At 36.3% G+C, this 255,042-nt stretch overlaps 1 protein-coding gene across 1 annotated transcript; it reads left to right on the top strand.

Moving 5' to 3' along the window:
- The first annotated feature begins 15,798 nt into the window (after positions 1–15,798).
- On the top strand, positions 15,799–171,888 carry dally (division abnormally delayed protein). Its single transcript, XM_090413514.1, has 7 exons — positions 15,799–16,131; positions 16,303–16,461; positions 82,651–83,345; positions 122,539–122,798; positions 166,327–166,450; positions 167,170–167,317; positions 168,068–171,888. The coding sequence occupies exons 1-7, from the start codon at positions 15,927–15,929 to the stop codon at positions 168,241–168,243; spliced, it is 1,767 nt and encodes a 588-aa protein (XP_090269640.1). The 5' UTR covers positions 15,799–15,926; the 3' UTR covers positions 168,244–171,888.
- Positions 171,889–255,042: the final 83,154 nt, after the last annotated feature.

Genomic DNA, 255,042 nt, shown 5'->3' with positions numbered 1-255,042 from the left:
TCTCCTTTAACGCTGACGTTCAGTTTTTGCATTTCTACAATACTTCCATGATTACTGTTCATCCGAATTGGTATCGGCGATGTCTTTTACTCTCAAATCTGTCACGACATGACCAACAGTATTCAATATTCCTTCACAATTCAAACTCCAAACAAGTATTATTATTATTATTATTATTATTATTATTATTATTATTATTATTATTATTATTATTAAGAGAGACCTCCAGGGACTCAGGGACTCATCGAGGGAAGCCACATACTACACGTACCAGCTACCATACTTCTTGAATTCATTCCCACTGTTTGCACTCACAACATCCAATGGTCATCCATTTCAATCACGCACCACCCTCTGAGAGAAAACTCTAGCCCTCACTCCCTTCTAGCGGCATTCATTCTCAGCTTCCAATGATGCCCTCTCGTCCTTTCCCCACCCTCCACAAAATGAAAAATTCCATGAATTGAAATCCTGCGTGACCCTTTCAGAAGTTTGTAATTCTCAATCATATCTCCTCTCTTTCTCTTGTTTGCAATGTGTGCAGTTTACAAATTCCCAAGCTGTCTTCATAATCCAGGAGACCAGACCTGCGCCCATTAATAGCCCAAGTGAGGTCTTTTGAAGGCCTTGTAAAGAGGCAAAATGGCTTTCTTATTCTAACACATCGAAGTTCGTCAAGCTCACAGAACAAATATTTCTTCCTGTTTATTCATTCCATCTTTCTAGTCTTTTTCTCTCTTTTGTATTTGCTAACGAGTGCAGTCTACAGATCTTCCAGTTTGGATTTCATGTTGGCTTTATTCAGTTTCGTCTTCCTTCACTAACTGTCTTATAAAGGTACTATAGGTTGGATTATTATGAATGAGAGGCTGTTTGCGGACTTCCTTGTATTCCTCGAAATGTTTCTCAACTTTGAAAGAACTGATAGAAATTTTTATTAATTTATTTATTTTGCTTCGGTTGATTCTATTCTGCACCTACTTTAATCCTGAAAAGTCTGCAAGAACAGATTTTTCAGTTTTTTATTTTATTTTTAATTTGAATATTTAATTCACTCTTGGAGATGCTTATTGCGAAGTATGTATTGTGATCGAATAACGAATAAAATATACGTTGTAATACATATGTATATAAGATATTAATTCAGAATAACACTGGCTACCGATGATTCCATTCCACCTGCACCTAGCGGAGGATCTGTGTACTAAATGCGTTATGTGTCATATGCCAGTCAGACTACAAATTTTTGGATGACCACATTATATGAATAAATTCCTTAATTAAATTAAATTCTTTAATTACAGGTAAATCGCTAGGATTAATAAATAAAAATAGCATCTGTGATAGATTACTCCCATGATAGTAATGAAAATATGTAGTTAAAAAAGTCCGACTAAAAATAATAATAATAATAATAACATTAAGTCCAATGCCCGGGGATTTGGTGAGCTTCAGTGACCAGGAATAATATTTGCATATTATTATTATTATCTCTATATAATTAAAAACCTTCGTCCGTTGAAGACTATGATGTCACGTTACTATGGCAACGATTGTTTCTGCGCGCGCATAGTAATCAGTGAACATTTAGATTGTTGTTCGAAAGATCCCATTATTATATTACATTATTTTGTTTATTTCAATTGTTTCCTACCAGAATAAAGCATGATAATTTCAAATAAAAGGAAATATTAACTTTCGAAAGCCTTGTCCTTTTGGTATGTATAAATTCCTTTTGTCTTTTAGTGCATACGTAAGCTTCAACTATGGTTAATTATAATTAATGTTTATTAAATATCTATTAATAAATTAAACATTTTAAACATACTGAAAGAATCCCACAGATATGTATACGTATATATGGATAAAATGTAATAATTTTATACTGAAATCGGTTGTTTTTTATACCGAAGATCTTTTTACTTTGGATCTCGAATATTAAATTTATTCATCAAGAAGAAACTCGCGCATTTAACTGATATTTTATGGCAACAAGAGTATTGTTTTAAAAAATGAAAAGACACATGAAAGAATCCCTCATTGTCTCAAATCCTCCATTTGTCGTTAAATTAATAAAATGAACGTTTTTTTTTCCCGTATCATTTTACTGAAGGAATCTTTATAAACTTATTGAAATTTCCCTTCACCATTGTCCGCTCTAGAATATTATTACTCCACAAATAAATTAAATTAATTTTAAAAAAAAAAAACTGAAGCGTGTTTTTTTTTTTTTTTTTTTTTTTTTTTTTTTTTTTTTTTTTTCAAGCTAGGGGTACTCTGTTGCTTTGGCAACCATTAATAAAATTTCTACCAAGTTTCATTCTTCTACCCTGTGTTTCTCACATACACAAACACCGATGAGCTAAAAAAAAAAAAAAACTGGAAGCGTGTGTGGGAATGGGGGGGAAAGCACATTACTGTAATTGTATTAAGTCTTTTTTTCCCCTTCCCTCATTACTAAGTTGATAACAATAGCTTTCTTTACTGCTTTCTTTTGGTAGGAGCGGTGGTACAGTTTTTAAAGGCCTTGAATGGCGTAAAACAGAAACCACATCACACTAGTTCCTGCTTGGCTGCGTTTTATATTCCAAGTATTTATCCATTTCCGGTTTTTATATTTCCAATTATTTTTAACTTTGTTGAATTTTAATTCAAAGCATTTATGTATGTGTGGAATTTTACTTTTTTTTTTTAATTATGAAATTCCATATGATTTTTTTTTTTTTTTTTTTTTTTTTGTCTTATGCGGACATGGATTATATTAATAAGCATTGTCTTTGACCTCATTTATTTTGATTGATTTTGCAAATATTAATATTCAACACGTATCGTAAAACAACAACAACCAATAAAACCTGTTAATTTTATATACTATGATCTCTTAATTCTTTCGAGTTACTTATTATTCTAATAAAAATAAATTATAATTATTATATATTATTTGTTAATTTTTACATATTGTTATTGTTTCCTGTAATATACGTGCATACCAGCTACATGAAATCGGGAGAAAATTAATGTAATATTATTACATATTAATAATAATTAATAATAATATTAATGTAATATAATTAATGGATAGCCTCCACTTCCCCCACGAGCTCCGAAAACCACGCACTGTCAAAACGGCTCACACCCCGAACTCCCACTCTTGATCATATCCTTCCCCTTCCTCAAAAACTTCTATATTCACCTCCTCTCAAAGTATTCTCTGCCCACCTTTAATAATATATAAAAAAACGGGTTTTTCATAAAGTTCACATACCCCCTTGCTTCACCAATAATTCTCCGACATCTCTCTACCTATTTTCCAACCCCCCCCCCCCCTTCCTTCCTTTAACAGCAGACGAATGTATATCGCCATACGCCGGGATGCCGCTGAATAAGAGGACAGCCAGCAACATCCTAAAAAAGTATGTCCGAATTATTCCTCCTATGTATTCTTCATATATCTGTCTATATAAAACATCAATAATGCCCTAAAATTTGAGTAAAAAGCCAATAACATTATCAAAGGGGCACTCCTAAACAAAAATAGGCTAAATAGCCATAAAAATAATAATGTAATATTAATATGCATATACAGTCACGAGCCAAAACCTCATGACCCCTTATCTGGTAACACGTTGACCTTCTTTGGCCGAGAAAACCGCTTGGACTCGTCTTGGTATTGACTCCGCTAGACTAAGGAAGGTGTCCTGAGGTCTTCTGGATCAACTAGACAGAACAGCGTACCGGAGGTCAGCGATGGCGCGAGGCACTGACGTCGACCAGTGATTGCTGCGTTCCACAAGATCTCTGAAATGTTCGATAGGATCGAAATTAGGAGAATCGGGCGACCAGTGGGGGAGCACTTGGAATGCTTGGACATACTCTTAGAACCGTGCTTGCATAGTGCGAGCCTTCTGACACGAGACATTTTCTTCTTGGAAGAGTTTAGATTCATCGGGCCACATTGTCACTATGTACGGCAATATCTGGTCCTAATTAATCCCCCCCCCCACTACATATACACACTTCAGGTAACAGTCAGCGGTTAAGGTGTTGTTCAGTGGGGGAAGAGAGGATGTCCATGAGAACAATCCCCATACCAGGACATCTCTAATACCGGCTCGTGTTTCCGGCGAACCGTGAGAGTCGTTGGCCGGAAACAGGCTTCATTGTCATAATATTCTACGAGTCATAATCATAATATTCGATTATGACTATTAATATTAATATTACTATTCAGTTCTTAAAAGAACTGGGAGATGGACTGAGTCCTTGACTCTTTATCCCGTCATCTGAATGAAGAAAATCTGCGTGGATGGGGTGTTATTGAGCTAAAGGCTCTAATCATGACTGGGTAATGGCAATAGCCGAACCTCAGTTAAAACTTCATTGGCTACAGCATTGCCATCCTTTACCCTGGAAATCCTAAAAAGGACTCTTCTCCTTTCCCAAGTCATATTACTATTCATTAATAGTCATAATCATAATATATTCATAATATTCTTGTAGCTTATGAGTGTATATTAAGTTTCTGAATTTATTAAATTGATCTCTTTTTTTTTTTAAAAAAAAATAATTAATGTCTAGTCTATCATTTTACTTACACTAAAATTGATATATAATAAAATTAATACATAGAAAGTGATAGAGAATAATCTACAGTATTTACTAAAATACAGAGCCAAAAAGCTTCAGTTCGGCGATGCAAAATTATATAAATCGAGTGGATATTAAAGTCAGCATTATTTCAAAGCGGAATGTAGGAACTATGAAAGTTTCGTAAATGCCGGCGAGTGTATTCCCGTGAGCTCTCTGGTCAAATTTCGCACGAACCTTTCATAGTTTTTACATTCGGCTTTGAAATAATGCTGACTTTAATATCCACTCGATTTATATAATCTACAGTATTGTATTATAAAGATGTCGATTGTAAGCTGGAAGAACTTGCTCTAAGCACCAAAGATATGTAATATTTGATCTTCGGCACACGCAAGTGCCTATTAAATGAAATTGTGAAAGTAGGGAAGAGTTTTTACAGTCATCCATGTCTCGGTGAGATCCTCAAAGCCCGTAACGAAGGAGCGACCTTACCCAAAATCGATCACCCCGGCTAATAGTGACCCTATGACATGCATCATAACACATTTTGACTTTTACATTTATTAACGAAAGATGTTTTAAACCTTTTCTATCATTTCGGCAGATTGACCCATAGATATTCATCGCCCAAATAAAACAAAGGCGTGTTGTATCTGCTAGTTTAAATAATTTTACTGTCAATTACCATTTGCTCATTAACCTAACATTGGCATCTCAATGAGTAAGTTTGGAACGCCTGTTTTGAGAAACTTCCTTCTGGAAAACATCAAGACGATGCCATATCAGTCTTACAAGTCTTTGATTATTCAAATATTCGACATTTTAATTTTTATCCACCGATGTTCTTTGTATCCTCATACTTGGTCCTAAAATGCATTTTATTATTTGTAAAAATTATCTAATGCAGAAGCAAGGGATTCATGAAGTGTTACCGAGATTAAGGGAACGAGAGAAATGTCCCTAAAATAGGAAAAGGGGGGGGGGGGGGAGAAAACTCCTCAAAATAATGTTTAGCAAGCCACTATTCTGTATGATCTCTGGTTTGAGAATATTTTTAATGGTTTACCACGGAGAAAAAGAATAACAAAAAATGCTCTGCAGGTAGGGAGGTCAGCTGTAAATATTAGTCACGTAATTGAGAGTCTGCGACACGAAATATTTAAGCATTCAGGCCATCGATATAATCAGAATGCAAAATGTGAACTAATTGTATCACCGACTCGTTCGTTGAGGAAGGTGGGGGTTAGGGGAACTTGGACGGCGCGGCTCGTATAATGAAGCTGATGGGGCTGCTAATTAATCAAAGTTTCCGAAATGGCAAGGGGGGGGGGTAAAGCGAAGGGGTCGACAAAGAGGCGTCTTGGCTCTCTGATGTTGAAACACAGGGAAATAGATCTATGAAAACAACTTTTTTTTTCTTTTTCTATTCTCCCCTTAATTTAATTAGATGGGGCTTCGATGGGGCGTAATTTATAGGTGGGTTGAAACCAGTTTGGTGTGTGTTCTGTCTGGGTGTCACTTCTCTCGCGTGAAAAACATATATTAACCTGTTTCCTGTCTAGAACACAGTGGTGTGTGTGTGTGTGTGTGTGTGTGAAATAGGTGTTCACAGAAAGGTGGAATTACACACGGGTGTTAATCAAGCGGAAGCGAATAGTACATGTGTTGTCACTAGGGGTCGTTGAAGCAGTTTATGAATGCTAATCATATTTTGAGTTAGTACAATATGTAGGCTGTCGGCACAAGTATTCCAGCTATGCTGTTGCTTCTCAATGTGCGGGGACCTAAAGAGAAATTCGGGCAATGAATAAATGTGATAGACTTTACTGCGATGAAAAATGACAATTTTTTTTTTCCAGACGGAAGTGACGTCATGCACACTACTTTTATATGAGTTAATATAAGTAAATAATATAAGTTATGAATCAACGTTTTTTTTTTTTTTTTTTTTTTTTTTTTAAATTTCAGTTTCAAAATGTTTTTGAGGTTGGCCACTTATTGTACATTCACTTTGGTGGATGAGCTAAAAGGTTGGATAATCCAAGAATCCTACTCTAAATGTCAAATATTACGCTTTTTCAGACCTTCACTAAGCAGGATTGTAGTTTCATATCGAGCGGTGAAAATCATCTGCCATAAAGACATTCACAAACATTCGTGCCTAGGAGGGATTCCGCTCTGCAGAGTGTAGGAGGGAAAGCAGAGACGCTGTTCCGTAGCCTAAATAGGCCAGAAAATGACCATTTTTGAAAATTATTTTCGAAGTATTTAAGTTTTAAAATGATTTTAAAATAGTTGAAATTGTTTCCTAATTTTTTTTAAAAAAAACAAGCCGTATTTCATATTATAAAAATTACTAAAAAAAGAACCGCCGGAGCCTCCGTAGATCAGTCAGTTTACACGAAGCCCATTGGTCGGAAAGACCTGGGTTCGATTTCCGTCCATGGCGTGAGGATCCTTTATCTGGTCTGTTTCGACTAAAGGTGAGTTAGCCGGTCTTATACAGAGGTGAAGGAAACTCGGGTTTTTCGTCCCCTAGAACAGGCAAACCGGCCGCTGAATACACGCATAGGGCTAACCACCTTATCCTCGATACGGTAGCGGTTAAATGTAGAAAAATCCTCGACACCGTAAGACAAAAGAGGAGGGAAAGAATAAGAAGAAGAAGAAGAAAAAAGAACCCCCAGAAACTTCCCGTCTATTGGCGCACATTGTGCATATCCTAGGATTTAGCGTCTAATAGAAGATGGATGAGTATACGTTGTTCAAGAGAACTCATGAAAACCCAAAACATTACGTAACTGGAAGTTTATGATCCAAATTTATTATTGTTGGAATTTTAATTAATAAATTAACTAAAATAATATATATATATATATATATATATATATATATATATATTATTTATATATATATATATATATATATAAAGCTATTTCTCTGGTACGAGATATCAAAGCATGAAAAAAAAATTTTTATCCAACACAACAGTAGCTCGATATCACTAACTTTGATTTTAATAAACCTCCTTCACAGTTAATCTATGAGACTGCCATAAATGAACGAGACTGATTTTAGTGAAAACAAAAAAGAAACGCGTTCTTTCCAAAGCATCGTGCCGAAGATGAGCGACAAGTGTTTAGAACAAAGAATCGACGATGAACCATGCACAAGGTTTTTCCCGCCACAAAAGTGCACAAACCGGTCTAAGAACGCGTAGTTAACACGCATATACATTTCCTGGGTGGAGTGCAGTGGATGAAGTGCCCTCCCGCGATGAGTCCCGAGACTCCATGGAGGTAGCAAGTAATAACAGTAAAGTGTGAGGTGTTCGAGCAAGACACGTGGGACGTTTTGAACAATGGCACCATCGTTAATTGAAGTATGTAACTTCCCAAGGTAGCTATTTAAAAAGGGCAAAATTAATTAGAATGTGCCAGTGAAAGTCTATTTGTTATGTGTGTGTTGTCTCCGGTTAGCTGGGTAGCTGCGATTTCTGTCCCTCCCACGAAAAGATTTTTGCGGTCAAAATATTTGAATAGCTCATCTTTTTCCTGGAAAGTATCTCAGTTACTGGTAGACTAAATAGTGGATTCAAATGTTCATTTTTTTTTTCTGTGTTGTTAGTAAATCATTAAAGTTTTTTTTTTATTAACAAGCTTTACATGCATCCCATAAGACATTGAGAAATTTGGGTCTTTCAGAGCAATATTTTGGCCAACCTGTGCTCTCTATTTCGTCTACACCCTTCGTATGGAGACATAGTTTATGCTGTTGGTTGTCTCTGCTTTACAATCACACTTTGTGTTCCTCTTTCTTTGACCGTAGATGATTATTACCGATGAAATGGAAGTTTAGAGAGCCATGAAGAACTAGCTTTATGCATGGAGATTACAAGCAATTTCTCATCAAGAACTCTTATTAATCTTTATGTTACATTTTTTTTTAAATGTTTTCGGTGTTTTCTGATAGCTCGAATCGAGAAATTCGTTTAAGTACTCCTAACTGAGATTACTCGATGGTTGATCTGGACTTTTCCCCCCATACCCCGACACTCGTTAAAAAAAAAAAAAAAAAAAAAAAAAAAAAGTACCGGTAGGTTTGTGTGGTATCTTATCTAGAGGCCGTCTGAACAACTATTTTAAAGCTAGAAATGAGAAAACTGAAGTTTTTATTGCCTTGCTGAAAGAATAAAGAAAGAAAATAAAAAGAGTAAACCCATTATAACACAAGTCCAAGAGAGCCCTAAACTACCGTGGAGAATCACAAATCGTCTAGGACTAAGACGATAGTATATTATACCTGTTCAGCGTGTGTTCTCCAGATGCTTTTCGAAATGGACAAAATTCTACTTCCATATGAGAATCGGTAACTCCCCTTTAGTTTCTCCCTATCCCCAACATTTCCTGACATCCTGGAAAGCATCCGAAACTAAGGGCTCTTCCCAACTGCAGTAGGACCGCTGTGCATACGTACGTCCTTGGCCCAAATGGATCCGATGTACGTAATCAAAATAATTCTTGGTTGTATTTTGAATTTTCAAGTCGAAGGCCTTTTGCTTTATTTTTTTTTTTTTTTTGGAAGATGGACGCTCCATTCGTCTATTGAAGAATTTCGTTTCCAAAATTTCGTTTCTGAATATGAATTGGTGACACCTCTGTGATTGAGTAGTTTCGCCTTGTTTTACTTCATTGAAAAAAAAAAAGTTTAACTCCGTACGCAATGAGATTTGTTCCCTACCTTTGCAGGCAACGATATATTATTGGCTCGGTAGACGGGCTAACCTATCCTTTTTTGAATAAGAGAGAAAAATAAACAAACTCCAGTCAGAATTTTTTGCTCTTAGAAATTAGAGAATGTTTACACCATAACGAAGGTGTAATACCAAAAATCTCTCTTAGCGGGAAATTAATAAAATAATTTTCTAATCTCCTCGGCCTAGTGATTGGTGGATAGCAATGCTACTTTACTAGGGACTTATTACAGAACAACGTGGTTTCCCGTTCTTGCCCAATAAATATTTTCTTGTCTGTAGATGTGTGTTAACAGGACCTGTTTTACGGGATTAAAAACCGGAGTTTCCGGAAGAAAATCTTTCTCCACCATATGAGAGGAGCTCCTGAAAAACATTGAACGCATATTAGACGGGATTTGAATCCAGATCTTTCCAACCAAAGATTTGGTTGGAACCAAAGATCTTTTCAACCAAGGCTTTCATAATCCATTGTGCCAAGAAGGCTCTAGTATTCCAATAGCAATCAAAATAATATTCTTATAATATTAAAATATTATTACATCGGGCTTCGCCTTATAGACAGGACTAGTAAGAAAAAATTTAAAAGTATGGAAAAAACTATTTGCAGTAAAAGTCTGGAAAAATATATTTACTAAAGTATATTTTATTTTCTATTTAGTAAAATATATTTACTTTACTAAATTAAAGATAAGTCAAAAGGCTAGAATAATTTTATTTTGCAGAAAGTGTCAAGAAAAATCTTTTGTAACGAAAGTCTAGAAAATTAGAATTTTTCTGCAAATATGGAACATAAAAGATTTGCAGTTAGTCTGAAAAAATCAATTCAACACGTCTGGAAACTCTTTTTACAGGAAAAGCCATTTTGCAGCGAGTCTGGAAATGGTTTGCACCAAAAGGCTGTAAAAGGAGGATTTTGTAGCAAAAGTTATGGAACTGAGACGAGGTTACTGACTGATGTATCTATCAATCTATCTGATGATCAGATAATTGTAGCGAGCTCTTCCTGTGTTATCAACATACGTCCCCAATGAAAAGGGTAATTTCGGGATATCTATCGGACGAGATCCAGCCCACGTTGACAAAGTCGCCACCCACAATTGGCATTAGAACAATAAAACGAATCTTTGCCATCGCGCTAATCCTCTCTTTTGCTAATGTCATCCATACGCATGCACTTGAAGTAGCGCAGAAGCACTTTGTGTCGTCTTTTAGCATGCGCTGGTGCGTACATCGAAGCACTTTATTAATGGTTAAACTGAAACATTTGTCGACACTTTTACTTCCGGCCAGCCTTTTGTCATCAATTATGTCCATCCGCTGTTGGCTAGGGTCGCCCGCAGCGAGCAAACTGAGCGCGGCCTTATCTCAGGAACCACCATTAGAGTTAAAGAATGCCCTGATGGGTGGAATGCGGGAGGCAATACGGGGTTCCTTCGTTTGGCGGGAAGGTAATTTTTTTTTTTTTTTTTTTTTTTTTAATAGAAGAAAAGTTGAATAGCTTTAACTGCTTCAAGTAAGAAAATGGAATTTGAGAACTTCCCCCTCTCCACCCCCACCCCCACCAAATCATTATTTTTGCCTACGAAGGTGTGTAGACCTTCATTATACAAAATCCTATATTAATGTTTAACAAGAAATATATATATTTTTAAATTTATTCTGATTAAATAAAAAAAAAATAAACTGATAGGATATGATAATGACTGGATTTTATTGCAATAGGACTTGAAGGGGCACAAAGGGGCAAAACATAAACAAAATTATATGTCTACAGCACAAATACCAACAAACGACTATTCTGTTGTTGATGTGTAATAAATGACGTCACTATACAAGAATGCTACTGCAAAAAAAAGTGCTTTTTTAATGATTGTTGACAATCATTTTCTTGTTTAAAATCTAAATAATCTTATTTTGCAATCCAGAATCAAAAATCTAAACGATATTAATGTAACCTGAGAATCTGATTTTAAGATTAACTCAAATACACCTTTGATATCTCAACAAACTTTTTTATTTTTTTTTTTTTTTATTATTTTTTGGTTGGTCTAGCTTCATCACGTATTTGCTAGGGCGTTAATCTAAAAGGTTGAGGATCACTTTAGATCACGAACTCGCTATTACCAAATGCCGTATCTTGCATCACGTTTATCCGATGGGTTTTTATGTTCTCTTTATTGCCATCTGTTCCTTCATCATTCTACTTCTTAATCTTTTCTTGTTGTCATCTTTATTTATCCACAACATATTGCTTATCAGTTCAACGCCCTCTGCCGGGCACTGTTTTCATTTTGTTCTGCTTTTATGGAGGGCATTGTATCGCAATGTCTGGTTTCCAACATCTCCCCTCCCCCCCCCACCAGTTTTTCTCTTTTTCGCTTTGCTTCTAAGATGGCGTAGATCTCAACACCAGCATCCCGTCAATGAAGAGATCTCCCCGCACTCTCCAACAGAGCAGTGTTGATAGAAATTCGCGAACTTGGCAGGCATGTTGGTGGTAATGTAAAAGCTCTCATGTGTTAGGGCAGATGTAGCGATGTTTATGTATACCAGGGCAGCTACTGTTGTAGTAATCAATCATAGTGGATCAGTGCATTTCGCTATTTTACCCTTCGACTGGTGCGCGCGCGCGCGCGCGCACACACACACAGTAGTAGACATGATCCTATACGTACTGGGAGGAGATGCAACAAAAAAGAACAGCCGAAAAAGATGGATCACGCCTCAAAACTTTGTAAACTTAGCAGACATGTACAATCAAAGGAAGCAGGAAAATGGGGGGGGGGGAAGTAGACGTATTACGGGTGTAAATGTGGAAAAGTATTTCTCTTTTCGTTTTTTTTTTTTCCTGCTTGCACTTTATGTTGTTTTTATTTCAGTATTAACTCATGGGTATAAAGATGGGCTGTTTCTATTTGAATTCGAATAAACGAGTGCGTGAATCTAGATGCCGTAACAAGCTCATAAACTCCAGTTGAAATCGATGGTTTTAATGTATATGGATTTGGTGTCATCGAATTAGAACCATGCACATTGCTAATAGACGTCATTTTGTTTTTTGACATTTCCTAGGATTTTTTTTTAATTCGACTTTCAACACACTGTTGAGAGCCTCCATAGCTCAGTGAGTATAGACGAAACCCTTTGGTCGGAAAGACCTGGATTCGATTCTCGTCAGTGACATGAGGAACTAGTCTGGTCTCTGGTCTCTTTCGACTAAAGGTGAGTTAGCCGGTCTCATACGGGGGGGGGAGGGGTAGAGGGTTTTATCACCCGGAAACTCGGGTTTTTCGTCCTCCAGAACAGGCAAATCGACCCCGTGAACACACATGGATTACAGTGATGAATACGTCTCAGCCATATGCCGATCTTAGATGGGAGATGAAACTCATCTCCCATCTAAGTTTGAGTCATTTTTTTTTTTTAATTTTATTTCTGAGAAACGACTGTGTGTCGGCTACAGAGATCTTAAGGGATATAAAATAATAGTTAAAAATTTAACAAAAATTATTAATAAAATTGATAAAAAATATTTACTATCAAATATACACTATAATCCGACATCAGAGGACGCCCTATCATGTCCATGAAATCTCTTCTAACACGAGATCTCTGTTGGCCTTTTATGCCTGGATCTTTTCTTACTTTAAGTGCAATTTTCTTGAGGTAACTTGAACTTCTATCGAGTTTCATTTCAACAATGTCATGGCCTTCCATCTTCCACTTACATACGATGAATATCGGACAGTTTGGATTTGAGTCTCTGAAATTCATCAATAGTGAACGAAGAACATTAAATTAAGATTATGTATTGATATGGAGTTTATTTACACACACACAGAGAGAGAGAGAGAGAGAGAGATAAACAAGATGATGTAACAGTGAACATGAAAGCTATACATTGTACTGAATTGAGTCCGTTAGCCTATCTCTGTTCATTTAGAATTCTGCCTGCATTTCATGGTTGAAAGCAAGTAATACCAGATCCTATGCATTCACTGAATCATCCATCTTCCTGTTTCAATACTCTCAACAATCCCATGAAATGCAAACGCATGAGGCGTTGGTGAATTCTGTTAGTTTTATGCTCAGCATACCGCGAACAATGCGTTCCAACATAGCCATCAGACCTCTCATTACGCCGATGGCCCTTTATTTAGAAGAGGTGCTTTATATACGTAAACAAACACCAATAACACACCAAGAACACGCTACAGTTTAATAGCGAACTCTAGTTTTAGCGAACAATAGCGTATTTGATTTACAAAAAAAAAAAAGCGAACGAAAAAAAATCATTTGAAAAAAAAAAAGCAGTTATCCACGTATAGTTCTTCCATTGTGCACGAGGTGGCGCTACTTACTACTTTAGCTAGTCAGTATACTTTTAACTGTTATCGATCAGCTTTACTCAACAAATGCAAAATTTTTGCTATATACCTATAAAACATGCTGACAACAAAAATGAATAAAAAAATTCTTTTTTGAAATTTCTCGTTGGTAGAAAAATTGATAGGCATGTACCAAATAATTAATGACACTTTTTTTTTATTATCTAAAGAACGCCAGTTAGCGAATCGTTTTCTGTTAATATTAATAAATCATGTTTTTCTTCGAACTCGATAAGTAACTTAATAAAAATTGCACGTATTAATTAAATTTAGTTGATTGAGACAGCAGTGACACTTCTCTGCAAAAAAAAAAAAAAAAAAAGGTGGAACGCCCCCTAGTGGCACTGCAATGTTTTTATTGAATATTTATCTAACACGATACGCTATCGTGGTGAATGGAGTGTTCTTTCTTATTAGCATAAGTTGTTATATTATTGACGTAGTAAAAATGAGCGATTTTTTTTTTTCTTGGAAAATTCATTCAGATGAAGAAGTTATAATGAAATTACAAAATTATATTTTTTGGATTACATTTTTAATGATTGAAATAATTAGATTTATACGAAAGTAAACAAACATAATATACTTACGGATTTTTATTAAATTAGAAGGCAAAATGTACAATGTTTTAGTATTATTATCAAACGTGGTCTCTCTTGCTTTCCTAGAGAATAGCTACATGGAAGGAGGGAATCTAAATAGCCAAGAATAGCGCTGCATAATTCATTGACGAGCCTTTATTATTGCTATGGTAATGTTCGTATTATTAAACAATGAACTACTTTGTATTATTTATGCAACAAAAGCCGTTAATATAACAAAAGCAACTGGATTGGTTGGTCTTTCTTTGTCACTTTCATTTACCATAACCTGAACTTCATTTAGTAGATTACGATTTTTTTTTAATTAATTGAAATTTACATCGTTTTATACTATTGCCTTTGGATGTATATCAAGTATCTTTTGACTTTAACTTCGGCATAACCTGACCTGAAAGAATCAATGAGTGGATTCTAAACCTTTGTATTAATAAATCAACAGATGTCACAAACATAAGCGGAAATCAGTTGAATTTCTGTTTTGTTACATTTAGTCAAGTCTTTCATGGAAATGAAAGACTTGACTAAACGTGGAAATGCAGCAATATCCTACGTCTTTGAACTATATTTTCTAGAGGAATATCTTTCTTTATATAATGGATTTAGACTTAGCTATTCCAGATGTTCATATAGATAGGATTTTCAAACTTTAGGGGGGGGAGGAGGACAAATCTTTTGTGTTGGTGAAGAGGGGAGGGGTAGGAAAAAGAGTGAACCGAATGAAGTACGACTTAAGTATGTGATGTCTTTGAAAGTTTTTGAAATTTCAAGGTATTTTTTTTTTATATATAATCATCCCCAAATCACGATTCAAATACGTTCTCGCCGGAGATATAAAGTTGTCTTAAAATTTTAATAACATATTTAATTTATTTCTAAAGTTTTATTTATCCGGTTAAATAAAATATGTTTATAGAAATTCAAATGTTAAAAATTTCAATTATAATTTAAGTCTAAATTCAGATATACAGGTTTAATTATAATTACTTTTATAAGTATTAAAGGAGTTGGATGGTAAAAAAATTAAAATAACTACAGATGTTTTTCATGTAATTTCATTTTCATTTCTTAGCTATTAAAAAGGAAAAAAAATCGATTCAAAGCAGATTGAAGTGGCTCGAAATATTTTAGTAAACGTACGAAATCCCGAGTTACATCACAGTTCATCCGGTTTTGTTCTATGCTTATGAACAGACTGACAGTGCGATCTTATTAAAAATAAGGAAGAACGAATGGCCTAACCTTTACTAACAAAATAATTCCAATGACGACAACCGTCATTTTAATTATCGTCCAAACTTCATCCCCAACTCCTATTAGCACTAAACTATTTCCGTTATCCATGTATCCAGCATCACCTTTTCTCTACCACCTCACGGGCTACGTCACACATCAGCTAACCAGTAGCAGAGCGCCTGCTTTGTTACGTGCCTCAATGGCATACAGCGTTGGAGAAGTAAGCGACTGTGGATCTTTCACCTCCCATGGAAGCAGACGAACAGGGTCTTGTACCTCTGTTCCGACTGTTCGATGTAGTTCCTAGCTAGCAAAGCAAGGATACGCGTATCTTATTCCCCGTGTGTGTCGCGAATCATGGCCTGTCAGACATTGGTGTTGTGTTTTTTAGTGAGTCTTTTATTTTCTTCTCTCGTTCTGGGCAATGTCGGTAACACAACCGAGCCTACTGGCGAGGATGATGCGGTAGCGGACGCCTCTTCGTCTTGCACGGAGACCCGACAAGTATTCGTAATGAAGCAGATTGGAAGCTCCCAGCTTGTGCCAGAAACACAGATCAAAGGTAGGTTCGAAGAGCAATGCAAGCTACGAAAGGGGCGCCAAGATTCTTTTTTATTTGCATGCTCAGGGGGGAACGCGCGCGGGGGGGGGAGGGGTATTACGTTTATATATGCGTGTGCGTTTTTGTGGGGTTTTGCCACTGTCTTATTCTACCCTTTATTATTTGACTTAGGTGATGATTTAGAACTGTGTCCTTCTGCTAAAACGTGTTGCAGTCAGACAATGGAAGAAAGATACAGAGAAGCTGTCAAAAAGGATTTTAGGAATATGTTGCAGGCGTCTGGTTCGTATCTAAAGACTTTAATTACGACAAGTGCTACTAAGTTTCGAGGTAAGCATTCGAAAACCATCCACAGAACCATTTATTTAAGCGATCACACACTTGTTTGAGCGTTTTTAAGGATGCAAGTGGTCTTAATCGAATAACCGTTTATTATATTTCTTTTAAAGTTTCCAGTATATATATATATACATATCGCTATAAATTCTGCGCCAAAAACAGACGCAAAAATCTGTTCGGTAGCTAGTTGCTAAGAGAAAGAAAAACAAATAAAAAAGCTGTCACTATTACCGGTAGCCTTGATACTGTTTTTAGTTTTGTTGTACACCATACTTTGTGCAGTCTAGAGAACGCCCTCTAGTGGCCGATTTTTATTGTTGCTAAAAAAAATGCAAAATTATTTTTATTATCGTTTGGAGTCATATAAAGGCATCTTTTTTTATCAACCCGTGTTATAATAAATTTCTTACTTTGAACGATGAATAATGAACATCATAAGAATTTAAAAGAATTCTTTAAAAAATCATAATATGTGAACGAGATTCGATATATATTTGTGATTCGGGATGCGATATCTATCGAGTTTTCTTCATTTCAAAGTTTCGATTGAGTTATATTTTAAGAATTTTTAATGAATTTATTTACAAAAATAAACCTGATTTATTAATTCGAGTGCTTATGAATTTCCTAACACCGTGTAGGATTATTCAGCTAGTAAACTTATCGCATGAACTTTGTCTGTTTACATTAAATCATCGTGTGTTTATTTTTTGATTAAAGTAGAATCAGCCGATGTTTACATTGCTTTTAAACTTGTATGCAAGGAATGCACGGGGATTTATTATTTAGCTTCCTTATTTACCGCTTTTCTAGAAATTCTTGGGTGGGAAATTGAGGGTGGGGAGTAAAGGGAGGGATGAAGTCGCGAACAAATTGAAACCGAGTTGTCCGAGAGCTGAAATGCTATCCGCTTCTCCGTGGTATTCAGCTCGGACCTTGCTAACTTTCCCCTTCCCCGTCGTCCCCGATGCTTCACGAATCGTCATTTCTAGAATTTCAGTCGCGTCCTAAAGAAGGTCACTAGCGAAACTGCATAAACTCGCTTCCACCGACGACACAGGTCGAGACGTCAAAGGGTGTAGGGGGGGTTGGTCGGCGGGTAGGAACGTGTCAGCATTATAGAACTCTCTTTTAAGCCTGCGTTACTGGCGGGAATCGAGGCGCACCTGAAAGCAATCTCCCACTGCGCTTGTTAGGGTTAATGCTCTTGGGGGGGAAGGGGAGAGAGAGCAAGTCGATGTGCCGGGTTTGGTATACGCATGTCGGTAACCCCCGCCGAAGAATGGTCAGTTTGGAAGAAATGCTCACCTGGAGGGGAACGGTAGCAGTTTTTGATGGTGAAGGGATCATAACGAGGTCACAGGTGTGCTGGGAGTGAGTTAAGCGAAGGGGGAGATGTGTTGTCAATGGTTTGTGCGCAGTGGACATTCCCCCGAATATCCATTGGAAGTCCAACAATTGGAATTCCGATTTACACTTTCAGCGCCGATGATTAAGATGTCCAGTTTCAATGGTTTATCCTTAAGTAACTCAAGGTCATAACTGACTAGACGATGTTGGTGGTTGGCGTTGGAATGTTGTCTGCCGCCATGAACTCAATGGTTTTGCTGTTTTTCGTTTTTGGCTGGAAAAGCGTCCGACTTTAAACCCATCAGTGTAAGAGGAATTTCTTAAGCTCTCTCCTCCGTTGCCTGTAGCATAGTTGGTAGCCACTAAGCCCTCTGGTTGGACACGGTGGGTTCATTTTCGTCGGAGCACCACAGGAACCCTTCAACGAAAAGTGCGTTAGAACTCCGATACAAGGACGTTTCATTCTCCGAAACACATCACATATTTTATCATGCCTTCAGTTACTTTCTTGTAATCTAAAAAAACAAACAAACAAACAAGACGAACCTTCACGCAACAGTGAGCTAATTCGATGATCTTTCTACTGCCCTTTCTCTGTTCAGTATAGCTCGAGTGATAATTCCATATATTGCAAACAACATTGGAACTACGTATTATTTTATAAAATGCAAATTTGGAGTCTCCTCCTATATGCTTTTATCTCAAGAACATCGGCTTTGAATATGCGTGTGATGAGCTATAATTGTACTTTATTGGTTAGGTAGGCCCGCGTACATCATTGGTTAACATCAAGCTAAAGACGAATGAACAGATACTACACTTTGAGGTGCGCATCGGTTGCTAACAGCATGTGTAGTATCTGTTCATACTACCAACTCTAGTTTTTTTTTCCCTGACGATTGCCATTTTATTTTATTTATTTTTGATTGAGTTCTATGGAAAAGAAGGACACTCACATTACTTCTTGTAATTAAACATCAATTTGTTCAAAAAACAAAACAAAAAAACTTTCGTATCCGTCCATCTCAATCACATGCCGATTACTATGCAAACTTAACGAGATATTCTGGATAAGAAATATCGTTATTCTCATTGAGTCGTAATTCGACAAATTCCTTAAATGCATCACTTTTCGATTGAACTGAACCCAATTGCCGCGAATAGTGTAATAAAAAAAAAGTCGCAATAGATAATTTAATCATTTACAGTATCAGGTGTCATTATCTCCTCGTGCTTAAAAGTCGTCCTAAAGATAGCTTAACGAGAGACTAATTTAGTTCGCGATATGTATCTTAATCTGCGAGCAATTAATCTTAACCAATTTTCCGTTTGTTACCGGCAAAATTCGGTTGGCGCCCTTATTAATGATCATAATAAACCCTTTCTTTATTAACCTCCCCGATAAAGTTTTTATTTCGTACGTAGGCGGAATTATGTGGGCGTCTGAAAGTGTGTGGGTTTCGATAGCGATCTGTTTTAAGATTACTTTTCTCATTCCACTACTATTTTAACAGCTACGCAGCTTAACCACAGATTATTAGCGCTAGCACACGACGGACCAAATACATCGAAAACGTTCCATTATCTGCTTTTATTGTATGTTTCGTTTGCCTTTTTCAATGCAGCGTGGAAGTACAGGTAACGGTGCGCTTGCGCAGTCCACGAGCTGTATATTTCGTTACCTGAGAATTAAGCAGCGCATTGCGCGCGATTGCAGGTTTCTATTGTTGTCTGAGATTTACAACACGCGATATATCGGCAGACGAAATTGCGCTTTTGGGCAGTGGTGGCACGAGCACATGCTAGAGCGTGCGCATTATTAGGAAGAAATGTACGATGAAATATTTCATTTCCTTATTTGACAGAAGGCTGTTTTTGATTGGAGGATATTCCACATGTGAAATTATCATTTATTTTCCAATAGCCACAAAAGGAGATTTCTTTGTTTATTTTTACAGCACAGTTCATCTTTTCTTTTTTAAAAAAATGGAATATTTTTCTTTTGTGTTTAATGACAGACTTATGCATCACATTTTTGAGGTGAATACTCTTAGAGCATCAATAAATAAAACAGAGTCCAGTTAGCAGAGGCTCAGTAAATACTTTTTAAACTGCTGGATGCATATACACGTACCGAGATACTAATATAGGACATTATTAAATACAGGAAACGGATGGATGACCTTCGTTTTGACGGTGAGTTCAGGAAGGGAGTGTATGGAGGTGGACGAGAGACATTTGTCACGAGTTGTTCGTAGATATTACGGACATCATGGTGTGCATAGGTTATTCATCTACTGTTTGAACTAGCCAGGTTTAATTTTATCTATATCTTGTTACTATATTCGGGAAAGGAGAGTTTGAATGGCAATTATTCTAAATAGTAATACAGATGCACCTTTCTACGGCGATGGCAAAAAATAAATACAAAATATTTTGGAGGGTAGAAAAGGGTAAGTTCCCTTATCAGTCTGACACGACCTTGAATCATTTGTTTCTCAAGGTCAATTCAGCGTTGCACATCGAATGCCACGCCTGAGTGTATCTGTCTGGGGGGGGGGGTAGTGGTGTTACATGGACCGCTGGCTTAGCTTCCATTCCCGTGTTTCGTCTGGGTGGTTCACAATTATTATTTTTTTCTCTCTTTTGCTTTATAGTCCTTGTTGAATCAGGAAGTGGGATGTATTCAGCAGATTACATGTGGTACTTAGGATTGTTATCCCCCCCCTCTTAGAAAAATATATTTATTTGCCGCAAAATTGTACATGAAAAGGGCTATTAACCACTATTAGAGTTTACGGCAAGCGCCAACAATCATATTATTGTCGAAGTCTGTAAATATAATTACGTCCCGACTCTAAGCAGGAGGCTCTAGATGTACATTGAAGATATAAAGACCCAAACATTGACCGGGTCCTGTGTGTTTAAAACGAGTTCTTTTTATTTTTTTTTTTTATATCATCATAGATAGCGAATCTGTCGTCGATATTAATTTTCCTTAACACATCCATTTAGTGTCATTTGATATCGCGGTAATCAACCGAAGCCGCTACAGTAGCTCCTCCCCTCCCCCCTCTACTCTTAGCACGCGCAATGTACACTGAGAGATTGATGATATCTTATCAGCTACTTCTTTGATCGGAAGGGTAGTGTTCCAGTAAACAGGCTTTGAGGTTGGTTTTATCACTGCCGCAAGGCAGTCCCTCCCGTTTCTGAACTTAAGCCACAAGGAGATGTCTTAAGTATTTCACTTAAGGGATAGTGGGGGGGGAGTGTTTGTTTGCGCCGACCATTACGACACTTATTGAAATCTATCCGCTTTTTAAATGAAGAGTTGTAAAAGTGACGGCAAAGCGCCATCTGTCCGCAAATATCAGAACTAGAGTACTGGAGAAGCTCGTATATATATACCTTTGATGGGATTGCTCTTTTGCGGGGAAACCTTCGTAGCCCAGTCGGTTTTGATGATGCCCTTTGCTTGGAAAGGCCCAGGGTCGAATCCCGTCTAGGATGCGAAACCTCCCCCCAAATAAAGACATAAGTTATAGTTCCCTTGTTTATACCTAAATGGAAATCACTAATCACTACTAACCGACTAGTCATATGTCCATTGCTAAACATATTTTTTCGACATCGGGCGCTAGAAACATCCCTGCCCGACGACACCCAATTAGTTCGAAACAGCCCTAAGACCATGAGCGTCCGCACAAGTTGGCAAACGGGACACTTACCCTCCCTCAAATCTTCTTGTGAAAAATAACTCCAAAAAAAAAAAAAAAAATTATTGATGTAATAATTTGTCTCCAAGCTCCCTCTCCCTTGGAAAATTTTCTACGGATGCCCATGCCGAAGACGTATAGTCTTAAGTAACACTACTAGTTCTTTGAAAGTTCATCTTTAAGTAGTGCCAAGGTAAGTCGTGTCGACCGTTATAACGTCAACTATTGTTTGTCTGTTAAATTTATCCTACCGCACAGTAAAGAATATTTAATTCTTCTGTTAACACAGTTGTGTTACAATAAAATATTTATAAGCCAGCTTTATAATGAAACTAACCAGGCTGCTATTAGTATATTAAGATGTTTTAATCGCGAGATCGAAATGAATTTTATGCAAATTAGCAATCCTTTGAAAAAACGTTTTTTTTTTTTTTTTGAAAAAACTTTCCATTAAGAAAAATTAATATATTGAATGTATAAAAAATAGCCATCTTTTAGATGCACATTAATGGTGTGATGGAAGTATCGATCGTCCCCTCTAAGCCACGCAAATAATTCAGTCTTTGGGATAAGTGCAGGTCACGTGACTTAATAGAATAACAACAGTTCAATGATTTTTTTACAATATGCCACGTTTTGGGCATGGCGCAAAAATGGATGGGGAAAAGAGAAGTGAGAGGTTGCAGTTGGGTCGGATAAGACGCCAGGGATTGTGGCTGTCGCCAAGAAAGATGTCCCGTTGATTTGATAGCTAGCCAAAGAGAACCACGTCCGTCGCGACTTGGCTCTGTTTACCTAAGTTGTTATCGCATTGGCCAGTGGAATGACCCTCTACCATGCGAAAGGCCTTATCTATCGCTGACAGGGTTTTGTTTGATGGACGGGGGAGGGGAATGAGAGGGTGGCAAAAGGTTGCCACTTACTTTTGACGAGCGCCGGGCGAACTCTTGTTGACGTGGCTTCTGTCCCAATTGTTTGCCGAGTTGTTGTTTGTCATAAAGTCCAGCTTGCCTTGTTTTTATGACTACTCCCCTTTTAAAATAGCATCTTGAGACACTAAGCTGGGCTCGTTTACCTGCAGGCGATTCGCTTTAGCAGGCTAAATGGTGCGAAATGTCTAATGGCATCTTAGGATTGAAGTCATCATTAATATCCAATTTGTAGAAAGAAAAAAAATCTCCCCCCCCCCCTAACTGCAGACAGTTAAACGCATCCGGGTGCGGGTCATCGCTAATGTTCTGCTGCAATAGGCGTTCCTGTCCCTTACCTCTTTCGAAGTGTTGTTTGGTCACAAGAGTTCTCTGGCCATCCAGAGTAGGCCTAATTTCATATCACCGTCAAAATCTGCTAAAGAAATTAATAAAATTATACGAAGAAGAAAATGAAGGGGAGAAAAGAAACTCCTATTTTGTTTGAAGTATTGTAAGCCTTTAATTATATATATTTTTTGATTGTTTTCAGTAATTTTTTTTTTGAGAAGAGGGTGAAATTTTAATAATTTTCCATTAAATACTTGATAATAAATAATATTTAAATAGGATTTACTAAAATAAAGAGCCAAAAGACTTCGTTTATTTTTATATAATTTTAATAGGAAATAGTTTTTCGGCGTCTCCCTGGCGAACAAACATTTATTCATAATTTTTCTTTTTATCTAAAGCAAAGCCACTAATGCTATTCGTTTATTTTATTTATATGAATATTTTTACCTACTTTAAAAACGATTCTAAATTTAATTTTGCAAATAATTACATTTCGCGCGTGTTTATTACAAAAATGCACACTTCGATATGCTTTTATTTTTTTATTTTTGGTAATTCCATCTACAAAAGGTTATGCAACCATACATTAGTATTGGGAGTGAGAATCCTATTTCTACTAGAGAACAAGGTGGTTTCCGTTGCCTTTGAACTCCCTCCCCCCCCCCCCCACTTTCGTATGAGACATGCCTTAACGTTGACTGAAAAAAACCATGGAAGTTCTACGCGTGTAAAGACGGGATTTGAACCTGTGTGTTTCCAACCAGTGACCTACGGAGGCTCTCGGTAATATTAATAAAAACATTAACAAGAATTAAATTAAATGTCCTGCTATGGTGAAAGGTTAATTGTCGAACGTATTGAAGTTCAAGACTATGATAAAATCACAACTTAAAAAGCAAACGATAGCTAACGGAAGTGGAGAGATATTTTTCCAAATTTGGCAGCAGTGTTAAAAATATTTTTAACTCGCTTATTACAAGTTAAAGGTCGAGAGGAACTTCTGAATTACTTATTATTTTAATAACCGACTAAATTTTTCTGAGTCCTTTTAATTGAAAGTGACCACAGTTTCATACGATGAAGTAATACGAAAATTCGCTAATCTTAAGCGCAAAAAAAAAAACGTATTATATAATAGTTCGTAAATAAACATGACTTTATTGTTTATTTTTCTGTTACTCCCACCCACGAAATATCCTCTAGTACACGCGAGTTGCATAGTTTGAAGATAAACAACCATCCACCGTCACACGTAATGTACATCCTGAAAGCAAGCTCACAACTCATTCGCAGAAGTCAAACGACTACCACACATGATGGTAGCGTATACCTAAGAAGTTTTTTTTTTTTTTTTTTTTGCGCCAAATCAAACCATTTGTTGCAATGTGGGTAACGTAAGCAAAGAGATCCTCCGTTGATTGATGTTTTTTAAATTCAGGAACATTTAGCAAAATTGTATATGCAAGAATTAGAAGAAAATAAGACTCCTCCAGGAAATTGGCTTTTCCGTAGGTAACGATGCATTGTAACCAAGTTAGCTCCCTGTACAAGTTGGCTATCAACCAGATAGTGTGTTGAGGAAAACCCATTCTTTTCATTACACCCACAGTTTCACTCAACACACTATCTGGTTGATAGCCAATTTGTACAGGGAGCAAGAAGCCACTGTAAGAACAGGTGTTGGATTAACTGATTGGCTTCAAGTTAGAAAAGGAGTTAGGCAAGGATGTTTACTTTCTTTTCACTTATTTAGTATATATACGGCGGACATCATGCGTGAAGGAGTTCTTCCATGTCATTACAGTACTCCTTTGTAATGACATGGAAGAACTAAGACAAATTCTTGACATAATTAAAAAGATCAGTAATAACAGGGGACTTCAACTAGATCCTAGCAAGACAAAGATTATGGTTCTCAAAGGAAATACAAACAGGGAAGCGCTTGAGAAACAAGTGTATCTTAACGGAGAAAGAATTGAGGAGGTCAGCAAGTTTGAGTACCTGGGATCCATTATTAATGTGAAGAATTGCTGTTCAGAAGACTTCAGAAGAAGGTTAAGAATGGCTAAAACAACAGTCAGAGACATGTCTAATATCCGGAAGGATGGATCTATCTTTATGGGAACAAAGTTGAGGATTTTGGATGCAGTTGTTTTTCCAACAGCGACTTATGGATGCGAGACTTGGAACCTAAAGAAGTCAGATAAGAAAAGGATACCTGCTTTTGAGATGTGGTGTGCTACAGAAGGCTGTTGAGGATATCATATACTGAAAGGCGTACAAATGAATGGGTGTTAGAAAAGATCAGCAGAATTCTAAAGCTCCTTAAGGATATTGACAAAAGAAAGTTAAAATATTTTGGACACATTGACAGGATGGAAGGAGGACTTCTCAGAAAAGTAATAGAAGGTAAAGTTCCTGGAAAAAGAGGAAGAGGTAGCCATCAATGAGATGGATGGATGGTGTGTGTGGAGCAACTAATCTTCAGAGAGTTGAAGTCTCCAGAAAAGCAAATAACAGGACTACATGGCGAGGCCTGGTATGGCACATCACTGAGCATCGGAGTGACCCTACGACATCTGTGGATGTCCAGTGAACATCTAGATAGATAGATAGATAACTTTTTTTCAAAATCAGTTTTGGATGTGCTAATTTGGACTTTGGTATGAACACAAAAGGAAGGTGAAGATTCAAAGAGATTTGGAGAATGGTTAGGGTTCTATGTATTCTATGGTTCCAGTATTGTGGGAGACACAGGACCAGTTCACTTAAGATTATTGAAGATAGCAAATATCTCACGTATCCTTACTTGCTTGCACTGTACAGTTGGAAAAGGAAAGCCATTTGGGGTTGCTATTAAAATCTACAAGGAATGATGGCCTCACCTTAAGGAAATTAAGGAAAGGTGAATTGAAGAAAATCAGCAAAGGAAAGGAAAACCTTTAGAACAATGCCATTGGGAGAGGGGTAGAGGCCCCGGAAATTTGATAGAATGTGGTTGAGAGGTTTTTAGCCAAAAAAAAAAAAAAAAAAGATCAAAAAGAGGAGATTTTCTAAGTTGGAAACACTGACATGGTAGATCAGACGAAATGCATTCGCAAATCCATCTTTTGGTAGAAAAGGGTCGATGAATATTTATAGTTCGGAAAAATAGTGTGAGTACTACAAGGTGGAAATGGACATCATTGAGGTTAGCACTAACACGACGTCTATTTATGAATACACTCCGAGAAGTTCTCCATATCAGTATGTTTAGTCCAAATTGGAAGGGACATGGGATATACAGTAACGGATTCTTTGCTAAGACATATACATGGAGAATTTCGTGGCTCAAAATTGTAACAGTAAATTTTTCGCTATCTGACCTGACCTTGGAAGCCTTCGAAGCTGTTACTGTTTTGTTCTGTCCAGTATACTATCTAATGATCGAGGACAGAAAAAAAAAGTTGAGAATTTTCATTATGTCTGACGTAATTCTGTCAGACACTGCATGCTTGAAAAAAATGGGGCGGGGGACGTAACCGCTCTTGAGATCCAAGTATGGATTTTGGCTACTTCAAGTGGTTTCTATTCCTGGACTATTAATTTGCGATTTAAAAAAAAAAAATCTGCTTACCGTATGTATAGAGATAACAATGTTTTCATAGATTTGATATGGTAAAGAAGCTGCAGTTCCCCTCACCCTTCGTTAATACTAACACCCCTTCCATCACCTCCTTCGCTGATTTACAGCATTTCCAACACATCTCTTTAAACGCCAATTCTTCATCGCGACAAACTCTGCAGACGTAGCCAAAGCAAGCCGTGTTTTCTTTAGCGGTTATTTCAACTCAAGTTTTGAAAGCAAGGGTGTCTAACATTAGCACGAGTTTGCGTGTACATTAAGAGAGGGGAAAAAAAAAAAAATCTGCGGATGGCAAGAAGACGCGGGTCATTGAGACGCTAATAACCTCCATCTGGCTTTAGCAGATCCGCATCGCTTAGTGAAACACATGCAGATGCAGAGCCAGCGGTTGCATCCACTGAAATTTATTGCTTACTTCTGTTTTTAGTTAAGAAACAGGTCTTAAAAAAAAAAAAAGCTTAATTTTCACCCAACTTATTAGGCCAGGAGGATCATGGTTATGTTTGTTAAACCATTGCTTCTAAGTTTGTTTGACGTTTTGAGCGCGTTTTAAATCTGAATCTTGCGATTGTTGTCAACCCTCGTGTAACCTCCCCCCCCCCGAGGGATAAAGTCACGTGATCTGAGACAAAGTAGGCAGTCGCTCTAGCCAACGACTCCTCAGCAACGCCAATTTCCGTTTTTATTGCGTATTTATATTGTGACAGACGAGACAGTTTTCCGATGTCACTAAAGGCTCCCCCCCCCTTCCCTACCCAACCCCCCTCTATTTATTACCCAACAAGCTGTAAAAAAGTGGTCGAAATTTCCTTGAGAACTGATTTCTTTCATTGGTGATCGGAGCCAAAGAGACCCATCTTTATGAACTTTTTTTTTTGGCGAATTCTTATAACCTTCTAAAGAGGATCAGAGTAGGAGAGTAAAGAAAAAAAAATAATAAAAGTATCCCTAAGTAATATAGCCTGGGATAGGCACTTCCTTGAGGTGACCCCTCCGGGTGACAAATGACGGGAGATTACTGGCGCCAAAACCAAGAACCAATCGCTAGAGACGGAAATCGAACAAATTTTTGTCCATTCGTTTCTTCTGGTAATAGAGTTGGCCTGATTTCCACTATTTTATGCAATGAAGAAAGAGAAATCGGTTCACCTTCAAGGTCAGGCATCGCATTGACCCAAGGCCACTCAAGAAATGCGTAGTTAGCCCTAATAACAGAAGTCTGATGAAACGAGGGGGTATACATATAAGAAAGATTTTTGAGTGTTTTTAAAAGAATAATTAACAAAATCGGAAACATCTAAGACAGGGTAGATCTTACGCATGAGCTCGCCGGTCTGTTTTCAAAGTTTCTATTCATTAATTTATAATGTAATCTAATTTTCGAAATTAGGCTATTAACGCTCTTTTTCAATAATTATAATTATACACCAACCAAGAGTTTACTTATCAAAAATATCTATAACTTCCTGATATACGATTGCTATAGTATTAGACCGAGTTTTTGCCTGGTCTGTGGTTAAGTAGTTCATACCAAGCAGGGGTGGTTCGTGCATAGGCACTGCTGAACTGCAGCATCCCCAATGTTTCTCGATATATAAATACATCTATTCATTTATTTATATTTGCTTGTAATATTTAATTTTATCATCAACGATCCTATACAATTCTCTTATTTTGTATAAAAAATAATAAAAGTCCATCTTGTAGTACTTAGGAGGACGAAGGACGCTAGCAGCACTGTGTTTACCACAGTTTCATATTCCTACGCGCGCAAGCATATGCACGTCATAATGAGATGCGAGCTATTAGCGTAATGCGGCACTGTCCTTCGCGCAGTTCCACTGTTGTTTGTATGCAGTTTGCGCCACTAGTAGGGTTCGTAGTGCTTATCGTGCTTACTCCGTCTCTTTAAATATTTGGACATTACAATTAAAGACATAACATTTGTTATAGTTTTTATTTTAGAACATTATTGGGGTTATGATAATGGGTTTTATTTTTAAGTAATTTTGAATTATATTAAACTGCATAATTTTATCGATAATAAACTATTTTTTCATGAAACAAAACAAGAGGAATATATGTTATTTTTTATTTTTAATATGTTTAAGTAATTTTGAATTATACCAAACTGTATAATTTTATCGATAATAAACAATATTTTTTCGTGTTTAATTTTTTAAAAAACTTTTTATCATAATTTTGATATTTCATCCAAACACGTATTCACTGTACTTACACTGTGTATGTATATTTCAAAAGTTGCAGCGCCGCTACTGATACCAAGGCAATTCTGATGACGAGAGTTACTATTCTCAGTGGCGCACCCAGGAGCCCCCCCCCCCCCAAAGAAAAAGGAAAAACACTTAAAATTTTCCAAAAATCTTTTCCTAATTAAAATTCATTTTTTTAAAATTTATGTCGCGAAGTGTCTTCTATTTCTATACTGCTTATGAATTAGCGATCATTGCAGATGCTCAGTCATAGTTCGTATGCGTTGCATAGTGTGTATGTATGTATGTCTCGGGCCCACCCAAGATTAAACCCTGAGTGCGCTACTGACTATTCTCATGAGCTTTCTGGTCTGTTTTTGAAACTTTCTGTATATGCGGTTATGAAGTGAAGAGAGATTTATAATTTCTCCTGTTGCTCTGAAATAATGATCTAGGATTTATAAAATAGGTCTAAGACATGGGGATGGGGAAAGTTTCATGGAAGAAGATCTGAGACTGTCTTCAAAATAGCTGAAACGATAAAAAAAAAAGGCCTAAAACAGTTATAAAGATCTAGTCTAAACAGGAATGAAATATACTTTTGATGCCTAACTTAGAATTAAACGAAAATCTGTTTTATTTATTTACTTCTTTTTAATAATCTCATAAACTGTATCGCAATACGAAGTTGCGAATATGACAAGTTGTAAATACGCCTCCTGCGTTTTTTTTTTTTTTTTGTTTCATTTTAATTGACAGCTATCATTGGAAAATAATCACTTTACGTTTCAGGCGTGTCAGACTGTCACGTAAGAGGGGGTGGTGTAGGATTTCAGCCGTGACGTTTCCGGCCTATTGAAACTTGTGTCCAACACCTTCCTTCGCGTTGTTATTGCATCGAGTCCGTCCACTTTGTGATACTCGCAGATAAGAAACAAAAGCACTTGTTTTCCGGAGCTTGATGGGGGAAGTCTTTTGTTTACAAATTGCTTAATTAATTTCAGGGACATTTTCACCCCTCTTATCCCCCACGGTTACATGCTGTTATTGAATTTTCCGAGAGGATTATTGATGTGCAGAGTAAAAATCAATAGCCTTGTATTTGCCTTTCACTATTATCGGCAAAGGCTCCTTGCAGCATCGAGAGGGGGGGGGGGACATTATTGGCGCATGCTAGAAAGGAAGGAACAAGTCTCATACAATATCTTTTCTCTCTTTCACCCAACACTTGATGGTCATGTATATATCCTTGGCATTAAACATTTCCATCTATTTCTCGCTTGCCGTGTGTGTGTGTGTGGGGGGGGGGCACATATGTACTTCCCTCAGCTCTTCGCTTTTTTCTCTTTCTGTGGTTTCCAGGGTTATTTTCTGTATCCTCCTCGTCCCCCCCCCCTTCCAATGTAATCCTTCGATGCAGTTGTCTAGGCAACCACTAGACTGTAAGTAAGCCTTCATAACCGAGCCACTACTGTCAAAGACACCAAAGCGGGTCTGTGTAATCCTAAAGGCAGTTTTCTATACGATAGGGTGGGATGGAGTGGTGGGGGATAACTTAAGGGAAGGGAAACGTGGGAGACTAGAACTCCTAGAAAGAGCCAAGAAGGGGAGGCAACTCTAGGGATTTCCTGTACTACCAAATTAAAGCAATTATGGGATTTGGGAACGGGAATGGAGGTCTTTAAGAATTGTTTTAATTATTTGCTGGACAACCCCCGCAGACTTTGGAAAGGATGAAAGTGTCTTATGGCTACACACACACACACACACACACACACACACACACACACACACACAATCCAATCTCCACAAGGTTAATGGAGGTTATAGTCAGAATATTCTCTTTCATATTTCTGGATCTCCGAAATTAACACCATTTCTGAGGTCAATACTCTCGTGGATATGGCGTCGTTAATAGAAAGAATTTGGAAACGAATTCTGATCGTTGTTGATGGCAGGTGTTAAGCGACGGAAGCAATTTTCGCCAATCGAGCGAGGCGGTTTACGTTTAATTTACTTTGATTTACGTAGGAACGCACCACCCCCATCCCTTTCTGACTATATTCTACAAGAGTTTAATTAAATAAATCTATTTGGGTATACAGACATGTTGGTTCAAGAGTGAACTGGTTTTACACCTTGGTTAAAGAATTAGGATTCCGACCAAGGTCTAAGACCATAATTGAAAAGCGCCTCGGGGTTATGTATTGAATTCTTTACTGTAGATTTAAGCATGCGTATTCAAATATCGTTTAGAAGGTATACACTGCTCAAACCAATTAGGGGATAATTATAAATTTCTGCAGATAATTATAACTGTTGGGTACTTTATACGTGAATAAATATTTCTTACTTATGGATATGGTATAATTGATGAGATATTCTTTAAATAATCGATATTTACTACAAATTGTGTTACACTTGTAAATTATATCAAAAATATCTGCTAATTGTTTTGAGCAATATAGTTTGGAAGTGGGATGGAGAGAGTAAAGCAGGAATAGTCCAACTTGCTCAAGAAGTCAAAGAATTTTGGAAGGCCTACAAAATTTTGAATTCTCAAATGTTTTTTTTTGTTTTTTTCTTCTTCTTCTCCATCTATCTCTTAGAATGGGTAGTCCTCCGATTAGGAATAGCAACAAAATAATGCAGGTGGTACGTCACTTCTCTGCTGCATCCCCTATGGGCAAATATTTATGACTAGATTCCATGAAAATTAACTCTGAAACAATTGGAAAATAGAATATAGTTTCGTGTATAAATTAACTGCATTTTGTTCAGTAACGTTACACGCACGCACATTAAAGTTGATGTCATACATCATAGTAGTCTACTGTGATAAAGGTTAACTTATAATAATTTCATATTATAATAACTTCTCGGTAGGTGAAGGATGACGATTTTATCCCGATCATTGGCGCCATAATTTACTAAAATATAATTTTTTTTTTGAAACAATATGAAAAAAAAAAAATTTTTTTTTTCATATTGTTTTTGAAGAATTTTTATTTTTAAGTTCTTCAATGGCTTCTTTGTTCCAGCGTCTACTCACACAGAGTATGCAGAAAATTATTCTGCAATCTTTTAATCAGGATTTACGAAATACTGTAGAATAAACAGACGCCTCATCATGTTAATCTCCGAACTTGGAAATAATCTTGATCTCAACAGCTGCTCCGAAATATATTCTTAACCTCGACGATAATATTAAACTGGCGAAATAGAAGTACATTTTAAATTAATACTAATAAGTATTCGATAGTTATTATTTATTATTTGCTGCATCCCTCTAAAGATGTTTTATGCCTGTAGAAACGTGTGTTCATGGAGCCGGGCATTTTTTTAAATGAAAAACTGAGACCGGTTAACTCACCTGCAGTTGAAAAGCCCAAATAAAGGTTCCTCGCTCATAGACAGGATTCACACTGAAGTCTTTCCAATTCAAAGGCTTCGTTGAAACCTACTGAGCTACGGAGGCGCTTAGAACCTGTTGTAAAGGTTACAATATTTCTCAATGATAAATCATGTTTAAAAAATGCACAATAAATGTCGTTTGTCATTAAGAGGGACAAGTCACTTGTTAAATCTCAAAGCAATACATATAACGTACGATACTTGCTATGAACACCAAACAGCACGTAGTTCATGTTGGCATTAACATTCTAGTCGCGTTTACAGACTAAAATAGAAATCTTCTATTAGAATACATAGTAAAATATTAAGTACTAAACTGAACACAAGGTTTCTATTTTAGTAAGGATATCCTGTACTGAACTTATCGATTGATCAATGGTTTTAATAAAGGATATCCTCAGCTTTTTTTTTGCGGGCATGGTGAATTTATTTATTTATTTATTTTTTTGAAATTACATGAACTGTTTTAAAAACTTAAAGCATATCCATGTGTGGACTGACAAGCATATTCATAAGGCGATCTCCGATGCTTACAGCCTGTTAAAGAAACACGGAAAATAAACAGTCGCAAAGAAAAACATGTAGCATTAATGGGTGCAGACATTAGCACATTGTTATAACAGCTGAGCCTAGAGTATGCCATGTTTTTTTTTTTTTTTTTTTTTTTATGCCGTAAATGTATGCCATAAAACTAAGTTTACTATTCAAACACTCCAGATTAAATTTTAATAATAATCCGGAATGGCAAATTTCAATAGATTTCACTCGGCCAGAGCAAAGTTATTGAAGTATACAATTTTTACATGTTTGTCCCTTTTTTGCCCCTACACATGGATGTGTCGAAACAAAAACTGGGAATACTTTTGACACATTTTTTTTTTTTTTTTTTTTTTTTTTGCTAAGATTGTAAATGGCAAATTCCAAAAGTTAAACATGTCCAGCTGAGATTCTGGGAATGTCAGGTACTAGTTAATAGTTCTTCACATGTGACGTCACTGACCTCCGTATGGTCACTTCCGTACATCATTGGGTTTTGGGAGTGAAGTCTTCTGCTCGAAGTAGTGCCCTTTCTACAAGAAGTTGGTAGGATAATCGCAAACAACCATGCACCTAGCGGGATTCGAACCCGCAGCCTGTTGGAAAGTGGATACGCTAGCCAGCCGTCTAGGCACTGACCAATGTAATAGGACGAAGATGTAAACAAATCTAATAGATTGGTTCGAGACAGATCCTACATTGTTAAAGAAAAGGGGAGAAACTAGATAAATACTAAAATAAAGTTTTAAATGGTCGGTTCCAGACTCTCTATGCGAGTTTCTATTTCTTCGACTTAAAACCCTCAAAATTTAAGCCCTACATCTTCAAACTCCGTATATCCTTACCGAGATTAACAATTACACTAATGAAAAATCAATGTGGGCACGGTAATTATTGCTTCTTGGAGCAGTGGTCATTAGGGGTTTCCGTACCCCATCCCTAGGAATAAGTACGAATCCATTCCTAATGATCGCGATGCCACGAATAACTGCTTTTTAATAGGAGTGGTTACCATACCAACAGCACGCCTGATGTGCTGTTATAAAGAGAACACAAACTTGCATGTGGCGGGGAAAATATTTGCATTTTTAACGGAGGAAAGTGCGATTACAGTAACCCTCATTACTGTGTTTTTGGATGCTAGTGAGGTGGGAATTGTGTTAGGCCTAGCGCCTGCTTCTAGGCTGTAATTAATTGTTTCTAGTCTCGTATACACCTGCCCACAACATATTGCCGGAGCTAATTAACATAAATTTTTAATTAGTATGCCAACTGTTCGGTGTTGGTTTTACACCTTTTTCTTCTGTATTAAGGGGGATTATAGGTTGAGAAACATGCGATCTTTTGCTGGTAACGAAAGTTGATATACTGTCTCCATTGTACGATAGGAATGAAACGAGCTCCCTCTAGTGGAAGAACGGTAAATAAAAACTCACCTCGACAGAAAGTTTCAATGCTAATTATTTTTCTTTCACGTGATTATTTCATTTGCGTCCTTCGATTATATTAAAGAGATGCCAAAGTTTGACATAAAATTTATTATTTTAAAAATGAAATAAAATGTGAATATACAATCAAATTTAGAACTGATATCGCAGCGCCATCTGCATTTGAAACACTATTTCAAAACTAGAAAAATATATTTGACATTATAGAAGCGCCATCTATATGTGAAAAATATTAAGTAAAATTTGGATGCAGTCAAATTTAGAGAAATTGTTTGATTTTGTAGCACACTATCTGAATTTGAAACGACCACTTCAAAACAAGAAAGATATATTATTAAAATAGGAGTGGAATAAATAGATCAATTTTTCTGCGAAAAATACATTAAGCTTTTATTTATTTATTGGCACGCCTTTCTGAAGGCTTCATTTGTAGTAAAGGCTCATCAAACCTTTCACCAAGACAATAATGCAGAGATTCCGACCGTTCTTTTTATTACAAATAATGTACTCTGCTTGCAATAAAATGCAAATGACCAGTGCATTTTGTTGCAGGCGGCACTTGCGATCGATAGTAATACAGTGATCCCAGTGCCGTTTAGTCTAGCATCATATAATCTATGCCAGAGACATGAAACACAGATCCCAGCTACAATATCAAACAAAAGGTGTTGATGTTTAATTTATTATTACATCATATACGAAATATAGATAACCTCTTCATTATTTATATATTTATCTTCTCTTTACAAAGTCGATCATAACGTTACTCCAAAAATTTATCAAATCCCATTATATGGTTAACAATCAGGACAGTGAATATTGTACTGGAGATCATTGTTGTTATAACAATCAGGACAGTATGAATATGAATATTGTACAAGAGATCATTGTTGCTATGTTATGCAAGACGCAAGACGTTGCTGACTATAAGGGCGAAGCAAAATGCTTTTTTATTCCCTGCTATCTGATAAGGATTACTGTGTGAGGAAAAGTTTATGAGCTAAGAGCTCTGCCTGAGTGGGTGCGATTCAGAGATCTTCATTTGGAAGTAGGATGGCCTTCGGTCTCCTATATTTTGAGAAGTCTGTTTCATCATAATTTGCTGCTTGTTGCACTAATTCATTTGGATGTGAAGAGGACACTGAGAAGAACTTCACTGCTGAAGACTGCAGGAAAGAATAGATGTAGGGGATATTTGTATCCCGGTGAAGTTGGACATTTCTGACGTACCATGGTGCGTTTAATATCATGCGGAGACATTTGTTTTGCACTTTCTGTAGTTTGAGGATATTTGTACTTGAGGTGTGACTCCAGGCTGGGGATGCGTAAGTGATAATGGGTCGAATCAACAGTTGATAAAGGAGCAGTTTTATTTTGGTATCCAGCTTGCTATTCCTATTGATAAGAGGGTAAAGCTGTGCAATGACTCTTGATGCTTTTGAACATGAGGCTTTTATATGTGAACTGAAAGTTAGTTTTCTGTCCAGCAGTACACCCAGATATTTGGCTTCTGCTTTCCAGGGAATCTTGGAATTAAATAGGAAGATATCATCTTTGGGGAATATTGAGTTTTTAGTGAAGAGCATGGCAATACTCTTCTGAGGGTTTACTTGCAGTCTCCATTCCGAGAACCAGTGCTCTAATCTCTGCAGATTTTCTTCCAGTTTCTTGGTGACAAGGTGAGGTTTAATAGATCTGGCTGGTATAGCTGTGTCGTCTGCGTATAGGGCAATGATGGATGACATTGGATTGTGCGGAATGTCCGCCATGTAAATCGTGAAAAGTATCGGTGCCAGAAGGGACCCTTGAGGAACTCCTGCCAAGATGCGTCGTTGGGTAGATAATATATCATTTAGTTTGACTTGCATTCGTCTGTCACTAAGAAATGACTTTATAATTTGAACTAGATCTGATGGAATGCCAGCTAAAATCAACTTGTATAGTAGTCCAAAGTGCCATAACTTGTCAAACGCCTTCTCTAAATCAAGAAAAACTGCCCCGGTGTATTGATGCCAATTATAACTTGTGATAATGAATTCTATTAGTCTGTGAATTTGTTGGGTGGTACTGTGAAATTGGCGAAAACCAAACTGTTCTGAAGGAAGGATGTTTAATTTTTTTACTGAAAGTTGAATTCTGGAAAGGATAGCTTTTTCTGCTAGTTGCTATGTTATGTTCTCATCATAAGATAATTAGTATTTTATTATCTGAAATATTTAAAGGTGTCTTCTATATTTTTAGAATTTTAGAAAAATGCTAAATTAATTAAAAAACTTTTTCAAGGAATTTAAGTTTATTTATAAGTTGTATTTTTATTTCTAAGAGAATTTATAAAAAATCCATTAAAAAAATTCTAATCAGCTGTCATATTGAGCTCATTGTGGTTCCATGTTATGGAGTCATATGGGCCATACAATTCATTTTGATTACAATTGCTCCCACGAGATTAGAAACCTGTAGAGTATTTGCATCATAGGCTGGTAACAGGTTTCACAGTCCGGGAATATTGCAGTAGAGGCAAATGGTTTTCATTATCCCTATCATATTAATATGATGGTATGACAAGGTGGGTTATATAGATATTTGGTTCCTTCCATTTTCAGAAACGGGGGGGAGGTTCTTTTTTCTTATTATTCCATCTGTTCTTTAGCCCAAATTCTGAGTGACAAGAAAATGGAAGTTAAATTGTGCATTATAAAGGACCCATCGCTTTGCGAATATTCGGAGCTTTTTATAGAAAAATTCTGCCGCTACACTGAGAATGATTGAGAGCAAAATTTTGTTCGAGGCGATGGGTAGACCTGGACCGAAGATATGGGAAAACACAGAAGAACGCGCGATGGTTGCCAGTGTCGGTAGAGATCATGATTTATTTCCCGTTCGCTCTAGTTTGTCAGGCGGTGCCATTTTTTCTAATAGGATCGGAAGAGGGAATAAGTTGCATTTTTTAAAATTTTATTTTATTCTTTGGCTGCGGATGGATATGCAATACCCGCTGACCATAGTGATTGCTGAAGAAAGAATATATTGTGACGTCGGTTTTTTAAAGTCATCCTTTTCACTGAAGCATTTCTCGAGTCGAACACAAATTTCTATGAATAATGGCTTTGTACGGAAACCGAAAATGACCATATTCAACTTTTTTTTTTTTTTTTTTTTTTTCCCGAACTGTTTGGTTTTCATTAGAGACCCAGTAGGTGCATAATCAAATACTAAACCAAATCAAGGCAACTCCGATGCAGAAAATTACATTCTTATAAACCCTCTAATTTTCAAAACTTAAGCCTCTTTTCACATTGGCTATAAAATGTGGATGGATCCATAATATCTTATGTATGTCAAATCATTGGCTCTGTACTTTGTTGTTTAAAAAATTACCGATTTTTGTGGTTTTTAAAAATGCCTTTATTTTTCAGATTAATTCCCGGTTTAGATATTATCATTTTTTATAACTTATGATTAGTGAACCCATTTTAAAGACGCCACAAGAAAGTACCTGTTTAAGATACTTTTCGAATTAATTTTGAATAAATTATTGATCTCTGCATTGCATAGTACAGTTTCCGTAGTACATCAACAATCCTACACGCGCACTACTGTTCTCTCGCACGAATGTCAATTTCAGTGCAAGCGCGTGCGTTAACAATTAATAACACGCGCGTGTCTTGACATGTAGTATCAAAAATAGTTTTAAATACCAGGTAGCGCTAGTGTAACTTTTATTTTTATTTTATTTTACTCTTGTAGTTCGTATTCTTAGGCCCTGCAAACAGGAGGCTTGCACGTAAGCCCTTATGACTTGTATTGCGCACAGATGATCATAAGAATTACTTATTCAGTAGTCTAAATTTGGAACACGCGCGCTTCTTTAGCACCTTCTGCTGTTTCATGGTTGCCATTTCTTTGATGTGACGAATCGGTTCCATTTCGGAAAAAATCCAGGAGAGAATTAAACGCCATGGCTTTGCTCGGATTTTTACAGCCACTGCATGGATGCATTTTTGCTATTCATTTTTGGAAAATCACTGCTACTTCTGTCCTTACCGAGAACAAAAAGTACTTCGTTTCGAATTCATGAATAACAATGAGCACAATGGTACTTTTCTTGAATGTAAAGCCCCCCTAACTTTTCCCCCGCACATTTTAGTCGTTAATGGGGGCGCATGCATACTCAACGCTGCCCGAAAAGCGTTTTTGTTTGGAGACAGTTTGGCGATTAGTTTTGTGAAGAATTCGAATTTTAGCTTCCCGAATATCATTTGCTAGTAACGTACCCCTACCGGCAATTGTGCGAACTACGCGTTAAACGAATATTGAATAAATAGGAATGGAAAATGGGCCTTGCAAAATTTCATTGCTACAATAGTGCCCTCTTGCGATGATTACAGGAACTAATTTTGAAACTTTGTGTGTGTGTGCGCGTGCAGTGGCGCACTCAGGATTTAATCTTGGGGGGGGGGGCGAGTTGAGTAGACGATTTACGAATACACACTACGCATTGCATACGACCTATGACTGAGCATCTGCAGTGATCGCCAATACATAATAAGTAGTATAGAAATAGAAGACACAAATAAAAAAATGAACTAAGATTTTTGGAAATTTTTCTAGTGTTTATTTCCTTTTTCTTTTGGGGCGTCAGGGCCCTTTGGCTCCTCCCTGGGTGCGCCACTGTGTGTGTATGTGTGATTTATAAATATAAAGCATTTAAAGTATTTATGTTTTGAACTTAAGAATATTTTCTCAAAACTTTTATAAATTTATGTGTCATTTGCCGTACCGTAAGATAACCCAAAAAGTTTACGCATGAAGTTCCTTCAACCGACAGTTTCGTGGTGTAGTCGGTAGCAATGGTGCCTTTCGGATAGACTTGAGGTTGGTTCCTTTCATTATGCAAAGGAACATATATTAGGGTTTCGGCTGAAATTAAATTAGCTCATATCATATAAAGGGAAGGAGTTTTGCTCCATCGATCGGCGTTTTTGATTCCCCCTTAAAAAAAAAAAAAAAAAAAAAAGGGCCATCCGAGAACACAGCAACTCTCAAACATAATTTTACTTCAGTTTTAATTGTTTCAGTGCAATTTAAACGATTAAGACATAAGAGTACTTAAGACATCTTGTGATGAAGTTGGCGGCTCTTAGTATACAAGTAGCGAAATACGAAGCAAGTAGTAAAATATGAATGAAAGCGAAATTTTAATTTTTCTTTTCAAGGTTAATTTAAGTCGTATAAAATGTCTTTTTATGATGAAATGATTTTTAGTGCGATTTCTGCCTTTTTTTTATTTATTTAATTTTTCTGGTCTTATTGGCTGTCTCTGGCGGAAACTGAGTACAGCCGCAATTTTAAAATCTCTGCATACTTAAGCGTTACTTCAAAAAATTAAAAAAAATTTTTTTTAAAATTATATTTGAAGTGAAAAATCTAGAATCCCCTCCTCCCCCCCCATTTACGGTATTGTCCTTAAAACTTGTTCTGTACTGCGGATATACTTGCTCATGTATCGAGGGAACAATAGCGCCACCTTTATTACACTGCGGCAAACATTTGCTAGTACTAACGAAATACTTTAATACCAAGATTTACAAGTATGGAAGTCCTGGGCAGGAAAGCCCAGTCGAAAGGACGAGGTGGTTTGTCTTAGGTTGAAGATCTGGTTTCAAATTCCTTCCAAAAGTAAAGAAATCTTCCACCGAACGTGATTTAGCTACTGTCATTCGGAGGTGGACAGACTTTTCCTCCCACAAACTAACCGTAGAACCCACACGGCTAACAGATATAATACATTGATCTCAGCCATAGTTTGACATAATTTAAAAAACAGCGTCATTCGGGCTGTAGACTTTTTTTTTAACCTTTAACATATACATTAATTATCACAAAGGGTGTTTGTATAAGCAGATGTCCATCTTATATCTCGGTTTCTGGGCAAAGATTGGCTAAAAACACTGTTGGCCTTCAGTGTTTGGTCAAATGGAACGAAAGTGGATTGAAATTTTACAGCTGTGTTTATCTCAAACTGAAGCAGCCTTTTAGAACAGATTTCAAGTATCGAAGTCCTCCCCCAGGATCCCTTTTTGAAGTTATTTAAAAAACCACAAATTACCAAACAACTTTTTCTTTTCCACGGCTTCATTGTGCATTCTTTTTCAGATCCGATCTCGCACGAACTGCATAAAAACTAACCGAATAAAATGATTATCTGAGCCGTCACGTGTCCGAAAATATATTCGGATCACTCACCAGATTCCTTTTAACAGGCACTCGAGCAGCCCTTCTTGTCTGGATAAATACGAAGTCTCTTTCTTTCTCTATACTGGCGTCACCTGTGAATGTTTTTTTTTTTCTTTTTTCTTTCTTGAGGACGTTTGCTTTCACTTCTCGACTTTGAGACGTTGAGGTCACCGCTAACCTGTTCTCCCGTATACGACGGACTTGAAAGAAAAAAATAATAAAATAAAATGAAGCACAAACGTGGGAGTTTTGGTATGCGCACAGCAGACACAGGAGGTGTTTCTGGCGTTCACGTTTCTTGTGTAACCTCCCCCCCTCTTCTTCATCCCTCCCCCCCTTTTCCACTCGCAATGGTTCTGTTGTTACCGCTTCGCTGGCTCGCAGAATACACACTCAAAAGTAGTGTTGGAGCATTGTTTTCCTTGCCAATTTTAAAGGCCGGGAAGGTTAGATATTGGTAGTTTTGCTGGTTCTGTTTTGAGTCTTGTAAGTAGTCGCTGTTTTTAACTGGAGCAATCCAGTCACGACACACACAGTTGCGGCCAGCATTGTATATGTATGTGACCAGTCTATTAATGGCTCTTGGAAATTCTCCAGGTAAACTGCCTTATAGTATATAACTTCCAATTGGCTTGAGGTCATTCATAGAACATCGCTTAAATGGATACAGAGCTCAGCGATTTTACAAGTAAGATTCGATAGGGAGAGTCTTTTGTGTGCTTTTTTTACGCCTTTTTGAAGTCTTTATTAATATTATTGATTTTCTTTTCTTTTTTTTTTAATGCTGATCCTGTATCATAATGTAATTGTGAGTTTTTTTTTTTTTTAAATCTTTCACTAATTAAAAAGATAAAAGGAACACTTATTGGCGACATTTTCTTTGTTGTTGTCATGGAAGCATGACATCATCATATAGTCGACAATGCAAACGAAACTAGTTTATTATTTAGAGAATTAAGGTAACTTTACTTTAATAATAATAATCATCTATTATTGTCGGGTAAATACGCGAAATGTTGCAAAATCTATAGCACATCGGAGCCGTACGAGAAACTAAGAATTTGGTGACTTATTTCTTGCACATCTGAAGACTTGTAGTTTTTTTTGAAATAGAGGTCTGTTCCAAAGAACAGGTAAATGGAATGAAAGGGAAAAAAATGGTTCGATAAGTTTGGAGATGGGCAGTACATAAATGTTGACTGAGCTGCTCTTGTTATTGCAATCTCGGAAGCAACAAATAGAGCCTCCGTAGCCCAGTCAGTATAGACGAAGTCCTTTGGTTGGAAAGACCTGGGTTCGATTCCCGTCAGTGATGTGAGGAACCTTTATCTGGTCTCTTTCGACGAAAGGTGAGTTAGCCGGTTTCCTACGGAGGTAGGTGTTCCCCTCCCCCCCTCTCCGAAGCTGGGGTTTTTCGTCCCCCCAGTAATTTGGATAATTGGGGTGAAGGAATGAGTTGGGAGATGGCAGACTTCCCTTTTTTTTCAAATAGATTGGATATATGCATATATTTGGACAAGTGTCAGCTATCATAAGCACAACGTACATTTATAGGGCTATCATCGGTGGTGGAAGACTTTTTAATGTCCATGTTATTAAGGATTCTTCTGATTTATTGTCTGGAACCCACACGGTACATCCTTGGTCATTTATGCAGCCGAAGAATAATTCCAAGAGGTCAGCTTTAACTTTAGGTACCATCTGGATTAGTGCGGTGGAAACAAAGGTGAGCAGAAGTTGCGTCCTATGGCCTTTGCAAGGGACCAAAAGGCATGGTTTCCGTTTGGACAGGAGGCGAGTTTCCTGCTATCGGTCCTACAAGGTCATGTTTGGCTTTTCTGATGGACGGAGGCATGGCATTTGTTGCTTCTGAGTTGCGTCCCCCAGAGCAGGCAAACCGCCCCCGTGAACACACATGGATTACAATCATGAATACGTACCAGCCATATGCCGGTCCTGAGCCTGGATAAAATGGGGGGGTTGCAATGGTGAACTATCCTGTAAAAATCTCACCAGGAATACTTTGTGGGCAATGCCTAGAAAAGTCATCTACGGTCGGAAACAACTGAAAGGGAAAATCAGATCAGAAGCAACAAATGCCATGCCTCCGTCCATCAGAAAAGCCAAACATGACCTTGTAGGACCGATAGCAGGAAACTCGCCTCCTGTCCAAACGGAAACCATGTCTTTTGGTCCCTTGCAAAGGCCATAGGACGCAACTTCTGCTCACCTTTGTTTCCACCTCACTAATCCAGATGGTACCTAAAGTTAAAGCTGACCTCTTGGAATTATTCTTCGGCTGCATAAATGACCAAGGATGTACCGTGTGGGTTTCAGACAATAAATCAGAAGAATCCTTAATAACATGGACATTAAAAAGTCTTCACACCACCGATGATAGCCCTATAAATGCAACATACGTTGTGCTTATATCGTCTCTACAGTCTTATGATAGCTGACACTTGTCCAAATATATGCATATATCCAATCTATTTGAAAAAAAGGGAAGTCTGCCGTCTCCCAACCCATTCCTTCACCCCAATTATCCAAATTACTGGAGAAAGTCATCTTCCCCGCCACCTAGAGGCCCCCCAGTTAATCAGCGACTATCCGTATGGATTCTGCCACTCTAGGTCAACAGCGGATCTCATAGCTTGTCATCCATCATTGGACACTTGCCATAGAAAGGTTTAGAGACACGTGTGCTGCCGCACATGACATTTCCTGAATTTCGCGTTTGGCGCATCGAGACTTGTTCGGTTAAATTGCCAGCCTTCACTCCGTCTGCCACTCTTTTGTAATTGGATAGCAAGCGCTTCTGTGATCGCTCACTGCGTCATAGCGGAAGCGTCTTTCTTAGAGCTTTTCTACCTGTGCAGAAGTGATCTGTTCCGTCATCTAATCTGCTATATACATAAATGATCTGCTCTCAATCACCACTAATCCAACCCGCAGCTTTCATCAGTAATACACTAATCACCAGACCGAATCAGATCTCTCTTCTTGGACGAACATTTAACTCCAGCCTCTCCTGGCATAAACATATCACATCGATAGCTTCCTCAGCCTCATTCTTTTTCTATTCACGATGACGCTACTTTTCACCCACCCATCTATTAACTCTACAAATCCCAATTCGCCTATCTTTAGAATATGCTCCAATGTTTGGGGTAGTGCACCCAAAGCCTCCCAAAAAATTCTTGATACTCGATACATCCATTATCATTATCATTGACCGTGTCGGGAAAGCGACGGATGGATTGATGGATGATCACTCCCTTACAGAGATCCACTTCAACTTCTGTCCGTTTCAGTTCTGTGTCTTTTCTACATTTACTTCCACGGTCACTGCTCCAACAACCATCATTTCCTCATTTTCCTGTTAAACCACGACCACTGTGTGTGTGTGTGTGTGTGTGTGTGCGCGTGCGCTTTGATATTTCAGTCATTTTAATACGAGCATATTCATTGGAGAGTTTGAAGGTTCTGTGGACAGTTTCTTCATACATATTTTAATCCAAGTCCAACACGAAAGATTTCAATAGTAAATTATTATTATTATTATTATTATTATTATTATTATTGAGCCTCCTTAGTTCAGTCGGTATAGACGAAGCCATTTGGTCGGAAAGACCCGGATTCGATTCTCGTCAGTGACATGAGGAACCTTTATACGGTCTCTTTCGACTAAAGATGAGTTAGCCGGTCTCATACGGAGGTAGAGAGTTTTTTACCTGGAAACTCTGGTTTTTCGTCCCCCAGAACAGGCAAACCGGCCTCGTGAACACACACACGGATTTTCAGTCATAAAACACGTACTTAATCCCTCAGTAGGAGGGCTCAACCAGTCCTAAGGGAGGAACGGGGGGAAACCCCATACGAATAAATAAATTATTATCGTTATTATTCATTAAACTTGTTTGAATTTAAATAGCATAATGTTTCCTTCTGGTTCGGGTTTGGGAAAAGATTCTATAAACCGTAAAATTGTCTCATAATTTCGGAACCAGTACTAAGTAGTAAATAAAAAGCCTATTTCATTTTAATGTCCATAATTTGGGAGGCAAAAAATTCATTTCTTTACCAGTTTATACATTTTGACAAGGATATTGACGATACGTAAGGATTTGGAAGAAAGGTATGCTTAAAAAACTAAAAATAATTATGCCATGTGATTTTTATGTCCACATCGCAGATTATAAACACTTTACTTTCATCAAAGTCACATCTTCCTCATCATTTTTCATGTGGTGAATCAACGACCCCCCCCCCTCCCGCAATAAGTCTTCACCAGAGTGGCCGGAGTGCGCCAGATGTACCCTAAGTGGCACTCGTATCTGCTTCTATGTTAGAGAGAGAGAGAGAGAGAGAGAGAGTCTATTATGGAAATAGGTCGGAACGCATAATGAGAAACAGAGCACACAATTTTCACATTATTCTACATATTAGATATCTAGAAAATAGCGAAAATTACTTTCCATAGATTAATATTAATACAAATGAACAATTTGTTTTAATTCACATATAATCATCTCCGTTATCATTACTAAGAGAAGCATGTTAAAATTAAAATCGTTCACTATCATGCATTGCATACTAATAAATTGTTTAGTCTATTTGAGCACCCAGCACGACCTTGCAAAGGTTATTTTTTAAGCCTAAAATTCATAAAAATTGGCACAACTACAAGTTACTTTTGTCGTTTGCCTTCGTATTCAATGTGGTTTTCAAGGTAAAAAAAAAAAAGTATTTATACAGCTGAAACAGCTGGACAATTGAAATTGCAGACGCGTGATTAGAACAATTGAAATGGTTTGCACCTCGAGAGTTTGTGCGCGTGTCCAACAATGAAGGATTTGAAATAAACATTTATCCATTGAAGTGGAAAGGCAGCTAAACCTTAATTTATTATTAAGTTTGCGAATTTACAAAGCAGTTTAATAATGTATGGAAGTAATTAGTACCAGCTATTTTCATGTGGATAATTAAATCAGAATTAATAGCATTGCCAGCGTGCTTGCAATATTAGCTATAAAATAATAAAAATGCTCGTAGCTTCCTGTAGTGATGGCCACACTTAAAACTAATCGAGAGTCGGAGCGTCTGCAGCTGTTAGCTCATTTTTCCAACCACATACGTACACAGTACGATAATTATTTGATTATAATTCTGATGCGCTATCATTTAGATTATTTGTTATTTTCGGAATGTTCAACTTCGATCACACGCCCCTAGTGAGCAATGATGGAAGTACAGTATTCCGAAGTACATTTTTCTCATTGAGCTAGCGATCAACCAACACGCAGCTTTGCATTTATTATTATTACATTTTTTTTTTCATATAAAGCGCCCTCTTACGTACAAAATAAGTATGAAAGCAATTCTTTCCTTTTCGACCAAATATCAGCTTCCGATATTGGTCGGCAGTTGACGACACCCAGATTCCAAGAAATCAGCAGACGTCTTTTGTTACGGTCACCATCCTTTATGAACGGAAATATCTAGCGTCCGCATTTTATCTTTTTTTTTTTTTTTTTTTTTTTTTTTTTTTTTTTTTTTTTTAAGCATTCATTTTCCCGATTTCCTGTTCTGTTCTTTGCTAGCAACCATTCATTGTTTTGTCTAGTAGCAAAGACTCTCTGATGAAAACAGGATGCAGTTTCAACCGGAAACCACGTGACGTCAGTAGTACAAAGATGGCTTCATTTATCATTTAAGGTATCTCTTGCGTTACAGTTTCACTGTGACACCAACGCCGTCTGATGGCACCTGTTTTCTTTTAGAAATGTAATTTATGATATTACGATGTTTTTTTTTAGGGTTGATTTCAGATCTAGGGATGCAGGAGGAGCAGTGAAGAGGGAATAACATTATCAACTCTGGGTGATGATAATGTTTTGTTTTTCACATGCACAAGGTGGGATTACACATTCACATAAAAATGTGAATGTGTATTTGAAGAGAAAATCATTAAGAACGGCCTGGCAACTTCCATATAAAACATTCAACCGCAATGATAGTCACCATTTTTTGAAGTTGTCTTATGATTTCCATAGTTCTATTTTTAACTATCGTTGTCTTTTGAGCATTCATTTATGTGAAAAAAAAAATCTCGTGAATAGGTTGTATATTTTTGACCAAATCCATTAAAATAATAGTTGTTTTGACGCTATCAAGTTTAACTTCCTAAGCCCATTGCATACTTCCTTTATGAGCGTCCATTTTGTCTCCTGCATTTTGTATACGCGAAGATGTATCGTTCAATCAACACTGTGTAACTTGAGAAGGTTTTTGTGCTGCATTTTTAGACCTCTGCTCTGTTGCTGGAGGTTTTTTTGTTAAGGACTTAGGGATTCCTTGTGGGAGAGTGCTTTTTTTTGTGCGTGTGTGACATGGGAAGGGGGAAACACAATAACAGACTATTGAGGAGAAAGTGGAACATTTATTACTGTGGGAGGAACACCACACACACACACTTCAGAACAAGAAATGCCTTGAATTGAAATTTCAATTCAAGATATTGAAATACTTGAGATTTCTTCAAACATTTCAGTATCTTTTGCATAACGTTAACCATCCCAAGTTTTAGGTTGATGCAAGCTATAAAAAAAATTAGTTGCAAATCTGAAATGCTGAAAAAAACAGCCAGGAAACATCAGTGACGATTGTTGCCCAATACAGAATTTTGTTCAGACTGATTTTTAGTCTGTAGTGTCAAAATCCTGATTTGTAGAATTATTGAAATCTCGTGAATAATCCTGCAGGTTATAAAGAAGCCTAAATTATTTACAATAAGCGCATCATAGTTTCAAATAGCCGCCGTTCCACAGCACTAAATTGTTTCACAGCATTAAAAATAATTATTTTATGATAATATCCAAACAAGAAACATTATTCAGTGCTTCTCAAACTTATGAATGTAAAAGTCCCTTTCGAAAAATTTTTCACTGCTCCCATCGGGGAAAAAAAAAAAAAATCATGATACAGATTTGTTGTTTTTATATTCAATACATACACAGCGAATATTGCAAAAATCAAATGCATTATAAAAAATGACTACTTTTCGAGTAATTGATAAGAGAAACTTATATAAAAAACTAAATGGTGTCTTCTCTACTACAAGAATTACAAAGAAATATTTTCTATATAACAGATTCTTTATATTATTTTATTTTATTTTTATAATTACTTTTTTTTCTCTTTACAAAAATTCTAAAATAATGTAATTTCAGGTGAAACAAAAAAGGATATATACATAGCTCTGGAACTTTTGATATACTTATTGTAGTGTTGTCAAAATAGCAGATGAGACACGGGTGCCAAGTATTTGAGAAATATAACCATTAATGAAACGATCTTAGACTTAAAAATGATTATATATTTTATTCTTTTATTATTAATATTTTATTTTATTTACAAAGCCAAAGGAATTGCAGTTATGTTGTGATTTGAAAAGCGTTAAAAAGGATAGAAATAAATATACAGTTGAAAGTTAACCCTAACTTTCTGAAAAATTAATCCATATTATTCATTACTGTTGCGGTAAGAAGACTGATCCAAATATTTTATAGCGATTGCTAACATTTAAGTTTTGAACCCTTGGATTACCTTTGATTTTATTAAGCTGACCCCAAATTATTTTATTTTGTCGTATTTCACTGTCATTACCAAGCATTTCATTTGTCAAAATATCAAGCGCTCTTCTATTAACCTTATACATTTCCATTACAATAACTGTGGTTCCTAAAGGGAGTATATCCAGGGATTTTTCGGGACTAATCATAAACGCTTTTCAAGTGGAGTGTACACAGATGCTCGTGGGTGGACCGCATTTGAAGTGAACGACAAACAATGAACTTGAAGAACTCCAATAAAGACAGAACGAAATGGACCATGATTTTTATCACGGCCAAGAGGCTTTAAGTGTGCAAGAGTAGGGCGATGACAATCGAGACGGAAAGGAGATTTACGTCCACCGCTTTAGTCAATGGTGTTATCTTCTTGCTAATGGCCGTTTGTTAGCGACCGGAAAGGACAATGTGAAAAGCGCCACCTAGTGACTTATTTTATCAATTAAATCGTTAATACCAGGAAATTTAAATTATTATTTTTCTATTTAAGTTATTTTTTACGCCATGGTTTCATAAGTTACTAATATTTACATTACATTGAAATTAAATGCATCACTGGAGATTCAATTAATTTGACAAGGCAGTGCACATTTCTTTTTACGATTCTAAAGTCAGGAATTGTTTGCCCAAATCTCTTTTAGTACACCACTGTAGCAATCATTGGCTTCCTTTGCACAACCCCACAATCTTATTTCCGTTCCCATTTCTCTTGGGGGGTGGACATAGAACTTCCGATCTTTCTGTCGACTACATCCTTGCAGCTCTTTACTGTGAGGGATATCTAATGAGATTTGTTCACGCTCTTTCCATCTCTTATTGGGTTTCTAGAAGAAAAATCTCAGACACCATCCTTTTTTTGACTTTAGCTCACTACTACAGAGAAATACTTAAGGTTGCAAATCAGATTTTTTTTTTTTTTTTTCGTTGAAGAGCATGCACTCACGTGTTTTTTGAAGAGCCACAAAGAGTTTCTTAGCACGATCTGAGTTCCAGTTTGGTGCTTCGTAGTGTGCATAAGCTTAATAGATCAGGGGAGAGATGTGTGGGGATTGAAACTGAAACCCGTTTCCTTTGATTTACATATAATACGACACGGAAAGCATTTATTAGTTATATTCATTGAAAAGTTATCACAAAAATGCATTTATTCATAGTAAACTTTTGTAATAATTCAAGAAAAAAATGTCTGGAAATATCCTGCTTCAAATTTATGGAATTTCGGCGCGAAAAAAAAAATTATGGCGCCAAAGCATTTAAAGATCTTGGGCGGGAAGCAAAATTGTGTCACGAAATTCTGAGCACCATTTTGGCGGGAAGTAACACTCGCGAAATTTTGAGCATCTTGGCGGGAAAACAAATTATGGCGCTACATTTTCGACCAAAGCGAACATTTTGGCATGAGATTAAAAAAAAAATGACACGAGCTTGTTGGCATCGCAACATTGTCAAATCACGACGTCGCTAGCTCATGCATTAAATTCTCAAATCCAGTGGCCATCTATTGTTGTACTTTCTGTTTTTTTTTTTTCTCTTGTGTTTCCCCGTCTGGAATGTCTTTAAAACGTTCATAACATTTTTCTTTGCCTTTTAAAGGGAACAATAGCTCTTTCGTTAACGTCTTAAGATCGGATTTCCATTGTCGCCAGTCGTCCCTCCTCGAGCTACTCTTCCCCACCTCCGTGAACCCATATAGTTCTGACCCATCATTGTGCTTCTCCCTTGTCGGGCGCTTAAGGTGTAAAGAACAAACGGGAGTGAGTACGGCGGAATCGATAAATCATTGCACGAGACTCGCTGGGGGGATCCAGGAATGAGATTCAGCCATGTTTGAAGACACAACTTTAAGCATCACGTGATATCTGTCAACGCATTTTTTTTTCCTTCTCTTTCCGATTTTGTCACATATTCCGAGAGAACATCAAATACATCGCAAAGGGAAAAATTGTTTCTGTACAATTCCACGTACACACAAAGAGGGCGCTGCTGGCACTGACCATAAAAGAGCGTCTTCGTCTTCCCCCTCTCTCTCTTCAGTGTTTGTCTTTCTGCTAATAACACGTGCACTAATTATAACCATTGCAGAGAAAACTCGCAACAGAATCCCCCTATAATGAGCATATTACGCATGTTCTGTAGTGGCACAAGGTAGCTTTATTTTACACAACAGCAAAGCTCCGTTTAAGCTATTACAAACATTGATTCTATTATCTTCGGATACCGTAAACGATACTTAACATAATCTTCACAATTGACTGCTTTCAGTTGGGAATAAATTGTTTGGATAGGCAGCTAACCATTGAAATGGCTGCCAGCTTTTCACGCTAAATATGCAATTAAAGAATTAAATATTAATATTCGAGCATTTATTATAGATATTATAGAAATAAAACAGTTAATATCCCTAATAATAAACTTAAAACTCAAGCTACAATGCCTTAATTATGAAATATCGTGCCTTTTCTTAATATATATTATTATATGATACTTTTATAGGTGTATATTACACTTTAGTATAAACCATTTTCAATAATTATACTTAAATACTAAATTTTAATTTATAATGCAAATATTAGTTACGTTATTATTTCTAAGAAAAATTTTATATGTTTTTTTTGTTATTATAACGTAATCCGACTCGAAAATGTGTGAGGATGCTAATGTAAGAGTTATAGAGAGAAAGCAGTTAGTTATTCACACATGTGACGTCATTCTGATGCCGTCTGGTCACTCCCGTACCTCATTAGGTTTGCCTTCTGATACAAGAAGTGGTAGGTTCGCAGATGCCTTTTCCACGCACAGTTAGCTGGACAATCACAAACATCCATGCCCCTGGCGGGATTCAAATCCACAGCCATGGCCGGCAGAGTGGACAAGTAAGTAAATAAATAAATAAATAAACTTCTTGTTTCCCAGTGAGAGTATGCGGAGCTCTTTTAACCCTAAGTTTTGGGGTTAAAGGAGCTTCTATCTTTAACCGGCAACGATATCTGACCTCGTTTCTACTGATGATTTTCAAGGTATCGAGGGGAGAGAGAACGCTGACGCCATCTCGTGTTACTAAACCCTAAGAAGTATATTATTTCTGACATAGTTTTGATTCTGCAGTCAGTTTTTCGGAGGGATTAGAAATTCTGGTTTCATGTGGGGGAGGAGGAAACCATATTTGTTCATGCAAACTTGGGGGGGGGGAGAACGAGGAACTTATGCTATTCTAGGGCTTAAAGAAGTTCCTAATACATTCGAAGGAGTTGGCGTAACTCCAACCTTTGACTCCTAAGCATACATGCTGCCATGTTCGTCGAAAGTCGCTCATCAACAGAAAACAGGTTGTGAAACCATATATTTATAGTCGTTGTTTAGAATGCAGCAATGGAACAACAAGAACGTTACTGGCTTGCTGGGTGAAGCATAAAATACTTTGTTTTCCCCTTAATCTGTGTCGAGAGGCTTGATGGGGGTGGGGGTTGTGAGCCTTATGCTCGCACTTTATGAACTATTGGATTAGCTCTGTTCTGTTGAGAGCAGGATTGCCTTGGGTCTTTTATGTTTGTGATAAGCTTCCAGTTACAGTGTCGTGTTCACTGTAACTGGAAGCTTATCCGATGAGTGGGTTGGGATGAGAGTGTGCCTTTCTGAAGAACTTTTCCGCATGGTCGTGAAGAAGAGAATGGATGTCTGGAGTTCCGGTTTCTCTGTGCATCTGCGTGTTTTTGATGAACCATGGGGCATCCAGGATCATCCGCAGGCACTTGTTTTGTATTCTCTGTAGTTTCAAGATGTTGGATTTGGATGTGTGACTCCATGCCGGGGATGCATATGTGATTACTGGTCGTATTACCATCTGATATAGTAGCAGCTTGTTGCGTGTATCCAATTTGCTGTTGCGGTTGATCAGGGGGACAGTTGGGCTATGACTCTGGATGTTTTTGTGCCTATGAGCTTGATGTGGCGGTTGAAATTTAGTTTTTTTTTTGTCTAGCTGTACTCCAAGGTATCTGGTTTCTGTCTGCCATGGTATCTTTTTTCTGAGGAGTTGAATGTCATCTTGGATAAAGGCTTTGCATCTGGTGAATAGTATAGCTGAGCTTTTGTGGGGGTTTACTTGTATCCTCCAGTCCGAGAACCACTTCTCTAGCTTTGTGATGGTGTTCTGGAGACCATTGATCGCCAGGTGTGGGCGGAGAGATCTTGTCATTATGACTGTGTCATCCGCGTATAGGGCTGTGATGGTAGTCCTCGGGTTTTGTTGGATGTCGGCCACGTAGATTGTGAAAAGTAGGGGAGACAGCAGGGATCCCTGTGGTACTCCTGCCAGGATTTTGCGCCTAGTTGAGATGGTGCCATTTATTTTTATCTGCATGGATCTGTCAGTGAGGTATGATTTTATTTGCCGGATGAGGTTTGTTGGTATGTTAGCCTGAATGAGTTTGTAGAGTAGGCATTGTTGCCATACCTTGTCAACATTCAGAAAGACTGCAGCTGTGTGCAGGTTCCAGTTGTATCCCAGTGTGATGTGTTCCACTAGTCGGTATATTTGTTGCGTCGTGCTGTGTACACGGCGGAAGCCAAATTGTTCGTTTGGTATGATTCCTAATTTGTCTGATTTTTCTTGTAGTCTTGAGAGGATGATTTTTTCAGCAATCTTTCCTAGGTTGAATAGCAGGCTGATGGGACGGTAGCTTTGCGGAAGTTGTGGATTGTTTCGTGGCTTTTTTATTGGTACGATGTCGGCAGCTTTCCATGCAGTGGGGAAGTGTTGTATCCTCAATATTGCGTTGGTTATGTTAACCAGGTGCACAATAACCTTTCGAGGAAGCATTTTGATGATTCAGTTTGTAATACCATCTGGACCTGGAGCTTTTTTGTTGTTTAGATGTTTTATGATGTTGGTTATTTCCATTGGAGTAGTGGGAGTGATGCTGTCCGGCTTGTCCGTGGTCAGTCTTAAGGTACGCTCGACCTGCTGGTAGATTTTATAAATGTGGGTGATGTTTATGTTGTCATATGATGGGCTGCATTCTTTTTCTAGGTTTTCTGCTATTGCTTCTGCTTTTTCTGTATCAGTATGTGCAGTTTGCATGGGAGTAGTGGGTTGCGTTTGGTGCGCAGGTTCTTCAGAAATTTCCATATTGTGTGATCTTCTGGGTTGAGTGATGACAGTTTATTTTCCCAGTCCTGATTCTTGTAAACGGCTTTGAAGTGCTTTTCGACTTGGTTGTTCAGAATTTTCTTGTCCTGTGGGGCTCTTGTATTGTGGTATCTTTTCTTGGCTTTGTTTTTTGTTTTCATGAGGTCCATGATGTTTTCTGGGAGCCGTCTGGTCGGGTGGTTGGTTGTGGTGACTGCATCTAGTGCTTTTTTTGGTTTGGTTTGTTAGATTGTTTACTGCTTCATCTATTTCTTCTTTTTTTGTGGATGATGGGTGCAGGGCCAATGTATTCTGGTAGGATTTTGGCTAGCTTGTCCCATGATATGAAGGTGTGCAGGGGGAGCCAGTTGGTCTTTCGTGCCAAGTCTGGGTTCTGGTCAGATGATAATTCATTGATCGTCTCTAGTTGGTATTAGTAACTGATGTTTCTAAGGATAGCTATGTCGAGTACATCTGATCTGCCATGAGGGCTGTAATGAGTGTGCTCGATGGGTTCTGCTACCACAACTGAGTTGAGTGTTGTGTAGTGTGCAGCCACTTCTGTTGGTGGTGGTGCTGAACCAGGCCGCGTGCTTGGAATTTAAGTCTCCTGCTATGATGTGTGGTCTGTGGTGCCAAGGATGGCATCCAGGTCTGCTGTCAGTAGAGGGTTGCTTGGTGAGTTGTAGGCAGCATATATCTTGAGGCTTCCTGCATTGTTTGTGTGGACTTGGATTCCTGTAATCTCCAGGTTGGTGGTCTGTGGGTTGGATATGGCGTTGTGGTGGAGGTACGGTTTGATATAGATGGCAGTGCCTCCCCCTCTGATGCTGGGTCTGTCCGTTTGGTACATTGTGTATCCTCTCACTTTTGGGTTGTTAGCAGGTCTCAGGTGGGTCTCGTTGATCAGCATTATGTCAGGGTTGTGTCTGAGTGCAAATTCTTGTAGTTCTAGTGTCTTGCTGGTGAGGCCGTTGGCGTTCCAGGCAGCTATCAGGAGGAGTTGGGTTTTACTTTAGTTTTATTCATTGTTGAGTGCTGTCAGGATGGAATGGGTGCATTGAAGGAATTTCTTCGTGGAGGATGGCGTAGGATTTGTTTTGCTGAATTCCTGAAGCATGGTAGCTAGTGAGGCAGTTAGAACTGATGTAAGGTTGGAGCTTGTAAATTCGTTGGAGGAAGTATTCTTGGATCGTGCAGCCTCGGCATATATTTTGGTCCTGGTTTCAGGTTGATTTATTTCTGAGTTGTCAAGGTGGAGGTTATTTGAACTGGATGGTGATCTGCACAGTTGCCCGGAATGTCACTGCTGGGTGGTGGATGAGCGGTTTTGGGAGACCCGTGGTTCTGTGGGTGTACTATGCATCCTTTATAGTTGGCGGGGTGAGGACCTCCGCAGTTTGCACACTTAGCTGCCGTAGATCTTGGCTTGGTGCATATGATGGTCTGGTGGCCTTCGCCACATTTTAAGCACCTGAAGTTGGCCCGGCATAGTTTTTGGGCATGCCCGAACCGCTGACATCTGTGGCACTGTCCTGTTGACGCTCTCTTTCTTAGAGGTTCGGTAGTAATTCTGAGGCTGCAGACAGCAGTCAATTCATATATTTGCTTCTGGGCGTTATCAATCTCCACGAGTACTAAAGGCATTGGTCTTTTATCAGACCTGAGCATCTCCTGCTGACTTTGATTGGGGTCAGGCTTTGGTTGCAGAGATTTCGTCTGGGATGATTCCTTCTGTGACACCGCGTATCACCACCTTTAGGGCCTTTTCGCTTGGTAAAGCAAATGTATGGTAAGGAAGAGTTTTGTTATCCAATAGGCTTGTCATCTGCCTGTAGTCAGTGACAGTAGCTGGCTGGATTTTGACTCCCTCATCTGAGTTTTTTGCCCAGGAGTATGTGATGTTTTGCTCCCTGAGGGCTGATATGACAGAAGTCCATTTCTCCTTGTCCCGGAGTATAACTGGCAGGACCTTCTCCGAATTTTTCGGAGCGTCCTGTGTGGGTCAGTCATCCTCCATAAGATCGTCTGTTGTTCTTCTTCGTTTGTTTGAATGCTCTTCTTGTGAGTTGTTATGACGGGGGAGGGGTTTAGATGGAGGAACATTAATAAATTCCCCTTAGGATACTTCGTCCACTCCTTCTGGATCATTTGTTTGCGCGTAAAGGTTGAAATAACCCAGCCAGTCAGTCTCAAACTTTGCCATTAATAAACTTTAACACTTCTAATGACTCCTCCTTGTTTAGAGTCCTGATGTGTTCCTTGACGCCTTCCATACCAATCGGGAGTCTCCTCGAAAAAATCCTGCAACAAAATAGGGCAGTCAGCCTACGATTATATTCCCGCAGGCCTAAGGACCTGCCAGCACTAGCACAAGTCAACTAGCAAAGATTAAGAAACGTTGTTGTGTTATAGTGATGTGGGAGGAGAACAGGAAAGGGCCTGGGAAAATTGCATCAAAAGTCGAAGTCTTACCTTGTATTCCACTATCAATGAAGATTCACAAAATCTAAAACTTTGCTAATCACCACTGAAACCAAAAGAAGCACGTCCAATCGCCATACCGTCAATATCTCGTTACCATATTCACCAGTTCGCAGCAATGGAAAGTCATGTAGGCCTTTCATATAACGATTTGATGTAGAATAGTTAAAGGTGTATTTTTCATTTTTAAAATTTTAGAAAATATTTTCAAGTAATTAAAAATATTATAGTTACATTTTAAGTAAAATATAAGTTTCGTTATTATCTCTGAGGTTAATTATGTTGCTGTAGTCGTGCACGTTGTGAATAACTACTCCTAATGAAATCTGACTAGACAGATCTGTTTATTATATTATTGGTATCACCTTTCTCTCATCTTTCTACTTCGTTAGAATTACATATTATTAAACAGCACCTTTCTTGTTAAAATACAGTTAGTCTACTTTATTAAAACACAGTAAACATTATTAAATATTTCTCTGTTACTTTATTAGCCAAATTCTACCTTATTAAAGTTCTGTAATTATGCGAAATTGTGACGTCGTGTAATAAGGGCGAGCAAAGTTGATTACTGCGCAGATGGCGCATTTCTCTCGTTATTGTAATCGACATGTTAAAGGCAAGAATTAAAAATCGGCAACAATCAAAGCTTAGCTTAGCTTTATTGTTGCGCAGGTGGCACTTTCTCTTGTGATTAGTGTAATCTACATGTTCTTGCTTGGGTTTTTAAACTTGACAATACACGTGCTTTTAATTGCATGCAGGCTTGTTGGGAAAGGTAGTACGGTGTAGTTGCTCGAAGCGTCCGTGTTAGATCGCACGTGTGACTGTAATAATAACTCCAGACTTCTAGTTAAAAGCTGGGTGCCATCAGTGGAAGAGCGATGCTGGTTAAGACGACACTGTTTAACATAACCTTTGTCCTCTCTGTACGAAATGATACGTAAATAATAATAAAAAAAGTGGGCTTAGCCGGTTTTGGACTGGTTCATTTGTTAGATCCGCCATTTTACCTGTCCACTGAGTTCATTAAACTGGACTGAAAAACATGAAGGCTTCTGTTCGTAATATATTTTTTTAATTAATTAGTGATGTTGCGTACTGCATTATTATTATTTTTTTCGGAACAATTAAGCAGGCTATTGATCGCTCCTCTTTCCCGTGTTCATTAAGCAAGAATGGGAAGGAAGGCGTTGATTCATGATTTTCATCCGTAATGCAGTGACCATTGAAAAAAAAAAAAAAAAAAACTAGGCGCGCACAACACTTGCAAATCACCCGCTGTATTTTGTATGGTCACAGGGTTCACGCAGAAGCAAAGAACCCGGAACTTCCAGTACAAAGAAAAAAAGTCAAAGGCTTCTATTTAAACGTGGACATTAGAACGATCCCATTCTGGTCAATTGAGAGCAATTGTTCCCACAGAAAGAGATAAAGAGAAATATAAATTGTCTATTAATGAAATCCAAATATTCTGTCCATGAATGCAATTTAAATTTTTTTTTCTTTATTTTTCTTTCTCATTCCCGATAAGATTGTGTGTGTGTTGTGTTGATATAAATTGAAATAATATCACCACAAATTAAATCGCCGGAAAATTTGATCACTGACTTCCTGAGTCCTAACATTACGACGTCCAGTGTCTCCATAGTTTTGAAGGTCGTTTGAGGGTAGCTTTTTTTGCGTGTTTTTCTTATTAATTCTTTGAGACTAGGGAGTGTTCTTATTAAGTAGAAAACTGAAAATAAACTGTTTATTTGATTCTATAAAAAGCTAATTTAGTTTCTATTATTACTTTTAAAAATATAATAATACGTTCGACTTCTTGGAACGGCATTATTGTTGGTTGAATTATACTAATGATATGTATAATAATATGTATTTTATGTGTGTCACGCAATAAGCTGGCTGAGAAAAAGAGTGAGAGGGCGTTAGGATCGATGGTGATGTCATTCACTTTAACTGTGATTTGAATATTTTTTTATTACTATTTATACTGAGTTCTAGCTTCATTAAAAAAAAAGTGTGAATTTGCATTTTTTTTTTTATTGCCCTTTTCAACAATTGTCTTGTTACATTTCTAACAATGCCAGATTATTAAAAATGACATGACTATGTTAGTAATAGTAAAATAATTTTATTATAAATTCGCGATAGTTGAATATGACCCAACACGACAACTCATAGGCTGTCACATTGTTATGGCAACAATGGTCTTGTGTTACATTTCTAACAATGCCAGATTATTAAAAACGACACGACCAGTAATAGTAAAATAATTTTATTATGAATTCGCGATAGTTGAATACGGTCAACAATGGTCTTGTACAGTGCCGCGCCGTGGGTAGGAGGCGCCCTTATGCAAAACTTTTTCAGTGCCCCCATAAAATAAGTTTCCATGGAAAATAGTTTTGCGAAAAATTTTACTTAATAAGGAATTTTTATAAGAAAAACAAAATTTTAAAATAAATTATATATATATATATATATATATATATATGTGTGTGTGTGTGTGTAATTAATTTTTTAACTTGGGGATACTGTATATTAGGTAATTTTATAAGCTTGGTTATTTAACTCCTATTCCCAAGTATGCAAACAATTTGCAATACATTATGGGTGGGGTCACTACTCAGACCGGTTTCAACCTTTTTTGAGGTCTCCTCATTGAGTAGCGAGACCCTATATATATATATATATATATGAGTCCCGCTACTCAATAAAAACTACTTAATAAAAATCTCGCTACTCTATATATATACATACATATACACCAAGGTTTTAGTAATTCAGAGCCTTATCAACTTTACCTATACAAGTTGCAACAGGGTGTTTTTATTTTTAATAAGAATCTCTGGAGAAGATATAGATGTAATCAATTTTTTAAATTAGGGATACTGTATATTAGAGTTATCAAGTAATTTTATAAGCTTAGTTATTTAATTCCTAATCCCAAGTATGCAAACAATTAAGTTTGCGCCTAAAACATAGTTCAAGTCTAAAGATGGTACAACACCAGAGATTCTTATTAAAAACAAAAACACCTTGCAACAACTTCTATAGGTAAAGTTGATAAGGCTCTGTATTACTAAAACCTTGGTATTTAGGGTCTAGCTACTCACTGAGGAGACCTCAAAAAAGGTTCAAACCGGTCTGGGTAGTGACCCCACCCATAATGCATTGCAGTATACATCTTCTAGTGAGATGTGCTTTACATTATGGGAAAATACTAAGAATAGTGATCAGATCTTTATCCACCTTTACAATGAGTTGCCCTGGTGTTGTATCATCTTTAGACTTGAGCTTTGTTTCAGGTGCAAACTTAATTGTTTGCATACTTGGGATTAGGAGTTAAATAACCAAGCTTATAAAATTACTTGGTTATCCTAATATAATATAATATATATATATACACAAAAATTACTTTTATTTTAATATAAAAAGAAATATTACATAACAAAGATAATTTGGAGATATGCTTTTAACTATATAACAATTAGGATAAATGTAGTTTTATTTTATATTTATCCGTCTTGCTTTAGCCGCCACAAAATTTTTAATAATATCTTTAATGTCTAATGAATCCATAATATTATTTTCAATTGATATAATTGATAAATCCGTTAGACGCTCTCCAGACAATATTAATCAGAAATAATTTTTTATTAGTTTCAGTTTTTAAGAACTTCTTTCCCCTGATGCTACGGATATTGGTAATGTTAACTAAATACGCATTATAATCGCAGTGTTCGGAAACGTGTCGGTTAATTTATCTTCGTATATTTAATTTAAAACATCCTGAGGAGCCGACTCTTTTAAATAAAGCATTGCACAGTTTTATTTCCTCAAATAAAGTCATGCCATCAATATCGCGATTGTCGGAATCTTGATTGTCGCAAATCTTTCCAATGTTTCATTAAATCTTCATCGCTCCAATCTTTTAATTTGCTAATGTCTCTTATAACTTTAAAGTCATCGCTATGTTGTTTTAAGAGTATGAATCTTTCCGTGACTGAAGTTATTTTCGTGTCTAAAATCGCGAAGAAAAAATTTATTTAAAAATTTTGTTTAGGATCATGCGTTGTCTCATCTGATGCTTCGTAACCCAACATTTTTGTTTTTATTATTTTTCGAATGTCTTGAAATATAGGATCAATATTAAGATTATTTGCTACTTATTTTGCAGTTCCAATAATATTTTAAAAAAAAATGGTCTGTTCGGCGAGTATTTAATTCTTGTATAACATAATCGAGATTTTTCTGTAATTTTCGTATATCAAATGTCGGATTCTGCATTATTTTGCTTGCAACATTTACGAGACTTAAGATTTCGTACCAAACATGAACAGAGCAAATAAATTTAAACGAATAAATCTTTGAAATTCAGTTGTCTGTCTGTCTGAACTCTAGAATGGATATCTTTAGTTTCATCTTCCGTAATATCAAAAGGAGCCTGGTAAATTTCCTTGATATTATTTTTAAGTGGCTTTATTGCTTCTACTCTACTTTCCCACCTAGTAGCAGAAAGTGGTTTTAACTTTAAAACACGATTATGTTTTTTTTTTTTTTAATATAGCCCAACGCTTCACAGATATTGAAAAATAATTATATAATTCCTGTATTACCCCCCAAAAATTTACATTTTCACAGGATATCTTACCTGCATCATTAACTACCAAATTTAATGAATGAGCAGTACACGGAATAAAAAAAGCCTTTGAAAAAAACCCTAAAATTTGCAGAGCAATGTCACTGTTTCAGCCACAATTCACACATCCACAACGGGCAAAGCACAGCGTAAGAATGAATTCACGGTCTGTCTTAAACTAATAATTTTCACCAAAAATATAGTAAACAATCTCGATTGTTTTTACAATATTTAAACAATTTTCGCTGAGTCGATGCTTACTCTGTGAAATAAAATCTGTGGTATTATTGATAACATTTCGCTTCAAACAAATGATAAAAAACTGGTGATGTATTAAGTTAAAAATGTTGTTAGATTATTTAGAATTCATAATAATTTGACTGATTTTAAATTTCATTTTTATTGCATTAACTGTAATTTGTAATTGTGTAATTTATATATAGTACGATATAATTCAAGAATAAGAAAATTTATATATTTTTTTTTATTATTTCCATTGGCGAAATGGCGCCCCTCATCTTCACGCGCCCTTGTGCGGGGCACAATCTGAAAAACCGCACGGCGCGGCCATAGTCTTGTATTACACATTGTTAGAAATAACACAAGACCAACAGAAAAATTCTCTGATTATTATTTTTATTATAGAATTTGCGGTGACCGAATATGTCGCATACTATTATGAAAAATATTATGGCAACAATGCCCTTGAATTACATTTTTAGTTCGGATTGTTAGAAATGTAACGCAAGCCTAGTGGAAAATTCTGATGATTATTTTATATATGCGAGTTCGCGTGGGTCGTATTCGGCCCACGCGAACTCAAATGGGGTTAAGAGGTACCGTCGATGTTAAATGATAGAGAGAACTACGGACTTCATATGAAAGTAAAAGGTCAACGTAATTAACTTCGCGGCGACGACAAACGCTTCGACTTCTGTACAGGAGAATCAATCGATCCTTTACCCCCCCCTCTCCCCCTTGTTAGAATTGATAATCCTGCAGAAATCTTCCCCCCTCCTGCTCCCCCATCTCTCCTCCAGTCCACTGACTACTTGGGTAATTAGCAGGATTTGTAGTTCAGGTGTCGGTAATATATGTGCTAAAGGGGGTGGTGAGGGAAAAACAGGAGGATGAGCTGACGAAGAAGAAAGACTAACAGTAAAAAAAAATTAATTCAGTTACCGCCAACGAGTGAAATTTAATACAGTGAGGCGTCTTCTTTTGAAGCATCTTACTCTTCCGGTTCTTGTCTTTTTCATAGAAATTTTAACACGCCTTAAGTCACGGCGCGTGCCTTTAAGGAATCTCCATCCCATGCCCTTTCTTTCTTCTCCCCCCATTTTCCCATTAATAAAAAGAAAAATCTCTTAACGCAGTCTCCAGGATTTAATTGTAAAAATAATTTAAATATCAATTAAGTTTTTCGTTTTTTTTTTTGTACTTACTAGAAGCAGATTAAAAAAAAAAATTGACCCCCTTCCGGGGGGTCGGAGATCTCCGTTACCACTGAAATATTCCCAGATGCCTACCTCACTTGCATTAAATCAAACGTAATTAGACTAGCCTCGCTGGCATTTTGCAGGCTGCCTTTAGAGTTGCGCCTGCGAAGACTCTGTCCTAATTAGCATATTGTAATAAGTCGTTAGTTGGAGTGAGGCAGCAAGACGGTAAACGCAGGGGTTGCTCCGAGTGATAATCTCCTCCTGAATGTAGCCGGCGCCTTGCTTTTATGTTTATTGTCACCTTTGTTCCCTTATTCTTGTTCAGACATTGTATTTTTGCATATTTTTTTCTTCTTTATTTTTCGTTCTAAATAGCATCATAACAGTTTCTTGTGGGTTGTGTTGAATCACCCGTTTGCATTAACTTGTTCTCTGTGCCCAAATAATCTACACTAGTGGAATGACGTCAGAAATGCGCTTTGGACAATACAGGCTAGCTTGGGGAAGACAGTGGCGTGTTGGGGAGTCTCCAAATTGCTTGTTTTTAATCTGGATTTGTGATTAGTCTCGGGCATTCCAAGTAAAATTCATTCTTTTCTCGACTCACCCACTTTTTTTTTCTTTTCAATTAAATTTAATTTTTGCGAGCACTCTTTAAGCCCAAAGTTTCATCTTCTGTTAAATGCCTGACCTGAGAATGGCATTCTCTTACAACAATATATAAGAATACCAGAGCAACCCGACCTTGTCTCCTAATGCTCACCAAACCCAAGTAATTGGACTTTTTGTGGTACTGAAATAAGAAAGGGTATAATTGTTCATCGTTCGATCCCTAGATGGCGCAGCGATTTTTTTTGTTCTGAACCAGTTTTTATTACTATACGGAAATAGAAAAATAACTTTGCTCTATGAACCATAAACGATACTAAGGATAGGGCTTATTCGGAGGAAATTTCTATTATTATTATTATTATTATTATTATTATTATTACAGGCTTAAGTAGAAAAACGATAGTTTTTCTTTTTGTTCTACAAATGGTTTTAGTCCTTTAGAAAATATTTTTGTGTTGCAATTTTTTCCATTGTAATCGTTAGCGACAACGTCGACGCGAAAATGAGTTTAAGACGCCACAGTATTTTCTATAATTTTATTCATTTCATTCACATGCGAGAATTATTGAAGTACTTACCGCCATCCATCTTACATCAAATCGACTACCGAACACACGCCTCGCACGCACGTGTTATAAGTCTAAGCTGAACACTAAACATGTAGCAGACGAACTTCATTACCGTTTCCTCTGTCTTTGGGTTCGAGATTATTCGATATTATTATATAGGACTGGAGATTATTCTAAAATATTTCTTCCAGAAATTGTAAGAAGTTGTCCAAAATGCAATCTGTTCAAGATCTAAGGCGAGTACTATAGCGAAAACCTTTCTCTTTAATTTCATACTCATACTCATATTATTACAATAGAAAACAGATATTTGATTGGAAGAGTTTTTGTTACAATTCAATAAAAAAAAAAACCCTGCCAGTCGAATCTTTTCTATCACAATAAAAGAGACCTGTTGTCAAACAAAACTCGCAAGGCTTCTATGAATCAAGTAGAGAACTATCGGATTGGTTTCTATTTATGCCCACTTGCTATTTATGTCGACTCGGTAGATAAGAGAAAGTGGACATAAATAGAAAACTATACGATAGTTCTCTACTTGATTCATAGAGGGCGCGCGAGTATTGTTCGACAACAGTTCTCTTTTATTGCGATAAAAAAGAGATATTTGACTGGCAGGATTTTTTAAAGTTTATTTTATATGCACATGTACTATAAAAGAAGTGGATATAGTTTACAAATGTATTTTGAGTCAGTTGTAAGATTTCCACGTCTGCAGTCACTAACATGGCCAGCTGTAGTAGAAGGGGGAAAAAAAAGTCAATTTCGAAGAGAGAGAGATTGTAAGGGCAGGTGAAGGCAAACAGTGTTGATGGAAAGAGAGTAGTTGGTGCTGCCAGTACACTCTGGTCATGAATATCACATCGAAGTGCTACAGTTGATGTGGGAACTTCAATCTACGTGTTTCTCACCCCCCCCCGTCTTTCGTGCATCTTCGTGTGATTAGAAATCGATACCATGCTTCGTTTCTGACGAGGCTATTTTGCCTAGCAAGCGACTATTCAATTTGCAAGAGGATGCCAAAGGCATTCGGTTTTTTTCGTTCGTTTTTTTTTTTTTCTCCTTTTAAACTTCTGCCGTCTCTCTCTAGGTTCCCATCAATTGCTATGATTCTGCCGTAACCTAATTTTCTACCTTTTAGCGAACGAGGTTGAACTTAAAAAAAAAAAAAAAAAAAAAATTAAATTAAGATCTATTTAGGATATTCACCTTTATTTCAGAGTGTAGTACTTGAAAGAGATTAGTTCATGCGATATAATAAATTACCTACTCAAATGTGGTTAAAAGAAAAAAAAGTCCAAAGATTTTCATCAATTGCCAACCAGGCGGCGCTGCGTTAAACAATGATAATATCTAAGAGTTGAACGGGCTAATTTCCATTATTTTTAAACTGATTTTCGAAGCGCCTCCTGGCAAATATTTGTAACCGTTGACTACTTTAATAATTATCAAAAAATGTTTAAATTAAAATTATTTTTCAAAGCGCCACCTGGTGACCATTCGTAACTTTCGCCTATTCTAATAATTATCAATTTTTTTCAATTAAATTTTTTTCGAAGCGCTACCTGGCGGACACCAATTGTAACCATTGACTACTTTAATAATTATCAGAATTTTATATATATATATATATATACACACACAGATTATTTAATAATTAAACTATAACGTAATTACTTTAATTATTAAAAATAAATATTGCTTCATCGTTTCGCCAGTAGATTTAAATCATTTTAACTTTCTTTAACACTTTCGTGGCAGTTTTATGTTCCCTTTTAAAAGCACGTGTTTCTTCAGTTAAACATAAAGTGAAGTGTAAATGAAAATAAATGTCTTCGCCTCCTGCTTCGAGGTTTGCGACTTGGGCGACAAACAAATTCGGTAATGACCCGCCCACTAAAAGTAACCAGCAGTAAATGGAAACTAATGACAGAAATAACTTTTAACTTATCCACCAATCAAGAACAAGTTTCGCTCTGTAACTTGATACTCGAAACAAAGGGTCTGCTATCAGATTAATGATGTCAGAGTTCTTGTACTAATTCTAGTAAGTGATTGTCCGTCCCTCGATACCTCGTCTATTGTTACCGACTCGCGCAACAATCAGCTTTTAAAATGCACTTTTCTGCAGTACTTTTCAGGTATTTGTTACCAGCTAGCTTAGAACGATTCTTTCATAATTTATGCAATGCTGTTTTTCGGATTATTTTAATTCCCCCACTACAGGGTGAAGTTTTAAAACCCCGCTTCTTACCAGGGTTCAGTTTTCTTGACGGAAAATCTGAATTCCTCTTGCCCAAAAGCGTTATTCAGTTTTTTTGAATCTGTTAAACTGCTTGACAGATTTTGATGAAATGTGGTATCAGGATGCTCTGCTACGACATTCCCGATTTTCGTTTTTGTTATACATTAGACTTTTTTGAGACTAGGGACCCCCCCCACACACACACACAAAAATATTTCATTTACAACAATTATCGGAAAGGAATTTTGACAATGAATTATTACTGCAACTGTTTTAATAAAAACATGATACGCTGAGATATTTTTAAATGCACTGGGAAATCCCTAAAGTTATTGCGGAATCCTAGGGTGCCGCTGAACACAGTTCAAAAAACGCTGAATTAGACCATCTAAACCACGTTTATCATTATTCTTGCTATAAAGGATAATAAATCTTAGACTATACTGGATACGAATTTCAGGTGATGAACCTTTAGACGGGCGTTTTCAGCTCAGGGTGAGTTAGTCTCATGCAGTGGTGGAGTAATTTTTATTCTGCAAAATATAAGCTAATCTGTCGGAAGAATAAAGACACACAATGCATTTTTAGCATTAATTACTTCGGCAATTTATAAGATAACCTTTAGGCTTTTAATTATTCTTAATTAAAGCTTTATCTTATTCCACTAATTCTTTAGGGATGTTTTGCTTCTTTATTTCTCGACTCTGGTATTCGGATTTTATTAAAATTGCATCATTTGGGAACGTTACGAAAATTTGTCGAACTATTTCAATGTTCGTTTTTATCGAATGAAAAATCGGCTATCTTTTCGTTAATTTTTTACATTGTTTTGCTAATATTTCATATTCCGATAGCCGTTGGTACATATCGCATCGTTATTTTAATTTTTCTTAATTACACAGGCCTGCGATGGAAAAGTTGTTTGATAAGTAACAACAGATTCTTATAGATTTTTAGGTGCTGAGTTCAGAAAAAAAAATAGGGAAAAAAATTCCACCACCCACCAATTTCTAATTTTATCGTGTTTGTGAGTAGTATTTGGATTTAAATTCAGCGCATTGGTATTTATTTTCATTCGCCTTTATTTACAGCTAATTAGTTGTGGAAGTGCTTTTTTTTTTTTTTTTTTTGAAGTGCCTTTTTATGATAAATAAAGAAATTTCCACGAAACTTCTCATTCTTAAGATAGGAGAAGGAGGGAGGAATGCACATAAAAGTGCAGGTGGCTGCTTTGAATCTGATCGCCGAGATAACGGATGACTTTCCAGTTGTCACAGACACATTTTCTTGTATGATTCTTTAGTTGAACTTTAGTCGTTGACTATTAAGGTTATCGTATTTCTGAAAGGTGAAATATTTTCGAAAAGAATTTGTTAGCCCCTGGCACTTCTTTCTCATGGTTTAGATATAGAGAAAGAGATTTTCTTCCTTACTTTTCAGAGGAAGGTGATTTAGTTTACTGTAGCGATGTTCCCGGACTGATAAGCAAATTCAGCGTAAAATATGAAGTCATCAATTGGAGGTTGTTTATCGATTCCTCAAAAAGAAGCCTCAAAGCTATGCTTCTCCATAATTACAATAAGTATATTTCAGTACCAGTAACACATTCCGTGCATTTGAAAGAACGATACGAAAATTTAGCCTTCATTCTCAGCAAACTTAAGTACAATGATCATGGATGGATGGACAGTTTGCGGTGATCTTAAAGTCATATCTATGATTTTGGGACAACAAAGAGAATACCCGTGCGAGTGGGGCAGTCGAGATCGAGAGCAACATTGGATGAATAAGGAATGGCCAGAAAGAGTCACATTAGAACCTGGAAGTAAAAATGTGTTACACGAAACTTTGGTTGCTCGGGAAAAAATCCTTTTACTCCCGCTTCACATAAAGCTGGGATTGATGAAGCAATTTGTCAAGGCTTTGTCGAAAGAAGGAGAGTGTTTTAAATACATCTGTACAAAATTTCCGGGATTATCTACAGAAAATTGAAAGAAGGTATTTTTTATCGGTCCGGACATTAGGAAACTTATGAAGGATAAACTGTTTGAAGAAAAAGTGGCAACTGTTAAAAAAGAAGCGTGGAAAACTTTGAAAGAGGTGGCGACCAACTTTTTAGGAAATCACAAGGACCCCAACTATGAAATGATTGTGGAAGACATGATATAGAAATTCAAGGATTTGGGGTGCTCCATCGAGTTTAAAAGTGCACTTTCTCAACTCTCATTTAGACTACTTTCCTGAGAATCTGGGAACTGTCAGCGGAGAGCGATCCCATCAAGACATCAAGGAGATGGAAAGACGGTATCAGGGCAGGTGGAATGTCAACAGGATGGCGGACTATTGCTGGATGCTGCACAGAGATGACCCGGGAAAAGAATTTCACAGAAAAAGTTCAAAAAGAAGATTTGAAGGAAAAAGAAAAAGTCACCAGAACGAAATATAAAGTATGTATAATACTAAAGATCTTCTCATGTCATCTTCTTTTTACCCTCTTGCGGTGTCGAGGGTTTATTAATCATCGGACCTTAAACCGTTCGTGAGTGGTCAGTCCTACGCCCTGGTATATCCTATGTTCTGTAGCGTTGAGTTCTCAGGGCCTGTTTGCGGGAGGAAAAACTGCAGATAAACTGGGAAAAAAAAAAAAAACCTACTGTCCAATGGCGGAGGAAGATCCTCCAGCTTCTCACATCTCCGACGGGAATCGAATCTAGGACACTCCTTCCCCAGGCATATGGTTGCGAAGCGCTACATCTCGGCTACTACTAGGCTAACCGCGCGGACTTAGATTAATCTTTAATTACTTTAATTAATTTTTTTCCCAATACTTTCATTCCAAAAAGAAATCTTTACGTAAAACTTTAAATACTGTTATTTTACTTAATAATACGTTTTAAAGCTGTTTTACTTTAATATTGAGATCTATTTTGTGAAAAATCCTTACGTGATAGAAAAAAAAAAAAAAAAAAAGGAGACATATTTGAAATCAGGGTCAAAAATAAATCAGAAACGGATAACAGTTTCCAGACAAATTTTCATGACTCGAATTTTGTAGGCCTGTGTTATGTTCAGTCCGATTCTTTCCTGTGGCTGTTACTTTGAGGTTTTTTTTTTCTTGCACTGAATAGGTTAAAAATATTATTTATTTTTATCAAGTTTATTTACATTCGAATAAGCACGAGCAGTGTTGTCATAGCACGTGCCTTGTGCTTGTTTCACTTAGTACAGTATAGAGAAGGATTTTTTGTTAATTTTACTGCGCCCTCTCTCTGTTGGCTTCCGAAATATACAACCACCGTTTACTAATTAACAAGAGATAATGTTTTGTAAATTAATTATTGATTTTTATTGGTGTCTAGTTACATCTACTCTTTTATTTGAATTCTTTAATTCAAAATCCGTCAAACACTAAAAAAAAAATAATGGAGTATAACTTGCTTTCTTGTTATATAGGAATACCATAGTTTTTATCTGTAGTTTTGAGAGATCTTGTGATAACGCAGTCTCGCGTTCTATATTCTTGGATCGTCTTATATAACACGTCTTCGCTTTATATACTCCTTGGGTCAGCTTCTAGCGAGATGTAGTTAATGTTCCCCTGGGTTCTATTTCAAGAATCCTAAAAGTATGTCAAAATCAATGAAAGAGAAAATCTAACGCATGCGCACAGCGAAGAGAAGTCTTGACATGCCGACATAATAACTAAGGCAGATAAGCTTGATTATCCTCTCTTTCCATCCCGTTTTTCTTTCGTAATAATCGATGAACGTGCTCCTGATAAATAAAAAGACGTCCTCCGAAATAGTATATATTCGCCATTGCAGGCTAAATTGAATTTTGTAGCTGTGGCGTGATTTTATTTTTCGATATTGGCTGTGCAAGATGTAGACCTGAACAGAATGAGGAATTAAGCAGTAAAGAGAAGTTCGGTGGGGGGGGGGGGGGGTAGAGGACGAATGGTGAGCTAGTGTTTTGCTTTTTGAATGTGAAACGCAATCTAGCCTTTAGCTATAGTTGGATGCCGTGATTCAGGGACACTCGGAATAATTTTAGCGAATGGCATTCCAGATTTTATTCCCTGGGCCAGTTTCATTTTTTGGTAGCGATTAAATGTGATTGACCATCGCGAATAATGGAAGTTGCAATATTCGATTTGTTCTAATTTCACTTTCAGCCTTTGTTTTCCCACAAAAAAGCGTTTCACTCGCATTCATCTGTTTTTTTTTTTGACTAAAACTTCATTTATATTGTTGCGTATAATGATTCTTAGCGCCTCCTGGAAACGTTTTTAAGAAACGATTAATAATGCATTATTTTGCTTTTAGGCTTAGTGGATAATTCTAAAGTGGTCAAGTCCATCTTCCATTTGTAAGGGGAGGGAAAGATAAAGTCAGAGAGGAGATAAAAATCGACAAAAAAAAAAAAACTATTTCTGTAAACCTGCATACCAGACAGTATCCCGTGCAGCTGTGCAAGCAAGGACGAATACTTAGCTGAGGTCAATTTAAAGCAACATTACTCAACACTTATTATCTTAGTGTTAAGCCTAAATGACAGTATTTGTCATCCTGCATTCCGAGGAAGAAGTCATCATTAGAATTCCCTATCCATAAGCATTCTATATTACAAGTAAACAACGGGAGGGATCAAGAAACGCCCATAAAGTTGTTAATTCTCGTTAAGTGAGGTTAGTGATCCCAAATTTAACCATTTTTTTTTTCTTTCTCAAGCGTAAGAAACAATTAGGAGTCGGGTCGAAGTGCTGTTCTAGGAAGAAGTTGACGCACACCAACAGCCACTTGCCGCTTTAAACATCCTCCTCACATCCGCTGTCAGACCATCGTCTTTCCTTTTTTGTGTCTGTGTGCGCGCATTATGGGTGACTCGATGACGTCACCGTCTCTACGGGCAGTCTCTCTCTCTTCCCCCCCCCGTCCTTATTACATCACCGAAACATCTGCCACGATTAGCGTTGTCTTTGCCAAAATTTCAAATGACAGTTAAGGGCATGGTTAACCTGGGGTGGGGACTGAAGCACGACAAGCATCTTGGCACACCTCGCCCCAGTTACCAAAACATCCGTTTATACAGATGCGTCCTTTTTGCCAACATATGTTGTTCTCAGCACGTATACACTAACACGAGAGTGTGGATTCCGTCGTCAATTGGCAGTTGTAACCGTAGCGGTTTAGAATTGTCATTATCATTACTGAAATGCAAACAGTGTGTGGACGTTATGACTAATACTCCGCACTTTTCAAGGTTATCAAATAGAAATCAGTTTAGCTGGCTCTTTTTTTTTTCTTTTCTTCTTTCCTTTCAACTGTGAACATTAATTTCTAACTGTCTAAGAAGGATTCTGCAAGATAGGATCTTTTATATAATCCATGGGTGTGTCTGAGTATCACTTTAGTTAAGCCTACTTTTTTTTTTTTTTTTTTTTTGGCACAGGAAGTAAGTGCCTTAGGTTTTGAAGTCCAAGAAAAATTACCAGTCATCAAGCTGCGAGCGAGTGTATCAGGTTATCTAACGGAAGTTATAAATGAAACCGGAAGTGACATCATTCGCTTTTGTTTAGCTATGCGTAATTTCTCTCTTTGGTTGCTAGAATAAAATGTGTACTGTATTTTATGCGTTCAAGTTAAAACGCTTTTCTATTTATTTATTTATTTTAAAATAGATTGCATTATCAGAGAAAATTACAGATTGAAGTTTCATACTTTAAAATGCAGCTGTGCATTGTGTACAGGATTTGTACGTTTCAGTTTTAAAATACATGATTTGTACTAATGATGTACAAGCTTGTGCTATTCCTCTGCTCATGAACTATCAGATTAATATTTATATTGACTTTACTGTAAATTGTATATTGGCCTCGTGAATTTATGCAACACAAACATAAAACATTCGTTATCATTATGTAATTGACAGATACTTTGCAATACACATCTATCAGTTACTATAAATTTTTCGAATGCAAAATTTATATATTATCATTATACAAATATTAAAATGGTGTATTACTAAATTATTAAAATTCTCTACATTATTAAGAATTATAAAAAATAATTTTTTCGTTAAAAATAAAATTATATTTGACAGTATATTATATATTAAATTTTAGTCTTTTTTCTCAAGTATAAGTAAACAAAGTTGAGCTTTACGTATCTTCACGACTAGACTACTTTGAGTTGCCTAACATTCCAGACGGTTTACAACACATAAATTTTGAAGAGTAATTTAACCTTTTAGATCGGTTTGCTGGTTATTCGTTATAAGAATAAATGACTTTGATCTTAATACACAATGCTTTTGTAGCAGTCCATCTTTTAAAATTTTCTATTAATGTTGAAAATAAATATTTTATTAATTTAATTCCATTTCACTTCAAAAAATAAAATAACTTACGAGTTTATTTCACCATTTTTTTTATTTGCTAGTAATTATTAAATATAATTTTTTTTTTTGCATGACACGCCTATAAACGGAAAATGAAAGAAAAAAAATCTTACATTTTTGGAGTTGAGTCCAATTGTTGTTTCTCGCTTTGATTTATATTCTGTTAGTGTCTGGCTATAAAAATGAATTTACAAGTTAAAAAAAGCGGAGGTATTTTTACGGCTTTCTGTTGCACCTGCTATTATAATTGGAATGCTTAAAACAATGACTGGGTAAATATGCGTTTACCCTGTTGTGACCGACACTCCCCATGGTTTGTTTGCTTTGTGGAGTTTTTAATGCTCAACATCAAATTCTATGAACATCATGCAGTTTTTTACCTAGGAGTTGTGTTAGCGTGAAAGTCCTCAGGTTTGTCGCCTTCAACTGTTTACCCAAAGAGCAAATAGCACCGCCCACACAGGTGAGTGTGCAGTGATACTCGGGTGACCTCTTCTGGAGATTGTTAAAAGTGCGCGCGTGTGTATGGGGACGAGGGGGGGGGGGAAACCGAGTGGAGTAAATTGACACGTTTGAAATATCTTCTTCACACGTACGAGGTTTGGACTGTTCAGAATTGGCCGCGCAAATAATTTCACCAACAATCAAACCAGGTTTTAAATTCTATTTATTTTAAATCGTTTTACTTTTTATAATATTACGTCATTTGGTTCACAGTGGCGCCATTGCTCTCATGGTGTAATCAGTTTCTCCCTTTTGAGTTTTAATCATTTCTTTAACCAAAACGTCTTATTAGTAAATTAAACTGACCCTTGAATATGAAATATTTGTGAATATAACGTCACCTATTTCCGGCAACTGCGGCTGTAATTCCTTCGGGTGGGGGGGAGACCCATATGAGCTCGGGGAAGGTGGTGCTGTGGGCTGTAACTTCTATATTCCTCACCCCTCCTATTGTTGGTGGGTGTTACCAGTCCGGAACCCTGAAATCTGTTTGAATTTAAGTAGTTAAAGTGGGGAATGGGGACAATACTTGACCTAGATTTTATTGAGGTCATCCCTCCCCCTCTTTTCCGCTCCGAGCATCCCTTCGTCTATTGAAAATGCCAGATTTTTGTTGCTAATTGGTCACACGAACGACTCAAAGTAAAAGCTGCGAGGAGTTTGGATTAACATAAAAATATTGGATACACTTGCCTTTCTCAAATAGGATTAGTGGGTACACAAGAGGAAAGGGAGATTGCGCTGTTTGAAGAATAGCTCATCTATTGCATGGGTTGCATCGGAGACACGAATCAACAGTCACATCTCTCTCTCTTTTTTTTTTTTTAATATATATATTTAATATACATACTTTGAAAACGAGAAATATATCAGTTAACCTAGTAAGACTTTAGTCCTTACTGGGTAAGAACTAAATAATACTTCCAACTGTGTGGTGTGCCCTTGAGGTCTTTGGGTGGAAAGACCAGGGTTCGATTCCCTTTATCGGACATTTTCAATTAAAGGTGAGTTTAGCCGGTGTCATACGGAGATGGAGGGTTTTTCGTCCCTTAAAATAGGCCATAAAATGCTCGCCCTCAGTGAATGCAGGAGAGGGGCGGCAAGCTGGCTGTATTAATTTCCTAAAACTCCTATTTACAAGATTCAACCCGTCCGGACGGATCAGAATTGGAGAGGATTTGATGTGCGGAGAGGTCGTTTGGAATTGATAAGAATCAGTGGTATTTTTCCCTTAGCGCTATCGAATTTTTTTGCCCATAAAATGTTTTTATAATTTCCCAAACTGTAACTGTATATGTTCATTAACTGGCTGTTTTATTTTTGATGAGGAAAACAGGATTTCCTGAGGGGGGGGGAGTAATTAGCTAAACTAATTTGCTAAATTTGCTAATTTAGCAAATTAGCGCCGTATGAAATACGGCTTAAAGTTCTTTGGCCACAGAAATGGATGCCAAGATGTTCGGCGTACGTCTACATTTCCTTATCTAAAGAACTACTAACAAATGACGTTATTAAATAATTAAAAAAAATAATAATACGGGTAGGAATCTTGGGAAAAGTGTTCTTCGGTATTTATGTTTTTTTTTTTTTCCTTTCTGGAATTGAGTTTCCCACTCCTTTTTCCTTTTATATCAAGACCCGCGGCAGGTGTTACGCCATTAGTAACCTCCAGACTAGACCGACATCTTTTTACCGGCTAATCAGACTGCACAATAAATTACGACCAGCTGCAAAAATGCAATCTTCTCCGTCCTCCTCTGCACAAAATGCCTAGATATTTTAGGGGTTAAGATTGAAAAATTAGGGACTCTGTTTCTCATATTTATGGTCGTATAATATTTGTCGGTCTTTCACTAGATCCCCCTAAATGCCTAGATCCCCCCTTTTTTAATCCATACAATTCAAAATATGTAGTGTTATTTATTTAATTTGATGGTGATCTGTATCATCCCTTAGTGTTTCGAAACTGCATATGTGTAGTTCATTTCGCTAGGTGGCACTAGTATCGCGTTGCAAATTACGGAAACAAAGTTACAATCAATACTTGTAAGGGTAGGAACAGGTGTGTGGTTTCTCACGGGGGGGAATATATAAGCGCGTGATATATAAGGGAGCTCAACAAGAGCAGAATCTGGGGGGGGGCGCATTACCTTGATAAGAAAGCATGTTTATATTGTCGTTTTTCTCCCATTTTTTTTTCTTTTCCCTTCCCTTATCACTTCTCATCCCCTATTGTCCCTGTTGACAAAAAAAAAAAAAAGAAAAAATCGTGTCAGTGTCTACCCTCTAGTGTCATCAAATGGTGACGTTTCCGACATGTTGTCGGTGTCAAGGTGAAGCTCGGGGAGGGAGAGAGTGAAAGAAGAGGAGGGGAAAAAAACAGCACCTCTGCCAAGAACGTGAGCTCGTTGTAATTCTTATTTTGTCCACCACGGTGTTATAAACACAAGAAAAAAACTTCTCGTACACTCTTATCGCTTTTGTATTAAGCAATCGGAACACCTTTCAAGGAAGTATCCCGAAGGCTCTCTCCAAGAGTTCAAAGACCTGTTCTGGCCGACGCCTATCTGATTAGTCCGGTAAAAAGATGTCGGTCTAGTCTTGGGGTTACTAATGGTGTAACACCTGCCGCGGGTCTTGGTATAAAAGGAAAAAGGAGTGGGAAACTCATTTCCAGAAAAAAAAAAAAAAAAATGCTTCGGAAGAGTACGAATGTATTAAGGCGCGCATGCACTATTTTTAGGAGTCGCTTTCAGTCTTCCTCAAACCGCATACAGACAGACATTTCGGGATATTGAATCTGATAGACTTTCTATGAGCAATTGGTTCAATTTGAAGTCTCGTCTCCATGGCAACGTATTCAATCCCAAATATGTCAGTTACCATATTTAAAACAGTAATAAATAGCAGGAAGTAGTATACTTGTTGGTTAATATGCGATGCTTCTAAGAACCTAGAAGGGGGGCAGAATTGGGGGGGAAGGTAAAGAGGATTGGCTGCTGGCAATACTTCCGCGTCTTTATTGAGATGTTGGTGGTGGATAGTATTTGCACAGTCAGCATTTATCTTCCCACCCTTTCATTGGCCTGTGAGAACAACGCTCCACTTGGCCTTGAGGTAGAGCCATATGTTCCTTTTAACATCGCCTGGTATTGGAAAGATTAACTAAAAAAAAAAAAGTCAAAAATGGCTGTTCACTTTCTCTGTTCATCAAACAGAGGCAGCGAAATTCTCTTCCTTGAACAAGACAGCTGCAAGGTCAGAGCAATAGGCACAGTTCTGAACATGATACACGTCTACCAACGTACACCATCTCCGTATTGGAAGTTTAGCGGAAGATGGAAGCAAGGACGTGCAATTCATTAGTGGGTCACCAAGTCATCCCTTATAACTGATGGATGCTGTTTCGTTTTCCAGGATATAAAAAAAAATAATCACCTTCAGATCTACAAACTATGAATGCAGAACTCATCCGCTAGATGGAGCCACACTAAACCTACAGTTAATTGGGATATTAAATGTTTTTCCAGAATTATATAAATTAAATGGATATTAAATCCAACATAATTTCAGAGCCTAATTTATATAATTTTTCATCGCCGAATTGAAGCCTTTTGGCGCTATATTTTATTAATACTTGATGCGCCGACCGAGAGTTCGCTTACGGAAAATACACCTCTCCGACGCTTCAAGTTCCTTAGTACCGAGAGTTTTTGCTCTCTTAGGTTTCTGCCGAGTCTTGCCCCGCTGAGGGGGAGGGGGGGGGGGCTTAAGATTTCGGAAGAGTTTTGCCTGAGAGAGCATTTTGAGTCTCTGAGGTTGGGGAGGGGGGAAGTGTTTTCCAGCGTGGTCCGTGAGGGGCCATTTCGGTGGTGCTTTTCCCTAGAATATGAGCGGTTCTGCTCAGTGGCAGGGTGAGCCTGTCACTGAATGAACCAACGCTGAGTTGCACGATCTTTCGGTCACTCGTAGGGAATGATTAGGGGGGGGGGGGAGTCACCTAATTTTTAGAGATTCAAACTCATTAGAATTTCAAATCTCATTGGTTTTCGTCAGAAACACTGTTTAAGTAAAGGTGGCGCTGACGACAACCAATGAGTTTGAAACAGCTGTCAGGCTAGTGAAATCTTATCCAAATGGACCAATAGGAGGCGAATATACGGGCGCTTCGGAGTGCGTGTTTCCTATTAGGTTCGGCTAGGGCAATTCGTAGTATGGCGACGAGAGTATTCCCGCAAGCTCTCTGGTCAACCCGAATACAGAAACTTTTCTAGTTTCTGTATTCGGGTCTGAAATTATGTTGGATTTAATATCCACTTAATTTATATAATTTTGCGCCTTCGAATTAAATTAAAGAGCCTTTTGGCTCTTTAATTTTATTTTTTCCAGAATATTTTCTTCTCTCATAATTTTTATTTTACATTTTTATATTTTTTTAAAGATAATTATGGTTTATTTAATATCTCTATTTGAAATGATTGAAGACTCAAAAAGACGTGATTCGCCATAGTATTTTTGCAAGTTGACGTCATTACCGCAGCGAGTTGAACCTAGACTTTTGGCCTGTTAACTAAAAATGGCCCGTTTAGAACCAAAATTGAAGTGACCAAACGAGTACTAAATTTCATCAAAATCCGTCCAGCCAAAGCAGTGTTTTGAATGAACGGATTTTGATTCCCAAAGTTGTATTCTGTTCATATATATAGCTTTCTGAATTTTTTCTACGTTTTAAATAAAAAAATAAATGATTACAATCCAAAAACTGAAATTTTTTTAAAACATCCAAATATACCGTCTTCCGTCGCAGTAGTGTTTAAAGACAATGCCCTCCCTCCCTCCTTAGTTTAGACATAAATTGGTAGTGTAGGGGGGAGGTGATAACTGCCGAACAGAGAATGTTCCCGAAATCAACGTTTCACATAAAACAAAACATCCTGTCTTCTTCAGATTCCTCCCATCTCGCTATTCATCAAATAAACTGTGTGCCGGTGATAAATGGAGGATCGTCCGAAAGTGTCCACCGTTACACGAGAGTCCTCTGTCGGTAAAATAAGTAAAGAGCATTGAAACGCTTTCCGGGGATCCTGACAGCTGCCACCAGCTTAGGGAACCCGCGATTTGCACTTCAACATCAACCTGGGATGCTGATACAGCAGCAGCTGTGGGAGGGAACAGGTCGTCTGTAGACACATGCCTTTCATTATGGCCTCAACCCAACTCCGTCTTTTCTGCCAGTACGTCTCAGACTCGTGATTAGCGACGCTTGAAAAATGCCCCTGTCAACGGGAATTTTTTTTTTTCCCTTCTGTCTCTTCCCTCGCGTTTTTTTTTTTTTTTTCTCTCTTTGCGATATGAGAGAAATTTTGCCACGACTTTTTCTTCAAGCTCTATACGTCATATGAAAAAAAAAGAAGAAAAAAAGACAATTTATTCTAGTATTAAATGGTGCGAAGTCAGAGAAGGTTCCGATTTTGAACTTTTTCTATTTTATTCCCAGTAATCTAATTGAATCTCGCGCCATTTTGTATATTCCACTTTCTTCAATTAAGTCACGAAATTCGTGCATTGATGATTTCACGCGATTCTTCAACAATGTGAGTTGCGTATGTATATTTCGTTTGTAATCAACATTATTATTATTTTCTTTATAATAGTTGTGCTTTTTTTCGTCTGCAATTTTGCTGCTTTTATGTCTATTTTTGTATTCATTCTTGCCTTCCTTTTGAAAATTTTATTCTCGTCTGCTGGTTCTATTTCCTGCTTGCTTTGCGTGTGCCTATTTCGATCGGTTTTCGTCTGTCCCCGAGTCTCTTTTTGACCTAGATAATTCTTAATCTACTTTTAAGCGATATCTCCACTGATCGGAAGATCAAGAAAGGGGCGGAAATATATCGAAATTAGAATAAAGCCGCCTGGATTATTTGAGGGGATGGGTATCACTTTCTCTCCCCCCACCTTGACATTTATCAAATTTTATTATTATTATTATTCTTATTATTATTATCGGCCATGTATAGCCTTACATATTACATAAAAGAATTTTTTCGAACAATAAAACTGCCAAATATGGCTTGTTTACATAAACCTTTAAGGAGAAATTCATTTGATATTTTCTCGTGACAGACCCCTCCTGCCGTCAGATAGGCGGCCAATAGATTACGAATGCTATTACTATGGCACCCACCTGTCTGGTGACTAACCCTGCATCCATACCTAAGCTGCGGAGAGAGCGATTAACCTTTCCACTTTCCCCTCTGTACTCTTCCCAGGTTTATGAATCATTTTACAACACGAATGATGAACTGTCGCCAAAGGTGAGTTTTTGGGAACATGCATATTGATCGAGCCCTGAAGGTAATTACAGTGTGCGTCAACCACAGATGGCGCTTCCCGCCAATGAATATTTTTTGGACTTTAAACTACAACGTTCCCTCCTCTAGACACTTAGGAGAACGAATGGAATGCAGAGTTTCTTTCTTTCTCTCTCTCTTTTTTTCTTTCATTTTTTGTTCCTATACTGGATATGTCCAACAACTTCACGGTAATTCTATTTTACGTTTGGATTTTTTTCTCAAGGGCATTTTTTTTTTCATACTCGAGATTGCATAAATAAGATGGACACGAGTCGATCACTTTACACGTGTGCAGTTAACAAAAAAAAAAAAAAAAATTCCACTCCTCTGAAGTAACTGTCTTTAGTAATTATAAATATGCAGACTAAATTCGAACGTGTAGCTCTTTGAAAGGGTAATTTGAAGGCACCAACTTTGTTCGTTCTGCTTTCTACCAGAAAGTGACGTCTCTAATGTCTGAGTGAAACTATTTTAGAGTACCCGGAGGTTGTTGTTTGGATTTAAGGTTAAAGCAACTAAGGCCAGTCTGTTAATTGCGGAGTTTTTCTGCTTTGCTGCGAGATTTAAAAAAACGGACTTTCAGGTAGAGAAAATCTTGTCACCTCTGCATCAGATCGGCTAACTCACCTTCAAATAAATAAAACTCTTATCCCTTATAAAGATTTTCGAGTCATAGATAGGATTCGAACGCAGGTCTTTCAAACCAAATAATATTCGTCGTTAATGGATGAATCTGAGTCCGACGAACTGTTTGCCCTTTTGGTAATCTCTTCCCCCCCCAATCCCCCCCACCCCTGCCATGGGCATGAATGTTTGAATATGTTTAGATGGGAGACGTATTTCATAGTCCGCTGTGAAACCACCACTGTGCTAATTGGGTGCCTGAAATGACTCGAAAAAAAGTTTTATTTTTGGTCGCTATAGATATTTTCGAACCTGTAGCCTACCTACGATAATAAATGTGCGATAAGTTTACGTTCATCGGCACAGGAATTAAGTTCTGTGAACCATTAAAAGAATTCTGAAACGCCATATTTTAGTTAAATACCACAGACAAAATATAAATAAATATTTAAAAAAAAATCGAATAAGTTATACTAAAACGAGATATTAACAACAACAACAAAAAAACAACAACTAAAATATTTCTCAATATCCCCAATAAAGCTATACAAAACGTGCCCACGTGTATTTCGTTCGCGCTATACTAAAAATGAAACTCGTGCAGTTCTGTGCATTTCGCTCGCGCTATGCTAAAAAAGAAACTGACGCATCATGTGCATTTCTCTTTAGCTTAAGAATACCACTTCCATCATAAATAAGAGCGCAGATTTTAGTGCTCTTATTTATGATAGAAGGACCCCCCCCCCCACTCTCCCAAATGAAAGAAAGAGCTTTGAATATTTGTACGCAGGTGCGTACAACAGCATATTTTCACAGGGAATTACATATTTTGATGACTATTGGAATATCTTAAACATTGTATGGATTCCAAAAGAAACGCATTTTCTTTCATTTTGTTATCCGGAAGCATTTCTGTGGGTTTTGCCAAATAGTTGCCATAAAAAAAAAGAAAAAAAAACTGCATTAAGAACATGAAGCACTACTTGCAGTACACCGTTCTCAATAGAAATATTTTTATCACAGCCATTCATTAACTTGGTTCGCATTGGCTGCTCGTCAGCTCCCCATTTTCTTTTTTTTTTAATCTTTTTTTTTTTTTTTTTATTCGTGTATGTAGTTGAGAATTTACCACCTGGCTTACAAGAGTTCACGTCATAGGGGTTGCGCATCCTCACATACTCCGATCAATAAGTACTTTTTTTTTTTTTTTGGTTGATGCTACCTTTTTCTGTTCGACATGTCTTTCAGTTGGCCTTGAACCTCCGGAGGTGCTGTCTCTATCACAATGGCTATTGTGTACAGAGCCGGATAGACGAAACCATCTATTCGATGATGACTCCTTTTGCCCTCATTGTTGTTCGAAGTGCATTGTGTGATTTTCACCTTCTTTTTTTTTTTTTTTTCCCCTCTTCTCTCCTTCCTTCTCCATTCTTCTTTACGCTGTTTCTAACAATCCTTTGCACCAGTGAACGCTACACAGAGATCATTTCCCATATAAAAAAAAAACACTTTTTTTAGGCTGATTTGAAGGAAAATAGAAAAACCAACACGTGTTTGATTGACAGAAGTTACAGGATTGGTTTACGACATACTTAAGAGGAAAACTGTCTTCTGAGACTTCGTTTTTACTGTTTTTTTTTTTACATCTTTAATATTGTTAAGTATTCGTTAAATAATCCTGATAATGCTATAAAAAAGATTAAATAGAACTCACGTATTTTGAAAGGTATTTACGTGATTTCTCTTTCAGACCCCCCCCCCCTCTCTTTTAGTCCACTGAAGTACTGTTTATTTATTAAAGACGATCAATTTATAAATAATGAATTAAACGCAGTGTATTGACTTCTTTTTATTCCCTAGCGAGTGTTTCTAGAAACATTTAATTTGTGTAATTACTTTTAACTTAAACGTATTAGTGTTTTGCTGCAGCTTGGTCAAATATTTATATACTTTTCAGGGCTACTGAAAAATCTGATTGGAGCAATAATATATTATTAAAAGACGTATTTAATCCTCTTAAAATTCATGCAGCTCTTTCAGGGATTGCGAAACATAATAGAAAAATAGAGTATGTATTTAATGAGATACTGCTCAACAGACGGTGATTATGCAGTTGATTGATAGATGCTTCTGTTTTGTGGATAACTGACTGTTTTTAAATGATCTGTAGCTGTTCAAAAGTTTGCGACAACAGTCTAAATTACATTCCAACGTTTCTGACATATCTTATGTGTTTATTCTTTCTAGAAAACAGTAACTATGTTAGCATGTGTTAATACGTTCAGAGTCCGCACGGTTAGCCTAGTGGCTGTTCACTTCGCCACCATATGACTGGGGAAGGAGTGTCCCAGGTTCGATTCCCGTCGAAGACGTGAGGAACTTGAGGCTCTTCCTCAAGCATAGCCAAGTTAGCCGGTCTTGGACAGCGGGCAGTAGGGTTTTCATCCCGCAAGCAGGCAAAACGGCCCCGTGAACACACACGGATCTACAGCCATAAATACGTAACCCCCATGAGGGGGCTCAACTCATGGGGGTTAAAAAGAGAGGAAACTCCATACGAATAAATAAATACGTTCAGAAAAAAAAAAGACATTTCTGATTAAAGAAAGAATAAATAAAAGTAAATTATGTATACATTTAAAAGTATACTAGTTTCAGCTATTAAACTTCAATTGAAATTTCATTAATCAATAGACTACGGCCCTCGTGTATGAGTTGCTTTGGTATTCCTTCTACGTAAAACATCCAACCTCCGAAGAGTGTTTGATCAATCAGAAACTGTGCTGAAGACCCAAACATGGACGTTTTTAAAGACTGTTAAGCGTCCAGGAAACACATCGGGGGGGGGGGGGATCGTCTGCCACCTACAAACGTTCACGAACATCCATTTCATTGTATGATTCGAACCCATAGCCTGCAGGTTAGATGGAGGCCCACACTATCCGCTTGGCCAACTAAGCCGATGAAAGGTGGACAGATGCAAGTGAAAGGCAGATGTAATAGTAATTGGGCACTGTTTCACGCCAATTGGTCCTTCTCGGTCGTAGCTCTCTTTCTGAAAGTTATACTGTACACAACCTGTCACAATAATATTGTCATTTACTTTTTACCTTTGTTGTATAAATTACTAAATGTATTAATTTTGAAATTTAGACTTTATTTATATATCTCTACAAGATCCTATTCCTAAAATGCATTATTACCTTATTAATAATTTCATATAGATAAAGTACTTAGTACGGTAATTACTTGGAAAAATTTGTTAAGATGGAAATAAAACCAGTTGTAATAAAACTCGTTCATAATCTAGGACCTGCTACTATAAAAGTTTGAAAACCTCTGTAGTAGCTCAGTAAATAAATAAATAATTTTTAATAATTGATAAACGACATTTTTAAGGTTCATTCTACACTTTATGTGAGGTACAAAATTGTTTGTTGGTGACTTAGACGGATGGGACGTCTTCAAGAATGAAATAGGCGTGTCATTGTGGCCGAACGGTAAGATGGCTGTTCACTCAAGCTTACGCCACATATATTGAATGGGGAGGATCGAAATAAACAATATTTTAAGGCACTGGAGTCGTTATTTTAAGTCATTTCTAAATTACTTGGCCCAGTGATTATGAATCTATGCGTCATTCCATTCATTGAGTCGAGAATTATGTATTAATTTGATTTTTCTTCGAAAACCAGTTTCAAGATATTAATTCCAACGTTTGTCTTTTTCTTTACAGATATTTTCTTGGAGATGGTGCAGTTGGCCGAGAACAGCACAAGTACTTTGTTTTCTGAGGTGTATCGGACGATGGATACAATGGCAAAGGTTCCTATAGGCCACTTGTATGCCGACCTTCTGGCCTATATCAGTGGACGGGATATCGACGTTGAAGACCGAGTGTTGGCCTTCTTCGACTCCCTCTTCCCCATTGTGTACCATCAGTCGATTAATCCCAAACTCAAGCACTTCACCGAGGAATACCAGGAATGTCTTCGCGAAATCCAACACGAGGTTCGACCTTTTGGTGACCTTCCGTACAAGATCGTTCTACACTTGAGTCGTTCTTTCGAAGCGGCAAGGACCCTTCTGCAAGCCCTCCATCTAGGAGTGGAAGCCATCAACACCACGGAACACATGGACTTTGGCGAGGAGTGCAACAAGGCTTTGGTGAAGTTAACCTATTGTGCTCATTGTCAGGGATGGGTGGCAGTCCATCCCTGCAGTGGATATTGTCTCAATGTTTTGAGGGGATGTCTTTCTAGTGTGTCCGAGCTCGATCAGGCTTGGGGAGACTATGTGAGCGCTTTGGAACGTCTTACGTCGGGTCTAGTGGGTACTTATAATATCGAACAAGTGTTGAGCACTCTCGATACTAAGATATCAGAAACAATCATGTATGCAATGGAAAATGCCCCGGATGTTACGAAAAAGGTAATTAAAAAAAATATTCATAATATATAGGATCGTATTTTTAGAATTTTTTTCCCCAATGCATTGTAAAAATCAGTATTATTGTTTTTATTCCAATGATTCGTTTATAACATTCTTCTTCTTCTTATTTTATTTATTTATTTTTTTTTTTTTTATGTAGAGAGTAGAGCTTCGGCGCGCGTTAAATACCATAATTTTTGTTGTTGTTCGTTTGAAAAATTTTGAAATCATTGGTTTAGGGGAGATAAACAAATATATTAAAGTATTCTTTTCAATTCTTTACTTTAAATTTTCATAATTAGAAAGATAGCTTTGTTTTCATATAAATATTAACTTTAATCGGGAAGAAATGCATGCGCCATCTATAGTGCTTTGAAAACAAATCCATTTGGAAATAAATATTTCTGTTAACCTTAATAAAAATATCCCCACTCTGTTTAAATACAGCATTTACTGTTTACAAACTCTAGTTCCTTTCAACTGTAGCGCGAGGAGCTACTTGCTCGAGCATGTTTATTTCATTCGCGTGTGTCTCGCACTTTTCATTGTTGACTTTTCTACGTCATCCGCTAGTGCTGATTATAAATGGCGCACTTTAGAAAGTGTGCTATTTAAGATGAAATTTAAAAAAAAAAAAATAATAATAATAATAAATGTTTTATTATTATTATGAAACCTATCGTGATAAGTCCTTGACCCACATCTTTCTTATTCTCTGCTTCCTCCTTATAAAAGTTCTCGTATTTTTCTATTGCTTATTGTACATCTGGATGATTAAGCGGTGCGTTTCAACAGTGACTTCGTTCTTGTCACATGAAAATAGTCGTACATCTTAAAGAATAGCGCGCGCGCGCGCCACATAAAAAGGGGAAAGTTGGAGGGAGGGGGGACGAAGAAAATTGGAAGTCCTTGACAGTAGAAGTTACTTCATATGTATGAGGGAGAAAAGAATCTTAATCTTACTAGAGGTTGACGGAGGTCATCAGTTTGATTGTAATGTCTCATATGGCAGATTTAAGTAAGCATATTTTATAATTACGTTGCCTAACCAATCGAAATAAGCGGGTAGAGGTGAACATGCGCAATTATGCTAATTTTTTTTTTTTTTTAAACGGTTGTTATCGCATACACTTGAAAGAGAGAGGGGAGAAATTCGACCAGAGACGCCCACTAGGTCTATAGTTCCCGAAACTTTGAACTATAGAGCTTCTAGTCTAGGCATTTGATATAGTGACGGAAGTATGGAATCGGAGCGATAGAAAACTTCCGGCAAGAAGTGCATGCAGGAAACATAACGGAAAACCGGGCGGAAATTGCATGCGAATAGGTTTCGGAGATCTTAACTGTTCGAGCTACGAGTTGTCGAGGGTTTTTTGGCTCGTGTGTGTGTGTGTGACACACACACACACAGAGTACTTCGTTTCTGCTGGTAAACGACGTATTTGTTTACAAATGGGACGAAATACAGTTGAAATTTTACGTCGGAATTCAATCTTTATTGAATCCAAAGACGGAACGCCACATTTCTTTGAAGATTTATTTCAAAACCCCAAGCATTAGTCGTAAATCGATTTTTTTTTTTTAAATCAACCAATGAAATCCCAAGAATTGTGCGCATGCGTACAACATTGTCGTATCCGACACACTTATTCATTGTTGATTTTCGCACCCGCACCAACTCCAACATCCTCCTATTACGAAATGCGTTTTCCTCAGTCTGCTTTGCTTTCCAAGAATTCTTTTGTCCCAATATGTAATCAATGAAATGAGTAATTTCGCATCACTCCCGCCTGAATCATAGCTGCAGCGCGATTTTATTACGGAAATCTAAAAAGAAAAACTTCTATTTATGGCTAATGATGTTGTGGGCTAGGTAATCATTACGTTTGAAAGCCACGTCAGGTTTGGATTTGCAGGATGCGTTTCGTAATTGCCACGAGTTCGGTTTGTACAATCAAAACAAACTCAGTCAACAATGAGACCACTTAGTTTAGCAGGGATCAGAAATATTTCTGGGATCCTACGAAAATAAATTGGAAAATATTACACCCTACACTAGTACCAGAACGGACTATGTTACAGAGCTATCTTAAGCCCTTAGCTATCTTAAGCCGTACTCGTCCCGAGGATAAGGTGACTAGCCCTATGTCTCCCGGTATATTCTTGTGTGTTCAGGGGCCGGCTTGCCTGTTTGCGGGAGGAAAAACTCCAGATAAACTGAGGAAAAACCCTACTGTCCACGCCAAGACCGATTAATTTGGCTATGGCTGAGGAAGATCCTTAAGCTCCTCACGTCAGCGACGGGAATCGAACCCAGGACACTCCTTCCCCAGGCATATGATTGCGAAGCGCATAGCCACTAGGCTAATTTTTTTTTTTTTTTTTTTTTTTTTTAGCCACTAGGCTAATCGCGCTGACTATACTTTTAATAATAATAATAATATTTTATATGTACGAATATCCATTCTATTCCCTCCACGGGATTTGAACCCTCACCTTATTGGTTGAAAAGCGGATAGGCTATCCACTTGGCCAACCAGATCGGACGCCAGGAATATTTATAAGAATTTTTTTTTAAATTGAAGGTAAATTAGCCAATCCCACACGGTGACGGAAAGTTTTTCATCCAAGAAAACAGGCAGACCAGACAAAGAACACACCTGTTTAACAGACCAGACTTAATACACTAATCTCATGACTTAGTTGCTTCGACCATGATTCTAAATAAATAAATATAAATAATATAAAATCATCTAATGCCTTTTATTCCTAAAAAGATTAGGTAGAAGTCCTTTAACTTTTTTGAAACACGGGGTGACTCTACCCTTGAGCCATCACTGACAGTAAGCTCAACCTATAAATGAATCAAGGATTTTATGGGAGAGAAACTCCAGAAAAAATGTCGCCATCTTGTGGCCCTGACTCCTGTTTATTCCTGATAGGTATATATTATGTCCGAGATACCATGAGTTCTACGGTAGAATTTTTTAAGCTGTGGAGTTAAAAAAAAATAGTTCTCAGAAAAAAAAACCTATAAAAATTGACTAATTTGGGAATTAGCCGAAGAAACGTCTATAAAAAGGTCCTTCAGTTGGCGACTAGAATCGAATCTATAGCGATCTGTTTCAGACAGCCTGTGCTATAGAAACAAACGCCACTTAAAAAAAAAAATGATATTTCATAGTCCAATACAAGATTGGATAGAAGAAAATGGGATACTGTATCGGGGACAGCATGGTTTTGTGAAGGGTAGTTCATGCCTCAGTAACTTGCTCACGTATTATAAGAGAGTGACGGCTGAGCTGGATAAGGGTAATGGGTTTACAGTAATTCTACTAGACCTTGCTAAGGCCTTTGACAGGATACCATATGGAATTCTAATCAGTAAATTGCAGCATATGGGAATGGACATAGGGTTGGTGAGATGGATAGGAGGGTGGTTGACGGAGAGATATCAGAGAGTGGTTTACTCAGGAGTAGAGTCCACAAGACGGCCTGTGACTAGTGGTGTGCCACAAGGATCTGTTCTTGGACCACTGCTGTTTAATTTGTTCATAAATGATATAGGAAAGGATCTGAGAGGAACAGTTCATTTGTTTGCGGATGATGCGAAGTTGGGTAGGGCAATAGTGAATGCAGATGACGTCAAAATTTTGCAGGATGATTTGGATAGATTGGAGGTCTGGGCTAAGGAGAATGGATGTCAATTTAATGTGGCAAAATGTAAGGTTATGCATTTTGGGGTGAAAAGATTGGCGGCAGTTTACCATTGGTGGAACCGTGCTCCAGGAAATTGATGAGGCACGAGATTTAGGAGTGTTGGTGGATAAGGAATTGAAATTTAGGGGACACATTGCAAAAGTGGCCAAATCAGCTCATCAAATCACTTGGTTGCTGAAGAATACATTGACAAGCAGAGACAAGCAGGTTATTGTTCCTCTGTATCGAGCCTTGATAAGACCCCATCTCGACTACTGTGCTCAGATTTGGTCACCTAGGTTTCTTCTTGATGGGGAGGAGGTGGAGAGGATCCAGAGGCGAGTGACCAAGATGATAGCAGGTCTGTGGAATGAACCGTATGAGAACAGGTTGAGGATTTGTGGGTTGCAAAAATTGGTTGATAGGCGGAGGAGGGGGAGATATGATTGAGACATTCAAATTACTGAAGGGTTTCTGTAAAATTAATTCAGAAGATATCTTTGAGAACAGGGCTGGTTGTGGGAGGACTAGGGGACATCCATGGAAACTGGGCAAAAGTGTGGTTAGTAAAGGTGTTAGAGCTGGGTTCTTTACTTTTAGAGTGGTGAATGAGTGGAATGCGCTCCCTGAGTCTGTGGTGGATGCTGTGACAGTGAATGAGTTTAAGGCGAGGTATGATAGATACTGTAAGAATGTCGAATAGTTGTGATGAATAGGATTTGGGGCCTCCCTCGATGAGTCTAATGACTCCCTGGAGTTGCCCGTAATAATAGTAATAATAGTTAAAATAAATAGATTTAAAATACTCAGATTATAAGACTTGGTAGCTAATTCAGAAATGCATTTCGGAAAAATAGTTTTTTTTTTTTTGCTAACATTTGTAGCTTCAGACTGCTAATCTAGTCCAAAGCACACTGGGTTCGAATCCCACAGTGGGCGTGCGTGGATGTTTTGTAATGTCTTTAAGTTGTAGATGGTTTTCGTCATCCTGTTTGAGATTTCAGTCCTCCATTCTCGGAGGCCTGAATGGCTTCGTATTTCCCCCGACAGGTGGCGCTACCTTCGACTGGGCAATTCATTACCTTATACGAATTGCAGTGACATTTTGATTTCTTCGTCTGCAGCCGTAAGAGGTGAGAGCACTGTGATCAAAACGCCCTCTTTTGGTATTCACTGAAAACTCATTGTCCGACATAAGTTTAGACTGACCACGTGACAAGGCCGTGCTGCCTATTAGGAACTCGGGAGGCGTCCATCGATGGGTTCATGAGCTCTTCAGAAGTGGAGCACGTGTTTCTCTTTTCTTTTTTTTTTTCTTGGGCGCTAACGATGCTATCGACAGAAAGATCTTTTTCTTGCGGGGAAGAAAGGGGATGTCTGTCGTAAAACACTGCGGGAAGAACGGCCGTGTCAAGAGCCGAACTAAGCGGTGATGCGTGATTCAAACTTTGTTCGAAGCAAAAGGAAATCGTCGCATTCAACCCCGCAATATGAAAAGAAAACTTAAAGGCATCCTTCCAAGAAGATCACCCGTTACCATTAACCCCCTCCCCACCCCCATCGCCGAAAATTTCCCCCTCTTGATCACACAATACCTTTCGGAGCAGAAAAAAAAAAAAAAAAAAAAAATCAGGAAATTGCAGTTAGTACAGAAAATGCGACGCCATCCCGATAGTGGACTTAGAAAAGCCGAACTCATGTGCGGATATTTGACGATACGGTATTTTTATATTTTCCACCCGAGCGAGTGCCGCGTCATTGCCTTTTATCGGTAGCTATTTATCTGGAAATATGGTCTTGAAACAAAAGATCTGCCTTGTGCTAAATGCGATGGCAAAAGTTAAGTGGATGGGGGAAGGAAATAGAAGCAAATAGATCAACATTATAGCTTTACTCGCCATGTATGATATCCATTAGAAGACATCGGGTGAAAGATCTACATTAAAATAACGGCTTTTTATAACTGAAAGTTTTTGCCAGTAGGTAGCATGCAAAATACGCTAGCAGCAAATGAGATTGCGTCATTTAAAAATAACAAATGGCCGAGTATAATATTTAATATTTGCTTGCAGACATTATCCTCAAAAAGTGAAAAGGCTAAAATAGGTGAATAGATATTAAAAAAAAAAAAAGCTTTTGATTTCGCTCTTTGATGGAAGGTTTAATATGATAATTAAATAGATTTGAAGTAATATTTGCCTGCAAAATGCACTGGTTGGATTGCTCTGTAGTTCGGGAGTTTTTTAATTTGCAATCACCAATTTTTTTATTTATTTATTTTTTTTTTTTTATGTAATTGATATATATTGGAACAAAATTTTGCAGTCACTTTCAAAATTGATTCTCCCGACCCTTGTGAGCCTCTCTTTTATTTATAGGTTATTTCTACATAGTCCGAAAACCCTTTTCTAGAGACCCAACGTGGAACTTTTTCAAGCCACTTCAGGCCTCCAGTAAGCAGGGCAGTTACGTCACACCGGGAGATGAAATTCATCTACCTACAGACAATCATACATCCATGTCTACGGATTTTGAACCCGCAACCTGTTAGTCGGATATGCTTAACCACTTGGCCAACCCAACCAGGCCGGCAGAGTCTGCGTGATTGTCAGAAATTTAAAAGATGATTGTTTCTCAAGTCTCTGATTTGATCCAGTTCTGATATTTCGGTCTTTGAAGGCTCTTGGAAATCTCACACTAAAATCTTGGTCCTTTCTTGGGTCTTTTTTGACTAAATTCCTTCTTACTCCATACACGTTTATTTAATTGGCTGACCATTCTGTTATCTGTTTCTAGATTGAATTTGCCATCTCCACGAAAAATTTTGTGTCCAATGGTTAACATATTTTAACTGTTCTAACGGTTCTCCATTCCATGCCTTGTTTATTTTCATAGTTTTGGTCTTTTGTATTGCTGATTTTCTTGTCATATTTATTACAGAAGTTATTCAGTTTAGTTCAGGAATCGTTCAGACTTATCTTATATTTATTCAGAAGCAGGGGCGGCTCGTGCATAAGGCACTACGGAACTGCAGCACCCCCAATTTTTCTCGATATACAAATATATTTATTAATTTATTTACATTTGCTTGTAATATTTAATTTTATCATCAACAATCCTATACAATTCTCTTATTTTGTATAAAAAATCCATCTTGTAGCACTTAGGAGGGCGAAGGACGCTAGCAGCACTGTGTTTACCACAGTGCCATATTGCTACGACCACAAGCATATGCAAGTCATAGCGTAATGCGGCGCTGTCTGTCGCGCAGTTCCACTGTTGTTTACATGCAGTTTGCGACAGTGTTCGTAGTGCTTATCGTGTTTACTCCGTCTCTTTAAATATTTGGACATTACAATTAAAGACATAACATTTGTTATAGTTTTTATTTTAGAACATTATTGGGGTTATGATGATGGATTTTATTTTTAAGTAATTTTGAATTATACCAAACTGTATAGTTTTATCGATAATAAACAATATTTTTTATGTTAATTTTTTTTTTAATGTTTACCATAATTTTGATATTTTATCCAAACACGTATACACTGTACTGACAGTGTGTATGTATATTTCGAAAGTTGTCCCCCCCCCCCACGATTTCAAGCCACGAACCGCCACTGTTCAGGAGTTATAATATCATTTGCATAAAGTTGATTATTTCCAATTTTCATATCAGATTTAATGTCTTACAGAAAAATTTCAAAATTGGTAGGAGGTACAGATGACCAAAAGTTCTCCTTGGTCCCTAGAGCAGTGATATTGGAATGTCGAATGCTTATTCTATCTATGATGGTTTACAACCTTTGGTGGATGGGATTTAACAAAGAATCTACTCCAGACATTCAAAAGATATCTTTTATCTTCAGTATTATGATTTGCGATGCCTTTTGAAGTATATTTTCTCCATTCTTAAGATTTTTCCCCCCTAATAGTATTTGTGTCTTTACTATTTGTTAAATAATTTGTTATTTTTAAAACTACCTTTTTTTTTTTTAACGGGATCCTCGTTTTTTAACCGATAATAGGCATGACGTCATCATTCATGATCGCGGTTTGGATCTTTTCTTCATGTGAATTCGTGCAGACCTTGTTGGAACATAATCTTTCTAAGGCCTTCTGGACAGAAATACAACAGGCGTTTGCCATTTTTTATTGAGTTTTGCACTTTTTACTTCAGGTTTTCTTAAAATATTGTCTCGTTTCCTACTTTACTGAGAACACCCAGATATACGTTTGATAGGGGAAAAAATTATTTTATTAACCAACTTTGGAGTTCGACACGTAGTGTAATAAATTAGTACATATTTCATTTTTTAATTCAAAAGAATTTTTAATAAAAATTTTTTATGAGTTCTGTATGTTCCATTTTATCACCGAGAACGAATGACCTATAGTCATTGACTAAGATATGACTATATTTATTTGTGGTGGAAGAAATGAGGCTAGTGTATTATGTCTTTCTGCAAATTGCGTATGTTCTTCTGCCGGTTTGCCTGTTTTGAGGGAGGAAAAACCTGTTGCTTCCTTATGAGACTGGCTAACCATTTCTTAGCAAAGCAAAAACTGTTTTGTTGTATACAGTTACGAAAATCATGCGGGAAAAGCTTAAGAACATACGCGCCATACTTAATAATTGAGTAGTTCAGTTTCTTCTGTGCCCATATACAGTTCAGCGGAATTGGTGCGGTAATGAATGATGACGTCATGGCTTGTACAGCGATAGTGAGTCACAGAGAGAGTACATCTAATAGGCTGATGAAAAACGCAGCTCCAATTAATAATTAATGATTCTTGTTGCAATTGTTTCTATTGAATGAGAAAGCGTTAAGAGTTACCCCTCGTAACACTGATAAAGAAATAAAGGAATTTGCTAAATGAATAATGTGAGGTCGCTTTTCAGAAAAAAATTGTTTCCAGTAGAAATATTTGCGAATAAACACAGTTATTTGTGTGAAAGGTCATTTGGTTTTTTGCGGACGTCAGGGGTTATGGGAAAGCAGGTATTGAGAGAGATCTACGATGCAGACAGACACAAACAGATAGAATAAGAAGGGGGAGGGAGCTAAGGGTAGTTTGAAGTGCCAATAAAGAAGAGAATGGTAGAAGTGGAGATAAAGAATACGAAGGTGGTTAACAGATGGCGGACCTTTCTCCGGAAGAAACTGACAGCGGAGTAACTATTCCCACAGGACTATTTCGCATCTGTGTGTGTGTGTGTGTGTTCGCGCGCTTTGCCTCAGAGCGAGAACGTACCGTTTTGCGACCGTAGCGTGTTGTCACGAAATGAACCTCCAATTCCTCATACGCTGACAGCCACGTTACCGAAGTTTGCCCTCTCAATCGATATCTTGAATGAGATCGGTAGGCGAACGTGTGCACCTTTTGCGCAATATCGTGTTCCCAAATATAGATCTACATGGAACTCCGTCGTTTTTAAATCTGCTACCAAAATTACCTTCGCTATCTGAAACTGGAAGGAGGGGAAGGGGGAGAATGGCAACATACATTAACGAAATATAAAAAAAAAATTTAAGATTTGGCAAATTGCAAACTAACTCAGGCAATTTATAAACTTCTCCTAATATGTGAAATTAATTTTTTTTTTTTGAAAAATCAATCCCTATGCACTTTGTGCACGGTTCCTTAATATTACGAACAATTATCTGGACTGTTTGTGGGTATTTCCAAACAGGTCTCTTTGACAATCAACCGAATGATGACGCCAGTATTCAAGACTTTATTAAGGAGCTCAAAAGATATCTTTTTCAGATATGGTCCCACGACGGGGTTTATCCGTAGGGATAATTAGAGACCATCCCTACGAGACAGCATTATCTTTCCTAACTGCAAATGCAATTTGGAAGTTATTTTCTCCGAGGCTTTTTCCATTACAAGAAACAATGCAATATTAGAACGAATATTACCCTCGGCCTCCCCGCAGGAAACTTCGGGTTCCCATCGATTCTCCAGTCACGTGACCGCACAAAAGGGCTGCTGTTTAAGAACCTCTTTTCACCCCCCCCTGAAGGCATCGGTTCGTGATGTAACCAGGGTAGCTTGCGATAGCGGACGTGTGCCTGCTCTGCCTCCAACCACTTGCCTATAGACCGTCGATTGCGGAGGGAACGGGACGGTGAAGGGGTTATTTCACGCAACTTTGCGGCTGTTTCCTTCTTCGATTGTCTGATTGAACACACTTCAAAGATGGGGGGGGGGGGGGCTATCGAGTGTGCGCTTTGGTACTTCGGTGGGATTACCGCACATCAAAAGAACATATTGAAAACTCCAAGATTATAAACCTTGCTTACGGCTAAAGAGCTGCCGAGGCGGGAATGGGGGGAGGGAGGGAGGAGGAGTGTGCGGGGAGAATTCGTGGTGTACTCTACCTCCTGGAAACTTGTTTAACTGAGGATGTTTCAGAAGTGCTCAGAATGAAACTCGAATCACGTAGAACTCTACGTGATTTAGGCTTAACAGTTTACTTAGATTATACCGTTTTGCAACACCCACCAGCTTAAGCATGATCAAGATGGGGATAGAGTAAGAAAATGATTTGGATTCTTAAGCAGATTTCCTTCTTTCTGTGTTTGGTTTCTTTTGGCGGTTTGTTCTCAACAAATTTTTCGAAACTCAATCTTTTATTTATTTATTCCCACATTCAGCATTTTTCGTGTTGCCTAATATTGATATTTATTTTTATTACAGTAACTCTCCTATAGTCAGTGACTCATCGAGGTTTATACCACTAGAATCGTTCATTTATTTTCCACACACACACACACACAATTTTCATCATTCAAGCCATTCCTATTTTTCGGTGTGTGATGACGTCATCGGATTGAATCCAACTTTACTATCAGAGACCCCAGAATCGTTAATCCAAACCCCATCAAAATTTGGTTACAAACGTCTATATCTTCTTTTATTTTATTTTTTAAAGAGCACCAACTTTCACGTATGTCACAGAATCCTACCTAAGTCGAACCTGGCATTCTATGATGTCACAGATTCCTGCAATCAAAACACTGCTGGGATTCTCGCTGAACTTTTGACATATATTCATGTTCATCGAATCTAGCATACCACATTTCATATAGATTTTTGCCATTAGATAAAATCCTAATTTTTTTTTTTTTCATCGTATTCTTCATGTCATCACGTAACTCGCACTTTTTTTTTTCTCTCCCAGTCTCCGAGTTACGACCTCTAGTCTCCTACCCCCTCCAGTGAACTGTGTCAGAGGAACGGAAATACACCAGTATTCTGCTGTCCAAATTAAGCAGGATGTGACGTAATCACACCGCATTCACCTTGCCACAAGGTCTCTTCCTCAAAATCCGGGACGGTAATTAAAGGCAATATTAATGGTCGGATTTGATGGGAGATTCAGAGGGTGGTGTCTGCGCTTGTGCTTGGAGTTCTTTGAAAATTTCATACAAATCAAGAAATCACACGTCGTTTAAAAGGTTTTGCGTAGCTCTTCGTATAGAATAGAGGAATTAGTGCAATAATTCTCAGATAATTATAATAATAATTTATTTAATGTCTGTTAGTGATGCAGAAACGTTTGGTCGTGGACGACTGCGATCAGGTCTTAACAAAAACGGTCTGGAACTATATTCAGGTGACCACAGTAGCACAGTGCCTCAATGGGGATCAAAAGGATGTTTCGTTATCCGAATTCTACTCATTTCTTACAGGGTGATTGAAAACGGGTCGAAATATATGGTTTTATATAAAGGTGATGATACGTTGATATTTTAACAAAGTCAGATGTGTTAAGTGTATTATTAATTTAAAATACGAGACACTACGTCAAATTTGAAGATGGTTTAAGTTACTCTTCATTACCATTATAGCATTGTGCATCGTGCTATAAAATTGTGTCGTGTATCTTGGCCATGATGCACAACTGTTATGGCCATGTCTTGTGCATCGTCATGGCCGTTAAGAAAGGGTGAGTTGTGCATTGTCATGACCATTAATAAAGGGTGAGTTGTGCATCACAGTGACAGCTAAGTTACTTCCTAACCAAAACAGTTACTCATCATGGCCATAACGTTATCAATTATTTATGCATCATTGGCTATAAAAGTGACCATCAGCGATGATAAAATTCACAACATTAAACAGTAAAAAAAAGACTAAATTTTTAAGTCGAACTGAGTCAACACACGCAGCAGTTTACATCAACGAACCTCACCACAGGCGCTCTTGTTTCTTGCCGTGAATTTCCATTAAAAATATGATGACGCTTGTTCCAGAAATAGCTTTAATATTTACAACACTACCACCACCCATTGTTCCTGCTTCGTTCGTATACGAACACGTACTTTACCTTACCTTCAATGTTGTCTTTTGCGGTGTATTCATCTGGGTTTAATTTACTTCACGCTCATCCTCCACACACACACACACTTTTAAAGTTGCCTTACAGCAAAATTAAGAGTTGGTAGCGGAAACAATTTCTTGCATCATTAGACCAGAACCATCCAAAGTTAATATTCGCTTACATTACACCTGGATAGAGTAGACCCTTCTGTCTTTTCGCGTGGCTAATTACATTAGCTACTGACTGAAGATTACGCTCACCGTTGATCAATATGATATATTCCTTTAAGGGGGCCTCCCGTTTGCTATTAAGAAAACACTCCAGAAGGTTCCCTCGTTTTAAAAAACCTTCCCCCCCAACTAGCGGTTACTTCGAGTTTGAACAAGGGATGCGATGTGAATGGATTGGGGGGGGGGGTTAACTACTCCGGATCAACAGCGAAGCACAGCTGTGGGTGCCAAACACCTGGTGGTGGCCTAAAGTGTGCCCGGGATTTAAGTAATCACTCATTTCTTATCTGCTTTTGCTCTGGTGTGTTGTTTCAGCACGCACGCCATTTACGGTTGAGTAAATACAAATGGGTTCCCGTTGAGGGGTGTCTTAGGGGTCGTGTACTTGTCAGCGATACCGGAGATTGCACCTGGAATTAGGAGAAGACGATTAAGCAGAAGTTAGTGTGTCGTTTCCATGGAATTAACGATACAATGGAGAGAACGAAGCGTTATTTCTCCGTGAGAAACGAGGGTAGTCGTCGTGTCTTGTTCGGAAGCTTATTACAAACGAATTCCGGAAGGTCTTTGATCTCTTTATCGCTTCACGTCGTTGCCAAAACATATAACACGAGAAAAATGAATTCGTTTTGTTTTTTGCGACTCTACGCGTAATTTTTTCTGTGTTAAGTGGATTACGTCATTTTTGTTCGGCGCGCACACATGATGGACGTAGATGGCGAACAATACAATCGGCTTCAGATTTCTTTTGTTTGTCCAAAAGTACTGGGCGATAGCGTGCTCGGCTTAGATCTCGATGGCCATTGTCACATCAGATTGTGACTCATGGGAAGGGGATTGGGGTGACCGGACTCGTTCCCTTTTTAAAATCTGGAAATGACGCCTGGATGTCGCCTGGTTGATAAGTACGGCAGGGTGGGTCGAGAATGAATATAATTAGAAAATCACCACACGACTCTTCATGTGGATGACTCTTGCTTCGTAAGAGATTACTGGGTGATGTTGCTTGTGGATAAGAGTTCTTAATTCTTTCGTTCCATTAGATTCCTTAGTACATTTCTTCTAAATTGCAATAACTGGTACAATAAAGGAATGGTGTTCTGTGGCGGGCATATGTTTATTGGCTCATGATTGAGCCAATCCTCTTTTGTTTCACCTTTGATTACAATAAAAATTAAACAATTTATCTAAACTGTCTGCGAGAGACGGTTGTCTTTGTAGGCCAGTTTCAAGGTCAATGAAGAGATGTTGAAATCCTTGGAACCCTTGTCAAGATTTGGAATACATCCTGCAAACACCAAGGGGCACCTGACAAACTTGGGTTAATTTTATTTTTCACTCATTTTTACTACTCGAACTGTAGCCCTATCAAAGCCGATGATACTGTTAAAATGTTTCCATACTCTATAATAAAATCGTGATTTTATTATTCGACTTTTGGCATAAAATTGATGCTGAAGGTTTTTTTTCCTCGCCCGTTTTCATAACAATTTCTAACTATGGTTATCGGCTTTTATCGTCTGCTTTCAGTGACCATTTCTATCGATAATTATTGCAGCTTATGTCGTCTGCTTTCTCTATAATTTCTGATCACTGCACTGTGCGGTTATCTGGCTAGTATAACTTCAGCTAAAAATAATTAAAAATAGTAATTTATGCACATCAAATGGATATCGAAGTATATCCATTTAGTCTATATTATTATTATTATTTTTTTTTTGTGTGTGTGTGTGCGTTAGCCATTAGCACATAAAGTTAAGGCTAACTTTTAAAATGAGAAAATTATTTTTGAAAATAAACTACGCCTTCCTTTTTTTTTTTTTTTTTTTTAACAGAAAGATATCCGTGTAATTATTTCTAAGAGGCTACGGAGAATGGAATGAAGTTGATTGTGTTAACAAGGCTTGCAGTCAGCTGGTAGATGGTGTGTGCATGTGTCATACTGACCTATAATGGTGACACATTAAAACCAGACCGGTGTCGCAAGCGCACCCTGGGCCTCTAATTATCGCACCTTTCAGCAGATGTCTTACATTAAGTAGCGACTGAAATTTCAAGTCTTATTCAATTAAGACCATTGCATTGTTTGTATTCAGAGCAAATGTAATGCGACACACTAACTTTATTTAGTTTTTTTATCCAGACAGATCAACTTTTCGTTCTCCGTCGAATCTTCCTTTATTATATGCTTTTAATTTTAATATTGGCTAATTAATATACATGACAATTCTTTTAATTCGACTTTTTTTTTGTTAAAAACAGTCAAAATATAAAGTGTGGTTGGTTGCTCTAAAATACAATAAACTGACGAGATTTCTTCTTTTTATATTTAAATAGCGCGTGCAAAATTTTGCTCCATAATATTCATATGCGACCTATTTTTTTAACCATTACTTGGTATAATATTAATTATATGAAGGTCTATCAAGGAGCCTTCACTTCCATAGCTCAACGGGTATCAATAACGATACCGATTGTCACCACATTGTCCCCATGCAGGGTAATACCTCGTCCGAAGCAATCCCCCAAGTAAGAAATACATAACATAGTCGAGTTACAAACTTCAAAGTAAACGCAATCTCTTTCCAAGTATTCATGATTAATAAAAATATTGGAGACCGCACAGAACTGTAGAAATCATTGATCTCATAAAGAGCAATTTATATTCGTATTTGAATGCACGCCAAACACCTCATATATTCCGATTTCAATGAACAATACAGTGTGTGTGCGCATTTTAAGCAGACGAGCTATCCGGCGCGTGCTGTTCACGTCTTGTAATTTCATTATTGGCACAATGCCAACAATATGATAGTAGTACAACAATGAGTCGAAGCACGATCTAATACAGCTCGATGCATACAACTGGTTATATAAAACCGAACATCAAACCGACTTCAAAGGGGTTCTGTTAGAGCTACCATTGTTTTATTTTGGTGCGCATTCAACTATTCCTCAAATGAAGAGGAAACAATGGAATGGAAAATAGATAACGCGTCTAATCCCACTGGATAGAAACCTCTAGTATTTAATATCGCGAAATATTCAGGGCTTCCTGATAATGCCGTAGGCCGTCTCTAAACAGGCATAACGGAAAGCGACACTTCTACTTTTAACCTTTTCACTCTTTTGCTTTTCCACGAATAATACCAATTTTATCTTCGGTTATTCCCCAAAGTATCTTTAACAGGGATGGAAATAAATTCTATTTTCCGCTAGAGGCAATAAATTATTCTTCCCTCAACTAGTATGGATTTTGGCTAATAATTAATCTTGGCTAACGAATGCACGAAGTAATGAAAGTAGAGGCTTATCTGTGTGTTTGGACAGTTCATATTGTTTGCCTTATCTACACCATGAGGGTATTATAGTTCGTTGGGTTCCGTACATTAGCGTATTATTTGCTGGTTACCAAGAAGAGGACACGTTAAGTTGAAATTTGCTAACACTTTTAATCCACCCGTGAAAGAAATGTCCCTTAATAGTCTAATGATATGACTCATTCCTTCCCAATCTATTGACATTATTTTTAAAAGAAAAGAAGATATTAAAAATATGAAATCGGACCGACTAACGCCCATGTGATTATTTTTTATCCTCCTAACCCACCCCCAAGTGGGATAGCAATTATGAGCAATCCTTTATTAGGATTACTTTGTTAGTCTGTTCATTTATTTCTTATATTAGTGGATTAGAGTGGACGAATTTTCCTGAAATTTAGCATTCGAAACTTATGGGTAGTTTGTTAAGCTATTTCAAATATAAATTCTCCTCAATTTGTGTTTCTTGTTCTTTGTGCCCAACGACTTAACACCGCTCATATTTACCTGCGTCAACACAAACGACCTTGCAATTGGCGGTCAATTTCCACATCATATTTTCTTGTCAAAAATTTTATTATTACGCTATCCTTTACACGCCTCGACAAACTAAAGGAGTTGTCCATCCATTGTGTACGCGGTTACATAACTTTGATCGTACATCATTGTACAATGTAGCGAAGGAATAAAACAAGACTAGACAAGCTTGAAGGCCACTCAAAGTCCATGCGCTGTCGCTCGGATTGTTCGGGGAAGGAAGAATTTCAATAGGATGTAGGTTTTGCTTCCTCACACGCGTATATGGTTTGAAAATTTATAAATATAGTAACAGTATTCTTGATCTGTTTTCTAGTATTGGTCTTTTTTTTTTTTTTTTTTTCTATTTTGTTCCACGCGTGCAACTAATTGTTGTTCCCTGTATTTGCCATTGTTGTCTTTTCTCGGACTATAGTTTGAAGGACTTGCGGCTATGCAAAATAATAATTAAAAAAATTAAAATAAACTCTTCGGCTTCCTAGTCTAGTCATAGTACTAACATATTATAGGTTATAACCCTTTCGTGGGGGAGGGGGTCATACAGAAATCGTACCCCTTCAGTATAGGAGAGACAGTTGCAAAGTTTAGCATTTACACGACTCATTTTAAGGGGGGGGGGATGAAGAGGCACGCAATAATTTAGAACTCTTGATTAGGATGATGTCGCAACAGCCTTTTTCCAAAGAAGTATTTAACGACATTTTTATTGATGATTGTCCTTTCTCGCGTTCCCGAATTGTGCAAATCTCTCCTACTCTTAAATTCATTTGATAATTGAGGGGAAAAAAAAACTGCCGAGAAACTCAGTACGATTAATATGACTAATTGACGGGAGGAAAAAAAAAATGAATCTATCCATCACGATACAAGGTCATTCTTCCAATTAGTTGTCTGCATGACATTCTTTTCCGAGAATTGTTCAGAAAATAAGTTATCAAGCTGTTGTAAGGATTTACTGTAATCGTTTTTTACGAGTGTTTTAAACGGGATGTCATCGGAGTTTAAACGGAGGAATACTTTATTATAATTAATATTTTAAAAGAGTGTGTTAAGCAAGGGTCGTTGTATTAATACGCGAAACAAATTGGCTTTAGGTAAAAATACAGCCATCGAGATACCCATTCAAAATAGCACCCATAATACCCTGAGCTGTCGTTAATTCTACAAGGGGAAAGCTACAAGTAATGGTGTTGCTATGGTGACTGGGATGCGGGTAATACACACTTTATATTTCTGTTATTTCCACTTGGCCCGATTTACACCGAACTTGTTCGTTACAAGGCACTTCCATTAAAAAAAAATGCTATTAAATAAATTTCCATCAGCTTCTCCTGAGTATTTATTGACCCCCGTGCACATTCTTACGGCACAGTACCCTTCTCCAGCAGTTCTTAAATAGTTGGAAGAGAAAAATGCGACTTTCCTATGATTATAAGCCGTCTATTAATTGATAACACAAAGGAAATTACACTACTCTGTAGATTACATCGGTACGGGCGCGCGCTTCGAATCAGTCCTCTTATTTTCTTCTCCCCCTCCTCCTCCTCCCAGATGAATGTCCGGATGTTCCAGACTCCCCCGATGTCCTTCTACTCTTTACTCAGAGCGAGGCCGCGTTCGTTGTGCTGTCACAAGCACGTGCATTTCAAGATTGATTGTCTCTAACGGCTACTATCAGATTTATCAAACCGAAGCGACCTCTGGCATCGAGAAATGAAATCTCACTCACCCCATTGGATACTGGATTTTTATGTTTTACGTTTTAGGAACGATAAACATCTCCATTTCGAACTAATGTCGTATTCGTTCGCTTAATCATGCCAGGGCGGCATTTCTAAGAGATTTACGTGTGCACGAGGCGATTTCGAATGTCAACATTGTACTATTGGGATGTGGTCGAACAATGAGCGCGCTTTGTCACCACATACCGTCTCGCTCGATCTAATAATAGTCGCCTTTGTGAATGGCGTTGCTAATGATTGTACTATTTTAGGATAACAAATACCCTCGAGAATCGTGATCTGCATGGAAATGGGGGTCAGGGATTTAGCTAACCCTAAGTTTTTTTTTTTTTTTTTTTTTTTTTAACTGTCATTTATCCGGGTCCGTTACAAAAAAAAAAATCTTTAGTTAGAAATGTATACCACGTACGCGAGGGCTCCTTAAGTTTGACGTATTACGTTTTTCTCTCTTTGTTTTTTTAAATATAAAAAGTAAAACTAAAATAGAATGTGACAGACTGATAGATCAGACAAAAGACAGGAGAGAGAGAAAGAAAAGACAAATAGGAATCCAGAGAGATAGTAAATGAGACTAAAGAAAAAAATAATAAAATAAAAACGAAAAAAATGGAAATATAAAAAGAAAATAAACATTTATCTAAACAAAAAAAAATACACGGAAAATAGAGGGAAGGAGTAAGAGAAATGAAGTTTGCGAAGAATGGAAGGTGGAAAAATATTGAAGAGTGTACATAAGAAACAAAATATCTTACTTTTTTCTAAAATTCTCGTAGATCTTTCTTAATTCAGTATAAAGAAAACAATAAAAAATACACCCATAAGGAAAAACATTAAAAAAAAGAAAGTACGAAGAGAAATTAAATGGAGTATGAGAAATAGAACGAAAGTCGAAAAATGAAGAAAATGCGAAAGCGAAGTGACAAATGAAACATAAAGTCTCATAAAACACTTTTTTTTGTTAGTTGATTTAAGACGGGTGTGATGTTACCATGACGACCGTGATGTCATCCAGAACGTAATAGGTAAAGGAACCGAACTTGGAAATATTGACAACTTTTGTAGAATTTTATTATTTTGAATTAAAAAAACACAAAAAACGAATATTTTAGGGCGACGAACCTTTGGTTTTTGAAAAAAAAAAAATGGTCGGTGATATTTATAAACTTTACACTTTATTTAAGGATAAAGTAACAAAATTTACTTTATCCTCAAATTAAAGGATAAAAATATGATGGCAGATTATGGACAAAGAACTTGGGAAAAAAAAGCAGAAAACGAATATCAAATTTTGCAGACGAATTTGAATTCAAAATAGGTAAAGAAATCTTATTAGAGTAAGGGGATGTGGTAAATCCTTTCAATGGAAATATTTGTCGATTTTATTTTGTAATTTTTTGCTATTTCAGCGTTTTGAAAACTATACGACCACGAATGCCAAGTTCGACGCGAGAGTGCCCCTCCCCTGGCTTTCTTTTAAAACCGACCGATTCGTGTCTCGTGCCAGGCGGAGTGGGGATGCAGTTGCAACTTGTTCGGGATGAAACATACCATCGGAATTTAGCAGTGGGTCACCCAGACTGTCTCTCCCCTAATTCCTTGGCCCTTTCGGGTTTTCTCCGCAGTGTCAAGGTCAAAAAGGAGATTCGTTCTTTCACTCTAGGTGGAACGATACCGTAGACAATGACAGACTACATACGTGCGTCGCTACATGTCTCAACATGCTTTCAAAAGCGAACACATGGATTATTGTTAACTTGGGTCGGCTTCAGTTGAATAAATAGATGGGTGGATACTTGTGGAATATCCTCCCCTGTTTTCTTTTTTTTCCCCCTCCCTTTCCCGGAATAATCCCTATCAACAGATAAGGAAAGCGCTTTCCATTTCAAGAATGAAAAACAGTAGCATTGTTTAGAGTATTGACACATTTCAAGAAAGAAAAAATGCCATTGTTAAAATTGGTGCGATAATTATTATTGCTTCAACAATACCATTGTTTGAAATCTACAATTTTATTTATTTATTTTTTTTTGTTTTGAAACCAACCGATTTTTCAACAATATCTTTGAAACCTACATTTTTTAATAATTATTTTTTAAACAGACTAATTGTGCCACAACCATTGTTGAAATCTACACTTTATTATTTTTGTTTTATTTTCCATTTTGCGCATGCCCAACAAAAACAAAAGACTATCCATCAAATAGCAGTGACCTTTCAACCAAATAATTATGTTTAAATGTCTCAGAAGATATATATATATATATATATATATATATATATATAACTAACGGCATTGAATTAAACTTCGACGCTAAGCGGGTCAACCACGCGTATACACTACGGAAACTATTTCCTCTTTATAATACATTTACTGGAACACCAAAGGTTAAAACAACTCCTTTTTTCCCCGTTGTTTTTTAGATAGTAATTAGTGTTTTAAAAGTTGCATAAACTCCTAAGGTTTTGTTCATAAAGAATAAATCGCATAAGCCAAGTACCCTCGGTGTCAATGAACTTAATTCTTGCAATCTGCTTTGAACATGTCGCCACACTTTTGTGTCAATTTGCTTGCTTTATTTTTATTTTTTCCAGCCAGCTTCTGGTGGTAAGTGGCTCGCTGTTGTGTTCACTTGGCATTAGAACACCAGATTTATTGTTCTACTGTTTCATTTTTATTCTTTTGATTCTTTTTTGTTTTACGAAAAATGTTTCTCATAAAAACATTTTTTCTCTGCGTCTTTCCACTTTTATTCTGTGATGCAATAGGTATTTATTTTTTCTTAAATTAAAGTTTTGGTTTCGAGAGTAAAATGAATTTATTGTTGATGTGAACAATAGAGAAACCAACAGACTTTCAAGAATGAAAAACAAACAAACAAAAACCAATCAATATTGTTGTCGATTTCAACAATGAAGAATATCAGCATAGTTTCAAGAATTGAAAAAAAAAAAAAAAAAAAAACGCACGCGCCGCAATGTAAAACTGCGTTTGTTTAAAATTGACATTTTACGCGTGTTTATGTCAATAATATTTAAAAATAAATAAACTATGAAGTCAGCATTATTATAAACGATTAAAGTAACAAGCCAAGGTGAGTGGGTCATTTTTAAACTGTCTTGTAGCTTCTTAGTCGATTTTTCGAGCTATGCAGATGTAAGATTTTTTTTTTTTTTTTTTTCCCCTGTCGTGTCCATTTGTAGCGTGTGAGTCATCTTTTGGGTGGCTCTGTATTTAGCGAAGAAAAGGTGTAGTTCAAGTCGCAGTTTTGTGGCGAAAGGCATGAAGAATGCCGTGAGTGAATAATTCCCGGTATTTTTAGTGAGTTATAATGTGGGTAGAATGTCAGTGGAAGATGAATGGGAAGGGGGGAGTGAGGGGGAAGAATGTTAGGCCGTCATTGTAGCACTTTGGAACCTAGAAGTATGTAGTAGCTATTACGTCTTGAAAAACAGTAACTTTCCTGTCTTTTTTTTTTTTTTTTTTTTTTCCATCATGGAGTTGGAAAATGACTAAAGCCACGTGGTTTACAGTTTCTTTCTGTCTTTCTTTAAATAAACAAACAAACAGTACGTTTTTCTCCTTTGGCTTTGTTTGGAAATGTTATAGTTAAGTGGCTAATATGCCGACATTGGTCGGTTGGATTACTTAAAATAGACTACACAGAATTCAATAATCGATTTATACGTGACTAAGATGGATAGGAAGTTTGTGTGCCCACGGCAACAAAAGGTGCTTTAAAAAATAAAAATAAAAAAATCAAATCCCGTGCACGAAAATTTGAAAGGTTTCTAAGCCACTACTTCAAAACATTCTGTAGGATCTGAACTTATACCCCAATCTATTAAAGACGTAAGTTTAGACAATGAAGTTTTAGCGCGCTATGCGCGCGAAACTTTAATTAATGTTTCAGAAACGGGAATTAATATATTTGGAAACTTCAAAGGCAGAACTTGTTTTATTTACAGGTATTTAACCAACAACTTGTATAAACACGATGGAGGAGGAAATTCCAAATACCCCCCCCCCCCTAAAAAAAAAGTATGGTCTAATTTTACGGATAATGCGTAAAATATCTTGCGTCATTTCACTTCCTGAAGTATTATTTCAAGGAAATATTTTTTTTTTAAATCACCATCAGCGGTTGAAAAGCTCTTTCGCTATTGTCGTGAGCAGGGACAGCTCGTGCATAGGCACTGCGGTACTGCAGCACCTCCAAATTTTTCTCGATATATATAAATATATTTATTAATTATTTGCTAGTAATATTTAATTTTATCATCAACAATCCTATACAATTCTCTTATTTTGTATAAAAAATAATAAAAATCCGTCTTGTAGCACTTAAGAGGTGAAGGACGCTAGCAGCACTGTGTTTACCACAGTGTCATATTGTTACGCGCAAGCATATGCACGTCATAGTGAGATGCGAGCTTTTATCGTAATGCGGCACTGTCCGTCGCGCAGTTCCACTGTTGTTTATATGCAGTTTGCTCCAGTAGTAGAGTGTTCGTAGTGCTTATCGTGTTTACTCCGTCTCTTTAAATATTTGGACATTACAATTAAAGACATAACATTTGTTATAGTTTTTATTCTAGAACGTTATTGGGATTATGATAATGGATTTTATTTTTAAGTAATTTTGAATTATACCAAACTGTATAGTTTTATGGATAATAAACTATTTTTTCATGAAAACAAAACAAGAAGAATATATTTTATTTTTAAATAATTTTGAATTATACCAAATTGTATAAGTTTATCAATAATAAATAATATTTTTTCAAGTTTATTTATTTTTTTTAAATTTTTATCATAATTTTGATATTTTATCCAAACACGTATACACTGTACTTAGCAGCGTGTATGTATATTTCGAAAGTTGCAGCACCCCAACGATTTCAAGCCACGAGTCGTCACTAGTCACGAGATTAAACTGTTTTACTCCTATTTCGATTCCACTTTTATTGCATCAAACAAAAAAAAAGAAAATTCAAATGATTAAATAATAACTAGAGATTTGACAAGAGTTGAAATAGCGTCTGTCATAATATTATTTATTGACGATGTACACAACCTATTCTACCACCTGGTATACGTAAAGCAGAACGTGCGGTTGTTCTAGGAAGATGAAAGCATACTGACATCCATCGCAGTCAAGCCCAAACAAAACTTTTATTTTATAGAGATAAATAAAAAATTGCGATATCTCTGATCATCACTGATAATTTAATATTTTAAACGATCAAATAATTAACTAACTAAAATAATTATAATTTCCAGAGCGCCTTTTTGTGTCAGTTTTGCTTGCTTTATTTTTATTTTTTCCAGCCAGCTTCGGGTGGTAAGTGGTTCTCTGTTGTGTTCACCTCGCATTAGAACACCAGATTTATTGTTCTACTGTTACATTTTATATTCTTTTGATCCTTTTTTTGCTCATAAAAACATTTTTTTCCCTTCGTTTTTCCACTTTTATTCTGTGAAGTCGTTGGAGATTTCCCAAGATATATTTACCCATAGTTTCGAAAATAAACGTGGTGGTTAGTTAGCTGCTTAGGACATTCTTTTCTTCGAGGGAGGTTATCTGATATCATCCTCATAACTGCGTTACGTCCATACGGATCCTCATCAGGTAATGGAAGTACCAAAGTGCTTTACCAAGGCCTTGGTTGCTGTGTATTATGTCATTTCTACATTTGAGTTCAGCGGTGGATATACACACGTGTGTGTGTAGGGGAGGGACTGATTTTCCAGCAGAAGAAACTATACGCCGTGCCTGAGATCAGACAACTCAGCTTAGGTGGAAAACGTCATAAAAAAATGGAATCTAGGACTTTAAACCAAAGTCGTAGATTCCACGTATGATTTAATTTAAATGGATTGGGTCACTTTTCAGTGCCCTCGTTTAACCCTCCCCGAAAATATGAAATAGTCGTATACTTTTTTGTTTTCTTACCATAAGGAGCTCCACATAATGTTTCTTCTGTGATGACACCGGGTTTGTTTTGAGAAATGTTTAAAATAAAACCATTAGGAAATCCATTCCAAAAAAAAAAAGCATTCGCTGAGGGTATTTGAGTCCAAAATCCCCATTTATTTCTGTTGACAAGGGTTCCCGACTTTCTCTCGTTATCTACCATGATCGGAGAGGCATTCTCCTCCGCATTGTCTCTATCGGGTTTTAGTTTCGCCTCCGTTCGACGTCACGCTGGCAAAAGCACAAGCCGAGCGAAGAAATGGCAGATTTAGTCGAGCCTATGGTGTCGTTTGGCTGCGTGTAGTCCCATACGGTGCTACCGACAGGCTTGTAATGACGTTCGTTGAGTGGCAGTTAACTGGTCTCCTAAGGCAGACCGTACCAAAGGCCCTTGTTCTTCGCATCATGGATCACTAGGATGAAGGTAACTTGGTCAGGAATATCGTGCAGTTGCTCACGTATATTTTCCCCCTTTTGCTACGGAAATAATTGGGATATTTGCCACTAGGTGGCGCACCATTAGCGACGGAATGCAGATGAGATTAAAAAAAATATATATAAACCAAACAGAGTGTCATCCTTTACGTTCATTGTTTAGCGCGCGGTCACGTTGTAAGATACATGCGCGCGCTAATGCAGTCACTATCACGTTTGTCTATTGTTGCAGTTTTGTGTAAAGTAATAAACCGATCACAAAGAAATCTACATTATTGAAAGTTCTTAGTGGCGCCGCCTATTGTTAGTTTTTGGTATATCGGAAGTTTTTTTTTTTTTCCCTTTTTTTTTAACACCATTATACGTTTCGGTTTTCTTTCTTCTCTCGGAACGTGAAGGGAGAGCAGTATATTGGAAATGTCAAAAAACGTTTGAAATTTGTTCTAGAGAACATCTGGCTATTTCCCATTGTTGCAGTGCAACTAAAGGAAGTGTGTGTGTGTGTGTGTGTGTGTGTGTGTGTGTGTGTGTGTGTGTGTGTGTGTGTGTGTGTGTTGGGGATTTCGTACCGCTTGTGTTAGCGGTTTTCTGCCCACCGATGGTTTTTAATGCGAAGTAACGAGCTCGCATTTTTCTGTTCTTTGCTAGTTTTGATTGATTTCCTGTAAAGAGAAAACATCGGGTCTCACCCTTCTGCTACTCGTAATGTTGCTTATAAACTTTGGTGTAGGGCTGACAAGGCTGTAGTTACAACTAAGCCGTTTAAAGGTTTAAGTTTCTAAATAAGTTTGTTAAATACGTCGCCTGTTTACTAAAATGTTTACTAAACTTTTATTTTTAGTTGTCTTGATTTTGAGCGGTTGTGTTCGCGGCAGAAGCAGCACAAATTAGGAGAAAATTTAATTGCAGGTGTAGTTTTGATTTTGAGCTTTTTTGAGCACTTTAATGTGGAACGATTTGTTTAGGACAGTAGGTTTGTTTATAAGTTTTATTATTATTATTTTTTTATGGGATGAACAGCGGCTTTAATTTTAAGGAATTTGGTTTTGCCTTTGATGTATTTTGGAGCAGTTATTTGAAGTATTTTGGTTTATGAGCTTTTTTTTTTTTTTTTTTTTAAGCGGTTGCTGTGATTTTGAGTTTTATTTGGAACAGTGGCTTTAATTTTATGCGCTTCTGCTTGGAACAGTGTTTTCATTTTGAGCTTTTTTAAGTATTTTGAGCAGTTTTGGGGCAGCTCGAAGTCATCACTAGTTATATTCGGAGCAGCGGGCCTTAAGTAATTTGTATGAGATTAGCATCAGATACTTATGAAATATTGTGGAAGTAAATGTATAACTGTTGAGCTCGATTTCACGGCGCATGCGCTAAATTTATAGCTCATTTCAAACCTTCGAAAGGTCGTGAATCTAAAACATTTCTTTTGCCACTCGGACGTGATATCCTCACTGTAAATGTCCACACACTTTTCGACTAGATAAAAAAAAAACACATTGAAGCAGCAACCCTACCGTTAACAATTATTGCAACTGAAGGTGTTCCACTGTTTTTACTCCGATCTTGAGAGTTGTTTTCAAAAAGTTTGTTGAGGACTTTCTTTTGCTAACGATTCTTTGATCACTTGAAAATTACCAGGTGGATAACCTCAAGTCTCACTTTGACCTAACAATCCCTGTAATTTTCTTTATCCCCCGAAAACTTTTTCTTCCCCTTTTCAATTACACGATCGATTCTTGCTCAGGATTTTATGTCCAAGTTTTTCCAACGTGTGGATGGATGGATAAAACAACCTGGAAATTAAATTTTTCATTTTTGGACTTTTGTGAGTTTCTACGGCGGAAGAAACGATGGATGACTGCCCCCCCCCCTCCCCCACATACGTTCCTGTCCGTTTTTTCCCATGGGAGGGTGCTTGTGCTGCCAAGAGATTATATCGCTATATTTATTTTTGTTTCTGTGCAATGCCATCACGACTTTGCAGTTACAAGTTTTGGTGCAGTGACGTCATCACCACGTGACGAGGTTCGTTTCTTATTAACGCGAGTGGCTCATTTGATCCTAAAATTGAGTTTCGCCAGAGCTCCTCCTCTTCACTTCATTTATTTAATGTTTATTATGCATAGCGTTCCGCTCTTGCTCCGCTATATCACCTTTGACCTTTTAACGCATTTCCGAATCTTTTCCAGAGATAATCTTTATTTATTGCTGCTTCAGCATCTTCGTATTTGGAGCTAAGAGCTTAGCAGATTATCAGGGAAAAAAAAATAAAATCAGTGCGCTGTTATCTTTCCGTCTGTCTCTTTTCCCACCCCAGAGGTCGCCACTGGTAACCCTACAGAGCTTCCCATCTTGTTTCCATGCTATAGTGTCCATTGGGCAATAATCATTATCTTTACCTGTTCTGTTGGCTGGTCGGTCGGTTCCCCCAGCGGAATAGCGTGGGAAAAGGGCGGGGTTAAAGGTCAAATGCGAGACAAGAAGGTGGCTGTGGGATACTTAGGGCTATCAAGGTGTCGAAATAGGCTGTTACCCCAACGTATCTTTGCGTCTTTCTCCCAAAGTTTGACTCCCCCCTTCCCTTTCAGCATATTTTAATTCCCCCCATCTCTTGCTCTCGCGCACACACACACACATTGTCCGCGTTCTGTTTCCCATCCCATTTTTCCCCTAGTCAAACCTGTCTAGCAGTTATAGTTGCACCCTTGTGTTCACTACTCTCTCTCCACAGCATTAAGAGGCGGTCGGAGTGGCTTCTTTCTAACTCTTTTTAAGGATGTTTGTCTCGAGTACTTGGGTGGATCTCCATGGGCTCTTCCGTTGTGCGCGTTGTTAATTTTGGAGATTGGGGGGAGGCAGTCAAAGTGGGGTAGAAATTCCGGCCTTAACGGAGAAACGTGGCTTACGACTGCGCAGTATTAGGAGTTGCCACAGAATGTTGGACCTTTACATAACCGATTTGTTATTTCTATATAAGCGTCTTCAGGGGTTTGAAAATGCAAATACACCACCGAGATGAAAACTACAGATTAAGGGGGGGAAAATGTCGAACTTGAATAAACAATTGAGTTACAAAGGCAGAAGTGTATCATTCGAATCGCTTTTCGGCAACTGGGATATCAAACGTGAGGTTGAGTAGTTTGAATCATGGATGAAGCAAATAAGGCTACGAAACCACTTTATTATGTCTGCTAATTGCGTGTATTCTCATGGTCGGTTTGTCCGTCTTTGAGGAGTAAAGGCATTACTTTCCTTCAGTCTAGTACTTAAAAAAAATCATTTACAGGCTTGCTTTTAAACTGAATTTGTCAGTCTTATGCAGGAATAGCAAGGGTAAGAGCGCAAACACGCTGACCTTTACACCCTTATTTGCTTCGGCCAAAACTTCAAACAACCCGAGTAGGATATAACTTAGTTTAGCTGAGATTACAAAGATTTTTTAGGCTCTAGACGGGTTCAAACCCAAGTTTTTCCAACCAGAAGACATGATCCTTCCTGACAAACGTAGCTCAAATAGGATGTCAAGTATACTGGTACAGTATACCGATGTAAATAGAACAGTTTATTGATATAATAGAAACGTGGCATATTAATATTACCAAAAATGTATGCAATGACATATTGAAGATTTTGTTGTAATTCTAGCATAAAGGAGATATTCGTATTTGATACAATCTTCTAATTTTTTATATAGTTTATCAAAGTAATATTTCATTTCTTTCTGAAATCATAATTAAACTTATATTTAAAAAAATAATAAATGAAATTATTCATTATTTTATTGAATTTTTTTTCCGTAAAATTTGAAAAATTTTACGGAAAAAAAATGCCACAGAATGTTGGACCTTTACATAACCGATTTGTTATTTCTATATAAGCGTCTTCAGGGGTTTGAAAATGCAAATACACCACCGAGATGAAAACTACAGATTAAGGGGGGGAAAATGTCGAACTTGAATAAACAATTGAGTTACAAAGGCAGAAGTGTATCATTCGAATCGCTTTTCGGCAACTGGGATATCAAACGTGAGGTTGAGTAGTTTGAATCATGGATGAAGCAAATAAGGCTACGAAACCACTTTATTATGTCTGCTAATTGCGTGTATTCTCATGGTCGGTTTGTCCGTCTTTGAGGAGTAAAGGCATTACTTTCCTTCAGTCTAGTACTTAAAAAAAATCATTTACAGGCTTGCTTTTAAACTGAATTTGTCAGTCTTATGCAGGAATAGCAAGGGTAAGAGCGCAAACACGCTGACCTTTACACCCTTATTTGCTTCGGCCAAAACTTCAAACAACCCGAGTAGGATATAACTTAGTTTAGCTGAGATTACAAAGATTTTTTAGGCTCTAGACGGGTTCAAACCCAAGTTTTTCCAACCAGAAGACATGATCCTTCCTGACAAACGTAGCTCAAATAGGATGTCAAGTATACTGGTACAGTATACCGATGTAAATAGAACAGTTTATTGATATAATAGAAACGTGGCATATTAATATTACCAAAAATGTATGCAATGACATATTGAAGATTTTGTTGTAATTCTAGCATAAAGGAGATATTCGTATTTGATACAATCTTCTAATTTTTTATATAGTTTATCAAAGTAATATTTCATTTCTTTCTGAAATCATAATTAAACTTATATTTAAAAAAATAATAAATGAAATTATTCATTATTTTATTGAATTTTTTTTCCGTAAAATTTGAAAAACAGAATACACCTTTTCCTATTCCATGATTATGATAATATAATAATAATGTCTGAAAAGTACAATGTTTTCATTTGAGATGCGATGATTGATTCATTCAATCCAATACCCTTGGAGGGTAATGGATGGCAATGCTGTAGCCAATGAAGTTCTAACTGAGGCTCGGCTATTGCTGTTACCCTCCTGCCATGATCAGAGCTTTAATACATCAATAACACCTTATCCATACACTGTCCTCTACAGATAACAGGGAAGATGAAAAGCATTCTTGCTTCGCCCCTTTAAGCCAGTCCTTATATAAGGACTATAAGGACAATGTTTTCATTTGAATGTTGTAGCAAATGAAGTTTTAATAACTAAGGCTCGGCTATTGCGTTACCCAGCCATGTTTTTATTTCAATATTTTGGCGTTTTTAATAATTAGTAGGTGCTAAATTTAAAACGTGATGAATTTTTTTGTTTATCTTTCTTTAATTTTTAATAATCACATTAGGACTGTGAAGTATGTTGATGGTTTTTTTTTAAATTTAATAATAGCTATTATTAATGTTTCCCCATCGATCTTTTTCTAAATCTTCCATATATGTAGTAACAAATTATTTCATTATTTAATTTATATTTTTTATTTCTGCACCAAAGCAGTTTAACATGTTTGTGTGCTGCAGTATTGAGGTCATAGAAATTGTAATGCCAATTCAACGAAGTGGGAAAATTGTAAGCTCTGATTTTTCTTAATGTCCTTACCTGCAGAAGTACAGACTACAACATTCCAGACATTTTTCCTGTCCGACAGAAGACGACTATTGATCAGATAGGGCGACCTCTCTCTCTCTTTCTCTTAAAGAACGAAGCATTCCTTCAGTCACCTGCCATCACGCCTCTACCCTCAGGGAGACCGTTGAGGGGAAGGATGCCAACAACAGTATAAGGCCAAGGAATGTCTACCGGACGTTGGATACAGAAAAGAATGAAGGCAAATGGGGGGGGGGGGGTAAAGAACGCTGTTTAAAAGTATCCACCGGATCCAGTTAATCGATATAGGACAGCCCTCCCTCCCCTAAATGCCAACGAAATTAAGGGTTCACTTTGGGGTAGAATAAAAATGGTATTTATTTGTTCCGCAGTGGTGAATTATAGCAAAAATCAAATCTCATAGATTGAATCTCATAATTACATTTTTCTTAAGGGGAGGAGAAGTATTTCTATAGCTAACATGCGAGGGGAAACCAAAAAAGTGAAGGGGAATTGTGTGTAAGAATAATACAGCATGTCAGCACTTACTGTCAAGTTTATCATGCTTAATATATAGTTAAACAAGTCTAAACGTGTCTTGCTGGTGTTCATTGTGTCTCGCGTAGTCCGACACGTGAAGTTTGTTTTGCGAGTGTGCTGCTAGCAAATGGTATACGTTCATTAGATTTTTGTAGCCTCAAAAGGGGTCGTACTCTTCCATGCGATGACATTTGACGTGTCAAATGTCACCGTTATTAATTCTAGATTGGGAAGGTTTATCGTGTACCTTAAAACATAAATCTTGTATTGGAGGCGATAAAATCAAGGTCAGTAAAGTCTGAAAAGTAAGATCCACCTAAGAAACTCTATATACCCGACAATTTTTTTTTTTTTTTTTTTGTTTGAGAGATTGTAGTAAGTTGTTGAATCTATCAACGAATTAAAAATCACCAATATGTATGCAATCAGGGCCGTGATGATCTTGATTTTCAAGACTTTGAAATAAATCCTCAGAAGAGCAGATGTTAAGGGGAGAGGTTTAGAAACTTCTTACATTCCATACTTTTGAGCGGGTGGCATTTGGGATTATGCGGAAACCCCGTTCCAGAGACCAAACATGGCACTTTTTTTTCCAAGCCACTTCGGGCCTCCAGTATGCAGGGTAGAAGTCTTACACTGGGCGACAAAAATCTCCTCCTTCACTCCAAAGACATCCACAACCATTTACGCCCAGGACCTACTGGTTGGAGATTACGGGTTTGTATTTTGAACAAAAACTTGACATTCTTTGTCTTACATCGCTGTACGCATAAAACGTCAATATTGCTGCAGTTACAAGGAAAGCTTTAGATCGATAAACGACAGTAAATTCTTTTAAAAAATATTGGAAAATTATAACAACTCAAGGTAGAAGGGACAGAATCGTACCCGTAATCGTTCCTTCGTTTTTTTTTTTTTCCCCTAATTAAAAGACCATTCTATTCCAAGTCCATGCTATTCTGTTCTACATTCCATTCCATTCCCTATTCTGTTATTTTTTCATATGCTATTTCATTTCACAAATACTCCATTGATATATTTTGATTTTATTTATTTTATTCCATTATATTTTATCGCTTAAAAACAACTTGAATATTGTCGTATCCAAAAGAGCTGGTGAAGAAAGAATGTCCATAGTATGGATACCAGCAAATATAATAGAAAAATGGCTTTGTATACTGTACCTTACTGCATTTTCTGTTTAGTTGTTGCTATATTCACATCAACATCAAAAGGACAGTTTTTTTTTTTTTTTTTTTAATTCAAAGCTTGTTACAATTTTTAACCTACTGTGCATTAGGTTGGCAATATTTTGATTGGGATTATGGTAATAAAAGAAAAAAGCACTTTTAAGCTTCTATTTAAGTGCAATAACCAACTATGTTGTATAATGAAACCTGTGGAGCATTCACGACCAAACATACACACATAACCTTAGTAATAAGATTTTTAATAAGAAAAAATTTCACGTTTAATCCTAAACCAGAAATCTGGCTACGATACGTTGATGACGTCATTGCTGTCTGGGATCATTCTGAACAAGAACTACACTTGTTCCTAGATAAAATCAATCTTTTTCATCCGCGCATCAAATTCACGCTCGAAAAAGAATCTCCACAGGGTATCTCCTTCCTGGATTTACACATCCAAAGAAAAGAAGATGGTTCCATCTCCACTTCTGTCTATCGTAAGCCGACGTTTTCAGGGCGCTACATTCACAATTCTTCTGCTCGCCAACCATCTCAAAAATTTGGCATCATTAAACCATTAGTAACCCGAGCACTCAGATTCTGCTCCTCCGAAGGTTCTTTAAACCAAGAATTGGAAATAATCAAAAATACAGCCTACAAAATGGATACAATCCAAACACAACGCAAAAAAATCATTAGTCACTTACATTAACATGTTATCTCATGTTAATGTAATCTTTTTTTTTTTTTTCTTTTTCAGATATATTTTAATTTTATTCTATAACACGCTAGTACACGCATATTGGGATTCCATTGTAAGCACGCGCCCTAACTATGTTATTCCTAGTATTGTTTGAATTAACTGCACTGAAGATGTCCTATGATACTTACGACGAAATGTTTACTCATTAAAAATCTTATTACTGTGGTTACGTGCGTACGTTTATTCATAAACAACTGTTAGCTATTTTAGCATTAGCGCTCAACAACCACAAATGTTATTGTGTTTTATGAAACTTCAATGTGACTTATCACGAAAAAAAAAAAAAAAATTGCATGCAGTCCAATGTCATCAGATCGAAGATCTGTTATTCTCCAAACGGAGCCAAATATATATTTTTTATTTTCTTTTTAGAGGGGCTGGTCATTTCTTCTTTCTCACACGTGATTCGTCCATTTACAACGTATTATTTGCTAATGGTCCAGATACGATCGAATTGTCAAACATTCCTTACCCTACATTTGATGTCTTGACGATCCCCCTGTTTAATGACATCTCCTTACAAGAAAAGGGATAATTATCAATAGCAAGTGGTCCGTAGGCCTGTTCTCTGTCCAACGAGGTTTTTAAGCGGAAATTCTAATGGCCTTTCCGCAGTCCATTATCTCTTTTTAACGAACAGCCCCACTAGGGGGTGGGGGTTCATTTTCCCCTTCCAATTCGGATACCGTTTAAGTAAATGTCCCAATGTGTCTTCTGCTAAGATTAAATAGCTCTTCTTTCAGCTACCAGATCCCCCCCCCCCCCCAACTCCTTTATGCATTTTATCATCTGTTAGGTAATCACAAGTAATTTTCTCAAACTATAATTCGTAATTTTTGCATATTATAATAATTTCCATTTTTCTCCTCCAGAGGGCAGTTCTTCATGTCGAACGACATTATTTTAGTGCTTACACAACACAGAAAATGTTTTTAATTAAAAGGATACGCGCAGATTTCTCTCCGCTATGTCTGCTGTTTTACGGGAAAGTGGACCACTTCTGGACAAAAAAAGAGATGACGTAAGAATACATTAAGAACCCACATTGTATCGTAAACAATACCTTGTCTAATTTTCATCTAAAATCAACAGCGATGATCACCATTCAAACAAATATTACAGAGCGTAGCAAATATTGTAAGGAAACGTACATTGATCGATTTCCAGACAAACTGTTCTTGTGGTTGTCATGGCAACTTTGTAAAATAGCTTTGGCAACAATTTAAGTTTCACGTGCTACTGTAGGGTGTAATTTCTTCCTCTCTTTCTTTTAAATTGATTGGTTTTATTCATACTCTATTTCAGAAAATATTATCCAGTGTTTGCTAAATTTCATCGAAATTCGTCAACCCAAAGCGGCTAGTACGGACGAAGGAATGCTGATAATGATTTCATCGTAGCGAACCTCCCTTTTCTCCAAAAATATTTAAAATTTAATTTATTTTTACTTCTTTACTTGGCACATTTTTAGTGAAGGCTGTATCGGGTGAAAAATAAACAAAACGCAATCCTTTAGTTACTTTTATCTTTAACTGTGACCAAACAGTGTTGGTCTTTCATTTCTCAGCTTTCGCCCGACTCCTCAATTTCTCCATCCTCTTTATATCTATCTTTCATTCCCCTTACTATCAGTATATCTCGTGTCCTGTTTTCCCCCATCCTCTCTCTCTCTACGTAATCTTTTTCTCTTTGCCCTCCATCAGCCTTTTAATGTGCATCGTTCCACTTTTGACCTTTCCGCTGTTTAGAACGACAGCGATGCTATTAACTTGGAGAGGATCTTCTCGTAGTTTGGAGATGTCCTTTCGCGGATAACGATCCGTTCGGAGAAAAGTAAATATGTTTACTTTTCCCATCCCCCCCCTCCCTCCTCCCCATCCCGATATCCTTTCCTACTCTACCTGTGCAACGCCCCCTCCTCTGCTCGCGATATTTCTGAGTGGCAGATAAAGCTTGGGGAGGAGCAACTCCCGAAGTTTCATAGCACAGATGAAAATTTCTACCTCATAAAGCAGGAGTTGGGTTCAGCCAGGGATGATTTCTTGAGGGCAAATGTTCTACACGCGCGCGCGCGTACACACACTCACAGCTCTTAGTACATTTCACTTGATTTAACTTGCAATAGTCTCAAGAATTATCCACGATACCACAGATACGAGGGGAGAGAGATGAAGAAACGAAGGAAGAAGAACAAACGAAAGAAGAGAAGAATAGGAAAAAGAAAAAGTAGATAATAGAAAGAAAGAAATATGAGAAGGATAAAAATCACCGGAAATAAAGATGAAAGAGAAGACAAAATGGAGGGAAAAAATGATCAGAAATCGGAGACGACGTAATATATGAAGACTTAAAGGCGATAAAATCACTGGGCAAAATTAGAGAAAAAAATCTAAAAGAGGATAGAAAGAATGGAAAAGAATGAGAGAGAGAGAATGAAGCCTTGTGAAATAGGAAGAAATGAAAGAGTGAAAAAAAATGAGAAAAAGGACGCAGAGAAAGAGCAACTGAAGAGAGAAAAATAGAGAGAAAGTGGAAGAGAAGGATAGTGGGATGAAACGAGATAGAACGAAGAGAAAGAGGAGAGATGAGATTGAGATGAAAAAGAGCTGAGAGTGCAAAATAAAGAGAATGACACAATAAAGAAGAAAAACAGAGTGAGACAGCGATAGATAGAGAGAGAAGGAATGAAGGGCACAAGAGGAAATGCGAATCTGCTTATTTCAATTTCGTTCGTTGATTGTGCCTACACAATCTGTTTCGAATCGTGTCACGTGCCTCGCAAACCCACGCATGTCTCTTAACGCTTTGCGTGTATGCGCTGTTTATGTGGAACCTCCTTAATCCCCCATCCCCGCTTTCCCAGATGTCACCGAGGTTTTATTTGTTGTTTCCAGCACCGCCTACGTTTCTAATGATTTGCATCCTTTCGCCTGGCCAGATGTACTTCTACATCTCTGCATTGACCCGAATAACGAAGGCGAGTACGGAACAGCGTGCAAACATCTCTCATCGTAATGACGCTCCGTACGTACCTGAAAGTGAAGCTCCAGCAGATCGACAGAATTACGAAGCGCAACCCCAAAACTCGACTCGTTTTACATTTTCGCACAAATTCGTTCGTTATGAAATATGCGCCGGGGCTTACGTTTTATGCACATTTTACGACACGCTTTTAATGTGCGGCCAAAAAGAGGACTTGCTGATGTAATTGGAACGCCAAGGGCGAACTATTTTTATTGCTTAATAAAATGAACGTACAGCCAATAACTGAGTTATTCGATAATAGCTATTTGATTGTAATTCGATTGCGAAAGAATTGCAAGATCATTCAGTTTTACTTTCAAAAGTGTTTTTCTGTTTATTAATTAATAAAAATAACTGTTTAAAAAAATTATTATTATTTTTTTTTTTCAAAGCGATAATAATGTATTTCCTTTGACCGACTGACTACCTTTACAGCAAAACTACATCTTATTCCACGTTTCTTTTATTGCAGCTGAAATGTACATTTCGGATTTTTACTGAAGTTGAACTGTACATTTCTGAGCATGATTCTTTTATTGCAGTCGAACTGTTCATTTCTGAGCATGATTCTTTTATTGCAGCCGAACTGTTCATTTCTGAGCATGATTCTTTTATTGCAGCCGAACTGTTCATTTCTGAGCATGATTCTTTTATTGTAGCCGAACTGTTCATTTCTGAGCATGATTCTTTTATTGCAGTCGAACTGTTCATTTCTGAGCATGATTTTTTTATTGCAACCGAACTGTTCATTTCTGAGCATGATTCTTTTGTTACAACTGAACTGTACATTTCTTTTATTGAAGCTGAACTGTATATGGCACGTGCTCCATTACCGAAGACAAAAGTACATATCACACGCGTGCTACTCTATTATTAAGCCAAACAGTACATTGAAGCCAAACGGCATTTCACCTGTGAGTTGACGCATGCGTTCAAGTGTGTAATTTTCATTTGTGAATTTTATTATCGTAAGTATTTCTACAGCTTTTCTCAACGGCTTTAAATCTATTCACATAAATACGCTGTTTTTCATTACTAAGGAATACCGTATAACATGACTTCTTTAAGAAGCCTATGTATATATTTGTTCCATAAATTAAGATTTACTAGGATAGTTTGTTTACTCACTCAGCGTGACAAAATCCCAGGCATTTCTCTTTAATATAGCACATAATTTTTATGTCTTGAATCATGTTCACGGAGTTCATTACTTCGCTAGTAGCCGGGACTTTTTTTTTTTTTTCCTTATTTTGATGACAAGAAATAAATCTTTCTTTACCTGTTCCTTAAGACCCAACTATATTGCAGTAGGCAGCAAAAATACGTTTACTGGAAAGATGGGGGAGTCATTCCCTTTGGCATTCGCGCCATCCTGGTTAACATTTTGCACGTCAAAGTGATTGAGCACAGACGGTGGTCCATTTAATCGATTTCAGTATCTCAACTCTCCTCCTTTGGGATGTTTCTTGCTGCCGCTACGAGAGGGCGCTCTGCAGATTTTTACCGCATTTCGGTCGAGCTTCTAAAAAATGGATATTTTTGCTCGCATAAGGAGTTAGTATGGTTAGGTAGGATTTGCTGCCGAATAAAAACCAAAAAAAAAAAAGACTTTATATGTAGTTTTATTTCTTTCTTTCTGACATTACCGGATATATAGACATACGTTAGTACCAGATTGATCCTAGTCTAAACAATGGAAATTTCGGGATTTTGGAGAGATAGGAACCAAACATAATAGTTGAAATGGATGTCTCGTGCAAATAAAAGAACTTCTGTGATACTTGAAGTTCTCTTTGAAAATGGGATTTTTTTTTTGTTTTGTTTTTTCCCTCTTTTTTTTTTTAAGGAATGTTGGCATCAGTAGTCAGTGGTTTATTTATTTCGGATTTCTTATTCTTCATTTTTTTTTTTTTTTCGCTATGGAAATAAAGAAGGAATAGGGTTACGTTTTCTAAATTAGAGTGCAAGTAGAATCTTGATTATTCTGGATGATGGAAAGAACGGTGAGGTCCCACAATGATATCAAATGCCAAAAATAGCCCCGAGTATGTTAGAAAGCGAAGAAAAAGTAAACAGATGAGAAGACGAACTTTATAATTGCTTATTATATTAGAGTGACGTCGTATGTATTTCGTATAGGACATTATTAGTGGAAATTTGGTGAAATTTAAATATTTATTGAAGTTTTCTTTCGGAACTTAAATGCATAGATTTCGTGTTCTGCTGATTCCGGATCTCGCAATTTCAATTGTCCGTAGGGCAAACGATCAAGTTGAATTTTTTTTGCTTTGATTGCTGTTGAGAGGAGTTTAGTTCGAGATAAATACAGGCGTTTGAATCCGAAAGGGTAATTCTGTCTATGAAATGAGTCATTGAATTACGAAAGAAACAAGCATGGCTATGAGGCCAGTGTCATGTTTACTTAGCTGCGGTTTGTCTGTTTTGCGAGATAGAAAACCCCTTTCTGGGAGGGAAACCCCTACCCTCTCCAGTTGACTAGCCTTCTAATGAAAAACTCTTATAAAGGTTCAAATTAATTAATAATGAATTGAATTAATGCTCTTAAGCGTGACGTAACTCAAAGAAACCATTAAAGTTGTCATTTTAAGAATGCCTGTATAACCAGGCATGTCGGGAATCACAAACCCAGTCTTTGTTTATAATTATTTTAAAAAAAAAAAACAAAAAAAAAACAGCAGTTGCTAATACTTTATTAAACCTAGTGCCGACTTTATTTTAAGTACATTAAAAAAACAAAAATAGAAATATGTTCAGATTTAATTTTAGGATAGTGTTCAGAATAGCCAATATAAATCTATTAACACAATTATTTATTAGAAATAAGTGATTATAATAAGAATAATACAATTCAAAATAATGTGATTTTAATAGGATTTATTTTATAATATAAAAAGATGTATACGATAGTACTTAACCTTTCCGTGGTCTATGACTTTTATAAATACATGGCGAGTCAGAACGCTACAACACTTGAAGAAACGTTCGATCGAGAGGATTTGTATGATTTCTTGAAGATGATTCTCTACAGGAATTATTATGCAATTATATTTAATTATTTCGGCATTCTTTTCAAAACCGATTATAGAAACTATGAAAGTTTCGTACGAAATTTGACCAGAGAGCTTACGGGAAAATACACTCGCCGGCTACGAGTTTGCCCAAGGGCGGACCTCATAGAAGACATGATCGCTTGCCCAAGCGTCCATGCATCGCCGAACTGAAGCCTTTCGGCTCTTTATTTTTTTAGTAAATTATTATATTTATTTTATGAACTCGTGGAGCTATACAAATAGCCTTAGACGGGATTTGAACCTGCTGCAGTCCCAGTCAGTAAGCTATAAATGTCTTATTTATTCAAAATATTTTTAAACACAGCAGATAATATGGTGGATAATAAGGATTTCTAGCAATGACCAACTTCAATAACTAAACCAAATCTGTTGGCAGTTATAGACCAACTGCCAACAGATTCCCCCCCCCCCCCCCCCCAAAAAGTTAGTGTAAGAGAATTCCTTTTACATTCTATGGGAAGTACAAAAGAACGTGTGGATTTAGTTATTCATTCCAAGAGGGGGGGGATATTTTAGCATCTATTCGATATTTAGAATATATTTGTAAAACTCTGTTTCATAAAGTTGCGTAAAGCACCCAGTCCTTCCCCGAAATATGCAAAGACTGTAGGTGTGACGTAATGTTTCCCTGCCAACGTTAGGTTCTGCTTACATGGCATGATCAGTGGATATTTCGCCTCACAAGTGAAGTACAAAGATGGCTCAGCATGGGTATAGAGTCCAGAGTGCCCAATATATATTTAATTAATTTGGGGGGGATGGGGATGAAATAAACGCTAACCAAGGTAGGTAGAACTTTGTAGACCTGTATTAAGTTTTTGTTTATGAATTTTTTTTTTCTTTTCTTAATGCTGTCTTTTTATTCATTACAGGTGAAACAGTCTTGTGGTCATACTAGAAGAACTACACGCGACACGAGCAAGGTTACACCTCCATTAGAAGCTCCCGTTAAACCGCTATCTTTACAAACAAGGGCGACAGAAACAAGTCTGTACATGCTACTTCAGAATTTTGTGCACAAACTCGACGAATCCAAAGGATTTTACTCCAATTTGGCAGACAATCTTTGCAACGAAGAAAGTCTTGCAGTGAAAGGAGACAGTCCTTGTTGGAATGGCAATACATTAGGAGAGTAAGTAATTCTTTAGTTATGCTCTTTGCCCACTTATTCTAGATTCTAGGATCGAATGTTGTCTTACGAAGGACTGTTGCTAAGAACACCCGAAAGATGGCGCCACATGTAATCCCCACAGTTCTCGACTTTGGTAGTCATGCTTTCTATTGCACTAATACAGCGCAACCCATGCGAGGTGACTATATTTTCGGGGAAGGAGCGAGGGGGAGGGATCTCTTAAGAAGTGCGGGCAAAGTTAAAGTGTATTTGAAGTAGCACAGCAAATATTTTTATTTTATTTTATTTCTGCGCAAGTGTTTAGGTTCAACGTCCAGAAAGCCCTGCCGGCCTCTTTATCTTTTGCGCGCTGACCCTTGCGATTTAATGGCATTTTTACAACAGCCGATGAGCAATCTTAATCTTAGCTGCGTTCATGGGTTCGCATTCTTGTACTGTTCCCCAATTAAAGATCATTCTTCCGTCACGTGTTTCGGAGCGCCTTGAACCAGAGCAAAAGCTTCGAGAGAGATTTCAGGTCGTGGTGTTTGTGTGCGACTGTAACCTTGGAGACCATGTTTTGCTATAGAATACGAGGAGGAACGATGACTCTTGGGAGTTTTAACATTATTTAAATAATTTAAAGTCTCTCCGTCTCCCATTTATGACCTCGATTGGCAACCGACCTTGCCAATCGAAGTAACTTCAGTTTTTGGTAAATAAAAAATTGCACGATGCAAAGTCTGATAAACACGTAACATTGACCATATGCACGGTCACGTGTGCACCTTTATCGAAGCCAAAACTGTACATTTCACGCACGTGATCTGTTACTGAAACTAAACAATATTTTTCACGTGCATTCCACTGCAGTAGATCATATAGTACATTTCACACATTCATTCTTACAACGATAGTGCAGTTTGTTGCCCTCAATAACATAAACAGCTGGGAAAGGCAAGAACAATACCAAGGCAACTCGTTTCAAAAATCATACACCTCTTTTTTTTTTTTTTTTTTTTTTTTTACATTTAAACATTAATATTACATGTTTGGCTGAACAGTTTTTTTTTAAAAAACTTAAATTTTATATAACCGAAATAGCAACTGAAATTAGTTATTCATGTATACCCGAATAAAATAAAATCAAATGCAACATTGCGATAGATGTCCCGTATTATTTTATTTTTATATGTCTCCCATCCACGAATGGTTGTAAACCTTTACTACCGTGGATGGGCTACAGATTTTTGTTTTTTATTAATTTTTGTTCTTTTTTTTGTATTTTTTAAAATTCATTTTTATCAAATAATCTTTGCATCATTAGCATACGACCATGGCTTAGTGCCAAAATAAATCTAGCTGCATTTTCCCAACTCCACCGCTGCAATTTTAAGTGGTCCCATAATTTATTACATCGCTCTCTCCCTGCATTCCCGCCCCCCCTTTCGAGTTTTTGTTTGTTTTTTTCTTCGACGACTAATGCATAGAACACAATACAGCGACCCCTATCTGAGTGTTTTGTCCATCCGGACCTGTAGCATGACCGAATTAAAACTGGGTTGTTTGTAGAACGTTTCCCTTAAAAGACCATTAGGTCAATGGAGCGCACGCGACTTCAGTGCGCCCTCTTTTAAAAACTCTTATACACATTTATTTCGTCTCTTATGTGTCTTTCTTTCTTTTTTATTGTTATCATCATTAATATCTATTAAACGATGGTTTCCTGTACGATAGAAGTCATGCGGCAAGAGATGGGAAGAAATTCGGCATAATATCAAACTAGCCCATCGGACCCACACGCACATTTTTTTTTTTTTTGTTCTTCTTCTTCTCGCACACAGGAAGAAGAGATGAGATGAGGTCATGACACTCCCCAAAAGCAAGGGGTTTGAACAAAAATGGGGTGTCGAAACTACGCGTGATAATGGCAGAGATGGTGCGGATTATGTACTATTGACGGGGTCTGGCGACAGTGGAGTGCAATTCCTCAAAGGACTGCTTGAATGTATGGCGAACTAGCAAGTCTCTCCCTCCCCGATAATCGCATGTGGTTGCCGCAAAGCAGGGTCGAGATGTACGTACGTGAGACGCGATGTGTGAATGAATGGATGGCGGGTTCTCCCCCCTCCCCTCACTGGCGCTTTTCAAGCGCTCTGTGATAACAGTTCACAGTAGGCTTAGCAGGCTTTTATTATTATTCTAATTCACTGCGTTGTTGCTTCTTTAATTCTTCTGTTTTGGAACCAAGCAGGGTCTTATTACATTTTAGGGGAAAATCTCAAAAAAAAAAAAAAAGGGGGGGGGGTATTCATCGCTTGACGGTACGTGTTATATTCATCTGCCGATTCTATCCACTCGAGTTTTCAGCCAAATACAGTACTTATTTTTAATATGACGTAACGCACGTAATAATGCGACATCTGGTGGTTAATTCTCGAACTGACCTCGAAGATCCTGTTGCACGATTGTTGGTGCTCGTCCTATATCGAGCATGCGCTCTTGAAGGCAAACTATCATTGATTGCATTGACAGCTGTCTTTCATGTCATTGCTAGGTCATTCGTCTTCAGTAACAGTCCCTTATCCTCGACTTTTTTATATTGCGATAACCTGCTAATCTCATTCCAGAAAGTGCAAGTCTTAGCAATAATTATAGCATGTTTGTTACAGATAAAAAAAAAAAATCCTTTGCTATCTTTTGATTTAAATGTATTATTGTGAGTATTAATGATGATATTTTAATGTTTAACAAGCTTTCTCCAATGGCAACGTGCGCGTTTATTAAATTTGCAAACATACTTTTCTTCTTTTGTAGTCGGTAGATGGCTTTTGCTTCAATTAATTTTTATTTTAAGTTTTAAAACAAAACTTAAAGAAAAATGGAAAGAGTACTAGACTCGAGTCATTTTTTTTTCGCATTTTCTTCATGTTTTCATCTTTAGTGATTTAGATTTGCGAGACATCCGCGATACATGGGTAATGGCTTGTAAAGTCACGAATGCCGACTTATTTCCAACGCAGCCAGCGCATATTACGCGCTATTCAATATCATTTTTTCCCCCCTCTCGCATTGTTGTTGTTTAAAATGTCCTAGAGGACGCTTCCGTTAAAAATTGTCGAACTATGATCAGCCTTAATGAAAGAGGAACTGAATTTATAAAATCTGACAAAGTGGGGAAAATACTTATTCCGATACTTAGAATTTTATAGCAACCCATAGAATCTTGCCGAAAAATATTCATCAGACAAGCAAGAGTCACACTGTTCGATTTTCCTGAGTCAGCAACTGAGGCGCGTGCACATACAATTCCGGCTGGACTACCGGGCACCACTTCTTCCCTCTCTGTTCCCCCCCCCCCCCCCGACTTTCTCCTTTCTCAGAAAACCAAGGGAATTCACAGTTGGCCATCAAATCCTTCTTTATTCATCTCTTTTTATGCGTCTGCAATCTTGACAGTTGATTTGAGAGGCAAGCCGGCATTCCGATGCTTCATTGCCTTCAATGATGAGCCTCCTATTATTTAACCCTAACGGGAGTCTAATTGCCGACCCCCCCCACTACTAGTACTCTACTTTGTCACTAACTCTAACAGGCGCCTGTCGGTCATCCTCGACAACAATGGAATTTTTCTCTCGTTGCTAAGCAACGGGTAACTGTAATTTGCTAGCATATTCGGGCTGGGAAGTGTTTATTGGTTGTTTGCTAGGAAAATACGTTGGATGCGACCGCCTAAACCGGCCACAACTGAAGAACGACGTGGGGGGGGGGGTGAGAGTTAAAATTTCCGGTGGTAGAGGTAGGGAATGATGCATGAGGGGGGGGGTGAGAGGAAAGAGGCAATGAATTTTCTGAGATTGAAATCCGGACAGATAAGGACAAAATTGGTTTCAACCGTCAAGCAGATAAAGAGGGAAAGGGTAGATGGAGGTTAGAGTTTTATTAGCTCGCGTGCCAGAGAAGGGTAATTTGATAAGAATCGCTAATTTTACACATACGTAGACTAACCGTTTGTATCCGTATAGCAATGGACCTATTTTTCGTAGTGAGTTGAATGATGGTGGAATGTTGGCTAAAAGTGAGAAGGAATTGAATTTGTATAAAACTTCTATTGGAAGCAGTTGAACAATGGCAAGCTGTTAAGGGGGTGTCTGGTCCAATCGGGGTTCAAGGACTCAAGAGCAGAAATATTGGACAGTAGCTGAAGTGTTGGAATTGGATCTTTCCCCCATAAATTTAGCCACCATAGGTAAAATATAAATGAAATGGATAAATCTGCTAACCTGTCCCTTTTATTTCTCAAAGGAAGTAGGGGAAGCTTGTTTATCCCTAAACTAACCTATGGAAACTAGGGGAAGGCGAATCTCCACCTTTATATAATCATGACAGCTGGCTCACGACTATCGATGATTTTAAGAGACATCCTGGGAAGAGATTAGCTCAGACAACTGCTGCCATCTCGTGGTCGTTAACACTGTGTATTATTGTTTGAAATAGTGTGAGTTTTGCGGTTGATTTGGGTTGAGGAAGGGGAAACCCTACCAGAGATCAACTAGATCCCGAAACTGTCGAAGAAAAACTTTTAAGCGACTGGAATAGAACTTAAAACTCTGTTTCTTCGGACGCAAAGGTGTGAAAACAGGGCCAACAAGCCTCTAATAAAATAGAAAAATACTCATTCTCGATTTTTTTTTTTTTTTTTTTTTTTTTTTTGTTCATTTAGACATCAAATACAAGGTTTAATTCTTACTCTAAAGGATCTGGTCATACACGAACTGTGTATATGATGACGCCTTTCTATAGAGAACGATGCCTGCCCTTTGTTGAAGTTCTAAAATTTAATAATATTCTCTCTCTCGAATACTTTTATGTTTAATACGACCTTGCTTTTATAGCAAGTGATTACTCATTCATTTTCAGCAGCCTGACCTTTGATTTGCGTGTATGTTATTGCGCTGTTTTATAGCCAATTTACCCCATTTTTATAGTCAGATGATAGGAAGTCTCGTGTGTAATTATAGCACAATTGCCCAGCCTCGTATTATCAGAAATGAGTCTATAAACGCTTTCCAATTCACGTTTAGTTCCATTCTTCTGAGAAGGGTTTAATCATTTGAAATTTTAATATTTCTAGAGTACACCCTAGTCTTTTATATGATCTACATAATAATAATAATTCATTTACATTTAACCAATAAACAGTTCCTTTTTAAAAATTAAACTATTTTTAGCACTTCGCGTTAAGAAAAGAAGACGATTCCAGTAGAGTAACTTTTTCTTTTGCGTTAGACGATCTCAGAGTTTTTTTTTTTTTTTCATCCAGCAAAACAGACAAACCGACCTACGAACGCACTTAATTGACTGACGCAATACACTGGGCTTTATGACTTGAGTTGACTTCGGCAGCAAGCCAACGCCATACTTAGGGCCTGCAAAGCGGAAGGCATCAACCATGCCCTTTCCCAAGATACATAGATAGATGGGAGGGGGGGGGGTCAAGAATATTTATTAATGTATCACTGATACTGATTTTCCTTTTCAGTCGTTTCCGACCGTAGGTGATTTTGTAGGCATTTGCCCACAAGGTATTCCTGGTGAGATTTTTCCAGGGTAGTTCACCATTGCTTCCCCCCCCCCCCCCCAATTTTTTCCGGGCTCGAGATCGGCATATGGCTGGGACGTATTCATGATTGTAATCAATGTGTGTTCATGGAGCCGGTTTGCCTGTTCTAGGGACGAAAAACCCGAGTTTCCGGTGAAAACATTCCCAACCTCCGTATGAGACTGGCTAACTCACCTTTAGTCGAAAGAAACCAGATAAGTTCCTCACGGGAATCGAAGTCGGGTCTTTCCGACCAATGGGCTTCGTCTACACTGACTGAGCTACGGATGCTCAATGTATCGACAGAGCGAAGAAATAAACTTTGGAAAAAAATGTCTACCTGTATCAAGGGAGGGGGGGGGGGCTCCCTGTTTTCTGTGAGAGTCAATAGATTTTCCCAATTTCACGTTGATCTGATTACGAGTCTGTAACTTTTCAAAGAAAGAAGTACTATTTTTTTCATTTTTTTTCTTTCATTCTTATTCAATTAGAATTACAAAAAATAATGGTTGAGGAAATGCGTAAGTTCACAATAAGTAAAACATATCGTAACTGCTTATTAGTATTACAAAACAGCGATTTTTTTCCCTCGTATGCATCTTCACTCGGTAACAGAGAATCTCTCATTGCTGCAACGAGAACGAGTCGCCATTCTTCTCTGAGTGTTCTAATACCCCAAATTATTTCTCCCTTAGGCTTCTCATAATCACTCCAAGCGAAACATTCCGCCATCATATATTTGAATAACGAGTTACGTGCGAGCCATCCTCGTGTGGTATCCTCGCCCGGTCACCATTACAATAGCGCAGCTGACTAAATGTCTCATTAGCCATCACTTCGTTGTGCGCGCTTTAATTGAAGTTCCTCAGGAAGTACTACCAAGGTGGAGGTATTTTCGTTAATGGACCACACTTCTGGTTTGTTTCTTGGTAGGAAATCTTCGTCTCCACAGCGATTAGTTCATTTGTTATCCCGCCCTCTAACGTCGGTTGCCCTTTGTAGGGAAAAGCGATTTTTGGTGGGCCGAAATTGGTTTTTAATTGAAAAAAAAAAAAATCATCTTTTTTGCCTTTATATGAATCCCCATACATTACTTAAATGCTTAAGTTAACGTATATCTACGTACTTCTTTATTCCAATGGGATAACCTGACACCTAGCGGCCAAGTTTGGAACTTTTCTCTGAGCAATTCATAGATCATTTTTGCTTTTTTCCACCTCTTTTCTCTGTTTTTTTTTTTTGCACTGATTGCGTGAGCACGTGGCATCCCTAGAGCCCCATGAAGGGGTTGCAGAACAAGTATTCTCAGTGTAATCTCCACGTGCCATAAATTTTGTTGAAAATAACTTTTTTTTTTTTTTTTCTTCATCTCTCTATTCGCCCATTGGCTTGTCTTGTCTTTCTTCATAGACTGGCTTGTCGGCATCATCGCAGCCATTTAACTCACTGGCGCGTGCAATATGTAAGTTCCTCGCGTGATTTATTTGAGCCCGTGGAAAGCGCGCGGAAAATTTCAATATATCGCCGAGCCGAAAAAGAAAAAAAAGGATTGTGAGAAGCAAAGGCAGCGAAGGGATCCGTTTTTAAGTTGACATTATTGCGTCACCTGGAAGTCTATCGGAAAAATAATTATCTACACTTGAAAGAGGCTTCCGTAGCATTACGTTTCCAACCCCCCCCCCCCAATCCTCGATCGCACTCGAGACAAAAGAACATCGTTTTGTTGCCCAATTGGCAAATGCATTTGCTCCAGAAACAAAGCAACAGAAATGATCTTAACATTCATAACTCAGATAAGAATCGCGAAGAGCTGTCGACGAGGTTAGTGTGAGTTCAACTTTATAACCTAAGTGGGAAGAAGAAGCTGAGATCGAATCTTTTGCAGCTAGATTCGATCTCTTGAAACTGAAAAACGTTTTGAAACGCAGTCATCACTTCTTCCGGTAGATGGCGCTCTCAAAACAGCTAATTAGTCTAATTCATTAACACAAGAAGTTTATTAATCACGTTCAGTCTGTTTGAGGGTAAAAACAGATCGAATTCCCTGATGTTGCACAATCGAATTCGATCTGGTTTTTTTTTTTTTTTTTTTTTTTTTTTTTTTTTTTTTTTTGCCGAAGATCGAATCCTCTGAAATTTAATAATTTGAGAACGAAGCTTAGATGGAATTATCTGATTTCGTACAATCGAATTCGATCTCTTTTTGGAGAAGAAGGTGAGATCGAAACTCCGACCTTGAATGGGAGCTTATTCGATATTTGGCAAGATAGCTCAGATCGAATCCTTGAATGTTGAACGGTCAATTTCGATTTCTTTGAGTAAGTTGAGATCGAATCACTCCTAATTTGAATTGTTTTAGGAGATAACTTACATCGAATCCTTTGATTTTGGGAGGTCAAATTGTGATCTCTCAAAATCAGAATCCTGTGTATCGCATCCCGTTATCTTGAATACGATATTTTTGAACCAAGCTCAGATCTAAGCACCTATCGCTATCAGTTGCATTCTTTTCTTTTATTTTTTTAATGTTTTATTTTATACATGACGTCCCCCTTATTAATTTTCATGAATTTATTAGAATAATTGGAAATAAATTTAAATCAAATCTCTATATCTTGGGCTGTCTTATTCAGTCTCATAACTTTTCTCCAGTTCGTCAAATTCGATCTTTTATAACGACAGAAAGATTCCTTCCAGTAGGTCCATCTACTGCCGATAGGCGGCGCTGAGTTCTGAAATATTTGGAGGCGGAGATTGTGAATGTATTAGAGAGAGAGAGAGAGAGGAAAGTGAGATCGAAGAATGTCACATTCGATCCTTCTGGGTGGGAGGGGGGGGGGGGGAGCCCAGATCGAATCTCTTGCAGCTGTCTTGGGCTTCAGAATGGTGTCAAATTTGATCTCTTGTTTACCGAAAGGCATTCACCGTGGCGTTGCCTCATGTTTCCAGCAGATGGCGCTCAAAAAAGTAAGGAACTCATATTCGTGAATTTATTAAGGTGCGAATTGCATGTGTTGACTTTGAAGGGTGTTGCCGGTGACATATGCCGCCATCCATTCCCCACCAAAACATGAATTTCTTATTTAAAAAAAAAAAAAAGAAAAAAAAAATCTCTCTTGCGTCGCTTCAGCGACACCGATCCATGTTACCGTGTCGACAGCATGTTAACAGCTCGCGCCAGCCCCCCGAATCCTGCGGACGTGCATGTCAAGTAGGAATAAAGGGGGTCATTGTTCTCGATCCCCATGTTGCGTTGATTAATCGAGTTTAAGCCCGAGAGAAGAAGAGTTTCTTTTCCATTGAAAAATAGTTCCCCCCCCCACCATCTTCCGCCCGTAATCACCCCCCCCTCCTTCCACTGTTACAAATATCTCCGTCGTGAACCCAGAGTGTGGCCCTGTAACTGGGCCTTAAGAGGCGGCACTCAAAGGCCACTAACCGGACGTCAGCTAATTGCTGTGACTCAGGAAAGGCCTCTTTGTTGCCCGAATTGCCAGCACTCTGTCTCTCCTTCCAGCAGCCACTTTAAATAGAGCCGTTAGCCCTAATTAGGCAGCAAACAATGTCTCACGTGGCTGTGACAGCTTCTTGTCGGTGGATGTGCCCGACACCAATTAATTAGTCGAATTTCAATGTGATGTGTCTATCGGAAGGCGATTTGTCATAACCTTGGTGTGTCCCACTGTTGAGTACACTTCTCTCGAGTTAGATTCCTTACACTTTACTTTTCTCTCTCTCTGTATGCTGTTCTCACTTTTCTCTTCCTTACCTATTGCTTTCGTTTCTCTCTTTTCATTTTTACTTTATTCGTATTTTACAATTGTAAATTTCTTTTTTTTTTTTTTTTTTTTTTTTTTTTTTTTTTTTTTTTTTTTGCAATTGGATTCAAAAGAGTTCAAAGCTAGAACAACAGACAATGGGAGAGGAGACAATTTTGGATGAAAGATGCTCACGAAAAAACTATTTCAATAAAGATGATTCTAACATTGTTTATGGTCCAATAAACAGTTATTGGGTTTGTGAAATAGTGTGAAGGTCCAATAAAATTGATTATTGGGTTTGTGAAATATAAAAAAGCTCATTTAAATGTTTTATAAATTACAGATTCGTGGCTTTGGGAGGTTCTTACAAGTTGCAGTCCATGCAATACTCTGGCTACACTTCGTAGAAGACTTCACATTGCTGGAGAGAACCCTTCTAACATATCCCATAGTTTCTTCTTTAAATTCTTATTTTCAACACTTCTGCGGCTTTATTTTAAATGCTTAAACACTTGGAAGCGATAAAAAAAAAACCAAGCTTGCCTTAAAAAATTATTTAAAATATATCTGAACCACGAGGAACGCAGGCAAACATTAAAACAAAACAAAAAAAAATGTTACAAATTTCCCTTCTCGAGTTTATCGATGACGTAGGTGATCACGGGATTAATATTTTATTCTTCCACTAGGAGACAGTTCAAGTTGGGTGGCAACGAACAGTAACGCCATACATTATCCAATTGAGGTAAACCTATAAAATAAGAATTGTGTTCGAAGCGAGTTTGTTTTTCAGGGGATAAAACCCCCTGGAGCAATACAATCTCCTACATTACACTTCCAGATCGCTAACTCAGTGCTCAAGATTTATTAATTAATTATTATTATTGTAATGATCGATGATAGTGAACACAGATAAACCGTCCAAGAACATAATGAACAGACATCATATAACAACTTCAGCACGTGAAATACGGCTGCGCAAATTAAATATTATTTACATTTAATGAGATAACTTCAGCTCAGTTATTTACCATTAATGGCTGGCTTTGAATGTTATTGAAACCTGTAGGCTTTTGTCCCAAAAGAGTGTATGCATATATGTACAGCAATCCTTCGATTAATGCGCCCCCGATTAGTGCGCCATTTTTTTTCGATACCCAAATTCGATTAGTGCGCCTATCTTAAAAATAAATGTTACAGATTTTAAAACTTTTCGATCTATATTTTTATGGCAAACTATTTTAAAAAATCATTCACCAGGATGAAATAATTTAGTTACCAATTTGAAACATTTTACAGAGTTATTTTTTAATGGCAACGCTATTTCCATGTACGCTATGTTTCAAATTTATCGCCAAAATTCATGTCGTCTGCTTCACATAGCATTTTGCTGATCATATCACGTGCAATTGTTTTCCTTATTTTTTTTTATTTTAAATTATTTTCCTAACCTTTAATAGTGAGCAAAAAAATGTGAAAATGATTCGAAAAGTAATCTGATTGGAAGAAAAACTTGAAATAATAAAGAAAAATGAACCAGGAGAGTCCAGAGCAAAAGATAAGACAAGAACACAAAAATGGGTGAATCAACTGCTGAATACAAAGAGAAAGGTAAGGCTGCTTCAAGTGCATCATGCATGCACTCGAAATCAAAGTATTATAATGATTGAATTAGAGAGACTTCTTTTTACATGGATCGAAGATTGTAACCAAAAATGGATCCATCCCGCTAAACACTGTCCTTATTAAATCAAAACCATTGTCTCTTTGTAACCTGGAAAGAAAGGCTATCAATGATGGAATAGAAGAAGAATTCCGCGTTAGTGCTGGATGATTTGAGCTTTTCAAAAAGAGAAATAGCCTAAATAATGTTCTAATCACAGGCGAAGCTACAAGTGCAGATAAGGAGATATCCAGAGATTTTGAAGAAAATTGTGTAAGAAGGGGACTATTGTGATCAACAAATATTTAATGTCGATGAAACCGGCTTTTTTTTTTTTTTTTTTTTTTTTTTTTTTTTTTTTTTTTTTTTTTGGAAGCGAATGCCTTCCAAGACTTTTCTAGCTAAATCAGAGAAATCTCAGCCTGGTTATATAGTCGCAAAGTCGAATGAAATTACTTCTAGCAATATGCGAGGCTATTTGAAAGCACATTCTTCCACATTGTGCAAATGATTTTAGAGGCTTTCCAAATGAATCTAAGTTAATTAAATCTCATTCTGAGAAACTGAGTGATTCTGACCTGCTAAATTTAGATGCACAGCGGGAAGATCCTGAAGAATATGAAGAAAATTTAATCACTGACAAGCCCAAAGAGGTTTCACAGAAACAATTTGAAAATAGTTTTCGTACAATCGAAGTTTTTAAGCGGCAATGCTTAGAGGCTGACCCTGGTGAAGAGAGAGAAGCAGCAAAATTTGCAGAAGAGGCAATAGGGCCATACTATCAGTTGTATGAAAAAAAAAGAAACAAAATGCCCGCCAAACTACGTTAGCTCAATTCTTTGTTAAGAAGCAGAATAACAAATTTATATTCTGAATATGTTTCATTGTCTTTCAGCTTCATGGTTTTCCTTTAACTAGGCCCTGAGACATACCCTAATTCTTTTATAAAAAAAAATTAAGGGTCAAAAAAGAAATCCGAGGAACGAATCATACTGTTTCCCATTGGTTATTATGTAATATTCGATTAGTGTGTTTTCGATTAATGCGCCTATTTTAAAGAGCGCATTAATCGAGGGATTGCTCTATATGTGCATGATTGGTTGAACAGACACCACCAACTGTACCGCAGACAAACCAATAAGCATTCATATTTTTATGCGTGCGCAGGTCTTTCTTTTTCCCTTAGTTGATTTTGCTCAATAGGTCTGGATCTTCTCTGGTTCCTTCATTGGTTTCCATCCAAGGTTCTAGATGGAAATCAACTGCTACGCATACTGAAATTTCTTTATGTGGTGTGTTGTAATGTCATTAACGAAACCCAGCATCGTTCGGAATAACGCCTTTCCCCTCGTATACTTCCCCCCTCCAACCGTTAATTAGTTGCTAACTAAGTCATGGAGTTGAATTTTGAAATCCTGCCAGGAAGAAGCAGCCATCATTGTGGAATTAATTACAACTTTTATCAGGGCAACACGACCGTGTATCATGGGCGGAGAGTGTTGCAGATAACCGATGGCTGTTTAGAAGTTATCTTTACCTCCAGCGCTGCATGCCTTCCCTCTGTTATTTCTGGCATTTATCCTAGTCCGGAATCTCCTGCCCACCAAGTGTAAAGAATGTTGATTTTTTTTCTTTGCACTCCCCTCTTTCTTTAAATTTTAATATTTGGGAATTCCTGTAAAAGTGCGATTCTTTTGGAAGCCTCCAACAGGTTACAAAGAATGTTGTGTCAGTCCCGCCTCTAGATCGTGGTTGATCAATTGCTGGCCAACTGTTGATAAAAGTAATATAGAAATTAATTGCTAATTACATAGTAGGTCATTGATGTAATCATATTTACAGCGCCCTCTTTATGAAATGAGCTGCTTTCACTTCTTATGATCAACTTCACAGCGTTTCGAGATTTCCCTGGAGGGTTTACAAAAGATAAAAGTTTCCTCGTGTGAATATTTTGATATTTTATAAATGTCTTAAGTTTAATTTTAAATTCATATTAAAAATCGTAACCATTCATGGAATATTCATGCTAAATAGTAACAATCCAAATACAAGTTTGTAAATATTTTTTTTTTTACAAAAACTTACGTTTATAAACATTACATTTTTTAATTTCTCTATGAAATAATAGTGTAACTTTTTTTTATTAAAAGATTTTAAAATAAACTTTTAAATAGCTGAAGATAATTTTTAATAATATAAAAACAATTATACACCTTTAAAATATTAATATAATATTCCTACTAATTAAAATACATCGTATCAATAGTAATACGGGGGGCAAGAAAATGTGAAAAAAGGAATCAATCGACCGTGAGATGCGGTGATGATTCATTCAATCCAATACTCTTGGGGGGTAATGGATGGCAATGCTGTAGCCAATGAAGTTCTAACTGAGGCTCGGCTATTGCTGTCACCCTCCTGCCATGACATGATCAGAGCTTTATAGCTCAATAACACCTTATCTCTACACTGTCCTTTACAGATAACGGGGAAGATGAAAAGCGTTTTCATTTCGCCCCTTTAAGCCAGTCCACATATAAGGACTATATAAAAATAATAATTGTAATATAATATATAAAAATAATAATTGTAATAATACATTATAAAATATTGTAATACTTTATAAAATGCAGTCTTTTTCTTAATGCACGTTTGTGGCCAGGAGACGAATCACGCTATGCTACCACATACAAGCAATCAAGGCGTATGATATGTTTTAGAATTATAGAATTATAAAATTATTATATTTTGAGGTAATCTTTTTTATAATTATTTTCGTGTAGAGATAAAGTACTTATTACATTAGGATAATTAAATTATATAATATTACGAGTAATAAATACGTTAATGCAACTAATTGTTATTGCATTTAAAAAACAAAACAAGGACCTTAATTACAGTGATTATATTAACTAGAATTACTCGTTCAAAGTATTTAATGAAAAGAAAGGGACACAATAAAATATTCCAGTGCCACATGAAATTTGGAAACCACAGTCGCTGGATTGGCTGCTTACAACGTATTGCTAATAACACTAGGTGGTCGTGTTGCCTACCTATCTATTCTTAGCTGCCTCGCTATGCCAGTCTTTCTCTTAATGCACGTTTGTGTGGCCAGGAGATGTATCACGCTATGCTACCAAATACAAGCAATCAATCTCTTGTTTGGCGTGAATGGATAAACATCATAAATTAAGGTGTTGATGCTTTTCGTGTGTTGTAGAACAAAATCAGCCCCGTTTACTAAACATACACACACATAGATAACAGTAAGGAAGATGGGGGGGGGGGGGAAACGTACGCCGTTAATGGTTAGTCAGCTTAATTACGCAAACTCCAAAGCACTCCCCTCATACATGTACACACATTAACAGAAGCGGTTGGAATAGCCCCAAATTTATGTCGGAGAGGGTTTAGTGTACTGTTGTAGCGTGTGTTTTCAGCGGTTGGATACACATAAGCATTTGTTGGAAATGTTTCTCATAGAGGTTTAGTCTTTTAACTTTAAAGATTTTCGATTGATTATCTTTCACATAGCTCGGAAAACTTTGGTTTAATCTTCTAAACAACCACCAGGTGACTCCACACTAAAAGACATTCGCTGACAAATCGGCTCGCGCGTTTTACATGCACAAAGAGCGAAGAGGTTAATAACCTCTCGTTCAAGACGAAATTGATCTCCATTTTTTTTTTTTTTTAAATGTAAATAGAGTACCAGTTTCATTAGTTTTATACAAATAACCAAGTTCGGTTGCATGTCTTTACAAATCAAGCAGTTCTATCAACACAATTAACCTCGAACATCTCCGATAGATAGCAACTGAACCCTTGCAAAACACGACACACGAAACTTGACGTTATTATCGTTTCTTCGGTCTGGCACGGCTGTTTGCTAATCACGAAGATAATTGTACTAAATAAACAAGCCGATGATATATACGGTACTCGCCCAGGCGTGCAACAAAACCGTCTTCAAAAAAGTATCCACCTCCCATCGCACTGAGAAGTTACGCCTTTAAGCCTTTTTTTTTTTCTCATTCTATTGTCATGCAGAATAACATAAATAACTCTTAACTCATCTGTTATTTCCTGTTATTAACTGTACACACACACAGACGTGGCCTATTTGCACTTATTAATTGATTAGTGTCCATGCACTGCAGCTCCATCTAGTGACAAAAAGTAACAGCGAAAAGAACACTATTGTAGTTGACCAATTACGTAAGGTGTTATAATAGATGGCGCTAGTGTGCTAGCAGGTGATAATTCCCGCCACTTTTAATCGCAATTAAAAAGTGTTCGTAGTAACTTGTTCCCTTATCTCGCGTATGCGTAGCTGTCGAAATTCCACGCACCATCTGTTGCATTATAAACCCTTTTCTTACGCTAATAATATACGGTGGGAGTTTGCAGTTTATCCCACGCCGAATAAATTTCTGATGGTTTTAATGGCAAGTGTTCAACCGGTGGGGTTAAATAGATTTGAGTTCTTCAGTAGTACAGGAACGTTTTAAGTAGACATAGTTATTAAGAATCTCCTTGGCAAACGCCACCTCTCTTGTGTTATAATTTATGAACCACTTATGTTATTGAGGGTAGCAAAGGGGAGGGGGGGAGAAGCACCCTGCAATTTAGATTCCATATCTGCTTCTCACACACGCACTGAACATAAGGAGAAAAAAAAAAACAAAAAAAAAACGGAGATGGGGGCGCCCCGTTCCTGACAAGTCGTTGGCATTTTCGCATACTTTTGGCCCCGCTATGTAAACACTAGCGCCCTCTATGGGGTCTTTAATATGACAGGTGTTTTATCGCAGGCACCCGCATTCCTCGGATGTCAAGACATGCAGGTAGTTTCACCTTTGACCTCTGGCGTTTTCAGTTAGGGCGGCTGCTTCCAGCGATAAATGTACAAAGCCAGCCGGAGTGGGCGGGGCTACCGGACCCGGCTTTGGCATCCGGACGTTGGACAGAAACTTGTCTAATAGGTCGTTTTGCGTGCCCACGTACTAGAAATCTCTCTCTCTAGTAACACACACACACACACACACACACACACACAAAAGAGGCGCGTTTTCCAAAGATGGTCTGTTCAGAATGCTTTAGGTTGTGACGTCACAATCCGGTATAGCGTATGCACTTTTTTTTTTTTTTTGTTTGAACGTCAATTTCAGACGCTATCGTCTCGTGTCTGCTTACTTGGCATCCCTATCACCAATGATGGGTGTTGCCGGGAACATCCGGCTGAGCGGTCGAGAGATTTGATTGATGCAACTAGCCTCTTCAGAGACCCATTCTCCGAGGAATCTAGTGCTACCGGAAGCTTTGTGACGTCACCTTTCCGGTAATTGATCGGAATTAATCCCAAGTTTTTTTTTTTTTTTTTTTTTTTTTTCCTGAGTTGTTTATTTAATAGCTTTTGGTGGATTGTCTTTAGTTATCTGTAAATTTATATATTTCATCTGCCTTTAGTTTTTTTTTTTTTTTAAACTAAAATATATAGAAAATCCTACTTTAATGGAAAATAAAGTTTCTATTAAAGCTGACTTAGTGTGGTTTTTGTTACCCCGTTCAATTAGGCTTAGAATGTCCATTATTGTAAGCATGGATTTTGAGCACAAATCAAAACATGGGCCCTTGTTCTTTTTTTCTTTTCTTTTTTTTTTTTTCCCTTCTCGTCTTGTTGCTTTAGCGATAAGGAAAATTCACAGAAGAGAGCGCTTGCTCTAGCCGCAGATGCAAGAAATCAATAGGAGATGTGTGATAAAACGAAGTACCTCGATGAAGAAAGAAAGAAAAAAAAGCAACAAAATTCTAAGCAACTGCTTAGAAGACTTGTGATTTTCTTCTGGGCAAGTTTAATTCTCGTCGATAGTGATCTTAATACAAATAGGAAGCCAGCTATCTTATTCTTTTCAAGATGGGCTAGCTTGCGATCGATCTGAGTCTTATGTTAGCCTGAATAGAGAAAGTTCTGCATTCTCTAATCGTTTGAACTTAAAATTGACCCTTCCCAATGTCCCTCAATGTGATATTTCAATAAACAACTGTATTGGGTAAATATTCCCATATCGCCAATAACAATGGCTCAACCAGTAAGTATATTGTAAAGTTCGTGTTTGCTATGCTTGATCGGTATTTATAAGCAAGTCTCGCTAACATCCTCCGCACAGCTGGAGGATGTTAGCGAGCTTAAAAAAAAAAAAAAAAAAAAAAAAAGGTGTGCTTGTGAATATCAAATCTCATGGCACTCATCTTTTTCTCTAGAAAAAACCTAAAATAATATCTCCTGTAAAGATATGATATCCATATTGTTATTAATAATAATATGTTATCTTCAGAATTAACTGTTATTAACAACCAGTGGCGGCTCGTGGCTTGAAATCGTGGGGGGTGCTGCAACTTTCGAAATATACATACACACTGCAAGTACAGTGTATACGTGTTTGGATAAAATATCAAAATTATGGTAAAAATTAAAAAAAAAATAAACATGAAAAAATATTATTTATTATCGATAAAATTATACAGTTTAGTATAATTCAAAATTACTTAAAAATAAAATCCATTTCTTTAATTGTAAAAATCAAATTAAAATAAATTCCCAATGTCCAAATATTTAAAGTGACAGAGTAAACACGATAAACACTACTGGCGCAAACTGCATATAAACAACAGTGGAACTGCGCGACGGACAGTGCCTCATTACGCTAATAGCTCGCATCTCACTATGACGTGCATATGCTTGCGAGCGTAGCAATATGACACTGTGGTAAACACAGTGCTGCCAGCGCCCTCCTAAGTGCTACAAGATGGATTTTTATTATTTTTTATACAAAATAAGAGAATTGTATAGGATTGTTGATGATAAAATTAAATATTACAAGCAAATATAAATAAATTAATAAATATATTTATATTTCGAGAAAAATTGGGGATGCTGCAGCTCCGCAGTGCCTATGCACGAGCCGCCCCTGTTAACAACGTTAAGATTAATAGCAAGATTTTATTATGTTTTGAGAAAGATATTTCCCTTAGATATAAGGATAATACACAATAAATGTAACGATATCTAAGGACACTTATATTCTTAGATATTGTTACAGTTATTGTGCATTATCCTTATATTTAAGAGAAATATCTCTCTAAAACATGCTGAGGTCATGCTATTAGCCTTAACATCGTTAAGGGTAGTTAACTTCTGAAATATATTTTGTTATTCTTAAAGTTATACTGCTAGCCTATTTTTATAGGCGAGTTTATATTTTATTTAAATTTATTTTATTTAAATTTTATTTTTCGAAAGCATGGGAGTGCAGCAATTGATTTCTATAAGCACACCTTTTCTTTTTTTAAAACCATTTTCTATTATTATGGAAGAGTTAAGGAAGTTAAGAGGCTAATTTGAAAGATGTTTTTAGTGTTTGCAAATCCCTTTAGTTCTTTGTGAGAAAAGGAACGTATTTGAAATGCTGTGTTCATGAAAATGTTCAAGTCTCGAACAATAGAATGATAACCTTCTATAGCGATATTTCAAAAATCCATATATTTGAGTCTACATAAAAAATAAAATTTTCTCCGTCTGTTAAAGCCTTTACTGCGAGAGTGTGCAGAACGAGAAACTATGGGTTTCTTATTGACTGATTTTTCCTCTCACTAAATTTCTTAAAAGAAAAAAAAAAAATCTTTCTTTTGTAGTGGAGAAAAGCCCGTCGGTTTTGGTTGTTGGAAGGATCCCCGTCTTCATCAGTTTATATTTAATCCGTCGTAATATTTCAGTGTTTATCACAGCTGTTTCTTTTATGTCCAGAGGGAATGTTAGCATCGAATAACACGAAAAATAAATATATGTTCATCACCTGGGAACAAAAAGCTCTTTAGAATCCTCGACTCTTCGTTCTTTCTATAAATAGCCGACTTTTCTCAGTCCCTTGTGATTTTAACCTTTTTAAAATCACAAGCGACAGCAGACACTCCTCGTCGGAGCGCAGGTTTCTAAAACCAGAGGTAGTAAAGTTCACCTGCAATTTCATTTGCAACCAGATCCGTTAGAGGGCTCTTATTTCCACGGGGAAAAAGGGATGAAGTCCAACTGAACTGTTTCGAGTATTTTGACACGCCCACAAATATGCTCGCCACACAGCAAGAGTAGAATTGATACACGTGGTATTGATGTGTGTCATCTTCAGAGGGTCTCCACGCTAATTAAGCAACACCTTGGCATTTTGAAAAGTTTTTATTTTTCTTTAAAAGATGATCACGTGTGCATTCTACCAAAGATTTATATAGAACTTATTATTTTATTTATTTATTTATTTATTATTATTATTATTGTTATTTTAGATTTAATAACATCCCTAAGGGTTACATTTAACGCACTTCTTGTTATCCAGTCCGAAAGGTGGCGCTGAACAGTGTAAAACACAATACCAGGATCACTAACTCGGACCTTGGATCTTAGTCTAAACAAATCTACTTAGAAGATGGTATTCACCATCAGGTAGATGCTGAATTAATGTACAAAGTCGCAAGCGATTTTAAGAAGCCTTTAATGTTTGGTCGAACTGTTGAATAGGTATCTCAGGATGCAGGAGAGAGTACTGCAAGCGATGCCTTTCGGTTAATCATGTATTATTGGCTCTTTTCAGTAACCGCTAATGGCAGAATCAATAGACCTCTGGATAACATCGAAACCATATGTTCCTTTCTCACATCTTCCTATTATGATCATGGAAGTGCATGCTACAAATTAGTTTGAGTGCTTTTCATAATGATTTTAAGGCTAATGACGTCAATATTTTAGGATTAGGAGATGCCGAAGAGGCGTTGCAACTCTCAAAGATCCATTTAGTTTTTGTGCCCATTTTTTGACGTTGTTGGTCACTCCCGTATGACATCGGTCGGTGTTTGTTTTCTGTACTAACGTATAAATGCAAGATTAAGTTTTTTCGATTCGGATTAGGCAATGCAGTTGGCCCATATGGAAAATGTACTTATTAGCTATGTTTGTACGTCTGTTAGAATATAAGGAACTGAATGTCAGTGGTATTATACACCTTGTCGTAATGTTCTGTTTTAATTAATAACTTCTGTTAGTTAATGGTAATAATAATAAATTCCTAACTTGTTTTAATTTTTTGTATTTCTGATCTTTATATATCGCCTTATATATAAATTATTATTTATATCTAAAGCATTATTTTTCAGCGAACTGATAATAGCATAATCTTACGTTAATCTTACGGTTTCTTATTAAATCTCATTTACTCGAAATTTCAATTTTACCCAAATAAACCCAAACCAATGTCTTTACGTTATAAGAAATTGATGTATGGAGCTTTGACCATCTTTGCTACGAGTTGCCCCAGTACTGCAATAGTTCGCTAGTTATTCTCATGGTTTTGGGAACGAAGCCATCTGCTAGAACAGGGTTTCCCAAATTGTGTTCCACGGAAAGTGAATAAGTATTCCGTGAAAAATTATCAAAATTAATATTAATATGAGCCTGGAATGGTTTTAAATGCTGCGACTCTATAACCACGCTGTTCCGTAAAAGTTTCAGGAATTTGTGAGTGTTCCGGCGTAGGAAAAATTTGGGCAACACTCTACTAGAAGATGCGGTAGGGTCGCAGATGCCCTTTCCACAAAGAGATACTGTGCTAATTAGAGGGAAAATATATCCCAATTCAATCGATTGATTGAAACAAGAACTCTACCCACCCACCCACCCACCCACCCACAGAACGTTGCAAACTTATATCTCATATTAATGCTGTGGGTGAATTAAGGTTTGGTTACTCGGAGAAAATTCTATTCTAGAAGCCACTCATTATTTTTTCAAGCCAGTTTAGGTCTTCAGTACGGTGAATGTTATATTTATTTATTATTATTTATTTTTATTAAGCTAGTGTTTCATTCTTTATTCCTCTCTGGAATCGTGTGTTATCGTTTACGGTACTGCTCTCATCCTGTGGATAAACACAACAGCTCCGAAGTGAAAACAACGCCACCTATCTGTAGCATTTTTGTGTTTTGGTCTAAATCCATAATAATTAAAAAAAAAAAAGTCTTCAAAAATATTGTCTGTTGATTAGATTTCTTGTAAAGGAATTGAAAAAATATCAAAGAAGAAAAGTACATATTGCACCCTTACTCAAGCGGGTTTGATAATGACTTTTTTTTTTTTTTTTTGTTGTTGTTAATGAAATAGGTCGTTAGATGCCTGTTTCCATGGGTAGAAAGCTAACATACGTTTTTGTATCAAAAGAGAGAAAGAAATCTTTTTGAATTTTTATTTTTTTTTTGTCTTCGAGTGACTGTAATATACCAAAAGTGGTATGAGACTGGCGACCCACTAGGCCGTGTCTTCCCGTTCACATAAATATATCTCAATGATGTTTCCACAAGTGTTTGTTTTTGTGCTTTTGAAACCCACACCTCGTTTCATCGCACGTTTCCTCCTAAGGTGACCTATAAATTTCTCGAACGACTTTTCCATTCTAGGAATTAGCTGTTAAGAAAACTGCAAAGATGTTACGCGACACATGACGCCACTGACATAAGCAGGCGTGTTAAAAAGTAGAGCTTTATATGGTGTACACTTACCTGTGCTGCAATTTGGGTTGGGAGCTGTCGAAACAGGGATGTTTAAATGAATTTCAGTAGGAATGCCAGCACACATATGTTCATCTTATCATTCCAAGGCCTATGAACAAGGTCGCAACTTCTTTCTTCTTCTTTATTTTTATGCAAAGGACATTTAATTTTTTTTTTTTTTTTTTACCATTTCTTAAATAGCATCCATAGCAGTCATCCTTGTCCTTGAGATGTAAATTGATTTTAGGGAAGAAACTATAGTTTGAGCTACTCATAGCCGCCTATTTCTTTCTTGACGATGCTACAGCAAACTACCGTTACCATGGAAACATGAACATAACGTCTCATTGTCTTAATCAAGTAAACGGAAGAAATTATTATTATATAGAGAGACAGAAGCACATATACGCGACAAAGCATATGTTGGAGGCTAAATGAATATATTTATTTTATCCGTTTATTTTTTTACTTTAAGCGTATTTTGTATCCCCAGTAGCTCAATGGGTTTAGACAATGCCCTTTGGTTAGATAGACCTGGGTTCGTATTCCCTCTAGGACGTGAAGAACCTTTATCAGGACTTTGCAGTTGAACGTGAGTTATCCCAAATCATATACATGGAGATGATAGTTCTTTATTATTATTTAGAAAACTGGGGGGTTTTCATCCTCCAAACTGGCTAGAATACCACACACAATATATAGGCATAGTACACTACACTGATAAGGATTATCCACCGTATCCTGTGATCTGGCTTCGAAAACCTGCATGGCATCGTGCGGGTTTACGTGTAAGCATACAAGTAGAAACATTTTACTTCGCTTGTATAGAATTTTTGGTTGTCCCCCCTTTCCCCTCGGAGGAAAACCATATGTAGAATATGTAGAATCTTCGTTGTTTATAATCTGTAATTATTGATTACTTTTCGACATTTTAGATTTTTTAACGCATTAAATTTAAATTAAAAAAAAAATAAAACTCAGGGATCATAATGGGAGGGAGAAATTTTCTGCTAGTACGTAATTTCTCAGATGAGTTGTGTGGTGTATGAGGAGGAGCGATAGACTATCGATGGGTTTTGTTCCATTGCTTTTGTTACCAGGGGAAGAGAGTGCCCTATTCTAGAATATCTTCAAGGATTGCTACACTTTCATTACTGGCCATGTCTCCGCTTCTATGTCATAATAATAATATCATTAGTACTTCATTAAAATAATAAAGATTTGACAGGTCTATAAACTTCTTTAGTAGGTCTCTGTACCCAATAGGATTTTTTTTTTTTAAATATCGGCGGCCATTTATGGCGACGTGTTTTACTCCTTCCGAACTCGGCAATGAATGAATAGCCAGTTGCGATGTAATTATTCGTTTTAAATTCGCGTAACGAAGCGTTATTACCTCACCAACTAATCGGGGCCTTAGCAGACACCCCCCTTAACGTGTTTCTAACCTCGAACTCATCTCCCGAAGCAAGGGAGACCTGTAATTATTGGTGGAGTGCCCGCCCACCATTTCCTGTTAGCTTGCCGAAGAAACTGCTTGACACAAACCTCTCAACCTTAATTATGTAATATCATAAAACACTTGTGGCTCGGGCAAAAAAAAAAAGTGGGGGGGGGGGAGGGTAGCTCCGACAAGTTCGTAAATAATTAGAGGATGTCAGAGCTTAATGGTTGTCCACTTTTGCCTCTCAGGTTATCTGTTTATTCATCTTTATGCGTGCCTGGTAGAAGGGGTGTCGTTATCGAAGTCCATTAAAGTGTCTTTTATTTTATTTTCTACGACGCCGAAAAGGTTTTCAAAAATTGATTTTTCATCGTGGCAGAAAATCCCTCAAGAGTCATCCATCTGGGAGATTTTTAAAGGGAGTCGAAAAGCTCCGGGGGGTTCATGTAGGGAGTTAACAGATTGGCCAATATCTAATTGCTGACAGATCACTTTTGGTAAGGCGATATATTATCATTAGTAGCCAAGGAAAGAATAGCTTGGCTGCCTGGTTTCCTTTCGAAAAATGCGAAGAAGGGATGTATCGAGTTGTTAAATAAATAAACACAGGTGCTATTAGTGTTAGAATTCACAAATGTTTTGAAATAGAATGAAATATTTTGAGTTTTGGCTTTTTTATTTGCTGAGTATGTTTCGTATTGTCAGAGGCTTCGATTGTGAACTTGAAGGGATTTTTGCAACCAATCAAGTTGCAAAAAAGTTTCCAGATTAGAAACAAAATAAGGCAGGTTCGTTCGAATAAATGAAACTCATGTTTTTTTTTTATTATTATTAATTTTTATTAGGGGATGCTATGTAGCGAGAATACATTCTAATTGAGAAGTTAGTACATTAACAAGTATGCACTGTGGTGTAGAAATACCTTCGAATTGGCAAGAAAAAGAGTAACGAAATGGAATTCACTTCTACCATGACAATGCTCCAACTCATTTTCTTGCAGTACTATTATTAGCGAGAGACTATTTAAAATGTCTTGAGAAACACCGAAAACGTCATCTCAGAAGAAAATTGCTATTTTTTTTTCCCTTTAATGTAACCATCCTAGAAAAATTGACTTGCTTATGCCTCTCTTCTCTATCTACAGATTATTCCTATATCTTCCCCCCATTTATTTTTTCCCCATAAGCCCAATAATTGCTTTTAGAACCATTGTTGATTGTTCACATTTATAAATGTTCCCATTAACTTTCCATTATAAATACAGTCTTTATAAGTGGTGATATTGAATTTTTAAAAACTAATTTTAGCTTTGAAATTTTTTTTTTTGTGTGTGTGTAATTAAATGAGGCGTAGCTATAAAGTAATTAGACTGACATTCTTCAGCAGTTAACATGTAATGCGTCTGAGTGTCGTGTTCATACATGTGTTCTAAGATGCTTCTACCACTAACAATCCTTCTACTGCTAGTAGCAGTTTGCACATTACATACTATTTTGAAGTGGGTTTGGCTTCTATCTAAATTAAGGATTTATTTTTATATTTCGCATCTCGACACTAAACTGTATAGTCTAGTGATTCCACTTGGACAAAGCCAGTTGATAAAAAAATAAAATAAAATTGTAATAATATTTCGCATTCTATATAGCCTGTCGGTTTGGTCAACAAAAGTAAAATAGCAAAGTCTTCAAGAAAAAGGAGATAAGAATGAAAAACACCAGTATTACTCATATGTGTCCATAGGCGAAAGTTTGCTTGGACTACTAACACCAGAAATGCCCTCTAGCGGAAATCATCGACACAGACTTATGTGAAAATATGTTATTGACATTACGATTTTTTTTCTTTTCTTTTTTGGTACTTTCCTTAATAAATAGTTACGTTTAACTTGAAAGATGCTGTTTTGTGGGAAATCGTATCCAAAAAACTGACGCCAAAGAATCTGCCTTGTGATTGTAACACCCTATGGTGTCTGTAAAGCACATTTGGGGATCGGGGGATGAAGGAAGACCACCCAATGAGATTCTCCAATGAATGCCCAAAATGTCGAGATATGATTGATGACTTTCTGATGCGATTTTTTTTTTTTTTTTTTTTTTTTTTTTTTTTTTTTTACTTAATGCGTCTGTGATTCCTGATATTTTGACTTTGAAAAGAGAAACACGGATATTATTATAAGTCTGCAGTCTGAAAAGTGACTGTCTACAGTAAGAAGGAAAACGTATAAAAAAAAATGGGGAGGGAGGGGGAGAGGGACGTTCTTGAAATAGAAACAATCAATAGTAATAAAACCTAAAGACTTCCAATTATTATAAAGCAAGATATCCTCCATTTTCTGTATTCGGTATAACTATCAGTTAATTTCACTGTGAAGTAGCGAATGATGATGTCATTGCCAGTAGCGCCATGAACGACAGCTGTGTAAATTAACATTATGCAGACACTTTTTTTTTTTTTTTTAACTGCGTTAGTTGGTACAGCTTGAGTACATTAACGGCCTATCATATGACTATAATTGAGACTAAAGATGACTGCTCCTTGGAGAGTAATGAGGGGTCGTACTTAGATGCCTTTCAATGTGTGTTGTATTTATGTTATCAGATGTCCATGTTTGTTTACAGTCTGAAGAGACGAAGTTTTTTTTTTTTTTTTAGGTACTTGAACTGACTTTGAAATAGAAACTCTTAATTTATTTAGTATCTTCGTGAAATTCACTTCAATCTCAATTTTTCGGCTATGAAAATAAAAACGAAATGGCATTTTTTGTAAGAAAAATCATTGTATTGTTTACGTTAGCATTTATCAAACTATAAATTCCATCTCTCCAGAAAAGTTCGTTTGATTGCCAAGTTTATGTCGGTTATAAAAATTTATAATTAATATTGTATAAAATTATATAAATAAAGGTTTATTTTTGAGTAAATAAAAATAAATTAATAAGCTACGGAGAAATAAAGATAATGACATCATATCTACAGACGGATACATGTCCTTAGTCCTTATAAGGACTGGCTTAAAGGGACGAAGCAAGAATGCTTTTCATCTTCCCCGTTATCTATAGAGGACATTGTAGGGATAAGGTGTTATTGAGCTATTAAAGCTCTGATCATGGCAGAAGGATAACAGCAATAGCCGAGCCTCAGTTAGAACTTCATTGGCTACAGCATTGCCATCCATTACCCTCCAAGGGTATTAATCACCGCATCTCACGGTCACTATTGTAAGTTTCCGCAGAACGATATTGACTTGATGGGTGAAGCATAAATGCTTTTCATATTCCCCTCCATATGAAAAGGAAAGTTCTTTGGGTGGAGAATTATTGAGCTTTAAGCTCGTCCTGAACGGGCAGTGAGATTAACTGTGTTCAGCTGAGCATAGAATTGACTTGGGTCTCTTGTATTTGCAGAAATCTGCTTCATTATAGTCTGAAGCTTGCTTGATCAATGGGTTCGGATGATTAATTGTCTTGATCAAGAACTTTTCAGCTAGGTCGTGAAGGAGAGATGTGATGTAGGGAATGAATTTGGGAGTTTCTGATAAACTACGGAGCATCCCAACTCATTCTCAGACATTTGTTCTGTATTCTCTGCAGCTTTTGAATATTTGTATTCGAAGTATGACTCCTTGCAGGAGATGCGTAAGTGATGACTGGGCGAATTACCATCTTGTATACGAGTAGTTTGTTCTGAGTATCGAATTTACTTTTTCTGTTGATCATGGGGTAGAGCTGCGCTATTACTTTGTATGTCTTTGAACTTATGTGTTCTATATGGTTGGTGAATTGTAGTTTTTTTTATCGAGAATTACGCCGAGATATTTGACTGTATTCTGCCATGGGATTTTAACTCCTAGTAAATGTATATCTTCCTTGATTTGAGGCTTTTTTTCTAGTGAACAGTACGGCTGAACTCTACTATGGGTTGACTTGGATTCTCCAGTCCATCAACTATTTCTCTAGTGCGTGAATACTGTTTTGCAGTCTTTTGATAGCCTAGTTTGGGGCTGAGAGATCTTGCCAATAATGCAGTATCATCAGCATATAATGCAGTGATTGTTGAGCTTGGGTTTTGAGGGATATCAGCAATATAGATAGAAAACAGCAAGGGGGCTAAGAGTGAGCCCTGCAGCACTCCCGCCAGAACCTTGCGTCTGGTTGACACAGTTTCATTTATTTTGACTTGCATGTACCTGTCTCTGAGGTATGAGTGAATTATTTTAACTAGATTAGTAGGCATATTGAATGTGATGAGCTTGTAGAGAAGACCTTGATGCCACACCTTATCAAAAGCCTTTGCAGCATCTAAAAAGACTGCAGCTGTATGAAGGTTCCGGTTGAAGCCTTCGGAGATGAATTCGATCAGCCTGTGGATCTGCTGAGCGGGGGAGTGGTTTTTTCTAAATCCAAATTGCTCATTTGGGATTATACGTAGTTGGTCCGTTTGTGATCGAAGCCTAGTAAGGACTACTTTTTCTGCAATCTTTCCAAGGTTAGACAGAAGACTGACAGGTCTGTAGCTTTCAGGGAGTTGGGCCTTTTTTCCAATCTTTTTGATTGGTGTGACATCTGCTATTTTCCATGTTAAGGGGAAATACTTGAGTCCGAGGATGGCATTAATTATGTTGACTAGATGTACAATGGCTTTTCTAGGGAGTAGTTTGATTATTTTGTTTGTAATTCCATCTGAACCTGGAACTTTATTGTTGTTCAGGTGAGTTGTGATATTTATAACTTCTGTTGGAGAAGTAGGTGTGAGAGGTTCTAGGTCATCTTTTTGATGTGTTATGGCCTGCCTGAATCGGCGGTGAATCTTGTAGATGAGATTGATGTTCACATTTTCATAAGAGGGACTGCATTGAGTTTCCAAGCTGTCCGCCAGAGCCTCTGCCTTTTCCTTGTCAGTATGGACTATTCCCTTCGTGGTCTGAATTGGGAGTAAAAGTTGCCTTTTAGTGCGGAAGGTTCTCAGGAACTAACAAATGAAGTTGTCTTCTGGGTTTAATTTCGTTAGCTTAGATTCCCATTTTTGGTTTCGATGTTTTTGGAGGGCTTCTCGGACTGGTCTGTTTAATTTATTCAAATTTGTTTTATCTTGAGGGGCTCTTGTGTTATGATACCGCTTTTTGGTTTTGTTTTTCAGTCTGGTTAAATCCATGATTTCCTCGGGGATCCAACCACTTGGGTGAAAGACTGTAGTTTGGGTAATTGACTTTATTGCTTTTTTGATTTGACTGGTAAAGTTGTTTGCAGCCATTTCTATCTCCTGTTTAGTGTGAATAGCAGGGACTGGGCCAATGTGATCAGGTAGGATTCTGGAGAGTTTGTCCCAAGATATGAAGGAGTGGGGAGGGGAGAATTGTTCTTGCGTACCGAGTTGAAGCAGAATAGGGTTGTGATCGGACGAAAGTTCATTTACTGTTTCCAGCTGATATTGGTATCTGATGTTTTTGAGGATGACTGTGTCAAGTACATCTGAACTTCCAGCTGAGCTGTGATGGGTGGGTTCCGTGGGTCCGGTTACAACAATAGAATGTTGTGTTGAGTAATGATTTAGAGTTCGACCTTTGTCGTTGATTGTGGAGCTATGCCAGGCTGTATGTTTGGCGTTAGTCACCAGCCATGATGATGGAGTCTGTGAAGCCGAGAATGGTGTCCAAGTCAGATACCAGTAATGGAATGCTGGGTGAATTATATACAGCATAGATTTTGATACTGACAGCATTGTTGGTATGAACTTCAATGCCTGTTATCTCTAGGTTCTTGGTTTGTGGATTGGTCAGAACATTGTGGCTTAGGTAGTTTTTAATGTATATAGCTGTTCCTCCTCCGCTACTGGTGAGTATCTATTTTGTACATAATATAGTTCCGTAATTTGGGGTTATTAGCTGGCCTTAGATGTGTTTCATTTACCAGTATTATGTCAGGATTGTGTCTGTGAGAGAACTCTTGTAGTTCTAGGATTTTGTTATTCAGTCCATTGGCGTTCCATGCAGTGGTCATGAGAGAGTTGGGATGGAATTTTCTTTTATTCATTATTGAGCACTGTCAGAATTGAGTGGGTACCTTGTAGAAATCTTTTCGTGGAGGATTGCGAAGGATTTGTCATACTGAATTCTTGTAGCATGGTAGCTAGTGAGGCAGTTAGTACTGATGTTAGATTTGAGCTTATATGGTCATGAGATGGAGTAGCCTTTGTTCGTGCTGCCTCTGCATAAGTTTTAGGCATTTGTTTCCTTTCTTGAGTTGTCGAGCTGGAGATAATTTGGACCGGGGTGTGACTTGCACGGCTGTCTTGAGCATCGCTGAAAGGTGTTGGAAGGGTAGTTTTTGCTCACCCTCGGTTATTTGGGTGTGTAATGCATCCCTTGTAGTTGGCGAGGTGAGGTCCTCCACAGTGGGCGCATTTAGCTGATGTGGATCTTGGCTTTGTACACATGACGGTCTGGTGGCCCTCGCCGCATTTTAAACACATGTAATTTGCCTTGCAAAGTTTTTGGGCATGGCACTGCCCAGCTGTCGACTTCTTCCTTAGTGGTTCAGTAGAAATTCTGAGGCCACAGATCGTTGTCAGTTCATATATCTCTTTCTGTGCCTTATCAATTTCTACGAGTACCAGTGGCATTGGCCGTTTATCTGCCCTGAGCATCCTGCTCACTTTCACTGGTGTTAGGCTCCGACTCATAAGGTCGGCAGTGAAATCTTCACAGGTGACACCTTTGGTTACCCCACGAAGTACTACTATGAGATCCTTTTCACTGGATAAAACAAAAGCGTGATATGGAAGACTTTTGTTATCCATTAATCTTGTCAACTTGTCTGTAGTCAGTGACTGAGGCTGGCTGGATTTTGACTCCATCTTGATTTTTAGCACAGGAATATGAGATTTTATGTTCCCTAATGGCTGATGTGACAGTGGTCCATTTGTCCTGGTCCCTTAGTATAACAGGTGGAACCTTTTCGGTGTTCCTTGGGACATCTGATGTTGGTATATCTTCATCCATCTGGTCTTCTATAGTTCTTATTTTGTTAGAGTGCGCTCCCTGAGAGTTGTTTTGACAGGGGGTTTTTGGTGACAGAACAGCAATGAGTTCATCTTGTGAAATCTCATCCTCCTCCTCCTCTCCATCCTGATCATTAGAGTGAATGTATTGTTTTATAAATCCTGGTCAGTCAGATTCTAATTTGCCTATTATGAGTTTGAGTACCTCTAGGGACTGCTCCTTATTAAGGATCTGGATCTGTTCTTTGATGTTTTCCATGTCAAAGTGGCGATTTACTGCCAGCAGAAATTGGTTGATAGCAGTGTAAATAATCCCGCAGGACTTGAAGCCTGCCATCAAGTGTCCTGTAGACTGAGTTGGTCTACTAACAAATTAAGTCTTGTTCAAACCTACTAATTGGGGAAAAGGAGTATCAATATCTCACTTGGCCACAGTTTAGAAACCTACCGTCCTATAAAACCTTAAATCCACCACAGTGTAGAGATAAGGTGTTATTGAGCTATTAAAGCTCTGATCATGGCAGGAGGGTAACAGCAATAGCCGAGCCTCAGTTAGAACTTCATTGGCTACAGCATTGCCATCCATTACCCTCCAAGGGTATTGGACTGAATGAATCAATCACTGCAACTCGCGGTCGATTAGGTAGCTCTTTGTTATTTAAAAATGGTATCTTTATATAAAATTAATTATTTTTAAACCATCTTCCTTTCTAATTAAACATTTTTGAATTTAGTTAAATACTTTTTTCAGTTTGAACGTTTTTTTTTTTTTTTTTCTTTCTTTCTAATAGCTGAATTTATTTATTTTTGTACTTGCAAATCAGTGCTCTTTAATTAGTCAAGTTGGTACAATTATTCCATTTTCCTATTGTTCTTCCTTCAAGTTTAGAAAACTGCTAGAATAGTGATTTAGATTTTATTTCTTTCTCGCGAAGGGACTTGCATTCTTCAGATCACTGCATACGTGTTAAGCTCCCTTGAAGTCCCATTAAGAAAACAAACTCGTGGAAAACGCTCAGGGAGTTCAACACCTTCATTTGTTATAAAGCCAGATGCAGCGCCCTCACTCGACGTACCATGAAACTACACTTCTTTCACGTTAATTATTGTGATTTTCCACCGGAAATCAACATTAGTACTTAATAGAATCCCAGAACTCATCGCAGATGGTGCATTCTCGATCACGTGCCTATTATCTTTCATCCATTCGGCATAATTACTTATTTCTTGGATTATTTTTGCTAACCAACCTTATATTTTGTTTCTTGTTATCCGCCAATATTGACGGAATTCATTTTCCGTCCGTCTATCTGATTGCTTTTGTAATTGCTTAAAGAGGCAATTCTTCGATCTGGTTACAATAAGCAAACAATGGCGTTACCATGGCAACACCACTGTACATTGCACTCGGGTTTAGATCCAATAGGAAAAACAGCAACAGACCATTGATTTTGAGAAGGCGTGTATTTGCAGTGATGGTGGACGGAGTGTGTGGGGGGGGGGGAAGGATACGGCGATCATACGAGGATGCTGGCAGAACTAGAAACGCAACAGTAGCTGGTCAGTCTACTAAAGCTTATAGGGGCATCTTAGAGTTCTCCGTAGTTGGTGCTTTGGGGGCGATAAAACGGCATGAGGTAGATGGGGTTGCTCTAACACCACGCGAAAGCATTGATTTATTAGATCGGTAGTGGATAAAGACGCTATAGGGATGTAAAAGTATTTTGAAGTGTTCAGTGGGGTGAACAAGTTCAGCATGCATCGAGGGAGGAGGTAGAAAGAAGATAGTTTATAAGAAAAAATTTTGCCGTACAAGTCTGAGCAATTTCAGGACCTGAGCACCTAAGATGACCACCGGATTTAATTAATTTGTTATCTATTCCTGCATCTAAAAACAGATATTATTCTTAATATTTGTTGTTGACTATACAGCCTCATAGTGATCACTTGCATTGCCACGACTGAAGCCCCCTCTTTCGTAAGAATTTGAAAACTATCTTCACCTCATTCCCGCTGGCTTTCTTATAATAGCAAAATAGATAATTGCAAAGATGTATATTTAAAATTTAGTTTATTTCTTAAAAATATTTTTCTTCGACTGAAAAAAATCACAACGCTAAGTTTTTTAAGTAGATTACTAAGAATAGATTGTAACCTTCTTTATATTGTTTAAGAGAGAGAGAGAGAGAGAGAGAAACAGTTTAACAAATTGCTGTCATTAACATGTGTGTTTACAACAAACAGATCATTCGCTACATAACAAGAAAAAAACATCAGATACCAAAAGACAAGTTTCAGCAGCTAATTTGTTGTTGTCAAGACTGGTCTTTTGGTGTCTGATATAATTACAGGATACGAGGGTGGGTTTACAGGGCTGGAGATAGTTCAGGTGCATTATTATTATATATAAATATATATATATATATATCATTAAGTAACTGATTGTGTCGAAATAATTGTTAAAAACATACTTATTAAAGTACTGAATACTTGGAATTTTCGAATATGATGTTAACACGAATTTTAACACAATGTTAGGCCATTTTTTAGCTTTTTTAAATAGTTGTCTCAACTAGTCTAGCGTTTCATAAACCGTTTTTGAAACCGTGTTAACCCTACGTAAAAATAACTTTTTTCACGAAATCCTTACGAAAAATTTTATTGAAATATTTAATATTTTTAAAAGCAAATGAAGTGTTTTTAAATTTTAATTAGTTTTAAAACATTTAAGACATTTGCTTTAAAAAAAAACAAAACTGTCCTGATTCTCAAGAATTATTGGTGACATGTTTAGCTTCCAGAAACATAAATTTATTGCTTTGTCTTTCTTTTAATGTCTGTAAAATATCTGCGTATATTTTATCTGTTCCCCCCGGTCTTTAAAAAGTATGTAATACACCCACTACAAACCGACAAGTGACCAAAAAAAAAAAAAAAAAAAGCATAAACAGCAAGCAAATGCATCGCGAAATACGTGTCTGAATGTTTGTCCGATGAGTCGCGCTGAAAGATCAAGTTTCATCGATCAAGTTACACGCGAGAGGGGAGTTTCAAATGTTCGGACGTAGCCTTCAAAAGTGCGTTCACTTTCTTTGGTAACGAATGGTAGTTGTGATGGGGGGGAAGAGAAATGAATGTTTGTTGCTATCGACGCCCAAATGTGACAGTTCGCAGTAATTCCCTTATCTCCTGCATGATCAACAAATTCCCATTCGCTCACAACTTCATCCAGAAAGGAAGAGATCATCGAGCTGCGTGGAATAATTCTTTTCATACCCCCCCCCCCCCCCCGAGTGAAAATAGATGTGCCAAATTTTTCGTTATTTTTATTAGTTATTTCACGGGAAACTTCGAATTTTTTCCACCAGAGGGCGCTACGCGCACGAGAAAAAGCGGCGAGTTGGGTTTACTTCGAAACACAATTATCAAGTTCCTACACTTCCTTTATTTATTTTTTATTAGGAAAAAAAGAGAAAACGTCTGCTATATTCAATAGCAGCTAAGTTAAGATGGACAGACGATTTTCTAGATGTAATCATCTTGAGAGCCCTATCGCCTTCGTTTTATTGTACGTACTGTAACTCCCTACAACAATACGTGGTTTTCTGGGTTTTTATTTATTTTAGTTTGTTGTTCACTCAATGGAAAGAGCTTGCCAAATCCTATTGTCATTCTGTACATTTCTGATATTTTAATTTTTTATTTTTGGCACGTGAACTTCTCCATTTTTATGTCGATTTCTGTCTGGATTATTTGCCAGCCGTCTGTCTGCCACGAAATGCGTGACACGTGCATTTGTCGCGTGGACAAATGTATGAAAGGAAATGAACATTTAGTTCAACGTTATTGGACCACAAGTAAGCTAATTGTTGTCACAACGACCACTCAGTAGAAACGTACTATATGCGCATGTGCAGTTTAATACATTTTTGCTACAAATTTTAACTTGTAACATATTTCTATTTTCGTGTGGAAAGCCATTGACATAAAATAAAATACTATGTAACCAGACATTTATTAATACATTGAAATACTCAATCTTAGGTGAATCACTTCCTTTATATATATGAATTTATATCGTGGGTGGATTAGATATATTTGAGGCAACCTTTAAGGGACTAAAAATCCCACCTTTCCCGGACTCTGTGATCCAGCGAATGCTTTCAAAGACTTGTTGGGTGTCAGCGTTTGCAATATCATTTCTTGAACGTCCAACTCACCCACGCAGGGGCGTATTGGATATTAAGACTGTAATTTGTCTTTTAACCTTAGCTCATCATTAATGGTGGGTTTCGGGGTGTCGGCTAACGGAAAGGGGTGGGGTGTGTTAGCGTTTACGGTTCACCGTATCCCCGTGGTTATGTTCGAGACCCTACTTATTTTTCTCATGAAAAGTGGGTTGTCACGCTCTTGCGATGGAAAATATACTACCCGACCAAAAGTAATGGGGAATAAGTACATTTAATAAATATTTATTAAATAAATATGTATTAAATATTTATTAAATATTTATTTTTAATTGAATGGATACAAAATCGTGAAGGGTTAGTTTTGGTGACGAAACGTAGGAAGACATTCCAGTTTTCAACTCCGTAAACGCAAAATTATCCACCGTAAGAGCACGTGCGGTTCATGCATATGCTAGATAACATTAGAAACCCGCTAGATGGCGGGTGTTTTATCTACCTCATGGAGTTTCACCTAGCACGCCGCAGATAGCGCACTCAACTACAGCATTAGTGAAATGTGGAGAATACGCAGTCTGATTTCCAAATAATGATTGTTAAATGAGCGCCACCTATCAAACGAAAGACGGGGAATGGAAATGTGGCATATCTTTATTTAGGATTTCAAACACAGTTTATGTATGATCTTCAGTATTTTTGTAGCAGGGAGATAGACAAACAAATAAAGAAGCAGATATCGATCTTTATAAGAATTGGCTCTAAAATTTATTATCTTCTTCAACACATTTGTTTCTCATCACTTTTCTGCTGTATCCTCTACGGGCAAAGATTTATATCTCTAGATCTGTGTGTTCAGAGGTCGGTTTGCCTGTTTTGAGGACGGAAATCCAGAGTTTCTGGAGGGGTGGGGGAACCTACCACCTATAAGACCCGGCTGACTCACCAATTGATTGAAAAGACTTCAACGTCGTAGACGGGTTCGAACCCGGGTTTTGCCAATCAAATGGTTCGTTTATACCAACTGAGCTACCGAAGCTCTACTATTTATTAAACTTAGATTAAAAATTCACTGCTTTTAATGGCAGGAATATTGTATATTGTACGTTACCGAGTGAGCACATTTAACACCGCACTACTTCATCATTCTTACATTAATTGGCTTTTAAGAATAGCCAGATACCAACTAGAAAGATAACAGGCAACTCACGATTCAGCCCTTTAATTCAAGCGTGCGCTGTTTTCTGGTTGCCCAATGATGTGATGTGGCGCTTTGGCCCTTAGAAATGGCGATAGAAGTAAGTCGCTAATCCTTCCGCTATCAATCGAATCTACCCTGGTCCTTTCCTCTCCCACTTGGGGATGAAGATGCGGAGATCGGCAAAGGATTTAAAGCCAATTATCCTGTGGGATGCCAACTTGAAACAGATAAAAAAAGAAAAGTCACTTGTCAGCATTTTAACTACTGCAGGTCTTGTGCGGTAGGATTGGCGGGATTGTGGACATCATGTAGGTTGGGGGGGAGAGAAGTTTTCTCTCCCTAGAGAGAGAAAAATAATTGCTCCCGTATTCACGTGGAAAATATTTTTGAAACCATTGTTTTATTTGCTACAAATGAATACGAAAAGATAACCGCGACTGTGTCGCCATCTACAGTTAGTTGACGAAACTAGGTAATCTCTCAGCGCTCTGGGGATAAGATTTTCTAATAGAATTTCTGCTTTTAAGAAATGGTAGTGATTGAGTTTGCTATCAAAGCGTAAAAGCTCTGGGCCAGCGTAGTAGTCGCACACCACTTTTATTTTGTTTCTTGGCTGAGTCATTCTTCGTATCCTTTTGAATGTGCCATTTTTAGCCACTCAACGAGCCCTATCATCAACATTAAAGTAATTTTCTTTCATGTTCCTGTGCAATAGCATCACAAATGACTGTATGTAAATGAGCTAGACTCCATTACCTATTAAATTTAAGTCTCGTAGAAGATGCGGTGCCAGGCTCCCTCTAGTGTACACATAATATTGTTAGTGGTAATGGAAGCTCACAGAACACGCTAGTCGGTAAATCTGTATGTTAAACTTTGCTAATCTGTTTGGATGTACTTTCCACTAAATTTTCTTAATTTTCACTTTTAACAGTTTCTTAAGTTGTAAATGTGCAACTTGAAAAAAAAAAAAAACCGTTTTTAGCAATTGACACCCTGTAAATGATGCTGTTGTTGGAACTCCGTCATTTGTTGTTGTGCTCGTAGTTTTCTGATTGTATTTACGTGCTAACAGTGAAATGTACACTTGCCAAATAGTTCATTGTTGTGTTGGTTGCTAGTACTTTTCTACTGGCATTATACCAACAGCGAAATATACAATACGTGCCAAATAGTTCATTGTTATTGTTGTTGTACTTTTCTTTTGGCATAATGCCAAGAATGAAATACACAGCACGTGCCAAATGGTTGATTACTAGCCATTACTGAAAATTTTCATCTACTTAAAATCTCATTATTTAAAAAAAAAAAAAAAAAAAAAAAAAAAAAAAATTGAGAATAGCGATTAACTTAATGAACAGCTGTTTAATCTTTTTTTTTTTTTTTTTGAAATTAATTGTTAATGCTTTAAAACTAAATAAAAACGAGCCTAAAATTATAACCTTTTAAATTTACTATTTTGTAGCAACATTATCTAACATAATTTAACTTAAAAAAATTAAACACGCCATTAATAATAATAATAATAAAATCCAACATGGATCGCTTGCTAATTGACTGAGAATTCATTATTGAAATTTTGACGTATTTTTCTATTGTTGCTGCCTAACAATACTTGAAAAACAGCAAACAATCAGATTGGAATCGCAATAGTAAATACTCGGACTTTTTTTTTTTTTTTTTTGCTCGAGTAAACTTGGGTTTGTTTCGTCAGCTATCGATTGGGGTGGGGGATAAAACTCAAATAAACCGCAAACACTACTGTTCCCTGTCCGGTTAAGATTGGATTCACTGCTAATTCCTAGTTTGAATGTCACATGTGAGAAATTTGCAAGCCTGTTAAGTGTACTTAGCAAGATGAGATCCCCGGCTGTTCTTTCCCTCGAGTGAAAAGTGAATCGTCAAGATTCTGAAATGTAACCAATTTGCTAATGCACCTTGTTTTATTTCACTGAGAAGACTTTTTGTTTTGTTTTGGCAGATTGGTAGGCAGCAGTTGTGCGCGCGCGATGTTTTTGTCCGTGAGAAAAAAGAAAAGAAAGACGCGGATGTTTTTCTTTCTCTCACTCCTTAAAAGAAAGATACGAAAATCCACACTAGATAGTTGAGTTCACGTTTGCTAGACCTTTCCTTCCACTGTACCAAGTTCTCTCTCTTCAGAATTTTTTTTTTTTGCTGGCAAGTTGCGCCCATTCCACCCACTATTTAAGGGGGCGTCTCGTCCCATTCGAAGTCACTTAACAGGGCAGATAATTTTAAGACCGCTCATGCCATTAATACTTCCCCATCTCCCGACAAATGGCGTTTTTAGTTACACAACCCCAGCTGGATTTCGAAGGGTGTAATATTATCATAGACAACAATAGATTTAAGGTCCGGTAGGTGGCGTGACTGTTTGCCTATAAAAAAAAAAACTATTGTTACCATAGGCAACAGTATTCTTAAAATCTTGTCCGACGTATCATAAGTGAGAGTATACTGTACTTAAAATATTTTGTCCGGCAGGTGGCGGTGAACAACAAACAGGAATTAACGTGTTTTTTTTATTTTTATTTTTTAGATAACCTGTCATAGAGAAATTGCTTAACGTTCACAAGCTTGTAAAATATTTTAGCACGTAGGCCGATTCCGATGTTGCTTATAACGAAGCTATTTTTCTTTCTTTTTTTTTTTTTGTTTTTTATTCTTTTTTTAAGAATCGGGAACTTGTCAAACCGCCCCACTTGTATTACGACAGTCTGGCTCTGTCTTAACTCTTTCTCCCAACACCTTGAGAACCACCACGGCTTTTTTTAAAAGCCCAAGGGCAGGTAAGAGAGTGTGTTGACCTCCAGTCCGGTGCGTCTGTAGCCAGACAACCTTTTCTGTCCTTTCCCTTTCATTTATACTGATAGACGGCCCATAAACGGCCAACTACCTCATCTCGGGTAGTGTGAGTGGAAATTTTAATAAGCAAATAGCCTCTCTCTCGCTAACGCGTTTGATTCAAGCACATCGCTGACTAATCAGCATTCAAAATACTCCCCTTACACAACCCCCCCACCCTATAGTTTCATAAATTAATTACGCATCTCCCCAAGAAAAGCTGCTATGAAATAAGGGCTCTCAGTATTATCAGCTATAAATACCTACCCAGTGAGAGATTGGGAGAATGTAAAAGCGTGAGAAATAATTTGGAATTTCGCCTCGTTGGATGATAGATCAAGAGAAATATTTTTTAACAAATATCAGTAATTTTCGACAACACCCAGTTACAAAGTGCATGCAACTTAGGGACTCTGAATTTAGATAAAAAAAAACACACTAGAAAACAACAATAACAGTTTTTTCGTCATCGCGATTGTGTAGTCATGGTAACGCGAATGATTGACATTGTTGAAAACAAGTGGTTATTTTTCGAATTCGGTTATAGTAGCAGTGGAAGCAAATTAAACTGGAAAATTACATTCATACCAAAAAATAATAATAATTTCAGGTAATAATAATAATATATTTCAATAATAATTACCGATTAGGGGGAATCTTTTCTTTTCCCCCAATTAATGCGTGCCTTATTCCCCATCAGATCCACTCTATCAAAATCCCACGATCTTAAAATTTTGCTTCGGTTACTATGGCAACTGTTGTCGTAGACATTGTATTTCAATTGTTCCCACGTTTGTCAGAATTCCTTATTTTTTTTCCCCCTCATCCTCCCCGCTCTTTTTTTTCTAACCGGAATCTTATAAATTTTATCGTCTCTCTCCCCCCGATGTCTACGCCATTTTTTTTTTTTTTTTTTTTAAATTCAAGAAAGCCAGACTGGTTTCTTTAGGAACAATAGCATGGGGGAAAGGCAGTAAGAATGGGCGTTCTTATGTTGTAATGGTTGTCCTGGCAACACTAAGGGAACGTGACAGGGTTTTATGTGTTTATTTCGTTTCAGCCTTACTTTTCAAGGTCGTTGTTAATAATCTTCGGTGTGAACATTGGCGGGGGGGGGGGGGGGGGGGCTCTTCAAATGTTCCTTTAAGTCGTGTTTTTTAAGCTCCAAAATTTGTTTTAGAAGTAAAATTGCATTCCTGTGATCTTGTTGGGCGAAAAATGTTTCTTAGTAATCTGAAATATACATTTTTTATTTTTTAAACACACGAATAGTATTATGGGAATACTAACCATCAGATTACTTATAAAGTAGACGTACTGGATTATTATATGTATGGTCCACTAGATGACAGTTGTGTCGTTTACCAGTGGAATGTGCTTGTTTGTAATTGCATTAAGCATTAGGTCATCTGCTTGGGGGGGTCTTGTTAGTTAGTAGAAATGTTCACTTTTTTTTTTTTTTAATTTCGTTATTGTTTATTTATTATAATAAATTCCACTTATCAGGTTAGTTGGGAACCAAGTAACGAAACTCATCTTAGGGGATTTTTTTGGGCAATATAAAAAGTTCATTTCAATTTATAAAGTTATTTTAAAAATATTCTCCTAACCCAAGATTCTCCTAACTCTGGAATTCATTAAGATACTGAAAAGTAGCACCTGCTGACTTAACTGCTTTACTCTAACAATTGATTTCTTAATTTCAAATTTTGTTGTCACAAACAGCATTACATTCAAGATCAATATTACCCTAACAATCCTATTTTTCGAATACGATCTATTCATAGATCTTTTTTTGACCAAAATTACTTTATACTTACACGAATACATAAAAATATTAGTGGTGCTGTTGGGCAGTAGATGGCGTTGTGTGTAGATGATGATGGTAGTAGTTGGTGGAGACGGAGAGTTGTAGAGCGCCTTCCCTTGGTGAGTCCTTGGAGGTGTCACGTAATAATAATAATAATAATACAAAATAGGATTATTATGGGCCACCTAAGGATTCTCAGAACTCCTCATAGGAAAGGGTCTCTACTGCACTACGCGCATCTGACCTAAACACACACACACACACACACACACACACACAAAAAAAAAACAATGTATATACTGATTAGGGAGTGTTGAGCATGCAACGCCCCCTAGTGATGGAACTTTCCAATATTTTTTCTTAAAATGTGATTTACGGTATTTATTGGCTATTAAATATCATTAATTCTTGAAAAGGAATAAAAAAGTTACATAGACCATATATATTGATTTTTATATTAATTTTTATCTGCTTTGTAAAAATCTAATATTTCTTATTGTAATTATTACAGCATTTTCTATTTTTTTTCCCTTTTTTCCCATCTCATTTGTCAGTCGAAATGCACCGAGAACCACATTTTTCTATCGTTTCCTCTTTCTTTCTCTTTCCCGTTCGTATGCCATAACATCCACCTAGATCCATCCGAGCTGAAATAGGAGATTTATTTTTCGGACTTCCCAAAACTCATTACCCTCCCCCGCATGGCAAAATGATGCATACAATTCCCAGCGATAAATGGCGCTTTGATGAATACAGAGGCTGTTCCCAAAATCGTTCTGCTTCCCTCGTTTTTCTTTTTAAAGCTTTTTCGATTGTTTATGATCAGAACATTTTAGTATGTTTTCAGTTGTTGCGAGAAAATAACCAGACCACTACCTTGTGTACAACTGTTATGATTAATGATAGCAAGAAAATAAAAAAAAAAAAAGAAAAAGAAAAAAATGATTTTTGCTCTTAAAGAAACGTAACACAGCTTACTCCATTACCGTGTGTGTGTGCATAGACCAGACTTTCGTTATTGGTCTTGTACTTGATAGAAACTTACGACTTCCCCTAATGGCTTTGTGCCGTTTTATAAAATAATAATAAAAAAAAGACCATTCTCTGGTCATAAGATATCCCAAAAATAACTAAATTCAGTTGCAATAGGGTTAACATGAAAGATATGGACATCGATACCGTATATTAGGAGCGATTCGCAAAATGCGAAACAACGTATCAGGTTAGTTTTTGTTCTTCCTTATGGCTCTGTCAACAATCAATCAACTGTTGGTAGTTGATTGATTGTTGACAGCCGTTGCGAAAAATATCAACAGTTGTTGATAATTTTTGCAGCAAATGAACGAACAATATCTAGTTTTTGGTCTAAATTGCTTTGATGTTAGTAACGTCTCTAAATAACTAAATTTCAGCGAAATTCGTCAAGCAGGTGAAGGCATTATTTCAATACATGTTTGACGTATTTATTAAATTAAAATTAAAAATTAAAAGCAAACTGCAAACCAACTTTTTTTTTTTTCATCCCTACTACTATACCGCCGTCTATCGGTGGGTGTATAAAACTGCTATTTCAAAGCCTTACCGGATTTCTTGGCAAAATGACCGTTCAAATCCGAAGGTTAAATCTTTTCGCAGGGTAGCTTGGAGATGTTTATAGAGAGACAGAAAAAGAAAATAAAACCACAAGCGTACGGAGCTCTCAAGGGAGTTACGGACAACTGACTCAGGTACATGAGCGACACACTGAACTGCTCTTGAAGGCCTGATCGATAAAGGGCCTCACTCCTTACGAACGAAATGAGCTGGCCTTTTAACCACTGCAAGGCCCAATTTATAACTTCCGAAGTTTGTTTGTGTGTGTGTGTTTCCATTTATGAATTTATTTCGTGGGCGGTTGCAGAACTCTTAAAATAGTTTTGTTGCTCGCCTAGTATGCAACGATATATCCACAAAAGAATGGATATTATTAATCAGGTATCGTTTGCACCGTTCCCGTGGTATTTGTTTTTTGAGACGATGTTTGGAATTGCTAAAATGTCTTCTCGTGATTACAAACCGCCAGCCTGTGGGGAAGAATATTTTAAAGAAGAAGACGTTAGCCCTTCTTAGAAAGAGATGAAAACAGTTACGAGTATGCGAGGTCAGATTTCCCAATATGATGTATGCAAATTGCACTGTTTTTTTTTTTTTTTTTTTTCTATCAACGATAGACTGTTAGATAAATCGTGGCGCGTGTGTGTGTGTGTGACCAGTCCTGTTTTTGTAAGCAGTAGAAGAGTATAAAGGTCGTTGACTGCGACTCGGAATTTTTAAAGCTGTCAAGACCACTCTAAGTTACTGTCCGTGGAATTTTAGCTTGGAGTTGGTTGCATGTTGGAGGTGTCTTTCCTGGAACTACACGAACACACTGATGGAACGAACGAAAAATAAAAATAGCTGTTTAGAGAAAGAATTTCATATATTTTAGGAATATTGTGAAACTATTCTAAGGACAGCTATTAATGGTGTATTTTTCTTTCTATCTCTCTCTCTCTCTCTCCTATTTTTTTTTTTTTATATAATCCTGGTCGTCGGTAAATAAACGCAAAAATAGCATCGAAATCACAAAAGATACTTGAAATAACATTCCATTAGCCATCACGCGAACTTTAAATCTAATAAACGTTATGGAGCGACCCCTGGTGTCAAATATGCACTTTGCATATCACGTGCAGTGATTGAAGCTATGTTTAGGGATGGCGTCTTTTTTTTTTTTTTTTTTATGAGGGATATGGAAACGATACTTAAGGGGTGGGGAAGATGTGTCTAGAATGATTTCTTATCTCAAAGAAATCAAAGTATTTTTCTTAGAAAATATTCATAATTCTAACTTCTAAATTTTTAAAATGATTTTAAAAATTAAAATCACTAGACGGCGCTCTCTGCCTTGTGTCATTAGGCTGTATTGTTTTTAGTTCATCTGATTTGCTCTGCCTTCTGTTACTTAAGAACGCATATGTTGCATTTTTGACTCATAGATGGCATTGGGGTTTTTATCCAAAGCGAGTTACTTATTTCTTTATAAAAAGATTTTTAAAAAATCGAAAATTGTTCAGTTTTTATCTATAATTCGCTGAAATATAAATAAATTTACATGAAAATAAAAAAAAAATTGAAATATCCAGCAATCCAAGGAAAAAATGTTTTCATTGATCACTAGGTGTCGCTGGAAACTAGAAAAAATTCTGAGTAAATGCAAAGTATTATTTCGATTGCAAAGGTTAGGGTATTCCGCTAGGGGGCGGTGTCTTTAGATGGTTATATTTTCACAATATATTACAGATTTAATTTTATGTTGCTCTAACGCAAACCCTTAACGATGTGTCAAAGTTAACGAAGAAAAAAAGAATTCATTATTCGACATTGATGTTTAATTTTTTCGTACCTAGGTACGGTAAAACCATCGTTGGAGTGGGCATCAGCAGCCAGAAGTACAATCCAGAGATGAGGCCCCCAAAAGTTCGAGACCCCACAATAGCTACTCTAGTGGACAAACTAAAACACATTAAACAGGTATGCTTTCCCAAGAAGTTTCTTTTTATTTATTAAATTTATTATTAATTTATTATTATTATTAAAATGAAATATACTATTATTATAGTTAAATTTCTTGTAGCTTGTTAATCTCGTTACAGACAGCCTTAATTATAATTTAAAATCACAGATTAAATGCAATATAGCACGCGATGTGTTTACCCGGATGGAAATCCACTAGCAAGAATTCATTGTTATGCACGAGGAGTTACGTAACAATCCGGGTTAGCGCTTGCTGTAGTTCAGCCACGTGGCTTGTTCTTTACGGTTTTTTTCTATTTTTTTTATAGTTTGTGGATTTCAATCTCATTAGCATACGAATTAAGTAAATATTGTTTTGCATCAGTATGTATAACATGCTATTTTTAATTGTTTAATTACATCTGCGTGGAAATCGACTATTTTTCATTGATATTACAACGAGAAAACCACCAGACTTTTTTTTTTTAACATGAGCTACATTGCCTTTCGTTCCACTTCAACTTGGAAGGTTTGGCTTGTCGCAAATGTGCATAACAATAAACTTGTTTTTTTAGAGAGCAGAAGAGAAAAGCAATTTACAATTTTAATGGAGACAATCAAACGAATGTCTCGGTGCACAAGATAACATAATTTCTCCTGTTTTCTCATTTCATTAGACATAATTACTTGCTCATCAACATAAATTACAAGCCAAGAGACATTTTCTTTTCCTGCAGGCTCTTACCAGCAAGATAACTTCCATACCGCAATCGGACTCCTCTATTATTGTGGAGGGCAGTGGAAGCGGGGGTTGGTGGCAACACAGAAACGTCGACGACGAAGATTACAACGAGGGCTCAGGTAGCGGGGATGGTGACGATAGGGGTGAGTATTGGTTAAGAGTTTGCGCTGAGAGTTTTTTAAGGGCCATGGTGGAAATATTGTCATAATATAGTTTTGATGCAGTTCTAAATTTTTAGTTTTAAGTTTAGTATTTTTCGATTTTTATTTGTCAATTAAAAATTTTTAAATGTTGAAATTTTAATTTCAAAATTTTTATTTTTAAAAATCATCAAAAGTTAAATTACATTTTTACATTAAAATAATTTTAAAAATTTAAATTTAAAAATGAATTAAAATTTTTATTAAAAATTTAATATTTAAATTTATTTAAAATCCCTGTTAAATTGAAGTAAATTTTAAAAAAATGCAAATATTTTAAACTTTAAGATGTTAAACATTTAAAGATCATTAAAAGTTAAATTACATTTTTAAATTTTGTAAAATTAAAAAAAAAATAAAATTAAAATTGAGAAATGAATTAATTTTTATTTGAAAAATAGCTTAAATATATTTAGATTAAAATGAAATTTTTATTTGTAAATTTTTATATTAAAATTGCTTAAATTAAAATAATAATATTATGTAAATTATTAAAATTAAAATAATATTAAAATGTAAATTATTAAAATTAAAATGTATTTAAAATCTCTACTGTAATCTAAACGTAATTGTACATTTAATGTATTTAAGATTAAATTTAAGATAATGTGCAATAATTTAAAATGTTTAACTATCTGTTAAAATCGGATGAGTCGTGTTAATAGACATTTTATTTTATTTTTTCGTTTTTAGGGGCCAGGGTGAGAGGAAGTAACGGGGATTTCGACTTCAATGGAACTGACGGCAAAGGCAGTGTAAGCATCAATAAAAAAGACGGTGCTTCGTCTATACAACGCACCTCTTCGATTTTGTGGGGTGCACTAGGACTGATTGTGCTTCTTATAATGGAGGATCTGCACCCCCACTGAACAAACTGGTTGGTCCTGAGCAAGTGCCGAGGTATTTTTCTAAACGGACGCTGAATAACCAGCGAGGACTGTGATGGTCTCCAAGAAAAAAAAAAAAAAAAAAAACCCTCCTCTTTTCATTCCCCAATTTCCCGATGAGACCACAAGAATTAAAAAAAAAAAAAAAAAAAAGCTTGGACATGAAAGAAATTTCATTCGCCACTGCACTCAGATTACAAGTGAAGTTCCCCATTAAAAAAAAAAAAAAAACCGTATCAGTGCCATGTTACCGAATTCTGTGCAACAAGATCACTCCGGACTCTGTATTGAGCGAGTGTTGAGTATTTCCATTGTCGCCTCAAATGCTACACAAAGTATTTAGAATTGTTGCTTACTCCTGCAATTTCACTGTGTTGTCTGTAAATACTACCATTCAAATTGCTATCTTTATGTTCGTTTCATAATCGCGCCAGTTGACTGAACAGGTATTCATTGTTACGTCATTTTGCGCAGGTTTTTCTCGTTCATAAATTTGCTGTTTTTTTTTAATTTTTTTTTTGAATTTTTAACGTACTAAGTCGAATTGAGTCCCTTTTTTATTTTTCATGTTCACGCCAATGTTATTGTCTCCCCCCCTCCCCAATGCCCCCCTCGCTTTCTATTTCAAAGTAGTCTCTATTTGCAAAGAAAAGACTATTATATATATGCAGGTGTCTCCATGTTTTTTTTTTTTTTTTTTAATCAATAGAGAGCGATAAATGTGGGATTATTTTATAAGGGTATTTAGGGAATCGGAGTTTGTCCTCAGAGGGACAAATGTCCCATAAAGGGAGGGATAAAGGATAGTTGATAGTCCCAAAACTTATGCAAATTATCGTTGAGTCCCCCTTAAGATTTTTCTCTTTCCTTGTTCATTCACTACCGCAATCATCTTACATTGCTGCCAGTTTATAAACGAAAAAAAAAAAAAAATACCACCTCCAATTTCAACTTTCATCAACTAGTGTAACTAACGCCATCTAGAGTAAGAAAGTTGTACTACGCACTGGAGAGCACTTGTCTGATGCAAACTAAGTATAACCAATATATAATAATGTAGCGTGGTAGTACTGTCTATTTAAAATCGCACGGTTAGGCTGTGCAAAGTGACAGTTCCCTCATTCGTGTGTAGACCACGACCGTTCTTCCCTCAAAGGGATAGGCAAGTGTCTTTTCAAAGTCATGTTAACTCCCTTCTGGTTTTCTCAACCTGCACTGGTTTTCACATACGTTGTTTCTCCTTTTTCCGTATCGAGTGCGCCGAACACAATACCAATGTAATTTCTTCGTCCACCACTAGATGGCGCGCTCCTTCCGACTTCCAGTCGTTATTTGTGCAGCGAACTAATAAAAAAATACATGAACAAGGCCTTTAACTCTTCTTGAACAAATATATATTGAGGTGTTGGTTAGGCTTCCTTTTTTTTTAAATTTTTTAGGTACTAGAAGTAAAACAAATTTGAATTGTCAGGTGACAATGACGTCACCTTCATACGTCAGATGTTAGTCAACCAATTGAACCGATCTGTTGGAGTTCATCTGTCAGAATCCGTTTTTTCGCTAATAAAAAGGAGGGATGTGTCCTCCCATCGCTAGACTGCATTTTTTTCTATTTCTATTTCTTTTTTTTTTTTTTGATTTATGGTAATTTATCATTTAAGCTTTATTTCCTTTTTACTTCATTTCTGTGAAATACAATGCATTCCTACTTCTATAATACCGGCATTTTAATGTGTTAGCAAAAAAAAATAATAATAAAAATGAATTTGTGATATTTATATGTAACATAGCAAACCTAAAAAAAAAAAGGTTATAACAAACGGTTTTGTATAGGTTCTCTGTGAGTATGACGGAAAAAGTGTGTGTATGTATTGTGACTAGTTAGTGTACGAGAGGTTCCTAAGATATGCCAATCTTCTATTTTTATGCTGGCGGTGCTAACTGGTATATATATATGGGATCCACCATACGAACATTTCAGGTTAGGTTAAAAGTTAAAAAAAAAAAAAATTTTTTTTCATAAATTTTATTATTTATTTTAAATGTCTAATTCTCCAATCTTATAAAGTCCAGTATTTTTAATTATGTACTCATTTTCATAAAATTTTAAATAAATTATAAAAATGCTATTTCTTAAATGAAAATTATGTGATGATATTCAATATTTTAATTAAAATTAATAAATTTATTAAAAAATATTTAACCTTTTTGTTGACTTCGATACTAATGCGTATTTAGATAGTATGTGAAACCGAATTCAATTTTAATGACATACACATAGAAGATTGGGATATCCGTTTACTCTATGTATTTTTTTTTCTCTGAAAGATGCAATTAGTGAGACATGACATAGTTCGATAAATGAAGATGATCAAATAAAGAAAATAAAAGATCTGGGATGCATATATAAAGCCAAATTAACTGTAAATACAGGGTTTGATCTGTACCAGTAATGGAAGGCATTGCACCTATTTCTTCTAGATATTCTAATCATTTGCTGTATTAAAAAAAAAAAGCCAATTAGGTTTTAATTTCTGCACAGATCTGTTGTATTTGCTGGCATGTAGTGAGTGACCTTTTGGCTGACAACCAGATATGCTGTTTTGTAGCTAATTAACGAATCTCCCATAGAGAAGTACTACTTGTTTTCTGCTGTTGTCAAAATCAATGTTCACAAATGTAAGCATTGGGTACGTAGCGCCATCTACAATCACCGTTTTTTTGTTTAATTTTCGAGTTTTATTGTTGAAAATTTTTTAACGCCAGATGGCAGCAGCAGAAAATATTGAGAGCTTGGTAAAGTTCGATCGAAGTACAAGCGATCATATATACACGTTGTTCAATTAACTTTTGATGTGCCTTATAAAGGAAAAGTATCCTGTCTTTTCTACTCATTTGTAATCTACAGTTATTTGAAATCTGGAAAATGAAAACTATCTTTCGAAAAATGAAAATTACAGTAAAATTTTGTCAGTTTCAATTTTTATCGTTTTGCTTCCAAACTTAACAATGAACTTGAATTACCGATGTTTGCCATTGTTGTAAATTTTAACTGTTTATTGTCAATTTCGTCTGCAAGGCAAAATTGCGAGACGACTGTTTTATTGTTGCGTAAGCCTTTTACGATATTTTAACGAGTGAAATAATCTGAAGGGAAAAAAAAAAGCATATCATTAAACTGAATTCTACGATAGCAGTGCCTTTTTTATAAGACATGCACCGATGCGAAAAAAATAAATTACGTAAAACATAATTTGTCTCAGGTTAGGTCGAGTTTCCAAGTTTGTGATTTTGGACTGCATACGTCACTTCCTTTACTTCAGAGTTTTGCCATCCATCAAACCCAAGCAATAACTACATAAATCAAACAATTACTTGTTTTTTCCCACCTTTTTTATGGTACAACAGGGATCAAAGCTCTCTCTCTTATCATCCTCACGAGTTTTCCTTGACCTTATTAAAAGTCTTGTGTTGTAATTGTTACCAGTCAGTCTAGTTTGTTGCGATATCTGGCCGTCAACCAAAAGTCACTTTTTACCATGCTGTTTTCCACTAGATCTTAGAGTAATGAATTGAATGGAATGTACAGACTGTGGTTTTTACTAGTAAAAAGCAATGTAAATGGTTTGACTTGTTTATTTCTTTTTCTTTTCTACTCACGCACACATACACACGCTAACAGGATGACACCAAAGCTGATAATTAACGAGATAAAAAAAAAATCTATCTATAGTACATGAACAAGATTTTTGCAGAGGCTGAACTTCCAAGGTCATCTAAGAAAAATAGTGATGGTAGGTCGAGCTACGCATTCCCAAGAGGCTACGAGTTCGGCCAAGGCTGCAAATTAAAACAGGGTTTCCTTCTCGCAAAGACAGAAGAAGAAGAAGAAAAAAAAAAAATACTTTGTAAATGTTTACCCGAAATTTATATTATTATTTTGTTTATAATATTGTAAATCTAAACGTTTTTAAAATGTTTCTAGTACTGACTTCTAGCTCTGTTTATTATTAGAATAACTTCAGAATATTAATGCATTTAATTATTCAACAATTAATACATTTTTGTACCATTGCAAAAAAAAAAAAAAATCAAAAGTTAATCTTCAATGTTCTTATATAATTTTAAAGCTACGGCACTATTTGCATATATCTGTCAAGTATATGACGTTCTGTCTTACTTGTTTCCATGGCAACGGTAATTCATGTTTGCATCTACCGCTCGGCGAATAGCAGAGTACTCTTGATGTTAAGAACAAAAGAGGTGGTAGTTCGTAGCTTAGTGATAAGGCGCTTACTATTCCTTAAATGGCTCAGATTCATTTACTTCACAAATATCCCGACCACATATTTAAGAACCAAAGAAATGATATTTTACTTCGTAAAGATAGCTTACGTGAAGCTTATTATTCCGTTGTAGGCAACAAACTTGTCCCTTCAGCTTATATTCTTGCAACAGGAGTTTACATCGGCCACATAGTTAACTAAGTTTTTTTTTTTTTTTTTTTCCATTTGTTCAAAGTTACCATTTAATATACAATAATTTTAAATTTTGAGAATTATAATACATTTAAATTAAATATATATAATAAGCCACGAAATGTTAAATTTAATCGAAAAATATTACCTATTAGCATCAGAAATTTAAACCTTATCCCTTAAATGTGTTTGAACTTAAAAATACGAAAAGAAAGTTTTTATGTTATCTTGTACGTTATGAGACAGTTGAAGCGTTGAATCAGATGAATCCAAATTTGTACTGTTGCACAGACAACGAGAAAATGCCATGATCATTTCACTTGCAAAGCCTCGGATTGTGCAAGAGCTTCAGGTAATATGTTAGCCATTATGTTTGCTGTAATACCGCTAGACCGCAAACTACGAGTTTTAGTTGGAAAGACAGGTTTGAATCCCGTCTTGAGGGGGGGGGTGTCAAGAATCTATTATTATAAGGACTTTTTAACTTGAAGGTGAGTTAGCCATTCTCATAAGGTTGAAAGTCTGTGTTCTCAAAAAGACAAACTAGCCGGAGAACACACATGCAATTGACAGACCTAATAAGTCTTCAAGCCTTACGTTTGTCAGGTAGTTGTACACGTTTTCATAAAGATTCTATACTAAATTGCAAAAAGTAAGGGACACAGCGTTTTTGCAAACTTCTAATATGTATATGTATATTTTATGTTGGCTACCCATAGATTCTCATTTCCTTAAAGATATAGCGTGTAAGTATTCAATTGTGAAAACTACCCCCAAATATTGCATGAAAAAACGAAGCCATTGATTTCAATCAGTAAGATACTTTTACAAACCTCTACATCTGTGGATAATCGGACCTGTTAGTTGGTCGACAGAACTCACTGACGGGGAACGCACAATCCATTTAACACTCTCCAATCCCTCTTTTTATGAATTTGCTTCCCCATTTCTGAGGTTGGTTGTTGCTCGCGGGAGGTGGGGACAGTGCTCCTGATATAACGAGTTCTTCCCCAGATTATGGTTCCTTACATCCAGGGATTTGACAACAATACTCAACACACATTTTCAACCAAACGAACCATCTCGCGTTAAACATAAAACTGCATACAGGCACACTACAGGATACCTCATCATCCTCGCATAATTCACCTTTATATTGATCACTAATACGGCAGTTTGTGACTCGACTCTGATGGAAGTCGGTAACTCTAAGGAAAACATTGCTTTCATACCTGTGTATCACGTATACAGATTTATTTCGTTGAGGGATATGATGCTTCAATCTCAGTTCAGTTAAGGATTTGAGAGACAAAACATGCAGAGTTCATGTCACGCTGGATCCAGTTATTATTAAACCAATCAGAGAAACTCCATATAATACGAAATGATTTTTTGTCATGCTGTCTACAGTGGAAGAGAGCATTATGGGAGGAATAAAAAAAAGAAATGGATAACTTGAAATCCATTTAATCTCTGTATCACATGTCTGTTAATGTCCACGATTTTGAATATCGTAAAGTAAGCCATTCAAAGATCAATCGGAATGGATGGTGCTACCGTCTAGCCAGTTCCAAAGTTAAAAACTTAAAACCTCAATCCATGTACAGCCACGATGTTTAATACCTTTAAGACCCTCCCTAGTATTAGGGGGCAATAGATCTGTCGTCTTCCCAGTCCATCGCTTCGACTTGCATGTCGAAAGGTGTTGTTTTTAAGAGTATGTCGCTCAATATTTTCTCCATAACGGTACCTTCCCAACACCCGGTCTCAATATTGTACTGGAACGCTCATGTTCAATTTTTAAATGTCCATTCACAAGTTAAAGTCCGGTCGTATTCTTCAGCGACAAGTCCAATGGTCAGCCACATATAGCGTGACAAAGTACACGTTCGGCGTCCCTTGTCGTTTTGTCATTGCCTCGATGTCATTAGCGACCGAAAGAAAGTGCACGTGATACGATGATTACGACGCCAAAGCCACACTTGCACTGAGGAAGAAAGAATAGAAAGAAAAATACTGGAAGACCTTTCAAAAGAATTCCTAAACACACCTAAACAAAATTACAAGAAAAAAAGTGTTGCTGGTAGATGGCGCCACTCACCAAATCTCGTTTTCCACCCATTAATTCGCTTACGAGTTGGTATGATTTTCGGTAGATGGCGCTACAGGCAATCACTTTTTTTTTCATTCACTCGATGGGTCACTGTCTGGCTTATTTTTGCTTCCTTCTTCTCTCAATCATCATTTTTTTTCCCTTTTTTTTTTTTTTTTTTTCCCTATTCCGAACAACAGATGGGTTTTATGAGACCTCCATTTATTACCTTCTATAACAGTTGTGTGCACGCGCTACCTAATGGTCCCCGTATTCTAGATAGGGCTTTCCATTTTCCCTGGCCCAGATTTATCCATTTCCCTTACACTGATTGATTTATGATCATCCTTGCTATTTTTTATTCTTTTCTTTTTCCTTAATGTGTGCTTGTCATTCGGGTTATGTTCATTATTTTTTACTTCAGACGAATCCCTGAAAATATCTGCAAATTTTACAATCGCAGGTATGACAGAATAAGTGTATTCTGTGAACCGACACTCTATTTTGCGTTTGTGGATAAATAAAAATAATAAACCTCAATGAAGCAGACAATAAATAAAGAAAAATTGGATTCTTATATAGTATAGCTCATTATTAAAACAATTGAACCGAGAGCCATTTTTGTGCAATGGAGATAGACTGATTTTGTCCACTTTTTGTCAACAAAAACAGTCTAATCAAAACCAAAATTAAACCACACAGATATCCTCTTGCGTATAACTTAAATCCCAAATTTGATTAAATTCCGCTTAGCCAGAGTAGATTTATTGCAATCTATATTTGCGATACATTTTGCCCCTTTATGCCCCTATAAATAGTTGGAATAAAATAAAAATTGGAACGAACCAACAGATTTTCGTAAAGATTCTAAATACCAAATATCAAAGTAATTCATCTACTCAGAGCTTCAAAATGACATGTATACGGACGGACAAGAACAAATGTATATTGAGAAACGCAGCTATAAGGAAAGAGTATCTAAACCATTTCATCTATTATAGAAACAATAGATTACATATGATTTTTCCCATTAAAAGTAAAGTTAATAATTGAATATTGAAAACGAGTGTAAAAGGTTTAGAAATGTACTACTTAAAAGACACGAGCTCTATCCAGGTGCCTGTATATTCGTATTTTTATTATATTTATTATATCTTTTAACTAGTGCAAAGTCCAAGGCAACACCAATGCCACTGCGTTAGTTTTTTCTTTTAAGGTTTTTAAAGAAGGTTTGCATTAGACTCGATGAAATTTCTGTTAGAATATCCACGAAGTGACAATTGATAAATATTTCATATGGAAGTTGACAGGCTTAAACACGTGTCTTATTTTTACGTCCATTTCTTGCCTGAAACCCTGCATTCCTTGTACCAGAAGAGTTATATGCTCTGTTCACATCTGTCTACGATGCTAGACATATAAGATTCTTTTTTTTTTTAAATATTGGAAACTGAGTTAGCTAACATCTGAGATCTACATTGATGAGTGAAGTCTATTATCTGCATAATATTCTTAGTTGATTTACCCACTTAGCTGACTTCACTTATCTTTTGGTCTGACATATTACAACTCAGTTTTGAATTAAAAAAAAAAAAACGTGTTAAACTTTCGGGCGAAAACCTCAACTGCCTGGACCTTAATTCAAAATCGTATTTTCCCACTAGTTTTTATTTTGATGTTATCTCTTCCAAACGTTTACCAAATTAATATACTGTTCCAGAAGACGGAATCTGGAATTTTTTCAAGCCACTTCAGTCCTGCAGTAAGCAGGACGATGGTCTTATTATTCCACTTGGCAAAAGTCACCTATAAAACTTTTCCACACCTCTATGACTACAATTAGAAACCATAGCAATAGATAGACGCTATCCAATCCGTCATAAAATATAAATTAGTTTAACTAAATAATTAAAGTAATTTTTGATTTATGAGGCTTCATACTATATTTGTTAATTTTAATTATTTATTTTTATTTTATTATTTATTTATTTATTTATTTGCGAAGCTCCTATTAAACATTAGTACGAGTTGCCTCGGTATTAGATTACCTAAATAAGATAAGAAGCAATTATAAAAGATTAAAATTGTGTGTGAACAGTTCTTTATTTCACTATGGATAAGTTATTTATTTCAATATGGAACTTATACTCGAATAGTCGGCCACCACAAGTTCCGGTATTTAAAGGTGGTTGTCTCACGACACCAGACGTCGCCACAGTCGACCACGTTTCACTTCACTGCATACGAGTTGTGAATGTTGATGGTGTAATTCACTGTTGTAAAGATAAAAAAAAAAAACGCATTATTTTGCGGTTCGTTCTACAAATGTAACCTCACAGAGTGGCATGTTGCAAAGTATTGGCGTGGCTTCGAGATGACATTCCACTTACGGAGATAAAACATCTGCCATGGGCGAATCATCACTTCCAGTGGAGATGTTTTTGCTACGATAAGAAGTAGAAGAAAAAAAAAAAAAATCGCTAACTGACCCTCAAAGGCCAAGAGGTCTTACGTCACTACCGACCAACTAAATCGTTCGGCTCTCCGAGGAATTACAAAACTGTCATTCACACGCCACGGATGCTGTAAGGAAGATCGACTTATTGTTAGACTGTGGCGATGAAAGAGAGAACGAATAAAAGAAAGAAAAAATGTGTGCAGTCCAGCGAATGAACTAACCAAAGATGAACAACAGTTAAGAATTTGTGTGATAGTTCAGTAGATTCTGTAGACTTTTGTGTGCACTTGGACAACCACAGAAAATCGTTCTGGACGCCCTCTAGCGAAATAAAAAAAATTCTTTTTTTTTTTTTTTTTTTTTTGAAACTTTACTTCGCAATGTATTTTTCGTTTCCATGGTTTCGTCTGCAAAAAACGTAATCCTCTATTTTTTTCCGCGACATCTAGTGGTAAGGGCTAGAACTACACTCACAACAATCATTTTTTAAATAATTAGATGGCATAGAAAAATTTGATTAAATATATTGAATAAAACGTATGACGCGACATCTAGCAGTAAAGGTTAACACTACAAAATAACATTTTTTTTAAAAAAAATAATCATTTAGCATTCAAAACTTAGATAACTAAGGCTGATTAGGTGACATCTGGCAGTTAAGGTTAGAACTACATTCATAACAAATTTTTAAATATTTAGTCTATTTAATAAGGTGTATCACGAGATATCTGACATCATAGAAATGTTTAAGAGATTTTTTAAATAATTACGTGTGTTATCCCTCAACCTAGTGGCTAGCCGGGTAGCAATACTGCTTTACTAGGGAATTATTATAGAACAAAGAGATTTGTCTGCTACCTTCCTTGTGCTTATATATCTATGTTTGCAGATACATGAGTTTGCCTGTTTTGAGGGACGGAAAACCAGAGTTTTCGTGAGAAAGAACGATCCACTACCATATGACACCAGCTAACTCACCTTCAAGTGAAGAGACCTGATAAATGTTCGCGTCATAGACGAATCAAACCCAGGTCTTTCCAACTAAAGTGCACGATAGTATTCACATCATGCGACATCTAGCAGTAAAAGTTAGAACTACAATCATAACAATCTTTTAAATCAATATTTAAAGAACAATCTTTAGATAGAATTCGAAAATTAGATAGATTTAAGCATTTAATGAAGCTTCCGATGCGACATCTACCAGTAAAAGTTAGAACTACAGCCATAACAATCTTTTAAATTAAAAAAAAATCTTTAGATAGAATTCGAAAATTATACAGATTTAAGCATTTAATGAAGCTTCCGATGCGACATCTACCAGTAAAAGTTAGAACTATAATCATGACAATTTTTAGAATATTTAAAAAAAAAAATTATTTAAATATAATTTTAGTTGCATTCAAAAATTAGATTAAGTATATTTAACGAAGCGTATGAAGCGACACCTAGCAGCAGCGGTTGGAACTACAATTAAATTTTTTGAATAATTAGATAGAATTAAAAAATTCAGAGTAACTATATTTAATCTGGATTTAGTTTATATAGCAGTGATGATTTCAAATCTAAATCGATCTATACCACACTTCTACTCTCTCTTTGGCCAGGAATAAATTACTTCTGAAGCGGTGGCATCAGTTAAAAAGATCAAGAGCGAGAATCAAGCACATTAGAGCATACTCCAACGTTGAGAGAGAGAGAGATTGGCAATTCTACTCGTAAAAGGAACGCAAACCAGATATCTGAACTGTCGTAATACGTCACTTGTCTCGAGGGCTCAGTTCATCGTTATAGAGTTGATGCGCTATCCGTTCGCCACTCTAGCCATCGTTTGTCAGAGGTAAATGCCGTCAGTAACACGTCGGATCCTCCAATATTTAGCAAGTTCAGACGGAGGTTAGATGAACGAGAAATACGTTATTGGAGTTCAGCTAATGGATGGGTGGATAGAACGATATTAAAGCGCGAACTGAGAGGAAAACAGAAGTAACGCCCGAATTGGAAAAGAAGGAATTTAAAAAAGTTCAAAACTAAAGAAGTGTGCACTGAAAGGATATATTTTTTAATCATTTATTTTTATATTATTAAAATGTATTCTAGTTTGTTATCGGACTCGTAGATGGCGGTAGGGTTCTAGCTTTGGTTTGAGTAATTTACCTTTTTTAATAATCCTTTCTGATGTAGTTTTCATTCTGATTGAACCACGTGCTTGAAATGCCATATTGTGCAGTGAAGAGATTTTTGCTTCAAATCATGTAAATTGCAATATTGTTGCAGTATTCTCATCAGCTCATGCATTTAACGCATCATTGTTTATTTCAATTCTATTTGTGTATTGTTAGTTCTTTTGTTTAATTGTTGGTTTATAAAGAATGAACGAAGTTGGCATCGATTTCATTGTTGGCGTCCATTTTGATTTTGTATATTATTTTAAACTTATGATTGTGTAATCTTCATATGGCGTAAGTAACTACATTAATTTTAATTAAAATTAAACTACCTTTTTTAAGTGGAAATATATCACGGCAGGATACCGGCATATTTGTAAGTTATGCAGATTAATTTTAAGTCTTCCTTTGTCCACTTTAATTATTTTTGAAATTAATAACTAAGCCTAATTTTTCAATTCGTCTGGTTAACAAATGCTGTTTTCCTACCACATCATGCAATGGGCTTCCGGTTTAATAAATAAACAAACGTATTTTGGTTTTCGTGTATAATGTCGATTATCGTAGTCCATTTTTTAAATTAATATTTTAAATATTAAAGCTTGTGTGGCCAGCAGTAACATTTCCACGACACTTAAAATAAAGACGGCTATTTATTTTAGCTTGTTACCAATTTAGTCAATCTTTGATGTTTATAACGCCAATATTATTGGTTTATAACTCATAAAATTCGACCGTAGAATTAACCTCAGATATTAGTTAGATCTAGGAACACAAAATGGCTGTTGTGTACCGCACTCTGCTTATTCAGCACTCATTTCGTCTATTATTCTTTATATGGCTTTTTTTTTATTTTCCTATGAGTAGACAAGAGGTTTGGTGTCTATGTTATCTTTTAATTTTCTTTTTTATCATTTCAATTATCTGTTTTGTATCAATCATAGAAATCCCCTGAGGTGTCTCTCATAACCTTCCCACTGGTTTAAAGTGGGATGTACATATTTTTGGCAGAAATTGAGCTTAATCATAGACCATTTGGAAGTAGCAATGCATATGCTATCACTAATTCTACAAGAGCTCGCCTATTTCATTCTTGACGACTCATGTGCTACTTGGTAGATGCAAGCAAACCTTGTTGTGCCATGAGAGTGGTTTTTTTATATTGATCTTCTTGCTTAGTACAATATAGGAAACTATTTTATTATATAGGGAGAACAAAGTAGAAAAATGCGAGATGATTTGATGTTTGATCAATAGGTGGCGTTTAAAGATTTCCTTCGGACTATTCGTTCAGAGATTGAGAATTTCGTTTAGAACAATTTTAGAAAACGAAATATTCGAATCGAATATTTTAAAATGAAAAATAAAAATTATTTTAAAATTATTTTATAAACAAAAACAAATCGAAACATTAATTTAACCCTACATCTACGACACAGGAAGAGAAAAAAGTTAGAAAGACTCAGCAGAGTAGGATAAAGATTGAAATTTAAAAAAAGTAGAGAAATAGTCTTAAAGATGTTGGATTATCCAAGTTATTCATGAAGTAACATCCCCAGGGAACTTTCGTTCACAACCTTGAGATCCTAGAATGGCCCTTTAACAATGCGTAAGTATAAAAACAACACTTATAAAGAGAGAAAAACAAACTAGTTACGCGCGCGCGTGGGATTAAATATTCCCCCCTCTCATTGTTACGATGGCTTCTTACCAACCAATTGACGAGCTTCGTGGAGAAGATGACGGACTCATATCCGTGTTCTATTGTGGTTTCAATAATGCCTTGGTGCAGACAGCTAGCGCCCTCTATTAAAATTATTTATCTCGCCCGGTGTATAATCATTTTCTGTACCTTTTTTTTTTTTTTCAAAACCACTTCCATGCCTTCTTTTAATGTCCTTTTTTCTAAGATTTCAGCGCTTTCTACATTGAACTATTTGAAAATTTGTGTTTTCGCATTGTGTCTAGAGAAAGCTGCGAAAAATCTTGTGGGTTTCCATGGTTACCGCTTGACTGTATGTGTGGTTGAAGGTGACAACTAGCTGCATGGATTATGCGGTGATATCTATTAGCATAAGAACAAAAGCGCCGCAAGTTAATTATGTAAAACTGTCAGAAAGACTTGCCACCAGTTATTATCCATTCACTGGGTGGTTTAAACCAAGACACTTTACATCCCCGTGAACTACATACGGAATTCAATTTGCCACTTGTAAAGGCACATTGCTAGATGACAAGCCACGAAGTTTGACAAATATATTTTCCATTAGCGGTAAGAGTAACTTCACAATGGCAAATTAATGGAAGCGACCAGGAATAACTGATAGATCAGTCGGGATAATCAAATAGGATTAACCAGTATTATGAGACAAATCACGTCAAATTACTTATGCTTCTAAGAAATTGAACGCTAATCTACGCTATATACAAGTGGCGCCATCTAGTTTATAGTGCTTAAATCTGTAATAAAAAAAGTAAATGGTATCGGTCAAGAATCACTACGTATTTATCTACTAAATCGCAAAAAATAAGAACGCCATCTATGAGTCACGCAACAAACTATCATTCATTTTCTTACTTAGTGTCAGATTTAGAGGTTTTGTCTAATTAAGATCAACAATAAACGGATTCTAAGCCTATTCAATTCTCATAAATAGGCTAATTGGAATATCAAAGCTAAAATATTTAGCCTAATTAAATGTTAAAGCTAATAAAATATTAAGAAGGGATGAGTTTTAAAGTATTTAAGGATCCATGGACAAGACATGAATTTTAGGATAATTAATGTCAGGAACGCCGGATTCGGGTTAATTATGATCACTAATATGAATTTATTAATAATTAATTAAATTACTCCATGGTGTAATTTAGGCTAATTAAGATTACAATATTGGGATTAAGCTAATTTAATTCCCATGGACAAGATATGCTCTTTAGGAAAATTAGCACCAACAACACTTATTTTAGTCACTTATTTTAGGCTAATAAACGACAAGAAGTTTTAGAATAATTTGGGCTAAAATTAATCATAAAAGAGCTTAAACTCTCGTGATTTTAGGATCAAAAAACATATTTTTTTGATCGTAAACTAATTTTCTGGTACTAAATTCCATGTTCTTGGTAACTAACAAGAAAAACCGTTTTAAGATAATCAAGGCTATAGGCTAATTAAGATCAATATAAGGAATGCATGTTTCAGGTTAACCGAGACAACCTTTACTGGGACAACCTCAACTTAATGCCGAGACAGCGTAAGCCTAAATATGCTGATGGACTTGCCTTATCTTCTTTCCCTCGCACTCGAGGGCAAGAACATTACACTAATTACACTTGAATACAAGAAAATAGGCTAACTGCGCTCGAGTACAAGAACATAAGTTAATCACACCCGAGTTCAAGAACATAGGCTAATTGTACTCGAGTACAAGAACATAGGTTAATTGTACTCGAGTACAAGAACATAGGTTAATCACACTCGAGTTCAAGAACATAGACTAATTTCACTCGAATACAATACAAGAACATAGGCTAATGACACTTGAATACAAGAACATAGGCTAATCACGCTCGAACACAAGAACATAGGCTAATCGTACTCGAATACAAGAACATAGGCTAATTGTACTCGAGTACAAGAATATAGGTTAATCACACTCGAGTTCAAGAACATAGACTAATTTCACTCGAATACAATACAAGAACATAGGCTAATGACACTTGAATACAAGAACATAGGCTAATCACACTCGAACACAAGAACATAGGCTAATCGTACTCGAGTACAAGAACATAGGCTAATTGTACTCGAGTACAAGAATATAGGTTAATCACACTCGAGTTCAAGAACATAGACTAATTTCACTCGAATACAATACAAGAACATAGGCTAATCACGCTCGAACACAAGAACATAGGCTAATCACGCTCGAACACAAGAACATAGGCTAATCGTACTCGAGTACAAGAACATAGGCTAATTGTACTCGAGTACAAGAACATAGGTTAATCACACTCGAGTTCAAGAACATAGACTAATTTCACTCGAATACAATACAAGAACATAGGCTAACGACACTTGAATACAAGAATATAGGCTAATCGTACCATAACACAAGAACATAGGCTAACAGTACTCGAGCACAAGAACATAGGCTAATTGTACTAGAGTACAAGAACATAGGTTAATCACACTCGAGTTCAAGAACATAGGCTAATGACACTCGAATACAAGAACATAGGCTAATTGCACTCGACGACAATAACATGGGTTATAGGCTGAAGTCCGATATTTCATATTTAGAGAAAAATTCTTCATTCAAACAATTTATTGGTAGAGGTGTTCAGGATATTTCTGATTTTCGAAGAAATACTGCAACGATGTCGGAGTAGCCATATTGGATTCACAAGAATAGTCAGAATTCTCGTACTGATTATTAACAGAACAAAATTCGTGTTTTATTTTGTTTGTTTATTTTATTTTTTCTGGACGTCCGATTATTGTAGTTCTTTCAAAGCTGACTCGATCATATTCTTGCTTGACACGATCGATTTCTTCGCCTGTAGCGAGAGGGGTGGGGTGTGTGTGTGGGGGGAGTTAATGCCTAAAGATATTGCATCTGATAAATTGTGTGTCGTAACATAAATAAAAGGAAAAATTCTCTCAATAGCCGAGGATACGCATTCTTTAGCTTACTGGTATCACTTCAGACGTCTTGACAAGGATCAACGCAACATCCGGTTAAATTGTAGTGTGAACGAAGAGATTGCTAAAGCAAGCCAAAGCATCCGATGTACGCCATGAAAAATCATCAATTTTGAATCCATCGATTTGGGAAAGGCATTTGACAGCCATGACCGTAGCAGCTGCAAGAAAGAGAATAGAATTTCGGTTATTAAGAAACTACGTGTTATTAAAGTGTCATCCTGGGATAAAAGGCCTGCAAACTGTGATAGATCAGTAGTCGTCTGTATGGCTAGCACCAAATGGAATCTGCGAGACAACTGATACAATTGCTTTTTAGAATAACAATAGAAATCACTCTTCATGGGTATATAAGCAGTTCTTTATTCGTCTAACGTTATGGATACAATGGATTTGTTGTCCTTAAATTTGCTGTCACAGCTTATGTAGTTTTTTCACCCTTTGCCATCCCAATATTTGGTGTAATTGAACTAAGTAGCACTAGAGGGCGCCACGGAATCCACGGTTATGATCGCGCTGTTGTTGGGGAAGACTTGTTACACCGGCAATTGAACAGGTCATTTGCGCTTTATAAACGAAAAAAAAAAAAAAAAAATGCCGTCTATATAGGTTCGTATCAAATAAAATTAGTTGACCTTTCATGACCTATTTCTTAGATAGGAGCACCGCCCAGAGGGAATGATATCCCTACCTACACATCTTTTACAAGCATATTTAATTATCTATGTCGCAATAACCCCCCACAGGGGGAGGAGGTGTCTAAGGAGACAACGAAAAGTGCAAATGTGTGTGTGTGTGTGTGTGCACGGTGGCTGTTGTGCAAACAGCGATAAGTTGTACGTCTGTCATCTATCGAAGAGTTGATTCTTATCAGATAACTGAAATTAGATCCCCCCCCCTTTTTATAGCCTCGAGCTGTTTACTGCTTCTGGAATTTACAGGCGCGAGCCTAGGACCCGTTTCGAAGACAATGAAGCCAAGATAAGAACGAACCTTAAGTACGCGTTGTTGTTTTTTAGCTTTTTTTTTTTTTTTTTTTTTTTTAGCGTTGCATACTGCCGCGTGAAGCAAATAAACCCCTCCAAAAAGCAAATAAACATAAATCATTGACTGCGATAGCTGTCGGCACGAAAAAACTCAAGAAAACTCTAGGGAATGCAAAAGAAAATTTATTTCTTAGCGCCGTAGGATAATGTTTCAGTATTTGTGGGAGTATTTTGATTTCTACCGTTGTTTACTGTCTTCCCCATTGTCGCGTAAACACTCCTATTTCAAAATATTAAGGCTACACTGGAGAAATAAAAAGATTTCTTGAAATCAATAAGAAATAGAAATAAATAGAGATAGAAACATTTTAAAAACCTTGAATTAATTATTGCAAATTTTGCTGTTTTCTACCAAACTTGAAATGAACAGTTACTTTGGTTACCATGGAAATACACGCGCTTAGTCAGTTATTAGAAAGTTACATCTAATAAAGCGCACAGTCACGTTCGTTACCATGACAACCGGCCACTAGACTAAATGATGAGTGCGATAAATTCAACAATGTAAAATCACGTATAGATTTCGCTCTTTGCGCGCTAATTCTTGCTAGTGAAATTACATTTTGATTGCTTCGTTGATTTAAATGGAATATTGATTTTAATCCAGCCATTCTAGAAGACGCCATAATCTTTTAAACTGCCTGATATTTTAGCTTGTGACTATGACGGTCATAAACATTGCCGTTAAACTAATAAAAAGAACTTCTTTTATGTGATCAACTTTAACATTTTCACAGGCTATAGTACTTCCTTACTTACTTAAAAAAAAAAAAAAAATGGTAGCGAAAGGAAGTTATTAAAAGTGTTAGTTTCCACAGACATTTTAAAAGAAACGACAGTACCAAAACAGCGGACGGGGAGTTAAAAAAATTCTTCAAACCAAATTTATATTGATGGATCTACGATGCCATAAAACATACAACAGTAGCTTCAAGTCATTATTATCCCAAAATCGCCTTTCAGTAGTGATATAAAAATTAATGTGTGTAATACGAGCAATGCAAGTGACAACATACTATCCCACTAGTGGCTGGATTTGAATTGCAAAAATCGGTAATGGGAAGCTGTCTGCATCTATTACGGACTTCAGACCCTTATTTTTTTGATCTGCCACATTCATTTCATCTCCACAATAGCAATTATTTAAATATCCACTCTCTATGCGTCTTCCTGAAGCAATTAATTTAATGAAGACCATCTAAGATTCATAATAATAATAAAAAAAAAAACTTTTTTTTTTTTTTTTTTGCACGAAGAATGAGTAATTTTTATTTTATTTTATTTTATTATTTTACGCCATAGGTTTCAACAATGACTTTAAAAACTAACAAATGAAGTAACTGTAGTCATAGCGACACGTTGCTGTGGGTAACGCTATCGTGTAGGTTTCAAAAGCAATAAAAAATAAAGAAAGAAAATAATTGAATATAATTAGTAGTTTAGTACCGTTTTTATTATATTAAACAAATTGATGAATAAGAAAAGAGGCGGGCCATAAGTTCTTGTTTTCCTTTTGATGTGGAAGGGAATAACAAAAAAAAAAAAAAAAAAGGGAGGGTGGATTTTTGCAGTTAGCTATTTTGGCACTGTCCCAAGCTTAGATTCTTACAAGAATGTCTTGACACAAATTTATTTATTAAGATAGGGGGGGGGGTATGATGAAAACGAACCATTAAAGTGGTTTGAGCAGTGTGTGGTAGTTTAGCGATACGTGCGTGTTTAAATATAACACTAAGAATATGCAAATTAAGTTTGACGTTGGTATAAGAGTACAGGATTTTTCCTAGAAATTCAATCTGCAATGGTTAAATACCTGGGACTTCCTATTTTTTTTTTTTTTTTAAATAATCATTTCATATTCTAGTAAGTTGTAAATTTAAATGGTAAAGTGAAGCCCGGCAAACAACAAGGTCCAGTTTGAGTAAAACTTACAACACAGGATTGCCAGAGTTGGCAATCAGTGGCGACTTCAATCTACTAGTGTTTGAGGTGGGAAACGTTTGGTTAAAAAAACAGATCGTGAGTTGCTGAGTAAAATAGTAAATTATTAGAATGAGTGTCTATTTTTTATTTACTTTCTAAATTTTAAGTTTATTTATTTTTCCATTATATATCTTGAACTGGACTGAAATTAACTACACTATGAGGGTATAAGAAATTATACCCTCATAGTGTAGATCCCTTAATTTTCGTATTGCCAAAATACTTTTGTGGGTTGGTGCGTTGTCCTGATGAAAGATGATTTTTTCCCTTCTGCAAACCTGGTCTTTTCTCACGAATTTTTTCGTATAGTCTGGTTAAAAGATCGGAATAATATTCCCGGTTATTGTTTTACCCTTTTCAAGAAAATTAATAAACAAAATGCCTTTAGCATCCCAAAACACCGATGCCATGACCTTTCCTGCTGATGGAACCGACTTGTCTTCTTTGGCGCTGAACAACCAGCTTCTGTCCACTGTTTTGACTGCTGTTTGGATTGTGGTGTGTAATGGCGAATCCAAGTCTCATCCATAGTAATAAATCGACGCACAAAATCAGTTTTATTCGAGTTAAAACGCTCCAAACACTATTCAGAGATTTTCATGCGAGTGGGTTTTTGATCTGCTGTGAGCAAGGGCGGCACCCATCTCGCGCAAAGCTTTTTCATTTGCAATTCTTCATGCAAAATATATCCTACACGTTCTTTTGAAATGCCTATAGTCTTAGCAGTTTCACGCACTTTGACTCGCCGGTCATCCAATACCATATCGTGCACTTGATCAATGATACACTTTTTGGACATCCTGCACTTGGATCATCTTCAAGGCTGGTACGGCCACGTTTAAACTCGCAGCCCATTTCTTAATTGTCGAATACGAAGGAGAAGAGTGCCCATAAACTTCTATGAACTTCGAATGAATTTCTTTTGGCGTTAAACCTTCTTTTACAAAGAATTTTATAACTGCACGATACTCAGTTTTATCCATTTAAGGAATACAGACAACACTTTTGCTTCTGACAGCCGTATAAAACAAACTATTTGATAGAATGACATGCAATTTCACATAGATGCTTATGACAGATGTACCAACTTAGAAAAAAATAATCTTGCCGATAGTGTTGCCATCTATGGTCGACGCCGAGAAAATTTCCGACCATCCTCGTATATTTCCGTATTTCCACGACAACAGTAGATTTCACTTACATTTGCTATTCGACTTAAGAGTATACTTCATAAATAACGAAATAGGTGATTGTCAGCATACTGGTAAGATGTCGCTTACAACTTAATGATATTCCATTTTCTGTCCTGGCTATTTAAATAGGCAACCTTTTAACTACGAAAAATGCACTGTTTTAGTTCGATATGGGCATGTCAAAACTAATATGCACACACATTCATAAAGATGGTGTATAAATACACAAATTATATACATTCGTATATTATAAGTGCAGCTCGAGGCTTTCTAGCTCTACTGAAGTGACACACACACACAAAAATGTGTGTGTGTGTGTCACTTCAGTTGAGGGAATGGACCTTACTGATATATCCCCAAATATTGTTTTAAATTGAAGAGCGAAACATAAGGAGAGAACTAATTAGGGTTAAGCTGATTGCCAGCATCGTGTTTTTGAGGGTGAACTATAATTTTGTTATTGTTGTTGTTCGGAATTAGTGACGAGGCAACTAAGGTGGTTATGTCTATTAAACGCAAATTTGTTTTGGGACGGGTTGAGGGATGAAAAACGCGAGTTTACTGAAGGGGGAAAAACTTTACCATTATCTTATGAGATTGGCGATGAGTCACTTCCCCTTAAAAAACCCTTTTAATATAAGGATTCCATGTGCGTCCTAGACGGGAATCGAACTCAAACAAACGAAAATATTGCTGTAAATTAATTTAACTGAGTGTGACGTTCGGTCACACTCAGTTAACTCAGGTCACATCATCGTTGAACTAAATATCGCACCATTCTTACCTTAGGACAGGTGTGGGGGGGGGTCTTCTAATGAATGACGGGGAAGATTACGAACATTGCATCGTCTCATCCGCTACTTTGTTAAACTCATAAATAGTTTAAAACTCCGTCGATCGAAACGCAGGGAAACTGGATACAACAACAGCCACACCAGGCGGCCGTTTCCTGGAGTGCACATTTCGGTCACCTGACACGCCGCCAATAATTACCGAGTGCCGTAACAAGTTTCGGCGTTCGCTATTTTTCAAGACGGTTCTCTGTCATCTTTCGTTTGCCGTGTCTTGTGCGATATTCAATTTCCGACGATGATGGATGATTTCGCAAGGTTCTTCTCCCTCCCCCCCCTCCCCGGCCACCTCTTTTTTTTGTGACGTCACAGGTGACATCATCGTCAAGACACGAAGGTCATCTTAATGCAAGCGAATCCAAGCTAATTACATTTCCCACAGAGTAATGAGATGTTGGCGTCGTATTAATTTTAACCACCGCCCCCCCCCCCCTTTTCGTAGTTTGGGAAACATGCGATACTCGAAGCTTGCGTCTTAGGTGACCAATTTTATCTCGTCCCCACCTTTCCCTTAGCGTAAGATGCTCGTTCATCTTTCCCCCCCCTCTCCCCTCCCCCACTATATGAATATGAAGCGTACTTTAAGTTGACAGGAATTTAAAATACGTCCCACGTGGTGAGGGTAAGAAATTGCACTTCAAGACGACTCTTCACAAGTTAATGGGAAAACGTTCAAGGCTCAAGTTGCGTTTGGTTGCTAGAGATGAGTAAGGTGCTGTTAACAAAGTTCGTTGGGTCAAGGAACAGTTCACAATGACGTGGCCACCACATTAAGCAACTTATTTCGTAGATTTTTGGTTGTTATTGTTAGAAATTAAATATTTCTAAATTAAATATTCCTTCATTCCTACATTATTACGATAAACAATAGAATAGAGAAATGAATATTTGCTTTTTTTTATTTATTTAATCTAACTGTTGTTTGTTCATTTGGTTTTTTATTCTTTCGTTTCTTTTTCTTTACCTATTGTTTTGTTGCACAAACCACAGCTGGAGCTTTGAAGTTTCTACAATGCCTAAATGTTTCTTCGTTAAAAAAATGCAAATTAAATAGAAATATTAAAAATAGAAAAATATATAGAATATTTTATAGAATATAGAAAAAAAATAAACAGAATATTAAAAATAGAATAGAAACATCTATTACTTTTTCCTTTCATCTGTTTATTATGGTGTGTTAATTTTTTTTTATTCTTTCAATTCGTCGGCTATTGCTGGGTTGCACAAAGCAGCTGTAGTTCGAGGTTTGAACATCCTAAATGTTCCTATTGGTCTTCATTGGAACAAATACACGATGAACAATAGAATAGACAGATTTCTTTTTATCTGTTCATTCTATTTAAAAAAAAAAAATCCTATTCCTTACCTATTGTTTGATTGGCTAGCCTCCAGTTCTAGTCTGAAGTCGCAACATCGCCTAATGCACAAACACTGTGCAATTGCACATCCTATCCAAAATACGATAAGGAATGAACATTCTAAGTAAGTTGTTGCTATAGTATCGAATCAATTTTCCTCTGAGATTCTTGAAAACTATTAGCTATACTTTCTACAATAAAGTTATTTCTGAAGATCTGTAAATTTCTATTACTTGCATTTAGGGTCACTGATTTCAACCATCCCATAGTGATGGTTATTGAATGACATACGAACTGTTCGTTGTCATGGTTACCGGCCAGTTTATTTAAGGCTACTGTCCAGTGCGTCTTGCCAACTGCTATACCTAACATGATCTATTGTTATCCGTTTGCACAGCTCCGCTACTGTAGACATCCCCTCTTATAACCCCCTTATTTTATCCCACTGAATAGAAGAAAAATTCTTTTAAGTCTGCCACCTTCGGGGAGTCTAACAAATGACGTCATTTTTTACCAGTCGGACCACTCGCCTGTCAACAATGAATGGTGGCTGGGCATCTATATGTTTACATGCAACTTTCCCCAGAGGACGTCTGCCAATACATAGAAATGTAAGATGTTCCCCTACCTCTTCCCCCACCCCCCACATCTCTCGTCATTGAAGGTTCTAGTTTGCTGAAGTATTTGGCTTGCTGGACAGATGACACTGCAAAATAGACTTGTCAAGGTAGCCCAAAAAGATAGACTAAGAATGCTTCCAAAAAAAAAAAAAAAATTTTTTTTTTTTTTTCAAAGAATCCTCCAGATAATGAACAGAAAAATATTAAAAAGAAGAAGCAAATGATTGAATAAAAAAATCGTGGAAAGGACAAAGAAGACGTGCAGAAAACAGAATCGAAAACTTTAGATATTGCGTCCAAAGTACACCCATGAGCGGGTTCGAAGACGAACTAGCGGTGTTTGTACCGCCAGGCATTCTACCTGCGAGACATGTCGGGTCAACGCTGATATTTGTGCTTTTTTAATTTGCTTCGTATTGGAGTGTGGACTTTTCTTTGGTAGAACTCTAATTACATTGTCCGTTTCCAGGACAACCAGACGCTCCGCCAATAATATAACAGGTGCACATAGAATAGTTGGAGATCCTGTCTGGCAACAGACGTGTGTTTTGCTAGTCTTGGTTCCACCTTGCTCACATTCGTAAGGCAGGTCAAGGTTTGCGTAAATATTTGAAGGCTAGACGCCTTTGCAGAGGAACAAAAAAAAAAGATTTTGTAATTATCCACAGACTCGCTTGTTTGCGATGAAAAATAAAGTACTCGAAGAAATCACTTCTCGGAAGGTTCAAAGAGTGGGTGTGTTAATTGTTATGTAGTTATATTTGCTGTATATAATTTCTTACAGATTTCATTTTATTATTTTTTTTTTTTACTTTACTTTTCTTTATTAAGTCTGATAACTTTTTACTGTTTTCAAAATGTTAAAAGATTTGTTTTGATAAGCAAGGATTTCCCCGTTACAATTAAATTCAAATATAACCTTTAACAATGAATATTTTATCAAGATTACAACAATGGACAACGCAACAATGAAGTTGATTTTATCCAACGAATGTTTTAACAAAATGACAACAATGGAAACGCAACAACGAAATTGATTTTATCCAACGAATAGTTTAACAAAATGACAATGAAATTGATTAACGCCACAATGAAACTGATTTTATTCAATGAATATTTTCACAAAATTACAACGATGGATAATACACAATAATGAAATTGATTTTATCCAAACCATAACATCACAGCATTTATAAAAAATACCTTCCATCGAGTTTGGGAAAGAATCAAAAAAAATACATTCGTAACCATTTATATTCCGAAAACACTGAGACATTTAATCCAAATTAAACATCCTACCTAAAATGAAAAACTGGCATTATTTTCTTTGTATAAATAGCGAACGAAAAAGAAAGATTCAGAGAATGATTATACTGACCCTAAAGTAGATTCTGAAGACGGCTGCACCTCCGGCCAAACAACATTGTAGCTTATGTGCTTGCGACTGCTTTTGTGTGTGTGTGTGTGTGCTTGGTCTTGTTACCATGGGAACAAGAGGTCGTTATTCGTCAAGACCGAAGAAAAGACACAGAGAACTTGGGAATAGGATAGGATGCGAGGATGGGAGAAGGAAATTCGGTCCAATTGAATTAACCAATCATCCAACCTGTCAGTTATTTGGACAGAGAGTAATCGATCAGACGATGGTAAATGCAACTTGTAAAGCCCCGAGAACCGACACCAGTTAAAAAAACACAATCCCTCGCATTCAACGTAGCTTACTTGGTCACAGGGCAGAATAAGAACACATTTCATTGTTTGTTACGGAGAACTAGCTTTTCTTTTTCTCCTTCGTAAGAAATGAAGGAAACAATAGTAAGAAAAGGGTATTCTTGTCTTCGATACTGTTCGCCACTGCGAGTTCACTTCCAAAATACCGAAGATCTGTTAGTTACTGGCACTCTTGTGCGTAGTAGAAACAAAAAAAGCCATAAATGTGTTAAACACCGGTATTGTTGTCCTCAATGGAAAAGAAGGCCAAAAATAGGAGAAAACCGGTACTGTTCTAAGTAGAAATGAAGAAGGCACAAGAAATAAAGGCAAATATTTGTCTTTATTAAGGCTAATAAAGGCAAATGCTAAAAAATACAAGCACAGATCCATAAACCCAAGAATAAAGGGAACATTCTTAAGGTTAAGAAATAAGGCAAATATTTTTTTCTAAAATAAAAAATTCCTTAGAAAAATAAAGGCAAAAAATTATTAATATTAGATTAATTAATATTATTAGATATTAAGATAAAACCCTTAAGGCCAAGAAATAGAAGGAAAAGTTCCTAAGACCAAGAAATAAAGTGAAAAATCTTTAAGGCTAAGAAACAAGGGTAAGGCTAAGACAAAAAACATTCCTTAGAAAAATCCTTATTAAAAATAAAGAGAAATTTCTTTAGTGGAAATGAAGGCAAACCTTGTTGCCAAGAAATAATTGGAAAAATCCTGAAGGCTAAGAAATAAAAATATTTCTTAGAAAAATACATGCAAACATTCCTTCGCAAAATGAAGGCAAAAACCTATAGAAACAAAGACAAAATTCTTAATGCCAAGAAATGAACACAAAAATCTGTAGGTCATTATTGTCGTACATATGTACAAATGAAGTAGAAGTATGTTTGACTCTAGCATTATTATCGTAACAGAAAGTGATGGCTGTAAAATAATGGTAAAATTCTTTGGTAATAGCAAAAATTCATTAAGAGAAAGAAATGGAAGCAAAAATATCCGAGACATTACTGTCATTTTAGCAGAAGTGAGGATCATAAAATATGTTGGACATTAGCATTCTTGTTCTAAGTAGATATGAAATGCAAGAAATGTGTTAGATACCAGTATTATTGTCCTAAGTTGAACTAAAGCCAAAAATCTCTCAGCTGCTAATAGTATACTTAGTAGAAATGAAAGACGAAATAATTTATGGGCTGTCATTGTTATCCTTAGTAGAAATGAAAACAACAAAAGAATTTATAAGCTATTATTGTTGTTATTAATAGAAATGAAGCACAAAATAATTTATAGGCTATTATTGTTGTCATCAGTACAAATGAAGGACAAAATAACTTATTGGCTGTTATTGTGTCCTAAATAGAAATGGACAAAATAATTTATTGGCTGTTATTGTGTCCTTAATAGAAACGAAGGAGAAAATAATTTATTTGCTGTTATTGTGTCCTAAATAGAAATGAAGGACAAAATAATTTATTGGCTGTTATTGTGTCCTAAATAGAAATGAAGGACAAAATAATTTATTGGCTGTTATTGTGTCCTTAATAGAAATGAAGGACAAAATAATTTATTGGCTGTTATTGTGTCCTTAATAGAAATGAAGGACAAAATAACTTATTGGCTGTTATTGTGTCCTAAATAGAAATGAAGGACAAAATAATTTATTGGCTGTTATTGTGTCCTTAATAGAAATGAAGGAGAAAATAATTTATAGGCTATTATTGTTGTTCTTTGTCGAAACTGAAGTGACGAAATATGCTAGTCTATTAATATTGTTGGCCTTCATAGAAATGAAGGTAATACACATTGTTGTCCATAGAAGTGAATGCCAAAAATATTGTTACTTCCTAACATTTAATAATGCTGTCTGCTTCCAAATTCTATTAGGAATACCGTGCACGGCAGGTCAATTTTTGAATAGTGATTGTAACAACAATGGCTACTCATAAATGATAAACACTCCATCCTCTTGCTTTAAGCTGTTACATCCCTTTTTACTTAGTTCTAGAATCGCTTTATTCTCCGCCAATATGGACATCATTTCAGACTATTGTTGATTCGATTTCAGGTTAAACACTGAGTTCGTTTAATTGCTGACTATACAGTACAGTTCAGCATAGCCTTATAACAAGGCTATTTTCATTTCTAAAACCTGCATGCAGCTAATCAATGATTACAACGGCATATACGATGGACCGATCTAGAAAATGCCCGTCGACGAAAAAGTCACCTTCTCAAACCAAATCCTGTTGCAATGACTCCCCCTCCCCTTCATTAATGCGAATTCCAAATGCTCCGTTAATTCATCAGGATGTTCCCAAAAGAACAAAACGACTCCGAACACAGCCTCGAATGATTTCAAGTGAATCGTAAGTTCAAAGGTGAGCTGCTAAACGGCGAGAAGGGACAACACAATTATCATAATAATGCCTTTAAGAGATTACGCAAAGTAATTAATATTCCAACGTACAAGCGCTTAATTATCAGCAGGTGACAAATAGCCTCGCACCCAAAATTTCTCAACCACGCAACGAATTCCGTTTGTTTCGAAGAGCTGGGACGAACCGTATCATTTTCGCAGCTGACATAATTAGCAATTACGGATAAGACGTATCCACAGCCGGTTCCGTGTTCTACTGACGGAAAGAACGCCTGTCTCTGATCACAAGCAACGATCTAATTAGGGAATAATTAGTCACATTCGCTGCCACTTTAATGGTTCCCCATCCCCCTAACAGTGGTGATGTTATCTCTTAGGCTAATCCTTTCTCTCTTTCTCCACTTTCTTTATCTCTTCTTTCATCCGCCGTCTCTTTCCTCTACCTGATATATTTGAAACGCTTCCGTTGTGGGTTTTCTGTCAGCTGATAGAATTTTCTTTCATATCTGCAAATAGATCGCATATATGAAAAATAAACGACTTAATTGTTTTCTATATCTAAAAGTTACTTATGAATTTTGTTCTTTGTTTTAATCATTGTTCGATGCAAAAATATACATTTAAATAAACGTATTTTATTTATTTATAAAATAAACTGAAAACTTTGTTATCTGAAATTCATACGAACAGAGATCAAATAGCTTGAGAATCGGATTTTAATGCTAATAAATATGTTTTCAACATCATGAAAAAATTCAGATGGCGTGATTATCATTTTTAATATTTGATAGCTGAACAGTAGTGTTCAAATCGTAATTCAGGTGGCGTCATAAGCTGTTTTTAAGTTGATTTAATTAATAATAATCCTCAACGATTACAAAATAATTCAGGTGGCGCCACCATCTCCTTTATGTTGATTTCATTAATGATAATCCTCAACGATTACAAACTAATTCAGGTGGCGCCACCATCACCTTTATGTTGATTTAATTAATAATAATCCTCAACTATTACAAAATAATTCAGGTGGCTCCACCATCTCCTTTATGTTGATTTCATTAATAATCCTCAACTATTACAAAATAATTCAGGTGGCTCCACCATCTCCTTTATGTTGATTTCATTAATAATCCTCAACGATTACAAACTAATTCAGGTGGCGCCACCATCATCTTTATGTTGATTTCATTAGTAATAATCCTCAACGCTTTCAAAATAATTCAGGTGGCGCCACCATATCTTTTATGTTGATTTCTTGTCATTAATAAGACTGAAATATGTCAAAATAATTCACGAGGCGTCTTCATTACTTTTTTTTATTTATTTCATAAATTTTGAAATGTAAAACTTCCGAGTTTGTTTTAATTATGTATAAAATCCAACTGCTTGTAAGAGTAGCAAGTTCCTGTGTTCGCATACTTTTAATCCTGAATTACGGTGACTTGCTCGGTAGGAAAGGAAAAAAAATGACATTGAGCTCTATAAATGTTGACAAGTTTTCTACTAAACATATGTCATGGGACCCGGATGCCATCAGAATACGTAAGTTAGCCACATCTATAGTACCGAAATTCCTCTCGGCACCCCATCTCAGCAGGAGCACTTTTTTTCTGTCATTGAATTATCTTAACAACGACACGATATCACTTGCAGCGCTCCAGGCGGTGATGGGTAAAGTTAGGTGCATAGTAATGCCCATGTATCAATAATATTTATTTCTGTCTACCGTGCGGCACGAGAGAAAACTCTACCACGTCTTATAGGATACCCATCTGTCATATGGCTTAACAGCACGAACAGAGGGGTGGGTTAGAAAGGTCAGCGAAATGGAGGAGGCGTGCTATGGAGCGTATTTGTGTAAAGAAACCAGCTATGCCTGAGATGCTAAGATACATAAATGTCACGCGAAAAAGGATGAAGACAAAAGTGACAAAAAAAAAAAAAAAAAGACGAGAACAGAATAGATATTCGAATTATTTGTAGCAGGCGCCATCTGTGCCCAGAAAGGAGAACTAAAACTATTCAGTTCTGCAGAAGGACGTATCTACTCTCTAATAGTTATTAAACAGAAGAAAAAAAAGAAGAAGAAAATAAACTACATAATAAGAACATCATCGGTATATTCTCGATGTTTTCTATATAGTTGTGAACAGGAGAAAAAAAAAATTCCAACGATTCAACAGGTCTTGTAATCCTAAAAATATATCCAAGACTGTTGTCTATTTTGTTTTGTTGTGTGTGTATGTATCAGACAAGCGATGCGGAATTGTAGAGTGCACCGTCTCTACAATCCAATCAATATCATAAGGATACATGGCAACTTCTTGCTCAACTGCCTCAGGCAGCACAAAACAGAAGGACTTTTTTTTTTTTATTCGTTCATAGGATGATCAGTGATGGCTTATCCAATACAGAACCCACCACTCGAGCCCCATACTTGAAATTGAAACATACCACTAGATCTTTAACAGGTGATCGATTATCTGAAATCTTCTCGTTGTGTTGTTCCATTCAAACAATTCGCTATGCTATCTTTAGTTGTGTGCTTAAAAGTCTAACAATGGAAGGGCTATACAGGTTTTTTTTTATTATTTAGGCATCGTTGTTTTCATTATTACAGTAACATTATGTCTCTAACAATAAAATTCTATATTATTCTTAGCTCTGCACACACACACACACACACACACACACACACACACACACACACACACACACACACACACACACACACACACACACACACACACACACACACACACACACACACACACACCCGCTCGCGCGTATTATTAAGGGTGTCTTCTAGTGCCTATATATAGCTTTAATTTATTACTTAACCAAATCGTCAGCCCATCAGCAGAACACCCAGACATGCGCAGTAAGAATTAAGTTCAGTTATTTTTAATATTTTGTAGACTTTCAGTTATATAAAAACCTTTACACACATTTTTCTATTTTTGTAGTTATGAAAGTATATTTGTCAGAATAGGATGCTAGAACTTATTTAACAGTTTGTTAGCTTGATTTATAATTTAGATATATGGTATTTAGAAATATGGTACGTGAGCCTCCATTTTTGTTCTTTCTCCGAGCCGGGAAAATGTTATAGGAGGGCCTGGATAACAGCACTGTTTCTTTTATAGAGTTATTTATGAATAAAATGCTTTTAAAAATCGGAAAATACTTCTGTTGTTTCATTTTTAAATAGATAAATAAATAAAGTCTGTAACCATTTTATTTCTAATAAAATAATTGAAATATTTTAGTCCTAACTTTGGGAAATCGTAAACGAAACTGGACACCACCTTGAGCTATCTCGCTGATAGTTGAGCTCATGGCTACCGATGATTTCGAAGAGAAATTGTCATCAGTAACATTCGATGAAGATTTTGGAGAGAGATTGCATGGAGAAATGTCACCATATCGCGTTCATAAACCCTGAAAATAATACGAACTATACTGTATATTTCGTCGATTTGCCCGGTTTAAAACCTGTCCAGAAGAAATAAAACAGTAGACCGTCAGAAGAACAATGATTTATGGGTTTTGCCTCTAGTCACCAACTAAAGGTACTTTTTGTAGGTTTTTTCCAACAAGTACCGGAATTATTCGATCAATAGTAAAGGAATATAGTGTTTTATTTCTTTTGCATCGAGAACTTTTTTCATTTAAAAATTGGAAAAATTGTTTTATTTCTTCGGCATATGCGGAACAAATTATACAGAAGCAACTAATATGTTAATGTAAATCTTAAGATAAAAAAATAAACAATCGTACAATGCCTAATGCCTTCTATTCCTTGAAGGATTGGGCGAAGCTCATTTAGTCGTAACTTTTTGAAAATCGATAGCCTATTTTCTACCCTTCCGCAATCACTGATAGTTGAGCTCGAGGCTATCAATGAATCAAGACTTTCAAGGGAGAGATTACAGCAGAAAGATGCCATCATCTCGTTGCCCTAATTCCAAACAGATATATATTAATAATATTTTGAAATAATTATAGCATATGATTGAGTTTTTAGCTGTGGGGTTTAAAATCGAAGTCTCTAGAATGAAGCCCTATTTTTCCTCGCGCGAAAGACCGACTAACTCGTGAACCAGCCTAAGAAAGGCATAGAAATTAAAACTGTGCTAACTTAAATTCTTTAATAATGGCTTATAGAAATTAAAACTGTGCTACCTTCATTTCTTTAATAATTTTAATATCCGAAAATACCTCAGATGGCGCCACCATCTACTTTATGTAGAACAACTGTTTTCAAGGATCAGAGCCTACTGCACATCGTGCGACTATCTTCATTACAGCTTATTTCATTAATTCAGAAAACAATTTAGGGAGCACCACCATCCCTTTCAATGAAATTTCAGTTGTGGTTTGAATATTGTTAATTGCTAAATCTATCGGACTCAGTTAGAATATTGAATAATAAATTACTGAATTAATTTAAAGGAATTAATTTAATTGAATGTTTTTAAATTATGTACGTAATTAGTTTTAATTTTTAAACGTCCAATTGTAGAATGGAAATTCAAGTGACTTATATTGTACAATAATAGGGGGTTAATTATCTTTTTATCAGATAGCATCTCCATTTGACAGTTTGAATAATTTTTAGGTCCATTAAGTGGTATATATATATTTCAACTTTTGCCTTGGCAATAGAGATCATCCAGCCCACTCACTCACTCACCTACACATCGACGAAGATGCTGCGCCTTTGCGAAGCACTTTGATCTCTCCGATGACCTTAACGCCTCTATAGGAGCGGAGCAACGATAATACGCGAGAACTGAAAATAGGGTGGCCACGATTCAGCAGACGCTTCATTTTGCTGACTTCAGAGCAGCTATTCTATCTCAGTGGCGCTCTTTAAATCTTCTATTACTCCCTTACCCTCCCACTTTGCTCCTTCTGTTCCTTGATGCAGTTCTCGCGCCCGATCTAGTAGAATCACGTCGATATTTATCTCTTCCTTTGGATTTTATTCTCGGCAAATTTTCGTGAGACTCAGAGAAAGATATCTTCTATATAATTCTACTTTAGTATCCCAAATATTTTGTTTTATTTTAAAACCAAGAATAAATTGGCTCTCTACTCATAACCTCCTCACCAACCCCCCCCCCCCGGATCACAAAAACACCTTTAAAAATAGCATTCACTTAACGTACATATCAACACAAGCATATGTCATGGTTGCACATCACACATTCAATGAGTGCATAAACATTACAAAAGGTACGTACCAAAAAACCATCCTAACATACACCGCACAAAAAATACACATCACTTTCCTCAAAAAATGCCTCGATCACAACATCACACCAAAATTCGCGGCAACATCACGATTCGCGGGAACAAAAAAATTTGCTACCGGGCATCCCATGCTCTCATAAAACAAGCCATAAACAACAGATTTAAAAAGAAGCAACAAGAATATTCATACATTCACAAAACAAAAAACAGATTGAAAACGCTACTGACCCCAAACGAATGGGCAGTCTTTTGGGATATTACTGCATCTCACATCAACGACTACACGCTATTAATAGAAGCTCGACACGCAAAGAAATGGTACGCACTAACAAACACCCAGTACACCAATCCCGCTGCTTCCAACCCTTCGGATATTACTGCCCGCAAAAATCAATTCCACCATCAATCTATCGAACCACAACCTCACACCCGACGAAATCACCATCCTTGAGCAAAGAACTAAACATTGGCGTATCCCCAAAATACATACAAAACAGAGACATCATTACCGAAATCCAAGCGAAATTAGAGTATGACCCTAACAAAGAAACAATATTCCACAAAATTAACAACATCATAAACAGTAAAATAATAATCAAACCAAACATCACCCCCAACTTACAAAAAGCCCTATTATCCCTAAAAAGGAACCCGAACATCAATAAAGCTCACAGCTATCTTAACTGACCAACACACCTGCCAAAAAACCAAATTGACCCCACCCCCGACCTCATTAAACAAATCAACAGCACCCTACACACCCTAAAAATTGAAAACAAAATAGACAAAACCACAATGAAAAATACACCCCCCCGCACCACACGCACCCCTTGTATGTTCGGACAAATAAAACCCCCCAAAGACGGGTACCCGCTGAGGCCAATAGTCTCCTACAAAAACACCACCATGGCACCTTTATCAAAATTCGTTGCGAAACTTCTCAAACCATTAATTACAACGTCTAACTTCATGATAAAAAACACGGACGACCTTTTCAAAAAAATAAAAAACCTAACCCTATCCCAGGAAGACATCCTCACTTCTTTGGATGTGGCCTCTTTATACACCAACGTGGACGTCCCCAGAACTTGAGACATCGTACACACACTACTCACAGGAGACCATACCTTGCACTTTCGTACTAAACTAACGCCCAATGACATTATTAACTTAATAAAACTAATAATCTCAGCAAACTTCTTCAAGTTCAACACCAACATGTACATTCAAATCTTCGGACTCCCCATGGGCCAAAACATCAGCGGACAACTAGCGGAATTATTCCTAGCACACATAGAATCACTCCTACTCCCCCCCCCCGGCATCACCTTTTATGGCAGATACGTGGACGATATTCTGTGCATTGGAAATCCTACACACATCACCACCTTAAAAGTTTCCCTAAACAGTTACAGCAACAGACAAAAATTCACCATGGAAACCGATCAGAACAAATCCATCAATTTCTTAAACTTGACATTAATCAGAACTTACAACAAAATCGCCACGAAAGTATACCACAAACCCTCGCATATCGGAAACTACCTCCATTTCCACTCATATCATCCATATTCCGTTAAAAAGTCGGTCATCTGACAAAAAATTATCAAACTACCATACACCCAGAACACATACAAAGCCTACAAACACATCTTCAAACATACTGACTACAAACTGGTATTCACCACAAACCAAAAATTGGCAAATCTCCTAAAACCCACTAAATCTCACACATCGCCTACACGGGTTCCACCATCAGATCTTTATGGGAAAGACTAAAATAACACTTCCGCGATTGTAACATCCCTATTCCAGAACATTTAAACACTAAAAAACGCAACATCAAAAAGAAAAATCGAATTCAAAGTCCAGGAAAAACGGAAATAGCGGTTCACGCCCTTGAACAAAAACATACCCCGCAGATCGACAAGGCCATCGTAGTAGACAGACAAGACAATGAAACAATGCTTAGAATATCGGAAACAATAGCCATAAAATGTGATGCGAACTCTATCAACGTCCACAGGCCCTACATAATCTCCGAGGTTTCGAAGCTTCACAACATAAAATTGAGGTCACAACCCCGACCAATATAGGCGGTAACACAAACACTTCAAAAGCAGAAGCACCTACCCGACCTGACATAGCATCCACTTCCTCCATGTGTTCAGATGACGACCAAGCATAGTCGAAACGGACCGCACCCCGTCAACCACCCCCTCTAAAAATCAGTTGCTGTTTTCAACCCCTTCACCCTTTCCCACCCTATATAAATATAAAAAAAAAACGCTCCGCCCATCCCTAATAATATAATATATATGTATATATATATATATATTATTCAAACCCCCCCCCCCGGGTTTTTCCCATTTCTATTTAATTCTCCCACATTGCCTACCCCCCCCCCACACACAGAATCCGTGAGTAAAAAGCCAATGACATTTAAACAGGGGCACTCCTAAACAGAAGCAGGCAAAATAGCCGTAAATATAATAAAAGAATAAATGATAAAGTGAATTCACAAAATATCCGCTTGGTGGTTCTTAAATCCTCTAAATTTGTTATGGTTACGATTTTTTTTGTGATAAAAATGTACTACAAATTGAAAATAAAAGAATAAAAGAGATAATAAATAATTTAATAGTCTCATTACGTTTATTAGTTATTTTCCATTACTTACTATATGAAAAGAATATATCCTGCATCACTCCTAAGCCATACGGTAAAGAGACCTTTACAGGGGAAAAACAACAATGAAATGTTTTGACATAAATTTAAATGCTCGCAACATTTTAAGCTTGGTTTATGAAGTTAAAAAAAAGGGATTCTATTCCTCTATTGTACAGGTATTGTCAACGATAAAATACTACTTTAAATTATACATATTTAGGCAGAAAAATTAAATATTATTTACAGTCAATGGAAAGAGCGTTATCTAATTATTCTGGCCAAGGATGCTACTGAAAGTATTGAGATTACTGATCCTAAAATAGTATTATCTGTCATCGATACTCACCAAGGAATTTTAATATATAATCACTTTAATAATATTCATTAAATATTCATTTAATCAATAATATTCATTTAATAATTTTTTTAATAATAATCACTTTACTTTTTTTTGTACAAAATAATTACTACTTTTACATTTTTTTAAAAGAAAGTGGTAAAAGCGACATCTATCTGCAGATGGATGTACTTACACTCGTTGAAATGCTTTGCTATTAATCTTTATATTTAAATATCTGTTTAATTATAGTTTTCGTTCTTTATTTTTTCATGATTTTCTTTCCTGTTTTCTTTAGACTGTTTTCTCTCTTTATAAGGTTTTTCTTATTTGTTTACAATTACAGTTTAAACCAATGCCGGTACTTACTTCATTTTTTTTTTCTTTCTTTATTTAAAACTCAAGACTTGAACAACATTTTACTTCTCGAAGCACTTGCTTAAAACCTTTTTATTCTGCCTTATTGAATTCGAGTGTTTCGGTTCTTAGGTATTTGTTGGCCGTTAGCCAGTGCACGCACGCACACACACACACAAACCGAGAGAACTATCAACATTCAGAGAGCGTCGTCCAACCTCTTTCTCTTCGAAATCGCCTCTAAACATACATTCGGGAATTGCAAAATAGCGTTGCAAGTGTACGTCAGAGCGTTTTCATTTGTACCTCCCCTCGATGGTACGACAGTGGCGACCTCTATATCAATAGACGACTTCGATTCCGATCTCCAATTAAGGGCGGATTACATGTACACGCGAAAGAAAAGGGACTCTGCAGAGGAGTTAAATATCATACTTTGTGCGTCATTATTATGCGTGCGCGCACGCACGCACACACACACACACACACGTAGAAAAAACATCTAAAGATATATAGAATAATTGTTCAGAAATTTTGATGATGCTATCAAAAGCATTTGCATCTGAGGCTGATATGTTAACAATAACAGGTGGCGACATCTAGCGGGGTATTTTGTAGCACCTTTCACACCACCTACGTAAAGATTCCAAAAGCGAATTCGGTAGGAAGTAGTAGGTGTCACCAAATCACCTCGGCCAGTTATCCGACCACGCAAAGTTGTTATTGGTTGTTTGTTACATATCTATGCGTTCTTTTCACTTTTATGATTATTTCCCAGAATGCTTTGATTTTTCGTCTTCTCTGTATTTCTATATACGATGGTTGATCCAAAAGCGATTTTATTTCTCGTATTTAGAACCCATTTGGGCTTAAGATTTACTGCGCATGTGCGTGACTACTTTTTAAGTACTAGGTGTTACTGAAACTGATGCAGCCGAATCTTTCCCAAAGCTCTCATCATCTCGTGATCAAAGGTGCTTTTCACATAATTGAAGACAAGCTAACGAGTACATGATTGGATTTTTAGACAACAATGAAGTATCGCGTTGTCCATTGTTGCAAATCTCCTCCTTACTTTAATCAGTATCATTAGGAAAGAGTGAAAAACCCAAATTACAACGCAGTCTTGAAATCAGGAAAGATTGAATAGAGAGAAAATATTCACGCGACTTTTCGAGTACCGAAGTGAATGAAAAATGAAATTAAGGCTAACAGACACGCTTGAATAATGGAATTTTTAATGAGACTCCGTAGCTCACTACTTAAGAAAACGAGAATAGATATTAGCGAACAAGAAGAAACACAAGATTCCGGGAAAGATCTTTCGCACTTTCGTTAGGAGAAATTTAATTAAAAATCTGCTGTTAAATACAAAAAAGGAAATAGAAAAATAAAATAACAACATCGGGACAATTTATTATCATTTAATGCTTTTTACTGTTTATTTGTTTCTTTCAGCATATTTGCTACTCATTAGGTGGTAATGTATTTTTTATTTTCTAACCGCTGTTTGCTAGATAAGACTACAATTTTTCACCTACGTCGAGTTGTGACTACTGCGCATCTTACTGCGCAGCCTTATTCAACCACTTCCTGCTTTTGACGGAAATTTATTTGTTTTAAAACCATTTTCCTACCATTTATAATAAGAACGAATAAAATTGTCTTTTTTTTTTTAATTCTTTCGGAATATTTTGTTATAAAAAAAACAAAACCTGTCTTGCATGCCACTGTCATATTTCCTCTGCTTTAAAAACTACAGCAGCGCCCTCAATGAATATTAATACAAAATTCCATCCTTGTATTCATACGAAAACAATTTTCCACATTCTACTGTCTCTTTGTTTGTCCATTTGCATGCTTTCGAAAACTATGCAGCCAGCGTGACAGAACAAAGATCAAAACTTTTTCTTTTAATACCTGGCTAGGTTTAGGAAAGAATTACGTGAAAAAAAAATCTTCACATACAATTCTACTTTTGTTTGTTCTTTATTTTCTAAGACGCCCAGAATTCCCCACAATTGTAAGAACACGAAAAAAAAAAAAAAAAAGAATAGACGGAGCGTTGTAAGAACTTCTTAATTTAGACCTTGTTGCAAATCCTCTTATATCTTGTTACACGTAAGCTATCCTTTGTTGACGTCTTTGGAAAAATAAAAATGATCTAACAAACCCTTTTCGATTTTTTCGCCCCACTTTTTTTCTTCAATAACTCTCCTTTATTAAACATGCCTTCGTATATGATTAGATATCTTGTCTATTAATTGTCTTTTTATTTGTTCGGAAACAAGCTATTCAATTGAGTATCTAACGCTGCACATATTTCAACTTCTTGGTTAGAGAGAATACATGTTTTCTGACCTACATTTGGATAATACAGTCTCTACAAAGTAGGTCACTTTGCTGGTCCATAAGCCCGAATTACAAAACTGTTTTCCCAATATGAGGTAACCGATATCACAACGCAATGGATTTATTATGCCTACATCACTTTTGTTTGTTTTTTCTTTGTGATAAATCCCACAAACCATTTGAAGATAGTAATAAAAGTTAAGCCTTTTTTTTATCATAGTACAATGCTTTTATAAAAGTCTATAAAAAGTCTTTTATTTGTAGCGGGGTGAAAGTAAAGAATGGGATCATGGTTTTTCCCTCTTTAGCATGCTTAAAAGATAAATTAATCTACCGATTAACAATTTTAATATTTAAACATCGCATTATACGTAAAACTATATTTGTCTCTTATCTTTGTGTTTTTCCCCCCTTCTTATAAAAGCTATCTAATTCTTTCACAAGTAATCGGATTATAAAAGACAAAGGATTGGTTTGCAATTTGAAACTAGAACGAAAGGAAATTAATCCGATATTATAATGTGGGAACAGAGAGTGTGTGGGAGTAGTAACAGGAGATTAAGGCATTTCACTAGCGACGGTTATTCGATAGTAGTTTGCTATAATCTTTTTCTTTTTTTTTTTCTGTGTGTATTAACGATATCAATTAAGGATGCAATTCGTTACTTATTTAGATATGACAGAAATTCGAGTTAAGCAGAAAAAAGTATTTTTAAATTATGTATGCGTTTTCAGTTAGTATAAACAGTCTTATTGTTTAGGACTTCAATTAGTCTATTAATACCTCGTATAAAAAGTTGTTCAAATCACCATCTATCGCTCATTTTTTTATATTTTAGTTTCTGTTGTTTGGATCACTAAATGATACTTGTATTAATCGTTCTAATTTATCATTTGAATCACCAGCCGGTCGTTCATTTTATACTTTAGGATAAAGAGTTCTATTAAGTCCATTTTATGCTTTATGATGTTCAATATCGAATGTTTTTTAAAACAATAAAATGGACGTACTTTTTTTTTGTTTTTCTTTCTGTCCTTTCAGACTGGATTTCTCTCTGAGGCGATTTTTAGCTCCATTTATTTCATCTTGTTTTCTGTTTGTTTTGCCCCAGCACTCCACTGCACTTGTAGTCCTTATTTATTGCAAGTATTTTGGTACTTACTTCGAAAATGGGTTTTTCTTGATCAACACCATCCAAGGGATCTTTTCTGGATGTCTTTTTGCCCTTTTCTTCTCTTTTATCCTTTCCTTTCTAAACTGTCTTTTAGTACACATAATAAAGTCGAGTTTGTTCTCTATTCGGCTCTATTGGCTCAACCAGCAGTGAAATTTCGAACCAAGAAGACAATTGTAATACTGACGGATGCATTAGTTTTCTCTTTATTCCCGTTTTTCGCTTTAGACGACTCCGAATTCTCCACCTTGCTCGCTCTCATTGATTAATCAAACATCATCTTGAATTCAATCAGTCCATTTATTCTTGCTTTGTTTACATCCTTCCATTTGTTTTCAAGTTTATATTTTTTTACCGCCTGCTTCAGAATAAAATAATGTCTGAGCTTATACTTTTGCATTTTCTCTCTCTTTCTCTCTTTCAAAGTTTACATGGTTCTAACGCTGTATTGAGAGGTGTATGAAAAGTCGTTGAACAGATTGCCGATTTTTTCCCCCCTACACAATACCAGTCACTGAATTAGAAGTCTATATGCAGATGTACGTAAACGTCACTCACACAGTGTATATGTAAAATACTTGGTCAAGTGCGTCACCACATGATCTAGGCAACTATTTAAGAATGTTGCTGAGTCAGCAATCTTAAATGGTTTGATCACAATGGGAAAAACAAAGGATCTTTCGGAGTTCGATAAAGGGTTTATTTGGGGATGCCCATCTGGCTGGATCCACGATTTTGAACACAGCAGAGATGACTAGTTTCGAAAAAGGTGAAATATCCCGGGTGTTTAATCAGTGGAAAAATAACCCGCTTTTTTTTTGTCTAAGAGGCATAACTGTGGTCAGTCAGTCAGAGACGAGATCGCCGTCGTTCGTGAGGGCTCGTACAGACAAACAGAACTTTTTGTGTGCAGCAATTGACCAAAACATTTAATGAAGGCTGTTTCCGATCTATATCTCCCCGAACTATGTGCAGGGAATTGAAAAGGATAGGGATTGGCAGTCGCATTCCTAAATTTCCTCTATATAAGAGACATGGCGGGTTTCTTTGTGAGGTGGTCCTTGAGCAGTTAGCTATGTCTAGCCAACTTGTCTAGCATATGTGCTAGACAGGAGAAAAAAAATAACAAATCAGAATTGTTCCTGTTTATGGAGAACTGCAAATGCAAAATGATATATTCTGTAGTGGGTGTAATAATTCATTTCTAGAAGTGCAATGAAAATTTGCGTTTATATTAGGAATAACAAATGGAAACAAAAAACGTCCAATCCCATATTCACAACCAAGTAACTTGGTTGAAGAGAAACCTAATTACTGCTTATGATAAGGTGGATAATCTTCATCTTATCTACATTGACTAATTTGTCTGTAAATTGCGTGAGTTTGTCTGGCTAGTTTGCCTGCTTTGTGGGATGTAACACCCTGCCACTTTATTATCCAGTGTTTGAATCGTTAAAATTTTAATTTTTAATTTAAAAATTTTAAATTTTAATTTTTAATTTAAAAATTTTAAATTTTAATTTTTAATTTAAAAATTTAAATTTTCATTTTTAATTTAAAAATTTTAAATTTTAAATTTTAAATTTAATTTGTAAATTAAAATCAATATTTAATTTTGATTTTAATCAAAATAATTTTTAATTTTAATTTTTAATTTTAATTTTAAAATTACATTAATTTAGTTATTAATTTAAAATTTTAATTTTAACATTTTATTCATTTTAATTTTTAAGTTGCAATTTAAAATTAAAAAATTAAATTTGAATTTTTACATTTTCAATTTTAATTTGAGGTTTTAAATTTTAAATTTTAATTTTAACTTAAAAATTTAAAATTTGCATTTTAATTCAATTAATTTTTTAAATTATATTTACTGGACATAATTTATGTATGAATACAAATTTTCGTATTTTTCGATTTTTTAAAATTTCAAAAATTTCAAACAATTTGATTTTAAAATTTCATTTTAAAATCAAATTGTATTTTGAAAATATTTAAAATATGTAAAAGTAATACTAAGTAGTTTGAAGTTGGAAACTGTTTATTAATTTTTTTAATTTCATTTCATCTAAAATTTTAAACATCTCCAAATTTAATTATGAAAAATCTAAAAACGAAAGTTCGTAAAGTGGTTTAATTTTAATGGTCAATTCATGTAAAATTAAAAATCATTTTTTACGATCATTTTTGAAAAAAATCAATTAATTAATAAATCCATCAAAAAATAACTTATCAAATATCGATTATTCAATTTTTTTGTAGTGCTAATACAATGCAAGTGATACGTGTACTTTCAACCGTATTATATTTCCTTCAAACTAGATAAAAAGATAAATATTTATCTGGGAGACAATAGGCAAACACAATTTACATAAGCTGTCTGCTCCAGTGTGCGAAACTTTTCTAAAAACAATAACAACTTTTGCTAGAAATATCCGTTTACATTTCAAAAATTATGAATAAATGAAACTGTGCATGTTTTTTAAAATGTCATTTACACCACCAACAACATCTGCGCGTGAAACAATTTTTTTTTTTTTGTTTGTCTAGTTTCTTTCTTTTTTGTTGTTGTTGATTTCATTCATCTCACAGTCTCACGCACGCGACCACTCAGACCATTGTCTGACAAGCGCAGCAATAGAATAACAATTGAGTTGTCATCATGCGTGCACTGGGCGCGCGCATGGAAAAACGCTGAAGCATTGGACAGGCAACAAATGGAATTATTTATGTGTAACGCACATTCTCGCAGACGTGCTCTTCACTAACTTCTGCAAAAAAAAAAAAAGATAGAAGTTTACATGTCTTTTGGAAAACAGAGATACTTTAAAGATTGCAAAGTTTGCCATGAAGATTCCAATTTCTTTATGAAATATCTGTTAAACTTTCATACTTTTGTAAGTTTCCTTTTATTCAAAGTGTTTTGGGTTTATGTATACACTGCCTGTGCAAAATTATTGGATCACTTTTGGTGTTGCTTTACAAGCAATGGTTTCGGAAACTTTTGACGAGGCAGTATACTTAATCCTTTTATGTATACTAAATCGTATACTTCTTTTAAGTATACATAAAAGTATACTCAATCCTTTTATGATAGCGTATCACATTCTGTTGTTATTGAAAGGAGTCTACTTTTTGTGCTTGTATTTAGGAAATGATTGCGCAAATATCACTAATGAAATACCATTGCCTTTCCCCCCCCTTTAGGCAGAATTTCAATGGAATCTTCCTTGATCATCCATCATCACCTCGATAGAGCGGGTTGTCTACCACTATCCGGAATCAATGCCCGGAATGTGTGCCTAAGAGAAACCACTAGCGATACAGTCAATGTGAACAATATTGATGTTCATAGGGACGATATAGTTAGTTGGAAATTACATATTAATATATTACCAGCTTCTAGCATTGAGATCCAATGGCTATGACTGCCTAAAATTATAAATAATAAACTTAAGAAAGAAAAGTTAGACAAAATTTTAAATTAAAGGGATTTTAGGGAAATTTAGGATGTACATTATCCTTAGGAAAACTCTTAGGATGTCAACTATCTTTAGGAAACCTTTTATGATGTAAACTATCTTTAGGGAAGCTTTAAGATGATACAAATTATCTTTAGAGAAAATTGTGAAATAATTTAATTAAGCAAATACTTAGGATATAAATTCTCTTTATAGAAACTCATAGGATATAAATTATCTTTAGGAAATCATTAAGAAAAACCTTGTTGTCCTTCAGCAGGATATAAATCTTTTAGGAAAAATTTTAAAACAATTTAAGGAAACTCATAGGATACAAATTCGCGTTTTGAAAATTCTTAGGATGTAAATCCTTTTTGAGGAAACTTATAAGATGTAAATTCTCTTTGAGAGAAACTCGTAGGAATCTTAATTCTCTTTTTGAAAATTCTTAGGATGTTAATACTTTTGGGGGAAACTCAAAGGATATAAATTCTCTTTAGGGAAATTTTATGATCTAAACTCTGTTTGGGTAAACATAAGATGCAAATTCTCGTTGGGAGAAATTCACAGAATATAAAATACTTTTGGGAAACTCATAGGATCTAAAATCTCTTTGGGGAACTTATAAAATGTAAATTCTCTTTGATAGAAATTCGTAGGATCGAAATTCTCTTTTTGAAAATTCTTATAATGTAAATCCTTTTTGGGGAAACTTAAAGGAAAAAATTCTCTTTGGGGAAATTTTGGGATTTAAATTCTGTTTGGGTAAGCTCATAAGATGTAAATTCTATTTGGGAGAAATTCACAGAATATAAAATCCTTTGGGGAAACTCATAGGATGTAAATTCTCTTTGGAGAAACTAATAGGATATAAATTATTTTGGGAGAAATCCTTAGATTGTAAATTTTCTTTGGGAAAATTCAAAAGATGTAAATTTAAATTCGAGTAAACTCATAGAATGTAAATTCTCTTTGGGGAAACTCATGGGAGCTAAATTCTGTTGGGGAACTCATAACCTCTTTGGGAAAAAATTTTTAGGATGTAATTTCTGTTTGGCGAAACTCTTAGGAGATAAATTCTCTTTGGGGAATATCTTAGGATATAAGTTATTTTTATATAAGTTTACAAAATTATTAAGGAAACCCTTAGATGAAAATTTAGCGTATCTTCAAAATTTTAAACCAAATCTTTCGGTGTAAATTATGTTTCGACAACTGTATAAAACTATTAGGAAAATCTTAGAGTCTAAATTGTCATTAGAATAATTTTACAAACTTTTTTGAATATTTAGATTGTTCTATCAAGTGATTTATCCAAATTTCATATGCCTAACCTATTATGAATCGGATATCATTTCGATATCACTATTACATAGAGGCGATGGATATTGCATTACAAAAACGAACCGCTCAGTGTGCGTGCTGACAACAGAAACTGAAAGAGTGACAGGATATTGTCGCATTTTTGAATTATCGCTATATTTTTTTTTAGCAGTAATCCCTCCTGCTCGCTGATTCGCGAAGCAAAAGCAAAAGAAACGGTGCAGTAGACACCCTGGGTAACAAGCTGTGACAGAGACGTCTGTCACGTTGCAGCAAATGAATCTTATTACGAATAGCAAAAGAAAGAGAGATGCTGCGACTAACGAACTTGGTTTTCCTCCGCTTTGTGTCCTTTAGCACCCCCCCCGTAGCTCTGTTTTATCTGCTTAGCGTCCCTTAATTAGGTGTGCACCATCCGGGGTCTTTTTCCTGCACACGAGACATATTTTCCCCTTTGTTCGTTTATTTTCTATTGTTATCCCAATCTTTTTTCTCCTCTCTCTCTCTCTCTCTCTCTCTCTCTCTGTTTACCTCCTTATGTACACTGATGTCCAAAACCTAAAGACAAACACTATTCTTAAAGATTAGAACCAACTGCAAATTCAGACGAAAATCAGTTTGTGGCAATTTTGTATTACTGACAATGTCCAGTAGAAAGCGATACCCATTCAGATTTTCGATTCGCGCGCAAAGGGATCACGTGGTAGCATTCAACGGGATAAAAGACAAAAGGATGGGCTAAGTCATTTGTGTTTGAAGGAAGCCCTTTTCATGAAGGAATAAAGTTACAAACTTGGATGTCTTGTGATGTATCAAAGACATCATCTAGATGAGTTCACGAAGGGAGGATTATTGGAAAGCTTGAAGGAGGCCACAGAATTACTGATATCCCCAGAGAGTTTGCAATCTCACATAGCGTTGAATCCAGTCTCGGGACAGAGTTTCAAATCAATCGAATGTGTTCCAGAATTTGCTAAGAGCTCGCCCTCGCTCTACCACTGAGCATGAAGACGGTTTTTTGGTTAACATAATCGACACACCAAGGCAACACGTCCGCGACAAGTTGGCCTATAAGCCCGAAGGTCTATAGTCTGCATCCCTTCATCCACCGTTCATCGTAGAGCAGGTTTTCAGTGATTTCTTATCCATAAAAAAGTGGACAAGACACCAATGGGCTAATGTATTCTATACAGATGAGAGTCGTTTCCTCTGACTACGCACACGTAATCTGGAGGGAAGGCTTTCCATTGCGGGAATGTTCTTGAAATGGATAGATACAGCAGTGCTTAATGGACTCGCTGAGCTTCAAATGCTGAAAAAAAGGGACTATGACTGGTGAAAACGATATGGCAACGAAGTCCTTCAACGTCATGTTCGATTGTTCCGTGGTGCTGTAGGCGAAGAATTCAATTTTATGGATGACAATGCCACAGTGCATCATACACGAGCAGTGGAGATACTTCTGAACACCGAGGATACTCATCGAATCAAGTGAGCAGTCAGTTCCCCAGCTCTCAGCCTCATAGAACATGTTGGGACGCAAAGGGAGACGCATTGCTGCTCAAGAATCCCCTCCCAGAAAACAAACAAGCTTACCCTTGCTCTGAAGGAGTGAGCCAGTTTGTCCGGAGAACTCATGAATCACTTGCTGCTAAGCATGGTACGATGTTGAGAGAGATCGCAGTTTAAGGTGGAAATATTCCATTTGGCTGTAGTCATAAATTTGTTTTATATACTGTAAAAATGTAGTTCCTCCTTAACTTTTGGACGCCAGTGTATATACTTTTAAAGGGGTTCATAGTGATTTATATGGAGAACATAGAATCATTTAAAAATTAATACAACAGGAATAAGGAGCTATTTAATAGTCGGTATGTTTTTTTTTTTTCGTGTTTATTTTTATTTTATTTATTTAGTTATTTTCGATTAGGTTAAACTGCAGACATTAAAACGTCTTCGGTCGACAAATTCCAAGATAGGAAATATAAATAGGGTATAACATCATTTCATATATTCGTAGTTAATAATAAAAATGTATGGCAAATCTGAATTACCTTATTTGACAGCTAACCTTTTAAAAATAGTCAGTCCTCGACTTACGACGTACTGATTTACGACCGCTCATACTTACGACGACCGTCTTATTAACACTTTCCACAAAGAGATCACAAATGGAAACTTTATAGTGCTAGAAGCGCAAATATTTTTCTCTATTTTATTTTATATTTGCGCATTATTTTGTAATTCTCTTTCGTTTCTACAAGTTTCTAAGCTTACCTTTCCCCATTTTTTAATCATTTTAATTTATCTTTTCAGTTTTTTTGAAAGAATATTTTAATATATCCTTTTACTGTAAATTTCTGGCGTATCATATAATTATTTCTTTGGCATTTATTCTCTCTCTCTCTTTCTACATACTATTTTTGTTTCTTTGTATTCCTTTAAATCTTTCTATCTTTCTCTTTTCATAAGCCACAATATTTCAATGTGTATTCACTTTGTTTCTGTACGTTTCCAGGCTTTGTTCATCTTTTAATTACTCCTGGACACACACACACTCACAGTAGTCTCTTTCATCTGCCTCTGACGTCACTCGTTCCTATTTCGCGACAGCCGTTGCAAACTCAGATATTCAGATGACTCCCTGGTGGCCACAGAGGTAAGCATCTTTTCTCTAATATCGCCAGAAACTGCTCTTTATGAAAAAAAAAAAAAAAAAAAAATGCGATGCAGAAGTTAGGTTGGATTTCAATAAGACGTAACGTGGGGTGCAGAGAGATGGGGGGGGAAAAGAAAGGTCGATTTATTTGTCGACTGTGCCACGATCGTACCTATGCAACCATACTCCTCCTCCTCCTCCCCCCCTCTGCTTTCGACAGCACTGGGCGGTAATAAAGATGCAAATTCAAGTGAGTTTTGAGTCAGCAAATTTAGTATTCTTGAAACAGAAGATAAAAGACGTATTTGGATCCTGTATGGAAGCGCGCGCATGAAAAAAGAAAGAATGAAAGTAGAAAATGGACTTAAAACAGCAACGCACAGGGGAGATGGTCGCTCTTATAAACGCACAAAGAAAGAGAGAGAGAGAGAGAGAGAGAGAGAGAGAGAGAGAGAGAGATGCCCTTATGCAGTAATTTTATACATTTCATCCATAAGAACTACGTGCGATGGAAAGAAGGATGAATTATAGTCAGGGCTGTTGCTCGGAATGCGGAAAATCAGGATAAAAGTGATGCAGCCTTCAGATCATCCAAGGATGGCGATGCTTACTCAGCTATCGAGTCCACGTAAGATGGCCATTTATGAACTGAATCAGCTTATTGAAATAAAGGGTGAGGGAACGTCCTTTTAACTCTCTGCCTGTGCATGTATTATTGGCACAAATGCTCGAACATACAGCAATAATAGGAATAAACGTCAGAAAAATATATCTGCATTAAGACTTATCCCCCATACTTAAGCGAACGGTGTCTCTAGCGGCGATGTACATGTAAAGTCCCGCATCATCTTCTGCAGTCTGCGATGCAGGCGATGCTTCTGTGCTGTAGGCTTAAAGAATGGTTTGATAGCTGTTAAGTTGTGATCAATTTAATGTAAGGTTTGAAACATTGAATTTATCCTTTCCTGGGATAATTCACAAAATACACTATATTGTCAAAAGTATAGGAGCGCCCAAGAAATAATGACAAAGTCAAAATGATTCTTGGAATCAATTGTACACGGTTTGGTCTTTATCACATCATTTTTGTTTTGTTTTGATTATACTGTAATCAAAACAAATAAAAAAATGATCAAAAACAAAAGAAAGAAAAGAGTTACATGTCGAAGCACTCAAAAGAACATTAGTATCATGTTTAAGCACGTGAAGATTGAGAAATAAGAAATTGGACATTTTTCTTGAAGGTTGTATTTGTGAATACTTCGTGAGCAAGGCTGTTCCAAGAGAACAGAGGGAGATGGAATAAAAGTGGTTGATCGATAGGGTTGTTAATGAAAGAAGGTCATTCATGTCTAGGAAGAAGAAGAGTGAAGGAAAAGCACCGAGCACTGAGATTCTCAGTATTGATGGAGAAATCTCATGACAGGAAAATGTTTTATGCAATTTGGCGAAAAGTAGTATGAGATGAAAAAGAAATACCTAGAAAAATGTAAAGAAATATTTTAGTTCAGTAACAAATGGATACATAAAGACAATGATCCAAAACAAGAGGTCAAAATGAGATTGCTCCTAAATAAAGAATGTGAACATCGCTCACAGCAAAATGATGTTTCATACTGTTTAAAGGGGGTGTCCAAGAGCTTAATTGGTAATAACAATAATTGCTCCAGTCCCTTAAAGTCCTGAGAGGGCTAAGAATAGCAACAGTTAAGGGCAGGAGACTTGACTGGCCACTCAATACTTACGATAGTTTTTTGAAGATATTGGTCCATAAGCTTCACTCGATGCGGAGGAGTATTATCGTCTTGTAGGGAAAATATATCCCCATACCAGCTTACGGATGTCCATAGAGTTCCAGGTCTTAGTCGCTATAAGTTACAGCATTCATAGTTCCTTGAGGAAGCAGATACAGGTCAGTGCGTCCACCCAAAGATGCCTCTAAAAATCATCCCACTTTCCCACCATTTATGTCTCTTTTAAGGATGTCAGAGGGATGATATAGGGTCCCTGGCTCTAATATCTCTTTGTAGGGGAGATCGGAATTTGTCTATAAACAATACCGATCTCAATCAGGCTTAGATCCAGTTGACTTGGAGCCTGACTCATTTCAAAAGTTCTCCTGGATTGCCTAGCATGCAGGTCACCTTGGAGACCTTCTGTACACAGTAGACGCAGATACCAATATTTTCCTATAGCCGATACAAGGTCAGATCAGAGTTGATTCGGGTAACTCTCCTGTTTCGGTGAGCATATAATCGGAGATATCGATCACCACTGCGGTTGTAGCTCATGGCCTTCCTTCAGTGTATCTCCAGAATGATGTTGTGACTGTTGGAGTTGGTTCCACAGTCTCTGAACCACGGAACAACTCACATGCAACCATCTGGTTACCTTCTCCTGACTTCGACCCATTTCTGGTCTTACGATGACTCACCACCTGACTTTATTATCTGAATGATGTCTTGCAACCATATCCAAGAATTTACTAGCAGGAAATGTTTTATTCTCACTGCAGACACGAAGCAGAAAACCACCCGAAAACTCAATTAATTTTAATGTCGTTTTAATGCCGTGGCTCATTTGCATATACGGATGACAACGCACTCGTTTGTATACGATAACCAGAATCAGTGTACCTGACTTTCAGATGTTGTTTTCCTTTTCCCCCAGAGTTATCTTTTAATTTATCCACGGTTTTTGTAACAAGGTGGGATTAGCTAAGAATTCCATTGGTAAGAGTAGAGAACCCGTATCGCATTAACTGGCGGATTTCCAGGTAGTAAAGAAGTTGTTTGTTAATTACCTTCTACATCATTTTCAGAGTATTAAGGTGAGGACAATAGGACAATAGTTTGTTGGCTGATTTATTAGGCAGGATAAAGACTTATTTCCGTGAGATAGAAGCCAGGTCAATAAGGCAGCTAAATATAGACGGTACAGGATGGGTGCTAATTTTGGAGTATAAGTTTTAGTACAATTTGAAGGACACCATCGGGACAAGGAAATTCATTACTGTTTAGATTATTAACTTTTTTTCTGATATGTTTTTTAGCGAAAGCTCAAGAAGACACGTGACGGGTTGTTTGTGATAAAGATGAAGATTTATTTGATCTCCGATAAAAGAGTCAGAGGACAAGGATGCTGTAAGCGGCCTGCTATATCTTTACGTGATGTTGCAATTGTGCAATTTCTGGGTGAGAGAGATAGAGATAGAGATAGATAGATAGATAGATATATATATATTTTTTTTTATTTAACTTGTTAAAATAAACATTACACGATAGGCAACAATGACTATTTACATATTATAAGTATTATAATTATTTACATATTATAAGAATGCAATAAATGAATATTCAAAATTAACAGTTCAGTTTCAGTCTGAGTTATCTTTCAGATGAAGCGTATTGTCGTCGTCAATCCAGAAGAGGGTACCAGTTGGATTCCACTCCTCTAGGAATTTCGCGACAGTTCTTGTTTCTTTGAAGTGCTCAAGTTCCAATAGAAGCCTGCTTTTTAGTTTCCGACGGAGGATGTGCATGAGGGTTTGTGCAGTTTCAGTGATGGATGGGTGCTGGTTACTTCTTGTCTGTTTTAGGTAAAAGCTGTAGATGACGGCCTTAGCGCAGATGAAGATGAAATTGCATGTTCTGTGTCTGTTTTCTTCTGTGTGGACTAAATTCCAGTAGTCTTCTTGGCTGTGTGTGTAGTTACAGGTGCTAGAGGCGGTATTCAGGGCATAGGTGATTATCACTTTGTTTGCAGGGCAGGTCAGATATGTGTGTTCCAAGGTACCTGAAACGTCACAGAATGGACACAGATCCGTTTCTCTTAGCTTAAATTTGTAGAGCTTTGAAGGAGTTGGCAAGATGTTATGCCATAGTCTCCACTGTATTTCGGAATCTGGTTTGGCATATTTTGATTTATATGGCAGATCCCACTGAAAACTGTGTGGTATATGCAGCCTTGTAGATGAGAGTGTTAAGGCTGAATATAAGAATGGTGAGGATGGGGACACTGACACGAGGAAGTGGTATATTTTCTTGTAGTTGGAGGGAAGAATTGGAAGTGAGGCTTCAGATTGTACAAGATGAAATATTGGCCCCGAGCAGTTTCTAGAAGGAATACGGATTTCCTGAGGTGTAGCGATATCTGGATAGGCTTTTATAATGGAGGCTTGCAGCTGTTGATATTGCTTTTCAGTTTTTTGGTTATTCATTGGTAGGCTTGTGAATGCTTTCCACTTTAGGGTGTGGGTTAGGAGGTCTCCTATGACTCTTATTCCTGCCCAGTTCCATGTAGGGAAAAGAAAAGGCTGGCCAGTTGTGAGACTTGTGATGTTTTTGTTTGAAAATAGTGGTTCTGTAAGTACAGCTGACTCTGTTGATCCTGTGAGTGTGTGATGGAGTCCTGTGTTTTTCCATCGTTGTAGAGCATCTTTGTAAAAATGAGGTAGTTTAGGAGGAGATGGTGCAGGACTGGCCATTCGGAGGATTGTGGAAAGTGTAATCGAAGGTGGTTACATAAGTGTGATTGCATTGAAGTGTCTTTAGGAGGAGGATTATCCTGAAGGATCGAATCTTGTTTTCAAGGGAAATCAGGCCTTGACCTCCCTTGCTGAGTGGCTTGCAGAGTTGAGGGTATGTTGTCCAGTGAGTTTTGTTCCAGAGGAAACGTTTGATTTCCTTTTGAATGTGGTAGAGAAATTCTTCAGGAGGTGTGAGTACTTTGAGGGTATGCCATAAGACACTCGCAGCCATCTGGTTAACTATTAATACTCTTCCTCTAAGTGAAGACATGGAACGAACGCTGTTCTATTTACCTAGCACCTGTTTAAAACGATTGTGCAGCTGTGTCCAGTTCAGTGTGTTATATATTTTGGTGTTGCCAAGGTGCACACCTAAGTATCTTTGTCCTTCGCTTGACCAGGTACATTCGATCGGAGAATCATTTCTAGACTTCCATCTGCCTGACCACAAGCCCGTGGTTTTGGCAGAATTTAATTTGGCCCCTGAGGCTTGTGCATATAGTCTGTGTGCTTCCTCGGTTACTGTCATTTCTTCTTCATTTCGTACTATTACAGTGACGTCATCGGCATATGCTGATAAGGTAATTTTTTGATGTGGTTGTATTATTCTGGTTCGTTTGGAGATGATGGTGTCGTGTATTCTTTTTAAGAAGGGTTCTATGGCCAGTGTGTATAATTGACCAGAGAGGGGACATCCTTGCTTGATCCCTCGAGAGTATGACAAAGTGCGAGTGAGCCTATTGTTGATTTTTTAAACAGAAGTGTGCATCTCTGTAAAGCAATTGCACTGTTTCAATGATGAGAGGACCGTAGCCAAATGCCTTTAGAACTTCATAAAGGTATTCGTGCTCTACCCTGTCGAAAGCCTTCTCCTGATCAAGGCTGACGAGTGCTAGGTCTTCATGTTGGCTGTTTGCGATGTGGATGAGGTCTCTTATTAAATGGAGGTTATCATGTATTGATCTTCCTGGGACAGAGTACGTTTGATGTTGGCCAATAACTTCAGGCAGTGTTGGCTTTATTCGGTTTGCTATAACTTTGGAAATTATTTTGCAATCGGTATTAATTAGGGAGATTGGACGCCAGTTTCGGATATCCGTGTGGTCTCCCTTCTTTGGTATCAATCGTGCTACTGAGGTCGTGACGGATTATGGGAGGCCATTGATGTAGGCTTCTTGCAGTGTTTCGAGGAGAAGTGGTCCGAGTTGATTCCAGAAGACTTGGAAAAACTCTGACGTGAGACCATCAAGGCCAGGAGATTTGTTCTTTGGCAAGGATGTGCATGCGGTTTTCAGTTCATGTAGCGTGATTTTCTTTTCTAAGTGGTTCCGATCTGTTGCAGAGATTTTTTTTGTTTCTTTCAGTATTTCGTGAATGGCATGATGGGATGTTCCTGCAGTGCTGGATATATATATATATATATATATTTTTTTTTTAAATTTAACTTGTTAAAATAAACATTACACGATAGGCAACAATGACTATTTACATATTATAAGTATATATTTACAGAGAAAGAAAACATTTTCCTTTCGGGTGTACAATAGAGAATGCAATAAATGAATATTCAAAATTAACAGTTCAGTTTCAGTCTAGAGAGAAAGAGAAGTTTGAAGCACGATGTAGTCGATGTTCGAAGCTGGAGTTTTTGATTGGACTGCTCACCTATTGGAGAACCATAACCTGGACAGTGGGTGGGTTTGTAGGAAATAATTTCAAGAATTATTTCAACTATTTCGTGGAACAAGTTTTTGGATAGGAGAGCAAAAACCATAATTGGACTACATAAAAGAGACAGAAACCCAGAGGAAATCCCAATTGACAACGTTGTAGTTACATATGACACGAAGTGGAGATTAACTGCAAAAAGGAAACATGGACAATGTTATAGTCAGTGTTGCCAAGAGGAGAATTAATATCTACAACGTATTTGAAAGAGCTGGAAAAGGTCCAGGATGGTGGGAGAATGACAAGTAAAGATTATCTACAATAGTATTCTGGTTGGCAGGCTGACAATTTGTGTTAGTTCATTACTGAACAAATAATTAGGCATCTCTTCTGGCTCTATCGGTGAAGATAGAGGAGAGGATACACTTTGAAAGATGAACACCCCCACGTCTCCAAGGAAGATGATCTCACTGTTTGGATAATTAATCTCAATGCGATCAAGTTCAAGAGATAGATAATCAAAGATTGGACATCTTTGTAGTTGTGGAAGATGCCATTTGAAGGAATAACAGATCAGGTTTAGACACATGCAACTAGTATCGTTCGTCATAAATATTTATAGTTATACCCGGATGTTGAAGAGGTAGATGCGGGGGAAAATATATATCTACAACAGTGTTCCCATGCAATACATATATGTATATTGTATGGGAACAGTGCAATTGCTTTCATTTGTAAGAGTTTTCTTTGGGAGGAAGAGGGGGTGTATTTTTGTCATTTTGTTTTTCAATTTTTTATGGCATTTTTTGCGACTTTTTTTTCCTGGTTTTGGAAAGATTTAAAAAAAAATTTTTTTTTTTAAAGCCATAGTACTTTTATTAATTTGCTATCATTCATGGTTGAGATTTCAGAAATGTACAGAGCAATCCACAGCTGTTTCAAATACTTGTGCACAGGGCTTTTAGTTTCCAGACTCCAGTCCATACATGTTGCATACTCCTAATAGTTGGTTTTCGTTCAGCAGATCCGGCAAGTCAGCAGCATTATTCGTTAGCTGTCAAATACAAGTTTTAAATACATACAATAACACACTAACCTACTTTGAAATCTCTTTCTATATCCAAAATAAAAAGAAATATTTAATCATTCAAACCTCCAACTTGCAAGTAAATACGCATTCTATTTTAATCTGATAACCTGTGAGCAAATGTTAGTCAAAACATTTCTAAAAAACTACATCTGTAGCTAATAAATTTGAATAAATTAAAAGAAATATATTCTTAACCATTTATATAATTTTTCTTCCACTATCGAGTGTGTTAATTTAAAAGGTAGTCAGCATCTGTTCTGGTTGTTTTGCTGGCTGCGAATCTGTTGGTAGGCGACTATTCAAATTTGTCATCGAATGTATGTTTCTGTATATAAGATTTTGTAAGGTGAAGGTGGGGGGGAGAATTATTCGTTGACGTCAGACATTTATCACCAGTCCATGGAATACGATATGCACTTGCCTTGAGAATTGAAGAATCATGATTACGATAGGTGTTTTTTTTTTTAATTTATTGTTATTGTGAAGATCCTGTCCACTAGAGGTTGGTCAACGTACAGTACGTTAGTACTGTGGATGGGCAAGAAAGAACGTGTTCGCTGATTTGAAGAGATCTGGATTGTATTCCATGGGAAACATGTAAGAGGTTGGAGACGTTTTGATAATTTTTCCCATTTTCCAAATTCATCATAAGAAGCAACCAATAGTTATTTTTTTTAAAGGAGCCTGTTAATGGAAAAACAGTCTTATTCCATCTTTCTCTTCAAACGAAATCCCACTAAAATCGCGTGCGTTTTAAGGCTGAGAAATACGAATATCATATCGAGATAGGATGACCCTTCACCTTCTGCAAACAGACGAAACTTTGGATGGCTGTAGAGCATCCATTATCGCAACTGGAGCTAGAAAAGATGAGGAAGGCGATGTAACCAGAACCTGCCATCCAGGTTAATCGGAGAATATTCTCTCTCGTTTATCTGAAGAGAGCTCCGTTGATTTTTCTCCGCTGTTGGTGTATTCATTGACTTAGCATCAAAGGCTGACGGTGAATGATTGTGAGATGGGGGGTTTTGACAGCTTCCCTCTACATTCAGCGCCATCTATTGCGAGAGAGAGAGAGAGAGAGAGAGAGAGAGAGAGAGAGAGAGAGAGAGAGAGAGAGAGAGAGAGAGAGAGAGAGAGAGAGAGCTTATATGTGCGGGTGTCATAATGGCTCTATTGATCATCTGAAGATACGGCAGCTAATACTTGGCGATGTTTATTGCAGGAAGTTTCAGAGAAAACACTTTTGAGAGGAAAGGCAATAACAGCACACCAATCTCTTATTACTAAGACGGGAATGCGAGGGGGGTGGTTTGCAGCGTTACGAATTATTATAACTAACAGAAAATTAGATAGAACGTTATGTTTCTGCGTTGGTCCTTTAAAGTTTCTTTTGTTTACTCTGTTTTCTTCCCAATTGTTTTTCATAGAACATTTTATTTCTTTTCTTTTATTTCTTTATTTTACTTCTTAGTTTTTGTCCTCTGTCTTGTCGTTTTTCTTTCTACTTGTCTCTCTCTGATCATGTATTCGCATTTTAACCTTTGACCCCGCATCTAAAATAGCCACTGAAACTTACGGAATCACCTAACAAAAGAATCTTTATTAAGTAAGTCATGTACTTAACATTATAGAACATGGTTACAGAACCACGCTACTAATGAGAAATAATCAGATAAAATTTCAAAGAAAATGAGAATAATTAAAGCGACAGAGAATAAAATTGAATGCCCACAATGAGATATAATCAAAGAAACTCATAGAATAATACTTAATACTGAATGAGAAATTTTCAAAGAAACTTAGAATAATGCTTCGTATAGAATGAGAAATAATCAAAGAACTCATTGAGTTATGTTTAAAGTAAATTGCCTCTATGTATTGCCTTAGTCGATCAACTGCGAACAAATTAAACTTTTTTTTTTTTTTTTTTTTTTTTTGTATAGAGGAACAAGCATTATATGTTTGCACAAGTAATAAGACTAATTTTACTGTGGCGAAACCACTCATCCACAATATTAATTTCTGTGGAATAAAGAAATGTTTCTGTCTGTATTAACAAAAGAGGTTGATAGATGGCGTATACGGGCTGATGTGCAAGAGTATCACGTGACTAAACGCAAGTGCTCATCGGCGCGCCATCAAGGCGCGACCAGTCTTCGAAATGGAAGCGTCCTTGGAACAGCGTTATGCGATTAAATTTTGTGCGCGTTTGCAAAAATCGGCATCGAACACTTTTAACATGATACGCGAAGCTTTCCACGATGAAGCAATGTCGAGGGCAAGTGTTTTTCGCTGGCATAAAACTTTTAAGGAAGGAAGGAAGGCAAAATGTGGAAGATCTTGAACGTGAGGGAAGACCTTCAACGTCCATCACAGAGACAATGATCAACACAGCAGCGGTTATCATCAAGCACGTCAAAAGGAAGCGTCCATTGCTGAAGAATGGCTTCTTATTGCACCACGATAATGCAAGGCCACATATTGCTGGTTGTGTAGTGGACGTTTTGCAGAAGAGCAACACAGATATCCTACCACACCCTCCATACAGTCCTGATCTCGCACCGTGCGATTTCTGGCTGTTTCCTCAGCTCAAGAAACCACTAAGAGGCCGCCATTTCGAAAGCAACAAAGCATGTGTAAAAGCTGCGGAGGTGATTTTGAAAGAACTCTCAAAAAACGGACTCTCACATGTATTTAAGAAGTGGACGCGATGTTGCTACAAATGCACCGAGTCTCACGGTAGTTACTCCGAAAAAGACCATGTAAATGATGACGATTAAAGGTAATCTGTTTTCTGTATAAATAGAGTCTTATTACTTATTGAACAGCCTACGTACATTAATTTTTGTAGTTTTTGTTTGATTTTTTTCCTTTGTAGAAACTAGTAAAACTATTTCTTATTGATTGTTTTCACTGATAATACAAGGCAGTAAAAAACTTACATGTAAAACTTGGTTTTATAAATTTCGAAGAGGACGCGATTGCAATGTTTTGTACCTGGAGCGCCATATAATATTTCAACCCATAGAGCATGAGATTTCAGATTCCATTTTGGTAATTATAAAATGTGACAACGACTTGACAGCAAATTCGTACCTGGGGATTTGTTTCGGACCACGGAAATGGTCCGAAATTTTCACCTACATGGTGAAAATGTAGCTGAATAGATTTAAATAATGCAAGATGCTATTTCGCGTACAAAGAAAAACTCAGGAATATTCTGCTATCAATAACGGGGGGGGAGCGTATTAAATTCCCTTCTCTATAATAAGCAGCTTTTTATGTTATGGATAGCCATAAGTAATTCATTGTAATTTAAATAATCATATAAAAATGAAATAAATTTATACTTAGGTATAATTAATTCAATTTTAATCGTAATTAATATCATTAAATATTTAATGTTTTAAGCGAGCTTTAATTAGTAATCAGCATTCAAATTAATTATTTAATTATTAACAGTTTGCGATTCGTTTTAGTTATAAATGCTTACCACAAGTAATTAGTCAAATTGCGTTTTTTAATTTTTTTTATTTCTACCAATTTTATTTTTTTTATTATCTAAAAAAATCGATTTTTCCATCATTAATGAGGTGTCTAGATTTAAAATAATAAATTTTAGTTTGTATAAATGATTACGCTTTCAACTCAAAGGCGTATCTATTTTAGAAAAATATAGTTAAAAACTTCTTTGAAACTTTGAGTGTATCGTTTCCACATTTCCTGACGCAATTACTTCATTTTTTTATTATTTCTTTTTTACAATTTTTCTGTCTAAATCCCTGCTTTCGGTTTCCACATTAATTTTCTTTATGATTCACTTCATACTGATATATCAACCAGCGCCCTTTTCTTGACAGCCTTTTTGTTTTTTTATATCTCTCTATAAATCATTTATTTTAATTTATTTTGCTCAAGTCACCGCACTACGATGCTAGTGTAGCCGTTGTCTTGACAACCATCGTAGAAATTCCAACGTTTGTTTACATTTCAATTCATGCTTGAAGTGGCAGCCATTTTCCCATTGTTGCGCACGTGAGCACGTAGCATGAGCTAAACTAACCAAAAATGTTGATTTCGTATCAAAGTTCAAAAAAAAAAAAAACTTTGCAATAAAGAATTCTGTGTACTGTATATCTAAAAATGAACTTCTAAATATTTTTTCTAAAATGAATTATTTATTCTTCATAAAAGTTAAAATTGCAAATATTTCATGGGAAGAATCCATTCTAATTTATTTTACTGCTGTAATCTGTATATTAGCATAACTGCTTGAAATGAAAATTAGGTATATATTAAAAAAAAAAAACGGTTTGATGAATTGGCGCCACTGTTAGTATTAAGGATAAAAAAATAAATAATGTCTGTCTAGACGTCTGAAGTCTAATGGATAATAGCAAAATACTCTGTTCATAAAAAATAAATAAAAAAAATCGAGAAATGTTGCAAGGATTTTTCAATGGCTACAATCAAATACGTTTGTGTGTAATCCTCAGACGGCAAATAATAATAATAATAAAAATTGAATACTTTGTTGAAGATGTCTAGAGAGCCATACATACGATCTTAAGAGATTCGAATTAGCTCACACACACACGCACACACATACACGTACATAAAAAGACATGATAGTGATTGAGATGGGATAATACTGCCACTTGATATCCTCTTCTCAATTGCATTTTGTTCTGCAGTCCCTATTCATAACACAAGGTGGCGCTATTCTTTAGTTTAAGAACTGCAGTTTCTTAGAACCTAAAGGAGAAAAAAAAACCAGAAAACGTTAGTAGCTTTTTTTTATGCTAATACAGCTAAAAATGGAGACTGCTGTCCGATTTATCATACGGAATTAGATAAAATTGCAAAATAAATTGATATCTTTCGCCTCGTCCGAATGCTCATCTATCTAACTGACATAGTCTGGGAGAAAAAAATTTTACTACTAAATAATTCAGTGGGGAGAATGTTCTCAAAGACCCCCCCCCCCCCTTTACATTATCTAGTTCTCTATATGGTATGATTATGGTGTGGTAGCGCTATCTAGTGGCTTTTAATGGAACTATTTTGATTTAAAAATAAAATACGGAGAAGAAATTTAGAAAAGGGTAAAATAACGATTGCCCCCCCCCCCCCCCCGAAAAAAAAAGAAAACAGAAAAAAAAGAAAAAAACGGGAAATAATGAATGGGCAACTAGAGACGCCTTTTCATTCCCGCCAAAGCATTCCTACATGCAAAAGCGTGTCACCGACTTTAGAACTCACATACCAAACACCCACGTCTGGAAACTTTTCCTCTCCTACGGAACAGGTTGGCCCGTTTCCCGCCACGAGAACGAAGTGATACCGCGTCTCATTTTCGGTCGAAAACCTCATCTGACTCTAAATCTACGGCGTCGCCAATAAATCAAGTCGAACTTTCGACACGAGGGAGTTCACAGACGCTCATCATGCGTCCGGTTGTTGTTGAGGGGGGGATAGGGGGAGGAGGATGGCATGTCAAATTGGTTAGCCACAGGTGGGACGAGAGTCACTTAAAGGTGTTGTCTGGGGCGAGAGTAATGTGGCTTAATGATAAAAGCTTGCTTCAAGATAAGATGGATGGGATAATGAAAATTCAGGAATGCAAAAGGCAAAGGAGACAAATAAAAAAAATACCATGAAAAACTTGGTTACCTACATAATGTGTAATACATTTGTATTTACTTTCTTAAGGCTGTGGATTACACAATTGATAGCAGGCAAGCATTGAAGTTATTTTTACCAATCAAGCATCTGTATTTATAAAGGGAAGCATTTAACAGAGCAAAATGAACTATTTCTAACAATGAAAAATGAACTATTTCTAACAATGAAAAATTACCATCAGACGATTAAATATATCGAAGAAGTTCGGTGTTTCTAAAATCAATTATGTACATTTCATTATTTAACTCAGCCAAAAATGGAGAAACAGTAAATTATTTTAGCAGACGAAAATGAACTATTTCCAACAATGATGATTCAAATTTCTTAAACAATTAAAGTATTTATGATAGCACGCGATAAGTGAACTATTTCTAACAATAAAGTAGAAATCATGAGCAGACGATAAAAGAATTCTTTCTAAAACGAAATTTTGAGTATTGTGTTTTATCATCGAATTTATTTATTTATCGTTTTTTTTTATGTTTGTTTATGAGATTTATTACGGGTTTCATTATTTAATAAATCTTACAATAAAGACACGATAAAATACTTCTAACATGATAAATAATTCATAATGTATTTATAGCAGCAGACGATAAATGAATTGTTTCTAATGAAAAAAATATTTCTAGCAGACGATAAAAATGAACGGTTTCTAAACAATGAAGAAACGATAAAATACGTAGCAGACGATGGATGTTCTATTTCTAATAGTCAATTTCCACTTTTTTTTCCTTTACCGAAAAGCAATATAAAAATAAAGAAAAAAATATGAAAATCGAATTTTGCTTATTCAAAGGAGGTTTGCAGACGAATGTAGTACAGAAATGTTAAATTATGCACTCCATAATTCTACTTTTGAATGCTACGAAAAGATTATGCTTAGACATTAAGGTCTGTTAATTTCTCTGTAATGCGTTAACGATAATACATTGTTTGTTAGAGGACTTTAAATTTATACGGTTGTTTTTATTCGGCATAGCGAATGCGCTGTCTTACAGCTGTTTTCCGTGTCATGGAGGTTATGGAGGGTTAATCCTAATGCAATAGTCGTCTGTTTGTCAAAGTGCGTGTAGTCTGTTTTTTTTTTTTTTTGCAGGAGAAATAACTCTCGCCACCCGCATGAGAACTCGCCTTCTATTAAAAACTATTTTATAAAAGATTGTTCGCATTCTAAAATTCTAAATCCCAGTTTTATAATTGAAAAGAATTCTAAAAAATAAAAGAAAAATAGAATCGTTTTCAAATTCACTGACACAAATTGAGCTAAGGTGGATCATCCATTGTTATCATTTTCTTGTGTTAATTTATGATTGTTCGAAATTACATCTGACGATATTTTAGCGTTTCTAGTTACGATAAATACAGTAATATAAAGACAGATGGAAGAAATTCATATTCTAGCTATCTATTACACAAAATTATCACTTTTATTTTCATTCTAATACGCTTCCATACAATAAATCTTTCAGTAGACAAATGACAAAACCGACGTCGAAATTAACATACATATTAAGAATAAAATGACAGATTTCAGAAATATCGTATACTCACCGGATTGTGCTGCCATCTTGAGGCATAATATTAAACTAATGATAGAATATCTATAGAAATAATTTTCCCATATTTCTTTACATTGTCCTTAGACTATCAAAATGCATTAACGCAACAGAACAATTATAATTGCACAGCAGTTATTTGAAAATTATGGATCCTAGTATCAGACATGGTGATATTTTTATTACATATTTAGAGAAACAAATTGTTTTCTTGCATTATATTTTTTTACTTATGTTGTTTTAATGTCATTTATGTGATTATGTTTATTTATTTAATTATATTTATGTGATTATGTTTATTTATTTAATTATATATATGTGATTATCTGTTTATGTTATTATGACGTTAATTCAAACACGTGTACTGCAACAGGCGTTTAAACAGACATGTTCTGCCATCTAGTGTCGTCTAAATAAACTACGTATGAATTGATGTGACTCTAAACGCAGAATTATATAGTTTTTGTTTTTTAAATTAATATTTTAAAGGGCATCCGCCTATAAATTATGTCTGAAGGGTCTTATTTTGTTCATTCTCAAAACTACTAGTAATAGTTTAATGTTTCATGTTACTCTTTGACCGTAAACTCTGTCAATTGGATATAGAAATAAAAAAAAAAAAAAAAAGGTTTTGGTAGATTCATCATGTGTACATGATGTAACAGCTATGAGCGTAGAAGCGAACACTTATTTATACGTTTTTCATGTTCCTATTATTCTAAAATTAGTGACAAAGGAGTTATTAAGCCCTACTGTGTAGTGACACACGCGTATTGTTCTGGAGTGAGGAAAAGCATCCTTTAATCAATTAATTCAGACCACAAGACATTGTAAGACTAGACGCCAGCCAAATTCAAGAAGAGGTAGCGACAGGGTGGCATACATGTCTTTCAGTGGTTAACAGACTCTGGAACCAATTCCAAAAGTGCCAAACAGTATTCTGGAGATGCAGAGAAGGAAGGTCACATACTACACGCACCAGCTATCATACTTATTCTTGAATTTATTCACTCACAACATCTCATGGCAATCCATTCCTATTACGCACTGCTCTAGGAGAGAAAAATCTCGCCCCTTTCTTGACGGCATTCATTCTCAGCTTCCAAGGAGGCTGTCATGTCCTTTCCTCATCCTCCTTAAATTGAAAATCATATTACCCTTCTTCCTCCTGCTTGCTAGTGTCTGCAGTCTACAAATTCTCACTTTGTCTCCATAATCAGTATTCCACAACCCTGATACCATTTTTAACACTCTGCTTTGTACTCTCTCCAATACATCAGAATCACAACGGAAATCAGGAGACCAGACTAGGGCACAATAGTCCAATTGAGGACTTATGAAGGCCTTTCGATACAAAATTCATAACGAGAAAAACTCACGTACAAAGATTATTTAATAGTATAATTTTTGCCTGTGTGCGACAGGCATCTTCAGTGCATTAAGATCAAATTAAACAATAACTGACAATTCCAAAAAGCGCCACCTAAGTAGCTGGTGTAAGATAACTAAAAAGGTCAATAACTTTCCTTAAAAATAAATAAATAAAATAAAATTAAAAATAAAAATTAAAAAAAAAATAAAAAATAATAAAAAAATAAAAATAAAATAAAATAAAATAAAATCAATACAATAAAAAGTTAGGAAAGATGAGCTGATTTGTAAAGTACTATCTCCCTTAAAGGGGATAGACGTAAGCCGTCGGATCTGTTTAAGTTAGGAGAATGAAGTAGAGTTTCACATGTTTCTTTATAAAGGCGTTCCATGAGGAACCGACTTTTGTGAAGAACTCTTGTCTTTCTCCAATGAATTCTGTGTCTAGTGAAGATGGCATGTTCAGAAAGTCCAGACTTTTCAGGTTTAAAGTATTCAATATAAGATTGATGTTCTTCTAGCCGAATAGAGGCAGATCTTCCCGTTTGTCCGAAATAAGATAATCCACGAGAGCACGGAATCTGGTAGACACCTGGATGATTAAGATGTGGAAGCTTGTCCTTAGGAAAAGTGAGAAAGGTGGAGATTTTTCTAAACGGTCGAAAGGAAACAAAAAATATTCAGTGGTTTTAAAACTTTTGCTATACGTTCACTGATGCCTTGTACATAAGGGATAGTAATGCGCGTTATTTCCTCTGTGTTTGAAGAGGAAGACAATAAAACTACTCAAAGTTCTTTTAATGAAGCAATTCTTATAAAGATTAGATAGAAAGGAAGAAGTTATATATTGTAGTTCTTTCTGTAAAAGATCGTCTGAAGAACAAAAGGAGTGGGCCCGATGAACCAGTGTTTTAATAGTTCCTGCCTTTTGACTGGATGGTGATGAGATTCCGAATGGATAAAATGGCCTGTATGAGTCTTCTTTCTATAAACTGAGAAATGTAGGTTACCATCTGGTTGGCGAAGAATTAAAACATCTAAAAAGGCTAACTGCTTATTTGATTCTACTTCTAGGGTAAACTTGATCCTAGGATGAAATGCGTTTAACTTAGTGAGAAATTGTTGAAGTTCATCAGAAGAGCCATTCCATACAGCAAAAATGTCATCGACATATCTGTACCAATGAGTAGGTCTGGGAGAAATGTTGTCAAAGATACGTTGTTCAAAATGTTCCATAAAGAAATTGGAGATAGCAGGAGAAAGAGGATTACCCATTGCTGTTCCTTCAATTTGTTGATACAACTTATTTTTAAAGGAAAAATAACCAGAATTTATTACAAAATCAAATACGTTTACAATGTATTTGATTTTGTATCAGTTCTTCAACTAGAAGAACTGATACTTATATAAAAAATACTTTGGATTTCAAAAATAAAATTTCAGATCTTCATTTGGACGCTTCTGATATCATGATCAGTTTAGATGTTGTTTCTTTATTTACAAATGTGCCTCTTTCGGAAAGAATTGAATTACTACAACAGGAATTTCCTTCAGACATTGTAAACGTATTTGATTTTCTAATAAATTCTGGTTATTTTTCCTTTAAAAATAAGTTGTATCAACAAATTGAAGGAACAGCAATGGGCAATCCTCTTTCTCCTGCTATCTCCAATTTCTTTATGGAACATTTTGAACAACGTATCTTTGACAACATTTCTCCCAGACCTACTCATTGGTACAGATATGTCGATAACATTTTTGCTGTACGGGATGGCTCTTCGGATGAACTTCAACAATTTCTCACTAAGTTAAAGGCATTTCATCCTAGGATCAAGTTTACCCTAGAAGTAGAATCAAATAAGCAGTTAGCCTCTTTAGATCTTTTAATTCTTCGCCAACCAGATGGTAACCTACATTTCTCAGTTTATAGAAAGAAGACTCATACAGGCCATTATATCCATGCGGAATCTCATCACCATCCCAGTCAAAAGGCAGGAATTATTAAAACACTGGTTCATCGTGCCCACTCCTTTTGTTCTTCAGACGATCTTTTACAGAAAGAACTACAATATATAACTTCTTCCTTTCTATCTAATCTTTATAAGAATTGCTTCATTAAAAGAACTTTGAGTAGTTTTAATGTCTTCCTCTTCAAATACACAAGAAATAACCCACATTACTATCCCTTATGTACAAGGCATCAGTGAACGTATAGCAAAAGTTTTAAAACCACTGAATATTTTTGTTGCCTTTCGACCGTTTAGAGAAATCTCCACCTTTCTCACTTCTCCTAAGGACAAGCTTCCACATCTTAATCATCCAGGTGTCTACCAGATTCCGTGCTCTTGTGGATTATCTTATTTCGGACAAACGGGAAGATCTGCCTCTATTCGGCTAGAAGAACACCAATCTTATATTGAATACTTTAAACCTGAAAAGTCTGGACTTTCTGAACATGCCATCTTCACTAGACACAGAGTTCATTGGAGAAAGACAAGAGTTCTTCACAAAAGTCAGTTCCTCATGGAACGCCTTTATGAAGAAACATGTGAAACTCTACTTCATTCTCCTAACTTAAACAGATCCGACGGCTTACGTCTATCCCCTTTAAGGGAGATAGTACTTTACAAATCAGCTCATCTTTCCTAACTTTTTATTGTATTGATTTTATTTTATTTTATTTTATTTTTATTTTTTAAGGAAAGTTATTGACCTTTTTAGTTATCTTACACCAGCTACCTAGGTGGCGCTTTTTGGAATTGTCAGTTATTGTTTAATTTGAACTTAAAATGTACTGAAGATGTCTGTGACACACAGGCGAAAATTATACTATTAAATAATCTTTGTACTTGAGTTTTTTCCGTTATGAATTTTGTATCGATATGTCTACTCACGGTATACCTCTTTTAAAACTTATGAAGGCCTTGTAAAGAGGCAAAATGCATTCCTTATCTTTACATGTGAACGTTCATTTCAGCATTGCAATTACTGTATCTTTTGGGTTGTATTTGCAATCTTTGCTACATGGTCCCTGAACATCAACTTCCTATCTACCAACACTCCAAAATCCCTAGCTCCATCAGTTTCTTCTAGCGTAATCCCACCAATATAATACGATATTGGATATCTAATCATGCCAAAGTGAATGACTTTCCATTTGCTGACATTGAACTGACACCCATTTTCTCATGCCCACAATTCCAGTCTATTCAAATTATTCTTCAAGTTCTGCATGTCAGCCGCCTTTCTACTACCACGAATTAAGTATCATCAATTACTCCACTATTACTGATAATTCCGGTTATCTTCTACCACGAATTTACTACGATCTGACCTCACGACTGCACAGGAACATTGGTATCTGCTTGCATTGTGCGCAGAAGGCATCACAAAGGTGGCCTGTACACGAACGGTAGTCTGCATACCCCTATCCTCGCACTACAGGAGACAGCGTGTGATATGGGCCAAGCTCACGTCAAGTTTTCCCATTGGTCTTAGGTATTGTATACAACCGAGTCCCGATTGCTTACAAAGCAACACCAGGCTTCTCTGATAAGGAGAGAACTAGGGACACGTCATCACCCCTCTAGGAACATGGAAGTAGTGTGATGGTTTGAGGAGGCATCTCGTTGGGTGGACATCGACCTGTATATGCTTCCTAGCAAAACATGAATGCTGTAATGTATAAACAAAACCCTGTGTTCCTCTGTATTCTGGTGCAATAGAGGAGAAATTAATCCTACAAGACGGTAATGCTAGTCCTCATCGAGAGAAGCTCATGGACCAATATTTTCAAGAAGAGGCTGTTAGGTATGGACTGGCCAGCCAGGTCTCATGACCTTAATTCCATTCAGCATCTCTGGGTAGGCGTGTTGCCACTCTCAATCTACTGCAGAAGCTTCCAAAGGACTTAGGAGAGCTTGCAAAAGCAATTTTTATTGTAATAGTTTTTATTGTAATTACAATAATTATTGTAATAGTAATATCATTTAAATTTACTGAATGGCTTTACAATTGTGCACCTATGTCTTATTGGACTTAAAATAGTAGTATTGAAAGCAATGCCATATGACACGCATAAATACATGCCATTGGCATTTAAAATATAATTTCTACGTGAAAGATTTATTATTATATATAACGTAAATAAGCCTGTTTACATGTGCTGCCATCTATTGGCCACTACGTGAACTACATGAACTATTTCTCCCGCTTCATATGCTCGTACTTTGGCAAAGTATATCATGAGGGGGGAAGGTTATGGAATCGAAGGAAAGATATAAGCCAATGGAAGTGGATGAATAGGGAGTGCAAGAAAGTTGTTGATTTTGAATGATAACAAAATATTAGAATTGGATGAGCATAAATTGATACCACTTTTAACGTGGTTGTTTACGAATACTAATGGAAAGAAGATTAGATTCTATTACAATATAATGTAAATAAGTCGGTTTCACATGTGCTGCCATCTGTTGGCCAGTACGCGAACTATACAAACTGTGTAGGTTTGATCAAAAACTATTGCTCAGATACCGCATTTTGTGGAACAATCTGTAGTGGACAACGTGTGCGTATCATGACAATATTTTGATGCTGCTTGTTAACAACTGGCATTTGACTAAGATGAACTTTGGTTCTTCGGAAAACTGAAGACTGCCAACTCTCTGTATGAACAAAAGAAGGTAAAGAAAGGAGAAATAAGAAATTAGATCCACCTTCTAGGATAATACTCGGGATATTCAAAGAAGACAACCGTAGGTATGCGATCCTGTTTTTAAAACATCCTGAGGTGTTGATATGAATGGACAGGAACCGCAAAGGGCTGATGATTGTTGTTCATGGTAGACTTATATGTCAAATACCTACATAATCAGAAGTCCGATCAACTGTACTGGAATCTTGCTGTACATAGACAATTCTTATTCTACGTAGAGAAATAGTTCATGTAGTTCACATAGTGGCCAATAGATGTCAGCACATGTAATCAGACTTATTTACGTTATATAATGACACATTTTAGATGATATAAATGACAATGAATTGTCATTTATATTGCCTAAATCATATTTTTGCGATATGGTGACAAGAAGAATGATTTCATAATATAGATTTTTGTAATCTTATTTTTACCAATAACAGTGCTATTACTACATTGGATGAACAGGTGCATGAAAATGAGGTTGAACATAGCCTGATTTACTTTGGTCAGTGTTAAAGCGCATAGATAAACTAAATTTCAATTAATTGATTGAATTTTGTGCCCCCATTATTAATAAAAACTTCCACAAAAATCAATTTATTCATTCGTGAATTAAAATATAAAATATAAAATAGTTACAACAACAACTTGCAATGCATCTCGAATTGTAAACTCTGCATCGATGAGTGAATGTTCCACATCTTCCTTTGTTACTCTTAGAGAAGGATATCTTTTATCTTCTACTTCGGAGCATCCAAAGGCACCAGCCAGTATCAGGCAACCTCCTTTGCACAGCAATGGAAAAAAAACGTCTTATAGCTTTCTTTCTACTTGTGCTCCAATCATAATTGGAGCACGAAGCTTCCAGACATCCTAAAGAGATCAACATATCGCAAAATATTACAGCTTTTAAATGCCGTCTTAGGAGGTCTTCGATATCTTTCACACCATTCTTGATGTCACTGAAAGTGTAAACACGATATCGAATTAACAGGTTATTCATATATTTAGGTACAAGAAGCTGAACAAAATCTTCCAAAATGTTCTTTAAAGAAAAAAATAACTATTTTTATTTTATTTTAAAAGTGAAGATAATGGTTGAAATTTCAAAATTGAAACCAAAAATAGGTTTGGCTTAACTATCAAGTGGTATTAATATTTCGATAAAATCAAAGCTGAGGGTATAATATTCGAGTAGATTACTTTAGATATCTTTTATGAGATCACCAATCTTTCTGTTTTCAAAACGGAAGACTGCTCTAAATGCTTATAGCGTCAATTGTAGTCGGCGAATAAGTTTAGTGGACTCGTTGCCAAATTAGTTGATGTCTGGAAGAGAAAGGTGGGATTTTGTCCTTAGGTTTTTAACCTTGCATCTCAGAAACGAACAATACAAGAGTTAGGGTTATGATCATGAGATGAGGGCAGTTTTATTTTGCACTCTTTTCCTAAATCCTAAACATCATCAGCAGTGATGAACTCAACTACTAGTAATGACATATAAATCATCTAATAACCCTATATTTTCTAAAAGGATTAGATGGAGATCTTTGAATACTAACTAAATTTACAATTTTGTAGCAGACCATTAGAAGATTAATTTATTTCTAATCCAATCCAGTTTTGCGTTATAGAACAATAGTAATTTGTGGTAATCAGTGAGCGGTGCGAAAACAAAACAATTTCCAGCTGAAGGGGACTCTGCTAGCCTAAGCAGGGATTAGAATGGTTTCTTCACAGAACACCCTAACCGTTGAAGACAGGAAAATTTGACAGACAAAATACTTTATAGTACTTGCATGATGGCTTTAGCTATCTTACTTTTAATACTAATAACCCAATAACATTTTCTCGGGCATTGTTTCAGTATGTTGCTTAGTTAGTTTCTATCAGCACTGATCATAATATCTACTTACTTGTTGTTCGGAAATCATTTTTGAGTATTGGTGCAGTACTGGACAACAAGAAAACTGCTCTTTCATGTTGTCAAAGTTAAGATACTCCTGCAAAGAATGATTGAACGTACCATCGTATGCAATATAATAATAGAGCTCGGTGATCAAGGTACCATTGCTACAGATAATGAGTATGGACTAAACGAAGCCATACCTACGGAAAGTGCATTAATTCGTAATGAGTAGCAGAACTGTGTGAAGTTGTATTTTATCATATTTTTCTAATTCTTTGGTTCATCAGTTGCTTCTATTTTTTTTATGTTTCTTTGATCTTGTGTAAACTCTACAGAAAGTAGATTCAGTGGCCCCATGTGTTTACTGCCTACAAGATGTGGTTATCACTGATAACGTTGCCTACTTACCAGTACTCTCGATTTGCATCGTAATCTAATAAAAAGGAGAAAAAAGTCACTCCCGTATCCCCCCCACTTCCTTGTATTTCTGATACCATTCACGTATTACGAGACTGCTGAATTAGCTAATTTTGATAATCATCATCATGCCAGTCATGGATTTAGGCCTAGCATGGCCTGTTCCGGCCTTAGAAGTCATCGTTGAATCGTTTAAGAGGACGTCCTGGTTTTCGTTTTCCTAATGGCTTGTACTTTAAGGCTTGTTTTGGTAATCTTTCTGTTTTCATTCTTTGAACGTGTTCCATCCATCTATGTTTATATTTTAAAATTTTTTCTATTACTGGTTCTTGGTTTAATTCTTTCATAATATCTTCATTTCTTTTGTGATCAAATAGGGTATACTTTGCAGTTTTTCTCATAAACTTCATTTCTGCTGTTGTTAATCTTTGTTTGTCTTTTTGTTTTATTGTCCAGATTTCGCTTCCATACATTAAGACTGGTAAGGCTAATGTATTGTATACTTTTAGCCTGGTTTGTTTTTGAACTAGGTTTGGTTTAAATATAGAGTTAATTCCACCTGTTATTTTTAAATATTTTGCAATTTTTACGTTTATATCTTTTTCATTTTCATATGTAATCGTACATCCTAGGTAGTTAAATGAATTCACCTGCTCTAAAATCTTGTTATCTATTACTATCTTAGTTCTTGTCGGATCTTGTCCTTCACAGGCCACCATTTTTTATTTTTCTGTTGGTATTATCATTCCATAATCTTTGGCTATTTCATTTAAATTTAAAACATCTTTCTGTAAGTTATCTTCAGTATTTGTGATTATTATTTGGTCGTCGGCAAAAAGGGGAGGAGTAGTAGCAGTAGGGGTGTCACTTTGAATAAGATCAAGATAAGATAAGGATTCGTGCCATGATTGGTTGGACACTTTAAACAAAATAGGGGTAGGGTGAATGGGGGAAGTGACATCAGTGTCATGGGTGTGTGTTGTTATCAGATGTAGATCTTCTTATTGTGCTATCTTCTATCGAAGGTCAGCGACCATCTTGGCGAACAAACTGCGCTCTTGTGCTAATCTGAGCACTTGTGCACTGCTCTTTCCTGTTCACGTCTTGATGTTGTCAAACCATGATATTCTTTTACTTCCTCTAGTTCCTTTGCCATCAATTCTTCCTACCAAAATAGTTTGTAGAAGTTGGTGTTTGCTGTTTCTCATGATGTGTCCAAGATATGATGTTATTCGTTTCTTGATTATTTGTACAAGATGTTTAGCTTTGCCAATGGATTTTAAGACATCTTCATTGGTAATTTTTTCTGTCCATGATATCTTTAGCATTCTTCTGTATAGCCACATCTCAAAGGCTTCGATTTTCTTGATGGTTGTCGCCTTCAATGTCCATGTTTCAACTCCATAGAGCAGAATAGACCACACGTAACATTTCAGCATTCGGCATCTGACTTCCATGTTTAGGTCTTTATTGCAGAATAGTGTTCTCATTTTCATGAAGGACTGCCGTGCAACTTCAATCCTTGTCTTTATATCTATTTCTGGATCCCACCGTTCATTAAGCCAGCAACCAAGATATTTATATCTTGACACTTGATCAATATTTTTCCCATTGAGTGTCAGTTTCATTGATGAGGCTGGATGTTTGCTGATGATCATGTATTTTGTCTTGTTGATGTTTATATTTATTCCCATTCTTTGGCTTTCTATGTATACTCTGTCAACGAGTTTTTGGAGATCCATAATGTTATCTGCAATTAGCATGGTGTCATCTGCATATCGTAGGTTGTTAACAATCTTTCCATTTATTGTGATTCCCTCTGGACATTCTTCCAATGCTTTTTTAAAGATTACCTCTGCATATATGTTGAACAGGAGTGGTGAGAGCACACATCCTTGTCTCACTCCTCTTTTGATGTTAATATCACTGTTGGTAATGTTGTCTAATTGAACGGTAGCTGACTGATTCCAATACAGATTTGTTATTAGTCTTATGTCTTGTTCGTCTAGCCTTATTTGTTGAAGGATTTCTATTAAGTTGGTGTGTCTGACTTTGTCGAATGCTTTTTCAAAATCTATGAAACACATAAAGACAGATTTCTGTTTTTCTATGCATTTTTGTATCAATATTTGGGTACAGAAAAGGGCCTCTCTAGTACCAAAACCATTCCGAAAGCTGAATTGTGTTTCACTTAGAGTTTCTTCACTTTTTCTATAAATGCGATTCTGAATTACTTTCAAAAATATTTTTAATGTTTGGCTCATTAGACTAATAAGTCTGAAGTCACACACAGGAATTCGCTTTGGGTTTCTTTGGGATAGTGATAAATGTAGATTCGAGCCAATCTGATGGAAATTCATCATTTTCATATATTTTATTAAATAGTTTTTCAAGAAGTTTGATGTTATCTGGTTCGATTAATTTTAAAAATTCTGTTTGCACACCATCTGGTCCACTGGCTTTTCCTGTTTTACTTGTTTGTATAGCATTCTCTATTTCGCATTTCATGATTGCTGGTCCTTGAATGTTATCTTTTATATTTATAGGCTTCTGTCTAGTATCATTGAAAAGTTCTGTTACATATTTTATCCAAATCTGTGCTTTATTCTCTTCTTCTAGAACTATTTTTCCATTTTCGTCTCTTAGAGACACTATTTGCTTTTTCCTCAGTTTTCCGGAAATTTTGTTTCGCAGATGTAGATAAGTGACGTAATTTGTTAGGTGTAAATAAGTGATGTCATTGAGTTGTAGTGGAAAGGGGATGTTTTTCTCGTGGGTATGTATGACTTCCTGTGTGTGTGGTGTGTGCATGAGTATTTTTGTTTGTTTTCAGTGGTGGCTTATGGGTGATGTTTAGAGTATGGAATGTTTTGGATTTCCGTTGGGGGACCATCCATCATTGATGTCACTTTGTGTCTTTGGTTTGAATGTGGAATTCTGGGTAATGGTTCGCGTATGGCATTGTGGGTGTGGTGAGAGATAAGATAAGGATAAGCGACATCATTGAGCTGTTCATGGTCAGAGCATGGGATCCTTGGAATATCCCTGGGGACCCATCCGTCACTGATGTCAAGATTATTCTTGGCCATAATTTCACAGTAGTAATTTTTTTTTAACTCAGTTACTATGTTATGCATTTTTTGCAACACAAATAAATAATTATTTGTTATTATTTCAACTGAATACTATAATTTTCAAATTAATTCCTCTGTTAACAACTTCCAAAGATTATACTTTAGAACTGCGTATTTTTCTTTAGCATTAGTAAGTTTTAACTCTCCGAACAATTCACAATGGAATTCACTTATTTGAAGGAGACAATTAGTGTTTTCAGTTTAAAAGCAAAATAATTAATTACTAGATATCAGTTTTCCCCACTTTTCCTCTCTTTTGTTCCCTGCATTAATTTCACACTAGTGATAACACATGGCAGTACGATTTGGTGATTTTAGTGTGTCTAACATTTCATATCTACATCTGATAACAACAGACAGGGATGACAGTGACATTGCATCCCTACTCCTTTACTCTTATTCCTATTTGGTTCTTTGTGCCAGAATTGTATTAATGGAAAAAATTATGAGTTGATATACCAAATTCTAAGAATAGTTTTTTTTCCCTTCAACTGAATATTAGCTCTGTAGTATACTTTGTTAATTTCTATGTTAAAAAGTTCCAAACATTTAAAAATTCAGACTATAGTGTTATCTTTATGTGAGTGTAAAAAGTCAACAGCGTCTAATCATGACTCATATCCTCCCTTTTGATGTTTATGCACAGTCCTTCTGTGATGCCAATGACAAAACATCCTGTTTGAGATTATCAGTTCTGGTTTTCGAGTATATGGATGAAATGTTTACAGTATAGTTCTTAGTGACAAATATGTATTAAGGGATAAAATCATAAATTGATATATCAACTTCTAAGCAATAACTGAGTAAAAAAATCTTAAATGTTCTTTGCATGTATAATTAAGCAGAAATCTATGTTTCCAATATTTGTTTTACATATATAACTCAAATAATGTCAATAGGTAGTTACACATTTTTCTAAAATAATTAATGATAGGATGTCATTTTTCCCCACATTTTTTTTCACACAGCATTAATTTCACATTAGTGATATATTTTTTTTACATTTATGTTTTCTTATATTATGATGTATTATGATCTTTGTCACTGAGTTTTACACGTATGGTATTCATATAGATGTAATTTTATAGATCTAAGAAATGTTAATTTTTGTTTCATACACAACACAAAACGTTGTTCATTTAAGTTTACAAGTGCATATTTTATTTTGCTGAAATATTATTTACAAGTATATTCACAGAGAAAAATTCGAATATGTAATTACCTAGAAATATTTCACAAGATTTAGTTTACACTCTTAACATTTTGTAAAGAGTTCAATAAAGAAAATGTTCATTACTCACTGTTTCTTGGTTACTTTACATCAAAATAGCTGGTCACACAAAAGTCTTAAGATCGGCAACCATAGGAAGCACAGCTGCATACATCTGATAAGCTGTTAGTCTGGATATGGTGCCATGTTCAGATTCTCTCTAAAATTTCCATGTATTCTTTCGTCACGCAGTCTTTGTATAGTGTCCGTAAATGTCCCAAAATAAAGAATCTTTATCGAATTGAGTAAAGTATTGAAGGTCTAATTTTACCATTGATGAATTTTAATGGGTTGTGATAATTCTTCCCATGATACGAATAGATGGTAATTCAGTTTCCAAAAATAGTAAATGATTATCAATGTCATAAATTTTTGGCAAAAATCCCTCAGCTTCTTAACACCTAATAGAGAAAACGTTACTTCCACCAGCTCCTGTATCATCAAGTGTTAGTTCCCCATCTTGGCATTTCAGAATATGACACTCACCAAGGCCCAATTCATAGCCTATTCTTCTTTGCAAGTAGGCGAGGATATCAGACCACTTCCTGCATAACTTTTCTCAAGTGCTCCTGAATAAAGACATCACAATGTACATATCTTCCAAAATAATAATCGGTTTCCATCCATATAGAGCTATGTGGAGTGTTTTTTCTCATGCTATTTTCCTGGAGAAAGAAAATGTCAAAGACGTCTGTGACTCACCCGTTATTTTTACTTTACTGGACACAAAACACCACAACACAATAAGATAGCTGCACTGAACGAATTGCAGTACCCGAAAAGGCACTTGATTTTTATTCCTTATAGTACTGTTTACCCTGACCATTCCTTCAAAAATGTAACATTCAACAGATGACTCTTGGACATGTTTACCCATCCTGGTGGATATGATGTTGATGTGATTTTATCTTCTTTGTGACGTCATATGGCAAAACTTATCTCTGTGCTTTGAATGATTTTCTATATTATTTATCCTTATCATGTATAAATAATATAGATATAAATAACGTTAATAATTCATCGAGTGAATTTTCAAAAAGTCTCTGATTAGTTTGTGGCATGAAATTTCACAAAATATGTCTGCAAACTCATAAATGTCTTTTGGTTTTTTTATTCTAATCTGTTGGATACATCTAATAGAGTAAAAGTGCCACTGCTTTATTCTGTCTTTTTTATTCTGCCTGTAAAATAGTAGGGTTGTAAAGTTTTGAAACAGGATGCGAATATCAGCCCCATGATTTTAAACTTTTATCATGTACAACTGTGTGAAAAGAAAAGAAAATGCACCTTCTATTTATTTTTGAAAACACCATTGAGAGTTACTAATATTCCTTGCTCAAACAGCATTTTTGATGTACAAGCAAGTGACTAGTGCGTCATTCATATGTCCGAAATGGTTGGGATGGAAAACAATATAGCGTTAGGTGGTGGAGGGTGATGGCAGTCTTCCCTACAATGACCCCTTCAATCCCCCTCTCCTCCAGAAGATGTCTGCTCAGTCAAGGGGAGATGAGTGACTTCTCTGTGTGTGGTTACCTGTTAGTGATGTCACTTATCTGAAACTGATGATTAGAGATGCGGTTATCAGTTTGAGATAAGGTTTTTTTAGTATCTTTACTTAAATGTTAAATTTCAAAATCTTACATACACTGGGTCTTACTTTATATAAATCATGTTCTAAATTAGAAACAAATTTGTTCCATGATTCTGTATGTCTTTTTCTTGCTTCTCTTTTAGGTATGGCTCTTATTTTTTATATTCAGTAATTCTGCAGTCTTCTTCAAGCTTTCCAATAATTCTCCCCAGTGTGAAATCATCTAGATGATCTCTTTGAGACATTACAAGACATCCAAGTTTGCAACTTGTTTCCTTCCCAAAAAGATCTTCCTTCAAGCTCAATTCGCTTAGTACATTATTTTTTTTTACCTTTTATCCTGTTGAGTGCTACTACATGACCTGTTTGAACGCGATTCGAAAATTGGAAGGTGTACCCACTTTCTACTCGAACTCGTTAGTTATACAAACTGTCACAAATTAATTCGTCTGAACTCTCTGTTGTAATCTTCACAAATAGTGTTCTTTCTTAGGCTTTGTACACAGTGCGTTAACTTGTGTGTGTTCGTTGGATGTGAATCGGTATAATAACAGAGATATGTATATTCTGGAACATTCTTTCATAGCCATAAATCAATGGCTTAAAACAGAAAAATCTTTCCCAACCAGAAAAAGCCTGTCTTGGCGGTCCAGTATAGGTCATGGGACTAAAGCACAATAGGTTTACAACCTATTGTAGGTCGGATTCACATAAAACTCAGTGCCCTAAAAAACTCTGAAGTCCTACACTATTTGTATAACTGAGATCGTTGATATTATAGATGAAGTACATTTTATTTTTCGTTAGAGAACATTCATCAGACAACAGCACAGGCCACAATAAAAAGTCGTATTTTGCAAAATTTTCATAATGCGGTAATTTTTATAACAATGCATGTGCTGATTGAAATAGCCAAATTTATATAAAAAATTTGATGCTTAATTACGAATATAATTATATTTTAATATGATGCCAAATATAATTTCGTATTATCAAATTAAAATAGCAAAATACCAAACTTTAATTAGACAGTTTTATGTGATAAAATACTAGTAGTGGTGGTGGACAGTAGATGGCATTGTGTATAGGTGATGATGATGGTAATAGTGGTTTTGTATGTAGTGGGTGGGTTAAATGGTGGAGATGGCTAGTTGTAGGGTATAGTGTCCTCCCTTCATTAGTCTTTCAACTCCTTGAAGGTGTCACTTAATAATAATAATAATAATAATAATAATAATAATAATAATAATAATAATAATAATAAAATGTTTTAGATATTCTGAATAACAGCGATTTTACATCTTTTTTCTAAATTAATTGTTCATTTACTAGTTTATTTATTTTTACTAATTCAGTTACTACATCATCTAAATGATCAAATGTTTATTAATGTTTGAAAAATAAAACATAATAATAATAATAATAATAATAATAATAATAATAATAATAATAATAATAATAATAATAATTTTTATATTATGTACTCCCAGAGGTTCCTACCAATCTTATGATCATTCTGTTGATATCCAATGAATGAAGAAGACAGAAACAAGAAGAGAATCATTAAAAAAAAACTTGTTTATTATTATTATTATTATTATTATTATTATTATTATTATTATTATTATTATCACAAAATCACAAAATCCTGAGCATTAAAAATCTGAAAAACTATATAATGTTACGAGGAAATTACTTCAGCATAACCTATCGTAAGAACAGAGACACATGTCACATAACACGACCCACCACAACTCTTCACAACCCTAGATTCTTCAACAACTCACACGATTCTGCAGAGACATCACATCTCATACCCATACTACTCAATAACCTCCACAAAAAATAAAACACATGGACAATTAAAAACATTAAAAGACGAACTGTGGAATCTGTACCAACACAATTAATACCAAGTGTGGTTATTAACTAGACTAGTGGCAAAACTGCGGTTTATTGTTACAATTGTACAACTTAATTGTAACTTCCTTCAACATACTCCTCTCCTCTATCTATAGTATGTTGCATATGAACTACAAAATTTCCATTGTTGGAAAATTTGCATAACTCTCGTGTAACACTCACACCCATTTTCACTTCAAAAACCAGTAGCACCCAACGCCTGCTTTCCACCCCAAAAATATACCAAACATAATTAGTGTATGGTAATCCCATTGTCTCAATAAAAGCTAATCCTAGGTTTGAAGTAGGTAGAATTAGTACGGCTTAATCAAATAATCCTCATTAGCCAATCACTACAATTAACTTCAAAGTCACAATACCTTAACCGATAATAATAATGATGATAATTATAATTATTATTAGATAACATTCTGTACTAAACCTACATATTTATATAAAATTTGAATAGTCTAAATGTAAATAGCTGTATGATAATGATAACACTTTTGAAATTAAAAAAAGGGAAATAATAAATATATATATAATAAAAGGTTATATTTAGCATGTCACCATATTAACTACCTTGTGTAACAGTGAACTATATTTGCAAACGATTACTGTGATCATCATTCTTCTGTTAGATGAATTCCACATTATTGTACACATGGTTAGTACAGAACTGTGAAGTTGTAAATTGTAAAGTTTCATTGTTCATTGTTGCTGTTGACTTTCTTTATTTTAATTATTATTGTGAAAAGTGAAATGACATAGTATTATTCATTGCATGTTAATAAAAATAGAAATTGCTAATGCGAATTGTGAATAAAAATGAATTGTAAAATTGAAATGTAAATAACAGAATGCAAAAATAGCTGTTTATCTGTCTTAATGTAAAATTGTAACTATAAAATGTTTTTGTTAAGATTACTATTAATTTTAACATTAATTATAGTATTACATTGTGCTAATCATAAGAATTTTAATAACACGTAACAAAATGTACCCTATGTCGTGACGTTCTATTTTCATGTTATGTTCTAAATCCGCCATCTTGGTTCAAGTCACTCTTATCAATATAACAACTAATTGCAAATTGATCACCGATCCAAAAGTAGGGAAATTTATAATTATACTGCGCCACCCTATTTTTAGATTAGTCTATATAAAATAGTAGGATCAATTTTTAATTAAGTTAGCAGTCTCCTCGTTTATTTAGGCCGAATTATTTACTATTCCACTTGGGGTTCCTGCAAGATTCGAATATTTATGAACGGTGCAATAAAAAGGAATTCAGGCAAACACAATATTTAGATTAACTAAATAAAACATTTAATATATGATATATATAACAAATACAAGAATTCTGCTTTAAAATGAAACAATACAATCAACTTAATACATCTTGCTAAGTCACTCATGCCAATTCAATGTTCTGAACTTTCACATACAATTCACAGTTTCAAAATCACAAGCTTTCTTAACTCAAGTTAATAAAACAAAACTTCTTATTTAAACAGTTTCCACATATCTATCATCTGTACTTAATGTTTAAATTCACAGGAAACACTAATCAAAGTAGACAATATTCCAAGCAATCTTATTTCGGACCTTGAACTTCGAAGATATGTTAATGTTAGAATAAACAAACAAATATAACTACTCTTACCAGATACAATCTTCAATACATCAATTAATTGTGAGCACACTTATGAATTAACTTATTTACGTTAGCGGAACACATTAATAAAAATTCTCCAACGATTTAACTGAACTACTCTAAAAAAAAGCACATTAATAAGGCACTGATAATTCTCCTTGTTTACTTTTCTCAAACTAGTTAATTTCAATATAATTCTTCTCAGGGCAACATAGAATTAAGACGTAATCCTAGACTAACTGGAACTAATCAGAATTTTCTATTGAATGTCCAGTTCTTTATTTATCCGGTTACGGCATTAATTTTCCTTTTCAACACAGCTGACTTCACTTGCAGCTAAGTATATGATTCACTATGTTCTGGCTCACTTCTAAACACTATTCTCATGAATTTCTACCCTAGAGAACTTATAATTTTCTTCCACTTCCTTTGCTTGTATCCTACCTTCCTTTCCGCTCCGCAAAAACTCCCTCTCTTCTCTCTAATTAAAAATCTTATCTTATTTTTCTTCTCCTTTTAGTCCGAAGGTCACGCTCTCTTCGACTCGTGCTTGTTTATTTCATGCGTCTCCATGACAACAAATGAACGCAAACATTTCGTTAATGTAATACAATGCTCTACTACTATATGAGTGATTACATAACGTTAAATTTTCACAAATAAGAATAAACAGAATATTTGAGCTCCTTAATCAGCTTTTTCATTACGTATAAATTAATTATAATAATATTTTTCGTTACATCATATATATATTTTAGTTATTATAAATTCTGCACATATTATTGCTTAATAAATTAATAGTAGGTTAAGTTTAGAATAAATATTTAAATAGTAATCCTAAATTAAGGAATAATAAATAATTTTTATACAAATCATTATTAATACATAATAAGCAATGTTAAATGTGAATGAAAAAATAAATTACACAACGTAGTTTCATTCACAATTTAACACCTACACTCTTGTAATTTCTGTCAAAGATAATGAACTGTGTTTAAAAATTATTAATTGTTATTATTATTCGTGTGTTGTACGCAGCATCGAACCGCGTACACCACACAGGCTCATCCTAATAGGAGACATTAACATAAATACTCTTGACCACGCTTCTTCAACCACTAACACATATCTTGATATACTAAGTCAGTTCAACATAAACCCTACCATTAACTTCCCAACAACAGAAGAAATACTCAATAACTCACTAACACAATCATGCATTGATCATATCAACATACGGGCTCCCATCCATACATATACATCATCAACGTCAAATTTGCCGATTAACGTCAAAATTGCCGATCACTACTTTGTCTCAACATCGTTTTATTACGTTTCCTACCCCCCCCCCCTCCCACCACCACAAAAGTAGACAAAACTCGATCATACTAAAGAGCATTGTCGATAACCAAGTAAAAAATACAGACTGGAATTCCCTACTTAAAATAAACGATCCTGTAACATTATACGAGAATTTTCAACTAAAGTTCACAGAAATATACAAAAAAGCAACAAAACCTACACAAACGAGGCAACAAACAGACAACAATCCATGGATAAATGACGACATACTAAATACTATTACTGTAAAAGAAAATCTATGGAAAAAACTAAAAAGTCACAAAGTAACACACATTTACAAACCTTATACAAAAACACAAGAAATCAACTAACAAGAAAAATTCGTAGGGCAAAAAGACGCTACTACTTCAAAAATTCATAGAATATAACGACAACATTAAGCAAACATGGGCTACACTCAACGAATTAGTAACCCGAAAAAAGAAAACTTCAGCGCAAGATTTTATTGCAAAAAGCTTCGGTCAGGACACAAACCAAGAGGAACTAGCAGACTCATTCAACCATGCTTTCACAAACAATATCACACAACTCAAAAAAAGACAAACTACCAACGATCAACAAAAAACTACCGACACAAAGCCAACAAGAAACGATGTATTTTCCACTCATAACAAAACAGGAACTGAAAGAAGCAATCCTACAACTAAAACCAAAGACCACTCCAGGAATAGACAAAATAAGACTCACACACCTTATAACACACTTGAACAAATAAATCCAATACTTTTGAAACTCGTGCACATAATATTCGACACAGGCATTATTCCACAACAACTAAAAACTGCAGTAATTACGCCAATATACAAACACGGCAAAAGAAACGATACTCAGAACTACAGACCAATAGCTACACTACCAGTCATCTCAAAAATTCTAGAAAAAATAACACACACCAGACTACAGAACTATTTACAGAAGTACAACATCAGCTCACAAAACCAATACGGCTTTCAGAAAACAAAAAGCGCCATGACTCAATTAGAAGACATCGCCGACACAATAAAAAAAGCTCTCGACAAAAACAAGTACGCCGTCCTTATACTGCTGGACCTAACCAAAACATTTGATACACTTGAACACCAAACTGTACTCAATGGATATAAGAGGAACACTGCATACATGGTTCGGGAACTACCTCTCAAACAGAACACAAGTAACAAAAATAGGTACATGTCACAGCCGAGGTAAAAAAAAAAACACGGTGTCCTTCAAGGCGCCATATTATTACCCACTCTAATCAACATATACATTAACGATGCTCATAATATAGCCATGAGAAGTCAAATATTTTAGTACCAGATGATATCGCACTACTAGCAATCCACAAAGACATCAACACAGCTCTCTGCAAAGCACAACAAGACCTAAACGAAATCACAACATACTTCCACCAAAACGCAATTCTAATCAACGGCACCAAAACACAGATGCTGATAATACACAACCCAGGAATCATGCGCCCCGCACCACTATCGATACACTGTCACACATACCGCTGGATTAACAACAAAAATACCTGCCAATGTCCCGAAATCAAACCTGTAACACATGCAAAATACCTTTGTGTCTACATTGATTGCCACCTTAAATGGACAAAACATATACGTGGGCTGTTCAATAAGTAATTAGACTAATTTTACTGTGGCGAAACCACTCATCACAATATTAATTTCTGTGGAATAAAGAAATGTTGCTGTCTGTATTAACAAAAGAGGTTGTTAGATGGCGCATACGGGCTGATGTGCCACAGTGTCACGTGACTAAACGCAAGTGCTCATCGGCGCGCCGAAAAGGCGCGACCAGTCTTCGAAATGGAAGCGTCCTTGGAACAGCGTTATGCGATTAAATTTTGTGTGCGTTTGCAAAAATCGGCATCGCACACTTTTAACATGATACGCGAAGCTTTCCACGATGAAGCAATGTCGAGGGCAAGTGTGTGTTTCGCTGGCATAAAACTTCTAAGGAAGGAAGGCAAAATGTGGAAGATCTTGAACGTGAGGGAAGACCTTCAACGTCCATCACAGAGACAATGATCAACACAGCAGCGGTTATCATCAAGCATGTCAAAAGGAAGCGTCCATTGCTGAAGAATGGCTTCTTATTGCACCACGATAATGCAAGGCCACATATGCTGGTTGTGTAGTGGACGTTTTGCAGAAGAACAACACAAATATCCTACCACACCCTCCATGCAGTCCTGATCTCGCACCGTGAGATTTCTGGCTGTTTCCTCAGCTCAAGAAACCACTAAGAGGCCGCCATTTCGAAAGCAACAAAGCATATGTAAAAGCTGCGGAGGTGGTTTTGAAAGAACTCTCAAAAAACGTTCTCTCACATGTGTTTAAGTAGTGGACGAAACGTTTGGACAAATGCATCACATCTCACAGTAGTTACTTCGAAAGCGACCATGTACATGATGACGATTAAAGGTAATCTGTTTTCTATATAAATATAGTCTTATAACTTATTGAACAGCCTACGTAGAATACCTACACACCAAACTCCGGATCATCGCAGCAAAACTCTTCCAAGTTAAAGACATTATTCCACCCAACATAAAAAAACTCCTATATCACGGTATCTGCGAATCCTTACTCAGATACGGAATAACAGTCTATTCAAATACATCAAACAGCCACCTAACAAAATTAGAAACATTACACAGGAAAATCGTGTCAACAGTGATCTAGACACCTTACACGCAACAACCAATATCCCACAAGCACATGGCGATACACAGAATTCTGAGCACTAAAAACCTGAAACACTACATGACATTAACAAGGAATTACTTCAATCACCTATCGAAACAACAGAGACACATATCGTATAACACGACCTACAACAACTCTCTACATCCCCTACAACCCTTTCAACAACTCATACGGTTCTTTTGTGAGATCACATCAGATACCCACGCAACTCAACAACCTACCAAGCAAGTTAAAACACGTAGATAACTACAGAACATTAAAAAACGAACTCTGGAAAATATACCAACAAAGTTAAGAAACCATTAAAACTAATATACACATCACAAATCACTAGCATCCAATGCCTACATCCCATACCTAAACAGTAGCAACAACATAAATAGTGAAGGCTAAATCCAACTTTCTTCATAAAAGCTAACCGAAGCTTCGAAGTAGGTGGGACTAACTTGCCTCAATCATCTACAAGTAATCCTTATAAGCAAATGCAGAAATTTATATGAATAATCACTCTTTCTCAAACTTTAAAATAAAAATAAAATAATAAAATAAAAAATTATACAAAAAATTCTGTATAATCTTCATTGTTAATATTAGAAGAACGTGTGTTGTAAATACATAATATAAAGGCAAAAAAGTATTACTAAAATTTTTTAATTGAAATCCAATGTAGGAATTGCAGCACTTCGTGCCGAACTCTGTAAAATTATAAGATGCAATGTCACACAAGATGTTTATTGTATGTATAAATATTTTAGCAATCAATAAAAAAAATTATTATTATTATAAATAATATAAATATACATTTATATTATAAATAAAAATATAAAAAATAACACACCAGACTACAGAACTATTGACAAAAGTACAACATTATATCACTAAACCAATATGGCTTTCAGAAAACAAAAAGCACCATCATCTTATTAGAAGTTATTATCGACACCATAAACACAGCTCTTGATAAAAACAAGTTCGCTGTTCTTACGCTTATTGACTTAACTAAAGCATTTGATACAATTGAGAATGATATACTGCTGACCAAACCCCATTCAATAGGAATAAGAGGAACACTGCATACCTGGTTGAGGAACTATCTCTCAAACAGAACCCAAGTGACAAAAATGTGCACACATTATAGCCAGGATATACAGAAAAAACATGGAGTCCCACAAAGCACGCCTATCTATTCACCCCACTCTATTCAACATATACATTAACGACATTCAGAACTTGACCACAAGAAGTAAAATATATCAATACGCAGATCACAACTTGCTTTTACAAAAACTTAATTATAATGAATAGCACCAAAACGTAGATATTAATTATACATAATCCGAGAATCATGCGCCGTACACCATTATTGCTACACTTTCACACATACCACATTAACAACAAAAATACATAAATACCTACATACTAAACTCCTCATCATTACAACAAAACTTTTCCAAGTAAAAGACATGATTCCATATAACGTAAGAAAACTCCTATATCACGGTATCTGCGAATCGCTACTCAGGTACGACATTACAATCTATGCATACACATCAAACAGCCATCTAGTGAAAATACAAACATTACATCGGACAATTTTTTCAGCAGTGATTTGGAGGCCTCACATACAACAGCCAATAACCGAACCCTATATGGTGATGCACAAAATCCTGAGCATAAAAAATCTGAAACACTAAATAATGTTACTAAGAAATTACTTCAACATCACCCATCGAAACAACAGAGCCACATATCGCATAAACACGACCCAACACTTTTTATAACCCCAAGATCTTTCAACAACTCATATGGTTCTGTAGTGAGATCACATCTCATACCCACGCTACTCAACAACCTACCACAAAATTTAAAACACGTAGACAATTACAGAACGTTAAAACACGAACTGTAAAAGCTATACCAACGCAATTAATATAGCACTCACACCTATTTTTCACTTCACAAACCATCTACATCCAATGCCTGTTTTCCATCCAAAAATATGCCAAACATAAATAGTGTATGCTAATCCTATTCTCTTCATAAATATTTATAATATTTATGAAGAGAATAGAATATTTATAATAGAATATTTATAATACAATAAACATCTTGAGTGACATTGCAACTTATAATTTTACAGAATTCAGCTCTAAGTGCTGCATTTTCTACATTGATTCCAACTAAAATATTTAATAGTATTTTTTGCCTCTATATTATGTATTTACAACACATGTTCTTCTAATATTAACAATGAAGATTATACAGAATTTTTTGTATAATTATTTTTTTGTTTATATAATTTTTTAATTACAAGAATAACTTATTACATTATTTTTTCATTTTTCATAAGAGTATTATATTAATGATATTATCACATAATAATTGGTATCTTCAGTATATCTTTTTTTATTCTTGTTTTAACTGTTTTATTACATAATCTGCTTCCTTAGTTATAAGGATTACGTGTGGTTGAGTGAGGCGAGTTAATCCCACCTACTTCGAAGCTTGGGTTAGCTTTTGTGAAGAGAGTGGGATTTAAGCTTCACTGTTTGTGTTGTTGCTACTGTTTATGTATGGCATGTAGGCATTGGATGTTAGTGATTTGTGATGTGTATATTAGTGTTAATGGTTTCTTAACTTTGTTCGTATATTTTACAGAGTTCGTGTTTTAATTTTGTTAGGATTACTATTAATGTTGACATTATTTATAGTTTTACATTGTACTAATCATAAACATTTAATACCATGTAACAAAATGTAACTTACACTCATGTAATTTCTTTGAAAGGTAATAATAAACTGTGTATTATTATTATTATTATTATTAGACGGACCTCTGCACAGGTGGTTTAGATACTACCTTCAAAAAAGTAAACGTATCACACGCACCCGGTCAGACCGCAGTAGAGAGCTACCAGTAACCTGTGGAGTGCCACAGGGAGCTGTATTATTCCCAACTCTATTCAACATTTACACACACGATATTAATCAGCTACCACTCAAAGGTAAGATATTGCAATACGAAGACGATACAGCAATAATATCCATCCATAATAACGCAAGCATAGCCCAAATAAATATGCAACATGACATAAATCTGATCATAGACTGGCTCACGAAAAACTCCATACACCTAAACTCAGAAAAGAAAATTAATGATATTCAGAAATCCACTGACTCGACCAGTTGATAACAAATATATAACCATCCAACATCCACTTTCCAACATAAAAAACACACAGAACATCAAAACCACTACAATCACTCAGGTTGAAACAATACGATACCTTGGAATTTACTTCGATGCAGATATGAACTGGAATAGCCACATAAACCATCTACACAACAAACTCCGAACAATAACTGGCAAACTATACAGGTTAAAAGACATACGCCTAAAAACACTAATATACAAAGCACTATGCCAAAATATACTAAGATACGCTATAACAACGTATGCTTTCTGTGCAACCTACAAATTAAATAGATTAATGTCGCTACAGTACAAAATGACAAAACTGATCTTTTGGGAACAAAGAGAAAATCACGACCTTATAAACATTGCAATGGCAGAACAC

This window comes from Typopeltis vanoorti, chromosome 24 (genome assembly GCF_054136105.1).
Source record: "Typopeltis vanoorti isolate ZY-2024b chromosome 24, IOZ_Tvanoo_1.0, whole genome shotgun sequence".
In the NCBI taxonomy this organism is placed as follows: Eukaryota; Metazoa; Arthropoda; class Arachnida; order Uropygi; family Thelyphonidae; genus Typopeltis; species Typopeltis vanoorti.
This window is presented reverse-complemented; position numbering and strand designations above follow the sequence as displayed.

Bases quoted from the DNA above. Each gene is read 5' to 3' on its own strand.
- dally (XM_090413514.1), top strand. From the start codon at position 15,927: ATGGCCTGTCAGACATTGGTGTTGTGTTTTTTAGTGAGTCTTTTATTT. The intron at 16,132-16,302 runs GTAGGTTCGAAG...TATTTGACTTAG, and splicing joins GCCAGAAACACAGATCAAAG to GTGATGATTTAGAACTGTGT. The intron at 122,799-166,326 runs GTAAGTAATTCT...TTTCGTACCTAG, and splicing joins AATGGCAATACATTAGGAGA to GTACGGTAAAACCATCGTTG.